Source organism: Caloenas nicobarica, chromosome 4 (assembly GCF_036013445.1).
Source record: "Caloenas nicobarica isolate bCalNic1 chromosome 4, bCalNic1.hap1, whole genome shotgun sequence".
Lineage (NCBI taxonomy): Eukaryota > Metazoa > Chordata > Aves > Columbiformes > Columbidae > Caloenas > Caloenas nicobarica.
Window position 1 is genome coordinate 72,007,478 of NC_088248.1, and position 288,358 is coordinate 72,295,835.

At 40.8% G+C, this 288,358-nt stretch overlaps 1 protein-coding gene across 6 annotated transcripts; it reads left to right on the top strand.

Annotated features, from left to right (window-relative positions):
* The first annotated feature begins 32,961 nt into the window (after window positions 1-32,961).
* Window positions 32,962-220,684, top strand: CTBP1 (C-terminal binding protein 1). Of its 6 annotated transcripts, XM_065634242.1 has the most exons (11): window positions 152,886-153,084; window positions 176,857-176,946; window positions 178,481-178,697; window positions 182,043-182,197; window positions 194,947-195,091; window positions 198,845-199,051; window positions 205,123-205,337; window positions 209,237-209,367; window positions 211,504-211,631; window positions 213,711-213,828; window positions 219,226-220,684. In XM_065634242.1, the coding sequence occupies exons 3-11, from the start codon at window positions 178,691-178,693 to the stop codon at window positions 219,410-219,412; spliced, it is 1,293 nt and encodes a 430-aa protein (XP_065490314.1). In that variant the 5' UTR covers window positions 152,886-153,084; window positions 176,857-176,946; window positions 178,481-178,690; the 3' UTR covers window positions 219,413-220,684. The 6 variants fall into 6 exon arrangements, with proteins under 6 accessions (XP_065490311.1, XP_065490310.1, XP_065490315.1 ...); XM_065634241.1 differs by lacking the exon at window positions 176,857-176,946 and having other exon boundaries at window positions 153,022-153,084; XM_065634239.1 differs by lacking the exons at window positions 152,886-153,084; window positions 176,857-176,946; window positions 178,481-178,697 and adding an exon at window positions 32,962-33,116 and having other exon boundaries at window positions 219,229-220,684.
* Window positions 220,685-288,358: the final 67,674 nt, after the last annotated feature.

Sequence of the window (288,358 nt, forward strand, 5' to 3'; positions counted from 1 at the left end):
TAATCACCTTAATCACTTACCTCCTTAATACATAGGTGCTAAATATGAGATTTTTTCAAAAAAAACTAAACAATATAAAGCTAGAATTAAAATAACAAAAAAATTATGCTATAACCAATGGTAAAGTGATTTCAAATAGAAGTTTCATTACCAGGCAACTATCTCTTGATTGTTTACATAAATCAGTTTAAGAAATTGTTGCAGGATTTTGTACTTGATGACGAAATTGTGAAACTAAGTGGGAGAGAATGCAGAGTAAAACCACACTCAATTTTTATGCTCGCTCTTGTTTGTTTAGCCCCTGTCTCTTTTCCCCTCACTGTAATTTTGGATTCTCATGCTTTTAAACCCAGCGCTTCTGCTTCTTTTCTGTTCTGGGGTTACTTACCCTGAGCAAAGTTCCTGCCTGTCACAGCTGCCCGGGACGTGTTCATCTCGTGCCCAGCCTGGTGCGCGAGCTCCGTGCCTTGGATTTCCAATAATTTGAAAGGCAGAGATATTCAGAGCTATCGCTGCTCACCACACGTTTTGCCACCTTCTGTCTGGATGTTCTCTGGACAAGAGGTTTTCAGGAGGTTACCAATCACAGAATCCCAGAATGTCAGGGATTGGAAGGGACCTTGAAAGTTCATCCAGACCAATCCCCCCGCTGGAGCAGGAACAGCCAGATGAGGTTACACAGGAAGGTGTCCAGGCGGGTTGGAATGTCTGCAGAGAAGGAGACTCCACAACCCCCCTGGGCAGCCTGTTCCAGCCTCTGTCACCCTCACTGAGAAGAAGTTCCTTCTCAAATTTAAGTGGAACCTCCTGTGTTCCAGTTTGTACCCATTGCCCCTTGTCCTCTCATTGGTTGTCACTGAGAAGACCCTGGCTCCATCCTCCTGACACTCACTCTTTATATATTTATAAACACTAATGAGGTCGCCCCTCAGTCTCCTCCAAGCTCAAGAGCCCCAGCTCCTCAGCCTTTCCTCACATGGGAGATGCTCCACTCCCTTCAGCATCTTTGTTGCCCTGCGCTGGACTCTCTCCAGCAGTTCCTTGTCCTTCTCGAATGAGAGGAATCCAGCCGCTGCTTTGAAAAGTAACCCTAAACCACTTCTTTTTTTGGCCAAACTGCCTGGAATATTTTTGATCCACCAGAAATCTATCAAGAAATAGTTTAAGAATTGTAGCTCCCTACTTGAAATTCATTAAGCACATTTCCTGTTGCAAACATTAAGTATAAAGAAAAATTCATTTGAACTCTTGACGTTCTGTAGTGTGTAACTGCTGTAACTGGACACTACCAAGAGACGTAGTAATAAAGAGAGGATTCCAGCCAGAGGAAACAAATGCTGATTCTTAATGCTGATTTTTCAGCAATCTTCTGAAGGCAAATCTATGTTTTCAGAGCCCGGATATCTGGAGTATGTTCTATAATGCTGAGAGGTTAAATTGAAGTTTTGCCTTATTCACTGGAGGAATTGTAATTAATGTCTGAGACTTCTGCAAAGTCAGAAACTTTTTTTTTTCCCCCCCGGATAGCATAACAGAGACTGATCCAGCGATTCAGGCATAACAGATGGCAGAGTTTCAGGAATGGAATGAAAATTAAAGTGAGATTATACGCTAGGTATAAAGTACATCTGAAGATTTGCTGAGAGAGAAAATAGTAAGTGCTTCAAGGGTCACTATTGGGCACATTTAAGAGTTTGCTTTTTGAAGCTACTCATAGTGGTATGATGGTTATTCTATAATAGTGTTCTATGGGATGAAACTGTATTGCTCTGTGCTCTGATCCTTGCTGTGATAACAGATCATTTGGGGAGGATGGGAGGGTGGGAGAAATGGGGTTCTCTACCTTTAACTCTTCTCTAATGGTATCAAGGAGTTACAATATCATACTGTAAACACAGAAGTACAATAGAGAATAATAGTGTAAAGTAGTAGAGTAGAATAACAAAAGCTGTGTTTACATGGGGAATACTTTGAAATAGCAGTCCTTGACTAGCAATCCCAATTATCTTCTGCGCAGCTGCTCACATTCCAGAAAAAGAATGTCTTGTTTTGGATTCACTTCATGCACTTCAACAGGGAGTCTTATTTATAGCTCAAAAGTATTTGCATGGATCTAATCTAGAATGATATAAATTAATGTCTCATCATAAACAAGTGCAAAGCCTTGTAAAGTTTTTCTGATATTCCCTTTGCCAAGTTAGACAAGTAGTTTACAGCTACTACACATGGCACTAATAGAGATTTGTGCTGTTCTTCCTGCCATGTGCTGTGAACAGTCATTTCCCATTTCTAGCAGGTGGCAACATGTATTTGTTTACTGGTTTAGTGGGATACTCTTATGAGAAATATTTCTGTAGCCTGAGAATAAGGCAGTAGGAATGCTGGCTTTACAGTAATTGTCTGTATGCTGTGAAGTAGGAAAATGAACGGTGCCTCTGTGCCTTTATCAGTATAATCAGCTTCAATAACCTACTTTGGAAGTTGAACTGACAAATTTGCTTATTTTCGAATGTCCCGAGTGTTTTTTACAAAATGTTGAAATGATTTCAAAAGCTGGTGACCAAACTTGAGGTCTCTGTCTCAGCTGGGTGTCCTTTTTCATACAGAATATTCTCTCACGCTTTCTCTTCCATCCCTTTCAGCTTTGAGTTCTCACCTGTGCCGTGTCTCAGGTGTATCCAGGTGAGCGGATGATACCTTGTTCTAAACTTGCTTTGCCCAGAACACTCGTGGTAGGTGAGAGATGTGGGGTTTAATTTTTCAGCTGAAGTAAAGCATTTTGAGATGCTGTATACAAAATGTGGATGGTGCTAAATCTTTCTCTATCCTTTTCCTTGCAGAGCATCTGGTTTTATAGTCGATCTCTGAGGGTGCCCACATGCCACTTGGGCTTTGAGGTGCTCCGGATTTCGTTTGGATGGGTACGAGGTTATGAACCGCCCTAGCTAAGTGAATTTGTTGATGTTTATGTGGGAGCTTATCCCAAGTGTGAGGGAAACATCTCACAGCAGAAAACCCTGGAGTGCTTGTTTGAAAATGCCACAGGTGTCTTGGTGGTGTTTGGCTCCATAGGTCTGGGAAAACATAAACTAATTCCTTTTTATTGAGTGAGAGGCAGTAGTCGTCCTTGGGGGATGGCTACAGAAGCCTTCAGAGGGCATTCTAATAGTTTGTGTTAAATGTAATGGAGATGTGGTGGCACACAGGAGAAGGGATGACATATTTGGAAGGTAGGAATATCTGGAAGTACGTTTTATAGTAGCATACTGGAAGCTATAAGAAGGGAAGGTCTGTGTTTTCAGGTCGGAGAAAAACCCACACAATGAAATAATGAAAGTGTCTGTTAGCAACACCTTGGACCAGAATTTTAGTTATGTGTGAATTACAAACCCTCGAATTGGCAGTATTTAGACTTGAATGTGAGCACCTGGAGAGGCCTGAATCTAAAATTGACTCAAATGCTGCAAGCTGAAGTCATAAATGTGATGTTGATGGTGTCTACTGTGACCAAGACTTACTTTTGTCTTTCCTACCACACAGATATATACTAATGTTCAGCTAAAGCAAAAGAAAAACCCTGCAGCCAAGGTTTGTCCTCAAGAGACTGAGATATTTTGCTGTGGCACAAACCAATAAAACCATTAATCTAAGGTCAAACTTTCACATAATGCTGAACATTTCTCACAGACAGAAGCTTTGGGGGAGGCAAATTTGCAGTTTCTTCTTTTGCTTGAATATAGCAACTACCACTGAGATTCCTTCCACCCAACAACAATATTGCTCCAGATTTAGGGAGATGTTACTGTACCAGTTCTTAGCAGCTGAAATCTGGAGGCATTTTTCTCGGTAGCAGTACTTGAAACAGTTAAGTCTAGTTTTAGCAGAAGTTGATTGTACTTGCATGAGAACATCTCTTCTTACAGTAGATGAATTTGATATGAAAATAGACTTCTCTTGGCTAACACAAAGAACCTTGCTGAAGGAAAACATCTTGTTAAGATATGGAAGAATTCCTACAGATGGTTCTCGCAGGTTAGAATCACAAACCTGTGATGTGTAAGGGACCTCTGTAGCATATCTCATCCAACCTCCAAAGCAGAGCTGTTGACAGCATGAGGTCATGCCAGCTCTGGCTTTGCCTACCTCATTGTGGAGACCTCCAGAGTACAGTTTCTACCATCTTTCTGGGCAACCTTTGCCAGTGCTGCACTACCTGCCCCTGGGGAAAAGGTCTGAGGCCAGTTGGAACCTCCCAAGCTGCAACCTTTGTCTTGACCCCTGTTCTCTCTGCTGCTGAGTAGAGTTTGGCTCCCTGATAGATGTTCCCCGAGCTGGCTCACATTTGTTTTGCACCCATAGCAGTGATCCCCTGGACCTTTTCAGCAGAGCTGCACTCTGGTCCCAGTCTGTACCGATGTGTGGGGTCATTCTGGCCCAGGTGTGCGATTTTCTACTTCTTATGGGTCCCCTTCTGTTGATAGAATGGTTTGGGTTGGAAGGGACCTTCAAAACTCATCCAGTGCCCCCCCCTGCCATGAGCAGGGACATCTGCACCAGCTCAGGTTGCTCAGAGCCCCATCCAGCCTGGCCTGGGATGTCTCCAGGGATGGGGCATCCACCACCTCTCTGGACAACCTGGGCCAGGGTTTCACCACCCTCAGTGTAAAACATTTCTTCCTCATGTCTGGCCTGAATCTCCCCTCTTCTAGTTTAAAACCATCACCCCTTGTCCTGTTGGCCCAGTCCTCCAGTTTTTCAAGGTTCCTCCAAGTTGAAGCGCTGCCATATGGCACATGAATCTCCCCTTTCCAAGCTTGATATTGTCGCTGTGTTTGCTGTAGATGCATTCTGTTTTTTCCTCCAATTCACTGATAAAGATATCAAACAATAATAACCCCTGGGCTTGGTTGGCTTATTATGTGCCACCAGCCAAGCCGCTGATTTATTCTCTTTGGGCTTAATGGTACGACCAGTTTAGAGCCCATTTAACCCTGTGACGCAGCTCGTGCTTCCTCAGCTTCCAAACCAGACCCCTGTGGGATGTGGGGCTGTGTCCAAACCACAGTCTTTGGCCACAGGACAGCATTTGGGTTGGTCAAGCGTGGTTTGTCCTTGGTGAATCCATGTTGACTGCAGGTAAATACCTTCTTCATGCCTTTTTGTGCTTCTGTGTCTTATACTTTAACATAAGACGATATTCATATTAGTAAATGCCAAAATTATCAGTGCGTATATGTGTGATCTCTGTGATATTTAATCCCTTCCTGTACCAGTTCCCTGCACCAGGTTTTGCCTTGGATTTTGTAGGGGAATTTCGAAAAATCACCTAGAGCATATTTCTTTGTTTTTATAATAAAGCAAACTGTAAGAAGCAGAATTCATACAGTAAGTCAAAAACTCATGTAGAAAACTACATGTTAGTACCGAGTATCTTCAGTACTGTAGTGGTGCAGCTTGTGTTGATTTGTAAAAGTTCTCCCTGAAAAAAAAATAATTAAGTCAAACTTTGCATTCTCAGGTTTTGGAAGATTTGGATATATAAAATACGTGCCACTGTGTGGGGAAACAGTTTCGTAAAACAAAATTCAGTGCTATCTCTCTTGGCTGCCTATTGTCTTAATTTTACTAAAGCAACCTTGAAAATTAGAGGAAAGCAGGAATTATATGAAAAGAGAACAGAATTTGCCTCTGGCGAAACATGTTTACAGTAACAGCTGCTCTCAGAGGAACTGCAAGATGTTAATAAAATAGTTTATTTTTATTTTTTTATCTATATAGCTGGCAAAGAATCAAATCTATTGACTTAGATATATAGGAACCTCGTGTTAGTGTTCTGAGAAACAGCTACGTTTTCCCAGTTGAGGGTTTTTGAATAGTTTGTGAATGCTTTTGAAGAGTGAAATGTAGCAATAGTTAACAGAAGTATCAGGGTGGTATTTCCCATGTAGTTATGGGGAAGAAGGTTTATATTTTTTCTGATGCATCATAGGCAGGCACTTACCTTTTGGGGGCATTTGCCTGTTACATCTTAGTTTGGTGGCTGTTTTTCTGTCTTAGAGGACAGAAGATGAGGTGTCACTGATTCAAAGTCATTTGAAGTGTACTGATTTTTATTTTTTAAAACCTCTGTGCTTTTTTTTTTTTGCTGCATGATTTGCCTCTGCGTATCTCGTGTAAATGCCATCAGCAGAAAGCTAAATGACAAGTGAAGATTTAAAGTTTTTTATAATTCGCATATCCAGTGGTGAAGCACTGGCTAGATATAGTTCTTACTGTGCTTGAGAATCAGCACAGAACAACAAAATAAACTGAATTGGGCAAGTCTGGTTCTTTGAACTATACAAAATGCTGAAGTTTAGCTAAAAGCATATGTAATATATCAAAAAAACCAAATGCACACACAAAACCAAACAAACAAAACCACACAAACCAGAATACTAAACAAACCAAGGTGTGAAGACCTCCTGGACAGTGTAGTAGATGCATCGGGGTCCCTGTGGTTATGTATCTCTTTAATGTCCAGTTCCAGCCTTTACACTCCTGGTAAATTCATAAAACCTGCTGTATTGCATTAATCTTTGCTATTTTAAACTCAGTAAAGCTGCACTATTTTGTCATGACACAACCTACTATTTCTGTGAAGACAAACTCCAAAAATAAAAGCTCCAGAAGATACAACAGACCATTAGTAGCTGAAGTTTCAGTTGTTTTTTTCTTTTTGGTTTGTATCATTTGAACTTTTGTGATGATGCAGCATGATACAATTTTGCTTGTATTCGCTCTGTTTATTTGCTGTTAGATATTAAATTTGTGAATCCTGAGACTTTTGTCAACTATTGAATATGGGAAAAGTGAGGGCTTGAAAATACACTTAAAATTCTTGCTCGTTTTACTCAGAAAACTCTGAAGTGGTTTCAGACTAACGTATAACAAGAGGATTTGTACATTCTCTGTGACCTTTCAGACTATGTTTCCATAGTTGCATTTAAAGATGACTTCATGTGTCCATCACTGTGTTTGAGAGCCCTTCGCCCCCTTTTCTGAGCTTTTTCTGGACAAATAGAGTTTATCTGTAGAAGATTGAGGTGCATTCTTCACAAAGAATATGTAGCACCAAGTCTGGTTTTTGACTGAATTTTTCTAATGCATGTGAGATTTTTTTTTTTTGGGCAGAGTCCCACTCACTTTGTCGGCATTGAACATGTAATTTGGCAATTTTGGTTTCTTTTTTTCAATCTCCTGCCATGGGTGGAATGTTCCAGGGATGTGTTTATCCCTTCAACTTACTAAAAAGAAATGAGTTTCAATGTCAATCTTTGGTTTTTCACAATGAAAACTGAATCTCACGCTTTCTACAAACGTTGTTACACATTGCTATGTGTTGCAGTGGTGGGTTCTGACTGCTGTCTTTTCAAGCTTGTACGTTTTTAAGTATGAATATATACAAAAACCAACTTAGATCTTCTAGGTCCTGTACTTCTTGAATGCAGTGCGAAAGCATGTAATGGGGTGAGGAACAAAAAGCATGTGGATTAACAGTTGTTTAACAGCTATTTAAATTAAGTTGTGATAAACTGCATATGAAATATAAATAAGAACATTCCGAAGTGGAGAAATAAGGTGTAGCTCTTGTGTATCACCTCCAGAGCCCTACGCTGAAAGTAAAATACCTTAATCCACTGTGATTTAAAATCCTTGTGAAATACATAATAAAAGTAAGGTATGGAGGTATTTGTTGTGTTTTATGCTGTATTTAATGCTGTATTAGGTTTTGGTGCTGCAATACTTTCCATTTTCTCTAATAAATCCAGAACGTACGTTCGGTGCTGTAGTGCGTGTTTGTTGCTTCTGCTTATGACCCTTTTACTCTCAGAGTCAATGAAATGAATCGCTGGCAGAAGACGCCCAAGGGACAAGTCCTCTATTAAGATGACTTAACAGGTCTCTCATGTCTCTTGGTTGTACAATAAGAACAAGTCTAAAGTCATCTTGGGTGGAATTCCTGGATGCAAAGGGTGTCCGAAATGTCCTTGGTTATGTTTTCCTTTTGAATTTAACAAGCTAGTGTGTTGTAACTGTGAGAGAGAGAAAAATATTTGGAATGATTCTAATAAACACTTAGAGAATTGATGCATAGAACAGAAGCACGTGGATTAAATTAGTTTTATCTTCAAATTGGTAGTAGAATATTAGGTGTGTATACACAGCTACATGTATCTAGAACTGAGTTTTTTGTGCTCAGGCATCCAAAATTGTGTTTACTGAAATAGATGCTATTAATTCATTAAGGTTTTTATCAATGATACACACAGCTATAATCCGTTTTTTCTGGGTCTCTCCTAACTGCACAATTCTATAAGTTTCCTGAGTACACGAATATCTCACTTTCCCAAAACAAGTGCAGTGATTTAATTTCTGCAGTATTTCCTCATAGGAATAATCTGTCCTTGCAAAGTAATTTAATTGGAGTTGATTGAATGGGTCGCAGAACTTCAACATCACTTTTAAAGGCCCTAGCTAGTTTTAGATGAGCCTTGCAATGTTTTGTTTTCTTGCAGCACATACCAAATATAAATTTTATTTGGACAAGGAAGACACAATAAATATGTGCTAGAAATGCTTGAATCAGTAGCTGCCGTAGCTGGGATTTTTTTGGATTAAGACAGACGCTTCTGACCATGTAGAGATACAGTTTACTTTGCCGGAAAGGCAAAGTACAGGCATTTGTGGAGTGCAAGGCAGTTGTGAACAATATTCAGCATTATTACACTGTAGTTTACGATGGGAAATAATGGAGAAAATACCATTTTACAGCACTTCACAGGTACAGCTGGTGCTTTCGGTTGTTTGTAGCTGAGAGGAACAGGATGGATGGGAAGGAAGATATAACAAAAGGTAAAAAGGAAGTATGGTTAACTTTTTTCTGAAAGGGAGGAAAAAAACCCACTGAAAATATTACAAATACATTTCTGAGGTCTCTTCTGGAAAAAAACCGGCTCTAGCAGGCACAGGTCTGTGACACGTTTGTCAATGGAAGACAGCTGAGTTAGTGTGGCTGTCAATAGAAGAGAAGGTACTATATATTTTCAAGAAAAAACTCCGTCCTTTGGAATAACTGTAGGAAGATCAATATCAAACAGTAAGGGCCTTTTTTACTGCATTACTCACTTGTTTTTATGTACGCTGAGAGAGTTGATGCTGTGAGAGAGCAAAGTTCTCATCATTGCAGAAATGGCAAACTGAGATTTTTTTCAACGGGTGGCCTCCAAGTTTTTTTTTGTGACTTGCAGATTTAGTTTTCCTTGTTCGGCAATGTGAGTATTAGCAGACTAATATTTGAACATAAATGTTTCTTTAAGGGTTTTTTAAAATATCATGCATAAGCACCTGAAGTTCAAAGTTTCACCATCTTTAAACAAATAATTTGAAATATCTTTCTAGGGATAATTATATCAATATAATGTCTTTGCTGCTCTTATGTAAATGCGTTTAAAGGAAAGAAGTAAAACTTCATGTTTGTGTTCAAATGAGCTTAAATCAATCCTAGTACATAGGGACTGATACAATGCTTATATTTTCATTATATGTTTGATACCTCAGGCCTTTATAAAGGGACTAATTTTATTTTCATTTGTATTAATCTCTTCAGGGACTTTAGCGTTTGACTCAGTTAAAGGCTGGGAAAACGTATCGTCTTCAGCTTGTTACTGTCAAACTGGAGTAAATGCTTTAGGAGGAGGCATCAAGGTATTCCAGACTAAAGGAAGACTGGTTGTGACATTCCTCGGAGCTCTTTTTACTGCATGGTGTAAAACCAGGGAGTCCTGAGGTGCCTGTACGCATGGTTTTTTATTTTCTTCCCCCCTCTGATTACTTCGTCAGACTAAAAACCTTAAACCAGTTGGATAGTAATTTAACTGTAAATTATTCTAAATCAGAGGCATACAGGCAGAATCACTCGAGTGTCATTTTGTTAGGTATGATGCTTCATTTTAAGCTTGTGTGATGTGAGATCACCTGGAAATCCACTGCATTGAACATTCTAGAGTGGGATTCTGCCTCATTGCTGGTAGATAAACGAGGGGAATTGCTCGCAGAGTTGTGGTTTTTCATAAATGAGTAAAGTTTTTCCACTGAGATTTTACTTTGTGAGATTTCATGTAAATTATAGTACTGAAAACTAAAAGCAGTGCAAGTAATTTGGGAAATTTTTTTTTTTAATTTCTTTTTTATTTTCCTAAGGTGAGAATACTTATTCTTTGTCAGTTAGTTTTGGATCCCAACAGAATAAACCTTGTTCACATTCGCACCTTGAGTTTATGAGGGTGCTGCTCAGCACACTTACAGCAGGATGTTCTTGGGGAGGCAAAGTGTTGCTGGGTTCACTGGACTGGTTGTTTCAGTGTGACCACAGGAAATTTGCTATACACAGAATAGCACCAGAACATCTCCTTTCTTTGAATCACACAATGGTTTGGGTGGGAAGGGACCTTCAAAGCCCATCCAGTGCCCCCCCTGCCATGAGCAGGGACATCTTCACCCAGCTCAGGTTGCTCAGAGCCCCGTCCAGCCCGGCCTGGGATGTCTCCAGGGATGGGGCATCCACCACCTCTCTGGGCAACCTGGGCCAGTGTTTCACCACCCTCACTGTAAAAAATTTCTTCCTCGTCTGTCACTCCCTCTGATCTTCCTTCACCCACGAGCTCTCAGCAGAGCCCTTTCCCCATTCCTAGCAAAGCTCCATCCTCTCAGGCCCCCAGTTTGCACAGAAGTTGCTGCCATTGCCCATCCGTGGCTTCCCGGCCTATTCCTAAAGCAACTCCGTTCCTCGACTGCCTTCCTAGGAGGTCTGAATCAAGGTGTACGCTATTTTTTCCACCTTCTTGCTTACCTTGTATTTGGCTTAGTTTAGTCCCATGGAGACCTAAGCTGCCTTGTTTGAACTGTCCTCTGGCGAGGCTCCGGCACTGGTGGCGTCAACCAATGCCTTAAATTTTTAGCAGCAGGTTGGCTGGAGATATTACACAAATTTTCCAAGAAATCATACTACTTGAGTATTGTTATTAAAGCTCTTATCTGCTAGAAACATAGGAAGATGCCTTATACTTCTATATATTATATGGTTCCAGAAACTGGCAGATCTTCTGTTTTCTTTACCCTCTTGCAAGGAATGTGATGTAGGTATGTCAGCTGGGCTGTGTATTGATGAGATGACAGATGCTGTCAGGAAATCTGTCAAATACTTAGAAAAACTCTGAACAAGTTGACTCTATCGACCCCAAACCATAACCTTCTCTTTGATTAGCTAGACAGATTTAGCTTTTTTTTTTTCTGTTAAGAATATTTTTCAGTTTTGTGATTGTCCCAGTATATTATCTAATGAACCATCTTTTTGATGGTCTTGGTGAGGTGTAGGCTCTAGTCTCTCCTAGTCTAGCAATGATGATTCCACTGCTTATGGACTTTCTTGTTTTTATTTTCTACATCTAACCTTCAAACACCAAAGGATTGCATCTCATATGTAGTAAAGCTATATTAAAATGTATTTGTTGTCTTACCAGTAATCAGTGGGTCAACACAATTAATGTTGTCATGCTCTCTACTTTCTTCTTTATTTCAATAGGCCTGCCCATATTCTGTGTATAATGTCCTCATTATTCAAGCATCTAAGAACAATTAATAGCTTTCATGTAATTTCAGGAGGAAAAAAAAGATGCAACCTCTTGAAAGGTGTAAAAAGGTTTGCTTGGTAGATCTGCGGGAAGAACAAATTATCTGTGTGCTCTGAAATAAAAGGTGCTCCATGACAATAGACTTCTGAATTTCATGGAGATGTTCCCAGAGGATTAACTTAAAGGACTTCAGTTACATTTGTACAGCTCGAACTGTAATCTGGTTGAGAAATAGAGACTGTATAAATGTTGTCATAATGTCAAAAATTAAGAACTCTGAAACTGGTCCATGTCTCTTTGGAGGACAGAGCAGATCTGAAGGAATAGTTCACTTCGGCTGTACAGAACTCCACCGGTTATTTCACGACACACAAGCAAATAGCTTAAACCACTTCCCGCAGCTTTCACAGTGTTTGCCAAAATGCCAAGGGTATAGTCAGTGGAATTCTAGACGTTGTCTGAGCAAATGACGGGTTGTATTAAGTTACATTAGTCTGAGCTTTGCACTGGGAGTCCTGCAACTTCTGGTCAGCCCAGCAGTTCATTTACTTACCTGGAGCAATACACGGGCAATTGTTTAACAGCTAAAAACCTGGTTCTGTTTTGTTGGAAAGAAGCCCGTCTGTCCGAGAGCAGGGGCTTTTGAGCCATTTTGCCTTATACTTGTCTGCTAATTAATTCTTACAGCTCCTCCCTGGTTATCTCAGGTGCAGCCTCAGAGCCATAAAGCCGCTCTGCTTCTGATTCCGTTAGGTATTGGTTTTATTGTAAGGGTTGTAATAAAAGTGCTCCAGGTACATTGATTGCCAAGCTTATTTTAGGTCTTAAAAGCATGAGAGATGCTTTCTTGTACGTTTATTATTATATATCTGAGAATTAAAACAAAAAATGTTCTCTGTGGAGGAGGGAGGCTGCTAGTTTGTAGCTATAGGAAATCCTTTCTGTTTTCTGATGTCTGTACTTATTCAGAATCTATACAATGTATTTTCTTTATTGCTATTTTTATAACAAAGGACCTTTCCATGAACTTCGTTATACTACTTTAGTAAAAAGGTTGGAGCAGATGCATTAAATGAATGTCAACCTTTTCTTATTGTAATTTTGTAACTGGTTGTTCCAAGTTATTTTGGAATTGTGGATTGTTCATTCTAGTTTAACTTTCAGAGTAAGCAGCGGAATGATAAGCTCAAACCCAGTGTACCGATCCCTCTTTTAAGCAAATATTTTCAGAGGAGAAAAGTCTTCTGTGCTTCATATTCCAGTATTCAGTAATAACCAATATTCAGTATCCCCTGTAATTCTTTAAGTCATTTTTCCATATATGTTAGTTTCTTCCTGAAGTTTTCCTAAATGAGTTGTGTTTATCCTGATTATTTGCTCTTGCTATTTTCATCTCTGAATGTTGAAAGTTAACTTTAGATACAAGGGGTTTTTTTGAAGTACAATTTTTGCTGCGTCTTTTCAGATATGTTATATTTTAAAGAAGGTTTTGAGTAGTGGTTTCCAAAACCTATAATAAGAACAGCTGTAGTCTTTAAAGCTTTAAACAAAAAAAAAGGTTTTTTTAAGGGCCAGAGTTTGGTGAAAAGCCAAGCATCATGCACAAACTAATACTTGATATAATAGAGATGGTCTAAATTTCTCATCCTTACAAGGTCTAGATTTCTTGTCCTTGTAGTTAATCTCTTGTCATCCACTTTCAGCTGTAGAAACTTCTGAGAAATTAATCTTTAACTTCTCTGTTTTATAAGCCCATTTTTTTAACCTTGATAATCACAAAGTAGCATTAGAGTGAGAACTGTCTGGATTAATTGCTGCACATTTCCTTTAATAACATCGGATTCTTACAGTTATGATTATGTTTTATATGGGTGCTTTATTCTTTTGTCCATTTAAAAAACTTAAAAGCAATTAATGATCGTACTGTAGGAACATCCTTTTCTGAAATTCATTATAAGTTTGCCTTTGGTTTAAATTTCAGTTTTGCAGTGGAACTGGAGAATTTCCCCATTAATTCTGTACTTATTATCTAAGTCTTTCTTTCAAGGGATGCGGTAGCACAAATATTCACATATTTCCATAATGGTTGTCCAGGTGTATTTACGGGTCCATGTCTAGTTTATAACTAGACTGCCTAGGGCTAAAGAGGTGATTAATTGTTCTGCAAATAATTTCTGGAAGCTGCATTTCTGTTTCTGAAAACAAACTTGGTTGGAAAATGAAGCTTTTAAGAGAACTGCTGAGAGAAAGCAAACAATACTGTAAGTAGTACAAATTGAATATTGACGTGAAAAGCAGGCATATTATTTGCTTTTGGTTTTAGATACTTTAGTTTCTGTCCCATCTTTTGAGTGGCAGGTATAAATCTAGAAACGACAATGCGTTTGAGTGAACATATGAATGAACTGGTCTAATGTCAAAATTAGAATGCCTCTGGACTTAACCAGTTTTTAAAAACTGCCTATTGCATAAACCCAGTAGTAAATTTCTAATGAAGATATTTGAAGATTTAGACCCTTTATGCACATAATATATATATCAAAATTAAAACTTGGTTATGTTAGATTAACACATTAACAGCTGATCAGTAATAAGTATCTTCAATCTGCTTTTAGATCATGGCAAACATAATGTAAGGTGAATTAGCAGAGAATCTTACTGCCATTACTTCTCAATTTTTAATTGAATATTCTATCATTCAGGTCACACTTTAACTGCTTTTTGAAGTGATGGCTGATTGACATGCGACAATTATTACTGCCTGGTATCATCCACAAGCAGGATGTGATCTGAGCAAAGGCAGGGTGCAAAATTGGAGTAGGAATATTTTATAATGCAATTAAATATTAACCTTTTTCACTTCATATATATTACCATTATTGTATGCATCTTATCCAGTTTTAGTGGCAAATATTTTAAAAAGTAATTTATTGTTTAAAAATGATCAGTTTTGGCATGTGGGCATAATTTTTTACAGTTATGAGATGATGATCTGTTCTGTACTTCCATTATCTTCAGATGATAACTTCTGTTTCTGCAAAAATCATGTACAAAGAGTATTACTTCTGAAAATGTTGCATAAAGGTAGAGAATAGCTGTATAGAGTTAGTTTAAAGTTTTACTTCATCACAAACCCCTTTCTTTTGCATGGAGTATTTGTTACATTTGCTGGAAGTCAAGTTTGTAAGGGGATTATTTATGAAAATACACCTTTAATAACGTAAAATCTTAAGTTCGCTGCACTCTATTTAAATTTTACATGCAATATTAAGTCATTATTGCTATCGATATTCATTTAGCTATGGTAATAATAAGTTGTATATGGAAATAAATACTGCTTCAAAACGCTCTGTTTTTTTTCAGTCATCCAGGAAGCTGAGTACCAAACACTTAATTTTTTTAATAAAATGTTAAAATATCAATAGCTGCGATTGCTATTGAGATCCTGAAAAGATGCATTTAGTTTAATATTATCTATTTAATTTTGATGGAATGACAATTGAGAAGGAAATTTCTTTGTAACTGAGACTCCCAACAATAGTTCTTATAATTGGATTTAGTCATGGCTTTTAGTGTATAATAGGGGTCAGATATTGATCTCGGTAAAATAAAACTTTCTATGGGGATCATTAAATCATTTATTCTGTGCTGGCATCGGTGTAAGTTATTACTTAACTTGTCATTGTTACAACCAAAATTTCCTTTGAAATCATTGACTGCTCTATGGGATTTTTAACTGTGTTAATTAATATGATTATTGGTTACTTCCTAGTAATTAAATATCTAGGACGACTTCAGGGATCCTGTGCCTTTGTCCATTAATCTGTCATTTACAGTAATAATATCCAAGATGTCAGTATCAATTCAACCTTTATAGACTCACTATTATTAATTTATGCCGTAGCTATTTCAGTCCTTAGGATACGCAATAAAAAGGATCCCAACTGCTGCACGCTGGGTCTAGAGGCACCCATTTCTTTTCAGCTTTATACGATGTTTTATTGATTCTTCATTTTCTGTTATTTATTTCTACGTTGTCAAATGTGCTGATTTTAATAAGCAATAGAATATTAAGAGCTTGAAAGGATCGAGCGATTTGCTTTTGGGACAGTGGCAGATGCTTTGCTGCTTTCTGAACCCGTCGTGTTTCCACCGTGCATTTCTCCAGCTTCACACGCTGGGGCAAAAAGAGCCGGTTCCAAATGGAGGCCCAACGTCAAAAAGGAAAGTGGAGAAACAGCGATTTTATCCATTACCAAGTCTGACCAATATAACTTCTAGAACTGCATAGGTAGCTTATGTTATAACATTAAATAACTCTTTGTCCATAGATAGAAATCAAAATTAAGTATGTCAAGAAGGATTTATTTTCAAAGGACACACTTTAAAAAGTTTATTGTACTTACTAATATTTTTCTTTTTAAATTGCCAATAAGTGTAACTTCTAAATTAAAGTACTTTTCCGGGCTTTGTTTAAATGATCTGAGGTTGCTGTGTTTCCTTTACACAGAAGTCAAAGATATCCCTGATATTTAAAAGTAAAGCAGTGCTCCACAATATTTCAGAGTGGTGTTTGGGTCTTTAGTTGTTGTAAACAAATTATCAGAGTTAGTTCAATATACTTCAAATGCATCTTCTGGCTACTATTAAATCTATTGTTGCAAAGTAATACTTGAAAATCTCATACCAATTTAAACTTCCATTTGTTTGCATTAAAGTAATTGTGTCTTACATTTAAACATATATTATCTAGGTTGATTACTGCCTAGTTGTATTTTTTTATGGGATGTACATGTAATGGGAAGTGAAAGTTTGTTTAGTTGTATTTTTTTTCTTTCTAAAATATGTCCATATTTTTAGAGCTTATAAATAACCGAACATATAATTGCCAACCCATACACATACTTGCAGACAGATTTCAAAGCATCACATAACAAACTGATGCTTCAGGGAGCAAACCGTAACTACAAGTAGTTTGGGGAATGGCTCCCAGTGACTGAAGTGCTCTCCTCACCAGTGCAAATGCTGAGTAGAGCAAGTGATTTGGGGGAATGCGTTTACACCCAGGGTACATGGCAATGGAAAGAAAATATCGACAATGTGGAAGAAAAGAGGGATTGTTTTGTTATGCAGTTGCTACTTGCCATTTAATTTTTTTTTTTCTCACTTATAGGATAACTTGGAAATAATTTAGGATGATCTTGGACTTAATGAATTTTACTCTTGCAGTACTGGATTTTATCTCTTGTAGGCATTTCACTTTTCTTTAGTTCGTTCCAGTGCAACAACTTGTTTGTGTGTAGCACATTGAAGTGTTAACAGGTTTTTGAAGTCAGTGGCATGGCAATCCTGCAACCCACTGTTGGGACAGTCCCCAAGTCAGGATGTGGGACTATGCTGATGGGTGAGTGGGACGGTGGTGCCCAACGATAGGATGGGGGGCAACGGGCACAGACTGAAGCACAGGAGCTTCCAGCTGAATATGAGGAGAAACTTCTTTACTGTGAGGTGCCAGAGCCTGGACCAGGCTGTGGAGTCTCCTTCTCTGGAGACATTCAGACCCACCTGGACACCTTCCTGTGTGATCTGCTCTGGTGAACCTGCTTTAGCAGGGGGGTTGGACTGGATGACCTCCAGAGGTCCCTTCCGACCCCAACCAGTCTGGGATTCTGTAACAGAGACCTTTGTGTGGCTTAGAGCAACTCAGAGCAGCTTAGGGCAACCCACGGTGGACATGGTGAAGTTGCAGAAGATCAGATTTGTTTGATCAGATCTGTTTGCCTCCTCAGCAGGGACAAGGAGATGGAGATCCAGGCCTGGTGTGCAGGGAGACAGGAGAGAGACGCATGAGGAGTGAACTCCCAACAAGCCCCAGTCCATGGTGGAGAGTCTGACTCTGGATATCTCTTCTGCAAAGCAGAATTAGTTGCCTCTTGTCACTGCCCCTCTGACTTGCTTCCTAAACCCAGAGTGTGCCCTGTGTAAGAAAGAGGCCAGAGACCCGGATCAGAGGATCTCAAACTGCAAAATGTACCCTCATGTGAGGTGCAATGGATGAGGTCGAGCATTTCTGCCAATACTTACTTAAGGCAAGAGCTGGATCTTATTAGAACAACTGGGAGCGGAGGGTTTTTTTTCAACCTGGAATTTTATTAATCAGCCAGAATGGAAAGTCTTGCACAAATGGAGAACAAGCTCTACAAAATCTTTATCGATGCCTTTTTTTTTTTTGACTGGTGGGCATTTCATAGCGAAATAATAGTTCAAAATTAAGGTCCTTAATTAACAAGTGAAGAACTGACCCAATGCCAGCAACAACTGACTCGCTAATATCTTAGGCAATCAATCTGTTGTAGAATCGTCAGATAATTCAGAATTTGACATTTTACTCCCTTTATACAAATAAATTTTGATCTTGACACAGAAGCGAACAGTCTCCATCCAGATATGCAACAATGTCAGATAAAACAAAAGCACATGTACTTTTGGTCTATTTTAAGACTTGATTTTTCAGAGGAGAGTTTTTCATTTGTTTTTGAACTGTAATATAATTGCAAATCTACTCATCTTGGAGTATTGAACTTCTGATATTATTTATTCAAGCAAAAGACATTTACATTTAAAAATCTAATTATATATAAGGAGTGCTGTTCTTCAATTATATTGAAAATATTCAGGAAAAGATTGCAGGGTCTTTGTGTTTGATGGGCAGTCTTGGAACTTCTGGAGAAATAACAGCAGTCAAAGCAAGGTTAACATTTACCTCTCCTTGACAGAAATTAATGCCTCAGTTCCTATGTTTTTCCATATATGCAGATTTCATAACTATGACGTTGAATTTTTTTTTTACCTGGTGTAAAATTTCTTTATGTACAAGAAATGAAAACATAAAGATCATGAGACTATAAGATGTACTCTGCATTCTTGGTTCTTTACACAGAAAATTCCTATGATCATGTTGGAGACCACTGTTTGCTTTTGGTTTAAGTCTATTTGTTTCAAGGGGATTTTTAAAAGAAAAACTTATTTTGTTGGCTACTTGCTTTGTTGTCTCAGTGAAAAATAGTAACTGATCATAATACAGATAAAGTTGTGATCAGATGAATGAAAAGTGGCAGAGGCATGTGGGCAGTTATACTGAAAATAGATTTGAAACAAGAAGCTTAATATCAATGGTGAGAAATGTGTTAGCTTACGGAATTATTTTCTTTCCAATTTTATATCATAACATTGCATAGACATCGTGCTAAAATGGTGTTCAAGACTTTGCCAACTAAATCCATTAGAAAACAGTAGAACAGTATATCCCATATTTAATAGGAGAACTAGAGTTTCACTTGGTTCTTACCTCTCCTCACGGAGAACTGAGTTGCTAAGCCAGGCTTTCTGCTGGGCTTAGGGGATTTGTTTTCCAATTAGTGTTGCTAAAAAACCTGAAGGAGCAAGGAGGAGTAAGTAATAGTCTGCAGAGGGTTCAGGCATCATCTTGAGGAGGAGGTAAGGAAGACGTAAAGAGGACAAGAGAGGACGGCAAGTATTGCGAAGCTCCAAAAAGGAGGAAAATGTGAAATAGAGTTCCGCAGCAATGAAAACATTCTATGAGCAGTTTTTGCACAGTGATCCCTGCAGATCATCTGACAAACCCCCTTTATGAGTAGCAGTTTTGGAGTCATTGGCCTGCACAAGAGTTGTGAATAACTTGGACTACTGGTAACCAAGAGTATCACAGCGAATCCTTCATGGAAGAAATCTGTGTTTTTCCTCCTGGTTGCAGTAGTGCAAAATTCTGTTGGTTTGTTTGTTTTTCTCCAGGTGCTCTGATTCCAGCCAACAATTATTTTGACATTACTGTAGGAGCTCATAGTTCACCAGAAATCGATGGGAAGTTTGTCTAATTGATGTATGTTTTTGTTGAGACATTGTTAAATTCAGCTTTATGGCAGAATGTGGCTCAGAAAGCAGCACAGTTGACTGCTGAGGGACCTGCTGACGGGCGGTGAGGGGATGGCTCCTTTTATTTTCAGTGACATTGTGACGTTCTCATTGGCAAGAAACATCATGCTTCTCTCTGACAGGAGATCAATACACTAAAATGGTTCAAGAGTTTCTTGAAGCAGCGTACTCAGTATATAGTGAGACAGTATGCCACTGCCACGTCTCTTCTACAAGGAGTCCTATGAGGAATAATTCTTATTTCGGTGTAATCATCTGCCTGGTAACTGGTTAAAAGGTTTGAAGATGTTTGAGGATGGAAATATAATATACAACACTACTTCTCTTGTCTCCCATCCTCAACTTTCATCCAGAACCAGGGAGCGCATTTGTTGAGAAATGCAAGCTACTTTGTCTAGCTTTCGGTCATATTATATATTTTCTAAAAGTCTCTACTTAGTTTGTGAGAGAATATTAGATTCAGGGTTTTGGTCTCGTTTTCGACGTATAAAATGTTGTGGACTCAAGATAGTTTAAAACTTTTAGATTTAAAAACTACGCTCTTCAGTAACAGGATCATTCTAATTAATCAAGAAGGGCTAACTTTCGAGTTAATATGGCCTGGAAATTTTATTTCCTAGTGTAGCAGGGGACTGAAATGAATTTCCATTAAAGACACTTATGGTCTTATCACTTTCCAGACCAGCCGCCAAGTGCACTTCTTGCTTGATATTTCTTCTGTAACAAGGTACAAACCAGCATACATGTTCAAATAAGGAAACTAAAACTACACGGCTACAAATACAGCTCTCTTCCCAGATATGAGAGAGGATAAACTGTGAAAATTTATAGTTACATCAGTTATATTGCAGAATGATACTGAGATTCTATGATGAATGTAGTTGCACTAAAACCTTTTTGGAATAAAACAAAATAACTTGTTGCATATGCCAGCTTTTGGGTGCACATAATGTAGGGATCTTGGACCCTGATGGGAGCATGAAGAAGCTTTCTGGGATTTCTAACAACTACTTAATGATTTCGGTGCGTGAAAACATAATCCCTTTTGGTGCCCTTCTTCAAGTTTCACAACCGCTTTACAGTAAAGATAAAACAGTTTTGCGTTGAAGCGCATCTCAAAAACCAAGCAGGCTGCTGCTCTGTGACACGCGAGAGCTCTCGAATGGGACTTGGGAATGTAGAGATAAAGAACGCAATTCCCAAGTTTTTAGGCCTTCTCTCTTGATAAAGGCCACATCTCAGCACTGTGTGTGAACAGAAGACGGGAAAATCCAGTTTAAAAACCATGCCCCGTTTGTCTCTGAGCAGCGGATGCTGCAGAACTCCACAGTGAAGCAGCCGGGAGTGACTCTAGTTCTCTACCTTCCCTCTATGGAATAAAAGAGCAGATGAACTTAAATGTTGAATGTAGGCAAAACGTGATCAATTTGAAAATGAGCGATGTATGCTAGTGTTGGTTATAATATATCTTATACAATTGTCAGTCGCTCTCAGGTGCATGAGACTACCTAATTGTACTTTTAATTCTTTGTTTCCCCGCACTTAATTGCGTTAAAGGATACTACGTCCTAGTCACTAGCATTCATCTTCCACATAAGCAATTCCTGTAATTGCGGTAGAGATTGCTTATAGAATTTAGCAAGGTGTGAAAATGCTCTGTATCGCTGTGATTGAGATGGGAGCGTAGTTGGCTGGAAATTTCTTAATGAAATGTCATGTCAGGAGATGTAGTTTGACACCAAAGTGCGGGGGAAAGAATTGCCAATTAAACAATTTCTCTAGTCGAGTACGAAAAGTTGATTGCAGGAAGATGGTCAGCGATGCCTTTGAGGCTGCTTCCAGGAGTGCAGGGGTGAGGGACCCACAGTGGGAAATCATCTCGTAATTACACTTTTAGGTATTTTTGTAGAGTTCAGTAGTATTTTCTGTTTTGCCAAGTAGATATTGTAATATTTGGGCTTTTTATAGCTGCAATATACAGCACTCGCGATCTGGTTTTGATCTATAAAATGTAACAGTGTGGTGTGGTTGTGCGTCCATGGATGTCCTGTCATTGGAAGGGTGCGAGGCCAGGCTGGACAGGGCTCTGAGCAACCTGATGTGGGTGAAGATGTCTCTGCTCATGGTGGCGCGTTTGGACTAGATGAGCTTTAAAGGTCCCTTCCAACCCAAACCATCCTATGGTTTATAGGTCTATAGGTAAAGGTACAAAGCTTGACAAAGTTGGCTTCAATTAAAACATAAAAGGTAATACTTCTAAAGTAAATGGGACTTGTCACTTGTTTGGCCTTTGTTTTATATTGCCTTATCTCCAAGTTTTTATTCCTCAGTAAGGAGGAAAAACATTTTGCCAATATCTACTGTTACACGTGGATTAATTTTTTTTATTCTTAATGTAGCTATACCTGCTCATTAAAGAAAGTTAGCTTTTCTGACCCCACAAACTTCTAAGGGATTTATGTACAAGATACACAAATCTACTGATATCCGCAATGTCAAAGAAACGTAGAAATGCTATTACTAAATATTATTAATGATCATGTATAAATCACACAATTGCGTATATTTTCTCGGAAATGCAGAGTAAATGCATTTGATATTTACTGTTTCACTATTTTTAGGTGGTGGGAATTGTCTTCTCATTAAACTGGGAGAAGGCAATGGGCCAGCATTTGCATTGCAGTTAAAAAACCAAACACACGTAGTTTATTTATGAATGTGTTCAATTTATTAAAAGTACATTTGTAATTTATGCACTACTAAAAAATGTAGTTTTACCAGGACACCTAAATAAGCAACAGTGAACACCCGGACCAGGTATCTTTTATTCCATGCTGAGTTGCCATAGTCTTATGTGTACGAGCTATAGTAGCAAAGCTTTATCCTTAATATTTCATTTTTTCAACCAGAACACAATGGGAAACGCAGTCTCTGGAGGTCTCATCATGCAAGGTGTCTTTTTTTTTTTTCTTCTTTAAGTAATTCAGGAAAAAAATTTAATATCTGCAGTAGTTACTTAGTTAAACAGTTAAACTTCCTTTCTTAAAGTCTATAATGTGTATTCTAATTAACACAAACTATTGTAAGATGAATTTATTTACCTCTCTTAAAAATGCCTTACATGAAGGATGTCAGGTGTATCCAATCTAGTGCTGTAGTACTGCACATTTTGAAAATATGATGTTAGCTTTTTGTATTAAAAAATTATATTCTAAGGTTTGTAAACAGTATAAAAAGCCCCTATTTTTGTGATGCTGATACTGCTGCTGGTATGTTGCTGCCACAGGGCAGTAACATGGACAAATAAAACCGTGGCCAAGAGCTGTATTTGCATAATATGAGTAGGGTTATTTCACAAAAATACTTACTAGGTTAAAAAGCAGTTTAGAAGAAATGAGGTGCAACCAGAGTATTTAAATATCACCCAAACAGTTTAGTGTTCAAGTGTAAAGTATTCAATCTCAAAAGATGTTTTCCCAGTACATGACACGTTTCTTCCAGCAGCCTGTGTGCACATGTACAACGTCCTGGGCTTTTTGGTGCAGAGAAAATAACCAACACAGGTCTCACAGTTCTTTTTCTAACCTTAATCAGCCTTTACTATTTTTCTAATCTGAACGTCGTTAGGCATGATTTCTCACCCACTTTCAGAATATAGCTGCTTTCTTTTTACCCCGCTCTTTTGCACTGAACAAGCGTATGTTATTTTAATCAGTAGTTTTGATCTGTAAAGCGCAGGTTTTTGGACATCCATCGGCTGCTTCTAATAGGAGAAGAGGAACCAGTTTCACGAGTGGAATCCACACGCAGTCCATGTACCTGGCGTTTGGATGTGCGGTTGTGTCTTTCTTGGAGAAATAAAAAAAAGAAGGGGCAATAAATCAATGAAAGGTTAAAAGTAATCTGTTCTCCCTGCTGGTTCGAATCCTTTCTAGCAATGGAGATTCCTGAAATGCACCAGTAATTGTTTCCTTTCCTAGAGAATTCATTAGCTGAGGCTTTGGCCTCTTTATTGTCATAAGCGATGGCTAATTCCCTGCATCCTGTTATGCTTTCTCAGGTGCATTAAAATATTAAATATATATTATTTGAGTTTCTTTTTCAAATAATGAAAATCTTGCATTTTGAATTATTTTCTGCAGAGGCAGTCCAGCTTCACCGCTGTTGTCTTTCAAAATCTCTTAAGAATTTTATTTTGTTCATTTGCATAGTTACTGTCATGTCTTGCATCCAGCTCTCCAAAAGCCTGTTCCGAAAACACTGAGTGGAGATTGATCTTCTTTCAATGTAATTTTCTTTCATTTCAGACTTCAAAAAACCACAGAAGCGATTGCTTTAACATTGAACTAACAACCCACTTATTTGACATTTTTAAATGGTATTCATTGGGGAGTTGTTAAGTACTTTGCAGAACAGTCGGTATCGCGGCATCTCTGTGCGCTGGGTATGTCTGCGTGTGTCGCTTTACACACCAAACCAGCGGTGGATGAAATTAAGATTATTGCACCCACCGGGTTGTCTGTCTGAGGTCTGAGAGGAAGAGGCAAAGCCAGGAATTCAACATACGAGTGAGTGAATCAGATTCATAATCTTAGAAAGACCATGCCAGTCTCTTCATTTCCATTTCCTTTAAGTCTGTTCATGGGAAGGATCGAGCCTTGTCCCAGTGCCAGTCTTTCTGAAGAAGCTCGTACTGAATACCTGAAATGAAGTTTTTAGAAATACTGTTTGATGAGAAGGGTAGCTGTAACATTGCTCAACTTCCAAGGACTGAGTGTTTTCCGAAATTAAGGACATCTGTTTAATTTTGCTTTAAAATGTAGGTGTCTCAGGTAGGTAGTCTTTAATAATTTTCTAATGATAGTCTGAGCTTCTGGATGACCTAGAAATCTGAGATAGCAGAGATGCTTCCCATCTGTCTGTAGTCACACACATCTGCAGCAATACATTTTCAGTAGTGCGTAATTTTTGGCTTGTGGACAGATCTATAATTGAGAGAGAATGCTACTAAGAAAAAAAAATAAAGCTTTGGAAAAAAAAACTTATGGTGAAGACAAATTTCTCATAAAAAAATTATTATGACAATTACTACTCTTCTCCTGTTTTCACAGTATTCCCTGTCAAAAAGGCAATTTTATAATCTTGCGACATAAAAAGAAGGGCTTATCATGATCAAATTATTGCACTACATTTTGGAAGATGTTTTATTTGATACTAAAGTCATTTGATTAAAAACATAGAATAGTATAAAGAAGTTATTCACAGTAGTAAAAAATAGTGGACAGTAGGTCAAAAACCCATAAGCTTTGTTTTTAATGGCGTGCTGACAAGGGGCATTCTTGGCCTTATTTTGAACATCTTTATCATCGGGGAAAAAACCTTCACTGATAAATACAGTATAATTTGCTGATGCAATTAAGAAAAAGGAGATGGAAGTGCTGCAGAGCAATCAAGTTTGCTTTGATAAGCTGTACGCTATCAAATTGTGTTCAAATTTTAGGTCATAAATACAGAATGAGAGCCTGTTGGCTGTATTCCCGGGGCAGAGAACCCCATCCTAAAGAGCAGTAGCTTTGTTTGCACTGAGGATGAATAAACTGCTGAACCAAGTGCAATGCCTGTTCATCTTAGGTGTGGTCTTCAAATATGTCCAAGGATGGTGAAGGAGACCGGTGAAGGTTCCTCTGCATTGGACATGAAAGTAGCTGCTCCTGCAAGGCTTTGTCTTGTTCTTGCACTCGCAGACCAGTACTTTAGTGACTTGCTGTTGAATTTAAGGATGCAAAGGTTCACCACAATTTGGGATCAGAAAGATGACTCTCTAGGTGAGTGCCAAGGAGCTTGGTGTCTTCTGGAAGTAGATCAAGGGATGGTTTGGTGATACCTAAGAGGTACCTGTGCAAAGAATGCCGGGGGTTCTTCCATCTGCCAGGCAAAGCTGTAAGATCTGAGCTAAACTGACAATTGAGCAAAACCAGCCACTAATAAAGGGCACTTGTTGCTGGAAGAGCTCGCCATGTGCTGTGGTGGGGTCTTCAGCACTGACAGTTTTTTAATTCTGATGATTTTCTAGGTGTCTCTTACAATCTATTTTGGAGATACTGTCAGTTTGAAGACACTGTCAGTTTGAAGATTCCAGCAGTATCTTTTAGCCAAAATAGTACTAACTCATTTAGTTTTATTTTATCTGAGGATGTTTTCTGTTTATCCCTGTGAGCTGTGGACCTCACTTTCTGCAAGGCCGGATCAGTCTGGTTTTGCAGTGGATCTCTGCAGTTCCTAGGAATGCAAGGTGTGCCCATGTGTTGGAAGGGACTGGAGGTCCATCTGTCCTGGCTCCAAGAGTGGCCAATACGAGATACTTAAGGAAAATCTTGTGCTTGTTCTGCTCTTGCTCTTCATGAAGCATCTCCTTCCATGGGAGCTGTGGGATGCTGAGCTGAACGGACATTTGGTCAGTGTAACACAGCACAGCAACTGCTACAGATGCGAACAAAGCAAACATGGACTGACATTTTTCTTGCCTTTGGATTTTCTTGCCTGCTTATGGATTTCTGGGTTTCAACCATGGCCATTATGATCAGAGACCACTGATGGGTTTTCCATAAATTTGTCTAATTCTGTTTATGAACGACCTAAAGTTTTGGCATCCACGATACCTGTGACACCAGATTTTACAATTATTTATGCACTCCATGACAAAGCGTCCTGTTGTTTTTGATACACAGGCTCACTATTTCACTGTGTGCTCCCTGGGCATTGAATTGAGACACGGTGCATATTTAATATGCATTTGTTGTATTCCCCACAACTGTGTCTCCTTTTTCAGTGAGTTATTCTATGCCTTGGGCTGTATTTATTGCCTGTCCTGGCACTTTTTCTTGTTCTCCATCTTTTTTGAGATAGCTGCATCTTAGATGTCAGTAATGCCATTATAATGTTTGAGGTTTTAGTCCGTTTCTGAACAGCATCTAACATTCTTTTTGGTGGCTAATTCAGCAATCATTTCACTTTTGTGATTAATTTATTGATCTTGAAGCTCCCTGTACAGTTTCTCTTAGACTGTACTGACATCTAATGGTAAAGGCAAAGTGGCTTAACTACACTTAAAGGCAAGATAAATTGCCTGACAGGCAAATAGAATTATATATTTTCTTCTTGGTTCAGTATTAATTTTTGTAAGACAAGATGGAATAACTTCAATGCTTGCACAGAAAGTCTGGCCTAATACTTCTTCTTCTGGCAATTAATCTCTTTTTGTTCCACTCTTTGGGCCACACGTATTTTTAAATGTAGCTTAAATCTTTGCAAGAGTAGTTTTGAGTACAGGGAAAGTGATGTGATGTTTTTATACTGCAGAAGTTTTTAGTTTAAGTCACAATATTTCCAGAAAAGGATAGCAGCATGACATAAAATATAAGAACAAATGGTGTCTTGTAGAACTTTAGAATAGGATGTGCCAGTGTTGTTGTAGCAGTCTTACTATTGCTGAGTTTTGAAGAAACATGCAAACAAAAGTCTTTGTCCTCTTTTTCTCTCATCCTCCTGTTTGAGGTTTCTCTATATTTTTAATGGGGCATTTTTCAAACTCCTAGTGATAAGTACTGTTGAATAATACTTTTGAACTTTAACAAGGAAAAAAATCGAGTTCAGATATTAATCTTAAAGTTATATTCTATGTTTAGGGTATAGTACACCATGTAACTTCAGTGAGACATAAGCATCACCTAACTTGCATTATGAACCACCATTCCTCTGATCCCAAATTTTTGTTTTACAGGGAACCAACATTGCTGCCGCTGACACTAGAAATGTTCAAGTACAAATTGTAGAGCTTTTTCAAGTAGTGTGTTTCTCTCATACATCATCAGCTTTATTTTTCTTTTTCTCAGTCAGAGCCCATCTCTTGCCATAGCCTCAGAAAACTGCTTTCTTTACGATGTAAATGCATCTTTGCTTTTATCTGAACATTTAGCTAATTTATCTGACTTAGCATTTTCACGTCTTTTTATGGCCTGTTGTTTATCAACTTGATAATATCCTCTTTTTTGCCAAACACAAGATACTTTGCTTTGTACTACAGAAATACTTTGAATTTTAGATAGGTTTCCATATCTCAGTAATAGCTTTCTCAAGATCCAAACCATTTTGTTTCTCACTTGTTCAGGTGAACAAACATGAGGTAAAGTTCCAGAAGGACAGGGAGCTGCTGGAGAGAGTCCAGCGCAGCCATGAAGATGCTGGAGGGAGTGGAGCATCTCCCGTGTGAGGAAAGGCTGAGGAGCTGGGGCTCTGGAGCTGGAGGAGACTGAGGGGTGACCTCGTTAATGTTTATAAATGTGTAAAGGGTGAGTGTCAGGAGGATGGAGCCAGGCTCTTCTCGGTGACAACCAATGATAGGACAAGGGGTAATGGGTTCAAACTGGAACACAGGAGGTTCCACTTAAATTTGAGAAGAAACTTCTTCTCAGTGAGGGTGCCAGAGCCTGGAACAGGCTGCCCAGGGGGGTTGTGGAGTCTCCTTCTCTGCAGACATTCCAACCCGCCTGGACACCTTCCTGTGTAACCTCATCTGGCTGTTCCTGCTCCGGCGGGGGGATTGGACTGGATGAGCTTTTGAGGTCCCTTCCAACTCCTGACATTCTGGGATTCTGTGATACTGGTGGTTGCACAGTTGCGATGGCAGTCACTGCAGAAGGCACACCGGTGCGGCCTCACCTGGAGCACTGTGTGCAGTTCTGGGCGCCACAGGATAAAAGGGATATAAAGCTACTGGAGAGTGTCCAGAAGAGGACTGCGGAGTTGGTGAAGGGTTTGGAGGGGAAGCCGTATGAGGAGCAGCTAAAGTCACTTGGTTTGTTCAGCTTGGAGGAGACTGAGGGGAGAGCTCATGGCAGCTACAGCTCCTCACAAGGGGAGCAGGAGGGGCAGGCGCTGATCTCTTCTCTCTGGTGACCAACGACAGGACCCGAGGGAATGTCAGGAAGATGTGCCAGGGGAGGTTCAGGTTGGACATGAGGAAAAGGTTCTTCCCCCAGAGGGTGCTGGACACTGGAACAGGCTCACCAGGGAGGTGTCCCGGCCCCAACCTGACAGTGTCCAAGAAGAGACTGGACAACGGCCTCAGACACACGGTGTGACCTGTGGGGCTGTCACATGCAGGGACAGGAGTTGGACTCCATGATCCTTGTGGTCCCTTCCAACTCAGGACAGTCTATGATCCTTGTGCTCGGTGAGCAGCCCCAGTTGCCGTGAGCTTACTGTCCAGGTCACCAATGACGGCGGCAGCTTTACCGTGAAAGCTGAGGTACAGTCGACTTGGATAGAAGGAAGAAATTTTTAATGATGAAGGTGTTGAGGCACTGGACCTGTTGCCCAGAGAAGCTGTGGATACTTCATCACTGGACGTGTTCAAGGCCGGGTTGGATGGTGCTTTGAGGAACCTGATCTAGTGAAAGATGTCCCTGCCGCTTATGGCACGGGGGATGGACTAGATGAGCTGTTTACTATCTGAAACAAACAGTTTCTGCAAAATGTATAATTATTTAGGATAACTGAAATATTTATAAAACAACATTTTCATTACTTATTGCTTCCAGGGCTCTGCAGAATGGGCATTTCGAGGCTTCTGAGGTGTCATGGAAAACAGATCAATTCGAGCGAGAAGGAAAGAAATGTATTTAAGTCATCAAAAACTGATGACAATGTAATATGGAATATAAACTAACTTACAGTTTTTCACATGATAGTCTTATATTATACCTTTTGAAAGTCAACGGTAGAAATAAAAAATATTTCACTGATGTAGTTTCAGACCAAAAAAATGTATATCGGAGTGTTTATATTAAATGAAGATTGAGATTCCCAGGGGTAACGTGAAGGTTCACACCCTTATTTTCGATGTGTTAATGATCTTTCGGTCCGTTCTGTGAATTTCATTTCTCTTTTGGATTTCTTATGCTTTAGCATCTGATTTGGGACAGCTGACAAATCCTCCCATGCAAAGGAAGCTGACAGCGAGGCAGAGCCAGAAATCAGCCTTTTGCTGCTCCTGGCTTTATAGGTGAAAGTCTGTGCTCAGAACACTTTATTCTCTGAATCATTTGGTGAGTGGACTAACTTGTCAGATTTTATGCACGATACAGCTGACATGTTTTCTGGTAGAATTTCCCGCCTGTTCAAATTTAGTAGAAACGTGATCTGGTCTACGCAAAAGTCTCCCGTTAGACTGAAGGAAAGGAAATGGTCCTGACTGCACACTGCAACCTTTGGGGTTTGATGGGAGCACTTCTCTAGTCATTTGAAGTTTGTCTCAACCTACAGGTGTGTGTATAATTAGCTTACTAGTTTGCCTTTAAAAAAAAAACGTTCTTAGTTTGTTCCCTTTACATCCTCTTTGGAGAAAAGATCATGGGTTTTGAATGGACTTTGCTTCAAATCATCTTGCAGCTTATGTTCATCCTTTACTCCATTGCTAGTGTTACCTGTTTGCAAAGCTGAAAGTGAAGTTGACTTATTTACTGATCATTCCTATTTTAGCCTGTAGGATTTGCACACTCTCCTATAAAAATGGTGGAGATTCCCTTTTCCTTTTATCTCGAAGTCTCAGAAAGAGTGAAGCTCTTCCTTACTAAAGAAAGAGCTAAAGGCTCCAGATTGCAATACCCAGAGGCATATTCTCTTTAAAAATATTTTTGGATACTGGAAGCATCTGCTTAACTGAAAGAAAAAAAAAACGTGAATATTGTTTTCAACAGTGTATATTTTAATCTAACATTTGTATTGCTCAAAAGGATTCTTTATATTGATGGTATCTCAGATGGCTTTGTAGCCGATACTTGATGTATATGATAAGCAGTATATTTTCTTAAATCACTTGGATTCTTACTTTATCTTAAAATATTGAACTACAGAAGTCTAATCTTAAATACTTTTTGATATTTTGTGTTCTGTTTTTTAATTCATTAGGCAGTGTGCTTGTATTTTTAGTGAATTTCTCAAATACAATTATTCATGTTGTGGTTTAGTAATTGCAGTAACTAATGCTCCCATAATTATAAGGTTTTTGTTTTGCTGGGAAATGCTTCCCATATCATCATCTTCTCTTTGTGTTAGAACATGAAGTATAATAAAACTGCATGGGGGTTAAATTTAGAATTGTGTTAAGATGCTAATTTAATATTTTGCTCAAAAATTTTTTTTGAAACTTATGACAGCTTACTATGACTAAAATAATTTTAAAACAACGTTTAAAAGAAAAAAACTACTTGATTTATATTGTGCACTTTGAAGCTACTGGGGACAGATAGAAAACATCTGGTGACACTTTAGTGGTAGGTCAATAGTTACAGATGGTCTGGTTTTTACAGCTGTCATCCAGCTTTGTACGTAGAATGACTACAGTGGAAAAATCTCTTGCTGAATGGATAAACAAAACAGCGCAAGGAGGCCAGCAGGCAGATATGTTTCTACAAGACGGGAAATTAAATAAGCTATAAAAATTTAAACCAAGATTAGTATTTAAAATGTTCATTATATTCTGCTCTCTGTTTCTTATCCTCTAGATCTTTCTATGGGACTATTGAAGGAAGCAGATAATAAAACAGAAGAGATAAGCATAGAAATTAAAGACTAATTTAGGACTGATCCTCTACGCAAGTTTGGGGGGTTGGCTTAAGGAAAGGCAGGTGGTTATGTAGGGCATTTTCAAGGTTTTAAAATGCATGTTAGATTTGGTATAATGCTTGTGCAATCTTATAATAGAGTCACATTCAATATTGAAGAACATTGTATTTTGTAAGAATAATCAATGTTGGGAAATGTAATAGAAAATTCCCAAAATGGCAACATTCTTTTTGTTTTCCCAAGAGAGGAAACTGGGCTTCTGCATTCTTCATCAATTTTTCTTCTCCCATTCATGATGGGATGTTATATTCAGCTGGAGTCAGACTTTATGGAAAACTGGCGAAGAATCTTGAATTTGAGAGTAAAGAAAATGGTGTGGAGGGAAAGTGGGGGATGAGGCTGAATAAAGTGTTAAAAGCATGATGAATATTGCACATTAACTCCATTTCAAAATGAAAATAAACACAAAGAAAGGAACCTTGATAGAAGTCCAAATGCGCCAAGCAGGGTAGTGCTGGTAAAGATAGCTATTGTAATGCAAATGTGCGGTTCTTGATATTCTGAATATTTTTCTTTATCATTTCACTCAGAGTGCATGAATCCAAATGTGCTTATGTTTGGTTTTAGAAAAGTTTAGCCCCTAGAAAGAAACAAGCAGATTTCCAGGTTCAGTCACTTGTAAGGCCATTTAATTCCATCCGCCGGTGTTGGAGGCTGTTGGGCAGGAGTAAAAAGGAGCGAGGAAGTGGATTATTTGGCTCGTTTTAATGTGCCCTGTGCTTGTTGTGCAGCGTTCACCAAGTTTGCTTCTCAAAGTTTGAGGTATTCAAAGGGGGATAAAAGTGCTGCTCTGATTCTGCTTTGTAGCTACTTAGATTCACCTCGCGTGCATTTTATCATCTGCTGCTGCGATTAGATTTGTGTTGAGGGATTTTTCATCTCTCTCTCCCCATCCCCTCTTCGTGCTCCACGGTGGTTTGGCTGGAATCGCAGAGGGCTTGTTGCAATACCCTTCTGCTGCCTTGCCCGGCTACGCGCAATCTGAAAAGTGCTTAGTTGAATTTGCTGCTAAAGAGCTTGCCTAGTCATGCATAAACCTGCTTTAAACGCCACTTGGTTGATCGAGATGTTGACGTCCTGTTTTGTCACCGTCACCCGTTTTCTCAGGCCTGCGCCTCTCGAATAGTTTCCTTCAACTTCCAAGTATCAAACTTTGGGTTTATTTTATCACTAAAAGCTTAAAAGTTAAGAATGAAAAGAGTATTTTATTGATGGCTGCCAGCGTTAGGATGCGAAGGCGTGTGTATGGCTTTAGTGTTTCGTTCCGGGTGGCCACATTTCTGCCAGTTTATGGAAAGGATGTACCTGTGCCTGCCCCAGACCACAGAATCATAGAATTATAGATACGTTCCTTGGCTGCCGGGGTGTCCAGCGAAAGGGAGAAAAAGTATTTGAGGGTGAAAAGGCAGAGAACAGCAGCTGTCTTGGAGCATTTCTTACACCAGCTTGGCTGAGCTGTGCTGTGTGTTTGCATCGTTACGTGTTCAGAAGACACTTCGTTGTGAAATACCGGGTTACCTAATGCAATTTAAGAACTTTGCGCTTTTATTAATTGTTCAAATTCCACATAGATCATCTGGAAAGAGGTGGAAAAAAAAAAAAATCTGTATTTCAAAGTTTAAGCAATTTCCCTTTCTGTTCACAGGTGAAATTAAGTTTCTAAAGGACGATAAGCATTTCTGACTGGTGGCTGGCTTGAGAAGACCATCACCAAGCTGCGTGGAGACGTTCTTTGCGCTTCCACTCTTATGTCTCTAATGGACAAACACAAAGTGAAGCGGCAACGTTTGGATCGCATATTTGAAGGTTAGACATTTCCATTTCTAACGTCGACTGCGTTGCTTTGATGGATTGCTGATATTTCTGGAGACTGGAGCTCTCTTCTTTTGGTCATTCAGTGTATTTTAATTGAGTTGCACTTCCTGTTGAGATGATATTAACTGGGCACAAATTCTGGTTTTGGGTGAATGCAGATCTTGACAAATAAAAGTAACTTGTGTGTGAACTCTGTACTATTCTACAGTTAGGTTTGCTTTCATCTTAGCGTTTCATAACATGTTACCCAAACGTTGTGAAAGATTGTGGTTTTATATAAAATAACAATCACAAAAGGGTAAGATGACCTCAATGCTCTCTAGGGTCTTTTTTACAGGCTTGCTTCATATACATTGATTTAACAGCCTATATCTGATCCTAGGAAGGAAGCAGAAAATAAAATGAAAGCAAAACACACCCAAAAATACCAGAAGACCCCCAAACTTTCATTATTATTAATAATATTAGTCTGGATTCTAGTGAAAGGAGTGTAACAATTTGAGTCACAAATGACTAAGTTGTATATTCCTGGTATTTTTCATTTGCTTTTAGAGCTGGTGTGAAAGGAGCTCAAGGGATAAGGTGTACTTTTTAAAGAATATACACAAATGATTTGGGCTAAATGAATTTTTATATTAAGATGCTAGCTTCTCCTTAACAGGCAAGGGAACAGTTAATTTCTTTACTAACCCATTTTTATATGATGGGAGACAGCGTGCAGGCTTCTGGGCACGTGGTCTCTGCATCACATCTAACACTAAAGCAGTGAACTTTTTTCTAGCAGCTGTGCTGGTGCAAGCAACTGATTTCTGTCCCTGTTTTTTCCCCTTTCTTTGTGCCAATATGAGGGTAACTGTATAATGAGCCAGACCGAGAAGATAACGCGTACTAAAAATAAACTTTTCTGTCGATATACTTTCCATTTAGGTAAATTCCTCAGTCCAGGTCACTGTTCAGCTGACAAGGGGGCGGTTGGAAAGGATCGACGGGGGGCACTGGGACCATTTACCCTGACGTAGCCACAGAAAGAGGCGTTTCATCAAAGTATCAAAGGGTGCAGTTCCACGTTGGTTTAGATGATTAATCCCCCTGTTAGTCTCTACTAAACTCAGCCTAGCCTGCCCGTGGTTGCCAGGCCCACACAATTCTTGTGTCCCACCTGGGCTGGCTGGCCAGGCGGTCAGTTGAATCTGCTCGCTGGAGACTAATCCCTGCTCAGAGAAATGGGGCACTGGCTGCTGAGGATGGGGAATTCGGGACGCTTGCCCTTCTTTCTGGGCAGCTCTGCAGTCGGATCAGCTGGAAATGACCTCGGGGTTTGCTGGTGCGGTGCACGCTCCTCTTCTCTGTTTGCAGCCTCAGGGTTTTAGGCATCAAGTCCCCATCCTTGGGTCTCTGTATCTGACCCCTCGATAAAAAATGCAGAACTTCAACTTGACAGAGAGCTCGATTTTTTTATTATCTTGTTTTGTTTTGGCCTGTGTTGGTGACCAGAACTGGCAAACGGTGAGGAGGATGGAGAAACCTTTCCCTTTTGATGGCAGCTGGCGGTTCGATCAGCTCAACCCGCTTCACAGAATTCCAGCCTCCCTTTAGGCCCGTTATATTGATCCATGGGACAACTTAAGAGAAAATAAAGTCCGTGGTGATGTGGGAAGGAATGTTATCAGGGACAGAGGTGACAGAACAGCAGTGGCTTCGGCCAGGCTTCATGTTCGCATCTCCTGATGCTGTTTAATCAGTGTCTTTTGTCTGCCTTGTTTTTCCCAGGCCTGCACAATTCGCTGCGTCCTGCTGGTCAAATCTGTGCGGCCGTGCACTGTAGGGAATTGGTCCAGTTGAAAAATAACGTAGGAAAAAAGGTGTTTTTTAGCCATCTCTGCTTCCTAATCCCATTTACCATGTGCTAGACAGATAGCCGCACTGGAAAAACAGAGTGGGAAGACCAGGCAGAAGATGATCAGGAGGAGAGGGGGCGAAACAATGGAAATGGAAAAATGCTTGAAATTTTGTGGTTGCAGGAATCCAATTTAGCTTTTTTAAGTGTCGGAGCTGTGTTCCGCTCTTGAGCGTCTGTGTTTTCAAATGTTCTTTGAGGTTTGTAAACACGTCTCTGGCTGATGTTTTTAAATCACTATCCCTGCAACTGCGTAAAATGGGATGAAGACTAAAGGGGTTGGTTTGTTTTAAAAAGGTTTTTCCCTACATATGGTCCTGTTGAGGTTTAAAAATTAAATATCCAGAATTATTCTCTGATATATGTGCATTCCGTAACACAACCGAAATATTTTATGTTTTAGAAATATGCGTAACATTTTACAAAGCTCAGGAAATATAGTGAGGTGTGTAGCTATTAAAGGTGGTTTATTTTCTCTGCCAGAGTTTTTGTTCATCGGTTTGTGTACCGCTTTCTTCTCTTAATGTTTCCCCTTAGAAGAACATTATTTTTAAGATGCATTTTCTTTTTATTCTAAGTTCCACTTAAAACCAGGCTACAATGATTTCCTAACTATTACTGTGTATTTTTCATGAATCGTTTAATGTGAAAACCTGTGATTGGCAGACATTAATACATTATTATATCCATAAAGAGATACTGGTGTCATTCTGGTGGTGACACACAGCGTTTCATTGCTGCCTGTATCCCTGTTCGAGGAGAGGATGATAACGAGTTGAAATTCGGTTTCTGAAAGGTGAGCAGTGTGGGCCTGGTTCCCAAAATGAAATGCTCGCGTTGGGAACACGCGCACAGGGCTGCACCCGGATTTTCTGTGCAGTTAATGGATTCCCACAAACGCTCTTCTAAGTTAGATAATTGCGCATGCACAATGTTATTGAGTTGAATGGCTTTCCTGTGGCTTTAGGTAATTTGCACACTTACTTACAGTAACTAATCATGCAAAATAAGCAACAAATTGAACAGGCATCACTGGATTTACTATCACTTGTGGGTATGGTAGTAGTACTACTAAATTTCAGCTGATACTCAATGCAGAAAAAAACCCCGATTGTACTACTTTGGCAGCAATTAGTTATCTTTTAATGTAGCTGAGTAAGTAATTTTGTCTCTGAGGTACCTATGATACCCTTCCGTGATTTCTTAAATATGAAACGGAATGTTTGCTTTAAATCCTGAAGTTGTTTGTGGTTGTATTATCGTACCCATTTCAATGGTCTGCCACGTTCTTATGTGTATCATTTCAAAAGGGTGGTATAAAATGTGCTTTGTCGTCCCAGTTTATAGAGCTCTATAAACTGGAGTTGACTTAGATGAAGGGAATTGAAGATTGTCCCTTGAAAAAGCCAGATATTAAATCCTGATTTCTAACTTGCACTGGTGACTGTGAATTACACTTAGGCATGAAGACACGGTTCTAGGCACTCTGAGATGCTAATATTAAACTTGCTTCACAATTTATAAAATAACATTCAGGATTCTTCCCTTGAAGATAAATAGTATCATGGCATGTGAAAGATTAATTAGTTACTGATGATATTGTTCTTTGTCCCCCTCTCCGGTGATGCTGGTGATTGCAAAGCATAATTATAGTGGTATACATTTGGCAGAACAGTTGGAAGTGTCACAGTGCAAAAATAAAATGTGTTCATTTTGTGGGTAATTTGAAAAATTCTAAATGTTTTTTGGCATTTTGAAAAGTTGTTCTCTCTAATTAAGGTATTATTGTACATTATAGTGTAACAGAACTGTAAACAACACTGTGTATTTGTGTGTATTCTAGAAATCCTTAATTAAATGTGTGTATGTTCTACTGACCATTGCTTGGAAGGCACCTTGGGGATGTCTGACCTCTGTCGAATTTGCCGGGAGCTCATAAATTAAGTAGGAAGGCAAGAGAAGGCAGCTGCAGTGTGAAGAAAATTTTATTTCTTCTGAATTGTCTGTGAACAGGCTTGATGAACAGAGCGAATTTTCTCTAAATACATTATATAATATGTAGTGCTCAGTCAGCCGCTGCTTTTGGGGGGTTTCCAAGCTTTAGGAAGCTCTTTAAAGGCGAGAGCTTACGGACGTCGCTGGAACGAGGAGGACGGAAGGGATGTCTCCTCTTGCATTTCTTCTTGCTTGTTCACACAGGTATTAGGGATTAAACCACCGCGCGATACCGGAAACGTAACTGCAAAACGGTGAGAGTGACTTTTCCAGTTTGATTGCTCGAAACCAGGAATTTCTTCTCAGAGCACCTCGTATGTGGCATTTACAGCAAAGACTGTGGTGTGTGCAAGTACGAGTGTGTGATGACCATATATGCCCCCAAACAGATGTTAAATGTTTTTTCTAGTTCTGCTTTTGAAGAAGCAAAAAGCACCTTAGCACACCTCAGAGCTTCTCAACAATCATGTCAAGTCTTTTTTTCCTTTTTAGGCAACACTGGTATATATCTGAAGGTTGTTCTTTAGACACAGATTGTCTCTTCCTTTTTAAAAGTGTCCAGAAGAAAACTTGAGCTGTATTTTAGCTATTTTAACAGTGCTGCTTTATTACCTAAGAGGAGTTGGTCAGAATCATAAATTAGAAAAGAAAGTGCATATCAGTGGGATGAATTTCTGAAATTTCAGATAAAATCTCTCATCTTTTGCTTTTATGAAGGGCAGCCTTTATTTCGGAATGTCCGATTACTGGCAAGTACCCAAGCGTTGTACCCTTTGAAGGACAGTAGAAGTGTGCAATAAAGGAATAGTTTCTTTTCAAGGATACGGTCTAGGCTTTCTTTCTGTATAAGAAAACATCTGTGTTTTTGAAGCTTCTTTTTCTGCTTGTGGTGCTAGATAGCTTGAGATTTCATAAGATGAATCCTCATAGTTGATGTGGTATATTGATGGTTCCAGGAGGAACGCAGAGAATAAAGCAGATGTGAATTGAATTTGGTTTTCTTCTTTCCATACTCTTAAATAAATCTTGAAATACAGAGTGATTTAGTTTAAAAATCACATTCTCTTTCCTGATTTTTTTTTTCCCTTGTGCATGTAATAGAGAGCTTGGCTTCCTAACAAGTGCAAAGTACCAGATTGACAAATACCAAGTGTTATTTCATGACCACCGATGGAGCCTATCAGGCTTGTGTAAACTGATTTGACCCACTGCAGTTGTGAAATTAGGCACTTAAGGCAAGTTTTCTGCTTATTAATGAGGGAGATGGCCCACTTTGGCAATACTTGGGTTCTCCCTGAATTTAAAAAAGGATTTTTGCGAAAGTTGGTATGTACTCTGTAAGTTGATCTGTACATAAAAGGAAGGAGGAATAAATGCTTCCAGACAGTGAGCACACTTATCTTTTTCTTATATAAGTGGGAATTGCAGATGTCAAGTTCTTTGGAAAACGAGCCATTGATTTGCTTCACTGACACCCAAATTTGAAGGTGTTGGTAGTTGTCTCACTTGCTGCAGATATGGGAGAAAGAAAGGAAAGAAGAAAAGGTGCAGTCGTAAATCACATAGTACTTTATCGTTTTCTTTACGCATACTGATCTTAAGTACTAGGCATATTAAATATGCCAAGTGTTTCTTAAAAAGAGATAAATGGGCTGCCTGGTCGCTTGGTGTCTTCTTGACAGACTTGAGAAGCAGGTTTGTTGAAGGTTCAGGGCAGCAGAGGGAGCTAAAAGATTCCTAATATTTTATCATTTGTTGTTTCCTAAGTGGAAGTTTTTCCTTCATGAGGTACCAATTAACCTTCACACAAATATGATTTTCTAACCTTAAGTGCTTTCAGCAAATAAGTAAGGATTTTGAACTGGAGAAAACTCCTTTTCTACCTTGCAATCCAGTATAAATTAAGTTAGGAATCGGGTAGTAAAAGCTACCAGAATGTTTCTGCAGGAACAGCCATCAAATCCTTCAACTGTAACAAATGAAAGGGTTTAAGCAAGCACAGGTTTCTATGAATAACCCAAGCAGGATATTCTATGAGTAAACCAAGTTACTTTCAGATACAAGTGTCTTAAAATAAAAATGCATACATTCTTGTGTTTTAACAATTGCACACTTTTTTCCTGTGTTTTGCCCATAAGAACCTTGAAAATATTTTTGAGTGTCAAATATAGAGGAGTAGGTAAAATATTTGATCTGTTGTATATGAGATTTCTTCAAAGAACAGGGAGGTTATTCTAAGGACTAAGATAAGTTGACTTTGAAAGAATAAAACAAAAATGATGCTGCCATGAAGCGTCATATAACAAGATCATTTGCCACTTACCACATGGTAACATCAGTTATCTGTATATTTGGCGTCTGCTTACCCCAATGCAAACCCATTACAATTATAGTTGAAATGCTTATGCACAGGCTTATGTTTGTTTTTTTGTTTTTATCTGTAATATTCAGTATTTATGGCGCAAGGTATTTCTGGCTTTCCTTTGGATTGCTGCAGTAGCCTGCTTTTGTGATTTGAATCTTCATTATGTGGTACCCAAACAGCTTTTGAATTTGCATGCACTTAAGCTACTACAATGTCACAGAGTTATTACTAGTAACAATGCAAGCTGTATGAAAAGAAAATTAGCTTAAAAGCCCATTTTGCCCTAAATGACGCTGAGCAGTAGTTGCTAATGAAAAGCGTTACTTTAACGAGAAAACTGGGTGGGGAAGAACTACAGAGAAAAGAACCTCCATGAGATTTTTACTTTTTGCTGAAACATTCAGGTCACTTATTTAAGTTATGGAAGTTTTAAAGAAAAGTTGTGATTTTTGTGGTGTCTAGCATTCCTAATTTTATCTGTGGAGTTACATTTTCATTGGTATGTTGATAAAAAATACACTGCTTGCTTGTGAGAGACAGCAGCTACATTCAGCTATGATACATCCAGAACACTACATCTTACTGCTATAACAAAGTCAGAATAGTTTTATTTAATATTAGTGTCAAAGACACTGTTAAATACAGTAAAAAAAAAAAAAATACATCCAGACACTGAGTTTACAGAGTTGTAATAATTGTATTTGTAATATCATATATATTTGAATCGGAGTCCAATACTTAACCACATCTCATCATCTAATTCCTGAGTAATCTTCAGAGAATTTAAAAAACTTTTTGGACTAGACGTTTAGCTTTTATACAGTGCAGATGAGCGTCTGGTAAAACTTTTAAAAGCTTTAGAAGTGTAAGTACTTGGTGGTAATATACACTTATTTCTGCCTGGGGTCAGGGAAGATGCTCTGCAAGCCCCAGATTTATACATTGCTTCACACTGTGCTCTGGAAACCTGAACTGTACAAAGATTAAGTGTCTAGGTAAACACACTGAAAAATTTAAATAGCCATCTAATTAAAGCAGCCATGTTCAGCTTTCATAGAGGCAGTTCCCATCCTTAGGGAACTGCAGTCTGAGATGCAAAAAAGGCTTTTATTTCGTTTCCTCCCTCAGCGCAGTCAGGATGGGACTGTGATTATGCGAGTGGAAACAAGAAAATAAAAGCGGAGGCGATCTTCTAGTGCTGGAGGCGGCTGCTGCTCTGTCCTCATCCCATGAATCACAGAATCACAGAACGCTAGGGACTGGAAGGGACCTTGAAAAATCATCCAGTCCAGTCCCCCCACCAGAGCAGGAACAGCCAGACGAGGTTACACAGGAAGGTGTCCAGGCGGGTTGGAATGTCTGCAGAGAAGGAGACTCCACAACCTCCCTGGGCAGCCTGGGCCAGGCTCTGGCACCCTCACCAGGAAGAAGTTTCTTCTCAAATTTAAGTGGAACCTCCTGTGTTCCAGTTTGTACCCATTGCCCCTTGTCCTATCACTGGTTGTCACCGAGAAGAGCCTGGCTCCATCCTCCTGACACTCAACCTTTATATATTTATAAACATTAATGAGGTCACCCCTCAGTCTCCTCTCCTCCAGCTCCAGAGCCCCAGCTCCTCAGCCTTTCCTCACACGGGAGATGCTCCACTCCCTCCATCATCTTCATGGCTGCGCTGGACTCTCTCCAGCAGTTCCCTGCCTTCTGGAACTGCGGGGCCCAGAACTGGACACAATATTCCAGATGAGGTCTCACCAGGGCAGAGTAGAGAGGCAGGAGAACCTCTCTTGACCTACTAACCACCCCCCTTCTAATACACCCCAGGTACCGTTGGCCTTCTTGGCCACAAGGGCCCGGTGCTGGCTCATGGTCACCCTGCTGTCCCCCAGCTCCCTTTCCTCTCCCCTGAGGTCGGTGCTGAACGAGAAGGTGTTGCAGAGATCTCCCTCCTCCTTAAAAATGTCATTGGGATCTGATGGACAGGTCACTTTTAATTAAGAAACCTGTGTTTATCTCTTAGCTCTTCCAAAGTCAGACACTAAGTTAGAAAACAAAAGTTGCCTCTCGGCCTCTGTGCCTTTTCTTTTGCTTTGGTGAAAAACACTCAGAGACTTCTAGAGTTACCATCATATAAATAGCAGCAGGTTGTTGTAATACTCTTGAAATCCCTTTAAAAACCAAGGTTTTGCTAACTGACAGGACCTGGCGTTTGCAGCAGGTAAAACGCGCCCGTTGCTACCACTGTAGATCCAGACCCCTGCAGTGGTTCATCACCCTGCTCAGAAACTTAAATAAAAGTTCCTTCTTCCTTCCCCTCCTGTGAGAACTAAATTTAAATTGCTCATGACTTTGAGTATTTTGTTTGGGTTTTTGTGCATTTTGTTTTTTGGGGTTTTTTTGCTTGTTTGGGTTTTTTTTTTTTAAGCCAAAAATTAGCCATTCAAAATTACTGATTTCCTTTTTCCTGGTGCTTGTTTTTCAAAGCAGCATCCTATGTGCTGAATTTCCAAACCTCTAATTCTGCCGATTAAATGGAGATGCACCAAAAAAAACCCCAGTAAAAATTACAGGCAATGGCATTAGGACAGAAAAAGACGAAGAGGAAAGACTCTTTATTCTTTTAATCCTACCTGTATTTTTCAGATAGTTTCTCTATGTGCTAGACGATGACACTCAAATACAAATAGACTATGACTCCTGTTAATATGTACTTAAGAATAATCATAAGTGTTAATTAAATACATGAGAAATGTCTCTTTCTGTCAAGGAGTGTACATTTGAAGAAGGAGTTTTATTACATGCTAATAAAACTTTTTCCCAGGCAATTTTATCACTATGTCTTGCTCCCTGCTCGCTCTTTCTTTCTTGAAGATTACATCAAGTCGTACCCATGTGGTTTTTTTCTGGGTATCAAATCCCACTTAGGCAGGTGTTACTCAGTCTCCACAACATCTGCCAGTCATGTTTTGTTGTTTGTAGTTTATCTAACCTGCAGATGGTCATGTTTGCCTGTTTGTGCAGCGCTCCACAAACTCCCGTGCTTGTTCCCCCAGCGCTGCTCTGCGTTCGCATGCAGGCACCATCAATTTATCAAACTCAAATAATTTAGGAACAGTTACTTCTTCTTGCAATAAACAAAAGCAGCTGCACTCTTAGCTATCCTTATCTGCATGAATGCATGGATTGTAAAGGGCTTTTCTGACAAACAAGACAAAAGTTTAGAATTTCAAACTGGAATTTAGGGCATGTAAGTCAGAACGACTAGACACTGATGTTTAGAAACAATATAATAATGCAGAGAATGAATTAGTTACCATAGTAACTGCTTTGTTTTAATAATTTGGTGGGGCAATGAATAGAAGGAGCTCAGAAAGAAGTAGTAGGAATCTTAATTACATGTTGTGCAACGTGAGTGGCTTTGTTCATGAATATTGAAATTAATTTGATTTTATAACAGATTGAAGAACGAGTGTATCAGTTTTACTTTGGAATGGCAGTAAGAATGATTTACAGTTGTTTTTTTTCATTTGTTTTTTTCCCCCCTGGTAAAAATATGATCACATTTTACATTTTGTTATGACAATGCAGATTATCGATTTCTTAACAATAAAACGTGCTCAATATGTTGCATTGTAAGCGTGACTTCGATCTACGTGCTGTGATTTGTTGCCTGGCAGTTGTTGGCAGCCTAGCAACGTGATTCAGTCCAGATCTGTAAAAGGGTATAGACACTCAAAGTTAGGAGTGACGGGGAAGGTGTCTCAATACTTCCAAACCCATCTAAAATCATCAGCACCTTGAAATCTCTTTGTACTTTATGGATAAAATTTAAGTTCACACTTTAAGATCATCTTCATTTTCTCTCCTCTTGCAGGCACACAGTTTAGTGTGCATTTTGTGCTTAAAATACGGCAGGATCCTCAAACAGAATTAGCTCTTTTGGAGACAGGCGCACACGTCAGCTGGACCCCGTTTTGCAGAGAGATGACAGGCAGAATTCAAGAAATTCGTGTGCGGTGCCTCCTGTCCCAGCATCTCTCATGAGGCAGCAGCTGGTGGGGTGCGAGGTACCGTGTGCTGGGGGGCCAGGATGTGTCTGGGGACCTGCTGGTGTCAGGAAAGCGATTTCCGCTGATGTCCCACCACAGCCTTTCACAAAGTGGGGCCTCTAATTTGAGTCTGTCTTCTCATCTGGATGCTTGGGGTTGGTGTTTTTTTTTTGGTTTTTGGGTTTTTTTGAGTGGGTAGATGGACAGGCACAATGACATAAGCTTGGTTTCCTTTGAAAAAAATCTCTCTCAACGGTGCCCAGATATTACATACAGAAACAAGAAGTGCCACCTTGGCCAAGGAGGCACCTTCCATCACTCAGACTCAAATCATGTTCCCTCCCTAGACCAGGGAGTCTTAAAGTTTCTGCAAAGTGGCACTGAACCAAGCTGGCTCCTCAATAGGTACAAGTGCCTGCCCAGGGACGGGGAGACTTTGGGTTCTAGATCATCACCAATCCAAAGATGATTAGTTTTTGAAAGGAAGTTTGTTACACTGTCAGTGTGGTTTACTGCTACCCATGTTCCAGATAATGTAAGATCGATTCATTGTGCCAGAAAAAAAGGGAAAACTGAGCTCGGTAATGAGTGCTCTAATTTAGGAAGGGAAATTCAAGCTTCTCTTCCTTGTTTCTAGTATGTCTGTGTACATAATTTTGTGGATGGAGACTTAAAACAGTGGACTGTCTCTGTCCTCCAAGGTGAGGCCCCCATCACTGGGCTATTCATGTCTCAGCCTCCTCCCTTCTAATCTCATAAGAAACTTGCCCTGATAAAGTATTTCTAAAACCAGAATATTATGCCTCCACACCAATGCTTTCTTCATTCTTCCCTTATCTCTTAGTTGAACCTTAATAAAATTAAATTGCGATGGTTTTGAACTTCTCTTTGGTCCTGATCTTTAACTGGAATTCCAAAATGCTTGCTACTATAAAGTTTACAAAATCCTTTCCTGGTTCATTTTTGAGTGTCAGTCTGCGAAACTTCCCAAAACGTCAGAAGATCAGACGAGTTTTGCCCCCTGTCCTTGATGTTGATGCATGAAGGGAAAAGGGAGTTCATTCCAGAGCTGAAAACATCCATGAAGAATTTTTTAGTCAGTTGCTTCCTTTTATCTGTGTTAAATGTAACTCAGTGGTTATTTTATAGGTTCCTTGTGATTACAGTAATCAACAAATGCCTGGTTGCATCCTGGAACAGTTGGTGAAAGAAACTTTAGAGCAACTCCTTAAAGGCCTTGGTATTACCAAGGTAATAGCACTAGTGATAAAGAGGAGAGTGTGGTTTTGCCGTCACATGTGGTATTTAGTTGCCTTTCTTTCCTCAATTCTGAGGTTTTTTCCTTGTTTTTCTGGTTCTCTTTTCTAATGAGGAAATAAAATAATTTGTTTCATTCATTGTTTTCTAATGTCTCCTAAAATATTCTGTGTGATGCATTAATTTTGTTTGGTGATATGGAAGTGGATTTCCATTGGAAATCAATTAGCATTAAATGTTAATTTTTAAATTTAATGTTCAACTTGATTTCCTTTGCTCTGGTTTTTATTGCATTAGACCTTTATGAATGAAAGCTCCTGCAAATATGTTCCTAAGAGCATAGTTTACCACATAGCTGAAAAATATACTGAATGCTCAATTATAGTCCTCTTAGATGAAGACGACTGGAGGCTTTTTGCAAACAGTGGTGTTGACATGGTTTAGCTGGGAAGACATTAAGTAGCATTCTGAACCAACCGTCTCTACTGACACTGGCTTACATTTCCCAAAGCTTGCAAGTCTGGAGCCTTGTCTGTCAAATACGGTAGATCAGAAAGGCTGAGAGGGTTGGGGTGTTCAGCCTGGAGAAGTCAAGTCTCCGGGAGACCTTATTGTGGCATTTCAGTGCTTAAAAGGGGCCGATAAGAAAGATGGGGACAGAATTTTTACCAGGGCGGGTTACGATAGGACAAGGGGTGATGGTTTTAAACTAAAGAGAAGAAACTATGAGAAGAAACTTCTCAGTGAGGGTGCCAGAGCCTGGCCCAGGCTGCCCATGGAGGTTGTGGAGTCTCCTTCTCTGCAGACATTCCAACCCGCTTGGACACCTTCCTGTGTAACCTCATCTGGGTGTTCCTGCTCCGGCGGGGGGATTGGGCTGGATGAGCTTTCGAGGTCCCTTCCGATCCCTAACATTCTGTGATTCTGTGTAAAGGAGAGGAGATTCAGGCTGGACATGAAGAAGAAATTTTTGACAGTGAGGGTGGTGAGACCCTGGCCCAGGTTGGCCAGAGAGGTGGTGGATGCCCCATCCCTGGAGACATCCCAGGCCAGGCTGGACGGGGCTCTGAGCAACCTGAGCTGGTGCAGATGTCCCTGCTCATGGCAGGGGTGGGACCGAATGAGCTTTGAAGGTCCCTTCCAACCCAAATGACTCTATCATCTCTTGCACTGTCTGTGTGTGATGTTCTGGAGGAAACCCATGCGACAGGCACATATTTCAGTCTCTACTCTCCGAGTTCCACATGGAAAGCGCTTCTGCCCCAAAGTTGTGGATTCCTTCTTTTACAAAACAAATACCAACAGAATTTCCATGTCAGCTCTGCTGGTTGGGCCAAAGGCTCGTCAGATACAAGTTTTGGTCTTCCCTGAGTCATGAGGTGCTGCAGAAGCGTGATTGACTTGTACCTCCTTGATGTGATGTAATCACCCAACTGGAAAGCATATTTGCTAAACAAAGATCATGGGATTGTTCCAGATTTAAGCCTTATATTGTGTACAATTTTAAAAGCTCTCTTTTAAATGAATTACAGGTAAGTTTATCCTTTTATGTTGCTAAAGTTTGACAGAAGATTTTTCAGGTAGGAAGATGGAGTTCAAAGAAAAGAATTGGTTTCTTTAGCCTCATTCTATACACGTCACTTATGAATGCTTGATTTAACAGGAGAAGTTTGCATTAATAATTGTGATAATTGAGCCCAGTTAGCACAGACAAGGGAACACTGTTTTAGTTCGGAGTACATATTTTTAATAACTTTATACTTCCTTCAGAACTCCTTTAAAGTATATGTGTGTATACATACACAGTATAGATCATTTGAAAAGGTAACCAAATATATTGTATCCAAAAATGAGATGTTTTATTAAAAACGCTTGTTTAAACGTGTAGCTGTGGTATTCCTGCCACGTCTCTCCTTGTTCTCGGAGTTACTGTGAACTCTGATGTGCTTCGAGTTTGTTTCTATTCAGATTTTTTTGTTGTTGTTGCTTTGCTTGGGTACTTTTCTTGTCCAGATGCAGTTTGTACCTGTTCACTTTTGTGTTTTTCCTTCATGCCTGAGAACTGCAGGCGTTGTTGTGGCAAAGCTGGCACTGGGTTCCTGGCATTCCCCTCCTGTTTACAACACTTCTGCAGGTCAGAACTGCCACAAAGTACAGAAATGAAAGGTTTATCGCCTTTTTTTCTTTTTCGTAGGAGCATAGGGGTATGTTTTCTGTTGAAAGTTTTATTTACTTTGATTTGGTGTTATGATTGAACTATACTGATGTCCTGCATAATATGAGATAGATATATTAGTACTATGTAATTTAAAAGGCTGCTGGATACTTCCAGTATGACTGGGCTATTTAGAGTATTTTAGGAATATTCAAATGTAGCTGAAGCATGAGACAGATCCTGACTTTGTTTGCCAGGTTTACAGATGCCTCTGCTTTTATAAACCTTAAATGGTCTTTTAAGTAAACACTTCATAAAATAGTAGAAACAGAGATTGGTAGAAAGCCCATAAACCCATATTTAGTTTACTTGGGCTACTTTATTATCTGAAAGGTTGTGTTTATATAAAACAATTTAGCCTGAAAAAGCTGCTAAAACTTCAGTTCTTAACTAAATGTATTGAAAACTGGAAACTTCTAGAGAAGTAATTCCAAGCAGACATTCCTAAACTGTGAAGGACAGAGCAGGGGGAGGGAGCAGAAGCTAAAATTATAAATAAAAGCAAGTTCAGGCTATCATTGTATCCTTGACATTAGTTGTATCATCTGTGTTGTAGATTGGCAGTAATGCCTGTCTGTTTTGCCCAACCATCCAAAACCAGATGTCATTAGGGACATACCAATACAGAGAACAATGTTTTTGGTGTTTTCTGTTAATGCCACATTTCCCTTTTTATCAATTAAATTTTAATCGCATCAGGTTTTTCTAGTAGCATTAAATTAAATTCCCCCTCCCCCCGCAAAAGCAATATTCCTCTGTTTGTGACCATTCCAGAAACAAGAGAAATGCTGACACTGTTGTCAAGATTTTGTCTTTTATGACACCTCAAACCAGGACTTTGAACCAGGTACTTTCAAGCATAGGTTTAGCGTTCAGGTGCAACTGCTTCATTGTCAGTTGTGACCTGTGATGCTAATTCCGTTTTTAAATATGTTGTCTGCAAATAGTAAGGTTTTAACTAATGTTTTTTAATATTTAACTCAACTTAGAGACACTGATGCAGTTTTATTTTACTTGCTGAAAGGTTTTCTGTTTGCTCTCTACAGAAGGTAACAGGTTTCTCATTCTGGGTTTATTTAAGAATCATATTGATCATATGACATTATCAGCAAGTAGAGAATCAGCATAGCTGCTACTAAGGCAAAAATCTATCTAGATTTGAAGTTTCAGCAATTAGTAAGGTTATTTTAAGCTACAGTTTCCATTTGAAGATGTTCCATCGATGCTTAAGATTAGTATATTTTTTTTAAATTTTGATAGAAGCATTTAGTATATGCTGGATGGGATGTTTTCAGAACTCAGTTTCTATGACGCTTAGGCATGATCCACCTCAGTTTGCTTTTCTTTTTTTTCTTTTCTCAAATGACATGACGATATCTCTTCTCCAAAAGCATTTAACTAGTTGAAAATAAAGTGGAAGAAAGTTAAGGACTGCATTATAAACCAGGGTGTCATTATCTGAATTCAGCATTAGTCAATTCAGAAGTGGTAGTGGAAAATGCATTTATTAGAGTTACAGAATTTTTAGTAAGATACCTGAGCCTACACCATAGTATCTACAAAATACTGTAAATGTTTTTGTGTAGCAACTGAGCACAAGCATGGCTAGTTGCCAGGTAAATCAAGTCATTAGGAGACTCTTAATCTCCTTTCAGATATTTCCTCTGGCTGTTTTACTTTCTTCTAGTTCTCCTTTTCATATACTTTTTTCCTGTTTCAAAAGAAGGAAAAAACAAACTAACCTCATGTTTCAGGGACACAGTAATGTCCATGATATTTTAATTAAATCACAAATTGCTGACAGTATATTGTCAGGTTATTGATCTTGTAGCTGGAGCCTAAATTGAGACTGCTGGGCTGTCTGTATTCTGGCCTCTTCAGTTTGTGAGAAGCCAAAGAGGAAAGTGAGAATCAAATTGTAAAAATAGCGTAGTTTGAATATGAGAACTCATAACAAAATTATCATAGAATCACAGAATAGCTGGGTTGGAAGGGACCTTCAAAGCTCATCCAGTGCCACCCCTGCCATGAGCAGGGACATCTGCACCAGCTCAGGTTGCTCAGAGCCCCGTCCAGCCTGGCCTGGGATGTCTCCAGGGATGGGGCATCCACCACCTCTCTGGCCAACCTGGGCCAGGCTCTCACCACCCTCAGTGTAAAAAATTTCTTCTTCATGTCTAGCCTGAATCTCCCCTCTTCTAGTTTAAAACCATCACCCCGCATCCTTTCGCAACAGACCCTGTCTGTCCCCATCAGCCCCTTTCAAGCACTGAAAGGCCACAATAAGGTCTCCTCAGAGCTTCTCTTCTCCAGCTGAACACCCCAACTCTCTCAGCCTGTCCTCCCAGCAGAGCTGTTCCAGCCTCGGATCATTTCTGTGGCTCCTCTGGCCCCTCTCCAGCAGGTCCATGTGTGTCCTGTGCTGAGGACCCAGAGCTGGACACAGGACTCCAGGTGAGGTCTCACCAGAGCAGAGCAGAGGGACAGAATCACCTCCCTCCACCTGCTGCCCACGCCGCTTTTGATGCAGCCAGGATTTTTTTAGATTTGCTGATTCGATTTGAAAATTGCCTGCTTTGGGTGTCCAAGCTACATGTGGCCTCCTATAAAGACCAGACAGGCTGTCCTTGAAAGCAGAGGCTTTTATGGAGCAGTTTGGGACTTGCCTGGAGTTTCTGCTGTTGGCCATGGAGTGTACATGGAGCTGACTGGCCAGCAGGGGTTTGGAGCAATAGCATTTCTTATTGGGAAGGTCTTGAGGAGCTGTGCCTGAAAAAGTACCTGACTCAGCCCTGCACTCTGTGCTATGGATAGTGAGAACACCAAGGCCCTTTCTGGGAATAAAGCAAGAAGATTTTGACCTACTTTCATTAAAGCGTCGCAGTGAAAATATTCTCCTCAGCCCTAGTTTAGAAAGCAGTGCTCCTCTTCCCCGCAAGCGCGTCCGCAACCCTCACCTGTTATCTGTGCAAATCTCTTCCCATTCTCAGTGTGAAAACCAGCGGGCATGGAGTGAAACTGCTGCGTGTAGGTGTAGAAAACGTTTCTTCACACACCAGGTGAGTTAGGAAACTCCTTGCTGCAGGATATCGTAGGTGACTAAAGTTTCATGAAGGTCGAAGAGGGGAGTAGGTATCTTCGTGGAAGACAGATCCACTGGGTTTGCTGAAACGCTTCCAATCCACACACCTCCTGAACTGCAGGTTCCTGGTGGCAGGGAGAGGTTCTGGAGATGAATCACTAGTCTTGCTCTTTTTTTTCATTTTCTTTTTCTCACTGTTCTTTTTCTGAATCTAGCAGCAGGAAAGAAAAACATTGTCAAGCAAGATGGACCTTTGGTCTGAACCCATCACAAGCTTTTCTTGCACCCTTGGTTGTGGAAGACTTCTTGCCCAAGCTTAGTAGAACTTTGGAGGGTCGTTCTTCTGTTCTTTGAGGCTTCCAGCCTCATTAGCCTCATTATTAGAGTCAAAAACTAAAGTAACACTGCTCACTTGCAGCGCATCAGTATCTTCACCCAGCATATCAATGTCTTGGACCTCGGGTACCTCCTGCTGTGCATTTCTAACACTTTCCCATTAGGACTGTCAGTGTAATAAACAATAACGCTTTTCATAACTTCAGATATGTATTTTATAAGTGTCGTAAGAAATATTAACTTTAGAGACTGCTAGCTCAGAACAGCTGAAGTGTTTCAAGAAAGAGAAGCAGGATACCTAAAAATAAAAAATAAAATTTTAAAAGTAGCCCTCTGGGTGGTAGGTACCTGCAGTAATGTACAACATGTGGATGACATCTGTAACAAATCTATGACCAGATCCCTAGAAGTGGTGTGGTATGTGATAAAAGATACGGGAGATCAGAACAAGGCTTAACCAGCTGTGCTTCAAGTCCTTGTGGAAGCAATTTCCCACTGTAGCTGTTTCCTTACCTATGAAATGATGATAATACTTGCACTGTCCAAGGCTTAACTCATTATTGGTTTTACAGCAAGGTGAAAAGTCTATATATAGCTTAAAAAAGCCCTGACAAACTATTATAGATTAAAGCTGCTTAGTATTTAGTAATTTGCCTATCCAAGTAGCTGTCTCTATTAAGGAATAATTGAAACATATTTACAGAGAAAAACTGAAAGCAAACAATAGCATTATCAAGCTAAAAAGCTATAACACTTAATGATTGTATACTTACTTCATGATTCAGCAGTTGAGCTGTTTTTGTGCATGTAAATGATTTTTACCTAATGGATTATTGCAGCAGTTCGGAGCAAGCAGCGCAGGACTCTGCGAAGGACACACCTTGAGGACACTGCAGCAGCAATATTTTGCTGTGTCACTAGATTTTATCGTGCGTAAAGGACAGATTTTTTTTTTTTTTTTTTTTTTAATACTCGTGAGTTTTCAAATGGAAGCCACTGTTACATTTCTGACTGATTTCAAATATGCTAGCAGGGTACAGTAATTCCAAAAGTTCTTAAAAACAAATGGGTTCTATTAGTACAGGTTTTTTTATCCTTTTATTTAAATACTGCCTCATCAAGTGTTGAACTATAACAGCAGTTATATAAACTATGTCAAGAAAATAAGGAAACTTATGACTACTTCTTACGAGAATTTTATGAGTGATATCTTTAATTTGTTTTTGTTTTTTGAAGCACGAGCAATAAAAATGTAAGTGGATTTTGGTTTACTGTTACAATGCTCTATGGTTGTCAAGTGCTATTACTAAACAAATAGTAAAAATACTCTGTCAATTTTATTGCTTTAGTAATACAGTTACAAGGACCACTTTGCTAGACTTCTCCAAGATTTGTAACATGTTTGAGAGTTAGTACATACAAGTAATTTCTCAGGTTTGGGCTGTATCCAGTATTTAATGAAAGTGATCTTTCTAAACAGCCAGAGATTTAGGTACTAGATAAGGGAGGTTTGGTTTCATTAGGATCAGAATTATCTCTGGAAAAAAAAAAAAAAAGTAATTAGCAGTAAATTGCGTTGAACTGAGTATCATACCCTAAAATAGGGACTGTGATGCAAGTAATAATTAACAGGCACCTACAAAAAAAGGAGGTGATGTGTCATTTCTAGAAGAGTTTATCAGTCTTGGAGATGGTCTCGATTACAACTCTCTGTTTGTGCCAAGCGTTCTTTATATCCCTAAATGTGTAAAATCTGCATGATGGGGCTATAGGCTGCACAAAACAGTGTTGTGTTAAACCAGATTTTTTTTGAAGAACATCTTTCTACTGCACTGATAAAGTTGAGGGAAGAATGGGGAAATATCCAGTAAACTTGTAGCATTTCTGATTGAGACTTTAATGTTGGTCCAACAAGTAACAGAGCTACAGAGAGATGTGAAGGTGCATAGAATTAAGCTGGTATAACTGTTTGCTTTGGCCTTCCCCCAAACATCTACACGATAAAAGGAAACTTTTGTTGAACTTAAAGAGTCAAAGAAATCAAAACAAACACGCCTACAGAAAAAAACTTCATCCCCAACTGAAGGGTAACTTTCTGGTTTACTGCAATGTGATCTCTCAGGTTGCTGAAATATAATTAATACTAATACACAACTTGGGGTTTTGAGAAGATGCTGTTTCATGCCTCTATTCCCCAAACTGTATTATCATTTTCACTACCGGTGATCGCGGTTGATCATCCTGCTGGCGGTTTGGGTGCGGAGACACTGGTTTAGCACCCGTGGGGTGGATGTACCTTTTGACTGTGATCCACAGAAGAAGATTTGACAAATTCTGTGGAGATTTGCCATATGAACTCTGTATTTCTGATTTGAATTCAGAATATTGTACCTGAATTCAGCAGCGATGTGATGAGCCATAGCGAAGCTAGCTTGCTCACGAGTGGAAGAAGAAAGGTAGTCAATGACTTTTACTTGAGATAAAATGATCTGGAAGTTTCTATCATTTCCAGGCAAATATAAAGCAACTTCTAATTTTTGAGTAAGGCACCTTGTTTAGGCTCTTCAGGTGGTAGGAAGGGTCTGAGCCTAAGGAGCGCTGAGATCAGCTTCTATGGATCTGAAATTTAGACGGGAGAGCAGTTATTCCTGAAAGCTGCTCTGTTGGCTTTGTCAGTTTATCTTCACGATAGAGGTGTCTCCCTTATTCCTGTGTCCAAGTGCATTCTTGACTGCGCTGTATTTTTAATATTGAGAACAATATTTTCTGAAGCTCTGAAAACAACACTCCTTAAAGTCAGGATGTGTGCTTATTTTGCCAAGCACGGTGAGGAAGAATATGTTGTGTATTTATGCTTAAATCTAGGTTTTGCAGTCATGTTGATATTTCTATCCACACTGCAAACAATTTTTCAGGATTTGACGTTACTTGGATTGCTTTATACTTTAATTTAAACCCTTGTGTGTCATGATGGTAGTACCAACAATTATTCTGTATTTAATTTTCATTTGGAGCTCTGTCTTTTTGTGTGTGTTTGACAGTTACATGTTTCAGTTATGGTTTACATACCCTTGCTTTCCTAAGTATTAAACTGGTTACAATTCTGAAATACCTACTTTCCCCACTTAGTCAACATACAGCCATTCTTGGGTGTTCTGCCTACCCTGTTCCCTTCAAAATAAGTCACGTATATATATATTTGTTTCCCTTTAAGTCTGATATTTTGGTGGCCCTTCTTCCTCCTTGTATCAGAATCCATTTGTATCATCTCAACTGATTTTACCAACAACCTGATTGCTTGTGCTCCTTCACACACTGAAGTAACATTGAATTATGGGTTGTATCAGTTTGCGTGACAGATAAAAGGAAGAACATTTCTTATGTATTGAATGAGGAAGTTCGTACAGTTAAAACATTGTGAAGACATGCCATCTGCAAAGAAAGAAGACAGAATTTTCCTTGAGAAAATCAAAAGTAAAATGCAGCCTGCATACCCTGTCAGAGCACTGGCATCACTTGTACACGGTACAAAAAAAGGCACCCCAAATATATTTCAGATTTTCAGGTAGATATTTCACTTCTAAAACTGGCACAAAATAAAAAATGTTGGTATAAAAAAATTGCGTATTTGTAGGTAGGGAAGTGGTGGAGTCACCATCCCTGGAAGGGTTTAAAAGGCGTTTAGACGAGGTTCTTAGGGACATGGTTTAGTGCTAGAGTCAGGTTAGGTTATGGTTGGACTCGATGATCCTGAGGGATCATCTGAAATGATTCAGATTCTACACATGGACAAATGTACAGGAACAATTCTCTGAAGCTTCAGCCTCTACTTAGGTCCTTACCTCAGGGACCTGCCTGGCCAGATTCCAGAGCTGCATGTCTTCTGGTCGGTATTTCTTCTGTGTGTGTTTATATTTTATATATATTTTCCACCTGGGTATATCGATGAGGCAGAATGCGTGCTCTGATTAAGCACTTTGGATCCCATCTCCAAACTCTGCTTTAATTACTATTGTTTGCAGGGCCGGAGTGCTGTGTGGAGTCTCCTTTTCTTGTCTAACCTCAGGCAGGAAATAACAGCAGATGGGTTTCACCGGGCTGTTTTGGCAAGGAGTAGCGTGAAAATAGAAATAAACCTTATTACATATGTGCTTCTCAGCACGATGCTTGTAATGTGCAATAAATATCACTAAAAAAGTGCAAACTTTCTGCCAGTTAACCATTAATCAGGGAAAAAAAAAAAGTTTAATAGAATGAGCTTGAGAGCAAATACATCTTAACCTTTACATTAAAAACTGATAGTGAAGTGTTTTGTTTTTTTCCTTGTATGTAGACATGTGAGACAGTGTATCTCAATGTACTGTCATGAAATAAAAGATATAGTTATGTGTTTTTCCAGAAACAGAAAACCTACTGTTGTGTGAGCCATATAACAAGTATGTGATATAGAACAGACTAAAGGAAGTAATGTAAGACAAAATGGCCCATCTATATTTTTATTGCTCTCAACAAAACCTGTTTTCACAAATTACCCATTAACGTTTAAAATAATCTGCTATTTGCCAATACATGTAAATCATGTAGGCCTGTAGATATTCAGTGTATTCAGGAAAGCTGTAGCATGTTTTCTGAGCTTCAGATGATAAATCCTTTGGCAAGGCATTTGAGGTGCTAGAAGTTGATAAATCTGTAAAATACTTCCAGCTGAAGTGGAGGAGATACAGGTTGTCTTTGGTTGCCTATAAGGGATACGGGTCCTGGGTACATCGGTATCTCTGCTGTTTATCCCGCCACATTGGAGACGCACGGGGGAAAGTTTCAATGATTTATCCGCCCTTTAGGCTTTTTGGAAACAAACATATCTCTGTCACTGAAAAATAGGTTTCTATTGCCTAAATTGAACAGTATTGTCATTCCAGATAGGCTAAACAGCAAGTTTTGCCATATAAAGCATTTCCTATGGGTTTTGTTGTCTGCGGTGTGCTAGATTCTGCGTTACCTGTGTCGTAAAGAGCTTATGGAGGGCTGGAGAAGTAGGAAAAAAGTCCATCTGCTTCCATTAAAGAAGCAATAGTTAATAAATATATATACAATCCAAACCTTTCCTAATGTATGTAGAGCTGCGATGAGCAAGTGAGCAAGTGAAATGAGCTGTGTTGACCTCTTGGTGAGCAACCAGTTGAAGCTCAGGAGCATTTTCAATTGAGATGTTAATGCTTGAGATCGTTCCGGTTTCTCAATCAACTGGTAGTTTCTTTTGGAGTCAAAACAACGGCTGAAACCAAAACAATGTCAGCTCTGCAGTCGGTTTATTATGGGATTACGATAGATCTGCAATGTTATCTCAAGACTATTATTAAATATTAATTGACATTTAGTTCTACTTAGTTTTAATAGAAACACTTTGCTGTTGAGAGTTTGTTTTGCAGAGCAAAAGGAAAAGCGTATTTGTGTACAGAGATGCAGAGGCAGGTTTAGCGATGTCTGATCTAGTGCTACATCCAGGGGAAACAGCTGTGATTTAATGAGCACAAAGCCAACTGAAGTTCATAACTGCGACTGTGATTGATGCCGTTTGTTGGAAGGGTTCAAGAAAAACCTTCTTGCCCTGCACATGACTTCAGAATTTAACTGCTGAAGTAGATCGTGCCAGGAAAGAGGGTTGTGGCTGCAAAACTTCGGAGTCTTTGAGTTCTATGTAATAGTGTAATTAAAATACAACGTTTTGTGGAACGTGCCTCAGCGGAGGTCCTACGTCTCTGCATGACTTCTCTGCAGAAATCCCACCCTTCTGGTGATAAAGATGTTGTGGCCGCTTCAGCCGAGGATCCTCCTCCCGGGAGAGGTGGCGATGGTGGGTTCATCTGGTGGGTCCATCCATGCGACTGCTCAGATCTGCCGCTCCGGATCCAGCGCCTCTGGGGTGGCCTCGAGCTGCCGTAACGATCCTGTGTGATTTTAATGATCCTGTGTGATTTAACGGTACCGCTTGATCGTTGTAGGGATAAGGAGACAGGCACAGGCAAAGACTTTGGTTTGATGCCTTGGTATTGGCAGCACTTCTGAAAATGGTTAAATCTGCTTAATTTATCTTTTTTTGGCAGAACCTTTATTTATTTATTTATTTATTTATTTATTTATTTACATTTTAAGCGGTTCTGAAGACTCCGGCATGCCGAAGGCCGCAGTGCGGTGTGTGGGGCAGCCTCTTGCACCTCACCAGAGGAGTCTTCACTCCTCATTTCTAAACCACTGTGTTATTTCAAACTCCAGACATTCTCTCTTATTCAAAAAAAAAAAAAAAAAGCCTCAGCTTAGCCCTCAGCACTTACAAGCATTGTGTATTTTACAGAATACTAAAGAGCTTATTGTGAATTAATTCAAGACTCATAAAAATTAGTATTTGCTGCTACCAAGAATTATAGGCTTTTATTATATGAGCTACCAAAGTGAAGAAACAAGCTAAGGTTTGTTTTTTGCCTGTCTCTTGAAGGTCAGTGAGACCTTGGTGTTGGAGTCAAGCACCCACAAAGTGTGAGTGTGTTTGTGACTCCAACCACAGGGGCCGATTCCTCAGCGCGCACCCAGTTTTGTTAAAGACCTTGAGCCAGAACATGTTACTCATGACCGTCTGCTGAATAATGGTGTTGTGGAGACCAAATGTGGTCCTTGTGTAAGCAACCGCAGGCACAATTTCATTCTATGTTTCTTAATAGTGCTTGGATGATCATGGGATGTGCTTTAGCAGTCCCTGTGATATGCATAAAAACAAGTGAAGAGAATTTTCTGCTCTATCAGTATGAGTTCATCACTTCTGAACAGTTTAACAAGTGAGGTGAAGAGACGATCATGTCAGAGGGGGATGTGAAGAGTATAGAGTACTCATCCTTAGATACACTATGGAGCAAAATTAAAAGAACTGAAAGCCAATGGCTGCAGAAGAAAAAACGGTACCAACAAATGCTGAAAGAATTGAGGCTGAATGCTGGAAGAGGATTGCCGATGGGCAGAGCACCCAACGTCCGCATTGTGATTTAATCCCGGCCGGCAACGAAGGCCCACGCAGCCGCTCGCTCACCACTCCCCAGTGGGAGGGAAGAGCGAATCGAAACAGTAAAAGTGCAAAAACTCATTGGTTGAGATAAAGACAGTTTAATATGTAAAGCAAAAGCTGTGTGTGCAAGCAAAGCAAAACAAGGAATTCATTCACCACTTCCCATGGGCAGGCGAGTGTTCAGCCGTCTCCAGGAAAGACGGGCTCCACGGTTACCTGGCTCACTCTGAATGTCCCCCTTTCCTCCTTCTTCCGCCAGCTTTATATACTGAGCATGACATCATGTGGTGTGGGATATCCCTGGGGTCGGCTGTCCCAGCTGTGTCCCCTCCAGTGTCTCGTGCCCCCCCAGCCCACTCGCTGCTGGGGGGTGTGGGGAGCAGGAAAGGCCTTGGCTCTGTGTGAGTGCTGCTCAGCGATAACTGAAACACCCCTGTGCTATCAACTCTTGTTTCCAGCACAGATCCAGAACACAGCCCCGTACCAGCTGCTATGAAGAAAACTGACTCCATCCCACCCAAGGCCAGCACAGTCCACCACGGCTTTCCACAGAGGGTGATGTCCAAAAAAAGAAAGATTTATGATTCTATGAAAAAAATGCAGGGATTTCATTCATAGGGAAGTTCAAGTTCATGAAAGGAATTATTTTGCATAGCTCCTATAGCATCCCAAGGGAAATCTTTCTCAGACCTGGGCTTCTAAGAAATGTGTTATGCTGGTAGCACTCTTAATACCTTATTCAAACTTTTTTCTTTATCTGGGAAAAGTGTGGATGTTCACAACTATTACGTGTCTGAGACAATCTGCACTTGCAGCAAAGCCCATTGTGATAAATGTTGTGATTCAAGTACGTTGATATATAGGTTAAATGTATAATGCTACAAGAAGAATATATTTAATCTATTAAATATGTCACCATAATAGAAGGTACAAATATCCTTCAAAAGGAGCTCAAAAGCTCAAAACCAAAACTCCAGGAAGGAAAATCTAGGAGGAAGTAGGAGGGCTACAGATCCTCATTTCTAGATGGTTGTCGGATTAGTTGCTGATCTGAGAGAGCTAATAAATTCTTAAAAGCCTATTTTAGATTTTAGTACAGTATCAACTGTTTTCTTAAATTCCTTATGGTCTCAAAATTACACCCATGAAACATGAGCTATGTTTATCAAAATATTTTCAAATTTAGATGAGGGTTGCAACATAGTTCAAAGAAGGAAGCATATATCTGGTGATGACAGTTTTTGCAAAATGATGTGAATGTGCATATTAGATATTCAGAATTTTCACTGTAAGTAAAAATAAAAGATCTTTACTCTTCCAAAAAAACCAAACCAAACCAACAAACCCACCCCAAACCACAACCCTATCATCATAACGGATTTTGACTTTAAAAATAGCATTCGTTTTTGTGCTTTAAATCAGAAAGTATATACGCTTTTCATTGTAGTAATATATTCTATCACTATTGAAAACTAGAGGGAAAAAGGCAACTGTATTGGGTTGATATCTTTTTGTTAAGTGTCTGTGCAGAATCTGGGCTTTTAAAGCACTATGGGAGTACAAAGAATAGTAAGAAATGCATAAATAAAAATAAATCTTAGTTCGTTGTTGTATAATTTTCCCTGCATAATGAATGCTGTAAATTTGGAGTTCTAATAAGTGACTAACAGAAATGCTCAGGTCACTGAGCATATAGAGACTTCTTAGTCCTCACCCCAAACCTGCCCATGGTGCTGCCTCCCCTATGAGCCCCCTTCCCTCACCCCGTGGGCTCTGGTGTGTAGGTGGCCGAATGTGAAGCTGTGCCGCAGGACCAGAGGCTCTGAAGAGCCTTGGGAGTTAATGTGATGCCCCTAAAGCAGTGGTTGTGTTGAAGACCTGCAGTGCCATGCCATGTTTAAGGTGAATATCAGGGTAAATGGATGTGTGACCAAGAGGATGGATGTATGACCCTCTCTGTTGGAGGGACAGCATTCTGCAGCATCGTAGAGGTTTAGCAGAAGCGTTAGTTCTTTGGAGGAACAGTGGTCTACCGAGACCTTGGGCAAAGCAGAAGGTCTTTGTGTTGAGTCAGAATAGTAGCACAGGAATAGGCAAATTTTAAATTACTTTTCATTGAGTGACTTAAGATATTCAGTAATTCCACTTTCCAAGAAAAGAATCATAGAATGTCCTGAGTTGGAAAGGACCACAAGGATCATGGAGTCCAACTCCTGTCCCTGCATGTGACAACCCCACAGTTCACACCATGTGTCTGAGGCCGTTGTCCAGTCTCTTCTTGGACACTGTCAGGTTGGGGCCATTGACACCTCCCTGGGGAGCCTGTTCAGTGCTCCAGCACCCTCTGGGTGAAGAACCTTTTCCTCATGTCCAACCTGAACCTCCCCGGCACATCTTCCTGCCATTCCCTTGGGTTCTGTCACTGGTCACTAAAGAGAAAAGTTCGGCGCCTGTCCCTCCTGCTCCCCTTGTGAGGAGCTGTAGCCACGATGAGCTCTCCTCTCAGTCTCCTCCAAGCTGAACAAACCGAGTGACTTTAGCTGCTCCTCATACGGCTTCCCCTCCAAACCCTTCACCAACTTAGAGGTTGGTGAGCCAAGAATGAGGCAACTTGGTCTCGAAGTACTTAAAAAACGATTCTTTAACTGGGCCATCCGGTCCAGTGTCGTGTGTCCAACAGCAGCCAAGAACAGGCCAACCGCGCACGGCATTTCTAATCCTGCCAGCCTTCAAGTTACTTGCAGAGTATGGATTTCCAAACCCGATGCAGCTTCTGTGTTGCACTCAATGATACAACTACATCTATAATTTTTTTCCCTTTCCCCAGGAGCCCAGCTGGTGCTCCTTTTGACTCCTGTGGACTTAGTTTTCTGCATTCTTGTCTGGAAAGGAGGAAGGTTTATTAGAAGAAGATGCACCAGAATCAAGTGACTGGTACCATACGGATAAAAAGGAGTAGAGGGCATTTTTTGAGCAGTGGAATGGCTTAAAGGTATTTAGGATAGAAATGTCGTCATTCTGGGAGATAAGGTAAAGCCATCCTAGTATATCTGATTATAATATTCAACATTATGCATGCACATACATTTTAGAATAGACCAAGTAGATATACATATATGCATATATGCATATATGCAGTCTTAATATCGGGGATAAATTTGCGTAATTATAGCTCATAATTCGTCTGCGTTGCAGCTATTTTTGAAAGTTAAATAATTGCTGATAGGAGTTGAGTGGTAATTTATGGCAAGAGAAAACGCTCTCGCCTCATCTTATCTTGAGGGTGGTGGGTGTAATTCTGAAGCTGGTCCTGTTTGCTGCTGCTCTAAAATGTGCATTGCTGCTAGCTCTAGTCACGTTTTGGTGGCTTAAAAAATCCATAGCAATGTGGGTATTTTTTTAGTAAATGAAATTATCACCGTGCAGAGAATTTGTAAAATATTGAAACAAATGGAGGTTTGTAAGTGGGAATATTTGGGTATATTTTCCAAATAAAGATACTTCATTCTGAAAGAAAATAACATTTTGTAATAAATTTCCATTTGCTATAATAAGCTAGAGGGGAAAAAAAATTATCTATCTATCTATATATATATTTAACTGATCTAGGTTGCCATAGTTAGGGAAGACAGCAGCTTATCTAAGTAGTAAGCCATTTTTAAGGTACCACGTCTGTTTATTAGCTCAACACTATTCATAAATGATTAGACTGAAATGTGGATATGGCCTTTGAGAAGATGAATGTCATGAGAAAGAGCTGATGGAATTATAACTTCAAATATGTTCCTGTTTATGTGTTTAATGCATTATTAAATGTCATTTGTTTAAAGAAGGAATTCAGTTCATAATGGATGTAGTATAAACAAATATTGTTTTTATATTACTTAGGCTCTATTTGATTTTTGTTTTATGACAGCATTTCAGAATTAAGCTTCCATTATTTACTAGCTGGAAAGAGAGGCGGGGAAGAGCTGGTATTGTGTTTAGGTAGGAAATCTGTGGAAGTCCAGAGAGGAGCTAAACTTTATGGATGTAAATACTCCCTGACTCCTTGAAACACTGCAAGTATGAAAGTACACTTCCAGGAAATACTGGGTAATTTGCTATAAAATAAATATTTGGAAGACTGGACAAGGCTTCCATCATGTGAAAACTGTGTGAGAGTACCACGTTTCTGGCATTATAGAGGATTAAAACAAATTTTAGGACAGCCTGCTAATGCTGTTGATGCGGCATATTTAACCTGCAGAGAGCGAGTACTTGAGGACCTTCAGGAACTAGTAATTGTAAACTTTAATAAACAGGATTTCAGTATTTTAAATACTGCATTTAGGACATGTTTTGAAGCCCTATTGCAATAACCTGACCAGGAAAACGGAGACTGAGGATGTGCCCAAGTGTATTCTTCCCAGGAATAAAGTCTTGCCCTGAGAGATGCTCTGTTATCCTCCTGGGGAAGGAATTGCTCCTCTGACACCCTCATGTGGGGCTGGAAAAGTTCTTCTTGGTGTGTTTCTCAGCACTGGAAAATACCCATTTGGGAAAATACTGAACTACATGTACAGCTTCAGACCTTCCAAGGCCAGTGGGCTTTGTTGTATTCCTAAATTCAAGCAAATACTTCAGACTTAGCAGGCACAAAGTTTTGATAAGCAACGTCCATCTGTCTGATAAGACACTTGCCTTCATGTATTTAAGTAAAATGTTCATCATCCTAAAACTACTAGAAATCTTTGTGTACTCCAATAATGACGACTGTTGAAGTCTGACTAGTTAAGGAATTCATTTGGTATAAATATTCCCCTGTGTAGGTAATCTGTTTTTATTACTTTTAACATCAAAATCAGCAACGTATTTGAAGGAATAAATTACAAAGCAAGGAGAAGCCTAGAAAGCAATTACTGCGGATATGGTAGGGAATTCTCTAACCACCAGTTCAATGATTTTTTTTGTTGTTGCTTTCGGTTATGCTTTATGAAACATGTTTATAGACTCTGTCAGCAATGTTCTTCCTCAGTTGCTGTTGCAAAGACTATTTTTGCAGTTTATCACAAAATGCCAGATTTGCTCAGCATGTAATTTAATCTTATGCTTGGAAGCATCCACATTACTTGGTTATCATGAAATTATTCTTTAATAAAAAGGTATGCTTTGTGATCTATATTTTATTAATTTGGTGAGTCAGTTTATCGATTGTTGCAGATGCCATGAATGTATAATTTGTCACAGTTATCGGTTGCCTGTCAGCAGTTCGTAGCACCACGGAGCTCTTGGGGGACCTTAAAAATAAGTCTTTCTTGATCTGCAAAAGAAAAGCTTTCTCCTGTAAATTATCGTCAAGACTTGGGTTGGTATCGGATTTATCACTTCGCGGAGTGTATTATCCTGTATTAGCAAAAGGCTGCGAACAAATGAATGACACGGCCTGTTCAGGCAGGAGTTTTCAGCAAATATGATTCAGTGATTTTAAATGCTGAGGATGAGGTCAGAAGGAGCACAACATTAGAAATGGGAGGTGTGGACTTTCTCGCTGGTTTAGCTCACTGTCAACTTCAGAATTATTAGGGTCACCAGACTGGAAAAACAAAAGAAAATTCTGAGCTGTTTTTATCCCCTCTTCTACAGTTGACAGTTTGCTGCTGTAATTCACAGCAGTCATGAGTTTCATTGATTGAAATGTTCCTTTTTATGAACAAATATTAATGAATTCCAACTAAAAAGACTACGCATTCAATATTTTATTATTTGTTTTAGTAAAGCAGATATTTATTTCCAAAATTGTTGGACTTAGTAAGAAAATTTACTTTGCTAATAATTTCACAGTTGGTGGCGCAGTGCAGAGCTTTCCATGCTGAAGTTGTGTGGTTCAAATGTCTGCTGCTTTTGTTTTGGTACTTTCAAAGGCTGCGTTTGGAGTCTGTTCTAATAACTCTATGTGTTTGTGTATCGCTTTATTACAAAATAGCGACCGAACAGACACTTCCGAGCTTCCGATTTTAGATTGTCTTGTCTTCCTGGATTCCCTACAATAGTAGGTTTTGGTGCCAGTTGCAATTGGTGTTAATTTATGTAGGGACATCCTTGTGGACTTGACCGAGTTAATGCTTGGACTCGATGACATTAAAGGTCTTTTCTAACCAAATGGATTCCATGATTCTAGGATCCTTTCACGCCTGGCAGTACAAATTCCCTGGGGGGTGGAGCTCCCAAAGTTGTTGGTCTGTATGATACAGACTGGGGGGGGGCTACATAAAAAACTCTGGGAAAAGGACCTACTCAAAAAAAGAAGGAAAAGAGGGAAGAAAAAAAGGGGGTGGAGGGGAAAAGGAGAGAAAAAAGGAAAAACAGAAGTAAAAAGGCGGGGAAGAGAGGGAGGAAAAAAGGGTATAAAAAATCAGGGAAAAAAGGGAAAGAAAAAAAAGGGAGGGTGGTTTGGGGAGAAGCGGGTAGAGCCGCGGCCGGGTCCCGAACCCGTGATGACCCGGTCCCGCAGGCCGTTCGCCACCCCCGCGGCGGCGCTGCGCTTCCCTTCCCCCCCCCCGCCGGCCGGGTAATGAGCTGCGCTGCGGTTGGCTGAGAGCCGGCGGCGGGCGGCCGCCATTGGCTGCGGGCGGGAGCTTCTCCGCCCCCATTGGTCGCGCCCGCCTGCCCCGTATTTTCAGCAGCAGCAGCGGCGACGGCGGCGGCAGATCCCGGTGGGAGCCGCGGCGGGATGCAAGGTGGGTGCGGGGGCCGTGCCCGGGGGCGGGCGGTTCCCCCCGGTCTGGGGCCGAACCCTTTGATTTGTCCGATATTTAATAATTACTGCCCGCCCGCCCCCGGCGGCGCGTTGGGCGGGTGCTGCGCTCTCGGGCTGCGCCAGCGCGCAGCGGCGCGGGGGGGCCGGGGCAGCCGCAGCCCCGGGGAGCGCCGGGTCCTGCGCCGCGGGGTCCGGCCGGAGCGCTCCGTGTCCGCCGGCCCCGCAGCCCTCGGCTCCTGCCCTTGGCGGGGGGTTTGGGGGTGGAAGACGCTTCTTTGTACGTTGCGGGTGTCCCTGCGGTCGTGAAACAGAAGTTTTCCCGGCCAGCGCATCCATGGCGAGATGCCCCCAGCACGATAATTAATTAATTTTTATTGAAAACCGCTGTTGCCGTCGCCTCTGCCTGCTAGAACCCTGCCTTGGGTGGCGTCCAGAGGAGGGTTTCCAGGTGCTGCGGATGCTGCGCGGGTTTGGGCGGCGATGTGAGAAAATGTCAAATTAACTTTCTGCGCCGGGGAGTTTTGCGCTGGGAGTTTTCTCTGGTTTTGTAATTGAGGTTTGCTCGTGTTGAGTTCCGGAAAGTAAATGAGAATCGGTTCGGGCTGTCGTCAGATCCCTGCTGAAAATCTGGGGTCTTTCCCGTAAGGTATTTCTGTGAATTTGCTAAATACTAAAAGACCGTTTCCCCTTCAGTCTGACATGACAGCTAACTGGGAATGGACGTGTTTATGTGTTGTTATCTGAACGTTTTTGTTTGGTTTAAGTTTAAAATAACAAATATGGAGTGAAATACCCTGATTTTTTTATCTTGTCTTGCAAATCTGTTACATGGTTCAGGGACAAATTTGGGTCTATATTATATTGTAATATATCTAATCTTATCCCTTTTTAATGAGGTACTTTACAGTCAACTGTATTTATTGTATTTCTCCTCTATATTTCAACTATTACTACAACTGCTTCTACCTTTTCAAGTTCTGAATTTCCTAGTGGTTTTCATGGCAAAAGTTATTTCTGATTGAGATATCTTTGAAGACTGAAAAATCTTCTGTCAGATTTTGCAACTCTTTTCTGCACAGCGGTTAGGTTGTGTGCTTTCTGTGCCATCTACTAGTTAGCTAGAAATTTAAATATACTGGAGCATCCCCAGCTGGAGGCAGTACTGGAAATTGTAGTATATTTGCATGATCATTTCTGTGATATAAGCGGGCAGTGGGAATTGCAGAAACAAACACCTGATTTGATCAGGGGAAAAATCAGTGCCTGCGTGTTTCTTTCAAATGAAGTTGCTGCTGAAGCTTTAAGGTGCCCTATATAGAAATTTGGGTTAAAATCGGTGGTGCTGTCAGTGATCTACACCTGAGTTTGCTCCTAGTGCTGTTAACCCCTCGTTGCATGTCGTAGAGGCAGAAAGATGCTTTTGGGTCCAGACCTACTGCTAGGCCTAAAAATTTCATTTTCTCTTGCTAGCCTGAAGCTGTAGGAAGCAGTAAAGGTTTTTCTGGGGAGAGGAGGAAGAATTTCTGTCTGTCCCTATCGAGCAGGAGCAACCGCGCAGCTGCAACTTCACATCAGCTTCAGTCATCCTATTTGTAAAAAAAAAAATGATGGATGGAAATGGCACCTGTTGCATCACTAGTGATTTGTCAGCTCCAAGAAAAAATGGGGTATACCTGCAGATTTATGATTATCTACCCAAATCACTTATATCGTTTAAAATGATAGATGTCTAGGGAGTTTAAATTTAATTTAACAGTGTACTGTATTCAAATGATTGTGAATACTTCAGTACGAGAAACGTAGATAGCTATGTATATTTTTTTTATTAGGAAATAAAAACTGTTTATGCAAGTAATATGTACTTTTAAAATGAAGCCAGCTACAGCTCAGTAACAACTGTTTAAAAGTAGAAATAGCTATGCGTACATCTTATTGTATTTCGATTCTGTTACATAACGGCATGCATAGTTTTCATATTTTATAGAAACTTTTTTTCCGAGCACTCTGAGCAAACAGACAAAATCGTGCCTGTGCCTCGCCGATACCCACTGAGGCTTCTCCAGCCTAAACAGCAAATTCTGGTTTCTGACGGCGTGTAAACAGCTGCAGCCGGGCTGGGGAACAGGACTGAGAGACGACGCGAGTGCTGCAGAGCCCGGTTACCCCCCAGCCTGCTGCTTGTTTTCTCACCCAGCCAGATGAGGGGGAGCAGATCGACTCGTTTCTTTCCCTTTTCCATCAGATCATTTATCTGGTACCGTGTACGGGTCCAGTGGCCCCACAGAGCTGAAGGAAACCTTGTCGTTTCTTACTTTTGTGCTTTAGTAAATGTAAAGTGCAGAGTATTACCTAAAAGATGTGCATGTTATTAAAACAAAAATCTTTTCCAAATATAAATAGAAGCTCTTACTAAATATTTTTCTAAATAAGCAAACCTAAAAAGGTCATTCTAGAAAAAGTAAAACTTTTTTTTTTCCTAATTAAATAACAATTTAGATTTCAGTATACACAAGAAGATTCATATGGATACAATGAATCTGCTAAACGTAGATTACTGAAGGATCAGCATCAGTAAATGCATAAATCATAAATTTATTAAAAAACAGCCTCTGAATGACCCATCCTTTACCTACCTGTTGTCTGAATCAAAGGATCGAAGTTTTAGCAGGTATCATTTAATTGTTTTATTGTTGGTGGTTGTGTGTTTGTTTCCTCGGTAAAGTGTGAGGGATAATTGAATTTTCAAGGTGATAGTTTCCCTCTAATAGCGATGTGACTTACAGTAGCACTTTTTCCCTGGTAGCAGCGACGTTTATTTCAAAAGTATAATTTTCATATTTAAACACGTGCAGTGTTAGATTGGAAAACTTTTAGTGACAATTGCAGGGCATGTTTTTTAAGCAGTTATGTTGAATGACAGCAGGAAAGTTAATTTATAGTTTTTAAAGGTCTGTGAATTTTGTATCTGTGATTTCACAGAGCTGTAATGTTACCACCCAGCACTGCCAGTTCAATATGTAATGTTTTCTGGCGGTAGAGTTGCTCTAAGCAGAGAAATAATGTAAGCGGTACGAGGATTTTTATAACCCCCTTGTCACAATTAACTGTGTTTATGAAATATGAATTTACATGACATCTGCCTCCTGGGGCCGACGTTCCCGTCAGAGCCGCTGGTTTCCCAAACCCGCATCGTGTCTGAACCGTCACAGGAGGGACTGGACACCAGGGCAGTGAAATTGTTCACCTGACAGGGATTGTTGGGAAACTTGCACAGGAAACGCAGACTTTTTAAGTATAAAACCTTCTTTCGGTTTCATTTTAGCCCTCGCTTAGGCCTGGCGAGGTCCCTGAGCTCATCCCACCCTGGCTCAGCATTGGGCTGCGATTTGGGCTCTGGCGGACACGACGGTGATTTATTTGGGAGAGAGCGGGACTTTTATTTCCCAAAGGTGCAGTTGAGTTGCAATGAGGTGGGTGAATCCTTGCAAGTCGTTGGGTTCATGGTCAAAGCCACGGGCTGTCTCCTCAAGGCCCTCCTCTGTGTTGAATCATTTTGACTGGAAAAGGCCTTTAAGGTCATCGAGTCCAACTTCTTAGCAGTCACCCCTTAACGATGGATACATCACAGAATCACAGAATGTTAGGGATTGGAAGGGACCTCGAAAGCTCATCCAGTCGAATCCCCCTGCCAGGGCAGGAACACCTAGATGAGGTTACACAGGAAGGCGTCCAGGCGGGTTGGAATGTCTCCAGAGAAGGAGACTCCACAACCTCCCTGGGCAGCCTGTTCCAGTGTTCCGTCACCCTCACTGAGAAGAAGTTTCGTCTCAAATTTAAGTGGAACCTCTTGTGTTCCAGCTTGAACCCATTACCCCTTGTCTTGCTGTTGGTTGTCACCGAGAAGAGCCTGGCTCCATCCTCATGACACCCACCCTTTACATATTTATAAACACTAATGAGGTCGCCCCTCGGTCTCCTCCAGCTCCAGAGCCCCAGCTCCTCAGCCTTTCCTCACACGGGAGATGCTCCACTCCCTTCAGCATCTTCGTGGCTGCGCTGGACTCTCTCCAGCAGTTCCCTGTCCTTCTGGAACTGAGGGGCCCAGAACTGGACACAATATTCCAGATGAATATTATGAATATGATCCCAGTCTTCTGGGAAGAGCTGGCATTTTATATGGTTACACATACCGCGTTTGTCTCATCATAGGCCGCTGTATCTTTTATTGTTTTATTTTCCTTCAGCACTTGGTTTTCTGCCTCTCACCCCTCCTGGCAAAGCTCAGAGATGGTTGTTAACGTCTAACTGGTAAAATTGTAAGCATCACAGCAAAGGCAGGTTTACTGGAGGATAGGCTGGTGAGGGGTCTGGAGCACAAGTGTGATGAGGAGCGGCTGAGGGAGCTGGGGCTGTTCGGCCTGGAGAACAGGAGGCTGAGGGGAGACCTGATCGCTGTCTGCAACTGCCTGAAAGGAGGTTGGAGCGTGGAGGGGGTTGGTCTCTTCTCCCAAGTAACAAGTGATAGGACAAGAGGAAACGGCCTCAACTTGTGCCAGGGGAGGTTTAGATGGGATGTTAGGAAAAAATTCTTCATGGAAAGAGTTGTGAAGCATCAGAACAGGCTGCCCAGGGCAGTGGTGGAGTCGCCATCCCTGGAGGGGTTTAAAAGGCATTTAGATGAGGTTCTTAGGGACATGGTTTGGTGCCAGAGTTAAGTCAGGTTATGGTTGGACTCGATGATCCTGAGGGTCTCTTCCAACCGAAATGATTCTATGATAAAGTACCTGGGGAGATATTGATGCTCCAGTTCCTCCTCAGTAAGTGTGGGGAAGGATCAGGACGTGCTTTATAAAAGATGCAATTTTCCATTACGGGGCCGATGTGGGGCACGAGTAGCGTTTAGTACCAGTGAAAAATGGGCACGATGGGGAGAGACTGTGAAAAACTTTAAAAATTTTCATGCATCTTGACTAGTAAACATTTCGGGTCTGGCACTGCCCCTCGGGGCAGAAACTGTGTAATGTGTCAGATCTCAACGTAGATGGCGTGTTGGCATATGCAATATTTGCGATATTCAATACACGGAAGTTGTTCTGAAACGTTCACGGTAAGTGCTGTTGGCACGACGTGCTGTAGATTTTGAGGCACAATACTAAGAAATGAGTGCTCAAAGTAGAGGTTGTACAGGTTGGTGTGAGGATTCGTCCAGGCTGTGAAGTTGATCTGAATTGCTCTCTGCTGGTTTTGCCACCGTTATTCATGGCAAAATAATTGAGGCCATTTATAAAGCAAACCGTGCTGTTGTGAAGAATAGCGGCAGACTGTGCTGTGTGTTACCTTTGCTTCCGAATTTTAGAAGATAAAGTCGAAGATCAAGTGTTATATCTTGACACAACCATCTCGCCCAACCTGCTCGTTCCTGTGCACGTATTTAGTCCAGCCTTCTGCTGCTGCCTCGCGAGGCTTTACTGCTAATTTGTCTCTTACTGATATTTGCAAATTATTACGATTTCTAGGTCAGAGTGAGAAATTTTGTGCAACAGGTAGTCGTTGTAGTGGAGGACAACCGTACTATCTTAGAGCTAGTTAAATCTGGTGAAGGAAAGAGTCCAAAGTATTTAATGATCTCTTTTTTGGGTTATCTTTCTAGAAAATGGGAATAATAATCATAATAAAAGGTACTTTAGGACATATTAAATATTTCTGAAGCTCTTAGGAATCATAATTAAAAATAATTGCCTAGTAAATTGTCTATTTAATGTAAAAAATAAAAGAACTAGTGTATATTAGCTTTCATAATCATTTAAATAGATGCATGTAGTTTATTTACCTACTCAGTGAGAACTAATAGCCATTGAAAGCAAATAGTTCTTCAGGAGATCTATATTTGCAAAATAAAATTATTTAAATCAAGGTTTCCAGTTCACCAGTTTAAATTACTTTTACATTTATGAGTTAGGCTTTGATTTAAATCATACTTTGTACTGTTAATGTTCAAAATTTATCATCAACACCGAAGCCGTGAACACAAAAGGCATTCTTGGCAAGACTTGCGGAATGTAATGTCAGTATTTTTCTCTGGAATACTAAAAATTTGGAAAACAAAACCTTCCTCTCAGCACTCATGACGTTTGATATCTGGGGGGGAAAAAGCCCAAAACAAGCTGCAAACAATTGTATTTTACTCAACAGCCCAATGGGTGGCTGTGCCAGTGGCTTTTAGGTGGGGATGACGGGGCTGGGTAGAGGGATTTTGAGCGTGTGCCTTTGTGGTCGTTGGTCTTTTTAGAACCGGAGGAATGTTTATGAAGATTTTTCTTGAATAGGTAACATCCACCTCTTCATTACGCTGTTTTACATGTCTCCGGTGGTGCCGCGTGGTCCCGGGGATGCGGGAGCTGTAAATGATGCTCGGGCAGGTGCCTTGCGGACACGGTGCAGTTGGAATGACAGTCCTCACTTCCCGTCCCTTCGCTTGCCCTCGGAAAAGGGTGCGAACAGGGATCTGATTGGCACCCGTTAAGAAATGGCGATTTCGGCTGTAAATAATGATGCTTAAAATGGCGATTTGCATTTGTATCTTTAAGGAGTAAATACCAGATTGCATACATAGGTACTATAACTAGTTCCGTAGAAATTAAAAAACTCATTAAATTACTCAGTTAAAAAAATATATGTATAAATACTCTGGTATGCTACCACCATTTGATGCATGGATACCTTGATTTTAAAAGTTCTTAGTATTTAGAAATACTGTAATGTTTCCAAACTGTTGAATTACTGTTCGAATGGTCCATATTTTAATTGTTTTGTGTGTTCCTATTTTCATTCGTACTCAGAATATCTTTAAATAGAATAACCTGAGTTGTTACTGTAATATATTGGCACCGTACTTTAAAAAACAAGATCAATAATTATATTTGTTATCCTCTCCGAAATTAAAAAGAACAAACAAACAAAAAACCCCAAACAACAGCAAAACGCAAATCCAAAGCCTAAACCAACCAACCAAACCCTCCAAAACCCAAACATTATTTGCTGAATTGTTAAAAAATGTTTGGCTTATTTTGTGTGGGCCCACTTCAGTGACCAGAATGTCAGCAGAGTCTTTGTTTAAATGTTTTTTCTTTATTTTATTTTTTTCCTCCCACTCCCACCCACACATACACCTGTTCATTTAAGTCTTTTGGGCCAGACGTTCCTTATATTTGCTTGGGCTTTCTGGCTTTTTTTTTTAACTCTTCATTCAGTTAACCGCATGTTGTCAGTAGTTCGGGCACGTCCCCTTCTGGTTTTGTAGGCTGTCTGTGGAAAAAAGGCTTGTTTCCAATGGCAAAGAGTTAATCTGGCTCAGAGTTAGATCAACTGTTGCAGCAGCTCACGATAAACATCTGTTGCAATACTCCCAGATGAGAACATTGTTTTCAAAAGTATTTACTGCACGTTTCGAACCCGTGCACTTTACTTGTGGCTTTTTTTTTTTCCCCCTCCCAATTGCTAAATTCTTACGGAAGGATATAAATGCAAAGTGTCTATCTCAGTGGCTGTGTTTATTTTATGATACCGAGAAGGAAATGTGATTATTGAGTTATGGTTCCCGTGCTAAAGCCCCCAAATGTTTCTGACGGGAGTGCAGAAGCGCACGTGTTCTTAATGAAACCCAACTGGGGGAGCCGGCTCCGGACACACGGCCGCGTGTGTTGGAGCTGCGAGTGTTTGGGAGGCCTTGGGGTGCTGGTCCTTGGGCTGTTGTCCTGCTCTGAGCTGGACAAGGTCACGCTGGGGAGAGGAGGGGAGTTTTGCTTGGATTGGGAACCTTGGGACTTGGACCTTGGAACGGGTACATGGTTGGAAGGGTTTGGCCAACAGGACTTGCGACTTTGCCATTGAGGAAACCTTCTGCTGTTTCCTTGGAATGTCCTTTAAAAGTTTTTTTTTTTTTCTATTAAAGTTTTAAAATTCTCAGCGTGTCAAATAATGACAATTTCTCCCTCATCTGGCCTTTGAAGTTAAGTCTTCCAGCAGCCACTTCTTGCTGCAGCGCGGGATCAGGAGCAAGCAAGCCAAGCAAGCTTTAGTAGGTTTTCCCAAAACATCAACAACCTCCTTCCCTACCCCGCCCAAACCACAAAACCGAACCATTCTCCGTGTCTCTGGGAAAATAAATTTGGAAAACAACGTGGAATATCTTAAGTGGTGAATGTCTCCCAACAAATCGTTCTTTCTTATGCTAATAAGAATGATGCTCTTAACGAAATCATGTTCAAAGCGTTTTCACCCATATTTCTCAGTGGGTGAAAAGTATTTTGTTCTGAATTTCCTATGCTTAACGTTTCCTACCACTGCCAAAGAAAAATATCTGAGTACTTTACATGTGTGCCGATGGTCACCAGAATTAACTCTTTGCGTAGTAGTCTAAGGAATGTAGATGGTGAAATGGGCGATTTCCACACAGCAAAACTGCTTGTAGTAGAGTGCAAGAGTCTGTAACTTTATTTCTTGCTGATTTTTCTTAGGTCTGGCGGAAACACTTGTTTTAGCAATAAATCTGTAAGAACAGCCGTACCGACTCAGACCGAGCGTGTCTAATTCAATATCCTGTCTCCGATGGGGATCAGCAGCAGGTATCTAGGGAAGGATACAAGAACAGTGATAAAAGGGATACAATTTAAGGTGAGATTTTAGTTTACCGGTGTTATGGTGGTATCAGGACTTTCAGAATTGGCTTCCTAATTCTGATGCTGAAATGCCAGATGTGCAGAACTTAACAAGTCGGCTTTCTCTTAAAGACTATTATAGAGATAGGAGTGTAAAAGGAAAAAACGAAACATCGAAAGTAATGGACAGTATGTAAAATAGGGAGAAATAATGGGATAGACTGGGAAAAATTTAAAAAAGGGGCTATAATTATTGCATAGTATAAAGAAATGGTGGAAGAAGAGGTGAGGGCCTCCAGGACCCGATGGGTTTTCAGCCGTCGTCTGCGTCACGTAATTTGTGTTTGGGGAAGTGTTGGGAATAACCGGGATGGGAAGAAATAGTTGTCCTGAGCCTGGTCCATGGAAGAAAGATGGTAGAGGGCAGAAGGATGAAGTGCGAGAGAAGCAGCACGTGGGAAAGGGGAGTGGGAGCGATGTGTGCGTTAAACCTGCAGAAGCTCTGGATTATTCTCTGTGAATATCTGCCCATTCAAATTAAGGAATAAGAAGAACGTGTAGGGAATATCTTCTGCAGGTTTGCACTGAATCCCTTGTAGCGTTGCCATACTTTTCCCGGGTTTCAAGACACGCAGGTTTTATTTTTAGTGCTACCCTGGGTTCTGTTTTATGGCAAACCTGTTCCAGCTTGCTGCAGTCATTACTGTAAGGCCATCTAAATAGCAGCTTGAAAATACTTGAAGCAATGTAAATAGTAATAAATTATTTTGTCTTTGTGTGGATTAAAAGGTACACCTAGGATGGACTTGTTCTTGGGTCAGGTTTTTTTAATTCTAGAGAGCAAAACCAGGATGAGCCTTCTTTTACTGGTATGCGGATGCAGTCGTGCTGTAGTTTAAATAACAGACATGAAGATGTTGAGATGAGGATACTGTCGCTTTAGCTTTCACTACTTAAAAGTAGATTTTTAGGGAGCTTTTACAAAGGTATATGGAAGACTTATTGACTGTCTAAAGTGAATTCAAGAAAAATACTGATGAGGAGGTGTCACAGCGACCTGCTCACCAAAATAAGTCATATTGCAATGCAGCAACCATCAAACTGGACGAATTTGCATTTTCTTGTATGTATAAGGATGAAGAGAAGATGATGCGTTTGAGTGCAAAAGGGCAAAAACCATCTTGTGTTTAAACACAGAGTACATAATCCTATGGGCAAAGGAGTTTGGTACAACCAGAAAAAAAGTGGGTGCTTTACGGTGTCCTTATGGATTAGATAGCTTAATCTGGAGGTAAAGACCAGGCAAAGGAAATTTTTTAGCTCGTAGATGAAGTAGGTAGGTCCAAGATCAAAAAAATACAGACTCATCATTAATAATTTGGTATTTTTATTTATACATATATAAATAAATTATTATAAATTAATAGTATTGTGTATATATAATATTAGAACAAAGTTTCATGTCATTCAAGGAAAAAAAATACAGAAGCAGCCTCACAATATAGGAACGGGAGGTGCCTGAGAAACACCATGTGTTTCAGAATTGAGCTTCATTTATGTTTTTAAGAGGATTATAGGAAACTGATGCTTTGTCAGTTCCCCAGAAGGCTTTTCCCAGCCTGACACTCTCAAATCCAGGGAGCCTGGAGCTGGTTTTCTCCAATATTGGCTGTGGAAGGTGCTTTGATTTGCAGCCGGTTGTTACTGTGGGCAGGAGGAGCACGGGGTGAATTGTGCTCCCTGTCTCTGCCGGAGAAATTCACCTTTTTTCTGGTTATCTGCGCTCCTGGAGAACCTGACTCTTTGTACACGTCTCGTTGGTAAATAAAATGAAATGCAAGCTCCCACAATTTCTACTCTCAGTAGGAACACAGGAGCTCTAATGAGGCATATATAAAATAAAATTTTTCGAAATATGATAATCTACTATATGGTTGTTACTGTGTACCTTTTAATAAAAGGTTTATAAAGTCAACGTTTTGCTTATTTTCCCCCCATCGGGGCAATGTTACTTAAAGAATCTCCTTAGAACAATAAACAAACATTCTCCAGCTTTGGTCTGGAGGATGCGTTTTTAAACCGCACCGAGGAAGTTTTACGGATGATGTTGTATTTTCTGATAACGTATCTCCACATTTGCCTGCCCGCTTTCCAAAGTTCTCCGTGGACACCCCAATGATTTAATGGGCACGGACGGATAATGGATATGCTGCACCTCTATGTCATATATTTAACATAAAAGAGAATATAGCCTTGAATTTCAACCTTCACTTAAAGAATTTTGCTTTTCCTCTGCCCTCATAGATTATTGATTTGACTTTCCGGAGAAGATTCCTCAGGCTCCAAGAGGAATCTGATGGCCCATTGCTTTACAGTAACTTTTTACACTCAGACTTTTATTACCTTCTATAATTTTGTTGTGGTTTCTTTAGTAAACAGGAATAGTCCTACATTTCTGTTTCTAAACGCCTCTCATACTTGTGCTGAGCTGTTAATGGGCCTGTTAGTATTGTTGAAGTATTAACAGAAGAATAATAATTGCTGTGTTGTAATTGCATTGAGTCTAAAAAAGCTTTCTCATAGAATATTAATGAGAGCCTTTTAGATGTATGAATTATTGTTCTTAGGAAAGAAAATCAAACTACAAAAGGAAAACAAAAAAGAAAAAGGACCATTCCAGAGGAGCATAATAGTGAAAATCAATAAGATTTCGATTTGGTCTTTTAACTCCGTTGCTCCCGTTCTCCATAACCTGAGCATCCCCAAAGTCTGCCCCACACGTGCTCTGGTCCCGAGGCACAACATGGGGGTATTAGTGATAAATTGTCTTTTTTCTGTTTTATCTCAGCCTTAAATTAACTGTCACCTTATTTACTCGTAAAAGCTGTGACTATAGACCTAATATTTTACGCGGCACCGAGAGGAACTGGAAGCGCTTTGCGAAATGCAGCTGGGGGCTGGTGCAGAACGAACCACGCCGGGCTGCGCTGCCTGAAAACCAGAGCAGGAGTTTATTTTCATTTCTCTCATTAAATATCTTATTACCGTCTCTTTGTTTTTTCTTTCTTTCCTCTCTCCTGCAGTGCAAAAATAAAAAAAGGCAATTACTAGAAGGTAGGAATTGTACAACTGCTGGAAAGTACCTTAAATCGGTGACCTTGGGCCGACCTCTGCAACGGCTGGCGTGAGCCTGATTATTTTTTTCAGAGCTAAGTTAGTAGCTCTACAATCCTCTTTCTTCAAATCTTATTCAACTATTATACCGATTTACTGGCTTGCGAGCAAAATCCAAATATGGGAATAATTTAAAAAAAAACCCTCTTGTAATTATAAAGACAGTGCATGGCTACGTAACAAAACCATAGGAGTGTTTCGTGGGACTTGCCTGAGCATCAAAACTTTGCAGTTTATGTAGCGTATTGTAATTTTCAGAATTTTTTTTTTTGGTAGCAGTTATTTCTAAATAGGCAAATGAGCTGTCGTTATAGCGCTTGGCTTATTTGCGGGCCCGCTGGTCTGGGTGAGAAATACAGAGCAAAATTTAAGTTCATGGTTTCTTTGGGATTTCAAAGCGGCTTCAGTTTATGTTCTAAAACATGCAATTTCTTTTCCAGTCTTGTGTCCCAGCTCTTTGTCATCCTTTCTTCTCCCCCATCTGACATCAGTTTCTCTCTCGTCCATTTCAAACCGAAACTTGAAAAACTGCGGTTTTATACTTTATATTATTCTTCTACCCCAGAGCTGTTTTTAGTGTCTTTATTGCAAGTAGACAGATGGTGATATTTGGTTTCCTGTCAGTTTTAATGAATATAGATAGGAGTGATAAGAACATTTGCTTCGTTTAGCAAACTTCCTTTTCTGGCTTTTAATTAATGAAGTGCTCACTGGTGTGCCGCTGCTTTTGTATGTCGTACAGTTAAATCTTATATACGATTCAACTCGTGTCAGATGATGAAAAAGAGAATGAAAATAGCTTTTCTTGACATCCTTTAAAGTTTACTTACACAGACGTTGAGTACTGCAGACATCAGAAATATAATGTGCTTGTACGAGTCGCCATAGCAGCGCCCTTTGTTTCTTTATAGTTTGGTATTTTTTTATTTTTATAAAAAGAAACCAAAGGAAATGGCCTACGTTGGGTGTTGCGGTTCACCTTGGGTGAGGTTCAGCTCAGCTTCGGAGAAATTAGCTTCTTATGCAAATAAAATAAAGCCCACAGCAAAAATTTGGTAAAACAGAAAAGAAAACCCCAGCTTTCCAGGCTTTTTTTTTGCTGCATTTTGTCCTCTTTCGGAGAGAACTGGAACATTAATTCTAATATTGATTTTCTTTTCAAATAGTTTGGTTTCTGTTAGCTTAGCACAGACATTATTTTAGATTCTTGTAAACTATTTTGGAGTCCATTTTCCTTAAGATCTTTTCTCTCGTGTTTAACCTTAAGTTTTTTTTCCCTTCTTTTTCTGTATACTGTGATTTTAAGACAAATTCAGAATCAGTGTTTGTAGCTTAAGTTGTTGAAGTAATTTCTGATTCGCTACAGCTGTTTGAATTCTTTAATGGTAAAAGTAACCATTGTCTGTGTGTATAAACATACTTCAGTGGTTAAGGCTTGGATACTGCCTGTAGATATAAAATATCTGATTTAGCTGCTTAGCTCTAATGGATTAAGATCTTACTAGATGGAGAGGAACGATTTGGAGTGAGGGACAAGAGGCTGATCATTGGGAAGATTATTTTCTTAACCGTCTGACTATTGCTAATTCTGAAGAAACTGCTTTTAAACTTTATTGTATCTTGATATCCCTGTTTCCTGAGTTAAAACATGGACTCAATTTTGTATTTCTTTTCAGGACTTTTGTTCTATTGTAACCTTATAAGGGTAGGATTTGGTTCCCTGATGGCAAATCTATGCAGGAAAAGAAGTTGGTTTATTTTAGAAAGCTGTTTTAAAATACTCCAACAAGCCCGTCAGGAGTCAGAAATAGTATTTATATGATATTATTTCTTGTGTTTTTCTGAAAATGTCACTAAGTGCAAAACTTGTTCCTCTGGAAAACTTTTGCCTCGGTGAAAGATACCTCTAATTTAAATGAGTTAAAAATGAACGGAAAATGTTTTCACTGGTGGATTTGGTTGGTGAAGGCAGATAATCAGGTGCCTGTGCGAGATTTATTGCGTGACTGGCATTACTGCTGCAAACGAGCAGCGACTGAGGTTTTGAGCGTGTCCGTCCTTCCCGAAGGTCACAAGTGAGAAAACAAAATCGCAACAGGACGCCCCAAGAACGACTCGTGTGTAAATAAATATTCACTTTCTGTATGTGCATTCAGCGTCGGTAGCTGAACGGTTCTTGTTCTGGTGTTGGGTTTTGCAAGGTTTTTGATGAGGAAAGACTAATGAGCCGTTTTAGAGAGAAATGAGAGTGTCTGGTGGCACCTCCAGCGCCTTGTCTTCTGCTTGGGACAAAACCTCCGCTGCAGGTCCCAGGCATGTTCGTGTTCCGTATTTTTATTATGGAGGTTCTTTTCTTCTGAACCAGCAGTGACCCTTGTTCCAGGCAGCAGTGCAGGATGCTGGGGTCAGGCTTAACCGATGATTTTGTCTTTGCAAAAATCGGCTTAAACAAAAAGTGCTTTGTGGTGCCTCAGAATTTACCGGTGAGACTATTTTAACTTTGTTATTATACAATGTTTGTGCTTTTATTTCTTTCTGGTTCTTTGGCGTCCTTCAGGAAACAGAACCACGTGTCTTCCCTTTTAATAATAAAAGTGTGTTTTCTGATGCATCTAAACTGGTTTGCACCACTGTATTTGACATATGTATTTGTGAATTTTAGATGAAATGCACACTCAAATTAATGTGAAAAATAAACAGATTTGATTCAGATTGAATTAAGCCTTTTTCCTCTGCAAAGAGACCATAGTTTATATTTGTGGGGTTTAGTTTTCTTTAGCATTTGCTGCTTATTCTCCAAAGAACTGTAGTTGCACGTTTCTCCTTTTTCAGTATTTGCCAAAATCTCCAGCAGTTCTTGCTCTCTCATATCTCCTCCAGTCATGAGCCAGAAGGAAAAAGAAAGTCACTTCTGGAAAAGAAAACCCACAGGCTCCGTTCCCTTCCCACGCCCCATCATTTTCTCCCCACGTTTTTGAAGACGTGAAGCAATTTAGATCAGCGTTCTCCACCGTTCCTGCTTCCTAACCTGATTCCTCTTCTTGCAGAGAGAAACCGAAGGAAGAGGAAAAAATAGTGGAGAGCGCCTTGCATCTGGGCAGGAACAACTCCAGGTTCCAGTACAGGTTGGGGAAGGACCTGTTGGAGAGCAGTGTAGTGGAAAGGGACCTGGGGGTCCTGGGGACAGCAGGGTGACCATGAGCCAGCACTGGGCCCTTGTGGCCAAGAAGGCCAATGGTACCTGGGGTGTATTAGAAGGGGAGTGGTTAGTAGGTCGAGAGAGGTTCTCCTTCCCCTCTGCTCTGCCCTGGTGAGACCTCATCTGGAATATTGTGTCCAGTTCTGGGCCCCTCAGTTCCAGAAGGACAGGGAACTGCTGGAGAGAGTCCAGCGCAGGGCCACAAAGATGATGAAGGGAGTGGAGCATCTCCCGTGTGAGGAAAGGCTGAGGGAGCTGGGGCTCTTTGGTTTGGAGAAGAGGAGACTGAGGGGTGACCTCATCGATGTTTATAAATATGTAAAGGGTGGGTGTCACGAGGATGGAGCCAGGCTCTTCTCGGTGACAACCAACAGTAACACAAGGGGTAATGGGTTCAAGCTGGAACACAGGAGGTTCCACTTAAATGTGAGAAGAAACTTCTCAGTGAGGGTGCCAGAGCCTGGCCCAGGCTGCCCAGGGAGGTTGTGGAGTCTCCTTCTCTGCAGACATTCCAACCCGCCTGGACACCTTCCTGTGTAACCTCATCTGGGTGTTCCTGCTCCGGCGGGGGGATTGGACTGGATGAGCTCTCGAGGTCCCTTCCAACTCCTGACATTCTGGGATTCTGTGAAAACCAGAACAGAGTTGGCTTTTCTAAGAGGAGTTATCCAGGAAGCAAAATGTGCAGCTTCCCTCCTCCGTTTCTGTTTTTAGCCCATCCCAGATGGGCTGATCCCAGGTGAAAGGGCATTAATTAACAGCGATTTCACAGTTGCCGTGGGTGTGGGAGAGCGTGGTAAGAAGGGTGAATTCAATGAAGTGTTGGCAGCCTCTCAGTGGGAACCTCCCAGCTGAGCTCCGGGTCACCATGACCAGGTATCTCCTGTCACGGGACCCTGGGCCGTGCCAGCCGGGTGGGAGCTGGATTAAGGTGGAAATAGAGCAGATGGTGAAGCGCAGCACATCTAGACTTACACGATTCAGCCCGGGACAGTGCGGGGTGTAATTGTGGGGGCAGCTGGGGAAAGGGTGGATCAACCCTTTGAACAGAACGGTGGGGAAACAACCAGTAAGGTACCCTGACCGGTAGAAAATGGGACATATCTTTTTATGTCAAAGATTGAGTTTATTAGTAAGGAGTATTTCTTCTGGCCCATGTGTGCCTGCAGTTTTTATTATCCCACAGTGCTTTGTTTCCACCGGTTGGTGACCACGTAACGTCAACAAGGCTGGCATGGGATTTGGAGCATGTGTGACAAGGACAGCAGTCTGCATTTCTGCTGAGAGATAGCACGCACAGCCAGTTGCAGTTTGAACATGCTGCTGCTGAGGAACTTTTTTTATTTATAGCTAGATCAACATCAAGAAAAAAAAAGTGAGCTACAAACCATGTAGTGAAGTTGCTCTGATAGAAGATAGAATGACACACTGCCTGTGTTCTTCAGGTCACCTTTCTGCGGACTTTACATTTCATTTGCTTTTACTCTTCCTGATGGACCGAGGTTTCAACAGAACAGCTGTACTTCATCACGATCAGGGCTAGCGCTGTGGCTTTGAACTCACCCAAAGGGCCAGTGGTCCTTTCTGAGGTTGGCATGCTGGCTTCTCTTGAGCAGGTGGAGCCCATTGGATTAATATTCCCAACCGCCTCTGTGCTCGGATTACAGACCCCCAACATCACCCGCTTGTTTTGCCACCCATGCCTTTTTTTTTTTTTTTTTTTTTCTTTTCAGCTGGAGAACATACTGCAAGAAAAGCTTTTACCTTGTTGAAAAAAACCCCACCTGAACAGGAGCTTTTTACATCCTTACGACACATTCAACTCGGCCACCTTGGAAATGCGGTCGGTGGGAGCGGCGTGTCCTGGTTACAGTGTTAGGGGCTGGTAGAGGTTTACTTCATCCAGCCGGGACCCTCCAGGGCCGGCTGCTTGGTGACCACCAAACTGCATCCCTCGCTGGAGATGGGTTCTTGGAGGGCATGGGCATTGTGCTTGTGGAGGACACCCGGTGTCTGGCCTGGCCGTTCCCTGACGCGGAGCAGGACCGCGACACCTTGGGAAGGCATGGTTCCATTGTTTGCCCTCACGAGAAAAATAAAATCATGCTTTTAGATCTGTAAATCTGCTCACGGGTACTAACACCGCAAAGTAGTTGGCTACGTACATCTCTTGCTTTAAGCTATTGAATGCAGAGGATCAGCTAGAAGAGTCTGAGTTGGTTGATTAGTTTTTTTAGATCAAGTCTTTTTTGGATTTTAAGACATGTTAGTAAACTTTGTCTTGCCATTTCTCCACATGGGTGTGATTTTATGGTACTGAATGTTTCCCCTTTTCAATGAAAATGAAGAGACAGTTCTCTGTGTGGCTGTGCCCATCTGATGATACACTTCAGTTAAATAACCTGAGACGATTTTTCACATGATTTCAAGTATTTTGGACTTGTTGTTAAAAAAATCCAAGACAACTTTCTGAAGGATTTTGAAGGAAAAAATTAACTTCTCTGAAAGCATTAGCTTGGTCGTCAGCAAGTCCGTTCTGAGAACGAGAGCGTGCGTGGCCAGGTGGGCGCTGGTGCTTGTCTGATCTGCATCAGAAACTGGCATTTTCCTTCACAAAAGACCTTCTTGCCCACTGCTGGAGACCTGTATAGTCCATTCTTTCAAAAACAGAAACATCAGTTTGATGGAACATTTTAATTGTTCTAAATTATGGTGTCAATACAAAGTGCATAAACTGGAGCTGAAGGATGCTTTGCAATTTCTGTCTGGTTTATACAAAACATTTGTGCATCTGTGTTTTTTTTTTTTTCTGTGTGTTGAAAGTCCCATATGGAGAGGTCACTCTCAGTCTGCAGATGGAATAGGCTAGGAGTGGGAAACCACTCTAAAGCAAATGGCTTTTCAGGAAAAAACCAGCCAACCAACAACAAACCACAAAAACCAGAAGTGCATTTGTCACTTGGTGGACATTTATTCTGTTGACTAATAATAATGATTTTTGGTATTATAACAAAGAGACATTGGCTTGGGATTTTTTTGTTCAGGGAAAAAAAGATTGCATACTTAGGAATAATGCTGCTTATAAAAGCCAAAAAGCTTGAAGGCAAATACAACAAGCAGGCAAATGGTATTTTGTATCCTCAGTAGATAGAAAATGTAGGTGAGCAACTGTAATTACATCTTCTACATGCAATGGGGGGGAAAAAAAAAATCTTGAGTTGTGCCTGAGTTGGCAAAAAACAGTTAAATGCAGAGGCTTAAAGAGAGCGATGATGAAAAGAACATGGGAAGAAAATAGCCAAGTAATGGTATTTGGCAAAGGCTTGATGGGGGAATGTGCTTGTCATTGAGACTGTAGGGAAAACATATAGTAGATAACTTCAGGGTCATAAGAAATTGTGTTCCTCATCAGTTTAATTTGCACAACTTATATCTGGACAGAATGGCTCAGGAAGAGTGGGCGACAAACTGCTGCTGATGCTCTGCTGTGACACGGTGGCCTGGTGGCATCATCTGCTGAGACGGATCATTGGGGACCACCGAAGTCTCAGGGGACGTTGGAGAGCAAAGCGGTAGTTCTGCTGTGATCTTAATGAATACGTGTTCTGTACCTCCACAAAATTTGAAATTAGTTTTGTCTTTGAGAAACACAGAGTTGGAGTTGGCTGGGATGAAGGAACAGAATGGGCAGAGGAAAAAGGACGTCAACATTTGGACCTTGGTGGATGTTGGAGGAGGAGGACTTGTTCCTGGGAAGGGGAGGCTGTCAGAAATAAAATAGAAATAGGAAGGGATAGCCTTGGGAAGGTCAAGGCTTAAAGAAACATAAGTGGTTAATATGTGAAAGGACATTAAATTAGAGTTTAAGGAGCGTGAGACTGTTACAGATGTTTTGGACGAGGAGTTCAGCACTGAGCACCGTTTGTCAAGCAAAGGTGGTGGAAACTGGAATACAGGGCTGGAAGTCAAAGTCCGTTCTTCCTCATAAAGGATTTCTCCTTTATGTTTTTAGACCTCTAATGGATACCTGCTTTGAGAATGATTGTGGTTATTTTCTTTTTCTTTTTTTCCCGTCCTTCAAGCCAAAAATAGAACTTTATGTAACGATAAAAGAGGTGAAATTTTACTGTTTAATGCTATCGTGTCAGGACAGTGTTTTGGTTTCGTTTCTGTTCTATTCCTCCAACCAAAAAAAAGTCACATGAAATTTATCATTAAATCGGAGGGACAAAAAGGTTTTCCCTGCAGAATGTGGTGTCAGTACTTGGACTTAGAAAGGAATTGTGCAATTCCACGCTGTATTTTTCCTCTTACAATCCACTCCTCACAATTCCTATTATGAGCCCATGCTTCTAGAAGTCGTGTCATTTTTAATTTTTCTACGTTTTTTTTTTTAATCATAGGATTTTCAGATTGAGTATATCTGCTCCCTGTAATTTCAAAGCAGAGAAGGAGACTTCCTGGGGCATGTTCTGGGCTTTCTATTTTGGTAACAAAGATCTGCGCAACTTGGTGGTAGAAGGCAAGTGATTTGTTTTGTCAGGAAAATGCCACTTTTCTAAGTGGTTGTCAGGGCACATCTAAAGCAAATACGTAAAGATTAAAAGGAATGGTCTTATGTAAACGTTCAGCGGGAATACGGGAAGCAGATACTGAATCAACAGTCAAGAAACTTCGGATGGGTTGCCATAAATATCTTGCCACATATATTTGCGAAGCAGTGTGGGCTTGTAAATTGTGGGGCTGGTTGCCAGGAAATATCTGAATGTTGTTTTATATTGGGATTTGGATACCAATAAACAAAATTTTGCCTGGGCTTCCATGGCTTAAACAAATGTTGCGTAACTGCGATGTGATTTTTTTTTTTTTTTTTTTTTTTCCTCCCCCCCAAGCAAAGCGAGTTGCAGTGAGATGAAAAATTAGTTAAAGCTCCTGTTGGTTTAAGGAATTCTGGAAATGCCTTTGAATGTCCCTGTAGTTGATCAACAATGTATTTTGGTGAATAAATTTTGGGAGTTGCTGTAGACTTTGCTCATGGGTAAGGAAAACCTCTACAAGAAGTAGGAGAATAGCAACTGCATTATTCCCTTTTAGTTTGGCTCTGTACCTTTCTAATTAAAAATTGTTTATATGTATATATTAAATGTATATTGTACACATTTATATTATGTAAACATATTTGTATACACATAAATTAGGTCAAGATAACAAATGCTTTTGGGCTTGTACGTTCTTCGTGCCAAGATGTATTCACTGGTAAGCTGTAGAGAAATACTTTTTCAGAGATCTTGTAGAAATATTTTCATAACTCTTTTCCCCTCAGTTTTGGTGTGTTTCCAGAAAGAAGTCATTGCCTCTTTTGTTCATAATTTAGTGTCATTATCTGTTGTTGTCACGAAAGGGTTCTGACAGAAGGTTGTCCTCACATGAAAGGCTTTTTAACTGGTGGTGGTTGGATTCTCCTGCTGGTGGTCCATCAAGCTGTGGGAAGGGACCAAGGCACTGAATTCCAACCTGCTTGTGGTGGAAACAATTGGACGGGAACCTTTGAACCAGGGTCATCGGGCACTTTCTTGGGCGTTGATGCACTCCTCGGAAATTCCCGTTTGAATGTGGAAAGTCCAGTCGACTTCCCAACTGGCCCGCTGCAAACCCTTTGAGTGTACAGCAGCTTCAGCATTGCTGGTCCCTCTATCCCTTAGAAAACAAGAATTTTGATTTTCATTTTAACTCTTTGTAGACCACATAAGAGAAGAGAGAAACTGATACAGAATCTACATGGTACTATTCTGCCCTTTTTTAACACCAGAAATATGCATCTCAAGACAAGTGCTGTTAAGTCAATACACACTTTCTTTGGTTAGCTTTGTCACAGCACTGATTTATTTTTGGGGGGTGAGGACGTCAAGGAGAACCCAGCGTTTTATTTTTCCCAGCTCTTCATTTCACTTATTAGGTCTTTTTGCAAATCTGTGTTTTGTGGTGATCCGACTAGGTCACTCCATGGTCTATCAACAATTTGGCACCTTCTTCATCCCGTCTGTGCTGAGCACTTCCTTGGTGCTTCAAGGAAGTTTCATCCCATTGATAAAACCTACTGTGCTAAGGAGACGCTAATCCACGCCGATTTATTTAGGCATTATAAATGGTTTGATCTCTCCTGGCTATTTTGATGACTAGCTGTTAATAAACTTCGACCACAACTTGGATTTGGTCTTCTAGTTACTTGTGTTGCAGCATCTTTCTGTCACTGGCACTACTGTAGCTTCACTGCTTTACCTGGACTTGACCAGTGTGAATGTTTCCCAAATCATCAGAAATGAGCAGAGTACAAATTGCATTTTGGAGCCCTGTTTTGAGAAGGAGATTGAGTTGGACCAGGTGGTCTCCTGTGCTCCTTTCCAGCTGAAGTTATTTTAAGATTTTATGCTAAAGTTTTCTCGTAATCCTTTGTTGGCTGTTTCTTCTTTCCAGGTTATTGCTGTTCCACGGGTTGTTAGTGGTGGTGTGGGGATCCAAAGCCATTCCTGGGTATTGACCACTGGCCATTAGTTTAGTAGACCAGCATTTATTTATTAATCACTACAAATATTTACTTCGCCCCATTACCAGCGCAACCAGAGGTCTTCTCTTGTCCTTTTGTCATAGACTGGAGTGAAAACCAGGTTCGCCAGTAAGGTTCCTCTACACCGGCTCCATATATCTGACACTGTATTTCCATAGCTGTGTGTCCTCGTTGCATGAGATCCTCATGGCACCTACTGCAGGGACTGAAGTTGGTTTCTTGGTGGATTGCGGGTCTCCTGGTTGGGTTTTGTGTCTCCTTTCTCGAGCATCCCACCTCTTCACTTCCACAGCTCTAGCAGTTGGTGTTTTTCCTGCGTTGTGGCAATCCAGCCACTTCGATTTCTTTGATCTGGCCACAGCTTTTTTTTTCAGAGAGATGAAATTCAGAATTTAAATTTACGCTTGTTTAGAGTTTGTCTTGCTAAATGCGTTTTTAGTTAGGTAAATCAACTGTAAGCTGTCGTGCAGGGAATCTGTGAGCCGTATCTAATGGCAGGCAGGTTTTTGCAAAGACGATGATGAACACTAGATAAAAAGGTGAAATACGTGTCTTTTAATAAGGGTGGAGGTCCATGGAGCGATCCAGTGTGTGAATGGGGATGGAGGAAAGATTTGCTGGTGAGGGTTTGTTAGAAATTGTACTGGTTTGTTCCTTGGTTTTGCTGACAGATGTGTCCCATCGTCTGTGGCCGGATGATTTGCCCCTCTCAGGTGGGGAAATGGGTCTCTTGGCTCATCAGGGGTGTGCGGGACATAAAGCAGAGGGGAAGGTAATGCCGCCTTTCCTCAATTTTCTAAATCTATTTTAGTATTTAAAAAAAAAAAAAAGTTGACTTAGGCATGTTAGAATTTAGAAAGTGATAAAATGCAAATGAAGAGGCAGTTGCTGACAATTTAAGGTTGGTGTGTATATCCCTTTTAGTCATACATGTAGCAAACTGTAGAGTCGTGTTTATTTTTATATGCATTTATTCCTAAAAATTGGATATGTGTTTTCTTTTAATTTCTTAGAATTTCTGTATGTTTTGCACAGTGGGTTGGGTCTCTAGGGGACAGAGAGTTTGAGTGACTTGACTTGATAGTAGATGTAATTTCAGAGCAGCAATGCCTGCCAGGGGTAGGAAGAAATCTGTGTTTTAGTAGTTACCTTATTTTTGTGTATGCTTGTTTCCAGGGAGGTAGAGAAATCCGTATCTGTATTTGTCTTTTTCATGAAGAAATGGAAAGTCTTTTTATGGTAAATTTAAAGGAAGATACTAAAAAAAAAAAAATTCAAGGAATTTCAGATGCCTTTTATTTTTGTTGGGTGTTGTAAGCTTGACCTAGTTTTGAATATCTTTGCAGCTTGAAGTAAAAAATTTTTAAAAAAGAAGAAAAAAAGAGAAGGGAAAAAAAACTCATGAAGAATTTAATTCTGGAGACGTTCCAGCATGGATACTATTTCACATACATATTTAATATTCTTAATTCATATGGAGGGCAAAAAGAGCATTGTTATAATGTTACATATGACTTAGATTAAATATGCTGTTTAAATTGAGCACTCTAGAGGACATGAAAGTGTTTAAAGTTTATTTTTATTCTCAGTTGTTTCTAAAGCTAGCAAAGGGGTTGAAAAGTGTCTCATTTGCAACTGTTTTTCTTCCTATTGCCAAATATTGGCATTCCCCCTTCTCTTCCCGTTGCCTCAAGGTTTTGAAAGGAACCAAAATTAACATGCCTGTCCTTATTAATTATGCTCTCTATTTACACAGCGTGATAAAATGACAAAACAAGTTTCCTAATGTACCAATATCTTTATGTCACCACAGCTCTGTGAATATTCTTGTACTTTTCTCTTCCTCCGCAGAGTCCAAAACCTTTTTTTTTTTTTTTTTTTTTTTTTTTTTTAAAATTAGCGAGGTGGGATCTGGGAAATAAAGAGGCCAAAAGATATTTTTGGAAGATGAGGAGTCTTCCTCCTATTTGCAATGACTGGTTTGGCCACAGGAGTGTGAATGGTGCATCAGGGTAGAGCTGGATGATCTTAAAATGATGTTACGGCTGTAACTCAGACACCTGTTTTCAGTGGTGCCCAGTTTAAGTCTGAGGTTTCGCTTCAAAAGGTTTTGAGTAATATTTTTCCATGGTGCGTATTACTTTCTGCTGATTACAACTTCTTTTTGCCTCTACTGTTATTTTGCTTGCCACATGTTTAAAAAAAAATAGTGGTGTAGGTTGAAGCTGTAGAAATAAAATGAACAGTATACACAGATTTATAGTATATAAATGATCAAGCTACAGAGTCTTTTTATAGGATTATTTTTAATGAGGATAATACTGTTGATTTAACTATCTAGGTTTCTCTCTGACATTTGACTTGATACCATGCAACATTTTAATTAGAAAGCTAGGATGATACAAAGCGAACACTGTAAAGATTAAGTGGATTAAAAATGTGCAGTTTGTAGCAGACTCCTATAGCGAATCATTTTTGTCTTAATCCTCGTTGACATTTTTATCCATGACATGGAAATAAAAACTGCAAAGACATAATTGGTGATGTTTGTAGTTGAGACAAAGATGGAAGTTACTGAAGAGAAGAAGTCATGGGCACAGATGGCTCTGGACCACCTGGCTTAATGGAGTTAGTTTAATATGCGATTTAATACATTGAAAGATGACATCTGATGTGCAGAAGCAAAAGCTGCACATCATACTTACGGTGATGGGTTATCAATCAGCGATTCCCAGTTCGGCTGGGTTGGCAGGTGAGCATCAGCTTGCAGAGCTGTGGCCAAAATGAGGAGTCGCTTCTGTCTGGGGCACCGGGAATTGCTTCTCCCGGTGGGCCCTTCCATCAGGTGGGAAAAGTTTGGGAGAAGATGCACAAGCATGATTTAAGGGCCTGGGAAACGTGTTGTCTGAGACATGTTCATGGTGTGAACTGCGGGGTTGTCACATGCAGGGACAGGAGTTGGACTCGATGATCCTTGTGGGTCCCTTCCAACTCAAGACATTCTATGATTCTGTGAGGCAGAAGAGAGATACTTTGGTATTCCAAGAGAGAAAAAAAAAAAAAAAGCCCAAGGTTATCATAAGTTAGACAAATTCAGCTAGAGAGAAGGTGGTAGTTTTTAACCACAAGATGAAACCCTGAGTTTATCAGTGGTGAGAGGTGAGCAGGGGATGACTAAGAACAATGGGATGAGCGTGCAGGAGTTTGGGGATGGAACCAGATCCTTCTGAGCAGCAGAAAGCCAAGGTCCCATCATTGCAGCTCTTGGTGACAAGGAGCTCTCAGTGACAGGAGCATCATCCCACGGGTTCTGCACGGGGAGCTGTGGAAACGCTGTGACGTGGGGTGTGTGGGGTAGAATGGAAACAGAAAAGCCGAGGGAGGGTGGGAGAGGAGGGCCACGGGGAGATTTTCTGCCATTTTCTGACTTTTTGAAGGAGAACACCTGGTGACTTAAGAAAAAAGAAAGAAGCAAAAGCCAGCAAAACGAGAGTACAATTTAAATAGTAATGCTTCCTAGTATTCCAGAAGACGCTGGACAACACCCTCAGACACATGGTGTGAACTGTGGGGTTGTTGTATGCAGAGACAGGAGTTGGACTCAATGGTCCGTGTGGGTCCCTTCCAACTCAGGACATTCTGTGATTCTATGATTCTGTGTGGGGGAAAAAATAAAGAGTTTCAGAATGTAACAATAAAGAAATGAGGAGCTGAGTAGTACATCTCATATTTCTGTTGCCTGCTATACCTAACGATGGGAAGCTTTGTGAACCTTCTCCCAAAATCTTTAATCTTCAGAAATTATACGTAGTTTGGCTGTTCTTATCCTGAATTGAAATACTGGAGAGAGTGCAGAGGAGGCAACGAAGCTGGTGAGGGGTCTGGAGCACAAGTGTGGTGAGGAGCGGCTGAGGGAGCCGGGGCTGTTCGGCCTGGAGAACAGGAGGCTGAGGGGAGGCCTGATCGCTGTCTGCAACTGCCTGAAAGGAGGTTGGAGCGTGGAGGGGGTTGGTCTCTTCTCTAAAGTAACAAGTGATAGGGCAAGAGGAAATGGCCTCAAGTTGTGCCAGGGGAGGTTTGGATTGGCTATTGGGAAAAAATTCTTCATGGACAGGGTTATCAGGCATTGGAACAGGCTGCCCAGGGCAGTGGTGGAGTCACCATCCCTGGAGGGGTTTAAAAGGCGTTTAGATGAGGTTCTTAGGGACATAATTTAGTGCTAGAGTTAGGTCAGGTTATGGTTGGACTCAATGATCCTGAGCGTCTCTTCCAACCGAAATGATTCTATGATTCCATTCTGTTCTATGAATTGCAACGCAGCCTATGGTGCCAGTTCTGGGACTGCTTAATTACGGCAAGCGACTGACTTCAGTTGCCCAGGGGTCAGGGTGAGGAAAGCTCCGTTACGGCATCTTCCAGTTTGCAGGGAGTTAAGACAACAGGATGAGAGCGGACGAGCGGGATTCCCACAGCCCGGCCCTCCCCTGGGGTCCGCGGCACCATGGGTGGTTTGGCATGTGGGCGAGATGATTATTTTTATTATTGCTTTAAAGCTGATATTAAATCAGAGATTGTACAGGGGCTTCTGCCAAGCCAAACAAAAACATTTACAATCTAAGTGGGGCCCTTCAGGGGTGAGTCAGAAACGAAAGTTTCCAAAATTATGCAAGTGTACATGAAACAGCTGGAACCGCTTTGGGTTATGTTCCTGGTGTTTTGAGGTAATGCTGTAAAAATCAAATATCTTTATTACTTTCTTAACCTTTCTGCAAGAGTTTCACTAGGACTATTTAATAAGCAGTTTGCATTCAGAGGCCTATCCTTTTGTAAATAATACCTATCGCAGTTTTAACGGTTGTATGAGACACGTTGCTGGAACCAAGTCTGAAACTAGAGATGGAATCTTCTACCGAAAATTAAAACCCAATTAATTTCGACTGGAAGGAAACAAGCACTTGAGAGAACTGTATTTTGAGAATGAAGCGTTTATTATTCTTTGAAAGCTTGGGAATATCCTGCTTAAAAGAAGCTGGAGTTTGCTGGCACCTGCGCGCTTTCCGTTCCCTCCCTTGCGCTGGGGAGCGTGGTCTGGGTTTTGGTGCAATCTTGTTCCCTTTCTGGTTCTAAGGGTTGTTGCAAAGCAAAAGGAGGACTCGGCATTTGTAATGATCAGATGCGACAGCGATACAAGAAATGACAGAGCATCGCAGGTAGGTGTAACCTCCGGATACGTTCAGATCCTATGCAGAGAAGAAATAGGCTGGTTTTAATTAGACCTCGCTTCAGACGGCTCTCTTTATCTAATTAGGAAAATAAAAACCACAAAACCACAAAGCAGAAACATGAGAAAATCAGTGTCAGGATTTTTAGTGGAAGCGCCATAAAGTTTGCAGTTAACATTTCAGAAGGAGGATCAGAACCCGACGTTCATCGCAAGTCTTTCACGGCACAGGCCAAGCTTGTTTTTCACTTTGCGGAAGCGAACGCCATCCGCCCGGTTCCTGAAAGCACCTTTTGTAGGTACGTCTTAAATAACTGGAAAGCAAGAAACAGATTTTTTTTTTTTTTCCCCCCCCCTCCTCCTTTTTACGGCTTTCCTAAAATACCTCTCGTGAGCTATTTCTTGTTGTCTTGAGGGAGGAGGAGGCCGCGGGGTTGCCATGGCGACGCGGTTGCGGTGCCATCGCCAGTCGATACGGCAGCGCCGGGCTCCACGCTTGGCCCATCTGTTCCCCTCGTGGAGACCCCGTTCAGCTGGGGGTTCCTTTGTGTTCACAAAGTGGGGTAATAAGTGACCTATTATTATAGGTGGAATCGCTACGCGAGTGGAAAATTACTTCTTTCACACGTGGATGCTTTCTTTAAAATGAGGGTGGAAATAGTGGGTTTGTTTGTTTTTAATTCAAAATAAAATTACAAAGAGCTTTACAGATACTAGTATTTTGTTTTCAGGAATAATCTGCAAGTCCGGTTCAGGATTGCAGAGTGCCCATTGAACTGAATACTTGAATGAACAAATATTTCCAATATCATAGCAGTAGTTTTACGTCTGACTTTTACCTGGGGCTGTCTTAAAGAATGTCAAGTCATGAGATTTTTTTCTTTTTTTTTTTTTTTTTTTTTTACTTGCCAGTGGTATTAGTAACTGAAATAAAAAAATGGGAATAAGGCTTTTCCCACCGATTAAAAACTAAACAGTAGCACCATTCATCACTAACCCAAAATAACTTTTGCTGTTCCCCGAGGCTTTACCTGGAGAAGGTGGGAAGGACGCGGTGGGGATGGAGGCACGGCCGGGAATTCCCGTGTGCATCAATCACCGTTTGCTGGGGCTTTGTAACCCTGACCCTGGGTACATCCCAGTTATTGCCTTTTGGGGAAACACTCTTGGGTTTTTTTCTGTGCTAGAGCATCCTTGCCTAATTTCACTGAAAGGAAATCGATGCGTAGCGTGGTGGGTTGTTTTTGTTGTTGTTGTTTGTGTTTTTTTGTTTGGTTTACTTTGTTTTTTCTTCCTGCATCTGATACCGTCATGTGGTAGGCGTTCTTTGTTTTTCTACTTCGAAAAAAATGTATCCTTTATTTTCTTAAATTTAGAGTAGTAAGAGTGTGCACAGTAGTGGCACCGTGGCAAACCTGGTGCACAACAAGCAAAAACAACTGGCAAACTTTTGATTAAAAAAAAATATAAATCTGAATTTAGGCAGACCTTAAAAACGTTGAGTGTAAGAACACAAAAAAGTACATTTGAAAAAAAAAATTAAACATTCAATTTGGTGCAGGTGGAGAAAAACAGGGGTTTCCCTGTCGCTTCACTGTCTTTTACATCTCTTTGCCTTTTTGCTTGTGACCGAAGAGGAGATGGAATGTGAGTCTTCTGGATTGCTGGTTTCTGGATTTTCTGGTGGCTTTTGCCAACGTCAGCTGTAGTGTTTGCATGGGCCGGTGTTGAATTTGCTGTTTCATCTGGATGCGGATCCTGTGGGGTCGGTGGGACGGTCACTGTGGTCTGGCTGTGTTTGCATTGACCCACCCAGGGTCTGACCGTGAGAGTCTCTGCAATGAGCTACACGGGATCGGGATTGAAAAGGAATGGGCTGTTAATCAGGTAATCGCAAAACTATCTCCGTTTTTAATTTTCCGATTCATAATAATAGAATCCACATAAGCGGAGCATTATTGTATAGCAGCCTTACTCATCTAATTGAGCCTCCTGCTCATAAAAGGTAATTAAATACAGACTGTGGTAACGGTAATTAATGAATAAGGGTGGAACTTCAACTGCAGTGGGTCCATAACCAGTTGTGTGTGGCGTTAATTCAGACACCGACGTAGATGTAGAGCGAGGAGGTGCAGCCACCTCTCGTGGCCGGTCTGGCTGGAGACTCCATCCTTACGTGATAGTTTTAATGCAAAGCGGATGTGCTCCAGAACTTTGATTTTTACCTACCTGGGCTTTAGATCTTCAGGAGACAGAGATTCATGGAGGCACAATGTGACTTAGATCTGTTGAAGATTATTTTTTTAAAATATAGTCAACTGTTGAGTTACAAAAAACCTTCCTCCAAATTAAAAATGAAGGTTGCACTAAGTGATTTCATGCTTTTTGTTAATTCATTTGGAAGTTAATAAAAAACCTGATGTTTCAGTTGGATGTGTAGTACTCTTTTTTTAATACCTCTTTGGTTTTGGCGTAGGTGAAGCAAGGCGTGCGCAGTGAGGATTGGAGTTGATTCATCTCTCGCTTTAATATTTGGTACCTTGTTTTTGTTTAAAAGCTGTGTTGTCTGTGCAAATCTGAATTATCTAAAAGTCTTCCAATAAACTAGTTAAGTAATGACTGTTATTATTCATATCAACGAACTATATTTCATATTTGATTTTTTTTTTTAATATATGCTGTAAAAACACATGAGGGTGGACAAACGCATCCCCCTGTGTTAAGAGAGATGTGGGGTTTGCGTTGTATTCGCTCTGAGCTGTGTTGTGGTGGGACCTGCGCTTTCTGTATTGGTGTAGAACCTCTCCATTAAAGTGGGGTTCATATTAATAATTTCTGAGGCAGTAGCTGACCACTGAACAGAAGAACAGATTTTTAAAATAATCCCCCAGCTCTGGGTGGATGGCGGTAACTCTCAGTGCTGTCTCTTGGTCTCAGACCTGACTTCCATTCAGTACCTGAATGTGTGACAAGAATTTACATACTCAAAAGATACGACCCTTTTCTTGTAGCATCATCAGACCTGATTATATGACTTTTTTAAAAAAAGATTTAATATATTACAGTAAAAACTCTCAGTTATTACAAAGAAATTCTGAACAGTCAAGAGGCATTTTTCTTCTTTTTTTTTTTTTCCTCCCAGGTTTTTTCTGTTTAAATGAAGTTTTGGTTCTATTAGATATTTTTGGAGTTGATTTTTTTTAATTCTTTTTTTTTTTAAGTTTCTCTATGCTTGTATGCAGGGCCCACCCAGGAGAAAACTGTAATGTACAGTAGTGTTTGGGAGTTTTTTTGATAGCTTGCTAGGAAAAGATTTTCTGTTTGTTCTCTTATGATTTTAAAGTTACACCTTTCACACCCTGTGGGCATTGGGGACCAGCAGCAGCTAAACACCAAAAATACTTGCTGCAGGCATTTGGTTCTTTGTTTTGTTTTGTTCTCTTGTTTTTATACCATTAATTCCTTGTAGTTGCAAGGAAAATGAGGCGATGTGTAGAGCAGAGCAAATTTCAGGAGGAAAGCCAGCTGTGGAGTTAAACTCCAAAGCTTTATCCTGTTCATCACACAATGGTGCTGTTAACTGGACTCGGAATGCAAGATACTTCAGTTGTTTTAATAAAAAGCACAGCAACCACGCAAGGAAATACTGTATTTTTTAAGACAAGTGCTTAGGCATGTGCTTCAGTATGATTAAATGTGGACTGAACTGCTTTTTCACCATCTCTCATGGTAGGTGTGCAGTTGTTATCTCTTCCAGGTGTTTCTTCTGTTCTTGAAATTTCTATTTGCATATTGTTACTTCCAAGAGTGAAATATTTTTGATAGTGTTATTTCATAGTTGAGCAGATAATTTATTATTCATAGAATACCAGATTGGAAGGGACCACAAGGATCGTCTGGCCCAACCTTTCTTGGCAAAGTACAATCTAGACAAGATGGCCCAGCAGCCTGTCCAGCCAAATCTTAAAAGTGTCCAGTGTTGGGGAATCCACCACTTCCTTGCAGAGATTATTCCAATTTCTGGCTGTTCAGCATCCCACCTGGACACGCTGTGTCGGTGTCAGAGGTTGGTGAGGGGAGAGCTGCCAAAGTTGTGGGTGACGTCCCCTCCTTGGGGACCTGAGCGGCGAGCTGGGTGGAACCCATCTAAACCACCTTGACTTGGCAGACATCTCTGACTGGTTGCCACTGTTTGATTTAATACTATTAATTGCCAGATTGTTTCTTTCTACAAAATGAGATTTCGTTCAAAACATAGAAATGTTTTTTCTTCTTATGCCTGTGAATTCCTGACCGTCTCTGCTGCTCAAGATCTGTTTGCCAATGGCTCCCTTGTTTACTTCATAGAAAAAATTGTGGATGTTAAAATCGTTTCAGCAAGAATCAATTTCAATTAGTCGCTGCTTTATTACCTATTAGCATTTTAGGGGGGAGGCTCAGCAAGAGAAAACAGAGGTTTTTAGCTTCGCCACTGGATATTGGTGAAGCCATTGTTGATGGACTTATCCAGAGGATGGACATGGAGAAGCAAATAAGACTTTTCATTAACCTGACGTCTGTCTGGGGAATCTCATGTGAGTCATATATAGCTCTTTACACAAGGAAAGAAATCATCCAGCTTGACTTCTGTGTGGAGAAAGCACATGGAAGATACGTGAAATCATTTTTCTACTAAGTTTGTGACATATTTCAGCTCAGATGAACCTGCTCCGTGGTCTGTTGAGAGCAAGACAGTGGAGATCGCAAACTATTTCTAGATGTTAGTACAGAGTTTGGTTCTATTTGAAAATAAGGCTGTTGAATGCCATTACTACAGCACTTACAGAGTTTATAAAAAATGAATTATAGATCAGATGGGGAATTATATTTGGAAATGTGCACTTCTGCCTTGTGTGCCGTGGCAGTAAATACTTAATGAATGCAAGGATTTCAAATTAAGGGGCTGGTAATAGAAATGTGATTTTTATAATGCCAGTTCCTGCCATTGAATTATAACTGAGAGGCTTCAAAATACCTTTTTGTTCTACATGTTATTAAGTAAAAGTAGTCTTTGTTAAGCAAGTAGACAAGAGACTCTTAAGTATTTTGTTAAAACTTTTAAATAATCCCCTAAGACATTGCAAGTACTTTCTCAACCATGCTACTTCACGTATTGTAGATGTTTTTTTAACAGTTTGTTATTCTAGAATTTTACAAATGTCGGGGGTGTGTATATGAATAACTAGACTTCATAGAGTTTACTTAAAATGTGTTTTAACAAGAGTTTGGATTTCGTATGCTTCTCTCCAATATTAGAATATCAGCATTTTTTTACTTGCAATTTTGTCTGGATTTTCTGCCAGCCGTTCCGCCCGAAAACCTGAAGCTGGGGACACGGGAGCTGTAGGGTAAGCTCTTGCAGAAAAGTTTAAGTGCCAACCAAAGTTTTATCCAGCCAGAGACCTTTTGTAAGACAAGAAAATACCGCACCAGGCAACTGCAGTGTAGGAGAGTTATGGTGGGTACCTCCGCATGATATTTATTAGGTGTATTTTGCAGAACTGAGCTGATTTTAAGTAAAACAGCATAAATGCTGCAGCCCTTCGACTGGCAGCATGGTACCAGCATCGAATGCAGACTGAACACATGTAACTGTACGTAAAGGAAGGACCTTATTCTTTATTTAAGAATACCGGTGTCCTGTTAACATCGGCATCTCGGTTGTTCATGTAAAATGAGTACCATGGTCAAAAGAAAAAGACACTGACCGTATGTACTTATATATACATGCACACACACATATTAAAATAAATATCTATTAAAATATATGTAACACCATTTTTATATATATAATATAGCCATTTTAGTATACAAAACAAGAAATTATTCTGTCCCGAGAGCACGAATTATTACAAATAAAATAGTCCCTGCAACTGAATTGCTGCTTTGATTGTGGTTCGATATGGAAGACGAACTTTATTAATTTCTTTGTTAAGTTACTTGTAACTTACGATGAAGTTGTGTGATACCAGGTTACAAGTGGGAATTTCAGCTACCTGAGCTTCAAGTCCTTTAGAGAGATTTTTTTCGTTATAGTTAAAAGCGCTCTTGTTCCTAGTCATCTAATTTAAAGGAATAGTCATGCAATTAGTCATCTAATTCAAAGGAATAACAGCTTAATAGCAAGAAAAATCTGCTGTTCTTATTGCAGAGTTTATAGCTGAATATTGGCAAGTTTTCCCAACTCTTTCATTTTTTTCTGCTGAAATATTAGACCTGAGCAGGCAGTCGATAGCACAAGAATATCTGAGCAGCCCCGAGGGGCCAAGTGGAGCAGTTCCAGATGCTGAAAAAACTTTTTGATATTCTTGTATTTTGTAAGGGATCACTTGCGGTACTATAATTCTTTCGTATATTTTAGGAAAACTTGCTTTAAACCTAACATTTGCACGTGTGGAATCTCTGCTTTTGTGTCTTGAATAAAGATGAGCTGGGGAAGGTGTTCTTTGCTTGAAATAAAAAAATTATTATTTTTTTTTAAAAAGGGAGAAAACTGTCTCGTTTAAGACTTTTTTGAATCTGCAGAATTTCACGTATGCTCTCATTACTTCTGAAATTACTCTGTATCAAATTTAATTCTTGACCCTATTCTTCATACCCGTACCTAGTCCTTTCCTTTTACAAACCCATGGAGAGTGATTTATTTTATATATACACCACCCTCTTCAGTTACTGCTACCCTTGAAAGCAGACTTAAGATGCTGCGGAAGGATGCAGAAAGAAGGAAGAAAAGCAGATTTTTCCCCAGCTCTCCTTGCACCTCTTTCTGCTGGGATTCTCCTTTCTTGTGGGTTGCTGGTATCTTTTTCACCGCTTGTCTCTGTGAACTACTTGGACCCTCCTGTTTTCCCACAAGTGCTTGCTAGTTCTGTGTGTTACAGCAAATTTAGGTGTTATCCTATATTATATATCATTATAGGTAACTCCTCAAGGGCTTGGGTCAACACATTATTTTCCTTTGCTGGCCAGGAGCAAAACACTGAACTTGCTTTTTTTTTTTTTTTTTTCCCCTTAAAAATAACTTTTTATTTTCTATATTTATTAAATTGGTCTTACAAAATGCAAACTAAAGGGTGAATTTCAGCGCAAGATGATTTCACTAAACTAAAAGGGACCCATCAACCTTAAATTTGTCAGCAGCTGCCTCTTCATTTGCATTTTATCACTTTCTAAATCTAACAGATGCCAAAGTCAACTTTTTTTTTTTTTTTTTTCAAAATAGTAAAATAGACTTAGAAAATTAAGGGAAGGAGGCTGCATGCTTGGGTGCCAGGTGGAGACTGACAGCAGTAAAAGTTGTCACAAATCTCACAGCAGAAACAAGCAGCCGGGCAGGACCGAGGAATAGGCAGTTGTGCCAAAGGAATTCGTGACGCGTTTGTCAGCTGGTGTGGGATAAATAATTGTTCCTGTTTTCCAGCGTGCGTGGTTTTTCTGGCATCGCAGCGTTTGGAGGTTCTCGGCTGCTCTGGGCGCACGGTGGGAATGTAGGTGTTAAATAAGCCGAGCAGAAGCGCTGTGGGAACCAGGGGAGAACACGGGGCCGATCTGATGCTCTGACTGCAGCTGGACCCGCCAGAGATTCCTCTTTGGTTTTGAGGACCATCCCCATTTCTGGGGCTGTGGGTCTTACCTGCTTATGCTGCCGTTTCCCCGTTAGGCAGGACCTTGACAGGCTCGCTCGGTCGCTCACAGAGGTGGAAATCAGGAAAAAGCATTTTGCATACCTGTGATTAACGTATTCGACACCTATCACCTCCGAAATCTGGTTAATCAGGATCTCATCTGGTTTATTAGCTGCTTCTGGCTTTTTCGTGTCCGTAGGTGTTTAGTTTCTCAGCTTTGGAGTGTGAGCTGGAGCCGCTGCGGGAGCCTCTCTGATTAACCATCCTGGATGCTGACTTTGGGGGTTTAATTATCTTCCTAAACACCAGCATGTTCTTACCTTTTTAGAAACACACGTGCACTTCTTACGCAGATGTCGTTCGTGAAATCTATTTTTATAAACACGTTCTTTTGGGGGGGCAAGAGGTTTCTGATGGCTGTGCACAGCTCTGTGTGATTTCCTGGGGCACCAGCAGTAAATCAAGCTCCGTCACTCAGGTCCCTCCTGCAGCTCGCAATTCACATGAGAAAGTCGACAGAATCATGAATTAAATTATACTTAATTGGTAATGGATTTAAATTCATTCAGTTTATTGCAATAATTTCTTCAGCTGCTTGGAAAGTAATTTTAAATACAGGATGCAGATACTTGCAGGGATCGTGATGTCTCGGAAAACACTAGAATGGGGATGTTGGATGTTGCATTTAATTGATGATGGAAAAATTCGGTGGAATTTTGTGGTTGGGTGGAAGTACTTCCACTTTCTCCATCTGTATTTACAAAGCCAGTGTAGACTGAAAGGTTGGTTTTTACGTCTTTGTTTTGACGCACAAAGGTCAGCAGATTGTAATTACTCCTAGTACCTCCTTGTGGCTTAATACCTATTTTTTTCTTTTGAAGATGTATCACTTCTTTCATCTGCTCAGGTAAACTGGGGCAAAAAGGTAGTAATTTGTCTTTATCCGTTGCTAAACGTTTTTGTTAGAATCATTTACGCTAAGGCATTGGTTTTCTCCAATTAAAGTGTGAATGTTATTTATCAACTGAGATGCAATGTGATTTTGCAGAAAGAAATAGCCTTCATGTATATGTATATTGTTCAGGAAAATTGTATGTGCATTTGCAAATTCTAGCTGTGTAAGAACAACCTGGGGTTGGATTTCACCAGCATAAAAATCTTATATCAGCAGAAGTTTTCTTTCCTGCATGTACAGTTGAAAAGAAGCTTCAGAAGTGAAGGGCTCCACATAGAAACCTGAAAAATGGGTTGGGTATTTTGGGCACCACACATATTAATCTAAATTAATTCTCCCCGGTGTCCTTGACTGCTCTTTATGGGTCTGTGCAGGTTGTGTATCCTTCTGAAATAAGGGGAAACTTTCTGAAAGTGAAACTTCTTGGGAGTGTAAAGTTTCAGCCAGACGTCAAGCGCCACAGTGAAGACATTCTGATGTATTTGGAGAGCTGCTCTTGTAATGGTCCCAACTGTAGATCATGAAGGAAAAGTCAATACATAAAAATCCTATCTCCTATTCGAAGTGCAGGTTTTTTTAACTGATTACCTTCTGTTTATCTGAGGTGGACCCATAAGCTTTTACAGAGAGGTGGAGCTGACAGAGCACTTGGAGCGCACACGTTGCAGTCATTGGAAGTTGCATTTGCTTGGTTTTGTGCTACTCATTCTTCTAGGGTTTTAATTTTTTAAATCCCTTCTTTGTTTATATTTTTTATTATGGAAAATTCACTGCCTCATACAGTGAAAGCTAAAAGTTTTGAAGCTTTGAATTGTTAGTTACCAAATATTTATGAATTTTTTTAAAACTAAGCAAAACATGAAGCAAAACCCATCCCCTCTTCCCAATCGGTCATGCTCTCTATTAACTTCTTTAGGCTCCAACTAAAACATAACAGGCAAATCAATAATTGCTGTTTAATAATGTGTTGGTAATAATACAATTGCTGGACTGTGGAGGCTGCTGTCAGCCTTTCTTCCTTGCTGGGATTGTGTTGCTTGTGTGCCCCAGGTAACTATTGAGCGATTTATCTGTTGAGATCTACAGTTCATTTGCGGGATGAGTTTGGCCAGAATCAAAGCAAAAGCTGTGGGTAAACAGCGAGGTGGCAAATTCAGAGATGATGTGGGAGTTGATAAATTCATTGCACATGTTAAGCTATCAAACTATTAATACTGTTACCAAAAATCATGTATTTAAAAAAAAAAAAAGGCAACTTTCCCAGTTGCCTTGCAGCTGGGTAAATAGCGTAAAGCTTCTGCAGCTACTGAATCAAGTTACTTCAAATTTTTTAAAATATAGCTGGAGAGTTTGTGTAGTTCAGCATCACTGCTTGTGGAGTGCCTGGTGATGAATGGGGTTTTATGTGCTTTCGCAGCGAGGTCTGGGAAAAGCGTTTTGAGTTTCTGTGATTTTATTCCTGGCGTTTTTGATAGAAAAAGCTTCTTGACATCTTGATGCTGTGCCAGGAGCCCGTGCAGATCGGCTTACCGAGGGAGGGGGGGAATTGGGGAGCCCTCTTCGTTCTGCCTCGTGTCTGTAGCTGGATGGCAGCACGATGAGACGTAAACCTCCTGCTAAAACATGGGTTTACTGATACAAAATGAGACGCTTTTTCGCATTCTTGTTCTGAATTGAAGTCTCTAAAATGGAGTTTGGATTTCCCCTTGTGAGACCATTCATCCAAATGTGCCATTTCAGGAAAGAGCCTCAGGCTCACCAGCATCCCGTGCACCCTGAAAACTTCTCCGACCATTGCTGGTATCTAATTAACACGACTGCAGTCCCAATGGGCTTTTTAGAGCTACGACTTTGCTGTTGCAATTACAACTAGTAATCAATAATAAACTTTGGCTCCTTCAGCACCAGCCAGGCATTAGAGGCTGTCTTGAAAAACTTGGCTTCACGACTTGATCTTTTTTTGGTACATTTCTGCATCTAATAGTGACGTGATTGATTTTTTTTTTTTTTATGATACATAAATTTCCAACCTGCCTTAACTTCTTGTTATGCATCAAACGTTTTACTGCAAACATCAAAAACCTTTTACTGAGCAAGCCCTGAAGCTCACACTGATCAAGATGCTTTCTCGAGAGAAGCAACTTCCAACTAAATCAATGGTCGATCCGTGCCAATGATGCCGAACTGTTTTTGGGGCTTTTTGGGAAGGGAAGGAGTCGGAGTATTCAGGAGAGGGGAAAGGAACATTTTCGGAGGAAAATTTCCAAGTGACATTCCAAAGGAGAGTAGATTTTTGCACAGATGTTAATATTGGCTTCAGGTGATTCCTGGGAATGTGTTTCCACGTTGTGTATAGAACAAACGTGGCTAATGCAATTAACCAGTATATTAATTAAACGCAAAACCTGAATGTCAGTGCTAAATTAAAGTTGAGAAATGAAACAGATAAAAACTTGTGGAATCTAATGCTATATTAACTAAAACATCAGCATGACTAGTTAGTGTTTATTTAGAAGTAAATACCCTGTGTTAAAATCTAGTGAATGCAAAAAAGATTGCTAAAAATAGTACTGAAAATATTGCATATGTGAAATGAGATGGAGTTAATCTTGGTCTAAGTTTCCGTTGCCAGGTACGTTCTGCATTTCGTAAATTGCATTTTGGAAGCATGCAACTGCTTTTAAAATATTTTTCCAGTTTATCCTGTTTCTTCTGTGAAATTGATTCAGAGTATACAAATGCACATTGGATGTAATTCCAAGAAAATCAGTAATTATTATTATTATTATGCATCAGAGCCCATCAGTATGTGCCATGGTAGCTTCACTTAAGTCGTTGTGATTAGAAATTTTTCATTTCCTTTGCTGTTGCAAATTTTCCCTGGGTTTATTACCAACTTTCATCACCTCTTTCCCAAATGCATTTTAATACTTAGCGCTGTCTGCATTAAAAAAAAAAAAAAGGAAATGAAACTTAAGAAAAAAGTGTTGAACATAAACAGTAAAATTTAACCAAGGAAGGTGGATGGAACGCGTTGGTGGATGGAATGCGGTGGTGGGAGCTCCAGCTCATGGTGCAGAAGAAGCCACAGTCTTGAGAGCATCTCCTGGAGGGGGAGCACAGGGCAATATATTAAGAGTATGTGTCTCTCTGCTGCTCCCAGGAGAACGAAGGACAGTGAAAACAAACCAATATTAAGTACAGCATTTATTTCCAAGAGGCAAATTTACAAATACTGAAAAAAAAGAGATCACAGAATGTTAGGAATTGGAAGGGACCTCGAAAGCTCATCTAGTCCAATCCCCCCACTGGAGCAGGAACACCCAGATGAGGTTACACAAGATTTTATTAAAGCGCTTGCAAAGTTGTATTTTGTTTGATGTCTAGCTAGTTTTTGCATGAAAATAAGGTACAGCATTCTAGCTCAGCTTGTAATCGCTGTCGATGCACATCTTGAAGTCGATGTTACGTAATGCCCAGCAGAACTTCACTGCTTGTGTAGTAGTGGCTTGAGGAACCTTGAGTAGTGGCTTGAGGACTCTTTCTGTTTCCTCACATCTACCAAACAGAATCATGCTGGTGTATTGTAAATCAAAACTGCATTAAAAAGGCTCTTTTTCTCTTCATCAGGGAGGGAATTTAAATTCTGAAGTTAATCCAAGTTAAACTGTAGCAAGCCCAAAGTGGGGTTGTCCGTGCCCACCTGTAAATGGATTCTCCCCACCGAAAGAAACGGAGACATCGTTGGGATTTTAATGATTTGTTATCATGTTTGTCAAAAGTACTTCTTCTTACAGTTCAAAATCGGGTATTCTCCTTAAGCTGTTACAGTTACAGTTGACATGTGTTTAAAAAAAAAAAAAATAACGCTGCTGTCTTTGGGCTCTGCTTGTCACTTGTAGCTGAGGGTTCATCAAATTATGATTCTTTTTCTTTGCTTAAAAAGTTATTTAAAATGATGTAGTTGAAAATGATTTATCGGGGGGGTTGCGGCCCCTGGGGGCTTGCCGTCTCTCCGTCCCCGCTGCCCCGGCTGCGTTGGGGTACGGGGCAGGCACTGGTGCCGCAGCTGCAGCCACATGTGCTGTGCAGCCAGATGTGCTGTGCTGTGAGCTCCACGCACAAAATGTTTGCCCCGATTGTCTTTGCTGATGTTATTGCCTATTCAAACTAGGCAGAGCTTTGACCTCACAAAACCTCCTGTGTCACAAATGTGGTTTTTTGTTGTTTTTTTTTTTTTTCTATGAATGTTAAAATTTTCCCAGCAGAGAGAGTTGGTCTTTTTTCTTTTTTTTTTTTTTTTTTTAAGTGTTCACACTGGAGGAATTATCCTCAAATGTCACTCCCATCATCAGGCTGACTGATAGCGAAAGAGGCTGGCAGATTCATGAACGGTCTCTGAACTGTTGCGTGTCATGTCCATGTACTTAATAGAAGTGATGGGATTAACGGACATTGCTGGGTACCCCTGTGTTTTTGGATTAGTACAAGCACCCCCCATATTGGCTGTAGATAAGATGCTTTGATGACAAGCTCATGTGAATAGTCAATAGCATAAAAATGAAAGGTAAATGGTAGCGATCTGAAACGGCAATAAAAATGAGAGTTTTTTGTGCGCCAGGCGTAACTGTGTGGCTGGAGCTCTTGCAAAGTTGTCAGCCTGGGGCTTACAAGAAAATAACATGATAAAATTAATTATTTGAGTTTTATTTTTCATTTTTGTTATTATGCAGTATTATACACGTGTGTCTTCCTTACTCTCCCCCATGGCGGGCTGATATTTCTGGGAGCGTTTTAAAATGTCATTTGTTTCCAACCTTAAAATCCAAACGGAAGTGCATCACTCTTAAGTTGCCCTGCGAGGCAGTTATATATAATTTGTTGTCTTTTGTAAACTTCCGTCGGATCCCGTTGCTCCTAAGAGGAGTAGTGGAGTCTTACAGGTTTGTCGCATCTGTTTCATCAATTGTTTCGCGGCCTGACGCCCCGTCCGGCGGGATACAGGGAGCACGGAGCTGCCGTCATGCAAACCGGCCTTAGGTCATCCGAAAATCTGACCAGGCTCCGATGTCATAAACATCATCTGACGTGGAAGTCGTGGCGTAAGGAATACGTTACATATCACATCTGCTGTTCTGAGATTATGGATCAGTCTTATTATGGGATCGAAATATGGTATTAATCATATTCCATTACTGGTATGGGATTTAGCAGTCAAATTTCTTGATTAATAAACAAGGCTTTGGCTTGAATGTTTTTCAGTTCTCTACCCTTGTTAGTGTCAATCATAAGTGGTTTTTATTGCATTGTTACGTATCTGACAAAAAAGGGCACTCTGGATCGTTGGTGGTATTGGTATTGTATTGTCTCACATTGCCTTTATTAAAACCTTCTTTGTCCTATTGTTGCTAAGTGATCTATCCATCTTAATATTTTCCCCATGTCTAAGCTACTGTCTGTTAATGGCATCCTAATGCATTCCGAATTGGCATATTTCACATCGTTTAAACTCTGCTTACCTATTTATCATGCAGAGGTCATAACTTAGTGAGTGAAAGTCACTCGAAGGATTTTTTTTTTTTCTTTCTTTGCCGTTTCCCCGATTTCCCGTTGCTGTGCTCTGCGGAAATTACAGCTCTTCCACCCGCCCGTTGTACAGTTGTGATAAAGGCTCTTCCTCGCCCCGGCATCTGACACACAGAGGAGCTTCGTACCTTCGATTTCCCTCTCTCCTATTTCTGTCAGCGTGATGTGATACCAAAAACTGGGAAGCGGGATGTTCTGCGGAGCCGTCCCTGGCCCTGGGAGGCACAGAGATGACCTGGCTGGTTCGGTGTCCGTCCTCGCACAGTCACACTGTCGAGCTGGTGCTCGCTGCGGCCGGGATTCCGTGTCACTCAATCTTGTCAAAAATTCTATGAATATTCAATGAGGATTTTAATGTATTGTCATCAAGGAAGCAATTTCTGTGTAGTCATATTAAGCATGTTGTCATCTCTGCCGTTTAAATACATTGTTTTGCCCATGAAGTGACCTTAGGCAATTTTAAAATGGTCTCTCTTTTTTTTCCCCCCCCCCCCATTTGCCTTATACCAAATAAATTAGTTTTGCCTAATAGGAACGAACCTAATATGGATCTAACACATTTGTGTAGGGAGAAGCACATTCTAGTAAATAATCAGGGTATTATTCTACATACACCAGGATTTATCTTTTCCGCTAACACTTACAGAAAAGGTTTGAGATATGGTCAGGTAGGCGGCAGTCGAGTTGTTCTCAAGCCAGGGTTTCATAATGAGTTCAATTTTCAAAGGGGAGCCTGTTAATTTAGCTCCACACTTCCACTGCTGATGATGTTTAAATCACTGTATGCTTCGTCATTGTATGTTTAGGTGTCGTTTAGGCTTCATTTCCCAGGCCAGCTTCTCATTTGCATAGATAGTATATGAGTTTATTTTGTTGTATGCGGATGATTGGGAGAAAACCAATTGGGTGCCAGTAAAGTACAGATTTTGAAGTTTATTTTTCTATGGACTACTGAAATGACAGAAATTTTAAAAGTGCGTGTCTCTGTACACAGGCGAGAACGTGAACATCGTGTTTTTTGAGAAAATTGGTGTCTGTAATTCTATGATGATTTTTTTGCAGTATGTCGTGAATCACGTATTTTTCTTCTGAAACCAGAACGAACTATTTCAGGATATACAGAATGTGGCATTTTAAACTGCAGTGTGAACAGCAGAGCCTTGTTAGTCACGCCAGTGGTTGTACTGGGAACAACAGGTATATTGTTGGATGGACTGGAATTGTGGGGCGTCTGATGTGCATTGAAATCAAGGGAGAACTATTAGGGTACGAAAATACTTTGTTATTATGCCGTTCATTAGAAAACCTGAAAATCCTGAAGAGCACGGAAAAGTATATTTTGCTTTAAAATGATTTGAGAAGACGACTACTTATTAATTCACTTAAACAGTGTTTCAGGCTGGGAAGGGAACGGTATATTCAGAGCTCCAGAGTGAACCTCTGGGCCAACGCTTTAAAAATTAACTGGAAAACTTCAGTACCTTTTATGTGTGTGTGAGAACCTGGAAGGATCTGATTATTATCATCACTTCCAGGCCCAGGCCGTAGTCACTTCTCAATAAGACAGTCATCGTTTCCAAGGATACCGAGTGGTTTTCTGAAAAGTCGTTGCGTTCCTGCACCAAATGTCCCAATACTAGAGGAAAAGTTTTTGCCCTTTATACAAGGTGACATTCCCAGCCTTGAGCTTTGCAGCTGTACTTGAGAAAACCTTATTCAGTACCTTCCCAGGATTGTTTCCTCTCTTCCATTGAAGCTATCAAAGTAACTTGCTGATAAGAACCTTCCAGAAGTTTATTTTATTTCAGTTACTTCATGCATTAGTTATGCGTGTGACTAGTAATGCTCTTCGGTCATATCCTTTGCATATGGATGAATATACTGAATATATGGATAAAACTGAACTGTGTGTGTGTATGGATGCATCTATGTACACGTAAAGGCAGGCTGCGAGGTATATTTTAGTCAAAGACACAGATGTCCATTTGTAAATAAACAGGTATTTTTTTGAAAATCGTTCTTTTTTTTGCTAAAACCAGGAATGACTGATTTATATCATCGTTATAATCCATGATTTTATTTCACATTCTTATTGAGACTGGATTATAGGAGAAGAATGAGCATAAAGCCTTGCGTGCTTTGATACGAGTCGGTCCCTGGTGTCACTGGTAATTCCTATAAATTCTCTAAATCTTCAGAAGCAGCTGCCAGCTCCCAGGAGGGAGGCGATAGACCTGGTGGGGTTGGTCCTTATTGAGGAGTCAATAGGTGACGAGTCCTTCAAGAATGCCAAACGGCGCGGCTCTGTGGTTGTTGGAGAAGATGAGCATTTTTTGTGGGTTCGCCCACTCCAGATGAGGGTTAGTTGAGTTGTATCTGGGACAAGAGAATTTTAGGCCTGGTTTACACTGAAAATGAACATCTGTGCTGCAGCCGTGCCTGGAGGGTGGGGAGGGCCAAGAGCCGGGGCGGGGAGGGAGAGATGCCAATGTCAGTGGTATATCCACCCTCGTCAGTGGTATATCCACCCTCGTCAGTGGTATATCCACCCTTGACTCATGCATTACTCTGGCTCTGTGGGTGCCTACCTTTCTCCTGTAGTCCAGACATTACAGCCGTGGAGAGAAAGAGTTGGGCTTTTGTAGTGGAAAATGCAAAGTTTCACTGGGTGTACTGGCCGTGCTGATTTTCATAAATAAGTGAAGGGCCCGATTTTCTAAATGTAACACACGCATATTTGATCGTCTTCATAAGGACAGCTTTATGCACATGTGCGATCATGCGCAGAGGCCTCAGTTGTGGCAGTTACAGTGATTTTCCATCACTTTGGTGAGTCTTCTCCAGTGAGTTGTTCTGCAATTGGAAGCGTATTAAAGAAGAAAAGAGAAAAATTGTTCAGACTGATGATTGCCAAACAAGAAGGCAAGGACATCAAGCATCCCCAATTCCTGATATAGGATATTTACAGTATAAGGCAATATAAGTTTTCTTTAAGCTTTGTGTTTTCAACCAATTTTTTTTAATGTTTCAAAAGCCCCACGGTGAAGTCAAAGCAGACTAGTGCAGAATTAACAAATACGACTCTAGTACGCCTGCAGGGCTTTGGATATACATATAAAGTAGTAATCATGTCTGAAGTGATTTCTTCTGAGTTGCTTAGAAAGTCTTTTGACGATTTTGTGTGTTTAAAAGCATTTATTGTTGTGGTCAGAAGAAACGGTATTTTTCTCATGATTTCCACTGAGAAAAGACTCTGTGGTTTTCTGCTGTTTCTAACATCTTCCAAAGTCCACAAGCAATTAGTAATGAAGCCCAGGAGAAGGAGTCGTGCTTCATGGCTTTACTTTGTTTCCCCTGAAATGTGTGTTAGTTTTCAGTACTGCAGAAATTAATTTCGTATTGTTTTGTATTCTAAGCAAGCTCAGTCGTATTGTTTTAAGCTGGTTGTATTACACAGTTGCACTCGGGTTTTAAATGACTGCATAAATATTTGCAGGGAAGAGGAAAAAGTCTTTACGTGTAGAAATGACTTCTCACTAATTGATATAAAATCTATATGCATTACTCTTCATTTAAGCCTGTAGCTAATTGCAGTCTGACTGACTTCTCAAAGACAAACATCTGTAATACCATCAGCTGATACTCTGGAGAAGTATTTTAGGGATGTGCATAAATAATGGGCCCTGCGAACATCCCTGAGGGAGAAGGACTTGGGGATGGCTGATGAGAAGCTCAACGTGACCCAGCTTTGTGTGCCCAGAATGCCAACTGCGTCCGGAGCCGCGTCGAAAGGAGCGTGGGCAGCAGGTGGAGGGAGGTGGTGCTGCCCCTCTGCTCCGCTCTGGTGAGACCCCACCCGGGGTCCCCAGCATAGGAAGGGTGTGGACGTGTTGGAACGAGTCCAGAGGAGGCCACGAAGATGACCAGAGGGTTGGAGCACCTGTCCTATGAAGTCAGGCTGAGAAGAGTTGGTGGTGTTCAGCCTGGAGAAGAGAAGGCTCCGGGGAGACCTTCTAGCAGCTTCCAGTACCTAAAGAGGGGCTACAAGAAACCTGGAGAGGGACTTTTTCCAGGGGTGTGCAGTGATAGGACAAGGAGTGATGGCTCTAAACTGAAAGAGAGGAGATTTAGATTAGATATAAGGAAGAAATTCTTCCCCATGAGGGTGTGAGGGACTGGAACAGGCTGCCCGGAGAAGCTGTGGATGCCCCATCGCTGGGAGTGTTCAAGGCCAGGCTGGATGGGGCTTTGAGCAACCTGGGCTAGTGGAAGATGCCCTTCCAACCCAAACTACTCAATGAAATAAAAGTATTGAATAATTAGGAAGCAGTGCATAGATAGTATTTTATTTTAAAGGTATAAAAAGTAACGTGAGCTTTTTTTTTTTTAACCATATGAGAAACTGGGGAACAGGGGGCAGACAGGGAACAGCTTAATGAAGACTGGGATTTACCTCTTACTTCCGATATATATTTTTGAAGTTGGCATTGGTCTTCTTCCCTCATTCACCTCCCTCTCCCTGTGCAGAGTTGCAGTGGGTCTGGTAGGTAGCACAGACCCTCTGCTGCCCTGTGGCTCTAAAGGAAAGATCAAAACAAACCCATACATGTAGGCACATGTAGGAACACCTATAGCTGCACGATGGGGTGTTAGGAGAATGCTTGTCTGGATGGAGCCAAATTCTGAAGGAGGCGAATTCTGCTGTTGCGCTGCCGCATCCACAGTCTGTTATGTCGCTAAACAACCCAATTTTGACTGTTATTCAATATACTCCTCTGGAACAGTGTTCTGTTTGCAATGTTCTTCTGTGACCTACAAAGAATAATGTGGGAGCTGTCAACGTGTAAGATTAGGCACATTATAAAAAAAACCTGCAGAAGAAAAATTTCTTAAGGTCAGATAATATTTTCCTCTGTACTAGCTTTTAAAAAGTAAAATTCAAGGTATTTTTGTCTCCTTACAAATCACACTAAGCTGACAATAGAGACACAGTTCTGATTTATTTACATTCCCTTTTATTATTTAGCTGCCGTATAGATAGAAATATGGTACCTTATATGGTCTGTATATACTTTGAAATTTAGGTTGTGCAACCATCTTATAGTGTAAGTTGAAACAGTGAATGTTTATTCTCTTCCCCAAAAATGTCATTACTGTTCTTTAAACGTTGTTTGGCAACTTCCTCACCTTAAACTGCTCTATTGGAGGATGCGAGAGACTTTCTCGGACCACCGAGAAAGGCATTGACTAAAATGATCTGAATACAAAATTAGAAGCTTCGGGTTTTTGCAGTATTTGAACATAAACATGTTATGAATGGCAGCACCCTGTCAAACCAAAGTACTGGGTAACTCGTCTCCTCCTCTCTGAGAAGGATCAGATGCTAAAGGAGGAATTTCTGAGCAGAGCAAGCCTGTAGTGATTTATTCTGCAAGCCCCAAATTTCAAGGAGAACTAACTTTGGAATAATGTTGAGCTTGATATCATAAAACTTTTACTATCTGAATTAAGTTTCTATTGCAAAATGGATTTTAAAGGGTTCTTTTTCATATTTTTTTCTTTAGCCTTACTATAAAAAGAAGAAAATTTGAGCTTTACTGGACTATTCTGCCTGTACGTCTCATTCACAAGAATATCAGAATTTTCAACCCATACCAGGCTTCTTTGTAGTCAAATTAATATGTGCTTTTGACAATTGAAAAGTGAATTTGCAAGACTCAAATAAAAAGTAAAAATCCCCTAGCTACTAGCCATGCATGTGCTTAACTTTGAAGAGCCCAAAAGTTATCGGCATGGCAATTAGTTACTTTGGTGTTACTGTAGGTGGTGGATGGAATAAGGATCTCTTTAGATCCCAGCCAGTCCCAGTTTTTGATTCTATGGTGGAATGTAATTCCCTCTAGGGGAGTAATAAAAACGCCCTGGAAAGGCCCTTTTCCCTAATAGAACTTGACTTATTAATATTAAATAAGTGCCTGTATCCATTTAAGTCTATATATGGATAATCTGTTCATACACACACTTGCTATGATTTTAAGGTGTAAGAAAATCCTTCCACTTCTCATTTTACCATCGAGAAATAAAGGACTCTGAAAACTCTTCATACTCATAATAAGATTTTTCTGTTGCTTGAATGTTTAAGTGACAAAATCGGTTTTTAGGCTCACAGTATGTAGGGGGAAAGGATCCAAAAAGCTAGAGTAAATTTATTAAGTGAAAGACACAACAACTGTCTATATCTATCTATAAATGCAATGTGGATAAAAGTTCATGAGGTGAACAGTGACAAATGTTTGCGTGTTAGTGTTTTAAATTATTTTTATCTTCATTTTTTATTAGTATTTCAATTATAGTAGGTGTAGAATATATTGCCTGCTGTTGTGGAGCCAGCAGGTGGAGCAAAAGAGCATGATAAATAGTTGGATAAAAATACACTGAATGCACTCATTCCAAGCTGGGGGAGGGGAAGTGTCTTCAACCTTTTTTTGCTCAATATTTGACTGGATGAGGTTTCCCATCTTTCTGATCCAGCTCCCAGCCCTGCCTGTAGTGCTGTGCATGACTCGCTCTGACTTTCCGCGTAATGACCATTTCACCCCGAAAGGATCCAGGTGGACTTCACTTGTTTGCATAGATGGACTTAATTTTGCCAGGCTACTTCTGTATGGAGAGCTGTCCGTGGGAAAGGACTGCTTCCATTTTCTCTTCCAGAAGAGTTTGGCTTTCAGATAATTTGGAGTACAAACCTTGTCCTGAGAATGTCTCAGTTGATTAATTCAGCATGGTATCTTTATTTTTTTTTTTAATTTTTATTTTTATTACTCTGCAAGAAGACCTGCAAGCATAAGACTACCCTGAGCTTCTAAATTGAGCTCCGAATCTTCCTCTCTTGTCCGTGCTCTAGATTAACCACAGCACCACATGCACAGGGCATCTTGCTAAAGCAACTTTGGGGTTTGAGAAGGCTGGGGGGGGAACACTTCCCCAGCCACAGTCTGCAGATGGATTTCATCGTTACACCTCTTGAATATGAAAATACTACATTGCAGAGGAGTTTTGGTGTGCCCTGGGTTGGACATCCCACCCACTACAGTTTAAAATTAAGGTGTTGGATTGGTTATGCTGGAATAAGATAAGGGTAGCTGAGTGCTGCTGGGGATAGCAGGACACTGCCAACAGGATTAGCAACAAAATTAAGACCTTTTTTTAGTAGGAAAAAGTAATATTTATTCTAAGGAGAAAGTTAAATTGTAAGTCTGTTCTACTAGGTCAACTCTTTGGTTGTGTTTTTTTTTTTTTTACAGGTTTTCAGCTCTACAACGAGTCCTTGTGTAAATAAAGGCCTATTTAAGTAAAATGTTGATACCACTTGCAGTGGAATAAAATGGTTTGATCAGAAAAAAATTATGCATATGGAAATGGAAGCTATCTGTCCTTGTACATAAGACAAAGAATGGGAGGCTTATTGGGATTTCTTTTTATAATTTGAGCCTATTATTCAAATTTATTCTAAATATATATTTAAACTGCTTCAGAGACATCGTCACTGTGTGGTATTTTATTTCTATTAACCTGGGTGCGTTTCTGTGGGGACACACGTATGTTGTGCTATAATTTGCTGAAGGCGGGTGGCTCTAACACACATACACCGAGGATTTTCCATTCATAAACCGTGACAAACACTGTACTTTCTTCTGTAGCTATGAATTTAGTTCTTATTCTCTTGTTAAGCAACAAAGAAATAAATTCCTGAAACAACTGTTGAAATGAGAGCACTGCCTTTTAGTCATGGTATTAACGTATTTATTTTGTGACGCTAGTCAGATATATATATATACACACACATAGACACACACAGGACCTTACCAAAAGTTTCACAATATTGATGAGCTAGTTATGAGGCCTCCTACTCCAAACCAACTTAAATTTATCACAGAGAGCTCTTTGTGCCTGGTACTTTATAGTACCAAACCCAAATTCTAGCCGGCTGGTGTAGAATTTAGTATAGATCCTCTGGAGACTCTGAAACTTGTCAGGGTCTTGCTTTTCAGGCTTTCTCCCCCCTGCATTCTCCATTTCTGCTAATTTATCTTTGCATTTTTTTGGCTTGTTTAAGAGAAATGCTCCCCATCGTTCTGTATGCCATTTGATACCTAGGCAGCAGTCTCCCTCCCTCCCTAAAAAAGCAAAAGAGTTACTCAGGTTACATGTAGGTTCTGTGGAAAATCTTTTTTGCTGTCTTAGCAAAATGCCGTGGCAATCTCCTACAAAAGCAGCTGTGCTACAGCAGCGCAAAGTACTGCTGAGTAAGGATATATCCACCTTCAAGTTAATATTCTTGTTTTATCGTCATTAGCAAGATGAGATGGCTGTTCCCTTGCAGTTTATGATAGCGATCACATACTCCTGACTTCGATGAGGATCTCCCACAATGCTTTAATTTCTTCTGGCCTTTCTGATGTCACTGTATAATATTTATGTGGAATTTAGTACGTTTGGAGCCACAGAGGTAACTATAACCACCTGCTTTTACAGGTAAAGTAGACTGATTTAGTTGCTTTCTCAGTGAGATAAAAACAGTGTTGGGAATAGAAGCCAGTGCTTTAAATGTTCCATTTTGTGTCATCTTTGCTAGCAGACATTGTATTGGTGTCAGCAATAAAACTGCTGTGAATAATGCAAGCAGAAGAACGTGTTAACTTCTGACTGTGTCAAACTGAGTTTAAAGTGTGATACCATTTGTATTTTACCCATCCATCATCATCTTCCTCTCAGACATTCATATCTGCTGTGTTTCCTCTTTTGCAAAATATTTGGGCAGAAGACTAAAGGTGATTGATCATAGAATCGTGGAACAGCTTGGGTTGGAAGGGACCTTCAAAGCTCATCCAATGCCACCCCTGCCATGAGCAGGGACATCTTTAGAAACTTTAAAAGAGCAACTTGGTTATATCAGCTGGGCCAAGGTGTTTGACGACTTGAATTTTGAGATGTAAAATATCTGAAGGTCAAAGTTATAAACACTACTCATATCTTATGTCCTCAACCAAAGCGTTCTGGCAGAGATGAAAACCAATGTCCCAAAGGGTATTGGGAATGAGCGGCCTCTAAGAAACATTAAAACAGACTGAGCAGGGAAATCAGAAGCAAGAAAAGAAAAAGTAGCATCCTAGAGATGTAGTAATTAAGAAAGAGTAGCCAAAAGTCAAGCTGACTTAATCTTGCAAAAAAAATTTTAAATGATAACCAGAGGTCAGTAAGAGACAGTCAAGAAAACAGAAGCAGAACTGCCTTAATTCTGACTGAAGTTGAAATTAAATGCAACTGGTTATACCCAAGTTACCTCTTTCCTTGGCTTTCCTGAAAGGATAATGGTGGAGGTGACTAATGGCCATGAGGATAGAGAAAAAGCAATTATGAATTAGTAAGTAACGAATAAATATTTTTTTCATCTAGTAGATAGAAATGGCTTAAAGTACAGTCTGAGTTTACTAAAAGTAAGTAACTGCTACTTCGATTCAGTCTGGGCTTCACTGGAGTGCTTAATAAGCGCCACTTCAGGAAATTGTTAATGAAACTGGAGACGATGAGAATTACTTAAAGAATGGAGCGTGTGATAGAGGACTTGATGTAAAGTAGGGCAGATAGAGGATTAATACTGATGTGTGAATTGGTCTTGGTGTGTGTTTTGTTTAATATTTTCATTAGCGCTCTTACAGAAAGGTTGTTTGAATGAAATATGCTGAGAACATGAGTTAGGACGGAATTACCAATGTATAGTAAATGATAGGAGTGTCTGAGGGGATGATGATGATGGATGGGTAAAATACAAATGGTATCAAATTTCATACCATGAACTGCAAGGATGTGCACTGAGAAACTACTAATTTTTTATAATGATGAGCTTCCCAGTTCATATTATTTCATTGTTTGAAATGACAAAGAGAAAATACTAGTGGTGGTAGATGCCTGCAGGTTAACTGCAAGTCCTTAATGAAATATAAGCATGAGGGAGGTCACATAGGATGCACTGTTTAAGAAACTTCCACTAAAGAGAGAGAAATCATAATGTCAGTGAATACAGCTTTTGTCTCATCTCAGACCCTGCGCTGCCCTTGTCATCACGTTCACAAATGAAGAATTCATACCGGGGCAGGGCAGGGAAGATCTGTTGACGTGCTGGAGGAAACCGTGGACACGAGTGTCCCGAGAAGGTCAGATAGAGTGGCTGGCAGCTCAGCAAAATGCGGGCTGAGAGCATGTGTATGTTTGCTGTCTGCAGGAATAGCAGAACATTAAAGAAGTAGGGAGTGCGAGGAGTTATTTCAGCTGAACGTCAGCATTAGCATGAGAAGTAAGTTGATGTGTACTGACAAGTGTTACTTTTAGGCTTGATGCTGGGAGGCTTCTGACCACGAGTGATGGATCTGACAGACACAGCGGGTCTGGACACCGAACTGGCTTTAACACGGAGCGTGATCTGTTTTTCAGAAGGGTTTGTATGAACCGAGTGTGAGCACTGGTCAAAACTAGAGGCAGTGACCCAAAAGGTCCCTTTCAGGTTTATATGCCTCTATTTCCAATAGCATCTGAATTACATTATAACTTAGACTGAGTTAATATAAACCTTTATGCATTTATTTATCCCATCTCTGGAATTTGCTGAACCGACTGGAACGAACGGAGAATAAAAACCAAACAACATTTCAGAGTTCAGCCGCCCATTACTAACTCTAAGTATGGTAATGTGACATTATGAGGTGGTCATACATTTTGCAAAGAAACTGCGCTTTCATGCTTCTTTGAGCAAAGTTTCAGGTTGTCTTTGCCTTTAGGATATGGGATTTTTTAGTTTTTATTTTTTCTTAAGCCCTAAACAAAATGGTAGAAAGCACCATTCTGTCTTAGGATATGTCTGTGCAGCTGTGCAAAAAGAGATAATGGCATATTCAGCTTTTGGCTAAGATTCAGTACTTTTCATCTGTCATCAGAGGTTGAAGCAGTAATGCAAAACGATGCTGGAAAAGTACTATTCTGCCACAGTGACAGCACCATTAAAATCAATAGAATAGGGCTTTTTTATAATCCCTATTACAGCGAAAGAATTAACATGTATGAAAGCAGGAAATAATCTGGTTGTGCGCTTGTTTGCGGTGTGTTTGGTTTTAGACGGCTTTGCCTTTTCTTCTAAGGAACAATATATCCTGCCTAGGGCTCTGAGATCTTAAAAACATCAATATTGACTTAAAAATCCATCTACTTTTTGGGAAGGATGGATATTATGATATTGTAAATCCCTTAAGCATACTAGTTATATAGATTATGTTGGCCCCTGTGCTGTATGGTGTGTGTAGTCGTGGGTGAGTCTGAAGTTAAAATCCATGGTGATATAAATCCATGGTGATATATATCCGTGAGCAAAACGATTGCCAGATAGAGCTGTTACAGGGTTGCTAACTAACTCTTCACGAATTGTAAGGTATTCCAGTGTGGGTTGGGTTGGGTTGGTTTGGTTTTTGTATTTTTATTTTTATTTTTCACAGCTTTATTATTGAAATGTGAAAACTGGTTTCAAGCTGAAAATCTGATTTTTAACAATTTTTTTTTTTCTCCCTATTCCTAAAAGAAACCCATTTTTCAGCTCGTACCTGAGCTAGACGTACATTTTCTTTTTATTGGCCTGTAATCTATTTTGCCTGCTACAAACCTATTTATGGGGATAATTTATAGTTCTTTCGTATCATAGCTTAGTTTATCAAAGAAAGTAGTTTTATTTAAACCAGACTTAGCAAAATCAGAGTGTTAGATACGTAATTATTTTCAAAGGCTGGGTTTAATTAGCCTTCTTGAGATTACAGAGGAAATCTATAGCATAAAAGAGAATTGCCAGCCTCTTATCTTTTCCGCAAGGTTGTAAAAATATTTTGTTACAGTTCTTCAAACACAAGTCTGTATTGAACGAAGACAATACTACATTTATTACCAAAGTAATTCAGGCTGTTGAACTGTGGTTTCCAAAGGTGAAAGGCTGATACATTAACCCACTGATCCACGGGCATACGACAGTTTGTGAAAAATGTTATATATCATTCCCCTCCAAACAGTGTGGCAGAGAGCACGATAAAATGGAGTGGAAACAAATGCTAATGTCAACTGAGCCTTTTTAGCAGCAAGTATATTTTTTACGACATGAGGCACACAAAGAATCAGTTGTGGTTTTCTGGTGGTCGTGTGAGATCTTCTGAAGAAATCCTGGGGGTCTAAACCATCAGTTACCCAAACCCGTCTTAGTTAGTCTGGCTTTTATTTCAGAAAAATGTGTCAGTTTAAAGCAACAGACGTCTGGAGAATGGTTCATTGATCGCAAACTTTTTGAATGGCCATTCTGTTTGCCTTCTAGCATTTCCCCAAACCCATTTATTTAATTTTTAAAGTAAACGCTCTCTATAAAATCAACTTTCTCGTCCTAGGGTGTGGTGCCTTCGTGCCCTGGCACTGAAAGCTGCTCCATATAATTGAATTTCATGCTGGATGTACTTGTCTGCTGGACGTTGGCGTTATTTGCACAAGCTGTAACCATTGTAGCCCCATCTGTATTTTGACTATCCTTTTATCTCCCATCCAGTACCTCAGGGCAAATGCATCCATCCTTCAATTAGTTCTTATGGGAGATGGGTATAACATCAGAGCTTATAATAAATGGATTTTTGAAACTGTGTGCAATCCTCTTTTCATATGTAAATATTGTAAGTAACTTCAGAGAGGTGGTTATTCGTTCATCAAAGTATATATTTTCATAATTTCTGGTTTCATGTTACTCATTTTCTCTGCGATGCTTTCGTGTTTATTAGGTTTAGGTGAAAACTCTGCTTTAGATGATAACTTTGCTGGCGATGAATATATGAGATATTTAGCAAGTCATTATGGGAGGCACATTGCCGTGTAGAAGTCACCTCTCTGATAACCCTTGAAAAATGAGGCAAGAGAGTAGAAAATTTGTCCTGCTGGAGAGCGAGCGGTCCTCTTCTTTCAGATCCACTGACAGTTGTCAAACCTCAGTGTTTCTTCCCCCTTCCAGTATAAAGGAGGTTCTTCCACCCTTATTTTGGGGGTTCTGCTTCAAAGCAGGTTGGTGTTTTTGTGGCTTGGTTGGTTTGGTTTGGTGGTTTTTTTCAGCTGGTGGCACTGAGGTGGATACCGAGCCGTTCCTCTCGCTGTCTCAGCCCAGGTGTGTTCCTTCGTTAATACCTGATGACCACGGCTCTTTCGAGAGCTGCCGGACCTCTTGGTGGACACACTCAAGATCCCTGTGAAATCACAGTCTTTTGTATATTGCATAGTCTTTTCTCTACTTGTATCTTAATGGACACATTTTTAAGGTAGTTCACAAACTACAGTTGTTAATGACCACACTTCCTTAGTAAAATAAGGGTTTTTTTGTTTTCCTGGATCAATGCTGCTGAATGTATAGATGAATTTGCTGTACAGAGATAGTAAAATTTAGCATCTCTGATTTATGAGGGAAAAGAAGTGATGTGTGTATCTCTTCAAGCTCTGAAACAGAGGAGCAAACAGTGAAGGAAGATCTGTTCACGCTGGTACTCACAAAAGGCTCTTCTAGGCTATAATATTTCATAATTATAAAAAAGAGCTGATGCTTGCTTTGTTCTGTGAGGGATGTGCTTATCATGAAAGATGCGACTTGTTTTGGGCTGGACTTTTAAAAGCTTATTGGTATATCACGCACGTTTCTGGAGTCTCAAAAGAGCAAGCAATTTAGATCTTAATCTTGGTTCAATTCTTTACTTAGAGAACACCCAGAAAGGCAGGTTTGCGCAGGAGAGCCTTTTCCTTGCTTTGACTCTTCCTCTAACGTCATCTCAAGGCCACAGACAGCATTCCTAGAGTTGGTAGAAATTAGATATTCTCCTCTTTGCCCAATTCTTTTCATTCTGCCCTTCTGTGTCCCCTCTCACAAGAAGAAACGAACTAATATTTTAGCTTCAGGAATGGACAAGAAGTACTTTTGAAAGATGTTATATCCTTTATTGGCTGCCCAGGGAGAATAACGGTTGACACCCAATTTCTTCAAGATAAACTCAAGATCAGATGGTACTATGAGACATGAGGTTTTTTATGAAGCCCAGGACTTGCAGGTAATTCTTCATTTTCTGAGTATCTGCTTCTATATGGGTGTTGCTCTGCCTGTAGGGAACAGTTTGTAGCTCTTGAGGGGCGATTCCACTAAGTGCAGGTATCTGCTACTTATCTGTCAAAAACACAGCACCAAATACAGTTGGCAGCCCTGATCACGAGCGATGCTGTAGTGGTTGGAAAAAAGAAAAATCATTCCCATTTGGTTGGTGTACGTGCATGTTTACTAAAGGACAGAAGGCTTTGAGCTGGTTAGTTATTCGCACTGCTAAAAGCAGTGATGCCAAGTCTTGGAAAGGACTGTACTTAAAATGCAATTTCGAATAGACTAGAATTTATAATTAAATAATTGAATAATTAAACACTATATGCAAACGAAAATTTTAGGTGTGATAAAAACCTCCGATTTCACGGTATGAGGAGGGCTCACAAGGCGAGTCAGAAATAACTGTATTTTTTTCCTTATGTGCAGAAAATTTGCTTTTCAAACGTCAAGTGCTTGGAAAACTTCCAGAGTCAGGATGTGGACTAGATCGACCAATTTTTGACTGATAAATCTTCTGATTCCATGTCTACTGAGTCTTCAAAACTTTAATGGTTTCCTTTCTGCAGGCTTCAGAGCATTTCTCAGGGACTGGAATACTGCGTAACTTATGCCGAGTCTGAAAAAAAATTATTCTTAAAGCGTTTCAATTTCAAAAATGAATATGAGCTGGAAAAGTAGACCACAGCATATTGCAGACAAGGAGAACTTGTAGCTGTGCTGCTGAGGGATTGATCCCTTTAGCCAAGAAGAAGAAATAGGAAATTGCTCCTTAAGAGTTCAACATAAGTAGTGGAGATAATGATTTAAGAAAATTGAGACTGGGGCATTTGATTTGGTATGCCTAAGTGTAGAGTTTTCACCCATATGGATGTGATTAATCGAGTCATTTTAATGATGCAGTTCGTAAGTATTTGCATGTCTGATGATGTGTAAATCTCTAGAATCACACAGAATCCCAGACTGGTTGGGGTTGGAAGGGACCTCTGGAGATCATCCCATCCAACCCACCTGCTAAAGCAGGTTCACCAGAGCAGATCACACAAGAATGTGTCCAGGTGGGTTTGAATGTCTCCAGAGAAGGAGACTCCACAGCCTCTCTGGGCAGCCTGGTCCAGGCTCTGGCACCTCACAGTAAAGAAGTTTCTCCTCATGTTCAGATGGAACCTCCCATGCTTCAGTCTGTGCCCGTTGCCCCCCATCCTATCGTTGGGCACCACTGAAAGGAGTCTGGTCCATCCTCTTGACACCCACCCTGGAGATATTTATAAACATTAATGAGATCCCCTCTCAGCTTCTCTTCTCCAGGCTGAACAGTCCCAGCTCTATCAGTCTCTCCTCATCAGAAAGATGCTCCAGACCCCTTGATCATATTCATAGCCCGCCGCTGGACTCCCTCCTCGGTTGTCCTGATTTATATCCTTCAGATCTATTTCCAAGGCCAGATTTTAAGAGGTTTGTTTTTTTTGTTGTTCAAGAGGTAATCAAGTCCTCTGGGAGCATTTAGGTGCAGTATAAATACTGAAATGATGAAGTCTGCGGAGTTTTGTGGTCTGAAGATTTACGCAGTCAGCTAAATGAAATGCCTGGTCATCAGATGCGTGAGGCTCAGCATCCCTGCCAGGTATAACATACACCCGCTGAGGTCAGACCCTGGGAGAAACAGGGTCCAAAATTGCGTGGGAGTTACCTGGCCACCTATAGATGCCTGCAACATGTAGATCTGATACAGCTGCCACGTGTAGTCCGTGCAAGTGGCACCATTCGATCTGGAAGTCACTGGCCAAATAAATTGCACCCCAAAACACGCATTTCTCTCTGCACGACGAGCCCGTCTGTGGGTGAGCATCAACCCAAAGGCTCACGGTGGCAGCAGCCAGGGCTGAGTTAGATGTCTGTATTGAATACACGTAAGTACATATATAAAGCAAAAGAACATCAGCGTGCAGAGAGATGCATTTATTTTACTATTCTAATACTTTATTGAATTTAAATTAAAATGGATCTTCTACAATTTGAACTTTTAACGGACTAGTTATTGTCATTCTACTGTAATTGCTCTTTAGTGTTGTTTGAATAACAATCGGAAAGGGGAAAACAAAATTTATGTGCAATTAAACAGCTGCAGCTGCACCAAACACAAGTGTGTGAAAGTTTCCAAATAGGAACTTTAATTTGGCCGTGATTTTGGCAAAGCGATTGTCCTTTTAGTGCAGCTCAACATCTGTGTGTAGTTTAAAAGTTTTGTTACCTCTTAGATAATTAGCTGCCTAGATTTCATTGTGTTTTAATGTGGTAAAAGACCCCAGTATAAAATATTCCAGCTTTAAAAATAGCAAACTGTGTTGTACTCTTATTAAATTTCTGTGCGTTTCCACAGTTAGCCATCACTAATGGGTATGAAAATATCTGTGTGCCACATAAAGAGCGTTTCAAGTAGTAATGTACCAGAAAATACTCGGCGGAAAAACAATATACACACGTCTTTCCCACACTTGGCTAGAAAAAAATGTGTTGTTATTTGAATTGTCATTGAATCCCAGTGTAATGTGCAAGTGTACAGTTTTACTTGGAAAAAATACCGTGTGATTCTCCAGAGATGGATACTTTTTGCTTAAAGAGAGCAAACGACGGTGATTTTGGAGTGTGTGGCTTTGTGAGACCCACGTGTACAACAGCTCCTCTTAAAAGCATTAATTTCTAAAATATGAACTTTGACTTTTAATCTGCTATTTTTATGGAGACCCTTTACAAGTCCCAGTAAATACACGGCTGAGCAGAGCTGTTGTTCCATCAAATCCTTCCACACGAGAAGCAAAGGGGGAATCTAATGAATCTAATGGGAGACCCGTATAAACCAGGTGTAATCAATGAGTTACCCAGCAAGTGGTGAACATCTTGATCTTGCTGCCTTGGGAAATCGTGGAGGTGGATCATATCTGGCAGATTGACTGAAAAAGTGACTGAACAAACTCTTGGACATCTGGTCCACGGGCACTAAGAAGATGTATCCTCTGGTACCCGAAAAGCAGCAGCTGCGGCTGCTGGAGATGCGGTTGAGCCAGGGCGGTGGATGGCCACAAGTTGTATTTCTGATTTCTAACACCCTCAGTAATCTGGTTCTCTCCGTACCTTAAAAACAAACGTATTTCAGTGTTGTGTATATGCAAGTTTTAAAATATCTGATACCACTGATGCGACCTTTCAAATACGTGGGATATATATAACCTGAGACTCCAGTCCTGGAGTTCTCCACTTAACCTTAGTCGAAACATCTCAATATTTCAACCTCTAAACCATTTTCTTTCAAGCATATTTGACGTTAATAGCTTGCTCTAAGAACACCTGTGACATTAACACTGGGGTTTTAGACCTATTTTACATCCAGCTTTCATCCCTCTTGGCTGTGGGTGACCTTTCCTGATGTCCTTCTGGCCCTGGGGGTGCAGGGCGAGGGGGCAAAGCCCTACGTGAAGGATGGGCTCAGGTCTGGAGGTAAAAATCAATAAAAACCTCTGCTTTTTTTTTTAAAAAAAACCCACCTTTCAACCATACTTAGGTCGAACTGTTGTGAAGTGTTAAATCTCTTTGAATATTTTGTACGTTAAATAAGCAACTATGCAATCTGCACAGACATCTCTGGGCAGACCTACTCCTTTCTCTTTGGATATTTACTGTGGTCTAGCCAGAAAATTTTGGAAGATAATTGTCTTCAGCTGTTTTTATATGCATATTACTGCCAGGTGGAGAGATTGTTGTCTTGTGCCGTGGCTCTTTTAAGCCCAAGAGTAGAAAATTATTAAAAGTCGGCCTTTCAGGCTATATGATTTTTATCTGCGTACAGTCCTGCTCCAGAAAATTGTTTTAAGCTCAGTTAATTTCACCATTATTTAACCTCTTGTTCACATGTGTGATAATGAAAAGGAAAAAAAAATGCAGACTCTAGTGAGAGGCTTGTTAAGAGGTGAATAATTCAACTGCTAAAAATCAGTTGTAACTTGATTTCTTGGCCTCGTATGTGCTCCATCTGTGCAATTAAAGCACCTCCCAGTCTGTCCTCCCAATTCCCAGATAACATTTAAACTTTTTATTTCTGGCCCAGCTATACGTATTTCGAGCACTAACCACTTCTTACAGGCCCAACATAATTTCTCCTTGCTTAAATATTACACTTGCTTAAGAAGGTCTCTGCTTGAAGAATCCAGGTGACTTATTGGGTTGTAAAAGAAGTTAATTAGCGCTACGTTTTCTCCTCATGCTTTTGAAATATTGTTGGGGTAACAGGAGAGCTCAGCTTTGTCCCCCTTCTTTAACCTCAGAGGACAGGGTCTAAATTGTGACCAAAGATCTGTGGTGGGACTTTAGGTACAAGACGTATCTTGGTGGTGATCTGGAGCTCCAGCCTATTCTGGCATGAGGCGGTCAAGTAAAAGTGAAATCTGTTGGGTATTGCTCTTGCTTTGGATGTCTTCAAGCACCAAGTTAGTGCATAGTTTAGAAGTATTACTATATGGATACTCTGATCTTCATGCTTCTCTGAGGCCATGGCCAAAGAGCTGAATCTGTGGTGTGACCTAGGGCAATGGTTAATGTGGTTTGAATCAGAGCAGGTATTGGGCTGCCATAGGAAAGGAGGATTCCCGGGAACCAAGGAAGAAAAGCGACACAGTATTCAAAAGTAGGTCAAGAAGCACAACTGGAAAATATTTTGAAGTATACAGTCATGCTGTTGGGTTTTTAACAAATAATTTATCTTCTCCTTAGATGCTTTCACAGCTTTAATTTCTGTACTTAATTGCTTGACACGTAATGAGCTTAATTTTAATATCTTTATTTACAAGGATTTTGGTACACATTCTGCTTAGATGTATAGAACCACAGTTTCTCAAAAATATGTAGTAAGTTCATTTTCAGCATATTTTACCATTCCTCAAAAGGCTGAAGTGTACAATTATATATGCATGTGGCAGGGTCATTTTATGACTCTGTAACACAAAGAAGATAGTTTTATGATTGTGTGGTTTGAGTAATTTTGGGCAAGAGTCCCATGGATTTTTTATTTGATGTATTTTTAATTTAAAAAATGTCTCAGATTAAATAAGAGAAGTTATTATATATTAATACATTTTTAAAGCATTACACTACCCTTTCATATTCTATCATATTCTTTCTCACACACATATTATCTAGACTTTGTAATATCAAAGATGAGAAACAGCTTATGGGGCTTGAGGAGTAAAGATTGCCAGCATTTATCAGGATGTGACAGAGAGAGAAATTGAAGGCCATGAAAAAAATGACAGTATACGGTAATATTTTTATCATACCAAAAGTCAGTAGATTTTCTCCATTTGGAGCTGGAAGTATTCTGGTTTTCTCTTCAGCTGTATGGAAGACTGATTTACTCAGACCTTCCTAATGCTGCCCTTCAGAGACATTATCGTTTCCCATCAGCTGAAGTGCGCGTTCATAAATTACAAAAGGCAAAACAAGAGCTTTAGGCTTCTAACATGCAGCTCCACTTTTCTGTCTTGTTGTGCTGCTAAGTAGGTGGTAACCTGGTACGCTTTGAGTCTGATTTTCATGGAGTTTGTCACAAAAGACAGTTCCCAAATTTTTTTTTATGCGCTGCCATCCTTTTCTGTTTGCTTTGGTCAGGCTGCAGATCCATTTGTCTTTAATAAAATAGAGACCATTTTTTTCTCCTGTTTGTTGTTGATGTAAATTATGATTTAGCAACTTAATTTTGCACTTTTCCCCTCTCCAAATGCGCACAGGTCTAAGGTGGTTACTGGGAGAGAACCAGAGCATGCAGTACCTTCGGTTTACCAAAGTTTGAAGGAGGAGGTTGAATTTCTGGCGTGGTTTTCAGCTGCGCGGTCGCGTTTCTGATGTGTGCTTGTACTGGGATCCCTTGGAAGCCAACTCAACTGGCTTCTTGTGCCAGTGCTCTTCCAAATCCTCCCCTTCTCCAGCTGGTATTAGGAACAGCAGTGCCATAACCAGCGTTGTTTTGCTCTCTTGAGCTCTGTGTGAAATGCCTTGCAGAGGTCCAAGTCTTCTCTGTTGGGACTCGATGCCTTTGAGGCTGTGGGCTCTGCATGTGGCTGAGCTCAAAGGAATTGCTGTGTTTTATAAAAGGGTGACCTAGTACTGACTGGCCACCCAGAAAAAAAGTAAACTACAATGATCTCAACCAGAAGAACTTCAAAATTTCTCATTGCTACCTTTTTCTCTTAGCCCAGTGTTGGTTGACAATGTCACTGCAATGGCCTCTGTTGATAATTGTGTGAGTGCTGCCGTGGCGGATTAAAGGGTTAAGGATAAGAGAAGCAGAAGAAATCTTATTGCTGTTTGTTTTTATGAAAGTACTTTTCATTTTTAGATGAGCAGGGAAAGGCATGAAGGAAAACATAAAAAATAGTCTTATCGTTGGTTTCCAGAATCACCAATCAAGTGTTTTGGTCCTTGGTTTTTGCACAAGCGCTCTCAGGGTCTGGGGTGGCGAATGGGGGGCAATTCTGTTCACAAATAAACGGGATGCCTAGATACGTCTGTAAATACTAATTTGAGGGGTCGAATTCCTAACCGTGCTTTTGTAGAAAGCTGCCTGGCTTTGTCTTATTGGTTTGGCCAGTGATGGGTTTGTTGACGTCAACCAAGTCACTTCAGCTGGCTGTGCCTTTTTTCCCCTTTGTCTTATCTACTTCATCTCTAATGAGAGACATTTGCTCATTCTGAGTTCACGCCATGGGGCTATGATTTCATCTGGCACGTTTAGATGTTACTAGAATAGGGATAATAATAGGTTGTTTGGAAAATTTTTAAGATATGCTCTTTCTCAGCTGGTTGATTTTCCAGCAATAAATGTAGGTTTCCAAGTTAATTTTGGCTTCCAGTGCAGTGTGAGTGCCTTCCACTACATGCAGAAGCTTCAGTTCTCTTAAATACAGAATTTGTACACATATGTACCTTCCAAAAACCTGCATGTGCAATTTTTTTTGGCTGAAAAATGAAATCACACCATCATTGTGGGCATGTGAGATGTAATATATTTATGCAACTAAAAAATGATGCATCTCATCTGAAGCATGCTCACCTTTGCTGTCTCTTCAACTGAAGAGAAAGTCAGTATTAATAGTTTACAAGTATTTTTTCTCTGTATTAGCGACGCAGTGGTTGAGTCTTGCATGCATTCAATGCAAGAAATTCTTAAAGCTGTTGAGTTTTACTCAACATACATACAGTACATATAGTGCTCACTTGCTTTAGTACAGGTCGAAATATTTAACAGAAAGGAAAGTTGGGGTTAGTGGCGTTTGGCATTTTACACTCTGAAGGAAGAACAAATAAATAAGTTTTAATTGTTTCTTAATACTGGCTTGCAAAAAGAACTCGGTAATGTGATGTCTACAATATAAATAATTATTTTATATGCAAAATTTATCCTAATTCTTTTAAGACAATATTTACAGAGAGCAAAACTTGATTTATGGTTGTGCAGTTTTAAAACTTGAAACCGATCCTGTAAAAGCATCATGTAAAACTGATGTAAAGCTAGTATAAAAACATATAAAAGTTATATAAAACTAGTTTGGGATTAATCACCTACTAATATTTATCACTCTAAACATAATGGATGAACACCAGGACTCAGGGATAATGTTAAGAATTAAATGTGTTTGCAAATACAGTAAAAGTGTTTGGCAGTTTCAACAAACAAATATGCCATTTTTTTCATATTAAATAAATAGACTAGAATAGCAGCTGCTTCTAAGGGGAATTGTTCTTACCAGGAAAACTAAAATAAAAGAGCAGAACCATGAAATAGCAGCAATACTTTATTTTTTTACTGTAATTTTCCCTATAATCAAATAAACTGTGAGCAGCAGGACATTTATCAGGATGTCGAATTTTTTTGTCATCACCTCAGATAAGCCACCCTGTCCACGGCATTATGGTCAGAAACAAACCTCGTTGTTACAGCCAAATGGTAAAGGGATAGTAGGGATTAAAGAAATAAACCCAAGCCCTATGAAAACTTATTTCTAAGTACGTATTGGGATTTGTTCCTGAGGTCAGCTGGTTTCTTCAATGAAAAAAAAATTGAATTTGTTTATTCCACTTAGCTTGCATCAGACTACTTAAAGTGCCAATTTCAGCCTCCTTTTTTTTTCTTTTTTCCAAAAGAAGTGGATTCCAGCTGCTTTGTTTTTTTTTTTTTTTAAAAAAAAAGGAGTGTCTAGAAAACCAAACGCCACTCCCTCCCCAAACCTGCTGTGTTATGGTGCAAAGGTATAATAACCCTGTTTGTGTCAAAGGGCCAATGAAGCACCTGAAGAAGTAGCTTTCTTATAAATGACCAGTTGAAAATATTGTCGCCTCGCCAAGATCTCGTGTTAAAGGTTGTGTTCAGGGTCGCGCTGACTGTCAGCGGGTTGGAAACTGGGTGCCAAGGCCAAGGGAAACGGCTTTTGGAGGGAGGCCGATGTTTCCAGCAGTGCTGGGGACGCACTGTGCTGTTCGTAGAAAGTATCCAGAGTAGGTTTATAAAGGTGATTATTTTAGAGGTCACTCTTTGTTATAGTATCTCAGCCTCAGGCAGAGTAATTTTCCATTTACAGCTGATCAGAAGCCGTTCTTGTGGCTGTTCTTATGATCACAGGATGGTTTGGGTTGGAAGGGACCTTCAAAGATCACAGAATCCCAGAATGTCAGGGTTTGGAAGGGACCTCGAAAGCTCATCCAGTCCAATCCCCCACTGGAGCAGGAACACCCAGATGAGGTTACACAGGAAGGTGTCCGGGTGGGTTGGAATGTCTGCAGAGAAGGAGACTCCACAAGCTCCCTGGGCAGCCTGGGCCAGGCTCTGGCACCCTCACCGTAAAGAAGTTTCTTCTCATATTTAAGTGGAACCTCCTGTGTTCCAGTTTGTACACATTGAAAGATCATCTAGTCCAACCCCCTGCCATGGGCAGGGACATCTTTCACTAGACCAGGTTGCTCAAAGCTCGATCCAACCTGGCCTTGAACACTTGTTCAATGGTAATTAAAGCGAAGAGATGCCTTCATCACCAATCCTTTTCCCCATGGCACATTCCCACTGCAGCAGAACTTTTGTTTCCCTTCTCTTCCTCTTCCTTCCCTCAACATCTTAAGACTGGTGGTTTTGGTTTTGGTTTTTCTTCTCCAAATTTTTATATTGGGGTTACATAATTCTTCGCTTCATCAGTACCAAAGTCTTGACGGAAGAGTTTTATGGATCTTACATGGCACTTCTAGCAGTCAAACCCAAACTCCAGATCCATTTTCACATTTTGATGGCTGAAGTATTTGGTTCTTTTCATAAAAGCTAACTTGGGTGAGGTCTAGTCGATCAATCTGGTTAGTCCCGTTGGGGCTGCCCATCTGAGGAGCATTTGTTCATCTTTTAGATGTTGGCGTGTTTGGGGGAGCGCGGTGCAGGCAGCCGGGCAATGTACAACAAGTTCTACTTTCCAACCTTGTTCTTGCAGATGCAAGAAAAGAAAATTCATGACAAAAATACTTTGCACCTTTAGAACTTTTACACCTGGCAAGGAAACCATGGAATATCTTTTTATTATTTGATTTAGTTTCTTTTCACATAAAGATACTGTGTGTCAAAGTAGTGGCATGTTCAGAATATGTACAAACTTCAGTGATTGTGTTTTGTTTTGTATATAAGGCAGAAAGTCTCATTTTTTAATAATTTAATCAAACGTATATTCAGTATTTACTTCCTAATTTATTAGTATTTCAAAATACTTAAGTTATTCACATTCTGTTGATGCTGTCTCGAATTCGTTAAATTTTTTTTTGCCTCTCGCTTATCTTTTTTATTTAATAGACGAAATTTCCTCTCTGCAATCAGAGCTACTTTTCTTGAAATACTTTTTATTATAATTTCTTGAATTTTTTTGTTGATGGGCCATGTAGGCCATTAGAAGAAGTAAAAACTCAAATAGTAGAAGTAGCATTAAAGATGTAATTAGGTGAAACAGAGACATTTAGTACCTCTAGGCAGAATGGATAATGAGGAGTTCTCTCTAATTCTTATTTCTTTCTAAGAAAAAGTGCTTAGTTTTTTGTATCTAGGTCAATACTTAAACTCCCCCACCCCCAGTTGAACTCTGCCATTTGAACATTACTCAGTAGTTATGATTATTTGGATGTTGCAGATGAAAATAATATTCTAGTACCTTGTGTGCCTCTTGCGTTCTCCAGGCTGGGGAAAAGTCACATCCTGGCCAGAAGAGATTCAGGGTTTGAATGTTTTACATATGTATTTCAATATTTAAAGATTGTATTGTTTGACAGATTAATTGCATTCTTATTTTCCACCTGCGTTTTGTGTTGCATCAGTACCAGCAATGCTGCACCAAAGCCGAGTGTCTCCAGAAGTTTGCAAGAAATGTGTTGAAAAGTCTGTTGAATTATATTTTTCCAAATGACACAATACTAATACCCAGTAAGATGCCAGAAGGGAGAAATGTAGCATTTGTATTGCAAACACTATTTTCTTCCTTTTGTATGCATTGCCAGTTTTGCTTCTTGATTTTCCCCTTGGTTAAGAAAGGAAACAAAGATTGAGGTGGCGATTACTCGGTCACGTTGCCTCTTGCAAACATCTTTAGTAAATAATTTTGGAAAATAATGACTTGCCTGCATTTGACTAGACGACGACTTAGTAAGATTGACTATATTTTAATCATCACATTTGTGCTTTCAGTTATTAGGAGTATTTTGTTACACTGCTATAAAGGTTGGCAATTAAAATGTAATGCCTTTGTCTCCTATGAGGATGATAAACCCCTATTTAAACATCCTCGAGACGGCCTGGCTGCATCCATTGAATTTGTGTTTTGGTACCCAAACACTAAATTTGGGGGTTTTTGACATGTTGCACACACGAATATATGCATATATATATTTTTTTTTGTTTCACTTCATCTGCTGCAGGGAGTTAGACGTGGTCTATAGTGTCTCATCTAGTCCCGTATTTCATTTTCAGCAGGAGAAGCTGCTTTCCCCCACGGGGATCTGAGAGGGACTATTTGGCCATTACTATTCTACATTTATTTAATGTCTGAAGCAAGAGGAACACTTTATATTTTGCTTTATACTTAAATTACAAAGCTTTTAGGGGTCGTCTTCTTTCCCCCTTGGTTTCCACAACATTCAACACAATGGGTTTTTTTCTCCAGTTTTTGAGAGTGCTGTATTCTCTGCCTGTATAAAAATAACAAGTCACTATGTAAATTATTGTTACACACCTGATTATATCATCTAAGTAAATGGTCCCCTCTTTATACCCCTTTTAAGCTCCAAACATGCCAGTTATTCAGCAAAGAGCAAATATTTACTTCTTGGAGACTTGTTTAATCCAATGACACAGCTGTATTGTCCTTCCCTTCAGTTTGAACATGAAACGGCCATTCATTGGAAAAAATCTCCTTGTTATAACCACATAGAAAATTCAAGTAAATCCGATGACCTTAGGGCATATTGTTTTCATACCGGTCTGCGTTGACATGAAATGTGCTCATCTTCTTTGCAACCTTTGTGTCAAAATATTTGTGCTTCCAAGCGAAGGCAGAAATGACGAAAATCCTGTTGTCAGGTACATGTTGTAAATACGAGAATGGAAATGTATGTTAGTATTTTCAAGGAAATGAATAAACTTCAGTTACATAGGCTTAAATATGGTTGTACAAACCCAAAATGTAGCAGGTCTTCAGGGCCTTCAGCTTTTCCTTGCCTGCCTGGGACATGTTGGTGCAAGAGGTGCTGAGGGTATGATGGACATTGCATGGTTTCTATGGGAAAGAACAAAAATATCCCTTTGTAAATTGGTTATTCCTCAGATGGGGATGTCCTGCTGGTCCAGGTGGTGCCATGCGTCACCCTATATCGGACTTGGAACTAAGCGGTGGGATGAGATGCACCAGTAATGGGTTTCGGGTCATAAAACCCCAATAGCCGTGCGGTTCTGCATGCAAGACATCTAGGGAACATTTTTCTGTGCTTTCCTCGAGAGCAACCTTATGAAGCCAAGGGTACATTTAAAAAGCAGGAGAAGGCCAAAAAGGCCAACAGCATCCTGGCTTGTATCAGGAATAGTGTGGCCAGCAGGACTCGGGCAGTGATTGAGCCACTGTACTTGGCACTGGTGAGGCCCCACCACGAATCCTGTGTTCAGTTTTGGGCCCCTCGTCATAAGGAGGACATTGAAATACTGGAGAGAGTGCAGAGGAGGCAACGAAGCTGGTGAGGGGTCTGGAGCACAAGTGTGATGAGGAGCGGCTGAGGGAGCTGGGGCTGTTCGGCCTGGAGAACAGGAGGCTGAGGGGAGACCCGATCGCTGTCTGCAACTGCCTGAAAGGAGGTTGGAGCATGGAGGGGGTTGGTGTCTTCTCCCAAGTAGCAAGTGATAGGACAAGAGGAAATGGCCTCAAGTTGTGCCAGGGGAGGTTTAGATTGGATATTGGGAGAAAATTCTTCGTGGAAAGGGTTGTGAAGCATCAGAACAGGCTGCCCAGGGCAGTGGTGGAGTCACCATCCCTGGAGGGGTTTAAAAGGCGTTTGGACGAGGTTCTTAGGGACATGGTTTAGTGCCAGAGTTAGGTCAGGTTATGGTTGGACTTGATGATCCTGAGGGTCTCTTCCAACTGAAATGATTCTATGATTCTATTCTAAGGGAGGACAGAAAAGTTTGGTGTGGAGTTCTCTGGATGACATTCAGTTTGAAATGTAGAAGCAGTGGTTTGCAACAGATGGGTGTCAGCAATTCCCAGTGATACCTGCAGCTGCCAAAGGATGAAGAAGAGAGTTAGCAGGAGGACATGGTCCTGAGCTCTGGAACTTGCTTCTTTTCTGATCAAAGTCCAGATTTTGTTAACCTCCGGATACCTTCAAAGCTCAGGGGGTGTTTCTGTGGGAGGACTGTGATGTTTTCTTCATTATGGTGTTGCAGATAGGGAAATCTCTGTGGGTTTTCCAGAGTTACTATGATGTCTATGATTGTAACTCGTGAATTTATTATATAAATCAACACTTAAAAAAGATCATATGGCAGAATAAGTAGAAAGCATAAATCTGTATGTGTTTTGAGAAACTGCTGGGAGAACGTTCAGATTTTTCTTTTGGTTTGGTTCTACAGGAGATCGATTCGAATGAAGTCAACTCGGTAACGTCATCAGGATTCAACAGATCTCTTGCATCAGAAGTAGGACGTAGAAATGTTAACTTTCCACAGGATGAGAATGTTGTTCAGCCTGGAGAAGAGAAGGCTCCGGGGGGACCTTATTGCGGCCTTTCTGTACTTAAAATGGGCCGATAAGAAAGATGGGGACGGACTTTTTAGCAAGGCCTGTTACGATCGGACAAGGGGTGATGGTTTTAAATGGAAAGAGGGGAGATTCAGGCTAGACATGAAGAAGAAATTTTTTACACTGAGGGTGGTGAGAGCCTGGCCCAGGTTGCCCAGAGAGGTGGTGGATGCCCCATCCCTGGAGACATCCCAGGCCAGGCTGGACGGGGCTCTGAGCAACCTGAGCTGGTGCAGATGTCCCTGCTCATGGCAGGGGGGGCACTGGATGAGCTTTGAAGGTCCCTTCCAACCCAATCTATTCTATGATTCTATGATTTTTTTTTTTTTTCCATCTTGTACCATGTCAAAATTTGTTATTAGGTGATTTTAATCATTGCAGTTAAGAGGAGCTAATAATGAGTATTTTAACACGGGGAGGAGTTGAGGGAACGGGCAGAGCTGCCGAGGTTGCCCAGGGGAGGACGGCGGAGCCGCCAGGAACACCCTGCCCAACCCAGCGCGAGAAGGCAAGGGGGACAAGTCCTCCTTCAATTAGACAAATCTAAATAAATCAATGTTACTACAAGTTACAGGTGTAGTGATTTCAGGTAAAACCCCCCCACCTGGCATAGTGCCCTACTACATTTTCCTACTCAATTCAGTGATTTATATCCGAAATTGTACCTCTTTTGGGCTGCACTCCTGTGATTGGGTCCATGTGGTTTGAGATGACGAACATCAAACCACTTTTGTGAATTGTACTTAAAAAAAATATCTGAAATGAGTAATTAGGAATGAAAAGACCATCAATTTAACAACTGCCATTAGTCAAATAATATTTTTATGCATTATTTATGAACAAATATTGGATAATCTGGCCTCATTTTTCATCTCTAGGGCAGTTTGTTTGCCATTAAATGAAACAAAATGTGAAAAAATATTACGATTTTATTTAACCCGAGCAAACTCCTTACTAAAACAAAAATCATTTTGTCATCACTTATACTTGATGGAGTTTTAAATTATTTTTCTTTCATAGGAACATTTAGCAGACTGAACTATATTTAAAGCACAAGGTCTGTACTTAGAACATCCAGAAATTAGTTTGTTATTTATTAAAACCCTCACTGCATTCTCTTTTCAGTAGTGATGAATGCAAGAAAGAAAAAGTTGTTTCCGTCATCAAGTTTTCAAGTAAAATTACTTAGCTGTGTTTGTACAATTACTACTAAAAAGTCATATATATAAATGGACCTGTAGTCACATTTACAAAAACGTACCAAAGGATATTTCTGTGGCTTCGAGAAGAAAGGACTCTAGGAAATATCGCTTAATCTGGGTGGTTGTTTATTTTAATAGCCCAAATTGTGTCTTTGCACCTAAAAAAATAGAAATGGATATTTTTCTGAATAGCCACCTTGTTGCTTGTATTGTTTAGCATGGATAAGAATTTAAGAGGTGGCCTAGGCAACAGTTAAATTAAATTTTAGAAGCCACACTCTTCTTAGGAGCCGTAATTTTTCTCCCAGTGGGGCTTTAAATGCTACTCACATGCTGCCATGCAAGTCCCATTATAGATGTTTAAAATGAAAAAAAAAAAACCAAACCAACTTCTTTTTGAATGAAATGTGGAAGCAAATAATTAGATTAAATAGTTCAGGAAACGAGGTGCGTGAATTGGATCAGAGGAGTCATTACATACCCCCAGTAAACCTGGAAATCTGAGGGCATCGCATGGGTGGGAGGAGGGAGAGGCTGCAAAGGAGGAATTTGGAAATACTGCCCTGGCAGGGATGGTGTCAGGAGAAGAAAAGCTCAAGTTGAGACTTGAATGTCAAGGGCAAGAAAAGGTTTCTGCCACTGTACTGGTAGGATGAAGCAGGAGGTGACTGGGAGCAGTCAGCAGGGATTTAGCACAGATAAATCCTGCCTGTCCCAGCAGATTTATAGAATCGTAGAATCATTTCGGTTGGAAGACACCCTCACGATCATCGAGTCCAGCCATAACCTGACCTAACTCGAGCACTAAACCATGTCCCTAAGAACCTTCTCTATAGGTCTTTTAAACCCCTCCAGGGATGGTGACTCCACCACTGCCCTGGGCTTCGTTTTGGTGAAAACCTGGCTGGATTTGGGGATGAAGGGAGAGTAGTGAACGTTTCCCTCAGTTTTCACAAGGCTGTGGACACTCTCACCGTGTTATTCAAGTTGGGAGGTTGTGGTGGGATGGCTGTAGTCTGGTGGGCAACCAGAGGGGTAAGGGTCTGGTCAGCTGGTGGGGCTCAGGGGTCATGTTTAGTGGGGTCTGTGCTACCTGGAGGATTGCGGGGATCTGCCGTGTTAGAAGATCCTGCTCATTTAACAGTAGGAGGTGAAGGCACTCAGTGATACTAGAGCTGAACCGCAGCTTTGGACTATAACCAGTATCTTCAGATTTCAGAACCTGTACATATTCCTGAGTCTTACTTGTTCAGTTCTATCATCGCTCTTCACTGAGAAGAGGTGAGCGTCAACTCTGCTAAAGGAGAGTCAGGAGTGCAGCACACAGCTAATGAAGATTTTAATTCCCCCAGTAAACTTCTTAACACCTTTCTCTTGGAAGTTCTTTCAATATTCAGAGAATTTGTAGCTCTTATTAACCGATCATTGGCTAAAGGATGAAGTACGAGCAAAGCAGCAGGTTCTGCTCAGCCCTTGCAAAACCATGGGACGAGCAAGTTCACCCAACTCCGCCACCCTCACCTGACCGTGGGCAGGTGGTAAAATCTCAGGTTGGCTGCAGGAGCAAGAGCTCTGGAGCTCAGAGGGCTTTCTTGGGAAGGATTAATTCACCCATCGCAAAAATCATCCCCTTCTGCTTTCTGAGACTTGCATACACTGCCTGGTCTGATGTCAGTGCGGACGCCAACTTCTCATCCCACAAATACCCGCTTATAGCTGGTGTTTGGTTTTCCTGCCTATAGATAATTTGTAATGTCAGAGTTTAGCTGTGAGACTCTGTGTGGTAAAAACTTATTATCTGTATTTTTCTAAAAATCAGAGTGAGTTGCAGAGGCGGCCAATTTTAAGGCAGGCAGTATCCAGGACAGTGTACAGTACTGATTTAAACATTTATTTTATGATGGCATATGTTATTTCTTCAGCTATAGCAAGCATGTTAATAAAATATGGATTTATTTTACTGAAAATCTTTCAAATTTTTAATACAGCTGCGAGCTGAAGTTTATTTTGGCACACTGAACAGTACTGTCCTCTACAGTTATTAAATGTTTAATTGAGTCCCTGTAGTCTTTCAGTTTAACCACCTGGAAACTACTGTCTGAATAACTGTGATCCTTGTTTCACGTTCAGAATTATTTTAGAGCTCTGGGAAGCAGAAATTCACTCGCGTTAATTGTTATTTTGTGGAGCCAATAGTTAGAAATTTAACTTAAAACTTTGCATGTTGGGGTTGTGTGTGCTTGAGTGACAAACTTTGATTGATTTCAATAACATCAAGGCTTGGTCAATAAAGGGAAAAATAATAAATCGGAAAACAGAAAAATGCTGTTTTCAAGCTAAATTGATTGTGGAAACGGCAGACCAGTACACAGCTCACACTTAATTCTTGTGCCACAACTACTGCAGAAGTGATTAGTGTATGTTGTGCTTCTCAGGTCCCAGAAGGAGATTTTTCTTCTCCAAGAAGTGTTTTATGCAATCAATGGCAGTGCTGTGGGGGAGCGATGGGGACCCAACGTTGTGGCAGCCTTTGGTTTGAGGAGGATTCACAGGATCTGTGTGTGGACCTGAGCGATGGGACGTTGAGGGCACCACCTGCAGAGCCTGTTAAATTACACACACGCGAGTTTTTGCTGGATAAAACTGAAGTTAAGGATGAGAAGAGCACACAGGCAGATGGAGGCGCTGACACGTGTATTATTAATGAATAGGGTTGTGATTGGAGTAGAGTTACCCAGCTTGCTAAAAGCAAGGAGCTGAGATAGCCATCTCCTAGGAAGGCTGTATTGTCTGGCACTCGCTGTGTTTAATTCTTCTGTACAACATAGGTACACCTAGCATTAAAAAAATAAATGTATAAACCAGACTGGGGTTGGTAGTCTTATTCTAACAACAGTATCTTTAAATGTTTCTGTAACAGATTAATACAATTTTTCTTGATCTTAATTTTTCCTTTCTATATGCACATCTCCAGATGATTAATTTATTACTGTTCTGGTGATCTTTTAAGAGTTTGCCTGACAGAATTCTATTGTAATTTTTACACTTTAGCTTCCTAATTGGCTTTTTGTGTTAGAATGAAAGTAGTTTTTTTCCTAATCTGGGCCAGCCAGGATTATCTAATTTGCAAAGGACCACTCCTTGTCTTCATGTGATAGTAAAATGATCAGCACTAGAAGACACTTAAAGTATATTAAAATATGCACGTGATTCTCGGTGAGGCTGCTCTAGCTGGTATTTCTTAAACACAGCACTTTTAGTAAAACAAATGTAAGTTTACAGACCTCCAAATGTATACTATATATTGTTACTAGCAGTAGGAACCTCAGTTAATCGGGCACTGGGAGACCTATGGGTGAACGAGACTGCAGGTTATAGACAGTCTGATCCTGCAGATCATTCTCAGATATTTCTTTGTAGAGTGGCACAATCAACTTTACAAACTGGCTTTGAGACCAGAGTGATGATATATTGCTGACAGAACTAAGAGCTATACTGGGGATGCATGTATATTATACCTGTCCTCAGTCTTGTTAGACGTACTGAGAGTGACTCTTCAGTTGTAGTGGGATGTCTAAATATTTTATGAATTTGCTCTCACTGCAAACATGAGTGTTTAATAAGCGAATACTACATACATATTTTAAAAATGAGGAACCTGGATACATACAGTGGTTTAGCATGACAAGGATGATAGGAGGTTGGTGACAGAATGAGGAACTGATTGTTCTTCTCCCAAATCTTGGCTAGTGCCTTAATCCTTCTAATTTCTCCCAGTTACGAGACTCCTCAGTTCCCTTACAAAAGCACTTGCCAGCAGAATTCCTCTAGGCTCCATCTTGCGCAACTTTTTTTCCAAACTGAATGGAAAAGACTACGCTGTGTCATCAATTAAGATGTCAGCAGCTTAAATACCGAAAATTGATGGGCAGCATCCTATTCTACTTGTCAGATACAAGAACACTCTTGCAGTGCATGAGAGAAAAGAAAGAAGCACTAACTGAGCTAAACACGATCGAGGCAACAGTAGCCTTGGTAGTTAAGTAGACGTTGCCATCTCATCATCTCCCAGAATCACAGACTGGTTGGGGTTGGAAGAGACCTCTGGAGATCATCCAGTCCAACCCCCCTGCTAAAGCAGGTTCACCAGAGCAGATCACACAAGAATGTGTCCAGGTGGGTTTGAATGTCTCCAGAGAAGGAGACTCCACAACCTCTCTGGGCAGCCTGGTCCAGGCTCTGGCACCCTCACAGTAAAGAAGTTTCTCCTCATATTCAGATGGAACCTCCTGTGTTTCCGTCTGTGCCCACTGCCCCTCATCCTGTCGTTGGGCACCACTGAAAGGAGTCTGGTCTGACTGAAAACACTTCTGCCAGCAACATACCCCATGTGGTGTGATGAAGGTGCTACAGAAACTTCAGCTCGGAGCAGACCAGGCTCTCAGCATGTCTGACCTGGCACTGGGATCTGTTTATTCATCGCTAGTCTCCAAATGAGACAAATAGGCAACTGCATGAAGCCCAAAGGCTTAGAGTTAATTAATGACACTAAAACCAACTTGTTAATTATTTAGTACTAAAAGTCCTTGAGTTGAGTGTTTCACATGCTGTGTGGGGCTTCCCATTGAAGTCCAGTTGAAATCCACCTGCTCTGCCCCTGGTGCTCGCAGTGGGATCACCACAAGCTCTCACCTGGAATGTGGCTTTTTTATGATGAGACGTCCCTCTTCGTCACAACTTCTCAGTGGTATTTGCTTCCTGTTAATGGACTTCACGAGCAGGGAGAAATCTCTATCGATAGGTGACGCCCAGTGAAAGATCATCCATTCATTCCTACAGGGAGCAGAGCAATAAGCAACCGTTAGTCATCTTTGTGTTTTTTGGAGCTGTAACTCCCCAGTGTGCAGGATCGGGGGGAATTTCCAGGTTACCTTGAACGCCTTTATATCACGTATATCCCAGATTTTTTATTAGGCTGATGTTTCTCTTTCAGAAAGGCATTTGAAATATTCAGGAGATGAAGATGCCACCCAAACTCTTCAGTATAGTCAATAACATGCACTTAAAAAAAAAAAGGCTGGAAAATATGGATTTTTGGATGAGATTCTAAGCTGCTCTTTCTTACTATGCCTTCCTGTAAGATTAGGCAGCCCTTTAGTGTGCAGTATTTCTCCCTACAAAGGTACTTACACAGTGTAATCATGTTATCTCTGAATTTTTTTATTGGCAATTTGAATACATTGTGTTCTTCAAGGCATTTTTCTCCAGCATTGGGTTTTTCTTTTTGCACCCTTTCGAACATATAAAGCGTGGATGCCAGAGCTGGCAGCAACAGTTAAAGTATTTATCATCTCGGTAATCCCAGCTTCAGTGGCAAAAATTTCCTCCATATTTGAATTTAACTATAATATTTCTTCAAGGAAAATGTTATCTCCTGTTGTCGAGATGTGGTTCTTGGAGCTCACACGCAGTCACACATCACTTTTTAGGCTCTAGTTCTCTACTCTGTCAGTGTGACAATAGTCTTTTCTAACGGCAAATTGTTCCCTCTTGGTTTTATTAAAGCACATTTTGTTTCTGTGATCTTCATTTATCTGTGATCCAAAATGACTGTGTGATTGCGCTGTTGCTATTATTTTTTTTACAGACAGTTCTTATTGTTTTTGTGATGTTCACAGTCATTTTGGCAAAGATTTTCTAGCTGCGTCCACATCCTCGGTGAAGATGATGACAGATATCCATTAGAAATGTCTCTGTTGAGAGTTTTTCACTGACAAATGTGTCCTAAGCTGACTGATTCATAATCCTTTTAATATGTGTTTGTTTTTATCAGTTTTGTGTAGCACTGACTTTTTTAACCACAATGTCAGTAGTGCTAACTCAGACACCCTGCAAAACTATAATTTATTGTATCTTCATGGTTGCCTTAGATGAATCTATTGTATGTTTATGAATCCTGGTGATGAATGTGGTATAAGAATCAAGATTATTATTTTCTAGCGAAAATAATTGCTATTTGGTAGCAATAATCAATAATGTGTAAGCACACAGTGTCTGGATTTCATCAGTCATTTATTCCTGTTCTGCTCCATTCTTGTTGGCCAGATCAAGAAGTTTAGAAATAAATTTTAATGCCCGATCTGCCCAACGGCCCATGAATTTCTACAATTGTACTTTATTAATTAATTGAGACCATAATCTAGTACTAGGAAACGGATATAAAAAAAAGGAATTTAATAAATACCCATAAAATAGCCTCCCAGTAGAGAAAATGGGCTTGGAATGTCTTTACTAGCATTTGGCTTACTCCTTCGAATATGAGTGTGCATGCACAACTGCACAAAATTAGAATTATTTTTTCCGATGTATCTGTGTGAGTGTTCTTGGTTTCTGTAGAGAAGAGATATTGCATTCCCCACTGTAACTCTACGTGTAGTAAGTGGAATCTGTAGTACAACTTGTTTGGGTCAGAATGAAGTAAAATTATACTGTGATATTCTTACATTTTTGGTAGTCTGAGCTGCTCAAAATTCTATTCTACAATTATCTTGATTATTTAAATTCTTTCAATGTCCTTGTGAGAGTGATATGCCATTCATTCTGGCTAAAATTATTTAGCTGTTTCTTTCCTCACTTAATGTAGGGGGAGAAAATCAATATAAAAGATAATATTTTAGCATTAGTTGATCCTAGGGTCTTATTTGATTCCAGCATAGCAGGCTAAGTAGCGAATGCTCTTAGCAGTTGTTTCTGTTAGTGGAATTTTGAAAGCACTAAGAGAAATCTTGATCCATGGAGACAGTACAATAATTCACATTGACATATTTTCCCCATTTGCCACAGGGCAAGTGGAACTATTAGTGCTCCTGTAGAAAACCTTTTTCTCCTTTTCTCTTTTTTTAAGAGCAGAACGGAAACAGCGGTGACTGTAACAGTGGATTATATGTAAAAATTTAGGCTGCCCTGCGGCCATCAAAGGGAATAAGATTCAGAAAATTTACTATCAATGTATCTTCACTTTTTTTTTTTAATAATACAACTCCCTGTGCAATGAGTGTGTATACGTATTTACATTGTGGGGTTTTTTGGTGGTGTGTTGGAGGTTTGATGGTTGTTTTCAGCAAGAAGGCGTCTCTGGGGTCAGGGAGCAGGTAGCAGGGATTGTCAAACAAGCATTTTGAATCCTGCGTGTCCGCATGAACTGATTCTAACAAAAAAAAAATCTCCTCTGAATCCATTCTGTGCCCCGCAACATACAGTCAGCGCCCAGCGGAGACGGCCGTTCCAGTCATGTACACACAAGGAATATTTGTTATCCATTGTGGTGTTTTGCCTGCAGCTTTGAGAGACCCAGTTTTATCTTCCCTTAAGCAGTAAAAATGATGTCAGCATCAGCATGGCACTTTTTTCTTTGGATGATTAAAGAACTGGGAAATCGAATGGTTCGTTGATAAATAAAGATTTATGTGAGATGTGTATAAATTTAAGCAATTTCACCTACTTAGCGTGGTAGAACTACCTTTGAAATGAGATTTAAACATGAGTTCTTGGAAACTTGGTTGGTTAGTTGTGCAGGAAATAATGGACAGTTGCTTGCTAATAAAACCAGAAACAATAATTACACAGTGAGGAGGACTAATGATATTAATAGACGACCAAATATGTATCTTCTCAATGTGCCTCATGTTGGACGTATGTTACTGCATGTGCTATTAAATTAAAAATTATCTAGAACAATTGTCTAGCTAAATTAGCAAACAGTTTCTTTGGCGTCTTTTCCATCCCTCTTCTCCTCCTTTTTTAAAAAAAAAAAAAAGAAAAAGAGCCAAGAGACCAGGCTTAGGTCACAAATGAGATGAGTTTGATGACCTCAGCTCACGGCCTCACAGACATCTGTCTACATCTCAAAACATCCGTGGATTTTAGCACAATTGGAAATCTCTTGCCAGGAAAGATCCAGGAAGAGACTGAGAACACTTAACTCTGGTTGGGATTGTAAAACTTCAAGAAACAAACACACAAAATTCATCCCTTCCCTCTGAGTACTTGGTATTTCACAGAAGTTACAGTTGTGGTGCTTAAAAGGAAAAAATGTTCAAAATACTGTTAATGAACCAAAGTAGCGTGTGTTTGGGGTTTTTTTTCTCCTTAGACTATGTATTATCTACATGAATTATTGTTCATTTCTCTTCTTTCTGATGTGGATTTCTCTGTGATGTTAATCATGTAGGTGCAGCCTCTGGGAAAGACACAAACTTTAACCTTTCTGGGTCATGGGTCTCCCAAGCCACTTAGTTCAAGATCAGCACAGTACACAGAGTACACCAAGTATTCTCATTCATTTCCAGGTCTTTCAGGAAAAGCTAATTAATTATTTATACATTATCTATGTACATTTGCTTATTATTATTACAGCCCAGTTGTCTTTAGCTTCCACTAGTACATTTTTCCATAAGGTAACTTCATCATCTGTGATGTACTGTTCATAAGGCGTAGTGAATTGTTTTAATTAAGAGCCCAATCTGTGTGGATGTATTTCCCTTTTTGTGTATGTCTGCTGAACTTTACTCCTCCCAGAGTGATGTACAAGCCTGTACTGTGATCATTCTTTCAGATACAAAAAGTGATACAAATTAATAAAAGATTATTTTAATACCAGTTACTCTTTTGATGATCGTAGGAATAAACAGGACCCAAATAAAACATGAGAATTTGAAACAAGGAAAAAATGGTTTGATATACCCTAAGACAGGGTATAAATCTATAAAGGTATAAATGTAGAAAGGTATCAATGTAACTACTCCTACATTTATACAGTTCTAAAATTACAATCAGTCCTTTGAAGGCAACCGCAAGGCTGATGTGGCCCCCAGTAAAATGAGTTTGACACCCCTGCCCTAAGATGTTCCCTAGAATTAGGCAATAAAATATAAAACTTTGAAATTATTGATTGCATCAGCGTTGCAGATTTTTAATTGCTGTGTTTCTTGTGACCTGGTGGCTCAAACGGCACATCAGTGTCGTGAGAAACAATAGTTCATTACACACAAGCGGCATTAGATACCCCACTTCATAAAAAAGACAGCACATATTAAGAGACTGAGTAATTGTCTTGACAAAACAAATGAAAAAAGCCTGAAAAGAGCAAGATATGCAACATGGTGCATTAATGGAAACTGGTTTGAGAAGCTGACATAATGTCCCAAATCAGTCCCTATTCAGTTCTAGGAAATTTACCTTTTGAAAACTGTCGTAGAAAGTTATTTTAACGCCTGTTGTTTGTAGCTCATGATGAACTCTTTGTGGGCTTTCCCCAGTGTCACAAGTCAGAAATACCACAGATGTGTGGGCGCAGCTTTACCTGGCACAACAGTAACGATCCTGAAAATGGCACCGATGATTCTACTCTTGCTGGTCGTGGTCCTCATGAGATGCTGGAATTCCCAAGGACACGTGTAGGACCACAGTTGTGCTGAGCTGTGACACAAATTCAACAGACCATCTCTCTCAGGTGGCGTTTTCCTGTGCAGAGGGGTTGAACCGTTCCAAAGACGGCGGTTCAGCAAACATGTCCATGAGATGTGTATCTCTGCGGTGAAAACACAGAAGAAAACTTCATGTAATGTGGTTAAGGCCATTGGAAAGTTTATCCAATAATCTTTCAATAATACCATCCTGTCACAACGCACAGTGCTGCCTTAGTCTGCCAAGTCTGGGTGTTTGGCAATAAATATTAATAACATAAATAAATATTCTTTTAAAGAATATAAATAAATAAATATCAATAATATAAACTCACGTAGCAGTAAAGCTGTTGATGCTGATGATCACCTGTTTGAATTGACTTTATGTAGTGAAATTCTTTGTTATGTGGCTACAAGTAGTATGATCAGGCAGTCCTTTTGCTAGGATAACAGCCCGCTTCTGCCTTTACGTTATACAGCAATACAAAGGGAGCTTTTAAAATATATTTCTTTTTTTTTTGTATCACTATAAGTTTTCGTATAAACAGATGTCCATTGGGATTTGAATATACCTTAAGAATCTTGCGAAGCGATAAGGTTTTCTTGCAGTTTACTTTTCAGCTATTGAGTTTCAAATCTTGAGAACAGGGAGGTTAAAGATTTGCAGAAGTCTTTATTTTGGTTTAGTAAAGGAAAAAAAAGGTGTACCTCCAAATAACCACCTATAAAATGTTGGTTTGAAAAATATATTCGTATTAAGAGGGGTATAAAAAGATTAGTCTCTTGCTAGATATGTGGAGGCAGGCAACATGTGAATTGTGTTTCTGTGGCCAGCGGGGGATGCGTTTTACCCAGGAAACCTTGCCAGTTTTCCTTACGGTTCTAAAATCATCGACCATTCACTGTTATGGATTGCTTAGCCTGTGTACTGTTCCATATGTTGTAACTGTGGAATTGATTTTCACTGCCCGTCTCTTCGCTACTGTTTTTCTGCACTCTAATTTTCCTGGTTTTTTAGAGTACAAAGGGCTCTTCATTGAGATTATTATTATTTTTACATAGTTAACAGGATGTTTCTCTTATTTTATTTACAAATTGCTGAATATAATACTTTTAAAACGAAATCAAAACAAATTTAAAAAATCCAGTTAGAACTTAGACTTTTTATTATAGTCCATTAAACTCTTCAATAGTTATCTGTAGGTAGATTTTTATTACGTTCACGCAAATGTGTTCAGGTTTTTTGACGTGCAGAGGTTTCCTGTCATTTGACAGTACCTGAAGCGCTTGATGTGCGGATGCCGAGGGCTATTGTGATGTAGCGTGATGAGATTTTAGCCGCAGGTGGACATGATGGGTCAGTGACAGGCAAGGTGCAGGTGACAGCAGAGTGCCGGTAGCGCGGTGTTTCATGAGGGTACAAAGCAGCGTTTGCTTTGGAAGAAAAAGAAATTCAAGACTGATAACTTGTAATCATCCCAAGGAAATTTGACAGAGCGAGAGAGTTGGTTTCAACATCATAAATTTACATAATCCCAGGGCATAATCCCTTGTGCTCAAGGTCTCCGACAGCAAATGGATATTTTCAAGTAATGAATGTTGGTTTTGCTTTTTGCATCCTTCAGTAGCCTTGCTAGTTTTTCAGCTTTGTAAACCTTGTGGTTAGTTTGAGAGAAAAGCCTCTACATGAACACCCTGTTTCACCAAAAGTAAGCCCTACCCAGAAAATAAGCCCTAGCATGATTTTTCAGGATTTTTGAGGATGCTGGAAATATAAGTCCTACTCTAAAATTAAGCCGTAGTTACAGTTCATAAAAAAAGTCAATTTAAATAGTGTCCAGTCAGCTATATGTATAAAAAAGTAAAATTAATTGGCAATAGAAAGTATTTGAATAAATGTCAAATTTTGTTCATGAATATCGGTAAATACAGATTGTTAAACTTGGAAAAAGGAAACAAAGTCACAAGAAATTAATGATGGAATTCAGGGTTTGAGGAATTCTGATGATGTTCCAGAATGTATGACATTACTATATTTGAATAAATGTTGATTTTTTTGTTCAAGAATAAATGTAGATTGTTGTTCACAGAAAAATAAGACACCCCCTGAAAATAAGCCCTAACGCATCTTTGGGAGCAAAAATTAATATAAGACCCTGTCTTATTTTCAAGGAAACTGGGCACTTAGTGATGTTGCTCTTTGTGGTACGTGTTTCAAACAAGTGTGATGTTCTTTGCACCACCTGCTTTATAAGTACGAATATAATTGTTTGGGAACTTGAAAATTATCTCTGATCCAACTATAGCTTTTTTTTTTTCTGGCTACTTGTGTGCAGCTTGACAAAAATAAGATGCCAACTTTGTTACAAGGGAACCAAAGAGGAGGTAGAGGATAATCAAGTGCAAATTACCTTGCAGCACAGAGATCACTAATTGACTGCCGGTCCAAATAGGTATCGCTGCATTAATATACCATCTCATGGAGATGCCCCCCGCTACTGCTTTAGCACGGTGCCAGGCCCAAAAAATTAATCCCACTTCTGAGCAGATTTGGAATAACACTGGCAAATGGGAACTGCTTGTGGCTTCAGAGCTAGAGCAGAGATGAAGCCTCCAGCGTGAGCACCTCTCTCCTTTCTTTTACCTGGGGTGGTAGGTGGATGTATAAGACCTCTTGCACATCACTTCTGAATTTGATTTTCTGCACTGAGTTTCTCAGCAGACTGTTATAGGACTGAAGACATACTGAGAATAGCAAGTTCACTCAGGACTTCCACTGGTTCTGCTTAGGCCGCTGGATGGTTAATTATTCTCCATATTAACCTGTGAAATTACCACCACCAAACAGGTTATTGAATCTACTACAAACTTGCAGTTTTTCGATCCCTTCGACCGGCTTTAATACGTGTGTCTGTTTCTTTGCGTACAGAATGCACCATCACACAGAGTATCTCTTGTTCATTGTAATTTTAAAGAGACAATCAGATGTCATAACTATTCCGTACGAGTCTGAGCCTACTGGCCTTAATCATACAGAACATAATACTTTGTTTCTTCACCAGGCCCAGGCTGATTTAAAACTTGAGAAGTAAATTACTACTCGATAATAGTTTGCTACACTCCAGTTTTGTAAAAGTAAATGCAGAATGTTGTCATGCTGGTTCGTTATGTTGTTTTAATGGCATTTTTAGTGTCATCTTTCCAAGCGCCTTTTGGACGACAGCTGGATTGGTGGTCTAACTCACCTGTTGAGGGGCTGTCCATGCCCACATAATTCTGTAGTAGCTAAAGTTAAATTTTTAAGGACTTCCTTGGTAGTAGGAGCCTCTCTGCACCTTACACTGTTGGAATGAGCTCTGAGATTTCAGCCAGGTGAGGAGGAGAAAACCTTCCCCTGGGTTACTAACCCGCTTTTTGTTCCTTCATTCGTTCCTGATAACGCAGCTCGCGCTGCTCCTCCTTTCCCTCGCCCAGTGTCAAATCCCCGAAGGAGCCGGGCAGATGGGGCAGGTTGCAGATATTCCTTCAGGTCTGGATTTATTCCACTGCGAGCAGATGGACGGTGGCTGACATCCGCTAATGGTTCTCAATGGGTTTCTTCTGCCGTTCACCTCGATCTTCTTTTTCTCTCCAGCTAGAACACAGACCTTCCTGGAAATGGTCTGTTAACTCCTCCTGACTAGATGGAAAATGATACCGCTCATTTCACGATAACCAGAAAATGCGGAGGATTTAATTCCACCCCGCTTCTTGTGTTTTTAGCACTTATATGAAGAGGGTGAGATCAAGAAGAAAATCCCTTAGTCACTTAATACAGATAACATCAGAGGAGAGAGGGTTTTTGTGTTCACTGGTTTGAAGGGAATTTATTCGTCCATTCATTCAGCACACTGCAAGCTTTTTCACTTTTGTACAGCTGGTATTTCTAGCGTGGAACCAGCATGGCCATTCCATTTTGAGAAAGGAGCAATGCACATTTGGCATTTCAAAAATGACTTTGAATGTTTGACGCAGCTGAACTTCTTGTTCATTTAGTGGAACTTTAATCTACGACTTTGATCCTTCGGCAAACCTTTTTTACAGTAGATGGACGTCCTCTGTTTTATTTCGTGCTTGTGATGCCCACCATTTCTTAAAGATGAAGTGTTTCCCTTTTGTCAATTATTCTTTTTTTTTTCCATTTTCCCCTCAGAACCTGCTAAAAATGTTTCTCCAAAATGGCTTTCTCTTTCACGTCAGCCAGAAAGAATTAACTTCCTACAAGCAGGAAGTTTCACACAGAGGAAGTTATACCTATAAAAATAAGCTGTAATCAAAATATGCAATTGCAAAGTTAAAGTAGACTGACCTCTGTCTGTGTGTTTTATACACAAATGCTTTGCAGGATCTGAGCGAAATAATTAAGGAAAGATTTAAATCCAAACAAAGTTTTATTTCCAGATTTTAAATAAATTGAACTGACTTATTTTGGTTACACATTTTAAAGATCTGTTTTTAGGATAAGTTTAACTGTTGCACCTGCTTTATCTGACCATTCTTTGCTTCTGACACAAATCCCCTTTAGGATCTCCTAACAGCATCTGCAAGATTTACCCTTGAGAGAAGTTGAGATATTCCATTGAAATATAATCTTACTTTTTGATTACAAAATGCATAAAGGTTTTTAAATGATGGCTTTAAAAACTGTTACGATGAGTGACATATGTTTGATAATGAAGCAAAAACATGCGTGAAAGAGCCAGCACACAGAGCTATGACAAACTGCAGAAAATCTGTAAGTCACAATCTCAGTATCTGGCCATAGGATTATTGTCAAACCTCATTATTCACTTCAGAGAGCATTCAGCATGTATCTTGGCTCGTTGCTTATACGATACAACAGTAAAACTTCCTCTTTCAGTATCTTCAAAGTCACATCTGCTAAAGATCTCGTACCCTAACGTGTGTAATTCGTGAAAGCCCAAGGTCATGCCCTTATGATTTAGACATTCTGAGGGGAATAAAACTTGTTCTTAAATTATACATATGGCTGTTAACAGATACATTTAAAACAGTGTATTTACTCTTCAGCACATGTGCTCCTCCAGCTGACTCTTCAGAAGCCAAGCAGCAGTTTGGGGGCTGTGAAAAATGCCATAATTCTTAGTGCAAAACACAGAAGATGCTCAGCTGTGTAACATTACTTTAAAAAAAAAACAGTTGCAGTGACAGCAGTGCCAAAATGTGTTAAGAGGGTGGGGATTGTTATGTTTTGTGGAAGTTTTACTTATATTGTAGCTGTACAGGCTGTAGTCTAAAAGATGTGAGGATGACTGAACGTTTTGTGACCCAGAGGTGAGCTGGAGAACATAGGAAGTAGAAGGGATGGGACAGTGGACGGCTGGCCTGGAGCCAGCTGGTCTGCGCCTGGATTTTCTCATGTCCAGTCCAAAACTGGGCCACCAAAAGCTGTGTAGGGGAGGAGGACTGAACTCTGGGCGAAAGGCGAGCTCGGTTTTCTTAAACAGAAGGAGAGGAGGAAGAGCAGGCACTGAACTCTTCTCTTTAGTGACCAATGACAGAACCCGAGGGAATGTCAGGAAGAAGTGCCAGGGGAGGTTCAGGTTGGACATGAGGAAAAGGTTCTTCACCCAGAGGGTGCTGGACACTGGAACAGGCTCCCCAGGGAGGTGTCACAGCCCCAAGCCTGACAGTGTCCAAGAAGAGACTGGACAACGTCCTCAGACACATGGAGTGAACTGTGGGATTGTCTGGTGCAGGGACAGGAGTTGGACTCGATGATCCTTGTGGGTCCCTTCCAACTCAGGACATTCTAGGATTTTTATTGTGTTCGTAAAGGAAAATTTAACTCGCTCTTGGGTTATTTCATCTTCTTTTCCATCCGGAGCGTCTCCATGGTTTGTTCTCTAGAGCAGGTGTCTCGTGGCAGCTGTTAAAGCGCAGGGTGGAGAGACCTTTGGCCGGGGGAGATGGGGTCAGACAACCTCTCCTTCAGCAGGGGCAAAGCTGTTGAAAGGAACACAGTTGGCCCAGTTATAACCAGCTGAGGACCCAGCCCTCAATCTTTTCCCAGGAAACATGAATTTGTGATGTGTGCGTGTGTGTGTGAGCATCTGCACCCAGGAGGGAAATAAGTCCAGCATTACCTATGGCATGCATATTTGTTAAGTCTGCGTACAATCAGAAAGGAAAAAGAGCAAGCATATGAATCCCTTCATGAAGTAGCGTAGAGAATACCAAACTGCAGTATTAATAACCTCCTGTTATTGAATGCTCCATCTGTTCGTCATGCCAACTTATCCTCACTCAGAGCACTCCCCTTGTCATAATATTTTGTACCACACTCCCCTCCCTCCTCAAAGCAGCAGTTCAAGTTCAGAACTAAACATTTGCCCAGTCATGTAACCCCACTGTGGAAATGGTCACATAATGCCTTTATCTGTTTATGTGTATTAAAAAAACCAAAATAACTGAACTCTAATTTCTGCATTTTCATTTTCCACTATTAATTTTTCCTGGAGATACTTCCATATCTGTATTGGTATTCACAGAAATAGCACTTGTGGTTTAAGCGTGTTCTACCCCTAACGCTCATTCCTGCTGATACTTTGCCTCATGGCAGCTTAAGTAGTGGGGGGAAAAAAAAAATCACTATTTTTCTTCTAACAGCTTTGATATGTATATATTTTTATATTTGCTAACATCTATAAGTGGCAAGAAAGTGGTTAACCACTTTAAAGTGATTAAAACCAAATTTGTTTATTTATACAAACCCCACATGGGGCGCTTGGCGAGATGCTGCCCTCGTGATGCACAGTGAGAATCCAGAGAAACCAAGTTGTTTGAGGGATGCCTGAGACATCCAGACTGAGCCACAAATGAATTCAGGAGGAAAATGAAAAGTCAGAGGCTGCATAAACTTATCCTGGGAGTTACCTCCCAATCATGCTGAATAATCCTATGAACAGGACACTACCTGGAGAATGATGGGGAAAATCAAGGTATTGGGGAGCTGGAGGTGAGGGCTGCCTGTGAGCCAAAATCCTTTGCTTGTGCTCTGAAGGGATTCCTGAAATCCATGCGATTTGGAGGCTGAAACCACCCTTTATAACCTTTGGGTTCAAGTATTCCCCAAACAAACAAAACACCCCAAAAAACCAAAGGAAAATCTACATGTAGAAGCACAGAACAAGCACAGATCTGCGCCTAGTATTAGGCATGTCATTTATCAAAGTGAATTACTAATGAATGCTGCCCAGAAGCCCCTGTAAGTATTCGTATTAGCTACCTCTAATATACCCATCACCACAGGTAGCGTGAGTATTGCAGACCAATCCTGCAGAATCCAAAACAACCCTCTGAAAATCTTATTCTCTACCCCCTCCCTTTCCACACGCTAGTTTTTAAAAATCACCCGCGGTCCCGAGTTCAGCGAATTAACTCTCGGATCATCCCGCAAAACAATTAAAAACGTGCAAGAGGAGGTGCCGAAACTTGGCGCCGGGAGCTCGGAGCTTCCAAGACACGGACAGACGGACGCCAAGGCGCGGACAGACAGACGCCAGCCTCGCTGCCCTCAGCGAGGACACCCCAAAATCCTCTGGCGGACCCCGCACCTCGGCCACCTGCTTGTCCTCGCCTCGAAGTCACAGAAACACAGAATGTCAGGGATTGGAAGGGACCTCGAAAGCTCATCCAGTCCAATCCCCCCGCCGGAGCAGGAACAGCCAGATGAGGTTACAAGCCAGCAGGAGCTTTGCCGTTTCCCTCCACCTGAAGAGAACCAGGCCCCGATTTACCGCCGAGCTCAGGAAATTGCACCAGTATTATTTTAGTATTACCAGAGGTTGACCTGTCCTCCCCCCGCCTCAAGTCGTTATCTGAGGGGCCCCCGGCACCTCTGAGGTGCTGCTCTGGCAGTGCGGGCTTTGGGGCCGTTTGCAGCTGACAGAAACCCTGAGTTTTATTTCTGGAAAAACAGCAAGAAACGGGGTTTTCGCTCGGCGGGCTCCTCTGCGGGGAGGGGACGGAACGAGCGAACGCCCCGTGTGCTTCCCGCCGCGGCTCCGCTTCCCGACTGCGGGTGAGGAGGAGGGGGGCGGCTGTACGAGAGGCGGAAAAGTTTCTCAGGTGGCTGGAACCGGCGCTCCGGTGCCTCCCCGGGGCTGAGGAGAAGGGAAACCCGCGGCCATGGCGGCGCCGCCGCCCTCACCCGCTCCGCACCCGGGCGGGGCCGCCATCAGCTGACCCAGCCGGCCGCGGGGGGCGCCGCCGTGACTTTGGTTTTCGTCCGCCGCCGCCACCGCTGCTTCGGCGTGGAGGCCAATGGCGGGCTCGGGGTTTGACACCCGTGACCCCTGGGGCTGCTGACCCCGGCGCTTCAGCACAGCCGCTGCTTCCCGGCCTTTCTTTTCCCCAGGAAGGCGGCTGTTGGTTCCAGCAGCCTTAAACATGATACAAATGGTGCTGAATTTGGTGCGGCCAACAGTACGGTTATGGCAGAATTGGCCCTTTTTGTCGCCCGTGGGGCTTCCCAAGGGAGCGGGTCCCGGGGACCCCCGTGCGGGGACGGGGACACCCCGGGGGGCTGTGGTGGGTGCGTCTGACATTAATAAATTGGTGCTTTTTCACTGAGGGACCAAGGGTGAGGAGGGTCCAGCCACGCTTGCCCAGCGCTTGATGGGAGCTGGCGAGAACATCCCCGGTGAGGAAGAATACTGCTGTTTGGCTGATTTGCTGCTTTATTTTTCTTTAAACCCATCCCCGTTGGCCGCTCGGTGACACAGGAGGCACTACAGCTCCGTCACACTCACTAGAAGCAAAACTAGAGCGTTCCTCTTCTTCTTTCTTTCTTTCTCTCTTACTTTTTCTTCCTTCCTCTTTCTCTCTTTCTGTGTCTCTTTCTCTCTCTCTTTCTCTCCCTTTCTATCTCTTTCTTTCTCTCTCTGTCATCTCTCTCTCTGTATCATCTCTCTCTTTCTCTCTTTCTTTCTCTATCTCTTTCTCTCCCTCTCTATCTCTTTTTATCTCTTTATCTCTTTTTATCTCTCTCTCTATCTCTTTTTATCTCTCTCTTTATCTCTCTCTTTCTCTATCTCTGTTCCTCTCTCTCTCTCTTCCTCTCTCTTTTCTCCCTTTTCTCTCATTTCTTCCTTTCTTTTTCATCCCTGTTAATTTATAAGGGGGAGAAGCCTGAGCCGAATCACGCAGAGTAACGGAACACCAGAAGCGCTGATGCTTTGGGGTGCCAGGGAGGCTGTCGCACGCATCTCCCCTTAACTTCGCTGAAGTTTTAAACGAAACAAACCCGGCTGCACCGAGCCCTGAAAAGCAATTCCAGGTTTCCGCGCTCTTAGGCCCGCTTCCGCCCGCCCCAATCTCTTTCTCCCTTTCCCTGCCTTGCCTAGAACCAGCACATCGAGCCGGGGCGCGGCGGAGAAAGAGACAGCGGCGGCCGCTGCCCCCTCCTTTACACACTCCCCGCCCAACGGCGGCGCGCGTGCGCGCGGCGGGCGCGCGGGGCGGGCATGCGCGCGGGCGCGCGCCTCGGCGCCTCACTTCAGGGGCGCCCACGGAGCGGCCGCCATATGCCGCGGCGGCTGGAGCTCGCCCCGCCAGCCTCGCCGTCGCGGAGCGGCCGAGCCCCTTCTCCCGGCCTCCTCCTCCTCCTCCCCGCGGCGGGCACGGCCGGAGCGTTTCAATGGGAAGTTCTCACTTACTAAACAAGGGCTTGCCTCTAGGTAACCGCCTCGCGTCGCGCCGCGCCGGCCTGGTCGCGGCGGTGGGGACCGGGGGGTGTGTGGTGGGGGGGGGGGGCGGTTTGAGGGGAGGGAAGAGGCGGGTGGGGGGTGTGCGTGTGATGGGGGGGGCGCGATCGGCCCCCGCCGCGCTTTGTGTGCCCGTCAGCGGCCGCTCCGCGCAGCCCCCGCGCTGCCCTGACGGCGCAACTTGCCCGAGAGCTGCTGGGGGAGCCCAATGAATAAAACAAATAAATACAAATAAAATTAAAAGCGCAGTCGGGGGGGTTAGAATTCGGCTGAGGGTAGAATAATTTTTAAATTTAAAAAAAAAAATGAAACGGCGCTAAAACTGCATCCAGAATGCTCATTTGGGGTGGGTTTTGGGTTTGGTGTGGGGTTTTTTGGGTTTTTTTTGTTATTTTTTTTTCCCCATTCGCTTTTGGGGTGAGCGGTGCCCTGGCTTTGAACTACGGGGAAATGCTGGTGAAGTGCCATGGGGAGGGGGGGCGGGAAAGCTGTACTAATATTTCAATAAACAGGAAGTTTAAAAGCAGCGTTTTATTGCTGTAAAAAAAGTGCTTAAGGGCCTGGCTGTTGAAAAGATTTTGCTAAATGTGTGGACGGGTTATGTGTCTGAGAGGTAAGGCTCTTCTCTGTAAATTTCTCTTTTTTTTTTTTTTTGGTTGTTTTGTTTTTTGGGTTTTTTTTTGGTTTTTTTGTTTTGTTTTCTCTTAACTATGTGCTAGCAGATGCATTTATGGATTGCTGCTGTTTTTGAAGGTAACATAAATAATACGCATGGGGTAATTTTACAGATGTGCCTCCAGAACTGCGTGGCATAAATTATCATGTTAATCTGAAGGTGGTTTTTTTTTTTTTTTTTTTGCTTTCCTTTCTTCCCCCAGACGAATGTCGATTATGTTTATAAACATTATCATTTTGTAAGCAAATGATACTGAAATAAGGCTACAAAGCAGAGAATGAGCCTGTTTACTGTGTAGTTATGAGTCAGTCTGCTATGCTGCTTTGTTTTCCTCTAAAAAATTGAATTTGAAAGTCAGGATTTCAGTTGTAGTATTGATCTGGACAGAATAGTGGTAGAAAACACAGTTACCAGCAGCGATTTTTAAAATTTTACCTGTTGTAACTTAAATTAAACAATTTAACATCAGCTTATATTTTAATAATTGTTGTGTTTATCAGGAAGAATGTTTGCTTTTAGGCCATGATGGAGCAGCTAAAGATAATTATCCCTTTAGCCTCATTGGAAATAATGAGGCCTAATAAACTGAAGTGAATGTGTACTTCTTTCCCAGTGAATTAAAATTGTCACATTTGTGATGTACATACACGTTTCAAGTGCATCACACTTATTCCTTCGCCTGAGTCTTAGAAGACATAAATATTCTTATTTATTAGCATTCGAGCCCCTTGGCAAGTAGCCTGGTGCCCTTATTAAAATATTTTAAATCTCATTATTGAACCCCACTAGGAAGGGAACAAGAAAATACTAAAAAAAAGTAAAATCTATATTTCAATCACTTTAGCTGAAATCCCATTTTAAGAGTCTATATCCTTTATAAGTAAAAAGGGTTAAAAGGCTCACAGTAGTAGGAAGGTAATTGTCCAGTGCATCTCTTTGTTCTGTGTTCTTATCTGTTTTATCTGTTTTTAGCTGTGCGTGTGTGAAGCAGACATGTAAAATTAGCAGCCTAAACAGCTAACTTTAGTAGGATATTTTATAACGTTGCTCTGTATTGACCTCCGAAGGCAGCAAGGTTTCAGTATTGGAATTCCTTAACATTTGACAAATAACATCCCCTTTGGTTTATTATTATGTCAGCCTTCCCGAGAGTAAGGTAGTAACAGCATGTTTTGTCCATTTTCATTTTACTGGTGTATTTCAAACCAAAATTAAATAAACAACCCCCTGCACCCAACCTGCCACATTTTTTTTTGTTCTGAACAAGAAGTAGGTGTTTTTGGGGTGGTCGCAATTCGTAAACAGGAAAGAGAAACCAAGAGATTGAAACTGTTCCCTCATTTTTGTCATTGTTCATGTAAAATAGTACTTGGGATATGGATGGAGTTTCTCTTTTATTTCATGGCATCGAGGGCATAAATTGGTGTAGGGTCAGTGGTGTGTTCTCTGTCTTTCTGTAAACCCCCCCATAACGTAGATCCAGTATTTCTCTGTCAAGTGATGTGTTACTTTTTTACTGAATTGGTAAATAAAATAGTAATTATCCTGAGAACTGCTGTAGTCACGCTCAGTAGAAGAGTTTAGTCAATGAAACTGCTATTTTGAAATGAAACTACTACAGTCACCTTTGAATTTTTCAGTTCGGTGTTGTCATGTAATAAGGAGTAGCTGGAGCGTGCAGCTTTTGAGCACACAGTATACGACCTGTAAAAAGCTCATAATCGTAAATATTGTATATTGTGTGATGCTTTATCATAATGTGGAGTTCCTGATAGTGTGACAAAACAAATTACAGGTGTCCTTACGTTTGTCAGTTTGGTTAGCTCTTAACTTGTCCTTCTGTATCATAAAGATAAATGGCATGTGCCCTTTGTTAAAAATGCGCGATGCTTCAATTTACTGATCTCTCTGTTTCTAAGAGTTATTGTTTTATTTACAATGTAAACAGAGCGGTCACAGTACTTAGCCAGGAGCGTGATCTGAGAGATTAGGATTGGGCTGGGTACTGTGAAGTGTTATTGTACAAATACAGCAGCACACTTGCCAACGTTTTGAAATGTAAGATCAATCCCTACTTAACGAAGAAGAACATCTACTGCTGATCGATGACTAGGCTGGGTTGTCCCTTTTGGGGAGAAAATTGACATTATCCCGAAGTATCTGTTTACATGAATACCATGAGAATTTAAAAACAAAACAAAACAACCTTATTTTACAAGAAAGTAGTTTTAACAGGGGTAAGTGTATGGCAAGGCACAGATTTAAATGGCTGTTAAGTAAAGATGCTGAGAAGCAACATGATCTCGAATTTGCTTATGACATGTAACACTGAAACCACGCGAACATTTTGCACTACAATTGCTTGTTGCCATTGCGTCTTTCCTTGCCTATGATGAATTGCTAATAACTAGGTTTCCTGAAGCTTATCTGGAGAAGTTGGCTACTTGTGTGTTAGAGACCTGACTTTTAGAGTAATATTTAGGTTTTTGCCTCCCGAGCCAGCTGGGAGCATTGATGAGGTGATACTCTCCAGCATGTGTCAAGCTTTCAAATCCCTGAGCAGTTGGCAGGAAAGCAGCAGAGCAGCCTCATCTGAGGCTCCCTGACCTTCTGGCCCCATAATTATTTATTTAGTGAGAGAGTGGAGATGGAGTTACGCGTTTAATGCGTGTCCTAAAACTTAAGGTGAGGATAAAAGTTGTAGTACATCGCCCTTTAGCCTTAGCTGCTCTGCCGCACGTGCTTTCTCGCTGCCAGACAGTGTAGCAGCCGATTTACTGTTTGGGAAGAGGGAAGTTCCAGCTGCGATTTGGGGTCTCTTTCTCCCCTACTGCCTTGAGAGCAAAGACGATGATTCATTTTAATCCACGTTTTGATTGGGAAAAGATAACAAATGTGCATTGCAGATAGATCTAAAATTAACATTTCCTGCTGAAATATAACCCTTTGCTCCCTCACAAGTATTCCTCTGGGAAGACCAGAGAAGCACAGCAGCATTTCCAGTTCTGGTGGGCGTTTTAGGATCTCCAAGCTGTGATTACGACAGGATCTTTTCCGAGGCACAGGAATCCTCAGCCCATCTCCCCAAAAGATTAATGTGCTCAGAAGTGTTTTGAGAATTTGGCAGCATGAAAGCATTGCCTGAAATTGATGTGCGACCTTATTGCAGTGCTGTCGTGAGGAGGGGGAAGTGGAATAAGTGTCTCAAAAGTTGTTTATGGTGTGAAAAATGGTGCAGTGAGTCCCTGGATTAGGCTTTTTAACTGCTTCTTGGGCTCTGTCCTTTGATACTCAGCTGTGGTTTGATGGTTGAAATGAGTGAAAACTTCAAATTGTTTTTAAACCCAACCAGAGACCTATCCAGTTCCTCGAGGAATATGAGACAGTCCCTGGGCTGGTCTAGTTTGTGCTGCCCTGTAGGTGCTATCGCAGCCGTGTTGGGGATGGGGAGCGTTTGGGGCGTGTGTTGGGCATGGGGAGCGTTGGGGGCACGTTGAGCCTCCATCACACCCCAGCTGTGGGGCAGGAGCTGGCAGAGGGACGGTCACCCAAATCAAGGGCTCTGCCGCTGTGGGTGCTGCAACAGGCAGCGCCTTTAAAAAGAAAAAAAAAAAAGTAATGAAATAATAATTAAAAAAAGCTCACAAGGCAAAATTAAATTCCGAATAAAAAGAAATCACTCAAAAGAAATGTCTCCTGGAAAATATATCTATATTAGATGAATAGGTTAATTATTTTTTGATGCGCAAAACATAGCATGTTTATATTTGTTATAGCAGAGAGAGAATTTAATTTTTGAGGGAGATGATTATAAATTAACTTGTCTCTTCTATGAAATATTTTTGTCATTTCATCACAAACATATCATGTTTCCTATATTATTATTCCATTTACTAATTATGTAGTTTGTGTCTAATCAACAGAATTGGAAATTGACATTGTTTTGGTTTTTTTTCCCTTTGAGCTAAACATTGTTAATGCTATAGGGTGTTTCATGTTGGTTTTTATTTTGGTTGACCGTTGCTTAGCTCTGCATTTTCATCTTTTATTATACCTGCCTTTTTCAAGGGATTTTTGCAGGATCCTCTGTACAGCATAGGAAGCCAGAAGGGATTGTCTACAGAAGGCAGAAAAAACTGCCCTTGGGGCTGGGGGCAGTTGTTCAGAGTTGTTGAAAGTTGAGAGGTTTTTTAGTAGAAAACTTTTTATTTGTGTGACATATGAAAGCTTTGTAGCTCCAGTATTAAAACATGAGGTAATGCGATTACATAATTTTGCTTTACGTTAGGTATTCGAAGGCATATTTTAATAGTTGTATTTACAGGCCAGTGGATGTCCCTTACCCTAGCCCAAATCACTTTCAACGAGTTGTCACCACTGTTATGTAAGTCTGGAATGAATGTTGCTCACGCTCTCTGACTCTGTGTGTGTGCCAGAACTCGCCACGTTACCCCTCCTCCCTTTGAGTCTTTTTTTAGGGGAGCCCTGATGCCAACTTGCCAAAAAAAAAAAAACGAGGGAGGCAGAGAAATGTTTCTTACTTGAGTCACAATTCCAAATTCCTTTATGCAGTCCAGACTTCTTATTGTTGGATGTGCGCTAATGCTCTTCCTGAACAGTCCCAGTATTTTTTGATAGATTCCGTCTTCTGCTGTTGTACGTGGACACACCCTGTGATAAGGTCTGTCCCAGTGGGGTGTGCTGGGAACTTTGCAATTAATTCTCTCAATATCATGTGGAACCTGACAAGAGCGTAACTATTTTGCTGCCTTTTAAAGCAAGCGTTGCTTTTGCCACCTTCCGCGCTCGGTTGACGCGTGACCTTCAGAAGCGAGTGGTGTCAGTAGCTGGGAAACCACACTGGGCAGCGCGGTGTTCTGCATGTTTGCATGAATGTGTCTGGTCTTGCGCAAAAGCGATGTAGGCTGGACGGTCAGAGCGGGGTAGATAGTGGTTTAGAAAAGCTTAGTTCTAGGAGCAGCAGAAGAGAGTGGTCCTGCTTTCTCTTTTGCTGATGTTGGAGCCATGTGGGGAATTGTCCCTCCCACCCTCTGAACGGGATCAGTAGGAATTAATTAGCCCATGGCTGCCTTCTGATGACAGCAGGAGTGGCAAATCCGACTCTCTCGGGCTCTTCCTGCTGCCGTATCCCTTTCCTATGGCAGGAACATGTGCTGTGTGCCGCAAAGCCTTGAACGTGGCCAAGGTGCTGTCGTGCATCACGCTTAGCCAGTGCACTAGGGAGCCAGAACACAGAAGAAACCCAGAAGAGAAGCAGCACTGCGGGTTATTTTCATCATCTTCTTCTGCACACATATGGGTTTTTTTCACTCTGCAGAATGTCATCGTAGCCCCTGGGTGAGTCAGAAGTTGGGAGAACGAGCCAGAAAGGAGCTGTAGTGAGCTGAGCACTGCCAGTCCTGTTGGGCTGATCCGCAGGAGGGTTTGCAGGCCCCGGGTAGCTGTTACATGATCAGTCAGCGAGAGGTGCTGCTGGGGGCCGGCAGACAGTTGTATCTTTGCCATTGGTGCGCATCCCAGTATCTGTAATTCATAATTGCAGAATTGCTGTTGGCTTCTCTGGGATTTTTACCTGAATGTGGATTCTCAGAATTAGGCTTCTATTTAAGCCAAACTGTCCAAAATTACCATTGCTTCTTGCATATTTGCAGCACGGCACTCTCAGTCTTATAAAGAAAATGTATGGCTTAGCAGAAACAGTGGTGTGGGGCACTTCATCAAAATTCCCATATGAGTCAAATTTCATTAGATGGTTGCAGCCAGTTTGTCTCTCGCTGAGTACGGAGCTTTAGTCTTTGCACAGTCACGCAGGACAAAAGTGTTTAGTAGAGATAACCACAAGCCAGTCTCCAAACTCTTAAACTGATATTTAAATATTTTTTTCTTTTTAGTGTGTTGTACCAGATATGTTAAACTGTTTATTTTCAACCAGATAATGGGTGTTTTCACATTTGTGGTCTACCAACCATCTTAATGTGTCTAGTGCTCCACTGAATAGTATTAATGTGTATCACAACCTTTCTCATGCTGATTTTCCTGTTCATACAATTGGCATTACTGAGAAGTGATCTTCAGTAACTCAGTGCTGTGTGTGTACTGTTCCCAATGTTAACGTACTATTTATTGACTTAGAAAGGTCGTTAAGATACTGACCAAAGCCACTGTAGCATTTTAGATTTTATTTTGCATTCTCAATGAAATTCTCTCCTGCGCGCTACAAGTCAACCTCTGCTACTTGTGTTCCTTTCCTGGACTGCCTTGTGCCAAGATTACTGTCTTTCATTTCTCCTAACACCTTTTGGTGGGGAAAGTGTTGGTCATTTTGATTTGTTTGTTTGCATTAGCTTTCAGGATCCTTTAAGATGAAAAAATGCAATATCAATTTTCTGTGTGTCTATAAACCAGCTACTTGCGCCCTCAATCAGGATTTGTAATTAAAACTGCAGTCAGTTTATTCCTTGGTTCTGTCAAATTTTCATTGTCTTCTCTGCTTCTGCAAGACTGTCAAAGCCCATTTGACTTGTGTTGAATTTGCAGATAATTCTTAATGTGGAACCTTTTCTTGTTATCCTGAAACTAAAGCAGCTTCCTATGTCTACTCTGGGTGAGATTCAAGGTCAGCAGTTTAGCTACCAAAGCACTACTTACTCCTTTGAACTTTGAACTCAGCACAACCAGACAGCAGATTTTTATTTTTATTTTTTACAAGCAAAAGCATCATCTAAGAAAATAACCTATTATCTTTGTAGAGCTGGATGTATTTTGGCCACGTCAGTCTAGATAAAAAGCATGTCTTGCATTTTTTAAAAGCTTGTGGGAGGAGGCTCACAATAGAGGCTCCATTGTACTCTGAGTACTGAGCGTACAGGAAATCACAAATTAGCTATGACGAGAGTATTGCAGGGGAGTTTTAAGTTTACTTTATTCTCATAGTATTGTATGGTTTTCAAAGAGTTTCACAATACATTGCCTTTTGGGTTCGGTGGTGTATGCTGTTTGTATTTGGCAGTCTTCTGTTCAAGGCTTTCTTACCACGTCTTTGTTCAGCAGGTTTCATGTTTTGAACCTCTGAATCCAGATGACTTTCCTTCTTACTGTAAATACAGAGGCATACAAATACACTTGGTATTTATCTCATGACCGCCCTTCAGCCATCTAAAATTTAAATCTAGCATTATGTATTTAGCAGTGAGAACCTTCTCCTTAGAGCAAGCAATAGAAAAGGATTTTAAGTAGGAATTTGGAGAACAGTAAGCTGCAGGCACAACTTTTCCTTTCCTAGCAGATTTTGATCCTATATTAGTTATTCAGGTTCCAGTTGATGTAGAGGAAAATTGGAATAGGCTTACAAATCCGTAGGATCCTGGCTGTATCCTGCATACTAAGCCAAAGTTATTACAAGATAACCCTTCTGCTAAAAATTTGCCCAAAGATCGGTTTGGCTCAGTGCTTGTAGTTGAGGAACAAGTTCTGTCACTCAGCTGGAAGAACTAGGATTATGAGGACTCTCCAAAATAATGGATCTTATGTTCTTAGTCCTATGAATAAAGAAAGTACAGTGTATTGCATTGAATTGTTAATTTAGAACCTGAAGTACTGTGGATATTACAGTTTTGCATTTATTTTTGCCATTTTGCTATCATCTTCCCCCTGGACTTGTTTTTAAGCGTGTTAAATTTTGTTAGTGATTTTTCTGAGCTTTGTGGCTTTGTTTAAAAAAAATACAGCAAAAAAAAAATCTGTTAACAAATACATAAATAGTCAATATTTTCCTATACCCATAAAGAAATAAACCAACCCCCACAACAACACACAAAACAACCCAAGAAACTGAAAATAAAGTCTTAAGGTTTTTTTTACTGTCTTGGGGGTACTATCTTATAGAAATGACACATTTTTCAAAGTGTGGTTTACACAAGTCTAGCAACAATCGAAACGCCCTAAAGATGTATTGGCAGGATTGGATTTTTTTTGTGCAGGAAGAAGAACCACCTCAAAAATCATCTAATTCTCTCTCAGATTTTCAAAGAGAATTAGTGAAGGTTAGTTTTCATTTTAGAAGACTAATTCCAGAAAGAGCATTAAAAAGTGATTATTTTTATAAATAGTAAATAACCTCATCTGTTATATCTAAGATTTCTTTGATCACAGAAACGCATAGTGAAAGAAGCAGTCCATGAATAAACCATACAATACCTGGGAAATTGCTTACATTTAATTAAGTCCAATTTTAAATCAAGTTAGTTAAGCTAGTGCAAGCATGTCCAAACTCCTGTTTAAGTGTAAATTAGGCTTATTTTACATTTGCATTAAGATATTTAGGAATCAGCAAAACCAAATCAAAATGTGGTACTTTGCAACACTTTTGTATTGCGTGTTTGTGTTCTGGTTTCCAAGCGTACTTTAGCATAAATACAAGTTCTTCGTGTGGGACTTGTACCTCTCTGCAGAAGGAACTGTGCTGAAGCACCTGTGTTGGGAAATTAATGCCCTGTATGAGAACTAAATTGCCTTGAAGTCCTTCTCTTTTTTTCTTTGGTTGTACAAGAAGTTTCACCTAACTTCAGAACTTACCAAAGATGTTAAGTAAGGTGAGGTGCAGGGTGTCTGACTTGAAGGGCAAATTTGGTCTGATTATTGACAGAATTGAAAGGGCAGGGAGCAGAGACAGCAATGCTGGCAAATGTGCTACATGGTGGTGGAACGGCTCACGTGGTCTTGTTGGTCATCCTGCACTTGCGAGTAGCATCAGGAGTGACCTGGGATAATTTACTTTATTCCTCTGTGCATTCAGTGCAGGTGGTGATGGTCAAGTTACGTGGGAAAGCTCTCTGGGATCTGCTGGAAATGGCACCAAATTAGAGTAGCATTCTGTTGTTAATGGTGCTCTGAGTATGTGTTTGGTAGGTCTTGTTTGTGGCTGGTTTAGCATGGGGAAATGGTTTGGGGAGGAAGGGTGCTTTCCATTGTGAACTGAGTTAAGGTAAATGCACTTAGTAAAAAAACGGCTTGTGGCTTGACCAAACGCTACGCTGGACAAAGCATTCTGCTGTGATCAAATGGCTTTTTTTCAAATTAAAAATGTACTTTACACCATTAAAGCTCTTCAAACAGCAAAAAACCACTCCTGTGTTTTTGAATCGGGAAGCTGTATTTCGCCAGTTAGCTTAAGAGAACACGCGTGCAAACAAACCAGCAAAATGCTGGTAAGTGAGGGGGCTGCAGCTGCATGTGCTGTGCACTGAGATATGGGGATGTTATGCACTGAGTGCTCGTGCTCCTGCTGAGATACGAAGGCTTGAAGCAGAGACATGATTGTAGAGCTATTTTTACTTAACAGTTGAACTTTGGAAGAGAAGTAGTAAGGGATAATTTCTTTCAGTTTGGGTTTGCACATTGTACAACTATTAAAAACTTCAAGACGACTGTTCAGTAAAGACAGCTACTTCAAGTGCCAGATGGAAAAGAGCAAGAAAAATGCCTTCTGTTTAAAACAGAAAGAGGAATTTTGCTCGTTTTGTTTTGGGGTCTTCTCCAGTCCGCAGAGTTGCCATGCACAGCTCTCTGCTGTGTTGCAGTTGCTGTCGTGGGGCCCATTCAGGTATTAGATGTGTAGCAAGATGCGTTCCTCTCTCGTTAATTGTCTGACAGAATGCAGGCTTCAGGCGACGTCCAGGTCTGCGCCACGGCATCAGGCTGCATTGCTGAAATTAGGACGGCACTTTTTTTTAGTTCCTGCTTGCATTATCCAGTAAGTGCCCTTATGGACACTGCAAACATTTCTGCTATTCTAGAAATGCACCGGCTTTCTCGAAAGCTGTCGTGGTTTGTGAAATATGATACTGGCTGTTTGGTTTGGATGTGAGACCCCTTGATTCATTCTTTTGCAGAGTAGTCGAGCGTATTATGTCCCTTTTATATGGATTTAGTTCAAGGCCTGTGTTAGTTTCTACATAACTTAGTATAATTGGAAAATGTGAAAAATGTGGAGTATTCTTCAGTTGGCTAAAATTTTAAAAGGGCGTTTTTTCCTGCCGGCATCTGGAAGCCAGCCAGGTGAAAGTTAACATTCCCACAATACCTTTTCTGTGGGATAATGGGCAAGTTCAGGGCAGCATTCTTTCTTTCATTTATATAAACAGCCTGTGCTGGCCAATGCTATGGGAGAAGTGTTGCCGAACATGAAATTGTTGCTGTTTGCCCTTGCATTTGTTGCTCTGCTGACAATGTGGGGTTTTTTTTAAATTTCATTATTGTTCTCTTGTTTATATTTAAATAATATGGAGTCTTCTGCTCTGTTACCATTTAGGATCTTGCCCTAGGCAATGCTGTATGGAAAACTGATGTTCTCTATGGACAATTTCATACACAGTAGTGAAGCGATACAGCTCTTATAAAACTAACTTTCAGAAGCTTTCAAAAAGTAAAAAGGTGTTTGTACAACAGTAGAATCTCTTTGACAATAGATGAAAAGAAGTGAAGGTCTGAGAAGCTGAACTGACCTTTCATCTTACTCAGCTTTGCCACCTCTGCTCCTTCCACAACATTGCAGGAATAAATTGTCAGGGCAGCGCGGCGTTGGCTGTGCGGGTACTGTCTGCTTTGTGCCTGCCTGGCAGCTTTCAGCTGCCACTGCTGTTTGCAGTAGGGGTAATTTTTGTAATATTAAAGATTGATGTGAGTTATTAAAATAGATTTTTCCCCGTCAGAATTCATATCTTTATACTTGCAGAGTTGCTGAACAGTTTATGTACTGCAAAGGTTATTGTGAAGTACATAACTTTGCATATATAGTTTTATCAGTTAGGGGTATTCAATGTGTCTTAAGTGTATATGTAGATAGATATATATATTTTTTTTTTTAAGATCCCTAACAGGGATATAGTGCATACTGCCTCAAAGTAGTGCTCTACACATGAAGAACTCTGAAGAAATACCTTGTTTCCCTGAAAATAAGACCAAGCATGGTTTTTCAGGATGTCCAAAATATTAGCCCTACTCCAAAAATAAGCCCTATTTACAGTTCATAAAAAAATCTTTAAATAGTGTCCAGGCAGCTATACCTGTAAAAAAGCAAGCATCTTTTGGAGCAAAAATTAGGTGAGACCCTGGCTAATTTTTGGGGAAACAGAGTAGTGGCCTCTCCGCTCAGATGCATTGTTATTTTTCAGCTTTGACAAAAACTACAGTAATGCTGGGTCAGTTAGCTGCCACCAACCTTAGGTAAAGGTTGAGGAAAGGTAAGCAGAAACACAGAATTTCAAAAATGCTAAATATTTACGGTTTTCTTGGACTGTGCTATAAACACTGTTCTTATTTAAAAGTCATATTAGTGACTTAAGAGGTTTTCAGTGTAGGTCTTTTCTACCAGATTTTTTTTTTTCTTTTTACCTCTAAATGGCAGTGTCTTTCCTAGAAAAGTCACATGTAAAAATTAAATTTTTAGTGAATTCTGAATTGTCAGAGGAAGACAGTCTGGTGAAACCTTCAATCTTCCATGCTCTGTGGAAAGGCTGGGACATAGCCATATAATTTTTCTGCTTCATCCACTGATGTCACCGAGGTCCCTACACAGACTGAAACTAGTAAATGAACCTAAAAAGCATTGTATGTGAGTTCGGCGTTTTTCCATGTCACGTGATCTGTCTGTTCACGGAAATGTGAAGTCTGGAGGATTGGTACAAGGATGGATACTTCCAATTTTCTGCTCTCTACTCATGCAAAATGCAGCAAAACAGTAAAATTCAAAGGCACTAAAATGCATTAGTGGTGGGATTTCCAACTTCCAGTTCTGTGCCCATAATTTTTCATCCATTTTAAACTTCTAATGTCTTTTAATACGTTTTCAAGAACTAAATAGGAAGAAAAGCAGTGTTGCTTACTTGATAAAATAAAGACGTACTAAGAAACAGAAATTTATTGGCCTGTCTTCAGTTTGTATTCACTTAGAACACTGTTTTTATGGACCTTTGAGTCGGAAGTTATTTATTTCTCTAGTTTTTAAAGAACAAGTACTTGAACTGCTGGTTTTATTGCATGTAAATGTCAGTATCTTGGAACTGCCTGCATTTAGATCTGGAACATTCTTTTTTATTTAATATTCCTAAGCTTCTTTGCTTAAAATAAGTCTTTTTTTTTCCCCATATACAGATGGATACATGTGTGGCCCATATATGCTATAATTTTATATATGAACTTCTAACTAACTTGTTTGCCATACTACAGAAAGTGGTAGCATCTTTACCAGTTGTGAAGCTGAAGTCGCTTATACACGTTCAAAATTTTAATTACGTTAGATACGTATGTGCATATTGTTATGGGAGCTCCTTGTGTGCAGATACATATCTGTTCATTCTTAATGTGCTTGGGTTTGCAACTGACCTTATTTGTGAATAAGGAACAAAGCAAGACCTTCTCAGATAAAGACAAAAAATAAAATCCTAATGAAAGATACTCACTCAATAGTAACTTGCGCTTTCGTGTCTACCAACTGTGGGCCCCCATAAGAATTGCTACTATTGTATGAGTGTTCCCTCCTTCATAAAATAGGTGTTCTGTATCCCGTTTCTCTTGTTGACTAGAGAATGACAGCTTTTATGAGTATTGTAATGATGAAGTGCCATTAGCTGTGTACCATTTGCGTCTTAAGTTGCATCCTTTGTTGTGTTCTTTGCTATTCTTGTAAAATAGTTAGATATGGTCAGGATCTCAATTTCCAGCACTTCTGCTGCTTTTTATTTTCTTATTTTGTAGGTTATTCATTTTCTTGTTGAATTATATGTATTTCTGTGATCAGTTGGCATGGAAACACAGCTGCTTTATAGACCAGTTGCTTTTAGCATTAATTTGCAGGTACTTGTTTTTGAATGTGAAAATGGAAACCATTCACGTTCATCATTCCCCATCATTAATACTTGCATGCTTTCCAATGCAACGTAAATTATCTTTCCTTCTGTCTTAAGAGTGGAAAATGTACTTTTTTTTTTTTAGAACAGGAAAAAAAAAATACTCTGCATCATGTACATGGTAATAAAAAGACTGTACTTTGTATAAAAAATATTTTTATATGTATAACTCAACAGCACTAGTGAAACAAAGATTAACACCAAATCCTAGTGTAAGCCCAGAAAGCATGTTAACACTTTTCAACATTGCAAAGTCACACCACTCGTTTTCTTTTTTATTAATGCATTTATTGATGTTACCCTTCCTTTTTTTTTTTTTTATTTTATTTGAAGAGTGCAATATTTCCTTGCAGGGTTTTGCTGAATTCCACCTGAAAAAGGTTAGAGGTTTGCTTTGATCAGTACTGATGAAATTGGGGAAATAATTTCAATGAAAATTTGTGACTTTAGTGGAGTTTGCAGCTTCTGAAATGCCTCAATACTGGCAGAAGTGAACTTGTAGACTTGTGTGTGGTGACGGCAGCCGTATTCATGGCAGCACGATGCTGCGCTGCAGCGGCTGCTGCTTGGAGAAAAACACACAGCGCTATTGCAAATCATCGTGAAGAACGGTTAGACTCTGAGCATTTGTCCACATTTATAGACATTTGAAACTGTACCTGAATACATACTATTTTAAGTACAGATAACTCAATATCTAATTTAAGACTTGCTATAAGCAGGTGCAGACTGTCTGCTTTCAGGGTATTAATAGTTGCTTTCAAGTTCTTTAGGGTGAGATTTAATCTCGTTCAAGTTCCCAATAGCTACAGACTGCTGTCTGAACAGTTTTATGCAGACTGAATATGCAGAATAAAAATAAGATTTGAATTAATTTACTTTGGCTCATAGTTCTCCATCCTGTTCCAGACCTCAAACACCTGGTTTCACTGACCGTTTCATAGGGAGCATGCAAAAAACAAATTCAATTGATACTACTCATAACTCCATTTTACATATATAATAATCAGTTCATCTAGCCTATTTGGATGTATTGCTGCACTGCTTTTTCTTTATTCCGTAGGTTAAGATACACACAGTTCAATTTCAAGAGCATAAGTTTGTGTAGGATTTGACAAATTTCAGTGCAAAACCGGCGGATCTGCAGATGACAAATACATTGTTTGTGCCACTGGTCCTCTTTTATGAATTTCCTGGTATTGCTCAGCAACTGTATGGCTCATTCCCTCTGGACAATTGAAAAAAACCCCAGAAAACAAACCCTGTAGGTATAAACCCTATGGTTTCACATTTAATATTTTCTTTAAATAACTTCAGTGGAAAAAGAAATCGTTTGCTTCATACCAAACCCTTTTACAGAAACTGTTCAGACCTTTCTTGTAGTTACTTGCAAGTGGTTTTCTCTGAGATTAAGAGAGAGAGTTGAGTACAGAAGATGAGGGCTTTTTGTCTTGCTTTCAGCAGTTTGCAGATCAGATTTTTACCAACCATGACGCAGCCGTGAGATGATGTTGGGCTGTGCCTCTTCCTGTGGGACGGTATCTCATGATACGCACCGAATAAAAACATTTCTCTCCTCTCCCCCCGCTTCCCCTCCATTCTCTCTGTTAACACAGAAGAGTGAAAAACAAACAAGTCCCACCCTTTTGCATCTCGGCGTCCTGGTCAGAATAACTGGAGACAAGATGCGCTTCTGTGGCTGTTGTAAATGACTTTTTCCTCCCTGTCCTTCTGTGCACTCCTGGTCTGGGAAAGGCATCAGGGAGAACCACACTGAGGGCGGGGGGTGGATCCAAACCACTATTGATTGACTTAATCCCCATGTAGAATTGTAACTTTTCTGGCTTAGATTGATCTCTCCTTTCATGTTCTTTCTGGAACTAAATTTTCAGTAATCCGCATAGCCTACGTGTTTTTAATTCTTTAACCACGTCGTTGTCTGTGCTTGGTGTCCTGCAGCACTCCCAACTCTTTTGTCCTGACCGATGGTAAATGTAAGTTCACGCAGCGCTTGCCAGTTGTGTTGTATTGTTTTGTGATATGGTGGCCCCCAAATTTCAGGACAAAGCGAATAGTTTGAGTGAACCTCTCCCAAGTAGCGAGTGATAGGACAAGAGGAAGTGGCCTCAAGTTGCGCCGGGGGAGGTTTAGATTGGAGATGAGGAAAAAATTCTTTGCGGAAAGGGTTGTCAGGCATTGCAACAGGCTGCCCAGGGCAATGGTGGAGTCACCATCCCTGGAGGGATTTAAAAGGCGTTTAGTTGAGGTTCTTAGGGACATGGTTTAGTGCTAGAGTTAGGTTAGGTTATGGTTGGATTCGATGATCCTCAGGGTCTCTTCCAACCAAAATGATTCTGTGATTCTATACTTGGTGTTGCATGGTCCTTACAGTGTTGGAATAGATTCTTTCTTGAATTCATTTATCCACAGGTTGGGTGCAGAACTCATGGAAAGAAAAGGCTTCCCTGCTGTTGGGAAGCCCTCCCATAGTTTGCTGTGGGTGCTTGTCAGTCTACCCAGAGAATTATGTTACTAATTGTGTTGTCCTTTAAATACTTCTGACATAAAAGTTGTTACCCACTGCTGCTGTTTAATTGTCCATATGTGAGATAGTCACCATGTCTTTAGTAACAAATAGTCCAGCTTAAGTTGAGTATTCTTATCTAACCATTCTGGAAAGTACCTATAGAAGAAATATGAAAAGAAATGTTATCAAAACATAGGTGTCAAAGTGTCACTAAGAGAAGTTTGTATCCTTAAAGGAAAATAAATAACCAAAACTTTTATTAGCTGTGCAGTTGTCAGTAACTCCGTTCGCTTTGCAAGTCATTTGGCTACTGTGAGACTGTTATAGGCATTGTATGAAGTCAGAAAACAACCAAGTTATCTGCAAGGTAACAAAGCAATAAAAGATATCTTAATGATATTTTGTCAAGAAGTTGATGTGTTACGACTTGCTGCAAGGCAATTTTATAGTCATGAGCATTTAAAACATGGAAAGCAAATTTCTGATAAAAATCCTGGTGGGAAGCCTGGGTGCTCTTGGTATTCTTAACTTTGAGTAGCAGCTCAGAAAAGCCTCTGAGGGTCACATTTCACAGTATCGTGGTGGTATAGATTTCATAAGAAATAATGCTAATTATTTTTCCAAAAATATGAGAACACACAGGTGGAGTTGCCTCTTGAAGCTTGTAGCTTTTTGAGCAGCACCAGCTTATTTGCTATTATGTACCTTATTTTAAACTTGTTTACAGTGCAGACCTAATAAATGACCCTCACCTGGGCTACTTGAGGGTGCGGAATTTCTGTTACAGAGAGTTATTTTACAGATTTCATCTGCTATCCTCAGCACTCAGTTTTGTTTTGTTTTCTTGTACCTGGGATGACTGTCCTGACCCAGGAGGGGTAGAAGCAATGAAAAGATTGCTCTGAAGAAAACATTGTGAGAGGTACAATTTCCTCTGAAATAAGTTTTGCTATCGAAGTACCTAATAAGAGAGTGGTAGTAACCAAAGTTAGGGAGCAGAAATAATCACTCTTGTTTTTTGCAGTGATAGGCCTGTGCTGGTTTGGTTTGGTTTACTTTACACCCGTAAACCAGGGAAGATGCATCTGTTATGAAGCCCTGTTGCTCTGTTGTTGTTTCCTGATCTCGAGAGCAAGGATCAGCTTAATGTTCTCCCATCGCATTCTGGAAAACAGTCATAATGCTGTCTCGGTTTCTGGAAGTGAGCCGAGAGCTGCTGTCTCACACTGGGCAAGCACTGAGCTGTCATTCCCTCCCAGTTTTTCAGAAATTACAGCCAGCAGGAAGCAGTTGGACTTGCTTTCCAGTATCTTTCTCTATGCCATGCCCGTTTTCTGAATAACAGAATGAATTTTAAGATCTGCATTGAGTTTACTTGCATGAAGTTGGTGATCCTTTGATTATCTTTGGTTGATAAAATTCCAAGTCACTTGAGTGTTTCTGGTGACTCTCTGCTTTTAAGTGCTCTTGCAGCCATTTCAGCACACTGCTGTTTATCCTGCTACTGACATCCTGCCTGTTCCTAGTTTCAAAAAAATGTAGAAAAACCATAGACTAAGGTTTCTTATTTTGGAAATTCTTTATTGCCTCTAATACGCTGGTCTAGTTTCCATTTAAATTGTTTCTCAATCAGTTGTCAACCTATATTTTGTTTCAAAAGGGAGTTGCCAGGGTCCATTTTTTTTCTAACTGCCCATTTTTCACAAGCTGCGAGGCTGCAAAATCTGAGGCTGTCACTGCTAGAGGGGGAGATGACATTTGTGTGACGCACATATGCGCTGTGGGCAGATTTTGTAAATGTCTCTGCCTGCAGATTGGGGGGGACATGGGAACTGTAACAAGTTTATTTATTTTTTTTTTTTAAGATAAAGCATACGTGGAAAAGGCTAGAATAAAACTACAAACCGCCAACTTCATTTGCTGAGAAATGTAATAGTGAATTCATTTTCCAAAATACAGTGCTCAATCAAACCGAGAATGTGCAGTTGGAGAAAGAACCTGTTAAGAAATCTCCCGTGTGTGAAGAATGAAGGGTACCCATTTGCCTTAAGACTTTGTAACTCTTAATAATGGAGTCAATAATTCTTTCTGTAATACTTTTTCAACTGATGTTTTTAGCACCGATAAATATTTTATGCAATTTACAGAGAGAACATGATTTGTGCCCTAAAAAATTTATAATTTGAAGCCTTTATCTGCAGACAAAGCATTTTTATGCGTGTGAGCAGACCCTTTTCCAGTTGAAAATGGTTAGAAAGATGAAAAGAAACATTATGAAGCCTAGTGAAAAATGTAAATATGGGTCTTTTTTAAACACTTTGGCTTTTCACCAGTTCAGTGGAACCAAGTGTTCAAAAACCTTCTCTAAACCCCTTTAGTATGTGGTATGTGTAGGAAGAAATATTTTGCTTCTCTCATCAAGTCCTTGTGAGTAACTCCCGATTTTAACTGTATTTTTCAGCAGAGCTTTAACTGTGATATTGGGACCAGAGCCTTTGTAATTGAAACTCAAAATTCTACTTGAAGAAAAGCTCAGCAGAATGGCTCTCTTGCATCATATGCTTTTATTATATTATGATTAAATGTAACGTGATAATATAAACCCAGCTTTTGCCTTAAACTGCCTGTTTTATTTGGCACTTTGACTGTTGTTATTGGCCCGTTCTCAGTGAGCTTGTCATTTTTATACATCCTGTTTACTTACCTTCAAAATTAACATCTTTTCAGAAAGTTCTGTTTATTCAAGTTTGGTTCAGCTGCAGAAGACCCTTGATGGGAGGAACAGGACTTTGATATGAGTATGTTCCTGGCTTTCCCATTTTCTTATTTTTACAACAAAATCGTTCTCTAGTTTGTAATCATCGTCAACTGTTTTGTTTATATTGACGGAGGACAGCAAAGGTCAGTCAGTGGCTGTGGGAGGAACTGAAAAGGAGAAGGGGGAAAAAAAAGAGCTTTCAGGAGCCCTTTGCACTGGTTCAGGGTTTGTCAGAGTTGCTTTGGTTTTCAGAACAACATAATGGAGCGTAACTCAAGAGGGAGTTTATTATTCTCATTTGTCGGAAACCTTAAAACTATGTCGAATGAACCCTGGTCTTAAAAGTCTGGGATATATATATATTTTATATATATGTATGTATGTTTGTTTGTTTGTTAGAAAGTGTTTTCGCTATGTATCTTAGAGGAAGTTTTTAGCTCTCCTCCCATCTTCCTATCCCTAAGAGAGTCATAGTATTATTTTTTTCACTATAAGGATTACTGACACATATAGCACTGTGATGTTCACCTGAGAGGAGGGTGAATCACATTAGATGCTTTCCCAAAATTTAAAAAAAAAAATAAATCAGAAGTTGCAAAGAAACTGGAGAGGTCAGTGTTCAATATGTAAAATACTTCTGTACTGTTATTTTTGTTGTCATTTGAGTGTGTTCTGACCTTAATAAAAACTTTTGGAACTAATTTCATTATCCAAGGCCCCACACTTGCTTATCTTCAGACTTTTTGATAAGGAAAATAAGGAGTGCCCCAGGTAATAGTTTAACGCTCTTGGGTCAAAGTACAGGTGTACTGTTGGAGAAATTGCTTTCAGTGTTTGGGTTCAGAATAAAGGAAGCCTTTGATGTTGGCTCCACTTGAGTAATTTGGTTTCTTTCCCTGAGACAGCATCCTGATCAACATCTAAAATATGAGAAAAGCAGCACAGAGAGTAGCTATTAGGACAGGCTGCATTCAGAAATTATATTCTGTAATAAATACTTGGCAGCGTCTTTAAAACATAATGTGGAATTAATACTCAGAAAGCAATTGTATTGGCAATGCTAAAAAGTAATATTTTTTTTTTCCCAAAGCAATACTTAGAGCTCAGGCAGTGGTTTAAAACAAACAAAAAAACCCCAAAACCTGCTGGAATAAAATAACTTGCTGTAGGAGAAACATTTTTGGAGGAGAGAAAAAAATTACTGTTTTCTTCTTTTTTTTTTTTTCTTCATAGTTCAAATAAATAGTATTTTACAGGCAAATCAAGAGTCATTGCTTGAGTGTACTACATTTTAAATTAACTTTATGTGGCTGTTCAGCTTTTATCAAAATCGCAGCCAAGATGCCAGTTCTGATACCATGATTTAAAAACCAGAAAGTGATGTTTGCATGCTTTTTTTACATTGAATACATGGGTAAAAGAGCGAGGATAAGGGCTGCTGATGTACTTCATACGGCAGCACAGCCCTGTTTAACCAGCCCCTTCTAGACTTGTGTTCTGTACCCTGCAGTATCGTCCTCAAAATCTCCAGGGCTGTGTCTTCAATGGAAAGTGTTTTAGTAAGTCTTGGCATGATCTGTGTTGTTACTGGAATGGCTCAGGGAGTTAATCATTCTGCTCCTATTACAATTGCTGAAGTGGATTGTTTTTCTGGTTCCTGTCAGTAGGAGTTTTCTGGCTTTTTTTTTTTTAAAGTCACACCCACCAACCCATAAAGTTTATGGGCTGAAATATAACCTCAGTTGTAATTTGAACTAGAGTTTGGGTGTGTATTAAGGTGGGTTTCCCCCCGTTGCTGTTATCGGCCTGTTCCATGGTTGCTGTCCTGGGAGAAGATGACAGTGGGCATATACCCAGCGTACGGTGCTCTGTGGGGAAGTCTTTGCAGGCTTGGTTGATGCAATCAGTTCTGTATTTTAGATACTGCCCCATCAGTAGCTGAGAAACTGATGTCCGTACTTATGGGCAAGTGTGGCTGCTGGAGTGTCATAATTCTCAAGTACTCTGATTCTTAATTTGTAGGTGCTGTCCTGAGCTTCACTGCGGTGATTCTGTGAGTTCCGTCAAGTTGGTGGTGGTTTTGCCGGAGCGTCAGCAGCCAGGGGACATTTCATAGCTCCGTGAAACTTGTGGGATAAGTAGCAAAGTTGGCAGCCTTAGCCAGAATTTCTCTGGAGCTGGGATTGATGGGACTGTACTCGGCTAGGACAACTCCACCATTGCTGATCGATTTATTTCCCACCTCCTTCCTTATTACTTAATAAAGCTACAAATACTTGAGGCAGAGCGAAGTATTTACTGTGGACAGACACTGAAATCCGGGGAAAGCTCAGTCCTTCAAAATCTTTTCCCTTTCTCTGGAGTTTGCTTTCATGTAACCCTTCCTTGCAAACAGCACTTCTGCAACATTGTATTTTGTGTACATTTTATTGCTGATACTTCAGCTCTCTCCTTGTCCTACTTGACATAATGGTTACTGAATATTGTCCTTTGGTTTGCTTTTTGAAATGTGATAGACAATTAAAACACTTTACAGCAATGCAACATGCTACTACTGCTTGTTCCTTTGACACTAAGTAAGTGTGATTCATATTGTTTTCAGTCTTATTTTGAAAAATATTAGTTAAGATTAGGCATATCATTATACTATGTTCTGAATATGTAATTTGAGTAATTTTTTGACAGATGTGAAATACTTCCAGTTTTCATGTGGATATTTGAAGTATACGAGTACTAATAGAAAAAGTTGCCAGTTGATTTTTGTTTCCTCTCAATAGAATTTATTTCCAATTATAGGCTTTCAAGATGTGCCTTGTAGGACCTTCTTTTTTTGTACCCTAACAGCCATTTAGGATTTTGTGTGCACACTCGCAGATGTTAGACAAATAACAGCAGAATTACTAGGTGTTTAAAAAAGACTGCATAGGAATCACTATTTAAAATCACAACAGAAACCCATTTAGTTGCATTTATCAGACTAATATTTGAGAATGGCAAGTTTGCTTGCTATGTGAATATGGAAAAGTAATGAGGAATTGTCACTGGCAGGTTCCAGTAATGGCAAGGAAATGTGAGGTTTTCTAACTAGAAATCATTAACTTATTTTGTTTCAATTGTACCAAAAGGGAGACTCGAGTAAGACAGTTGTCTCAAAATACTCTGCATTGAGGCGTTTGTGTTTTATGCAATCGCTTGGATACCCAGGCTCATTTCTCACAAGTGGTAAAATAATGATATGATGTGTGCATAAATCTAAGTACACTGGAAGTCTATGGAGCAGGTGGTGGTGTTAGCTATATATTTTATGTAAGGGAATGAGCTGTGAATGTCCTGGAGAGCGGCTGGGTGTATTTCAGTCTTTGCTGTTAGGCAGAGGATACCGGTGGGTGTGACAGCTCTGCACATCGTTGGGCTCACACCGTGCCGGAAACCACTTTTATTTTTCTTGGTCTCTTGCAAATTAAAGAAAAGAAAAGAAGGAAGATGACTTGTTTTTACTGCATTTGGGTAAATACAAAGCATAGAGTGCAGTAGTGTTCATCAGCTCTGCTCTTCCAGTAACATTTCAGTGTGCTTGGCATTAACCTCTGAGCCCTGTGGACTTCAACAGAGATTGCACATATGCTTGAGGTGAAGCTTATGCTTAATTTTCTCTTGTATATATATCATGAAGTCCAGATCTTATTCCTTTGAAAAATCAATTTGGGATTGTTCCTATTAATTTCAGTAAGACCTGCAGCAGGTTCCTAAAATCTTAGGAAGCAATTTTGTTCTTTTCTCATTTAATGTACAAATTGTAAATTTAATCTTGTAAGTAATTCAGGCTTCTGAGGATAGCTGTCTCCTTTTTGTACATACCTATTATTGGCGTTCTTTATTTAAAAATATTCTCCTCTGTGCCCCCCCAATCCCTCATCCCAGATCATGGGAGATTGCATCCTGCTCGTACTGAAGGCTGTGACAAAAGGTGTTGGCTCTGATTCTGGTGGAATCAGGAGATTTTTGTGTTGCGTATTCAGCTTCTAAATATGTTTAATGTCAAGGTTGGTAAGCACTTTTTTTTTTTCATGCAGCCTTTTTACTGATCCGTGCACCTGCATTGTACTTTAAAGTTTATTTCTACTTGATTGCTTTTAGAGTTTTGCTCTACCTTGAATCTAAATATTGCTTGAGGTCATGGTGCACAAAACAATGAGGCTCCCAAAACAAAGTCTGAAATCTGAACTGTCAGGAGCCTTAAAATATGTTTTTAAAGGATGGCATTTCTGGGAATTTTAATAGTGCATATTGGCAAATCTAATTCATAACAGCTTCTGTGTTCATGTTATGAGTGGGATATTTTTTGTTTGTTTTGACAACTCACTCTTTTCTTGAATTAATATTAGCATTTGTTTTTTAAAAAACATGTAAATTTTGTTGAGGACTTATGGTAAATAACTGACAGCTCTGACTGAATTTGCAGCCTAGGTAAGAATATAAAGTTAAAGCAAATGCCATAGGGGATTAGTCTCATGTTACATGCACAAGATTGTAAGTCAGTTGCATGTCCAACCTGTCTTTTTCAGGTCTTGTTTTTGTAAATACTGATCAGATTTCTCAGTAGCTTGCGTTTTGTTAAAATCTTAAATCACTTTGTTTTACAGTGTGTAAGTGAAGTTTTGTAGGACATTTTGTAGAAGGACATTGTCAAGGGAGTTTTCCTGCTTTTTTAATCTTTGCCCTTGTAAGAATCCACATAAACATGAAAACGAAAACTGTCCTTTGCCAGGCTGCTGCCCTCCGGTTCATGTGCGTATTGGTTTGTCATTATAGGGTTACTGATAAGTGTTATGCTTTTTGGCATTGATGTATTTTTCAGAAAAAAGAATTGAAGCATTTGTTTTGAAAAAAAGAAAAACACATTTAAAGAATAACATGGACTTTGCAAACAGATTTAAGAAAATGAAAGGTAGGTCATGTTTGGGGCCTACAAACCTGACAGTGTCCTTTACTTTTAACATGTACATCTTCTTTGAGAGACGATCGTGATCCTAATGATGTTGTATTAATCACCAGCAAAAAAAAAAAAAGTGAAAATGACATTGTTAAATAGCTTACCTTGTTGCTTCTTGGTATGTTTTCTAATGTCAGCAGATAGTCACAGCCAACTTTGAGGTCTCTGTTATTTGTGCAATGTGATCACTTCAGTTACTGTCCATTCATGACCCGAAAGGTTCAAAATACAGGATGTTTCAAAAAGATGGACCCAGTTTCAAAGATACAGCTGTTTCAAATGGGGTCCTCTGTACATCCTAGCAGCCTAGAATATGTCAGGGAGAGCTTTTTTGTCCTCCAATTGTGAGGATGTCGAATGGTTTTGGCCTCAGCTGTCCCCATTGGAGTGTGGCACACAGAGATGCATCTTTGTTTCAGGAGTAACAGGAGGTGCAGGTGGGATTTGGGAGAAGGGAGGAAACTAGCCCACTTAAGGACGACTTTTTTTTTTCTTTAAAGTTAAAAAAAAATACGTCTTATGCTGAGGTTGGTGTGATAATTTTTCAGTCCCCATGCTGCCAGAGGTATGGAGATAATAACTCGAGAGCCACCCTCTGCAGATTTGATTACAAAGCTGGGTGATAAGTTCATTAAACCTCTGGTTTGTGAGGGAGTCATAGTCACTTGAAATGCTTGTGCATGGGGCTGGCCTCTTGGGGAGTTCTGCACCAGAAAGCTGCTTTTTACATTTCCAAGGTTTTTGTTTGTGGTTTTTTTTTTTCCCCATAAAAGCTGAACTAGAATAAGGTTTTGATACTTTTCATTTTCTAGAGCAGCTAGTCCAAATTGCGTTTCTGAAACGGCAGTCTTCTGTTGTCTCTATGTAGTGGGTAACTGCTCTGTGTGTGCACATTATACCTTGTACTATTTTAGAAGAATTCCAGCAGTCGCTGGCACAGTAGCTGTTAGTGGGGCAGGAGCTTCACCTGCCAGATTATTTCCATGTTGCAGGGAAAATAAACAAAAAAACCCCACCACCACACTAATAACTGGATTAGACTTGTCAGGGGAAACTTTGTTTGTGTGGTGTTTTTTTTCTTAAATACATTTAGATAACCTTAAGGGCCTGACTTACACCCCGAAAAACCCCAGCAAGCTCAGAGTTAAGGCTTCTCACTCCATCTCGGGTACTCGTTGGAGCACTTGGCTCTCCAGCATGGGTGGTGGTGGAGATCACACACTGTCCTCAGATCCTTGCTCACCTGGGCAAAACGTGTGCAGACCATTCCAGGTACATCCATTCACAGTCACCTGCTGTCCTGCGCCCCGTCACCCTCCGCTGCTGTCCCCGCTGTGGTGACAGTGCAGCCGGCGCAGCGAAAAGCCAGCGGCGAAAGGGGAGGGTACAGATGCAGTGAGAAGCTTTAACTTTAGAGTTTCCTGGCTTCTGTGAGCACCAGTCAGACCCTTAATGTTGTTTTAATGTATTGTTTGTGTTTAATTTTTAGTAAAAATTTGAACGCCATCCAGGCTACAGAGGTTGCAGTGGATAAGAAGTTTAAAAGCTTTGGTTCAAGATTACAGGAGGCTGCAAGAAAAATTAAAGACATGGAAATGAGGATGGAATGACAGGCTGCTATTTTGCCTCAGAATACTGAAGATTGTAAAGCATTGAGAAATCGAATTCATGACCCTGGAAATCAAGCTCAGATTAAGAAATGTCAGGTTGGTAGGGGTTCCTGAAAGTCTGAAGTTAGGATAAACTGAGATTGTTTTCCCATAACACAAGTTCTATGGTGTGGGGGTGGATGGTATAATTTTTATTATCTGTGTTATGTGAAATGCTATACCATATACTTCAATAAGCCAGCTAAGTGAAATTATTTTTTTAAATTAGTTTCACATTTGTGGTGTTGAATGTCACTTTTGACCAGTTTACAGTTATTCCTTTCTGGCACTGAGTTGCATGATTTACTGTTAATGCAGGCAGGGAAAATACTGCTCTTAAATACACATTGCTTTATCCTGCCACTCCAAGGTCTGCTGCAAAGCCAAACACATGGTGCAGTATGACATTTCTAGATAAGAAACAGGCAGAACGTATCTAAATGGGGGAAGAAGCAGTTTTTTGTTCAAAGGGTTCTGATTCATATTGAAACTGTGTCTTTCCAAATGTGAACTTTAAATAGTGGCTGCCACTGATTAAATTACTGTAAGTTTACATAAGTGTTGAGTTATTGTCTGCGATTCAGTGATACGGTATTTAGGCAGAAAGATTGTGCAACAGGAAATACACTGAAGTTCAGAAAGGATTTTGGTAAGCAAAGGTTTGTGGTGGTTTCATGGTCAAGGTCACTGCGTGTGTTTGAGTTCTGGGGATTTAAAGCTTGAGATTTGGGGAGGGTTTATTCTTCTAGTTGTTCTTCTGACTTTCTGTGCTTTGGGGCTCCATCTGGCCCATGCCACTTAGCACCAACATTAGACACAAGAAACTTGGGTGAAATCTGTAGATACACTGGTGTGAGGGGAAAACCAGACCACACCTTTATATATTTGAGAGAAATCAGTATTTTAAAGGCTTGTGTTTTGTGATACTGTGCTTCATGGTTTTCTGAGATAACTTTAGTCAGAAAACTGTTTCTTAAAAGTGGCAGTTTTTAGTCTCATGTTCTGTTATCTGTTTGGACTGTGTGCTTTTCTGTTGACAGAGGTGCTTTAGTTGTCGATCTGAGGGAATAATCTGTGCAATATTTGTCCTCGTTCATCTTCAACAAGTTTAGTATCGAAGTTCTGTTTTCTTTTTTTTAAAATTTTATTTTAGCTAGCATTCAGACTTGCTAAAATCCTGTCTTTGCTGGACTGAGTGTTAAGACAATGACCAAAACATTTCAGTAGCAAAAGGAGCATGGTTATTCTATGAAATATGAATAGGACTTGCGATGTCATTTTTACATTTGCCTCAAGCCATAATTGCATTTTACTAATGCTATTACATATATTATTTTTAAGGAAACATGAACAAGTCTATAACATGCTTTATTTTAGGGTGTTCCTAAGTAAATTTAATGTGGGGTTTTATAGTTCAGTTCCCATTAAAGGATAGTAGTTATTCTCTGGATAACTATGTAGCTTTACATTGTGTATTCATGTAGTGCCTGTGTCCTGTACCACACTATTAGTGTGTGGTTTATTTACTAAAAATGACTATGAAGGTTATGTGGCCATTTCTTGTTCACATAGGTAACAGTTGTAAGTTAGGAAGGTGCATGGTTTTTAAAAATTGTATTAAGAAGGCTTCCATTTAATTACTGAAAGAATCTGTGTGCCACAAGTATTTCTAAGCATGTCTATCTCAGAGGTTAGGAATTTATGGTTTTACAAGAGAGAATAGTTTTCATGGGTGTTGTACCCGTGGAAAACTTTGAATACTTTTCACATCTGAATTCCTCTCTGCTGTGGTGAGAGTGCTGCAGGGTCAGTCCATTGGCATCATCACTTGTTGGGAGATGCTGGGACTAGGACAAAAAAGAACCAAATGTAGTGACTCTGGTTTGGTCCTCGAGTATAACAACTATTCAAATAGGTAAAGAACTTGAATGTCAGATTGCAGGAGGGCTTGGCCATCACCGTGACTTAGAGTTGGATGTGACATTTATTGGGTGCAGGCTGGACGACTGAGACCAGGAGGGTGAGAGTCTTCTCAGTTGTATATCTTTGGCCCCAAACCTGAGCTTGGTCCAGGGGGGTAAAGAATATGCTGCTTCTCTTGACTTGTGAACATCTCTTTTCCCAGCAGCTCTTTTCGTTCACCAGGTATCTTGTACAGCTGGGATTTTCCATCCACTTAAATGTGGATGACAGTCTTTCAGGGCTTGCTTTCTGACATAGGCTGGGACTTAAGATGGAGGGATTTCTTACAGAAGGTAGCTAAGGAACCTCAGTCTTTTGTGGTAGTGCTGGACTAACTTGTATTATCAAGCAATAAGCAATGTTTTTAAATTCACGCTGCACCAAAAATGTTGTTGAAATTTGCATACAAGAAATATCTAGCCTGCTTCACTTTACAGTGTTTAAAACTACTTATTTGAAAAGAGGAAAAAAATCATGTTCTTTATTCTTTGGTTTGCTTTTCCTTATCTCTTCAGGAAGTCCCTTTTTTCCACCCACGCTTAACTACTTTTGTGTAAATGTAATGGCTTAATATTATTCCCTTGAGTATTTTTGTGTATTTATAGCATCTATACTGTTAAAAAGATGCCAAGTATCTTGTTGTAAGGATTACTTTTCATTTTAAGACTCCATAAAGAGGATATAAATTAAGTCTGCACTTCCAACTGATTTTCCTTCCCCCAGATATCTAAAATGTATTTTTTGTCACTCTGCAATGTTCCAAGCATGATGTTGATTTAGGGAGGGACATTTTGTTCATATTTTGTAAGAGTTTTCAGTTGTGGATTAAGTATGATGTGTTTGTTTGACTGAGCTGGACAGAATAGTTTTGTAAAACTTTTAAGTCTAAGCAGACCTACATAGATCAGCAGTTTAGCCTGTACACTTGGACAGTAAATTCAAAATGTTGCTGTTGTAGGCTTTTTTCCAGTTAAGTTTTAGTTTCAGCAGAGCATCATCCTGTATGTAAATTGAATACTGAAATCCTCACTGACTTGCTTATGATATTCCATAAGCTACACTCCTACAAGCCTGGACAAGATATTTGTCGCTCTGTCTAGAGCTCACAAAGGTGTGGAATCCAATGAAAACATAAGCCTTGGATAAAATTGCACAGACACTTCTTAATAATGCAGTAAGGATGTCTCTTTGAAAAAATAAATATACTATTCCCATAATGGTTTTATTCCTTTTCTACTGTTCAGCCTTCTGAGCCTCCATGGCATTTTTTGTTAGGTCTTCTGTGTTTGGTTGATTGCTGACTATAAACTCGCTCCTGTTTTACTAGCTTCAGTCCTTGAAATCTTTTTCTGCCATCAGAATAAACAGACTAGCTATAACCTATTTTTGTAAATTACATTTGCATGGCTTGAATAACAAGTCGTCTCTGTTTCTTCGTAGGCATTCGACCTCCGATCATGAATGGGCCCATGCATCCGCGCCCTTTGGTAGCGTTGCTGGATGGCAGGGATTGTACAGTAGAAATGCCTATTCTGAAGGATGTAGCCACAGTGGCGTTTTGTGATGCTCAGTCTACACAAGAAATTCACGAAAAGGTAATATTTACAGATATAATTCAAATGTTTTAGGAAACAGATGTTAACAATTATGAACAGATACAGTGTTGTGTTAGCTGTGACAATGTGTTTAGCTATTACTTCTTATTAATGGTTCATTACCTTAGTGAGTGAGTTACTGGTCATTGTGATGAAACAGAGATGAAAGTATCTGTGTTGAAATGTGCTTTTGTGCAGTGTATCTTTCTCTGGATGTTGTCCATATGCTTACCTACTGAATTACATTAATGGAGAGAGTTACCTCTGGGAAAACTGTATTATTACATGATATTTTGAAATGCTTCTCGGAAACACTGTTGCTCATCCTTCAGCTGGAAAGTCAGATCTCAGCGTTGGATTGGCCATGTGGAGAACTTTCAAACTTCTCTGTTTAGCCAAGGAATTGTGCAAATCGGGTTAGGAGGCCTTGCACACTGAGAATTGCCACTGCAAGAGAGTTTCAAAATAAATGCTAACCCAAAATGTGTATAGAAAATGTGCTTTAACTATATGGTATTCCAGAAGTTCACACCCTTCCCAGTGGTTTGGGAGCTGTAAAACAACCAGTGGTTCTTACTGTTGTCAAAGGTTTTCTCATTTACTAAGAGGGAAACCCGTTTTTTGTGATGATAGCTGAGGGAGCCAGCTGGCCCAGACACTTACATTTTTCTCTTCAGAAACTTCTTTTCAGCACGAAGGCCTCATATCTATCCCAAATCCTTTCTGCTCTCTTGATAGCAGTAGAGCATTTTCACATCCATATTTCTGTAGAGATACAATTAATTTTGGTGAAGTTGTTGGCTAGCAGAGTAAGCCTCAAATGCCAAGTGTTCCTTCACCTGATAAAAGATGAAACCAGCCTTACAGCTTCTATGGAGGCAAAAAATGTAATAAATACGACAGCAGGGGAGGGCAATCCGAGGGCCCTTCCATGGGAATTCTTCTTCTCCAGCAAAGATCCAGGATAGACAACTACAGATCCAGGTATTATCATAAAGGCTTCTTAGGTCACTGTCTGTATCCGGTTTTGTGCGTATGGTACTGGTGAGTGTGATTCCGGAGTTAAGGAGTTTTGTCAACCGAACTGACTTGCATCGGTATTTGTGTTTCTCTACTGATACCTTGTTAGACTTGTCCTGCACTAATTATAGCAGCCCTTGGGTTCGTGACAGGTTTTCAGAAGCTTTTCATTATTTTGAACTCTCAACTGTTACACTTGTTTATTTGCTTTTCTTGTTCTTGTAGTATATAGCAGTGTTAAACATTTTAAAGTCTCTATCTGTGATGAAAGATTTAATCTTTAAAGACTTTCTTACAAAGGCAGCTACTTGAAAATAATACCAATACTAACTTTTGTTACCAGGTAAATCAATCCCATTTTCTGTAGTCCACTTCATGTTAACATCTTCCTGGTAAGAATCCATCGACCAACTATTCCACTTCTTATTTCTTAAAAATATTTTTATTCTGCGAAAATAATTTTCATTGTTAAAACTTCCAAATTGTGTAAGTGGTAGGTAGTGGGGGGGTTTTGTGTGTGTTTTGAGTTATGGTTGGTTTTATCTTTTTTTTAGAAAATAGAGAAGGCTAAAGCATTGTGTGCTATATCAACATAGCAAACTAGAACTGCTGATTCTCATGGTTCAGGCAAACACCAGACATGAGTCCTCCCCTCCTGAAGTCCCATCTATAGATCCTTGGTTGATATCTCTGCAGACTTTCAGGTTTCCTCTCTCACCCCTCTGCCCCCCTCCCGGAACAAGAATAAGCTGCTGCCAAGAATGATATTTAAGGTCGTTTTCTGCTGCATCAGTACTGGCTTAATGTCACTACCTTGTTTTGTTGAGCTGCATTTTAGATAGAATAAAATTCTAATGTGAATAGGAAAATGGAAAAAAAGTAGTTCCTACTAGGAAATAATCTGCGTTCCAAACACCCTTTTTCTCCGTTCATTAGTTGTTTCTCACAGGATAGTTAAAACTAGACTCTTTAGATGATTCTTGAAATATAGGCTAGATTGAGTTGACAGTATTACAGTTCTGAGCTCACGGGGTTTTTTTAATGTGTTTATACTGTCATATAGAAGACAGTCTTTACAGTGGATCGTCAATGGGATCGCATAAAAACCTGAACTTCTAGTTGGTTGTGACATGCTATCTTGAACCAGTACGATTTTACCAAAACATAACGTTAAGTTCAACCTTCTCTTTAACATGTGTTGAAAAAGACCAGTGTTTTTTGCTGTGCATCCAGTTAAGACTCATCAATGTTGTGGCAGTGAATGAGAACCAAACAGTAACTAACATGAGAACAAATGCAAATATGTGAAAACTTCTCTGTCTTCATTGGTAACTGGAGATTCATAGAAATGAATACAGTTTGGGGGTGTGTTGTTGTTTTTAATAAAAAAAACCCTTAATTTGTAAAGTTCAAAGACAATCATAATTACGTATTACACTTTATTTTTTATAAATTTGAGAAATACTCAACCCAAGCTTTTTTCTGGAAATTCCCTTTTATCTTTTTACATATCAAGAGCTAAAATGTGATATAATGCCTTATTTCTGTGTATTTCTTTTTAATCATGTAGAAGAGTTGCTTTTATCTTACAGTTTTCTTATCTCGCACCACTGCCAGAAGCTTAATACATGAAATAGCTGGATTCCTTTTACAAGGACTAAATACCATGTAGAGAATAAGTAACATAAATTCTGTTGCACTTTTTTTAGTAGATAACAGCAGTTGGCTCTTCAGGTGCACATTGGCAACTGCACCACCTGGGTAGTTTTATGCTTTGCTTCCTGAAATAAACGTAATTTATGTCTGATACATCAAGACTGGGGAATTCCTGTGTGACACAAATGCTTCGCCTTAGCAACACGCAGTATTTTGTGTTATCAGTGAGGTGCAGTAAATGAACTTTGCAGATCTCGAGGCTGAGAGTCAGTCTGTGTATCTGAAATTGCAGCTTCAGAAAAGAATTTAAATAACTGCTGAGTAACAGAGGTAATCTGTTGTTGATCTTCACAAGAGTGTTTGTATTTAGCAGATGATACTAAAGCTTGCATCCTTTGGTTTTTATTATACCAAAATAATTTCGTTCTCAATGAGCTAAGTATCTGGAAAATGTTTTTTACTAACTACCAGTACATTACCGTAATACAGATTTTTTGCTAGTCCAAATGGTGGTGCAGCCCTAAACAAGTTGGGTTTGCAAAGTACCACTGTTCTGCCAGGTAATAAATTTCTGCTAAAAAATTTACAAACCTTAATTTCTTATCCTGTTGTTGTATTACTGTAACATAGGCTGGCTGATCAGTTTTATGAAGTGTTGAGCGCCGTTCACTTCCACCTGAAAAGTGTTCGCTTCCATTGTTCATCTGCAGTGAAGAATGTGTATTTTCCACACACCTTTTGAGTTATAGTAGAGACACATTCATATTTTGGTACTGCTTGTGTAATACCTTATTTGGGAATGAGGCTTTACTAAACACAAAACTGTTTTCAAGGGAAGTTTTAAATTTAGAAGTTGCATATTTAAAGCAGTATCTAAAATATTCATGTATTTATGAATGCACATCCTGGCCATACCAAATGATGTTGTCCTGTTAATTAAAATACACATTTTGATAATGGATGTTAATTTGCAAAAGGCTGTTCCCCCTTGTGAAAGATGAGATGACTGAAAATCAGGAAAAGGCTTAGTGTTGAGCTTGCTGAAAGCAGAAGGTAAAACTGGATTTTTCTTTCATATATGTCTTTTAAGATGAGATACCAAATCTGATAGGATAACAGAGAAATAGATACTTAGGTGGTCCGAAGTTGCAGGAGACAGGCTGGGAAATTTGGGGTGGAATTTGAAAGATGTTACTGATGCTGTTTTTTCATAGAGAAGCAAGGAGGCTGCGAGATTTTAACACATACAGAAAGGAGGAGAAATTATTATTTGCCAGTTGTATACAGGGTCAAAACCATTTGCTGACGTCCTGCTTATACCTCACTGTGTATGCTCATTAAAGAAAGTGTTCTCCAAATTGGATAATGCACAAGTTGCAGTTCTGTAGCGATTTCCTTATGCCAAAGGGTTCATTTGTCATTCTGTTTTTATGGCTGAGGAAATTAAAGTATGGAAAATAAGTAACTCTTTTAAGGTCACAAATAAATAAAAACTTGTATGAGAACACTGCTTCATCTCGGGTCAGAGTGTTAACTCCCTGTGCTGCTGCTTTGGAAGGCAGGGTGGATGGCAAAGATCTTTTCCCTTCCCTTTGAAAATCAGGCTCAAGTGAATACTGACACTTACTGAGAATGACCCAATGTTTTGAAATAACATTATAGTTAGAGGACACTTATTACACTTCTTTAGAAATTACTCCTATGTAAGGTTTTTTCCTGTTGTGTGTGGTGTGAGGGTGTTGGTGGGGGTTTTTTTTTGTTTGTGTTTTGTTTTTTGGTTTTTTGTTTTTTTGTTTTGTTTTGGTTTTTTTGGTGTGTCGTCCTGCCCTGGAAAAAGTAGTTGGTTTTCAAGCCAGTCTGAAAGGCTGCAATGTATATGTTTGTGCTTTGACTCCTCAGGTCTGTTTAGTGTAGATGTTGTACATGGCTGTGTGAAGTTGAGCATTACATTTGTCAAACTAAGTTCACTGCATCCTGTCAGGAAACTTGTGTCATTTAGGGTAAAAATTACTTTAAGGTTTTGGTGGTTAAATTTCTTTCTTAGAGATCACGTTATTGTCAGTGCAAGTTACAGTGTTTAAATTTTTTTTGTCTTACGGTTAATTGTGGGTAAATCAGTCTTTTCAGTAACCATCTCAGACCGCCTCCAAATGTACATGGTGGTTTGGTTTGTTCTGCCAAAAATACAGGTGCTCATCCAGAAAAAATATTTAAAAATAATTAGCTTACTTCCATCCTCATTCTAGGTTGAATTACATTTTTCGGTCTCATGTCTCTTTCCCCTCTTTTTTTCCCCAATGCCTTTTCTTTTCAGTGCCATTCACCGTTTTCTGCTTTTTCCTGGCTCCTTGGCAGCCTACCCAGCACTTCTGATTTCTTCAATATTGCTCCTTCCTTCCACTTCTGTACCTTCATCACTGACTCCAGCACAGCCTTGAGGTCTTTTCTGCTGAAGATTTTTGGAGTTCAGATTCTTTACTCTTCAGGCTTCCTGACTTCTGTATATTCTGTAACACGGAGCACACTGAATGTAAACATCATATGCAGGATCTGGTAACAGACATCTCGACCAGGCAGAGAGAAAATGAAATGATCCTTGCAAACCCAAAGGAAAAAGCCAGGAAGCACAGGTGATTAGGGATGGTCTATAATTAAAACTCACAGGCTAGGCAGAAGTCAAGAGTTTGTTTGAAGTTGTGTATGTTTTCTTTTTTCTGTGTAATTATGTGGCTTCTTACATGTTGTCTCAGATGGGCTGGAAGACAAAAATGTGTGTGTTTTGACTGGATTTACTGCTTCATGCAGATACGCAGTGTACCAGAACATGAAAGAGAACAGGATACTCTGTTGGAAATGGGAAAATATCTGTATGGTAAACCTGTGCCCTGGCCTTACAAGTGATTGGGTTAAGTTAGAATGTATTGGATCGTTTGACTCTTGTTATGAAAGCACAAAATAAATTAATCTTCACAGGAATACTACATGTCCATATTTTTAGTTAAAAAAAAAAAGCTCCTATTCAGCCTTGTAGCTGAAATTTTTCCAGTCACACTTTTATATAGGAATTAAATGTAGAAACATTTCAAGTCATTGCAGTTTTATCGAGGACTGCTTGAAAGAAGAGCTGAAGAGCTTTCATAATGTGACAAATGTTTTTTGAAACTGATACAAACAAATCAAGAATGGTGCTGTTGTTCAGCTGAGGCTTTGATTTGTTCCTATTATATCAATGGTTAAGTAAGATAATTTTTCCAGCTTCAGATTCTTCTTTGTTTAGGAGTAAAGCTGCAATCTTGCATTTATACCATCAGTGCTGTTTATATTCATCATGCAGTTGCAGCATTTTAGCTTTCCATCAAAATTAAATTTTCAAAGAATATAGATTGAAAGGAAGCTGCCTTGTTGTAAACAGTAGTATATGCTTGGGAATAAGTTGTTGCCTCAGGGCTCATCCAAAAGCTCGTAATTTTACTGAAGTGTTTGAATGAGCCTTGGATGAGTTTCCTTATGACTTTACAAAAAATTAACAAAAGGAAACCCTAAAAGCTTTTACTACACCTCGTTATACATCAAAGTAGTTAACATACAGGGTCTTCTCGGAACTGGTACCCTTTAAAAACCAGACTGGGAGTTCTGCTGTACCCTGGAAGCAGCATGGATCAGTCTTACACACAGATTAGGGTCTAACATTTGTGGTTATCAACAAGCTTTTTACTTCATTTCCCACCACCAGGTGTTACTAAGGCTTGAAAATTGCTGGTGATTATTAGCAGATTTTTTTGAGACAGAGTTGCGTGGGTTGCTGCATTGTCATCAGTGACTTTCAAGGCACAATGAGCCTTTAGTTCTTGAATCTGTCATAGCACCTTGAGCTGGAATGGTTTGTAATTCTGCCTCGTTAATAGATCGTGCAAGTCGACACACAGAACTCCTGTTAAAAACAAAGATTTTTTTCCTTTAAAATCTCTTATTTAGTAAAAGTGTTTTCAGAGTCTATATTCTGAAATGGAATAAGTGGCGATACCACTTCTGTCAGGAAACTGCTGCATATAATCGTCAGTAAACGCTGGCTTGAAAGACTGTTGTCAGTATAGTTTTTAAAAGGAAGTTTGCTATAGGGTATGCAGGTTCTATGTAGAGTCGTGTGTGTGTCTATGTATATATTTTCCAACAGTATGTAATAATAAAGCTAGAAATACACAATTACATGTCCCATGTGTACATACATAGTCTATCCAGTGTGCGTGTGTATGTGGTTTTTAGAGCGTTTTTTTGGGGACTGTGCAAGGAAGGTTTGTTTATGTTTGTGTCAAATGTTTATACTACTTTGTATCTATGTACAGTATAAACCTAAGTATTAATATTTAAGGTCTACACTGGACAATATCCTGGCTGAATAAAGCGCGTATCATGAAATGGGCAGGTTACTGGCAGCACTGCAGATCCTGGGAACCTAATGTGGAGCTGATAGTCTTGTGAAGAGAAACAGGAGCTCATAAAGAGCAGCACAAACTAGCAGAGTTTTGGATTCCTATTAAATACCCTTTGAGCACACCGGCTTTTCTTTTTAGTTTTAATGCCTTTAGTTTCACATAGACCCTCTGTAATGTTGTATTGAGGCTTTGAGAGCAGCTACATTCTGCAGCAGCGTTCCTGGCTGTTGATTACAAATTCTATGTGTAGCTGCTTCTTGCAAGTCAAATAATGCTCAGCTCAGGTAAAGTACTTTTTTTTTTCTCTACTCTCAATATGCAAAATATCTCAAGTCTGTTGATGATACTGGAATTTTTTTTTTTTTTTTGAGATGACACATCAAGCTCCCAAGTGCAAGAAATGCAATACTCTGTAGTTGCTAGAACCAGATGAAGTATGGCATTTTCTAGTGATGATTTTCTAGAAGTATTTTTAAAAAAATGCAATACTGTCATATACAATATGTAATTTATAAATGTTCTGTCTCTGCATTGAAGTAGTTTCGCATTTTACATACTATGTTATGTTTCTGTACTCTAGATTTGATTTGCAAGCCTCTGAGATTAGTCTCTCATAGTAAAATCTAGTAGTGTATGTTTAGACGACCAAAGAGGAGGCCTTGCCGTTCTGTAGTTAGCATGTTATGATATGTTTGTGCTTTTTTGTAAAAATGAACAAGATGCTAAGAGTTCTTCAACAAATAATGTGAGGCACTTATCTCACAATGGCAACTATGTGATTGTTGGCACGATGGCTAAAGGAGCTGGTGCTGACATAAGGTGAAAAAATAGGAAAATGTTTAAAAAGGACTTCAGCCTTCAGTCTTCGCTACCTGAGATTTATTAAATTCTTTGAAATAGAAATGTCTCCTGCTACAATATCATCTGTTCTCTAAGGGCCTTGGAGACCTGGCACGTTGTGAAAGCCGAGTGGTCATTTTGGGGTTGAAGAATGGCAGAAAGACCAGTCTGAGCAGTTGTGATGGGAAAGGATGTCAGCTCGTTGAGGAGGGTATGAAAAAGGCTTTCAGCAAGCAGTGGGCTGTAGCTTCACCTGGAAGTAAGTCTGAAGGTATTGAAATTATGCAGAGGGGCTACATAATAATTTGGTAACAGAAGGAAGCCAGCTCGTGTCTTTTGTTTCAACTTTTTATCTCATCCTTTCTTCCCAAAAAGCCCAAGTGTAGCCTGATGAAAGCAGGAATGGCTGGTGACGGTACACAGCAAACTCTGCTTATTCTCTGAAATTTTGCCCGTTGCCTTTCCTCGCAAGAGATCATGACTGTTGTCTGACTGCCATGTACATGGGCTCATCTGAAATTTCTAGCTTGCTCGTTAAATATATTATCTCACTCAAATTGACAGGAGTCGATATCTTTGTAATGAAATTGTACTAGGATTTGGTGAATGTTGTATCAATCAAGTTCATTATAGAAAACGATTTAAAAAGCACATATATTTATTACTCTTCTCTTTAGTGACCCATGACAGAACCCGAGGGAATGGCAGGAAGATGTGCCGGGGAGGTTCAGGTTGGACATGAGGAAAAGGTTCTTCACCCAGAGGGTGCTGGAGCACTGAACAGGCTCCCCAGGGAGGTGTCCCGGCCCCAAGCCTGACAGTGTCCAAGAAGAGACTGGACAACGGCCTCAGACACATGGTGTGAACTGTGGGGTTGTCTGGTGCAGGGACAGGAGTTGGACTCGATGATCCTTGTGGGTCCCTTCCAGCTCAGGACATTTTATGGATCTATGATATTCCCTGTTTCTCTCATGCATCCACCACTGGGTGTGTTTCTGTAAGAGATCAGTAAATTACTCTTATGCACAGTTATTTCTTCTAAAGGTTATTTCATTTTCCAGAACTGTTCACGTTTATTTGGTTTCATGTGTTATACTTGGTTTTAGTTCAAGTTTTGATTTTACTCACTGACAAGCTTGTCAGAGTTGCTTGTGTGCTTTTAGTATATGAGAATATGCTTTATATGAATAATTCCAAAATACAGAAACTTCCACTATTAATGTTTTTAATCTGTAAGTGGTGGTATTAACATTCATCAGTGCTGAATGTTTTGAACTTCAGATTTTCTTTTATCATTTTCTGCCTTTTTCGCATGTTTAATCACATGGCTGGTTGCAGAAAGCAGTAACATAATTTCATTATCAAATTAATGTGAAATAATACATAGTCACAGAAGATTACATTTTTGGCAATGCATTTCCTTGCTAACTGGTTCATAATCCTAGAAGAGGCTCAAACACTGAAAAGAAAATTCAAAAAGATTTTTCATTTGCATCTGTTTGTTCCATATCCCATATGATGGGTAAATAACTGCCTGTGGAAATGGCCAGTGTCAGCATTCAGCCATAGCTGAGAAATATTTTTCCTTTCATGGAACACATTCCCAAGCTCCCCAGTACTTTTCTGTCTCCTCCTAGTGCCAAGCCATAACCTAGATGGGCCCAAAAATGTAGCGTAATGGGTCCAGACTGGCGCTCTTAGAGTCCAAATTACAGTCTTGACTGGCTGGGTTAATAAAATATGCATGATTGTGAATTGAAAAGCTGCTTCCCAAATGAAATATTGTGATTTTAAAATACAAATGTCTGAGCCACTTAAGCTGTCCTTTAGCCTCGATTAATGCAGTCCTTAACGTAGTAGCAGCTTTCTGTTTGCACATCTAAAACCACACACCATTGTCCTTTTCCAGTCTTGGAGAGGAGGGAAACAAGGGTCTGGCTGTGACATGAGCCTTAGGTGAGTCATCCTGAGCTCTGAGCTACTTTAGATTTTGCCCTTCCGACAACTAAACAGAGGATGTTTTCTCCTGCATCATGACCATGTAGAGCAACCCTGGCAGGAACAGAGGAGACATATGGGATAAAGCCCAGAACGGAGGACATGGCTGATTGGAGAGGACCAGAATATCATAAAGAACTTGAGGACCTTGAGACTTGAAGTAGTAAGTGTTGTGACCCAGAGAAAGAAGTGTCAGAAACACGTCCTTCATGAAGAAGGAATAAGATTTACATGTTAGTCAAGGGATCAGCTGGCAGCGCAACGGTGGTCACACAGAAGTGTCGCATGTCATATGAGACTTCATGAGAAGAGATTTCCAGTACGTAGACTGCTGCTGACACTGGTAGTGTTGGTGTAACACAGTGGGGAGACCTTTAGTAGCACACTGGGTGCCATTGTGATCGCCCACACAAGGGGGCACAGAATCGTTGGATCATTTTGGCTGGAAAAGACCCTTAAGATCCTTAAGTCCAACCGTTAACCTGCCACGTCCACCTATGAACCATGTCCCTAGGAACCTCATCTACCTTAGACCTCTTTAAGGGCAGTGGGAAAGTGTTAGACTGATCAAGGGGATGGACGGACATCATCCTAGATCAGACTGGAAGGACTAGGCTTGTGAAGTCTGGCCAGACAAATGCTGAGAGGGGATATGATCGTTTATATATACGTTTGGATTACGAACACCAAGGAGGGAAGGTACGGTTAAAAAAAGGGGCAACGCTGGCGCCAGAACAAATCGATACAAACTAGGTAGTGAATGAATGGAGGCTGGAAATGAGAAAAAGTTTCCATATTGTTGGAGCTGTGAGATTTTGGAAAATCTTTTAGGAATTAATGGGACAAAACATAAGGGCATTTTAGTTGGGCGATCAGATTATAAGAGGGACTGTTTCTTCTGTAGACTGCCCCAGATGTGGTCTTTGACTTGGTCCATAACAGCTGTAATGCTGCTATGGAAGCAAAACCAATGAACTATTTCTTTTTTTCTTTTTTTTTTTTCTTTTTTTAATCCTGCGTAACAGCTCAAGGAAACACGTTTTGATGAGCGCAGTTTTTCTGTTTGGTGACTGCTAGATGTAATCTCCAAAGGAATTGTTACTACCATTAAAATCAAAGAGTTTTGTGTGTGTTTAATTGTTTAGAAGATCAGAGCCCACAGCTGTTCTTTGAATTAGGTTGTAGCCACATTCTTTAAGGATGATTAATTTCTATTTTTTTTTTTTTTGCAGTTCTTACGCTACAAGTAAATCCAAATTCTGCTCAAAGGATTCTGGTCTTTATCTGCCTTAGAACTGGGTTACCAGTCCAGAAACACCTGTTGAAATAGCATAAATTATTTTGTGAAGTATTCAATAAGGTTTCCTTTCATTTTTATGGAGTTTATTTTTATTTTAAAATTTTTCTTCATGTATTTTAGTTTTTAAAATTACTGCCGTAGATCTTGGGTTCCAACAGTTGCAATTCTCTGTGTCTGAGACTGTCTTGCTGCAATAGCTGCTTTTTTTTAAAAATTATTTACATTGATGTTGATTATTGTTACTGATCTTTCAGTACCCTTGAAAATGCTTATATGAGCAGAAATAACTGACAGAATCTGTACATGTACTGAAAGTCTATTGAATAAGAAATTTAGAGTCTCTGCAGAACTTTTATGTGAAGTCATGGGAACCTCTTGAAGTCATCACAGCCAGCTTAGGTGTTGAGATGATTTGTGCTTGTTCTGTGTCTCCTAGAACTATTTGGATGTTAAGTAGTGCATTGAAGGTGGAAACACAGTGTTTCGAAGAAGTGAAATCATCCAATTTGCATATAGAAGAAAATATTTTCTGCTTTGTGAACAATAAACTGGGCTCAACTGTGTGGGGCGCAGCATCACGGCTTGTTTGGCAGCAGAATTCAGAACCGCTAGGCTCTCTCCACACCCCGTCCTCTTAACGTCTCTTGAGTAGGCTGGGTGGACTCTGACATAATTTGAAAGATATTTAGACCTTTCAGATCCTGTCAATTTATTTTTTGCTTTTTTGGCTCGCTCTCCCACAAGGGTTTGTTTTGTTGTTTTTCCTTTTGTAGCAGTGTTGCTTTGGTACAACTTCTTGTTTCTTAGAGATGCTGTTTTTTCTGGATAATGACTAGTTTGGCATATCGGTTGAACCAGTTCATATGACATCCAGTTTTCCATCAGTGCAAGCCTAGACAGTTGCAGTACCGATAAGCTGAGGGACAAACACTTTGTCCTTTTATATGAATTGAAAAGATTTTAGTTGCTGTTGTCTGAGGGTTTTGTAATGATCGCTGAATGTTTTCTATTCAGGTACCGAGTGGTTTAATAGCGCAGTGAGCGCTTGTACCACTGCGTGTGGGGTGAAGAGACGTGGCTCTGTGACTCCGTTCAAACCAGAATGTCAGCTGCCTGAGCATAAAAATACTGACTGTGTAAAGGGAATGCTCGCTCCCATGTTGTGTTTCATCTGCACATGCAGGTGCAGTCCGGTGATGCGTGTATTTAGGGTGAAATATTGCAGAGCATCTCCTGTGAAATGAGGAGAGTCTTCCCTCTTAATAAGAACACAAATATAGGTCAGTTAGTTCTTTTAAAGCTAATGTCATCACGCTGGGATGGTTACATCAGATGAAAAAGACTAACAAGAGGCTGGAAGATATTTGGAGAAATAACCTTTAAAACAAAAGACCTGGATTTAATGCTTATACAGTCTTTTTTATACCTGAAAATATGTATAAGTGATTAACCTGAGATCCTATGAGATAAAAAATTTTTTTTTTTTTTCTTCCGTGTTATAGGTACTAAATGAAGCAGTGGGTGCACTGATGTATCACACTATCACTTTAACACGAGAAGACCTGGAGAAATTTAAAGCACTTCGAATAATCGTCCGAATTGGCAGTGGTTTTGATAATATTGACATCAAATCTGCTGGAGATTTAGGTATGGCTATTAAAGACATTATTTTACATCTTTTACTTGCCTTCAGAAACCTGATAGCATCCAAGTCTTTGCATTAATGTTTTGTGTGTAATTTATACTAACATGGTATGTAAGCTGTATAATTTTCTTATCAAAGTGTTTAAAAATCGTTATGGAGATACTGTCATTAGTTAATTAGGTGATAATATTAACAGCTTTGTGACAGGATGACAATCCGCCTGTTCAATATAAATCCAAGTAGTAGGGCCATAATTTTTCATCTTTCTTTTTTACCCCAGTTGTATATTTTAACTACTACTGCTGTAATCCAGTCACAAAGTATAATTCCATCAGTACAGCATACTCCTTCTGTTTGAATAAAAAATGAGATCATTATCAACTGTCTGAGACTTATTTATGATGCATGAGATTTAGTACTAAACCACTCCATAAAACAGAAATATGGATTTTATAGGAGATTTAGTTGTTGCTGCTTCAGAATAAATTCAGATACTGGAACTATGAAGAGATGGTGCTTAGTGTTTCGCTGTCAAAAAGCAACAGTCTGGTTTGTACTTTCCTTACTTAATGGTAAACCATCATCTTACCTATGATCTACAGGTCAAACTACCACTTGGAATAAATGTCTACATATTCTTCGTTTCTAAGATAGAGGTCACCAAGTATGTTTCCCATTATGCTCTGGGAAGATCTTGGAAACATTGATTTCAATATGACAGTGCTGTGTTCCTACATATTGTAACTAGTGCCACCATTCGGCACGTGTGCTGTGAACCCCAGAAAACCTGTATGTGTGTAGAGATTGGCCTGGGGTAAAATCCAGATCAAAACCCAAAACCTAGTTCCAGATCAAACGCCTCAACCAGTCAGGAGTCTGGTTTGTGTGGGGAATCCCTGATAACAGGAAGATCTTGGCAGGTTTATTGGCTGTTTCTGCAAGTCTTCGTGCTGGATTGTAGTCCAAGTTTATAATTTAAATACATACACATAATGCTTCGAGGCGGAGTACAGCAGATTTGGGAAATTGTCATTCGTATGAAATGCTAAATGGCCACATTCCTAATCATTTATTTCCTATTTTGTGGTCAGACTGAATTGCACAGTTAGGATCCATTCTGTTTGTGTGTTCCAGTATTTACGAAATAAAGTTATCCACTCTTTTAAAAGCCAGTAAATGCTGGAAGGTTTTCTGTGAAAAATTTCCGATTTTAATAGTTACGGTGAAATGGTTGGAATGAAATACTAACTCGCCACTGCTGGGACAAATCACTTTGTATTTTCCAAACTAGTACAAATAATGTGCATCTCAAGGAGGTAATATGAGCGTTAATTGCTCTTTGTAAAAAGCTTGGATTCACTCTTGAATTCTAGTGTAGAGTTAGACCGTGAAGTCTGACATATTCCTGAACTTGGTAGTAACTTTTTGAGTTACTTTTCAAGGAGCTGTCTCATGGGCTTGTTACCAGCTTTTCCTATTATTTTCATGTTTGCACTTTTCTTAAAATGCATGAAAACATATGTTGCTTGGATAAAATCTTTAAGATCTGGTCTACTTTTTCTCCAGTTTCTTAACTGTTGACTAGAAAATCTGTACAAGTTGTGAGTGTAGCTGGATGCGGGTAAAGTGGGAGTCAAGGTGGTGCTCGTTGACTCCTAGTTTTCCAGCACTGAACTTCGCACAGGATCACTGAGAGCATTAGGAAAGGGGGAAATGGAAGGCAGGGTAGAAGCAGTGGACATGATAATGTGCTATCTTTTCCTATGTGAAATGTCTCTTTTCTTCATATCCTTGCCTCTCATCGCTGCCTTTTGTGCTTCACCATGTCTCTGCCGTTCAGAAATTAGCTGGTTTTAAAGTTGAGGGAAAACAGGGAAAAGGAAATTCCTGCAGTTTAGGGGAGAAATTTGTCTAACTCTTCTCCAGATTTCCTAAGGAAACCTATTAGGGAGGAAGTTATAAGGTGAGTTCAATTCCTTATTTCTCTTCGCAAATATGTGATATAACTCTTTAAGCTCCCCTTAAAGCATTATTTTGTTGATGCCAGCTTTCAGAAGATACGCTTGTTAAATTTGTTTTGCCATCTAAAATCTGCATTTTTGCTCCATTAAAGACTTCTTGTGTAAGTAAATGCAGCTGTTCTAAATGATGCACTTAAAGGGATGTTGTTTTTCAGTCTTGTACTTTTACCCCCACTCATGCTTTTTTCCCATTTTTGTAAAAAGGTGAGTTTCATACTATCATTGATGTTAACAGGATGCCAAGATGAATATCCCAGCAAATTATGCTGTTTTATCTTTGTGTCAGTCTAAGAGCAGTGACTCAGCAGACACCCTATCTCAAGAGCCAAGACAAATAGTTCTGCAGGTTCCTTATGTTGTTGTTTACTGATCTGAAGAAAGCTGTAAAAGAGTGCTGGGCAGCAGAATAAAGGCATTTGAATGTAAAACATAGATAAATATGGTATAAGCTTATTATTTGTCAGATTGTTATTACTATTATTTAAGATAATTTTTTTCTTCCTTGGTTCACAAGATATACTGGTGTTAGCTGAGGACTCATTGAATATTTATTTATGTAAAAACCCAAACAACTAGACAGCGAAAACAGTATAAGGGTGTTTTCTAGTCTACAAAACACTTTTTTTTATCCTCCACTGTGAAATTGTACTGTATACTGATTGTGATCTCGATCAGCAAAACTGAGAGACAGACATTGGTGGGAGCCGATGATTAGAGCAAGAACATGAAGTAAACAGAAAGAATGAAGAGAAACAAGTCAAAAAGGACATAAACGGTTTCAAGAAAACATTTTGCTTAACTGCTGTATATTGAGTAGCGGAAGGTAAAGAGCAGAATGGGATAACTTGCATGCAATCATAATCGCTTGTTCATTTTTTGAAATAAAAGAATGGATGTTGTGAGTCTTGAATCAATCCAATGTGGAAATCTGTAACAGTCTTTTAGCTGCTTGATGTTAAGCCCTTTTCAACTAGGAACTTTTCAGCTGTTGGGAACAGAGCCTTAATTTTACATTATCTTGACATGCCACGCAGAAGCAGATTTTATATTTCCCCGTTGACAATGAAATAGGTTATCTCATTAATTTGGAGGGCCAGGAAAGGGCTTGGATTCGTTGTGTTGTTATTCTACAAACCCATGTGCAGCACGAAACAAATTGTCCCTCCCTGTGTCGTGATTACCCATACATGAATTGGAAATACTAATAGTCATCCTGTGAGGGCTTTGAAGAGTTTCTGTTATTATAAATTATTTTATCGTTTTTATAGCTTGTATAGATGGCTTTGGGGAGGATATGTGCTCAGTGGTGGAAGGCGAACTCATGCAATTAAATCTAAACAATGGTCATTAAGGGCACTGTTGAGAGCCAGGCAGATTTCTCTTTGTTATTCAAAACACCAAGCTCTCTGTGCGTGTAAAACACTTACCAAGATTCTTTAATATCTGACATCTTCAGTACTTTCCTTTTGTGGTTTCAGTGACCGGTTTATTGTTTGCCTTAGTTTGCAAATACCATACATAGTAATAAAATACCAGAAAAAAAATGTTTGCACATATTTATCAACTAATGTCAAGTATTCTCTCTGCCATTACAGTCAGAAACTTAGTATTTGTGCAAAACAAGTGTTGAAATACCTGTAAATTTAAACATCATACTCCTCAATTGCTGTTAAATGGGGAAAAAGTAAGAAACATTTGGCAACTGTTGTCTTTCCCCCCCCCGGTTCTTTGCAGGGATCGCCGTATGTAACGTGCCAGCTGCCTCGGTGGAAGAAACAGCAGATTCTACCATGTGCCACATTCTGAACCTGTACAGGCGAACCACCTGGCTACACCAGGCTCTGCGAGAAGGGACGAGAGTACAGAGCGTCGAACAGATTCGGGAAGTGGCTTCTGGAGCTGCCAGGATCAGAGGGGAGACCTTGGGCATTATTGGATTAGGTACGTTGGCTTGAAAGGTGGTTTAATCTTCCTCGCCTTCCGTTGCTTTAAAAAAATTACAAAGATTTGAGCTGTAGAAGTGGAACGCCTAGTTCACTCCTCTGGATAATAGCATCTCGTTCCTGGTGTTTATATGATATGTCTCAAATGTTTTCCCCTTAGACAACATTATTTCCCTCAGAAAACTCTTTCTGTTGCTGATACCCTCTCAGTTCTTTGAATTCCTGTACATCTTTCTGTTGCTGTATTGTCTGCTGTCAGGCACGTGGGTTGTAGGACAAGGAGACACCATCGCTTCTCTTTTCCGTGACAAGGATCCTGCTCCTTCAGCCCAGTGTCGCATGGATATGTTGTATTTCTTGTCTGTTGTCACATCTGGTTCTGCGTGTGCTTTTTCCCCCTCTACTGTTTTTAACATATCTGAAAAGTCTTTGCTGCAGTAACAGCCTGCAGAGCAGTTATTCTGTGCATTTGGTTGAGCTGCAGCTTAAATTGTACTCCAGCTCAAATGAGAGGAAAAATACAGGCAAGAAAGTTTGAAATGTTTCCAGACCTAATAAAATCACCTGCTTACCTCTCTGAATGGCCCTGAATGTGTTTCAGCATCTAACAGATGGACGGGCTTGCTTGAGATGAATTAATTACTGTCTGTTACAGAAGTAGAGAAGAAAAACAAGCAAGTCAGATTCTATATAAAAATTATTCAGTCATGTGCTTGTCTTATCAAAGATCTGATAGATTGTGGATGTAATTGCTGTGGTATTCATCCACAGGAATTAATAATATGGTTTTGACAACAAGGCATCATACTTAAATGACTGTTCCTGTTACACATTGCTGTCAAATAACTCAAGTCACGAACTCTTAGTTTTGGAAGCTGAAAATAGCCTGGTGTTACATGGTACTCATTTAAATGAGTATGCAGCACACCAAAAACATCTTCACGGTCAAAGAACTGCCTTTAAAATATGACTTTCAAGAAGACAGTAATGAAGTTGCTTTTTCAAATCTATACCCATGTAATCATGCATCTTGTGATTATTGCACTTACAGTCACAGCATCTGTACATAAATAATAGACAGTCACCTGCAGTGTCTTAAAAATGGAAACACATAACTCCTCTTTGGAATTTCAGCCTTGGCTCACATGCCATGTGCATATTTGTTGGAGATATCTGTCCTGTTGACATTGCATTTTTTTTAATGCACAAATTCCAGACTGAGATTAGAAGAGAAAGTCATTCATCATTGACTTCCTTAAGTGAATTTTCTGTGTGTTTTTTTTCTTGTGAATAACAGAAAAGTATCCAGAAACAAATGGATAGTCAGGTTGCCAATATGTGTATAAAGCTATGTAAATTCTAGGTTTTGGTTTTAGTTTTAAAAAGAAAGTTTTTTTGTGTGCATGAAACATTAAAATGCTAGTAAAATCTGATTTTAAAGTTACACATCTGTTACAGTTCTTAACCAGCCATCTTCTCTAGCCTTTTATTGTTCCTATTTCTTTTCATACAATGGAGTATTCATAATATGAAGGAAAGTTAAGTTCAAACTCAGTTTTGAACACTTTGATTGTTTCTTTTTGTGCAGGTATGTGAATAGGCGTAACATCTTGATTTGGACCTGTTCTAGCAAACTCCTGTGTAGCTACGCTGTTTCCCCCCAAATAAGACAGTGTGTTATATTACTTTTTGCTCCAAAACTTATTACTTTCTTAAATGTGTAGCTGCCTGGACAGTATTTAAATTGACTTTTTTTTTTAATGAACTGTAACTAGGACTTATTTTTGGATTAGGGCTTATATTTAGAGCATCCTCAAAAATCCTGAAAAATCATGCTAGGGCTTATTTTTGGGGTAGGGCTTATTTTTGGGGAAACAGGGTATGTTTTAATGAAGAGTAAAAATGTAGTCTTAGAAGATATGGAAATAGGGCTGTACTGGACTTAACATTTGAGCAGTCCAGGCACTCAGGCTGTGTTTATACTCACTTGCCTATTACAGATCATTGCAAGAGGCCACCTGTCTCTAGTTTAAAACTAAAATGTGTATTTGCAACCACCTTCAAAAGACTGTTGCCCTTAGGTTATGTTTTTCTAGTAGTGGCTTCTTCCCACATCTGTAGTTTTACCTTAGTTTATTATTTTATTATGTAGACACGTCAACATCAGAAGTGATGAACCACTGAGAGGCTATGAAGTGAATGTATTGCACACAAAATAAACATTTTTTTTTGTTTATTTCTTAAAGGTCTTTTCCAACCTAATGATTCTGTGATTCTAACTTTCATCATCTGGAACTAAGTCCTTCTTCAGTTCTGTGTAGTATCGTTGTTTCTGTCCTTTCTCGTTAATTTGTGTCCGAGATCATGTCATATCTGAACCATATCTATGTTTCTCTGTTCTCTTAAACTTGTGGTCTCTTCAGCAGTGGGTTGCTTAAATGTATTGCTTTGCTGCTGAGCAAACTCCAGACCTTCCTCTTGTCTGTTTTTGGGCTTTTCTCTTGGTTTGCCAAAGAGAAACACCCCAGCTCTTGCCTGTCTCTGTGTGGTTCCCTCCAAAGCTTCTCTACTCCCTTCCTTATCCACTGCTCTGGCCAAGTTTCATGACTCACTTGCCTTTTTCTTTCCATCCCCAACTCTCTTTTCTTTGCCTCATCTCATGCATATTCCTGCTTTGACACTTGGTCTATCCTGCTTAATCCTATTACTCCGTGCTCCTCCTTTAAAGTTAACCCCATCTCTCATCTGCTGTTTGTATTGAGCTGGAAGATAAGCAGAGACTCAACAGCCTAATGCCTCCTTCATGTGCTTGTTGGTACCATCTATCATTGTTGTGTCGTTTGGTTTGCCTCTGAGCTCCTTAGGGCAGAGCCCATGATTCTTGCTGTGTTTAAGAAGTGCGTGATTCTTTGAGCCTTACATAAATAATAATATCACATCATTAAACATCTGTCTTTGTCACTTTTAATCTTTATTACTATCCAGTGTCCTATATTTCAAGTGATGCATCACAAGCTTGAATAGTAAGCCCTGCTACCTTTTCACCTTATATCTACACATCTAGGGTTTTGTTTTTTTTTTTTTTTTTAAAGGAGAATATTTATGAACAACAGCAAGTACTTGGATGAATAGATGGCTGGACCTGCTTCTGCTGTAATGATAATTTTACAGCAGGGAAGGCAGTGAAGTCACACTCCCTTCCCCTTCCTGCCCAGCTACAAATGCTGATGACTAATAGCTAATCCATTTCCTCACTCGAGAGAGGTGAAATTCCGCCAAATACATTTGTCTCCGTATCATAACGAATGTCATCACTCAATTTGTCTTTCCTCACCTGCTCTATTCTCTCAGCAGTCCCACGGTCCTGACTAGATGTTGGCCAGAGTACTGATCTGCATTGTCAGACAATATTAAGGCTTAAGAGTTGGGTGGTATTACCATGCAATAAATGAGGTACCCTTAGCTGTCTCTCTCACTCTCTTCATGTGCTCAGCAGCAAATACAACAAAGTGGCACTCTCTGCATTCTAGACTTCTCCAGGAGGAAGGAAAAATTACCCAGATTCTCCATGACTATTACATAGACAGGAAGGAGCTGCTAAGTGAAAGCGCTTTTTCTTTACATGGAAGTGTGCAGGCCTGTAGTCAACATTTCCACGATATCAACTCAGTAATACCAGTGTAGGACGCACGTTCTTTGCCCAGGGGCTGGGTTGGTCATTGACAACTCCAGCTACTCTGCTGTCACACTCAAATCAGCAAGGTCAAGATCAGAGACACCTACGAACTAGGGGAATCAGGAGATTTTGACAGAGTTGCTGGGTCAGACTGTAGCAGGAGACCAAATCGTTTTTGATGACTCTCTCCTCGCATTTGTGGTGTCACCGAAATCACTGAAATGATGCACAGGCTTTGCCAGAGCTTTGGATAAATCTCTGAATTCTAAAATAGGCTTTTGCTGCTTTTCTTCCATCCTACAGACCAAGAAGTTCATTTAACCTTTTGAACTTTGGAATTTGCCTTCCCTGGAAGCAGCCATGAATATTCATAGCAATCATATGTGCTTTTGAGATAGAGTTGTCCCAAAGATGGGATGCTTTGTGTGCTCTTCTGTTGTTCTTGATCTGCTGCGGTAGGTTTTGAGCCACCCTCGTATCCAGGAGAGTCTTATTATATAAGAGTTTTTCAGGAAATAAAAAGTCATAGGTTTGTGTTTGTACTGTATTGTTGGACTCTAGTCTAAAATAGAATTGGCAAATTATGTGTGTCTACCTGTATATTTGTCTAACGACTGAGACGAATTATGAATTGTCAGTTGCAGAAGAGTTTTATCCAACAAAATAATTGTAAATAGACAATTCTGGCTGGAAATACACGTGTGTGATTCCCAAGTGTTTCAGAAGGAAACTTTGCACACAATGGAGAAGGCTGTGGTTTATTAGCCTGGTTGCAATGAATGGAAAGTATAGCTTTAACTGGAGAGTCTGTTGTAAGAGATTTCACTGTCATGAATCCCCTCAGGTATTAGTGTTGTAAAGAGTGTAAAAAAGAACAGATGACAGAATGTTGCATGTGAAAATGAATGGAGCTGGAGTAGAAGCCATACGCTTCCTTTAAAAAAAAAGAAACAAATTGTTTACAGTTGCATGACTGATTCCTTGAGCTGTGAACATGCCAAAATTTGAAAATAATACAGTGTTTGTGCTGAAAATTGTCTAATTCAAGTTTATAAAAAAAAACAACTTGAAAAGCAAACAAATAACATGTACACAAGTATTGAAATAATGGATTTAGAAGAATATTTTAACTTGGTGTCCCCAAAGAAAAGCAGACAGCCCCCATCAGATTGACGTGCTGTTTAATATTCCAAGCACATCTATCGCTAAGCACTGCAGAACTGCTGCGTTCAGGTTAAATAATCAACAAAAAGCCTTTCTTCCTGTGGCTTCTTAAGTTTATTCAAAGAGAAACTGAAAAGTAGAGGGAAATCCCTTCAAGCACAATTGGAAAGAGACGGGATTTCCCTGTGTTAATTTGATGCTTTTTTGAACAAACTCAGATGTTACAAAAGAAAACTTGTCGACTTTTTTTTTTTAAAGGATACATGATGATTATGGCATGTCTAGTGATGCTTTTGAAATGCCTTTGTCTGACATTTGTAATAATCTAACGTGTCTGGTGTGTAGTCTTGTAACCTGAAAAGTGTCACTTCTTGTTCTTCCAAGTATCCTTACTCATGAGATGTATTCACTTTTTTTTCCTCAGTGTTTTACTGGTAGTGTGTCAAAAGGAAATACGTACCTCCTGATACATGTGGCGTGGAGTCACGCTCAAAAGCAATTTCAGGCACAACCGTGAAAAATGACAGTCAGGAAAGTGGAACAGAGAGAAATGAAGGTCCATGTGAATAGCAAATGGTACCAGACTCTTCTGAACTAAGTGCCATATGATGGACTATATTTATCATTTAGGTAGATGGTTGCAAAATTTTTAAGGCCTTAGATGACAGGATTCTTGTAGGCATTTTAATGCTGAGAGGATGTTATTCAAAATGAAAGAAAATACTAGTTCAGAAAGGAGATTCCATGCATTGAGAGTGGTTGAGCTTCAGATTAAACAAATGATCTTTTATGGCATCCATTTTTGAGGATTAATTTTATAGCTTTTTATTAAAGCCAGCTGGTCCGTCATGGGTAAGAATAAGTCCTTGGCGGGATGTATTCACAAGCAGTCGTGTTTTGCCATAAACAGGCCCAGCACGCAAACCCTCGTATTACACAGATTATTGCAGATTACGTGACATCTTCTGGCATTTCAGATCTCGGGTTGCAATGAGTGCAAACCTCCTGCTTTGTTTCGAGCAAAGGTGGTATGAAACAGCCCAGATGTAACATTTCTGATCATAGCGATGATTTCAAGTGAGATGGGAACTGCCTCTTCTTTTTTTGTCCTCTTCCCATTGCTGTACAAAACATCACAGTTTGGTGCAAGCGTTTGCACTAGGCAGGAGGAGGCTACCTTACACCAGCTGCTTCGCATCTGTTCTCATCGCGTATTTATCTTGTTCTAGGGCGTGTTGGACAAGCAGTAGCGCTACGTGCCAAAGCCTTTGGCTTCAGTGTGATTTTCTATGACCCGTACCTGTCGGACGGCATGGAGCGCGCGTTGGGGCTGCAGCGGGTGAGCACTTTGCAGGACCTGCTGTTCCACAGTGACTGTGTTACCCTGCACTGCAACTTGAACGAACACAATCATCATCTTATTAACGACTTCACCATAAAGCAGGTAATAATCTTTGCGGACGCCCTCCACACACCGGTGCTGGTTGCTGACGCTGCGTAGCGTTTATCTACATAAACAGGCAGATTCTTATTTGAAAGGAATTTTTTTTGCTGCTTTGAGATTAAGCAGGTGTATAACTGATTAGGAAATAGGTGGTGGCTTATTATTATTGCTTTTATTGTCTTTTTTACTCAGTAACATTGCACTGGTGGAAATAATTTGCTCTTCTTAATTTTGCTCAGATTTAATAAAGTTGCATTTATGTAAAAGCACTTTTCCTATGTCTTCTAGTAGCTACTTCCTTTACCTGTGTACTTTCAGGTAGCAATTCTACCTTTCACTCTTGTTCCTCAGTTTCAGTTCTTTAGATGCAATTTAAGGATTATGACTAAATGGCTCCCCCCTGTGCTCAGTCCTGATGCTTGCAGAGCGCTTCATGGATGAATCACATTCACTGCATTCCATTATTTGGAAAAACAATGTTTATTGGAATTAGTACTAACCTCTCCCTGAAGTTTTAAGTAACATTAAAATAATTTCAAAATCTAAGTGTACGGACTAGTCCATTATTGACTAATTTGATAGCGAGCATTTTCATTAAATGTCTAGATTCTGACTCTGAATTCAGTGTAGGTAACAGCAAGAAATGTAACGTTGAGATGTAAGAATGTAGGTATTGTGCAGAAAAGTCGATTTTGCTGTTCTTTACACGTAGTGTCTGTATGTGTTGGTAACAATGACAGTAGCACTCTTGCAGTAAAATCATTGCCTGACTTCTGAGAAGCAGTTTGTACCTACTGCTCTTGAATTTTAGGAGAACTGAAGTAGTTACTGAACATGCTCCACAGTCATGGGATCACAGCAGAACAGTGTCCATATAACATATTTCTTGATTCGAGAATTTAGGGATTTTGCAGATCCATCTCAACATAAAATCAGGGTCTGGGATTTACACTCTAAAAAAAAAAAAGTTTAAAATGTAAATCTCAAAGAGGACAGAGGTCTGTCACCCTGCCCTGAACATTCTCTTTTGTTGTGTGCTCAGGTACATTTAATGGTTATTACATGACTAGATGCCTTTGCAAACAGACATCTAGACCCAAACAAAATCATGCTGAATTCAGGGATCATCTGGAGGCTTAGCAGTGGTCGCTCTGTGTACAGTGGACTGTGAAACTTGGGCCAGTGTCTCACAGGAGGTGTCTGAGTGGAGGTGGATAAATGTGATGAGCTTTGGAGAGGGCTTAGTGCATTAATCAGAGAAACAAACCAACCAAAATAGGTTAAAACTGAGTGATAGCATGAGATGCCTATAATAAAGTCTATACTCAAAAGGATATCGTAAGCATTTATCTTTGTTTGTTATCCTTCATGGGTAAAGCAAGGATTGAAATGGTAGAAGATAGTTCTTGCTTTGGATAAAGTTTGGATGGAGCAGTCTGTATTGTAACAGCTGATGTGTTACAATTTTATGGTTTTCACCTCTGACTGCTTATTTGTGTAGAACAGATCTTCTGAGTATGTGTCAAAAAGAGCAGAAAAGCTTTTCTTAGGCTGACAGATGTTAGAGTTCACCTAAAATTTTCAGAGAGCATTGCATGCCACTGTTGTCCAGTATTGCATGCTCATGTAATAACCAGTCTTTAAACAGAGAAGTGTGGCGCATCTCATTTCACTAAAGTATCACCCTGAATTTTGTCTAGAATCTGAAAGTATGTAACCTTAAAATGTCTTTGAAAATTTGGTGTCAGTCTTCTCTTTGAGTAGCTTTTCCCTTTAATTAGGGAGCATTCTGCCCAACCATTGTGCTTGGCCTTGTACTCCCAGCATAACTCAGGGAAGCGTTTCAAGCTTGTGTTTATTGAACCCAGGGCAGTCGAGTGCTCTTAAGAGAAGCTGAGGTCATCTTTAGTTTTACAAATTTGAAAAAGACGCTGCAGTTTAAACGTTCTACATTTTTACAGCAGCCGTGCAGGTTTGGTGTAGGTGAATTTACCAGATCTCAGCAGTTTTAGCTGTGAAGCTCTTTCGAGTTTCCACCCATTAAGGGTCATCTCCAGCTGCATCCATCCACCCTTGTAGTTTTGTCATGAGTCACATAATTCATTCCCATTAGAGTGCGTTTATGCAGCCATGTTCTGTTTGATTTGGACTTGCCTTAGTACTGGCTTTAGAGTTTTGTAAATAGTCCTAAAATGAAAACGCAAGCGAGGTTATTAAGGTTGGACAGAAGATTTTAGCGAGGTTCACTTTGATTAAAGTTTTCAAGTCCTTCAAAGGGCATATAAATACACTAGGCTATACTTAAAACTCAAATTATCTATTTGAAGAGCACAGAAATAGGAAGGGTGTATAAGCTCCCACGAGCCTGTATGGTGATTGTCACTTGGGCGAGCCCTCCTGCGCTAGTTTTGATCTAGTTCTTGGCTGATGTAAGTAGTGGAGATGCAGTGATAGTTCCCATCAGGAATGTCTTGTAGTAACAACTACAAGGTCATGCCTTAAGATCAGACTTAAGATTATGCCACCGTTTCCTCACTGCTCTAATTGCCAAGTTAATTACAGAAGACTAAAGGAAGTGTCACTTAGTTCTGCTCCTGCAGGTGGACTTTGGTTTTGCTGTAGAGACCAGTAGATGGTTCTCTTGCAAGCCCAGGAGTCTGCAAATGGAGAGAGGCAGGGCCACGCTAAACCTAGTGAGGTGGCCACCAAAATATGGTGGTGGTTTTTCTTACAACCTTACTGCAAGCATAAACATGTTAATCGTTTAATATTCCCTGTGATCTCATGTAAAAAATCTCGTAGCAGACCTTCATCCAAACCTCCTTGTTATTCGTGAATTTGGCATTTCAAATCAGCCTTTCAGAGTAAGGATCCATTTACATAAGCTTCAGTTTGATGTGTAGGTTTCAAGTAGTTGACTTGGCATCAAAATGTTGGGGTTTTCTTGTTCTTACGGTGAGAGATGGAGTCAGTACAAAATGAGATTGCTATCATTCATCTTCGCCATGATTCCTGCTCTTCATATGCTCACCTTCCCACACAGAAATGCTTCTGAGACCAGAAGCTCTATTTGAGACATCTGGTAAAAGATGAAGTATTAGGGTGGCTGGAAGCAGGATGTAGTAATTTATTTCTTTTTCCGTACCATCTCTCTTATTTAAACCACCACTTTGTTTTCATGTTGTGGATATGTTATGGTGTAAATTCTTGTAGTTCTCCCCACACAGTGTCATCTACAATGTTAATGTGCACAAAGCACAGCACAGCTTCTCTCCTGGGCACATAGTGTTCTCAACCAAATTCATTTTCATGCCTTCTAATTGAATCATAGAAGAATTCTTTAGACTTTTATTTGAAAAGTCTCACAGGGAGGAGGAAGCTGAAGAAACAAAAATGAATAAAACATAGATGTACTGTGTTTTGGAAACTGAAGGGAAAAATGTTTGAAAATCCAAAAGCATTGGTTTTTCTGAAAAAGTCGTGTAGGCTTTTACTTGTGTGAAAGTTGAAAATCACAAAATATGAATTTGTTTAAGAATGTGTTGTAGTTTCATGCAATTTCACAGTGAAATAAAAAGGAAAAAAATGATCTGTCACTTTCATATGCACAGATGTGTCTTTTGATCATGTTAACCGCACAATATCTGAAACAACGCTTCTGTTGAAAGACACTACTTACAAGAAACAAAAGGTTATTGAGTGCTGTGAAATAGCATTTTATGTTGGAAGCATCACATTTTGTGGTACTTTCTAATGGAAAGGGAAGACAAACTGTTACAGGTTAAACCAGCTGAATAGCCTTTGTTGTAATGGATGCTTCTTTTGAGTAAAAAATAATGCCACAACTATTTTATTTCATTTATTTTTATTTCATCATTCTTGTTTTTAACTTTCCCTAGATGAGACAAGGGGCTTTCCTGGTCAACACAGCTCGAGGTGGGTTAGTAGACGAAAAAGCACTTGCACAGGCCCTGAAGGAAGGAAGGATACGAGGGGCAGCCTTAGATGTACATGAGTCAGAACCATTCAGGTGCTTTTCCTTTTCTTTTTATTTTGTTCACTTTCTTATTTTTAAGTCTTAGTGCATGATACAATCAACAGCAACAAGTAAATTGAGTTTTCCCTTCATTTGGTAGCTAAATACTCCTTAGTAAAGCAACACGAATCTGTGCAGCACTGGACTAATGCAAATGTAGGTGGAGCTTGTGTATATGATCGGAAGTGAAAACAGTGACTTCCAAGATTTAATTCCTTTAAAAAAAAAAAATCCAATGGGTTTATATAGTAGAAATAGCAGGGACTTGGGTTCAAATCCTGGACATGGCTTTGAACAGAGTGTTTCTTTGTCATTGGTGCAATTCTGGAGGCAACTGTTGTTGATGTCCGAACAGACTTTTTCAGAAGGCAAAGAGTTGAGATTTGGTGTGAGAAATAACTACTTTATGACGCTTTTCTGGAGGTAAAGACACGTTTTTGTCCAGACTGCCTCTGCAGGAAAGCCATAAATGTAACAGGTTGCAAAAAAAGTTAAGGAAGTTAGAGTTTGGGTTTGTTTTGCCCTTTATTGGGGGAGTAGTAACTCTGCTGTCGTGGGCAGAGCTGGTGGGGCAAGCCTTAGTTTTTGAATGACACTGAGAAGTCCAGCATTTTAGGCAGAAATACACCACTCCCCAAAGTGGCATTGGTATTACGATATCGGCACTCCTAGTCAGAAATGAGCCTGTTTCTTGAGCCTGACTTCTGAGTTACGAGTCATGAGAACAGAATGATGTAGCTCAGTTCTAGTGTGTAACAAGTTATTTTTCAGTCATTCACCCTGGGCAGGGAGAAATGTTAATTTTCACTGGAACAATCCACATAAGTTTTTGAAAAAGAACAGATTCAGGACTTGACAACAGGTTCTAAAGACTGTAGAAGGAGAATCTCTCTCATATCAGCTTGGGGGAGTAATAGAAGCTTTAAAAAAATAGAATAGTATCCTTTTAGGTAGAATTTTTATATATCTACTGAGACACAATGCCACATCACAAAAATTTATTTATGCATACCCTGCATTCCTTTACTTCTAAACATAGTCATTACAATGCAGTAGTGCTGTGCGAAGCCGGAGCTTAACAGCTCGAGGGACTTTGGGCTGCGTACGTTCTTCCGATTCAGAGCTCGGATCTGCACAAGCAGAACATTGCACCTCTAGGAAGCCCCATTTACTGCATAGAGATGCCATCTGCAGAGATTCAGTTGCAGGATTACAGCCACAATTTCCTTTGGCTTCAGTGCTGCATATCTATCTGATCGCAGCGTGCACTCTTTATTCAAGAGTTTTGCCAGATATTCTGATGTTTATTGAACTACAGATGAAATCTGTCGTTTTATGAATTATGACCAACTCTGAAAGCACGCTTTTGTCTTAAAATATTCTCCTATTGTTACAGTTGACTGTAAGTTTATTAAAACTGGAAATAAATAGGAGGAGCAAGTTTCAGTTATTTTCAGTTTCTTTACTCTGTGTTAGGACTTTTACACAGGTTTATTGCTTTCCCTGAAAATCAATCTGTAAAGTAAATTTCCTTCTTTATGTGGAGTTTCTACAAAGGAACAGGAAAGATAAAATAGTTAACAGGGAAAAAAAAATTGCCAAAAAAAAGTTGAGGCTGCTGAGAGACACACTTCTTATTTGGAAATAATTGTAAGATTTTTTTATTTAAATGACTAAATGTCACATTGACAGTGACTCTTGAGAGAACAGAGCTTCGTTGGCTAATGCAGTAAAGCTGTGATGCAGTGGACGAGTGGAATGGCATCCTGAATTGATTTGGGTCTTGCTTCATGCATTTCTGCACCAGAACTGGAGTGGCGGTGGCTGTAGCGAGGAATAAGTGCATTGGACAGAAGCTAATGTTGCTGCTTTATTTAGCTTCTACCCTTTTGAGTCTTTGAGAGGTGATTGCTTATTTATACCATGAATAGTGTATTAAATTAACTGACAGAATTAAAACCAAACCCAACAAGGAATAGAAATGCAGTTCTTTCGTGTTGTAGAAATTAATCTGTGTATGTACAAATCCATCTGGACCCCCCCTTCCCCTTTTCTTCCTCCCCCTCTTCTCCCTCTCCCCCACCCCCCAATATTTTTTGTGATTTAATCTTGTTTTAAATCTTCATTTAGCTTTAGTCAGGGCCCCTTGAAGGATGCACCAAACCTGATCTGTACCCCACACGCAGCCTGGTATAGTGAACAAGCCTCAATTGAGATGCGGGAGGAAGCAGCACGGGAGATCCGAAGGGCGATCACAGGTACTAACTCACCTCATTAGCTCATTCACTGCATTACTATTTTTTTTAACAAACTGTTTCATTCTTTAGTCTTGAAAGAGGCTGAAAAGAACCAACCTTAGGTTTTGATGACCACTTCTAATATTTGGAACATAGAACCTAGCAGATCCCCACCAAGTGTGTTCTCAGAACTAGAACAGATCATTTTTGGAGGTTCATTGCAATTACAGAGAAGGCAGGCGCTGCAAAATAAGTACTTTTTCCATACAACGTAAATGTACTTATATGTGAAAAACTTGCATGTGTTTTGTTGTTGCTTGTAAACATTACACATTTGATGGGTTTGACAGCAGGTCACCCAGATATTACTGATAATATTTCATAGGTTTCCCTAGGTGCCCCCTTATATTTGTCTTGAGCAGTTCAGTTTCCTTTATTTTTCTCTCTTTGGCTCCTTTGTATTTTCCAAAGTTCACCCAAATTTGTCTTGGAGGTTGGTGTGGAATTTCTGTGTCTCTGAGGCTGTAATGTTCAGAGATAAAGCATCAAGAGCTTTATGCTGTTCCTAGTAATTCTCATATCTCAACAACTCATTTTCTACATCAAACCAAAGTTTTCAGTGTTTTGTTGGGAGTGTGCTCTAGTTTAGATGTTCCTCTCTTTAAAGCATTTCTAAAGAAGTCTGGCATTTTAAAGAGCAAAGTCTCTTTGTTATATAACTACCATGTAATTGTAAACTGTTCACATAAGAGAAAACAGTTATGACTTGAACATGCACTGCTAATAAATAAAATGAGAAGAGGGAGCCATTTGGCATTAGTTTGAATCCCTTGTAGCCTGAAATAAAAGGAAGGATTTTCATACTGGAAAATGATTCATTAAGCACTAATGTTCTCTTTTTAGTGGAACTTTGCTGTTTCCCCCCGGCAATATAGGCTGAATGCTCTGTGGACATGAGGGGCCATCTGTGTCACCTTGAGAGCAGTTCAGTGCCAGCACGTTGCTCTGCTACACAAAAAGCACCAGCAGTGGCCTTTCCTAGAGGGGCTGGGCAGTTTAGTTTCATTTATAGCCTGTGCAGACAGAAGATTCTCCTCTGGATTTTGATTAAAGGCACTTCCTGAACTCCTGATCTGAATTGCCTTTTACAGGAATATTTATCTCTGTTTTAGAGGTAACCTGAGGAGTCGGACCATCCCTTTGGTGGAATTGGTCCTTGTGTTTGTACTGCAGAAGAGCTCTAATATTCATAGTACATTCATTAAGTTGTTGTATAACTATTACCTGCTCCCAAATAGCTCTGGGAGTCATTGCAGACACCAGCGTACGATACCTGCTTGAGTGATGATCAATGTGCAAATAAGCATCAACAGGCTAAGATCTGAAAACTAGTTTTATGTTAAATACTGTGCAATAGTCCAAACATCTGTGCCTAGGAAGACAGTTCTATATGTTCTTGAAGTGTGTGATTGTGCTGTCAGCCTTCTGAATCATTGAAGCTGTTAGCACTTCAGTGTTTGCACGTTGTTTGTAGTTAAGATTAAACTGAGGCCAAGAGTAGGGAGGTGAGGATGACATTGAATTGTGGTGAAACAAATGCAGGAAAGATAAAGGAAATGTGAAATAAACCCAGGTATGTGAAAGCTATAGGAGAACACAGAGGGGAAAGGGTGTGGAGAGAGAAACTAATTGGAAAAAGGTGTACAAGGAAAGAATGCAGGCTGTGACCACCATCTGACGATAAATATGTTGTCGTTCTGCTCTTCCAAAAAAAGTCAGTGATGTTCTGCTGTATCACATTGCTTATTATTTCTAATATTAAATATCTTTGAATATATTTTTGAACACCAAAACATTCCAAGTATTAAATAAGGAGGACTGCAGAAAATGGTAATGGAAGAAATGGTAAGGTAAGCATGGCAAGTGAAAAAATCTTTATGAAATAAGTTTAACATAAAGACTCTTTTGTAAGGGGAGACTAGTAGCACATGCCTACAGAAGTTAGCAAATATTTATAACTATTTTTAGTGTAGATGCTTCGAGAGTATAAGGCACGTAATTTTTTTGTTTATTTATTTCCTCTCCCTCGCTTCATCCTAGGTCGTATTCCAGACAGCCTGAAAAACTGTGTTAACAAAGATCATTTGACTGCAGCTACACATTGGGCCAGCATGGATCCTGGAGTTGTTCATCCAGAGCTTAATGGTGCTGCATACAGGTAAGCTTGCTGCCAGTGTAAAAGAAATACCTCCTTAATTCGGAGGTAAGTGTTCTGGAATAAATAAAAGACCTTCCTATTAATAAATGAAGTGGTTTTAGATTAGACCCCAGTATTCATAATTGTTGCGTTCAGGAGAATGATCTCGTTTTGCTAGTTGAAGTCAGTCATGCAGTGCCTGTTTCCTTTTCTTACCTTTTTTTGTGTGGCTAGTAATAGCTGAACAATATACAGTTTTCTGTATATTCCAGTAAAACAATTCTGGTCATGTCCAGTGAGTGCAGTGGAAGTTTTATGTTCCTTTTGCTGGAGGTAATGATACAGCAGTAGCTTACAGAAAGACTTGCAATAATAAACTATTGTTACGTGGTTTTGTGGCCTCCAGACATGAGAGAACAAATAATTCAGTAGTGGATACAGTGGAATAGCCTGTGGTGATTATGAAAATACGTTTAAAATACTGTTTTCTAAATTATACGTTTAATTTTTAAGCAAAAGTGTTTGAGGGACTTGATCTATGTATTCTCAATCAACTGTGAAAGCAGCTCTTAATAATTAATAGAAAGGGGCAGGTTTTTTACATCTAATATGTACGGTCAGTAGTTTGTTTGCTTAAGAGTCTGTCTTTGTCCCTTTATCCCTAGCAGCTGTTCTAGCAGCAGATTTTTCCTCATAGCCAGCTTCACACAATTTTTAGTTACAAAAAACATCTGCAATTTTGTATCTTCCAGTATGGTATTTAATCATAAGTAGGATGAAGGTGGCTGAGAAAGCTCCAGACAGCTGCTTCCCCCAGTGCTTTGAGGGAAGGGTCAGTGCAAGTCCTTTCATGTGTGTTTTTTTTTGTTTTTTGTTTAATACCGCTTTGTCCTAATGTTTCTGCTGTCCTTCATACATCTTTGTCATCCTTTAGGAGAGCCACCCCAAACTTTTAATAGATGTAGGATTTTTTGTGTCTGTGTTAGCCCCATATGAGAACCCAACTGTGCGATGCTGAGAAGTGACACAAAGCTCTCGTGTCCCAGCGACTTCCAGCAGAAAGGGACAGAGAGGTGACGGGAGAGCATTGCCACCCTCTGCCATCATCTCCTTATCAGTAGCTCTAAGTGCACCAGAGGAAAAGAACAAGTTGGATTTGATCAGCGTGTGTGGATCTCACATCGCGTCGATATATTTATTTTTTTGAAAAAGCACCCCTAGCCCTAAATATCCACAGAAGGGTGGTTTTTATTTGCTTAAATGTAAAGTTCAAGCGTGTGTGTTCTCTTTCACACAGTGTGTGGTATCATTGCCCTCAGTTTTTGGAGAGCTGGGCTAGAGCTGAGCACAACCGAGGACTCCAACCCTCTCGTGGCACTTGGGAACAGGGCTGCGTGCCCCAAATAAAATGCAGTTGTTTGTGCTCATTTGGGGGGTCAGAAGTCCAGGAGAAGCAGGCTTCACAGCTAGAAATGGATTTTAACTTAGGAACGATTTGGAAGTTAATGGTTTACAAGGTAAAGACCATATGTATTTAATTTAAGGAGGATAAGCACAGAACTGAATGCCTTTTTCAGACAAGGTTTCAATCAATTTTTTCAATAAAGAAAATTCATCATAAATAATTTTTGACTTGACAATTATTTCCAAGTACAAAATAAAACTCATTTTGGGAACTTTGAGAGAGAAGTTATACAACAAATGTTAACGCTTCTTTTTGGAGAGATGGTGGAATAGTGGTTGAGTGTGACCAAAGGCAGTTAATATTTTGTGCAGTATAAAATATGCAGAACTTGAAGGTCAGGCTTTATGAAGAAATTGGTTTCAGTAGCAGTGTTTGCTGATGGTTAATTCCTACTTGGATTAAGTACAGAATTTGAATTGATTGTTCAAAACAAATTTTTCTGTCTTCTCTTTGCCATCCAAGATTACGTTCAACTAACACAGTTCTGGAGTCTTTTACAGGCGGTGTGATGTTTCAGATGTGCTAATAACTGTATCATAGTCATGTAATTGCATTGAAAGATAAGACCTGGATAATATTTTATATGGTAAAAAATGCAAATTGCTCATTCGGTGAACTAACACTAACGATGCTGTTTTATTCTGGATATGTCATTTACTTGTGTTTTGATATAGATCAGAGCTCTTTCAGATATTATAATGAGCAAAGAACACTGAGCATCCATCAGCAGAATATAATCTAGATCTTCTGAATATCATGGTATTCTGTGGAAAACAAAACCATTTACTGTGTGACATGCAATACGCTGTACCAACACGAAAGGTCAAGTGAACAGGACCTGTCCCAAGAGTGAAGATGAACAATATTCCTTAGAAGGAACTATTTGTAGTAGTCTCGGTGAAGCAGTGTAACATCCCCACTCTGGTGTTACCACTGTGTATTTGTTACTGAGCTGCCTGTTAAAGAACCCCCATCCACGGCCTGTGTCACAGAGCCTGCAGGTCATAGGCAAAATAAAATTCCACAGCCAGAAAACAGCGACTGTGCAATTTATAGACATGTCGACGTATCTTTCTGCCTTCTAACAGGCAGAAGATGAGAATATCCAGGTACTGGAAAGGTGCTTGGGTGAGAATAGTCAGATGTTGGTAATTCAGGAGTTATTTCATGTCGAGGTGTTTCACTGGTGATTTTCCAAGTGTAATGTAAGATAACAGCATGCACTTAAATTTTTAAGCTCTTTTGGGACAGATTCAGTTTCTTGAATAGAGCTTAACGTGTTGAGTTCAAGATGCTTCTGTAGTTTAAAAAATACAGTAGTTTAAAAAATATATAGAAATTATGGTTGCCTTTCAGTTGTAATTAAGAGGGCTACAGGGTCGTTTTTCATAATTTCGTAGGGGAAGGGGAAGGAACAGTATGAATTAGCAGAGGAGTTGTTGATCTCTTGCTTCTGCTTTCACAAAAATTTAGTTCAGTGGACGTTTTACCTGGAAAATGTTTCAATTTATTGCTGCCAGAGGAGGAAGATTGGGAGCAACTTTATGAAGTGCGGGAGGGAATGTATTTGCTGGTTTAGAATAGAAAAGGAATGAATAGCAGCGTAAGGGAAGGTTATGTGGGATAGAAGTACCAGTGTGTAAAGGCTGGGTTTTTATGTTCTCATTTCAGAGGTACAATTTGAACAACACTGACGATTAAATTTAAAAGGGACAAAAAATTCGAAAAGAGAATGGCAAAATAGGGTTAGGAGCTGTCAAGCAAAATACAGTTTCTGTTGAGGGGAACATTATTTTGGCTCCTGTCACTGTTCAGCTTTAGGACAAGAAAAACAGTTGTGGGGCTTTTGGATGTTACTAAAAGTTTGTAAGAAGGTGTGTCTGAGGAGATGGGCTGGCAGGTAAAATCCCAATTATTAAACCTCAGTGTCCAAGGGGAGTATTTTTATATACGGAAGGAGTATCTGGAGTCAAAGCAGAATTGCAGATACGTAGTTTGAACTGCTTTGCGTGCTCATAAGGTAACTGCTAATGCTCCTGACCCAGCACTGTCCATTTTCATGAGGGGCAGCTCTCACTTTTCTTCCCGAGCGAAACACAGTTGTAGAATTGTCTCTCTTTGATTTCTGCCGGCTCCAGTGTGTTGATGCTCAGGGAATATGCTGTTAGAAAGTCGTGATTCTGTGTTGGAAACGATTACCGTGTTGGGCTTTTAAATGGAAGTTTTTGTCATGTTGTGTTTGTGGTTTTTGCAAAGACCTCGAGTAACGGATAAGCTGTTTCAAAATTAAATTTAAAGGAATAAAACAATACCCAATCTGACAGTTTTCATAGGAATTGAAGCAAATTTGATTTCTAAAATTCAAATTGAGGTACTGAAACAAGCAACGAATTCCATTAGCAACCCCAAATTAATTCTGAGGAACCTCTCTGGAGAATTAATTAGCATAGGAAGCCCTGCAAATATGTGTACAATTGGGAACAAAGTTGTGTCCTGCAGGTGGTGAGATCTTCCACAAGCTGGTTATCCATCCCAGGTACAGCCTGTGCTGTGATCTGTAGGAATCTTTCTCCAGATGACCAGCCCAGTGTACGGTATCTCCGTGTGCCGAGCCCCTCTGACATAATAAATGTGCTTTCATCCAGCTTTCTGCCTCCTCTGAGTTTCGTGTAAGTTCTGCATTTGTTTTCTATCAGTTTGAGGGAACTTAAGGATGAGCAGCACTAACACACGTCACTTCAGAAAAGGCGCTACTGAAATGGGATGAAATTCCCTGATGCATTCAGCATTGAACTCCGGTGGGGAAAGCAGAATAATGTGATATTTGAAAAAAGCTTGACTAGACTACGAGTGCCTTTGCTCCCGTTTAGTTCCAATTAAATACTAGGGTAGCAAATGCCACAGTGAGTAAGCGGTAGGTTTGTGTGTTTAGGCTTTTAAATGGATAACGCTGTCATTAGGGTGCTTGTGTGAGCAGAACACAGCAGAGAACGGGAGATGAGTGTCCAGCGTTATGATGGGGAAAGCAAAGGGACAGTGCGAGTGGCCAGCATGAGATAATTTGCAAACTGATATTGAGGTACTTGGCTAAAAAAAAAAAAATGTATTTTCATTAAATGTGTTCATGTGTACCTGTTTATAGACGGCATTCTGAAATACCAGTGTTTATGAATCACATCTGAACTTCAGGACTGAAGCAGTATATTTACAAAATTGGGTTTAGCCCAATAATATCAGAGTTGTCAGAAAATCACGCTGAATCAGAGGGCGATTTTCGTGTCGAATTTGTAAAATACTGAGGCCTTAATGTTCATCCAGGAGTAACAAATGTTTAAAACTATCTGTAGTGTTGTGTTGAGACCTCTCTTTTCGTGCAGTCTGCCTAAAGCACTGGTCCTGTATAACTACTGCTGGTTCTCTTTCGAACAGGTACAGTGGCAAGTTTGCTGAAAAAGTTAATTGGGTGTAACAGGCTTGAATTCATCATCTTAAGAGTGTGTGGGTATGATTGCTCTTTTGAGGCTATGATTGCAAGATCAGTTTAAAGAAATATTTTTTTCAAACCACAACAATGAAATTTGAAAATTTCTATGTGAGAATAAAGGGGGGGGGCGGGGAAAATCCCTGGAAACGTCATAGGACAGAGGTATTGCATGGGCTGAGCCTGAATTACTTCTCGTTGAGGTTTACCGTGAGAGGAGCGATACTTCCAGGTGATTTCTGTTGCTATTTAGTCTGAAATCTGAAGAAACAATCTAGGAAACCTTTCTCATTTGGGTAAAATACAGCATCTTTTGCTTGATTTCGCAGCATCCGCATGTGGTATCTCATCTGGAGCTTAACCAATGGGTCTGAAAACAGAAGCAGCATCTCTAGGCATAGAAGGAGGCCAGGTGGGCTTTCGGGCCAGTCGTCTCTTGGTTTTAATGTACGTTCTCATTGTCTTCTCTCAGCAGGTATCCCCCGGGCGTTGTCAGCGTGGCTTCCACCGGCATCCCTGCGGCGGTAGAAGGAATAGTCCCCAACCCCATGTCCTTGTCACACGGCCTCCCTGCTGTAGCCCACCCGCCCCACGCTCCATCCCCCGGCCAAACTGTCAAACCAGAAGCTGATAGAGACCACCCAAGCGACCAATTGTAGCCTATGAAAACAGCATTCCCAACAGCGGAGATTTCAGCTTCAGCGTGTGGAAAACAAACAAAACAAAACCAAACCCTGGATTTTGATTAAAGGCAAAAACCATGAACTTACAGGAGGAGAGGATTCTTGGTTTAGAAACTGGTCCAATATACAGTATAAAAGAAAAAGGTGGGAGACAAAAAGAAGATTTGGAAACGTTTTTTTCCTCCGTATAAATTGTAGTTTGTCCCTGTCCAGTGGACTGATTCACTGTTTCTGTGTCCTATGGGTTCTTTGTTAAGCAAGAGAAGTTAGTAGTTAATTATATCATGAATGTACTTGTCTGTGTACAGTTTTTAGAACATTAAAAAAGGTTTGTTTGCTTAGCTGTCAACAAGGCAAAACATAAGGGAGGCATTCAACAAACCAATTTTGAGATTAAAAATCCTTTCTATTATATGTTAAAACATGCCCAAAAGTGAGGCAGTTGGCAAACTTCTCAGGACAATGAATTTTTCCCATTTTTCTTTCTACGCCACACAGTGCATTGTTTTTTCTACCTGCTTGTCTTATTTTTTAGAATAATTTAGTAAACAAAAGTAAACCAGTTTCTCCTAATTTTGGCATGAATTCACTTATTTCAAAATGAAGACAACCTTGCAAAGAGATTTTGAGGAAAAAAAAAGGTTTTGTATAAACGAGCATTGTGCTTTTTGTCACCAGTTAAAGTATATATTATTGGTGGTATGCGAAAAAGGCACTAGACTACTGAAAAGTAGCAGCATTTCATTGCCTACATTGATTCCTTCCTGGTAATGTGGTAGGCTAGCAATATTTTTGGTTAAAATCATGTTTGTGACTGTAACCATTTGTATGAATTATTTTAAAGAAATAAAAATCCCAGACAAATATCATATGTGTAAAAATTTTTATTTCTAGTAACTGTTTATTCAACTTTTATTAGGTTTCTTAGCTGTAATTTTTAAACAGATGCTGTCAAGTATTTCATTTCTAGCTTTACTTTGCTCTCTGTTGTTTGTAATACTGTCTTGGAAGCTTGAAAAATAAAAAAAAAAAAAATTCTTTCCATACCATTTTCCCTTTACATTTTGTAAATGTTGATCCTTTTTTCCTGTGTTTCTAATGGAGTTTGAAATTTAAGGTGGATTTTGATTTGTACACCGGCATCATCAGCTACGATATGGTAACAGCGTTTATGCCACCACTGTGGGCAGAGCAGGAGGAGGTACAACAGCAACACAACAAGAATAATAATAATAATAAACGTCTTTTGCCGAAGTCCAACATGAGAAGTGTCCATTGTTTTATTTGCTTTTGCGATGATGGAAGCGTGCGGCAGGATGTAATTGTACTTACTTTGTTGAAGGAGTTTGCTGCTTTGAACACAAAAGTGGTTTTAAGGCAGGTTGGATTTCAGCTGGATTTGGCTGTTCCTGAGGTTTTTTTTTAAAAAAAATAAAATTAGCTGTTGCAAGAAGGAAATTCAGGATGGGCAGAAGTGAACCCGGACCCACATCTCCTTGGTAGTTTCTTGTCTATTTGTTCACTGTTAATCTGAACTAGTTATTGCACCTGTGTTTAGTGAGTTGTTTTTGTGGGATCTATGACAAATCACTCCCCCATTCCCGCGGGGCTCCCTTTCCATTAAGAAAATGTGCGGAGGCTGCAAAATCAGGAAACTCTCAGCTCTGTACCCAAGGAGTACTAGAGAAAGTGAGATTTGGTCTCTGTGGAAGAGTTGGAAGGTTTTTGTCTTGGACATTTAAAGCCCAGGCTGTCATCTATTACAATGTGATGGTGAAACCATTCGTGTTCCCTCCGTGAAACAAAACAGCAGCCCTAAAGCTTCAGGTTATCCCAGCAAAGACATTTCTCACAGCTTTTGTGACCAAAAAACTTGCAAAAAACAAATGCGGTCTCCTGCAGTTGGATGTAATATTTCGTCGATAATTCGTGTTTTGAGATGCTGCTTTGTCAGGCTGAAGATGATGCTTTAACACATGTAAAACAAACATTGACCAGCTGGCTGCAAAGAATTGCTGACGGTCTCATTTGCAACCAAATTTCCTGAGGGAAACTTAAGAGGCATGTGTTTTGGTTTTGTTAGTGTTTGTTTTTTGGTTGGTTGGGGTTTTTTGGGGGGCCAAGGGGAGCTGATGGATGGTTGGTTTATTCTTTATTCTCTTGCTTCAGTTTGGATGTAGCTTATGTAAGTAAGCTTTGTTGCCAGTGGATCAATACATTGACGAACTAGAAACGAAGGCACCGGTATTTATTGCGTGCACTTCTTGCGTTCAGTTCTGTCCTTCAGTTGTGTGGTTTTGAGCCGTCGTCTGTGCTTGCTCAGGCACGTTTTCAGGACTTGAGCCTGAAATACTGCAGCGCGGGGTGCGATTGGGTGATTCCGACATTTTTATGCTAGTGCTTGAGATTTTTCTGTCGGTCGGACAGCTGGAGAGCAGTCGAGTTTCCAGCTTCTGTTGGAGCAGAAAGGAAAAGCCACCCTGGCAATGAGAGGACTGATGGGTAATGGTCTAAAAAGCTGAAAAAATAATTTAAAAAAAGACTCTGAGTGAATGTTTAATTGGAAAAGTGTACTGTAATAAACAAAGGCTGTTATGCCAGGCTAACCTTACATGTTTTATGACTGCTCTTGCTGGGTAGTAGAGGTGTGATACGATTTCCCCTGTCTGATAAAGGATGTGCTGAATAAAGTTTAGACAGAAGAAAATGCCCTTAGTGGGAAGATACAAAGTGGGGATGGCAGCGGCAGAAGGGGAGACACAGGAGGTGACCTGAGACCTCAGGAGATGAGCGGAGAGGTGAACGAGGAGGTGACCAAAGTGTTACTTCAACCAGCCAGGGGGTTTTTTGTTGGTGTTATTTGAATTAAAGATCTCAGCCAAGAAAAAGTCCAACTGTACTGAAGCCACTGCTGGGTCAGGAGTTGTAGGTACCATCAGTACATGGAGAGTCTGGAGCCTGTGCAAGAATTGGATGATATCAAAGGAGGCGCCGTTAGAAGTGGAGAGATAGGAGTTGTGCCAACGCAAAGTCAGGTAGCTGCACGTAAAAAACTTGTTAGAAAAAGGAGCTGTAAGTGATTTTTCCATGGTAGGATGGAGTGATCGCCACGGTGGGGGCAGCCCTGGGAAAGAATGGTGTGATGCAGATGTGTCCAGCGCAGTATTTTTGGTAGGGGTGAGAATGGATCAGAGACGCTACACAGGACCTGGAGCATTTGACGTGTGGTTTTGGTCAACGTGTTTTCACAAGGGTGAGCTTGAGCCGAAGTCGTAGCCAAGACCAGCTCTCGAAATGACCAAAGGTGTGAAGGGCTTCTTGTGCCAGGGGAAAATGGAGCAACTTAGCCATTTCAGCTTAAAGCAAAGACTGGGTCGGGGAAATGACTATAAATAGTAAATGCTGAGGGGGAAGGAGAAATGTTAAAAATGCTGGTGTGTGAACAGACCAGCAGAAATGGGGGTTTGGGCAAGGTCTCTGCCAGCAGGGAGGGCTGGGGACGGGTTTCCAGTTGGGGTGGCTGAGAGTCAGTCCTGAAGTCCCTGCAGCTTGGGTTGGGTTTTTTGTTTTGGTTTTGTGTTGTGTTTGGTTTTTTTCTTGTGGTTTTGTTTGTGTGGGTTTTTTTTTTTTTTTTCCCTTTATAACTTTATTTTTACACTCCAAAATGTGAGAACACTGTTCAAAGGTCATACAAGGTTGCTACCAAACCGACAACTAGAGACCTTTTCCATTCAGGGTAAAACACTTCAGCTTCCTTTATAACAAGCCTCAAGGCTTTTTCCTTTAGTATGTTTTGGGTTTAGTTTTTTGGTGTTTTTTTAGGGTTTTGTTTTGTTTTCTTTTTTTAGAAAATGCCTTATTATTTCCTTGTCCAGCCTCCCACCTCGGATGATCAGGACCGGCTTTCCAGATGACTCTGGCTGCCGTACTGGCTCTTACCAGCTCACTCCTGGCCTCAGACCGAGAGGTTTTCTCCTCCTCTCGTTTAATCTCGGTGGATGCTTCGATAATGTCAGTTGTTCTGCCTGAAGGAGAAGGCAGCCCTGCCAGCATCTCCCTTATTCAGTTCACTCCAACCTTTCTGCCTTTTCTAAATTGAAAAAAACAAAACAAAACCGGGCATTGATTTTAAGGCCAGAGAGCAATATCTGATCATTTTATCTGGCCACTTACTAAAGCTGTTAAATGTAATACGCTTCCTTAAATCTGATACTGTGTTTTGACTTGGGTAAATATTTCTGAAAAATCTCTGGTCTTTATATTAAAATGTCAAGTGATGGGGTTTTTCCTATTTCCTTTGATACTTTCTTTAAAAGGGGGACAACCGTCACTATGATTTTTTTTTAAACTGCTTTATTTAATTTGGCTTTCCCTATGTGCAAATTCCAGTTATTGTCTCATGTTGAACATGAGGTCATGTAGGCTGACTTGAATTGGGTGAGCATGTCGCATTTTAGCCAGTTTGCCTTTGTACTGAGGTCAGTGACACATCTTTCAGGAAGGACCAAACTCTGTTATTCATCTGTTTTCTTTCCCAGTTTCTTTCATTATACTGTACGTCCTTTCCTTCGTGGTGCAGTATTTTTGTCCTTTTGGATGACATAGTCCATTACGGTTCTCTTCTGCAGATGCAATTACAGGATTTCTGATGTTCTCCAAGACTTTTCATCTTTTGTCTTCTGGCCTCCCTTGACTTTCCGATTTCCTTGGTACAATATTTTCCTGCAGTCACGGGAGCTTGGAGAACTTGCTTAATCCTCCTCTTGGTCTTCAGATTGGATTTGCCCAGGTAGAGCTGAGCTCCTCGTTAGTAGGGAACGTTCCGCATCAAGTAGATGCTCAACACAATAGTCCTGCTCTTGTAGTCCAAGTGCTCACTTTCATCCCACCATCTGCACCCATGTCCAATATTCTATTTTTTGTGTTCACCTTTGGGCTTGGGATCGCCCAGTTGGTCTGGTTTTTTTATGCAGTTTCTCATCTGGAGTCACCTTCCTACACTTTCTGTACTAGACAAGCAATTATGTCTCTTCAAATCCAGCCCCAGCTCTTTTCTTTGTCTTTACATTTCCGCATAAAAGTCACAATAAAGTGTTTTCTCGAAGGAACATTGTTTTGGGGGGAGTTGTGACACTGTGTCAAGGCTGCCATAAACAGGCTGAACTATGTCCTTGGGATGGTTGGAGGCATTTGAGACATTTCCAAGACGATGCAGATCATTCTCTGAGCGTGCCAATCCCTTGAAGGCATTTTGTTACTTGCACAGCCTTTAACTACACGTCTATCCCCTCCTTTCGTGTGCTGCCTAAAAAGGGTAAGCGGCTGCCAGTTGGAAGCGCTGATGGTCTGCTCAAGAAATAAAAGGAAGTTTTAAACGAATGCATTGAATAGGTTTCGAGTTGGAAAGATTTAAAAAATAAAAATTAGTAAAGTTATTAATTTAAATTGCCACAAGAGCCTTTTTTCATATCAGATCTGGTGCATCAGAGGCAGGCAATGACGTGCCAATGTGACAGTGCTATTTCTTCGTCTGTGCTGTGACAGCAGAGTCCTTGTGTACTTTGGGAAAAGCTTCTAGCGCTGGTCCTCCCTGGATAAACCCTGGGAGTTAGGGCAGCAAATCACCCTCTAAAAATAAACCTCCTGAGGAGCTGACATCACAGACTTGTGTTTCCAAACCCCTCCAGCCATTTTCAAAGCGTCCCCCCCGATGCAGCGGCTGGAATTCTCATGCCAGTTGCCTCCAGCACAGCTGCCGGCTCCGCCGCGTGTTTGCCTTCCCAGGGCCCAGCAGGACTCGCTCTCCGGCACCTAAAAGCATCACAATAAATCCCATTTAACTCTCCGTCGCTGTTCAGTAGGATTTTGTTTAACCCCCCGTGTGAAGTTGAGTCCGTGCTGTATTTTACTGGTTTTAAACCACAACAGAGACTCTGCTTTTGGTGTTTTCCAGCAACATATTTACTGTTCGCAGCAGCCGTAGTTTTCGTATTAAAATGGAGACAGGGATCTTCCAGCTTCTTTTTGCTATGGGTTTTCGGACATTTTGCTGCTTGCTTGCCCGTGTTTTTTAAAGGCTTAGTGTGTGTGAAGTGTGTTCATCGTGTTAGGATGTTATGGTGATAGATTTATTTTTATCTCTAAGTTATAGCTATTTGTTATTGGCTCCAAGGCCATCTCTTTCCATTCCAAGCATGAAGTGGAAAGCCCGTCCTTTGAAATGGGTTGCTGAGACTGGAGGTTTTCAAGAATTCATGTTCTGAACAGCATTTTTTGTTTGTTTGTTTCATTGTTCTTTTTCTTTTCCTCCTGCAGACCGGCCGTTTTAAGCACAGGATACAGCCCTCATCTCACAAGAAGCACAGGTAAGAGCCAAAAAAATCTCCACTGTGACTCAAAGCTCATTTTTAGAGTTTTTCAGCCTCTGTAAATTCAAAGGATAAAGGCACAGTTATGCATCATCTAACTAGTAGGCAAGATCTGATCCCACTTTACTTAAAAAAGAAAGTCTTAATTCTGTTGAAAGAGCAATATCAAATTGTGACCCCTTGGACTGTGGCACACATCCCGTTTGAATTTTCATATGCGTCCCAGAGCAAAATATGTAATTCCAGTGAAAGTCCTTCCCAACGGCAGAGGTTCTGGGACTGAACCTCACCATTCGGAGAGCTCTCTTCATGCGTTACATCCAACGTTGCTGGAAGCAGGATGAGGTTTCTGACGTTGCTGCCCTCCCCAAAGCATTTAAATTTTTCATCTGCAATTAATTGTCAGCGGAGCTGCCGGTGACTCCCAGTCATTTGTGATGTGTTTGTGAAGGGCAGCTGAGCTCAGATCGCAGCAGACACCAGGGTTTTCCCTGGAAAAGGCCCTTGACCAGCCATTAGATGGTGGCTGTTCATAGATCGAGACTCATCTTTGTGGGACCTCTTCTTCTGCTTGTCTTCAATGACCTGAGTGAAAGCTTAAGAGGAATAAGCTCCTCATCTACGGTATTTCCAGTTTATTGCCTGAAGTTACAGTGGGATAAACCAAGGACAGTCTCAGCAGATCCACGTGTATCTGGTGTAAAGTCATGGCAATGAATCTAACTTTCTAGTTTCAAAGTGGCTTCGTTGCTTAGGAAATGCACATTATGGAAATGAAGCGCCATCCAGAAGAGGTGCCTCTGTGTACTGCTTCTTATCTCTTCTGTCTCCACATGCCTACAGCCCACTGAAAATCCATCCCCAAAGACACAGAAAGATGAAACTTTGCCAGCCTGTGGTGCCGGTTTTGAAAAATTACTGTGATAATCCACATCTGATAATTCATCCCCAGTATCTATCATTGTGAGGTTTAAAACTCCAAATGTTGGAAACGCTCTTAAGCAGATGCTTAGGCTCAGTTCCAACAGCCTCTGGAATCCCTTGAGAACGGTCGATTCCTGGGTAGAAGGGGTGATGTTTGTGAGATTTTTTTTTTTTAATTATATTTTAGTATGTTCATTCCGGACTTTCAGAAATGCTGTGTCTGCTCGGCCGGAGAAGGGAAGGTTTGCCTGCAGTAACCTTTGTCAGGGGACAGACATTGCGGTCTGACCCTCGTGGTAAATTAAATATATGAAAATGTAGTAGAAGAATGCGTTGTAATAATGTCCTTTCCCATCGGACAAGCCTGAGCCTGCGGAGGTGCCGAGTGGCAGCTGCTGCGGTACCAGCCCAAACTCTTGGCTTTGGCGAGACAAATGATCTAAGCTCGTTTCATGCCAACCTCTTCATCTTGCAACAGAAATGAAGTCAGATGCTGAACTGTTGTTTTCTCAAATTCCCTTCTCAGAAATCCTTCGCTGCTCCCTGTTTCAAGCCAGGACCGTATCCTGGCTCCGGAGCGCCTGGGCTGAGATACATGAGCTTTTCTACTGATTTCTCTGCTAAACTTAAGAACTGTTAGTGATCTGGTTTGTGACTGTTACAGATGCTCTATTTTATTTAATTGCTACTATCTCCTTTTGCTATTTTCCTCCAATATCTGGGAGCTGAGGGGCACTTTGGATGACAAAGGCACAAAAATACGGATGGTCTCTCGGCAATAGCCACTAGATGGCAAAACAGACACTTTGTGCATCAAAAATACGAAGTGACACCCTCGATAAAACAACGTGCCTGTGCTTTCCCTGCGGCTGTTTTAAGCTGCCTCTATAAATACATGTATTTTTATAAGCTGTTATGGCATGTTTGGATACTACACGCAGAGAATCTTCAGCTTAAAAGTCTGTAAATGCTCCCATTTTTAATCACATATTGGTCGTTCAGGGGCTAAGCCTGCCCAGAGTATTTTAGCAGGAGAATTTGCCATATCAGAGAGTTTGAAGAGAATAATGCACTAAACAGCCCTATGAGACTGTTAATAAAGCCGCGTCAGTCCCGACTCACCTGCTAATCACAGTTTGGATGTTGTTTCCCTTCTTAAATCACAGAAGGCTCAAAGACCTGGGACCTGTTCAGGATAGAGTCTCTGTAAATACCTTTTTGTATTTATCGCCGTGTAAATGAATATTTGAAAATAGTCTCTGCTCCAAATATTTTACAGGCACAAGCATGAAGCCTCGTTAAAAAACTGAGGGGAAACACAGACACCCTGGGCATTTTCTGAAGCCCGCACTTAGATTACGCTGTTTGTTGTCCTGACTCTATGGGATTTTGTCCTCTGTGGAATACGTCCCTGTGCTCTTGCCTACTGGAAATGTCTCAAGTTACAGATTTCCACCACGGTCTGGGTTTTTTTTGTCTTCTGAATAGCTTTCGGAGGCCCTCACAGGGACGTTTCCAGTTCATTCTCTCTGGTGACAGCAAAGATCTTGGCTGGCTCCTTTCAGACAACTTTCACACGTCCAAGCCTGTCCTGCCCCTGTTGTCCTGTTCCCTGGCAATACTGTTTGCACCTCACCGCTCTGCTGATCGTACCTTTTTTGGGTCGTGGCACCTCTTCTTCATAGATGCTGGGAGGTGGAACTGCACACCTGGGTCCTGCCGTGGACGTTCAGTGGCATGTGTGTTCCCTCTCCCTTGGCAAAGGTTGTGCTTGGAAGAGCAGATAACCTCTTTTGCCCCAAAACGATGATCTAAAATGTCATTTTTTGGAATGTAGTGGGAACCTCCTGCCCTGGAACGATGAGAAACGTGGGCAGAATTAGGTTTCCTCTGCTTCTCCGTGTCTCTGGCAGACTGGACATTAAAGTCTACATGTTAAAATTAGGCACAAAACCAATGGCAATAAGTCAGGCCTAAGCAGAAACAGGGGATGTGAATCAGATTTGTGACCAGTCATTTATTAATGGAGCGCTGGCCTTCTGAATGGAAGGCTATACATAATGCTATGGAAAATACAGCACCATGCTGGTCACTTCAGTACCGTAATTTTCACGTGGCCAAATGGAGATTTCACAAAACATTGGAAGTCTTGATTTTGCTAAATTTGAGTACTTGCCTTCAGAATCTTAGTGCTGATATTCTAATATTTGTATTCGTTATTCCGTTTTTAGTTCTCGTGTCTTCGAGCAGTTCTGGCGGTTTCAATGGTGTGATGGATCTGGTGAAGGTGAGTCCCCCATTGCCGCTGTCTGGAGGCTTCGCTGTGGGCGGAAGGAGAGCTGGAGGTCCGAAAAGTGCTGCTGGGCACCATCCTGGTTTCTGAACAAAAAGCACAGGGTGCTCAGAGCTCAGTTGAAGCTGCTCACCATGGTCCCTTGGGTGCCTGCTCGGGTCAGGCCTGGAGCTACCAGGTCCTGTTCCCATAAACAATCTGACTGTGATAAGAAAAAACAAATATCCCCAAGCCCTTCTTGTGACATGACAGTTTTCAGCTGTAAAAGCTGACTTCCTGGGATGTCTTTTGTTTGCAATAATTTCCCATGAGGCAAAAGAAAAAACAAACAAAAAACTACAAACCTGCTAATGGAGTAACAACCTATTTCCCAAGGATGTGAAGTATATAATAATGGACCTGGAATTACAACAGGTTGGCAACGTGTATTTGTCTTTGATAGACATGAGATACATGAATAGCCATGTAATATAACTTGGTGGTCCCAGTTTACAGCAAGGGTAATGTATTTGTTATTTTATAAAGGGTTAATCAATGATTAACAGACATTACAATTACTGGTTAATTGATTGTTGTAGACAGTTCACACATGGCTTGCAGCTATCTATAACATTGCATTCATGCTGTAATGTATTTATAGCAGTTATTAATCACGCACTAGTGTTTTTTAAATGTTCTTATTTTATTAGGTGTAACCAAATTTTCAATGGCACATCAGTGAACTTGAGTTCTGCCTTCACATTAGCAAAAGGGAAAATATAAAAAAGCTGTTAACTTGGCCTTGCTTTCTTTAATTTGAGGAAACCATCAGCTGCATAAATTGGAGGCACTATCACATTATGAAAGCCATTTTAAGTAAAACATGCCATTTATGGAAGAAGCACGCTTAACAGTACAAATATTTGTAATTACAAAAATCTTTAAGTGAATTGCATTACAGTACTTGTTGTTGTTGCTTTATTTCCCTGGAGGACTCTTCTGTAGTGGGAGCTTTGTTATGCTGATAAATGTGCCTGAAAGCTTTATAATGTACTGATGCATTGTAATGATAAATAGATCTGGTTAAGTAGTAAAGATCAAACACACAATTAAACAGACTGTAATATACATCTTGCTGAGCAAGGGAAAACAATACTGGAATCAGTAAAGATGAATACAAATGGTTTTATTGAACTGAGCAAAAAATATTTTCTTATGCCTACAAAATGAAGAAATCTGGCCTGATACTTGCATGAGCAGACTTATAAAGTGCTTAATCAGATATAAAATATTTTTAAGATGTTCAGCATTTATAATCAACGGACAGGGCCTTCTCAGACCGCTCAGAGTAACAGAGATGTGCAACAAAGCAGAGGCGAAGCAAATCAGCACGGCGTGGGATTGCTGGGAGAGGAGCCTGGGCACAGCAGGCAGGGCTCGCAGGTCTGACCCAGCAGGAAAATGGACAAAAACATGTTGCACTTGACAAAAATATTAGAACCGAACATTGGCAGCACCTGCTTCCATTGTCTAAAATGTCCTTTCCTAGAACCTTTCCCAGCGGGGAGGCTGGTTCGCACTTGGCGAGGCCACGGAGGTTTCACACTTCTTAGTGCTGTTTGCTCTTCCAAATACCAGGAGAAAATGTGATTCAGAAGGGGCGTGCTGGAAGAAGGAAAAACGGCTGTGCATTACTTGAGAGTCACAAAAAGAAACCTCTGACATGAAAGCACTGAGGGGGACTTCCATTCAAAACCCAGAGAGGAATCTGTGCAACCTGCTTGCAGATTATCCTTGTCCATTCCAACTTTGAATTACTCTGAAGGGTGTTTTAAGTGAATTTCCTTTGCAGGGGTTACCCATAGCCAAGCCGGCACACGAGGAATTTCATAGCTCGTTGTACAGATGCTACAGTGAAATAATTCCTAGAGGAGTTAGAATTAGGCAGGGTGTAACAGCCAGAAGAAATGCTAATTCTCCTGGATCGACTTTATGTGAGCTCTTACCCTACACAGTGCTTTGCCCACCTGGAATAGCATAAGCCGTTTAGATTCCTTTGCAGGATCTGGGTATTAGCAAGGCTCAGGGGAGAGACCAAATCCTGCTGCACTGCTGCCAACAGCCAAAACCCTTAAGCCTCGTGCGCACTGGCCGATTATCATGCAAAATCCCCCTGGTGCTCACCAAGTTCTGCTGTACCACCAGGAACCACCTAGCAGACAAAAAGCATCCACTTGCGACGTGGCAAATCTGTTTCCCAAGGATGTACAGCATGAAGCGTTCCAGCCAGCAAACCCGTTATTTCTGATTTACCATGTGGTGCTAACTACTAAAAGCTTTGCGTGCCCTCCAGGAAGTTGGGCTTATTTAACGAGAACCAGAGGAGCTGTAAATGCTTCCAACTTCTGGAGTTTAAGAGAAAAAGGAGTGGCCAGAGGAGGTGGTGTGCCCCCATGCATCTGGCTTCTCACAACCCAAGCTACAGGTGTTGCTCGATGCAAAGAGAAATATAGGAGCACTCAGGAATATACGCAGTAACAGAGCTGGTTTCTTCTTTGTAAGAAAACTTATTTCTGCCCCAAGAACTGTGTGTCACTCCGCCAAGATATTTAGATGTCTAACTGCCACTTAGGCACCTAAATACCTTTACGGATTTGGGCTTTGGTCCTAATTGTGTTGCTGCAGTCCACGATGTCCCCGGGTTTGCACGACAGGCACCAGATTGGAATTGACTGCAGAGAGAAGCACAGCCCGGCAGCCACTGGCTTTGATTTAATTGGGTTGAGCTGGTTTATGGTCCCTCGATATACGTATTTTTTTCCTCGCTGAAAAAACGATGTGTCTGCCAAGGCCGGAACGAAAGTGGGAGCTGTCTGGAGGTGAAATTGCAGACTGACGGGGACAACCCTGCTCGATGGGAAGTAGACTCCAAAGGGTTTTGTGATGTCTGTCGGTTTATGCCATTTCTCCGTCACAGAGTTTGCAGTCCAAAGATTATTTTGGATGCTTGCCTGTTCCCAGAAGCTCCGCGTGCTCGGAACAATTTCAGCTCTGCGTTAAGACAATAATCATAATCGAATCTCATGCTCCGCTGCCTCGGCCAGTCACCTCCATGGAGCAGATGGGAAGGGGACCCGGATCAGCAAGGGTTTTCCCTCTCGGTGTACAACTGGTCTGATGTCTTCAGAAAGGGCTTTTTTGTTTTTCCCTTTGGCTCCCCTCTACTTCTCTCATGGCATCAGGGACAGGCTGCAGCTGGAAAATCGTGGACAGAGTTTGAAGTACGGCGAAGGAGAAAATTATTTTGCCTGCTGCCTGTCTGCTTCGCCTTGTTCAGACTCGGGCTGCAGAGAAAGCCAGGCTGGGAGCAGGCAGGGGAAGGAAAATGGGTTTGTGGTAGTCCCTTCTGCATCTGCAGACCTTCAGTGTCAGGTCCGAGACCTACCCCTGAGCTCAGCCTGGTTGGTTAGTCCTGGTTCTACGCTCTCAGAAAGCTTAGGTCAGTTGTTAGAAGATTGGCCGTTGACCTGCAAATAGGTGCCATGATGTCCCACCTTTGCAGACACGGTTGTGAGGACACGTGGAAGTTGCTGCTGGTGTTGACGGTGCAATGGTAAACTGTTTAATCACCTGGGTAAACCGTTTAATTACCTCGTTCAGCATGAACACAGGGGCAGACATAGGTGGTGAGTTCACCGCGTTGGAAAGCTGTTCCCCAAAGCATCCGTCCCTCCAGCTCCCTCTGCAAGTCGGGTTTAAGGCGAGATGCGATTAAATCTCTTTTGTTGGATGGTCCCTCTGTGCTTTGTCACCTCAATCCAAAAAGCAGGAGGGTGCCTGCTCAGCTCTGGTGCCATCTTGACCCCCCTAAACTGTGTGTTAGGTCTCCAGAAAATTACAAACTGAGGCAAGAGCTGCCTTTGGGAAAACTTTCCTGGAACAGGGACAAAGCTGCTGAATTGACTGTGTGCCTGTTTTAAAACACACACCTCCACTGCGTGCTGGGTGGTTTCATTAACAGCCCAGTCCTGTGTCACTGGTGTGCACTGGTTGCTGAAACGCTTGAGCTAGAGGAGCACCTCTCAATGCTCCTGTGCATTTGTGCTCCTGAAACAGGCTCGGAGCAAGGAGCCACTGGTTCAACGGCCTGTGTTTGTTTGTTTTGTTATTGCTGGGTTTTTTGTTTGTTCATTTTGGGTTTTTGTTTGTTTGTTTTTAATTTATTTTCAGCAATGTCTGATCTCTCATTGGTACTGTAGCTCTTCTGTATTTTTTTTCTCCGTTTTGGCTTATTAGAGCAGGAAATCACATGTAAATGTTATGTGGAATAGCTGCTGAATGTTTGAATTTTTACTGCGCTCTCATGCTGCATTTTTAGACGTCACTGATTTTTCTTCCCCATGCTTTTTTTTCTTAAAGGCCAATGAAGCTGACTGTGGCTTTCTGCGTTTCAGTAGATACAGAGATTTTTACCACATCCCGTTTTATCCCGTGACTCCTCTTAATGAGATGGTTGTTCTCCCGAAGGTGATTGCAGTGATTGCTGCTAAAAAAACAAGCTCTATGCAGACTCTTTTCCCAGATTTGGGCTCTTCACCAAATTTATGATGGTGTTTTAGATCTGAACCCTTGCCTTGTTCACATGGCCGGCTGATTCACAAAGGCACCTCTGGGGAGTATTTAAGAACTGTTGTGTGTTCACAGGAAAGGGGCCGGCAGCACCCACATGACAGCAGAGAACTGTATTTATCCAGTGACTCAAAAGCCCTGAGTGGGCAAAGTGTTTGCAGATTTTGCAAGACCTTCAGGGATGAGATTCCCTTTCAGAAACCCAGAGAATCTCCTGCCCACCACAGCGCCCACCCACCGAGGTGATGTTTCCCATCAGCCAGGTTGCACCCTGCGATCCCAAAGAGGTGACCAGTGAGCTGTGCCCCAGGGATGGAGCTGATGCAGACACCTCCAGGAGCTGTTTACAGAGGTCTATAAGATTATAGCGTTGTTAGCTTTCTTGGCTTCGTCGGCCAGGCAAAGCTTGTGGGATCTTGTGGTTACTCCAGCGAGGAGGAGAAAATGATGACACCGAGGAGGAATGCAGCTCTTGGCCAAGGCGAATGGACAAGCTCCCTCGCTGCTCATCTCCAGCACGTCATCCCCAAGCGTGGTCACACCAGCCCACCGTCCTCCTCCTCCTCTCCCAAATCCTCCCATTGCCTCTGTCCTCCTCCTTTTCCACAGACCCCCAGGCTCCCCACGTGTGCTCCCTACGTGTTTGCGGTGCTGCCGTGGGGACGTGGGGAGAGGAAACAGCTAAACCAGCAGCATCCCTTCGTGGAGGAGATCAGCGATTTCTTGCTCTTTTCCTAAACGGCGTGCGGCACACTCGCAGCCACGCTGGCAGAAGCAGCTGTCTTGATGAATATTTGCCCAAATCGTTATGCTGTCTAGCAGTTAGCCCGCAAAAGGGCCCAGCACCATTTGTATGGTAATGGAAGGCTTTCTCAGAAATGTTCTGGAAGCAATCAGCTAAACTAATAGGATTTTATGTAAACCAATCTCTTCTTTTAGATCAGGCTTGTTTTTTTTTCTTTTTCTGGAGAGGAGGAGGGTAAGGGCTTTTTAATAAATGCAAATTGATATTCCAATGAAAATGGAAATGAGAGAAAAAGTTCATCGCCGGGGTAAAATGCTGTGACTTCGCTCAAGCAGCAGAGTCGCGTGTGATTCTTTGCACATCCCCCAGCAGCCACATCGAATTTCTGAGGTGTTGAGGCATGGTGCAATGAGGAGAAAAGCTTTCTTCCACTTTCATGCTATTATAAGGCATAGACCGGGTTGGACTTTCCATCTTTCCATCAAAGTTGCGCTGTAGGAGGTTTTTCCAGTCCCGGACCTCTGCAGAAGGTCATGGCAAGTGTTCACAGAGAGGCGGCTGTGGACGAGCAGGCTCAGACTGTTATTATTTCTCATTTCTGCTGTGAATCAGCAGCTCTGGTGCTCTGTAACCTGAGCTTTTTGTACCTCTTCAGCGGGATCTGAGAAAAGTAAAGGATGAGAAGCACTCAGAAATCTGATTTATGACATGTGTTCGAAGCTCTGCTTTTAAGAGAAGTGCTTTGCACTGGGAGGTTGCTGACTGCATCCACCTACTACCAAGGGCTTTTGCTGCAAACCCCAAATGCCTTCGTGCTTGGGACACAGTCGAGGTGACTTTCTTGGCCCTGCTCCCACTTGCCTTGCTGTAAAAGGGCCTGATACGTGACAGCAGATCATCTGCGTGGAGCGTGGGCTGGCTGAGATTGCTGCAGTCGATCATTTAGCTGTTTTCTTGTTTGTATGGAAAAAAAAAAATTAAAATAAACTCTGACCAGTCTGTAGACAAGGTGGTGCTGCTGGAAGTGCTGTTTAGGGAGACCCAGGCCAGTGAGGGTCAGGCATCTGGAAGGGTTTCAGGTGAGAAACTCTCACCTTACGAGGATGAACCTGAATTTGGAGCAGCAGGATTTGGTGTTTGTCAATGTTGTGTAGCAAAGGACAGCGAAGAGACCTTGGAGAGGCCGTGGAGAGCACCCTCCAGCAGCACATGGGCAGCATGGACATGCCAAGCACCAGGCTGGTGGGGTCGTACACCCACGAGCTGTGTCGCAGGATGCTGTTTGAACTTGTTAACAGTGTAAAAGCGTCAAACAAACAAGTATGCAGGAAGTGGTGCAGTGAATACCTGTTTTACTCATTTATTGTTAGGTGACACCAGCAAGGCACGCACACCGCAACGGGGAACGGCACATGTGCCGAGATGGCATGCGGTCCCTTGGAAAGTCCCAAGCGTCCTGGATGGGAGGTGGAGAAAACAAGTGATTTTCTACCTTTCTGGGCTTGATCTTGTGCCATGCTGTGACAGGAACAGGAGGCAGTCTGGTGTCATCGGGAGGGACGTGTTTTGATGGGGCAGTGGTGGCTGAGGAAAGCAAGTAGCCGTTGGTACTTTATCGCACTAACACTGAGCTAAATCTCCCGCCCTGGCCTGCCAGCCTCTTAAATCAAGTTCTTGTCCTGCTGTCATGTCTGGAAGTGGGTACCCAAGGTTAGCTCGAGGTGTGCTCCTAAACCACCTGGAGAGAAAAAGATAGGTGTTTGTCCACATTGTCCTGGCTTTGATGGCTTCTTGGTTAAAAAAATACCTTCCTCCCCTCCAGGCACTTTTTCCTGACCCCTTCATCAGTGCCAAGACAGCTGTTGGTGGTGCTACTCTGCAATCAGACTGCTGAAATGATTTGGGGTAAAAATTCTTAAGAGAAATAATTTTGAGGCTTTATTTTTAGCATGTGTCACATCAGTGTCAAACGCTGGTGTAAAATTCCTTCACAGTAGTTCCTCCTTGGGGATGGATTCACAGAATGTGATAGAAAGATCTTGCCCAGGTTTTGGTCATATGCAAAAAGACAAGGTCTAATCAGTGTCCCATAATGGGAAAACAAAGATCTGACCTATAAATACACCTGCTGAGTTATTATTAGGCTTGCCTGAAAATAGTCGTTTTAATCCAACAATAGAACCCAACTTTACAACAAGAAGAGTCAAATCTAAGATATTAAATATGCATTTATTCAAATACGTTTTCATATTTGAAACCATGGGGATCAGTATAAGTAGCTTCAGAGGAAAGAATATGTGTTTTTACAGAGCGTGATCTTTTTTGAAACTCCCTGAGGACTGTCCCAAAGGAGCAAGAGAAGAGCGTGGTGCTTTGGTATTCCACATTCTTGGTTAGATGCTTTCCAGACATAATACTGCATTTCCAGACATTGCAGCTAACACCAATTAAACTGAATATTTAAATTGTTACATGGTTTAAATACTTCGTGAGTTTGGGCTACGTTAAGTTTATATGTGTAAAAACGTCTTTCTTAAATTACAAAATCAAGTAGCTTTTGCTTGCATGACAACTCAATCCATTCCTGGTGATATATTAACCAGGGCCTTGGAGAGTTTGTTTAAACAATTCAGTCTCTGGCAGCTATAATTTTTTTAAATTTTTGATTTATGGAATTTATTGAATGCTATAATCTCTGCATTCAATAAAAATACTACTGAAGTTTCAAACTGCATCAGATTTTATGTCTTCTAAGAAAGAAAGTAAAATGAACAGAGTATATCCAGAAATAAATCCTGATACTTACAGGGAACATTAAAAGCAATTGTAAAACCAATCAGAAATGTTCAATTGAAAAATTCTTTGATGGAAAATGCAGTTTCTGCAAAAAATCATATTCCAGCTTTTATTTATAAAATTGAAACAAGATCTTTCACTGTGGTTTGGATCTATCATAATAATAATAATAATAATAAAAATCTCTTTTTGAAAATGAATCCAAACTCTTTCGGGGGTGGCTGCCTCCAGTTTAAGCTCTTGTGCTTCAGTTGGCTCCCGTTAGCTGTGGATCAATGCCATTTATAAATGGGGTTTGCCAGCAATGCAGGGACAGTCCTGGAAACTTCCCTTCCTGCTGCTTTTTCCTTACATCTCTACTCCCTGCTCTCATGAGCTCTCAGCTGTGTGAACGGCTGATGTGGGGAAGGAATTTTCTGTTAATCAGCCGGTCACTGGTAGAAGCACCTGAGCAGTTGGCATTTGTGCTTTTCATCATGGCAGGAATTTTGGAGGAAAAAAGGCAACTGTAAGTCTTCCCAGCGGAAGGGAGAAGTGAGGAAGGGGTGATGTTCTCGAAGTGTAACAAGTTGCTTACGCACTAGGAAGGTTTTTTTATTTGATAGCAAGTTTTCAAACTTGAACCCAGGTATGGTTATGCTGAAGACCCACAATAATAAGAACATCCATCTTTAGAAATGTTGAGATCTTTTTCCTACTTGATTCAGCATTTGTTTCCCTTTGAATTTTCAAGGTGTTGAGTTGTCCTTGTCTAGTCTGACCACCTCCCTGCATAAAAGACATCTCTCCTGGTGCGTGATGGTTATAGAACTCCCAGTATAACCTTAAGTTATTCCTCTGACTGGAAGGAACCTGCACAGTCCACACAGAGAGCCTGGCCAGCAGACATAGCCAGAGGTGTGAAGCATCCTCTCCTTGCTTCTCCCTTCCAATGGGAAGGCTTCTGTCATAGTTTAGATGAAAAAAGATACAAGATAGTTCTACAGGCTGGAAGGGCTCCTTTTTAATGAAGGGATTACTCAAATCAGCAAATCCTGCTGACTATGAGACCAGCTTCTCTTCCTTGCTTTCTTCATGTAATATTGAAGCAATTTAATAGGATAGAATAGAATAGAATCTTTTCAGTTGGAAGAGACCCTCAGGATCATCGAGTCCAACCATAACCTAACCTAACCCTACCGCTAAACATGACCCTAATAACCTCACCTATACATCTTTGAAACACGTCCAGGGATGGTGACTCCACCACTTCCCTGGGCAGCCTGTTCCAATGCCTGACAACCCTTTCTGGAAAGAATTGTTTCCCAATATCCAATCTAAGCCTCCCCTGGAGCAACTTGAGACCATTTCCTCTTGTCTTGTCACTTGCTACTTGGGAGAAGAGACAAACACCAGTATTCCAAAGGTTGCAATTGCAATATCTTTGAATTCACTTATCTCCTACCTTTCTTCTGCCGTAGTATAAGTTGCTCACACTTGTGACAGATCTAGCTCCTGGCCATGTAAACTCCCTTGATGATCGATGGAGATGGAATCACGTCATGTCAGAACACTTCATCCCATTCTTAGTGGGTACCTGAGAGTGTCCTGTATGGCCAGACACCTACGCTGCAGATGTTGATGTCTGCTGAGATGGAGACACTCTGTTCCATGGTGTCTTTTTATCCCAGCTATAGCTGAATAGAAGAGGGTCGAACAGGTCTTTTAAATTATCCACCCCCAAATTACTCAGTAAAGTTACAAATTTCTTAACACTTTCCTGCCTTTTTTTCTTGTAAAGCAATTATTATCCTCTCTTAATTAAGTTGCCACAGACTCGAAGTTGTGTCGATAACAGTTTTTCAGGTTGTCATTCATGCTCTGACCATGGATCAATGACTTTCTCAGCTGTCTGAACTGAAGAGTTTGCCTGTTTAAAATATTTTGGAATCCATGCACTCCAGCTTTTCTCTAGATTTTTCATGGCATTCAAAAGCACAGTTGGACACTTACCTGTTTAGTGGAGCCCTCAATTTTGTTTCCATCTGGAATCACACACCAGTACTTGTAAGGTAGTTAACTGGGCCAAAGACAGTATTATAGAATTGATCCTCCGAACTTGGTGAAAATCTGCTTAAGAGGTAAGTTGCAGTTGAACACATTTTCAATATTTCTGTCTTTTTGGGTCGCTTTTTTGCAGGAATACTGATTTTATTTAAACAGTTTCCACTTCAGTCATGCATAATATTTATTTTGCATAAAGGACATATTCTACTAGTCTCCACGTGCATCTCAAAAGCAGGTAAACGTGATTAATTTGATATAACAGTAGACAGCAAGTTGATGCTATGGTCCACAGCTAGCCTTGACTGATTAGTTGAGTTTGTACGGGGTTATATAATGTCATGTTTCACCTTATGTAAATATTGAGCGCTGATACATGTGTTGCATTCCCAATAGTGCCTTATTTTTAACCTGTATTTTAAACTTCTTTTATTTTATTGATCTTGATAGTGGTGTTTCCAGATCACGGAATCATAGAACAGTTTGGGTTGGAAGGGGCCTTCATAGGTCATCTAGTCCAACCTCCCTGCAATGAGCAGGGACATCTTCAACTAGATCATGTTGCTCAGATGTTGGGATCTTGGTTCTTTTAGTGCATTTATTGAAGTAAGTCCAGTATGAAGATAGCTGATAAAATAAGCAGCCTTTAAGTGGGAAAAACCATAATGTCTGTCTAATCTCAAGTGCTGTTATGACCATTAACACCAGATGCCATATCTACTTGCTCTTTGAAGTATAGGTCAGATGTGATGTGCAGGAGCTGTAGACAGCGGGACCAGAAACCTGGGTCCAGACTGTCTCTTTGTGTTGCACAAGTGTGCTCCTACTTATGGTATAAGACAGGAGCAAGGACCTGACTTAGGTTGGCTGCTATATGTCTCATGGTATCATGTCAACAAAACAGCCTCGGTTCTTTCCTAAAGGCTCCGACACAGGGAGTAGAGAAGATGTGGGATATCTCTGCAAGGGAGACACAATTGTCTGAGAGCTACAGGTGACACGGGGGCACAGAGTACACTGGCCTTCAGGCCGCCTGTTTGTGGGGTCAGATGCAGCTGTGTTGTAGAAATGGAGCCAAGGTGGCTGGACCATACAAAAACTGCTCATCCTACAGCACCTTCGGGAGTCAGGGAATCGCTGCTCCCCAAATGAGTATAAATGACTTTCTGCAGGGTCATCTAGAGATGTGAATTCTGTTTTCTCAAGTCATCAGTATCAGCAGGACCCCAAGAGTGTTTGACCTCACTCAATGCGCATAACACTTAAAGCCATGATCTGTGTTATGCCCCAAGAGATGGTGTAAATATTCTGTTGGCAGGTGTGTTGCCACAATCTATTAGGGCTGGGTTGTATTTGTGAGGCTTTATAGAAAATGTGTCTGCTGTGGATTTTTTTTGGCCTTTATTGTATTCACCCACCCCATCTGTTATTTTCCTGAAGGAGAAACTTGCATGAATCATCTGATGACCATTTAAAAAAGATTCAGTTGTGGGGCCGATATTCCAGTTTGCAGAGCAGGGCAGGTACTGCAGGGATATATCATTTCAGTATTTCAAACAGCTGCAGCCTTCTCCACTGACTTGGATTTATAGGAGTGATGAAACGCTCTAGCATTTCCATGGACTTCTAGGCTGAATCAGAAACAATAAACACTAAAATCTGCCCTTCGTGCTATTGACATCTACAACGCAAGTTCCCACCCAGCCAAACCCCAAGCCTAAATTTCAGAGTGGCTTGTTAAATTTAAACAGACATTGAGGAGCTGAGTGGATTGGGAATGGGAAGTAGAAGTTGTCTGGGGTTTGGTAAGTTGTCCGCCATGGCCCCTTGTTCACGGGGTGGCCCCTTGTGCACAGGGTGGCCCCTTGTGCATGGGGTGGTCCCCTGTGCATGAGATGGTCCCTTGTGCATGGGGTGGTCCCTTGTGCATGGGGTAGTCCCTTGTGCATGGGGTAGTCCCTTGTGCAGGAGATGGTCCCTTGTGCAGGAGATGGTCCCTTGTGCGTGGGGTGGTCCCTTGTGCGTGGGGTGGTCCCTTGTGCGTGGGGTGGTCCCTTGTGCACGGGGTGGTCCCCTGTGCATGAGATGGTCCCTTGTGCATGGGGTGGTCCCTTGTGCAGGAGATGGTCCCTTGTGCAGGAGATGGCCCCTTGTGCACGGGGTGGTCCCTTGTGCACGGGGTAGTCCCTTGTGCATGGGGTGGCCCCTTCTGCATGGCGGAGCTGTGTTGTGGCCGGCGGGAGCAGCTCCAGCTGGGCAGCAGGTGTGCAGCAGTGGTGACCTGGTTTGGGAGCGACCTCCGCTAACCTCCCGTGCATGCCAAGATAAAGATTTGCCGTATGTCCCAACACACACTTTCGTGCCGTAAGGTCATCTTGCAAGTGGCCTTAGAGGGAAGCTGCACGCCTGTGGAAAAAAATCTTGAAATATCCCAGGAAAAGAGAAAAAACACTGCTGAAACACTTTTCTGCATGGATAGATAATGTTAAAAAAAAAAAGAGTTTAAACATCAGCGGTAATTCAGTGCTGCTTGCTTCCTAGCTGTGTCATTAAAAAACACTTGGACACAAAGGGAGGAAAATGAAGCATACAGCTGAAGGTCCCATGAATGCTGAATAAACCAAGAGACAAGATGTCCTGTGCTCCCACAGCCCTGCTTGAAGCACCATTGTAGGGTTTCAGAGCACTGAGATGCGAGTCCTGAGAGGCTGTTAAGAAGTCCTGACTGCAGCTGTAGAAGTGGGAAGGTCAGTCTGAACCCCACGGTGACCATTTGTGGCTCTATTTTTGGAAATCAGTTCTGGCTCTTCAGTGTCCTTTTCAAGCTGAAGAGCATTGGGACTTAGACTCCTAAAACCCTGGTACTGAAAGATTCTTAATATCTTTTTCCTGTTTAATCATCCCACTTTGATTTTCAGTAATGTTGGTGAAAGTTGAATGCCTTACCAGAACATAACCGCCTAAATACCCTGCAGATTGAGATCCAAGTCATACCCGAAAAGCAAACCATTCCTCCTGGACTTATATGCCTTTGGAAAGCTATCATCTGAGGAATAAAATATTCTACAGGCACTTGAAAATTGCACGTGGGAAAGGACCTCACATTGTTTAAGTCCCAGTTTCTGCATAGCTGAGAGACCAGGTGATATCTAATTGCAGCTAGAAAGAAAAGCCACACGATTACAAAGGCAGCTAAACATTATTTTCTATTCACTCTTTGGAAGCGGTACCATCTTTTCAGTGCTGCCATTCATTCTCACTTATCACATTTCTATCAATAAATGTTCCAGTCAAGTCCTTATCTGCAGCTTATAAAGCACTGTTCTCTGCCTCACCTTTCCTGCATGAGAAATCTGCAAGCATGAGTGCACCGAAGCAGTCTGAAAAGAATTTATAGGCTTCCTGCATATTTATGTGGTTACTCACACAACCTTGAACAGTTCTATTATTCTATCTGTGCTTTTTGGGCTTGTGGGACTGTGTACACACAGTATTTGCTGTGCTCACATAAGCCCTTGCTGTGGTCCCCAGGGGAACATGAGCAGTGCCCACCCCAGCTCCAGGGGCACAGGGACCTGAAGCTGTGGCCGAGCTGCTGGCATTGGTGTGTACAACACGCTTCTTGCCTACCCAGTCTGGTGGAAAATGGCTCTGATGACTCGTTTCTCACATGGTCATTTTTATTTAGCAATCCCGGTCATCCTGAAAGAGAAAACTGCCTACAAGCCTCTGGAGTTGCAGAAATCTCCCCCCTTCCAACCTCTGCCCCAGTGGAAGGAGGACGTGTGTCTGGTGGAAAATAGGAGGGGACAGCTGTTGCCTGATGTGCCTTGGAGACCCTGTGTCCGAGGGAGTAGGGGTCTGCTGCAGGGTAAGGAAGGGCACTCTTGGCTGACGGATCAGCCAGCAGGCTTGTGGCGAAAAAAAAAAAAAAGGGAGACTTTGGCAAAAGACATTTCTGAGATGTGTCTGTCTCTGTTGGTGGAACAACTGAGCATGTTATTCTAGTGGTATAAATTAAAGCTGCATGTTGTGGCGTTAGCTTGTACCAAAGCCAGGCAGAGCATGGTGGGGGGAGCTTTGAGTTAAGCACTTGATCAGTCACATTGTAAAACCTCAGAACTAAGCCAGAAAGTTACCTCGGTTCACGTTCCAGCAGAGAAGCAGGAGTACACATCATCTGTTGGCTGGTCTTTGCTGGACTCGAGGTTTCATTCATGTGCTCTGGACACAGCACTGCATGACAGCTCCTCCACCAATAGATAATTCAAGCTTGTTTTCCCCAAAGTGCAGAGCCGAATGTGTTGAACTGAGGTAACAGCCAGCAGTGGGAAGCACATGGGCCCTGACACACTGAGCGTGCTTTTTAAATTTCAAGATTAGAATCATAGAATGTCCTGAGTTGGAAGGGACCCACAAGGATCCTCGAGTCCAACTCCTGTCCCTGCATGTGACAACCCCACAGGTCACACCATGTGTCTGAGGCCGTTGTCCAGTCTCTTCTTGGACACTGTCAGGCTTGGGGCCGGGACACCTCCCTGGGGAGCCTGTTCAGTGCTCCAGCACCCTCTGGGTGAAGAACCTTTTCCTCATGTCCAACCTAAATCTCCCTCTCGACCCTTGGCACTATATTTCGAGTTGCAATGGAAATCTGGAGTCATAATTTCTAAAAGTCTATGTAAATCTGTAGCTTTCACATCTGCAGATTCATCTGTGGCCTCAAGCACTTGACACGAAGGTGTCATGCAAATGCATCTGAACACCTCCAGGTGAGGTAAAATGACCCTCATTTCACTGTTGCATAAAGCCATATTATGTGCTCAGCTTAAATGCTTCCTGCAGATCCGGCCACCCTCTCTCAAGAGTACCAAGTAGAACTGGAAAAGGTCCAAGGATTGGTAATGGCTATGGAGGTCCTCTCTGGGGTTAGGGCTTGCTCAGCTGAGTGTGATGATCTTGACCCATTGCTATTTTGCAGAAAGCAAGAACTAGTAGCAATGAAAAAATCTGACTGAAGTACTTTTTACCCAGAATATAACTGAGGTCACTGACCTTTCCTGGTGCAAGCTGTTACAAAAGCAAAGGTGGATTCACAAAGGGCTTTGACAAATTGTGAAGAGGTCAGTACATGGTGGCAACTGAACAAAACAGGGGTCCAGATGCAACCTCCTGCTCAAGCTGTTGCTAAATTCCTGGTTTGCCAGAAGCTTGGGGGTTTGGCCAAGAGTTATGTCCTCTCCTTCCCCATGCAAGTCACAAGGCTCTGGATGGACCTTTGCTCTGACTAATGTTCAGCCTCTAACACTTGGAGTTTATCTGGCAGCAAATGACAATGACCTAAGTTAAAATTCAAGTGATAGCACTTGTCCGGGATGTGACATTTGTTTGAATTATCTTGGTTAGTGTAATTTTTCTTCTGTATATTGATTTATACACGCTAGTATTGTTCCTACAGTAAACCAGTCAAACCCTGCTAGCACTTTTGTGGCCTACAGATCTTCTGTTTCCTTGATTCGTGTTCATATATGGTCATGAGACTGAGCAGCGACAGCTGGGGATTGAAAAAGCAAGTAGTGATTTTCTGTATGCGCAGGAGGATACCTTTGGCGAGTTTCAATTTCAGAAAGTTCTGACCTTCAAAGCCTTTTTAAGGTTAGGTCAGGCTGGACAGCTCAGAACAGGAGGGTCCAAAATAACCAGTTGCTTGAAAAACCGGCACTAAAACCGCCAGAAATAAGTCAACCTTCACCCAAAAGTTGCAGATAATTATTACCTGAGTAATAATGTGATTCACAAGTTTGCTTTAATCATTATGCAAATGAACGTTAAGCCCTCAATTATGGTGTGATATATTTGATGTCATTTATCCTGTACAACGAAACCGATTCATTAAATTTCCCAGCTTTAGGCAATCAGCAGAGGCCTGATCTTGTCTCTGTGAGGGAACGACTCAAGGCATATACACAGTGTTTCTCAGTGTGCATAATAATGCTGGTGCACGGTGCGTGTTTTTAAGTGTTCTTCTAATTGGAGAGAAGTAAAATGAGAAAACTTATCATAAACTTTACACCTTTGTTGTTGAAGATAGGCTAAGTGGAGTTTTGGTTCCTCTGTGACTACTGAGACACCGTTTTCAGCTGTAGCTGCTTGGGTTGGGTGTCCAGACCATGCGTGTTGTGTGCAGAGGGGAAACTGAGGTGTGTGTTGAGGGTTCTGGGACACGACCGCCTCCATTTCCAACCTGCCCGTTTGCTCACGATGCTGCCAGCAGCTGCTGAGCTCTGCTGGTAGTGCCAGGTCCTGGTCAGCCATGTCTCTCCTGGGCTTCTTCGTGCCTTCGTCCCCACCTCTGTGGGACAAGGTCTGACCTTGGGGTGCTGTTGCCTGCACCAGCAAGCACCCACCAGATCTCTAAAGTGAGATCTGCTCTGGACGTGCAGAACTAGAGAGATCAGCTTTCCCAGGGACGGGGAGCAGGAGGCAAAGATTTGCAAGCAAAACTGCCCATTGCCTTTGAGGCTCTGCTGAGCAAGTTTTCCTGCTCTTGGGGCAGACGCTGCTTTACATCCATCTGGGTATTTCTGCATTGCCCACATCAGAGCTGCAAGGACTAAGTCAACAGACAACCTTCTTCCCTGCTGCAAAACTACAACAATTCAGAGCAGCATATATCGCTTGTGATCAAAAACTACCCTAAGTGCCATCTGTTGCCACTCACTAACCAGCTAGCTTGGTGTCCTCAGGGTTTCTTCTTGCTGGTCACTCTTGGTGGTACCCACAGGTCTGGAGAAGGTCGGAAGGAACCTCTGGCAAACACATAGATGCAACACTTCGTTCTTGGGCTGTGTTTTCTCCCTGCTGGTGCTCTGTTCTGCAGAGCTATGAATGCTTCCCAGAGGTATTTCCATCCGTGAGCACTGCATGCCTAAATTAGATGCCTAAGATCAGAACTTGATTTCCCTGTGGAGAGTGGGAAGGGCTTTCAGGGCTCTCAAGGTACGTGGTGTGTACGTCCCTCCATTGCAAGGGAGATTTTCCTTTCCTGTGCATCCACATGACGTCTGGCAGAGGAGCACTCCAGCCTCCTGAAGGGCTGTGACACAAGCCTGGATGCTGACTCAGAGCTGAAAGGCCAGGTTAGATGGGAGCACCGGCAACACCTCCTGAGGGACATGCAGCTGCTGTAACAGTATTCACTGAATGTATTGAAAAATACCATTTCCAGCCGTGAAACAGTGCAGCTCCAGTCGGCTGCAATCCTGACAGTGTTTGCAATGATCCGATTGATTTGCTAGTGTCGTTTGTTTGAATGAGAAACTCTTTTGTTGCTCTATCCAAGTCTCGCTGACATAGCCTGCAGCTACGAGCAAATGTTGTGTGGCTGCAAGCTGGAGCATTGAAGAGACAGGGAGCATGTTCAATATTGATAAAGAGCAGAACGAGGGCTTGTTTAAATCGTGCACAGACAACTTTTCCATAATTAAGGGAGCAACAGACACGATCCCTTGCCTACAAATGAAATGACTAACAAAAGCAGGAGATGCACATGATGTGCAGCTTGAGTAGATGTGATGGTGAAAGGGACCCGAGATGATTCCCAAGAATGGGCTGTACGTGCCCATCCTTCCTTTGTTTCTAGCTGGGCTATATGGAAAGCTCGTGCTATGTTCTCAACTACTAAACAGTGCATGCCCTGCACACTAACTGGGAGTAGTGCCCCCTTGTATAAGGCCCTGTACGCTTTCTCATGTTCTTGTTCATGCTGGAATGATATCAGTCTGCAAATGGAGCAGGTGCGAGTAAGAGGTCAAATCAACCTGTATGCACGGTCCCTATTCACAGGGGCTAAAGCATGTATGTGATTGCATACTTCCTTCCCATTTGCAGCTTTATCCTGCGTTTGTTCTTGGGAATATGAGCCTGTGAAGGGTCCAGTGCTGTGCCTTAATACTTTGTAAAATGAAGACTGCTGCTGGGCAGCAAAAAATGAAATTAGGATAACTGCTGGGGGAGGCAGCTCGGATGCTGCTGGAGTTGAGTGTGGGATTTACTTCCAATACTTCTGAGTGTCTGATGCACATAGGTTACAACTGCAGCATTAGAGATGTGTCCACTGGCTAACCATTCTCTCCCAGATGCCACTTGCTCTGTATTCCCTTCTTTCTAAGTTTTGGGTGCTTTTCCCTAAGTAGAAACTTTAAAAGGAATTTGAAGACCCCTCTAATTGCACCAGGCCATTTGAAGTCCATGTACACTACACTGTATTTTTCAGCTCTGAAGTTCAAAAACCATTTTGTTGCTCAGTGTCATGAGCTCCTTCTGCAACTCCACATAGTCAGCTTCAGTTTTGATTACTCTTAATAATTTTCTGCCATCAGCAAACTTAATTACTTCATTATTCAGCCCTTTTGATCTTTGTTGGCACCTGCTGATACCTTCACTCTGCTGTCATCATTGTTAACTTACTCCACCTCTTTCTTCCAGCCTGTGGGTTAAGTCTCTCTCTTACTCCATGAGAATGCAGTTTATTTTCTACCATGAGGATGGTGAAACCCTGGCCCAGGTTGGCCAGAGAGGTGGTGGATGCCCCATCCCTGGAGACATCCCAGGCCAGGCTGGACGGGGCTCTGAGCAACCTGATCTGGGTGAAGATGTCCCTGCTTATTGCAGGGGTTGGACTGGATGACCTTTGAAGGTCCCTTCCAACCCAAACCATTCCATGATTCTATGATTCTAAGTCATAATCCCATGGTCCAGGCCTTACTAATGCATACTTGTCTCATTCTGGAGTCCTGGTGAAGTCATGGGCGTTCTGCTTCAATGTTCTTCTGGTCATTGAGGGTTCAAGCATGCTGATCTGCTCACAGGACCAGGGCCAGCATGGGCAGCCTGCTATCCACACAGATCTCATCGAGCACTGTTTAAAATGGGCACAAGCATCCAGGTCTGTGCCAATGTTGCAATTTAGCAGCTGGCATATTTAAATGCTTGCAAGTGGGATCAATCTTTTTTTAATCATTTATGTTTAATTATTGTTTCCAGCTAGCTCTCTCGCGTTTTATTGCTAGCAAGTTTCTAAAGAACCTTTTTTAAGCTCGAACTGAAAAGCCTAATATCACACAGCAAGGAAGAGCTTCTAGTACTTCAGTGAGGAGACTTTTCCCACGCTTAGAGCTCTTAGGTAGGACAAAGGTTGAATTTACTCAATTATTTTTGTTGAAAGGCATCTGGTCTGACTTAACGCTTACAGCTAGGCCATCCTCAGAGCAGGTTGAGGTTGCTCAAGCCTTGGCCAGTCAAATTTTATCTGTTTCCAAAGAAGATTTCACAGCCCTAGTTACAGTACCAGTCAGTGCCCATGTGGTACTGCTTTATAGTGTCATCCCAGCCCGGATGCAGGACTTGGTTTTTGCTGTGTTGAACTCTACAAGGTTCTCATTAGCCTGTTTCTCCAGCCTGTCCAGGTCACTCTGAATAGAGCCCTGTCCTCCAACGTGACATCCACTTAATCCAGTTTGGTGGTGGTGTGAACTTAATGAGAGTGTGCAGAGAGCTGGCCAAGCAGGGATGGTGGTTGGATGCAGTTCTACTTGAGGTAATAAGTCTGACTTAAAAAACACATGGAGAAGTAAAGATCTAGGTCCTCCAGAACCCTTTCCTGGAAGAAAAGGAGCTGGTGAGCTTTGCTGTTTTAAGAGGTTCAGGGTGGCACCTCTCTCTGGGTATTAAGACGTGTTGCCTTGCTGTTGTCCTGGAGAAGAACGTTCACCGGGGTCACTGTTCAAAGAACCCTGCTCTTGTATGCTATTGTATATGACCGAAAGGAAACACCAGGGACTCAGAGCTTTTTTGGCACCCCTGTATTCCCTAATAAACCTTTATTTTCTCATTAAGTAATTGGTATTTAATCGCTATTGCTCAGTGTAATTACCATTTCTGAACTTTCTATTTACCTACTCTATAGTGAGAACAAACATTAAAGACCCAGTTGATTTCTGCTGCCTGATATAAGCCATTCCCTTCCGTTTTATAGGATAATTCAGGTTGGAGGGGGCCTCAGGAGGTCCCTAGTCCAGCTTCCTGCTCCAAACAGGGTCAGCTGTGAGATCAGACCAGATTATTGTATGTTCTATGTTGAAGAACATGTTTTTATCACAAGTGTTGTATCTGCTTGTGGGACAAACATGTCCAGAGTGTTGGCATGCCTTCCCACGCACACCCACAGAACACAGGGCTAAAAAGATGGAGCAGGCTCCTTGCTCTCACCACAACATCCCCACGGATTGTGTAATGTGGCATTTTGTTTACAAATCACTTTGGATATCAGCGCGTTCAGTTGCAACATGCATTACTGTATCAGCCTCCATCTATTGAGAAATGAAAAATTATGGATGCCAACCCCTCCTTCACTATTCAAGGCGTGAAGGAAGCTGTTGCTGGTAATTGGGTATTTGCTGTCTCAAGGAGGAAGTTTGTAATCCATTGCTATCGCTGACATGATGCCTCTGTAAAGCCCCAAGCCACAATTTATCTCAGCCATTTAATATCTGTGTGGAGGGACAGAATGGCACATTCAGGATGAACCATTATCGTCTGTCTGTTTGGGAATACAGAGCGTTTTATAATCTTCTGTGGGTGATTTTTACTTTAAATGAAGGAAATTAATGGCTAAATTCTGCAGAGAAATAATGCCTGATGTGAAGCACCATCTGAAGGACAGTGCTACATGAAAGCTGAAATTGTCTTTTTCTTTCAGCATGATATCTGTTTTCTTTTAATCACAGGAATGAAGGACTAGAGTTTCAGCCTTAACCGTTAATTTCCTGTCTATTGTCTATTCAAACAAGATCCTGCTGTATCTCTTATAATAAATACATTTAGAGACAGGGCTGAAACCTGGGCCTGCCCTCTACCCCTCTCCAAGGGCAGCTATTCCCGCAATCTGGGCCACCCTTTCCATGCAATGCAAGGGCTAACGCAGCCTGTTGAGTGCAGCGAAAATGGGGGCTGAAGCACTGAGAAAAGGGCAATAGAGAATAAAAACGGCCAACAGAGCCATGTGGAAATTCAGGTGTCAGAAAGATGCCCAAACACATTCAGCAACCAGGGAGAGGACACGTCCAAGCGCTGGTGCAGAGCCCTGGGCACAATCGCTGGAATAAGTATTTTGGAGCAGGTCCCACACATTCAAGAAGGAATTGCCTGTGGTTGTTTGAAAAAAGGGTATTTATAGTAGCCAGAGGGTGCCCTGGGCTAGCACAGCACTCTGCCCTTGTCTCACATTTATAGCAGTGGTGAATGGTAGAGCAGGGCAGAAATATTTAGGGCAAATTGTTAAAAATGAAAAAAAAAAAAAAGAAAGGGTGATACCTATTTTTTATTTCTCACCGGAAGTTTTGCTGCCTCGTGGTTAGTAAATATTTCAGAAAACTTTATCTTAAAAAAGTACTGATTTTGGTCTGATGCCTACATCTACTCTTAGCAGTCATGGGGAGCTACTGGGAGGGTAATATTTTTTGTAAATGAGCTAAATAAGTGTACAAGGCTTGATGGGATTTTTTTTTTTTTTTAAGCTTAAACTTCTGGAAAAAAAAAACAGTGGTCTTGTAGGAATCCAAAACTGTGATGCTGAAGCTCTTGAATTATTCATATGATCTGATTCAGTGCACTGTGATTATTTCTGATGCTTCAAACTCCTGGATAGCTTTTGATGCCTGTATGATTTCTATGTAAATTCCAGCCATTAGCTGGTTTTATCAATAAGGTTTGGATTGAATCATGCCTCCTCTGCAAATTAATGCAGGCTTGACAAATGGGAAAGAAGATTTAAACTATCAAACCACAGACTGTTAGACGTGGGTTTAGAACAAAAACATATATAAGTTATTTCAAGCTTTAGAAGGTGGTATCTGAAAATATTAGCACGTATAGGGACATTAGCAGATCAGTACACATGGAAGAGTGAGCTAAACTGCAGGTTTGAAAGGCTTTTAAGATGTACAGATAGAGTCCTGCCATGGACTCAGTACTTCACTGTTTCCAGGGTGGAGACCAGAAAATGTCAGACTGGCTATTGACTTATTGTCACTATATCTAATTAAACCACAAAAATTGTTTTCAAACAATGTTAAAGATCAGATTTAAAGCCATAAAAGCAGGAAAATCAGGATAGGGTTGAAATCGTCTCTCTAATTCACCCCAGTGTGCCTTTGGGCTGTCTTTTGCAGAGATGGCGTGTGTCATTGATTAGAACCCACTGGGAACGGCATGGCACTCCGAACGCTCAATTCTCATGCCCTTTCTGCATGAAGACTCTGCCTTTAATACAGTTTTATTTCATTATTGTAGCATTAATTTATTTCAGACTACTTTTTTTTTTTTTTTTTTAAATCACCCTTTCTTTTTTCAGCAAAAGAAGGGAAAAGATATGATCAGCTTTAATGGATGAAAAATTTTCTGGGCAGAGCGCAGTCAATGCAGCGACTGATTCAAGCCTGCAGGCACACAAAGTTGTACCTGCAAATCTGGTCAATCAATTTGTTCCCCTAAAGCAGTGATGAAACTGGTTTAATTACTAATGAAAACTTACAGCTGGTCCGGCCCAGTAAACTGTGGAAGATGCTGTTATGGAAAGCAAAGGAAACCTAATTCCCCCTGGCATTGACCACTACAATGCGTCAAAAATAAGCAGTAGAAAATATTAAATGAAGGCTGGAGCAGCAAGGCCGGTATGGACTGCCAGAAGAGCAGTTTTCAGCAAGATCCAGACATGGAACTGGTCTCCTCTACAGCAGAGGAGACATTTGGATCCATCTGTACTGCAGAGACAAGTTCCACCTACCAGGTGGCAGAACCAGAGGCATCTGTAAGCCTGTTCTCCCCTTAAAACATATAATCCTCCTTCTCCCCTATCCTCCCTCTGTCTACCTATCTTCTAATCAGATATTTAAATGTCCTTATTAATTCTTCAGCACACTCCTTCCCCAGCTGGAACGAGAGCTGTTGTGTGGAGCGCGTGGTAATGAGAACAAGGAGCTTATGGAATTTTGGTGGAGCAGCGACCCCTCGGCCCTGCCAAGGCCGAGCACGGATCCTGCAGGCTGGGCTGGATGTCGGTCCTGTAAACAGGCAGCTTTTCAACAGGCTCCCACCAACAGATGCCTACAAGACCTAATCCCACTGCATTACACAGGACTGTGCTGTTGACAAGCACATTAGGAAAAAGGGGGTGGGATAGGGAAAGTTGCTTCCAAGTTGCTTACGCTGTTTTTCAGGGATTTAACAGAGTCCCACAGGCAAATACTGCACAGTTTGCGGAAGATGGGGCTTGAGCTATCTCGGGTTGATTTAGGATTTATACCCGAGTCTCAACTGAGTAATTTATCCAGAGATGACTGAGTAAAGGGAGTCACCCTCTCTCCTGGCTGGACTTTGTTCAAGAGAAGACCAGTTGCTGTGTAAGTGCTGGGGCAGAGTCAGTGGATTCCATGGTATGTGTTGCTGGGAAGGAGGAAGAGGGGTTTAACCCAACTCTTCCCTTGATATTCCCCCATGGTCAGTGCAGGCAGCTCTCCCTGGAAGGCCTCAGGTTTGTTGTCTTCTTAACATCTGCTGTTTCTTACCATCCCCTTCCTGGGAAATGCACACGGGTGCGCGGGTGCTGCTGGACCACACAGAAGACAGGGGCCAGAGATGCAAAATATCAGCTTACATTTGCTTGCTGTGGACTGCCGGGACTTGTCTCACCCCACGCGCTTTTTCTTTTTTTCACTGCTGCTTGGAAACGGACTCGTGCATTTCTTTGGTCCAGCGGGGAAAATTCTTGGCTGCAACGCTGACTCTCGCAATCTGGTCCCCAGGCCAGCACGCCCTGGCCAGCTTCCAGTCACAGGATCTTTCCGATGCGAGGATTTTCCATTGAGCGTATTCTGCTGCCTCTTCAAATGTTGAGAGAGATACATTTCGAAAGTGGCTGCTGCTGATAATAACCCCAAAAACAGAGAAAAAAAAAAAGAAGCACGTGCTTTCCTACAGAGGCTGCTCCCAAGCCCTGCGGAAGGCTGGGGACTGAGATCAGCCCCTGGACTCCTGCCCAGAAATAACTGGCCATTGCTGTGCCCACAGTGTTTTGGGGCTTGTCTGTCCAGCCAAAAGGGCAGCTGTTGCCTCTATATCCGCAGGCCAGAGAGTAAAATGTCTAACTGAACAAAAAAGCCAAAAAAAGGACAGATTTTCTCTTAATATGTTTTTAGGCACATTGAAGAGAAAGGCTGATACTGTTTGGTTCTTCTCAACTTGATTATTGTTTTGCAGGCATCTGAAACACCCCTATCCCTATTTGTTCCTCTTTCTCAAATGTCATAAGCCTTGTGTTATGAGGGGAAGGCCTGAAACTGGCATTCATCTTCTGCGGTGATGAGGGCACTCAAAGAGACACCTCCCCACGTGTGCAGTGTGTCGGTGGAGCATGATGTGTGCTGCAGTCAGCTCTGCTGGCAGGCATCATCTCCACGGCCACCAGCTGTCACACTCCATGCCTAGTCCTTGACAGCCTCCAAAAGGCATGTCCCTGACCCACCAGCCGAAAAGGGGTCTTGTTTCTCTCTCAGCAGCATCAGGAGGAGAGTAGTTGACCTATGGGTCAAGCCCATAGGTAGCGAGGGATGTGCAGAACAGCCAGAGGGTTGCTCTTTCTCACTTGTCCATCTGTGCTTTGTCCTAGGAATGAAACCTCAACGAGGAGCTCTTTAGCTACCGTGAAGTTTCCGGGTCCCACCCCCTTGCAAAGATGATGAAACTCTAGCTCGTTCTGTCCATGGAGAAGTGGCAGCAGGTCCAGGAAGGGAAGGCTGGTATGGAGTAAGTAGTGCAGAAGAAGGGGTAGGTGGCAGTGCTGTTTTCTATAACAAGAGGTCTTGCTGGGTCATTTTAAGCACTGGGGGATGCTATTCTAAAACCACAGTTGTTCAAATGTCTTCTTCTGGGTAGTGGATAAACACTTGTGAGTCAAAGCCTCATCTGGACTAATGGCCGTGTTTTCTGAAGTTATTCCATTTGGGGTTAAATGGCCCATCAGGGGAAGCTGAGTCTTCAAGCAAGTGCTTAAAATCTTACATGTCTACTCACGAATGGCACCTCAGAAGAGATCCAGACGAGGTCTCTTCCTGTACAAGAGCATACAGAAGTGCTTTGTTGCATATGTGAGTCTTAAGAAGCTCAAGGTTAAGAACTTGGGCTTTGTCCACAGAAGAAATTGAAAGCTGTCAATGTAAATGGGTATCGAGAGTGTGTTTTAATATGGCTGTCACTGCTCAAGGAGAGGTGCCATTCTCATGCTTTCCGTATTCGCTGCACCATCTAATTTATTACTTTGATTTTTGAAGGTAATCACAAGAACAGAACTTTATGAGAGCTCTTAATGGGAGCATGGCTTACTGAAATGAGGATCAAAAAAATTCTGGTTTGGATGGAAACAATCTCCAAGGCTTTCTGAAGCTCCGGGTCACTTTGACACTACATGAGAACATACTGGTAGATTCCCATTTCTCTTAAAGCTTCTCCTCCTAACTACTGTTTCTTCCCACTTGGCAGACGAAGGGCTACATTTTGTTCCCATCATTAAATGATGAGGGACTGTTATACTTACTGGATTTTTTTTTTTAATCGTCTCAGGATTTCTGTATCAGAAAGAGAAGGTGGGTGAAATAGTGATAAAAGCAATGGGTTTCAAAAAGACAGGTATCAATAAACAGATTTGGTAAATAAGGTCTCCTAAGAGGTAAAGCTAATGGAAGATAAAGTTATCAGTTCTTCAGAGTAAGATAAGGGCACATTTCAGACTGTCCAAATGCAAGAATAGGAAGTTCAGTAGGTGCCAAGCTGGGTAGATGATGAAAGGCTTTTCTGTAACTTTAACACAGACAGAAACACACAGAAAAAAAAAAGAGGAGGTCAGATTTCTAAGAATAAATCTGAAAGAACAGCACAAGTATTCAGGGATAAAACCAGAAAGGCCAAGGCACGAAATGAGACCTCAAAGATAACCAGAAATAATTCTATAAGAATCATTAATAGAATGAGGAAGATCAAAGAGGGGATTGGCCTGCTACTCAATGGAGAATGAAAACTGTCTGCAGATAATTACAATAAGCTTGAAGAATACTGGAGAAGGAGAATTTTTTTTTCTTTTTTTTTCTTTTCTTTTTTTTTCCCCCCAGAGTAGTTTGGGAATTATAGTCCAGTCAGATTAACAACAGTTCTAGAGGAAAAAAAAACCCCAACAAATTGTCTGTAACATTTACAAAAATAATTGGATGATGAATAGCAGTCAACATAAATTGGTCAAAAATAAGTTGTCAAACCGTTTTAATTTCCTTGCTGCAAAGCAAACCCTTGCAGATTGGGTTAGGATCAAAGGTCACTTAGCTTGCTTTAAAAAAATGAAAGTTTGCTCGGTAATTTTTGCAGCAGGCATAAAGCTGAGAGGGACTGAAAGCATATTGGAGGAGGAGGTTAGATTTGTGTGATAAATTAAGAAATGTCTGAAAACACACGGTTAAATTCATCAGGGGACAAGTGCAAAGTACTCTTAGCCAGAAACATTTTGCTAAGCAAATAGGCTTGGAAACAACTAGCCAGAAAGCAGTTCTCCAGAAAAGTATCTTTTGTTATAACAGATCAAAAATTAACTGAAAGTAGGCAATGGCATACTGCCGTGAGGGAAATGTTCCACTATCAGGTTCAGACAGGAGTGATCTCTGCTCTGCTCAGCATGGGAATACTATGGCAAGTTTTGATTAATGAATTTTTAAGAGAGTTGTGCATGGACAGGACAGGGTTCAATGTCCCCTTCTGATAAAATGTCATGGTTTAACCCCAGCCAGCAACGAAGCATCACACAGCCACTCGCTCACTCCCCTCCAGTGGGATGGGGGAGAGAATCAGAAAAGTGAGAAAACTCCTGGGTTGAGATAAAGACAGTTGAAGAAGTGAGCAAAACAAAGCAAAACAAGGAATTTGTTCATCACTTCCCACGGGCAGGCAGGTGTTCAGCGATCTCCAGGAAAGCCAGGCTCCATCACAAATAGTGGTTACTGGGGAAGACAAACACCATCACTCCTAATGTCCCTCCCTTTCCTCCTTCTTCCACCAGGTTTATATACTGAGCATGACATCATGTGGTGTGGGATATCCCTGGGGTCGGCTGTCCCAGCTGTGTCCCCTCCAGTGTCTCGTGCCCCCCCAGCCCACTCGCTGCTGGGGGGTGTGGGGAGCAGGAAAGGCCTTGGCTCTGTGTGAGTGCTGCTCAGCGATAACTGAAACACCCCTGTGCTATCAACTCTGTTTCCAGCACAGATCCAGAACACAGCCCCGTACCAGCTGCTATGAAGAAAATTATCTCTATTGCAGCCAAAATCAGCACATAAAGGTTGGGGGGTTTTTACTTTTTTTTTTTTTTTTTTTTAACATCTGATCCATGAGTAATAATTGAAAGACCTGAGGTTATGTAGTGGCAGAAAAAAAGGCTGAAATGAGGCCTGACAATGGCCTTCAGGTACATAAAAGGCCATTTCAAAGAGGAGGAGAGGGTCTTCTGTCCCCGATGGTTAGGACAAACAGTAATGTGCTTAAATTAACATAAGAGAAAGTTAAACTGGGCATTAGGAAAACCTCTTGAAGGGCAAGGCCATTGAAGTACTGGAATAGGTTGCTTGGAGAGGTTGTGAAGTTCCTATGGTTGCGGGTACTTTAGGAACAGATTGGACAAACATCTGTCAGGAATGACATACGCCAATACCACCCTCAAGTAAAGGCGTCTTTGATTCCTTCCAGGGCTATTGTTTTGATGACTCTGTGCAAATCTAGAGATGTAAGTGACTTACTGGGAGAAATTCTCCTGGCCATGTCATTATCTCCTTCCTGGGATGGTACTGCTTTACATAATTCGGTTCATTTATTGTTATTCACTTACGTGTAATTAAATAGCTAAGGAGAGCAGGGGGAGGGCAGTTGTCAGACCCTGTTATGGGAGGGCTTGGCTCCAACTGATCAAAGACGCTGTCGTTTGGATGATAAACCTTCTGTTAAGGCACCATGATGGTGTTCGTTACTCACTTTTACTTGCTATTCCCTTCTTTAAACATGTTGTCTTTATCTGAGAGAGCCTGGGGAGCTGTAAATCTCTGAAGAAATTCTCCATATGCTGGTGATTTTCAGGGAACTCTGCCATACATAATTTCTGATAGGCATGTTTGAATAGAGAATTAATTTACTTCGGGTCCTTGATTATTCTGTCTCGCAATAAGAAGAGTATTGGCATCGGGCTGGAAGTTAAACAAGGTGCTAGTTTTCCTTTTCCTTCTCTTGGATCTTCACATTCACAAGAGGACTGTTGGAGTCAGAAAGAAATGCAGATAGGATGCACAGTGATCACAGAAAATCGGCATGGTGTAGCTGAAGTAATCTCTTTATTCCAGGAGCTTCTAATGAGTATTGAGACCATGTTTCATATAACTCCTGTTAGCATGGCAACATATGAGCACGTATCCATCTACAAGCAGAGAGGCTTTAATAACACACAAGTAAATTAGCTCACGCATTTCTCTGTGAAACAGCAGGCTTCTCTTAGGACAGATAAAAGGATCAGGCAAGAGCCCTGCGAATTGCTTAGAAGTGTTGTAAAGAGAGGAGAGGGATGAATTAATCAAAATCATGACACTTGAAAAGATTTAGATTCATGGATTTTCCATCCAAAACATATCATCAAATTATAAAAAATCACAGCCCTGGCCATGGACCCTCACCCAATGAATCCTTTCTCCACAACTTCTGTTTCATTTCTGACCAATATCTGTCTTCACTAGGGTGCTGGAGGAAGCAGAGTTTACCACCACTGGGAAACTTTTTCCAGCTGTTTGAAGACACATGTTTATAATGATGACAATTATTTTGATTTGACTTGTCTTCAGTTTCTGAGCAGTGAATCTTACCACGTTGCAGTGAAAAGCTCTGCTCTGTTTTCAATCCTGTGGATGTCTGCAGATTGTACCTCTGCTGAAGTAACATAGGATACTATAGCAAATTATGGGCCAATTTCTGTGCTTTGTTTTGCAAAAAGGCTTATATGAAGCAAATGGGGTATCACCTGAGAACACAGATTGACAAGTGGTGGCCCTGCATGATACAACAGCCTGTTCACAGGTACATGTCATTCCTGCACGGTAGTGGTTTGCTGGTGTAAGAATTTGATGCAGGAATTGGGAAGCTCTCTAGGCAGTAGGTTTATAGTATGTTCTAGTTCTCCAAGGAATGATGAAAACTCCAGAGCTTGTAAGTGTTTTAACGTTCCTATTCTCCTTTCCTTTCCTTTCCTTTCCTTTCCTTTCCTTTCCTTTCCTTTCCTTTCCTTTCCTTTCCTTTCCTTTCCTTTCCTTTCCTTTCCTTCCTTCTCCCTCTCTTTCCTCTCCTTTCTCTTCTTTCTCTCATCTCTTTCTGTCTCTTTTTCTCTCCCTTCCTCCCTTCCTTTTAAAGCAAATGGCTACAAAGGGACTCACTTAAATTCCATATTCATATTTTCATTAGGATTTGGGATTCTGCAGAACTAAATATTTTCTGAGCTTCTCTTATGGTTAGCTCCACAGTCTCTTAAGCAGGAATATAATGTCACATCTCAGTCTGTCAGACTTGATTTAGCTTTGAACACTCAGGCCAGCAGCAGAAATAGATGAACCAGAGGTATTAGCCACATCTGAAATTTAAACACATGAAGCAAAATTTATTTGAAGTCAGGGATGTCAGTTGTTGCCATAATTTGGCAAGTAATGTGGCCAACTATATTCAGCAAGTATTACAGCACCTTTAAAGACAAAACAGCCCATGGATTGCTTTCCAAGGCAGTATAGAATTTGTAAGCAGTGCACTAAAACAGATCAGAGTGACCTCTTAGCTATGTTAGAAAATATTCAGATAAAATTTTAAAGAAGCTGCCATATTTGGTGATTCATTAAATGTATAAACCCATGTGATCTGTCTTGGCCCATCTGGAGACTGTGATGTTAATGAGTTAAGTGCCTGAACATAGTCTCTACAGAGTCACTCGGATAATTTGAAGCAGTGTCATTTCAAACTAAGGATAAATACGGCTTTGTATGAAATGAGTTCTTGTTCCAGCAATAATTGCTTGTGCACTATATAAGATGGTCTTCAATCACCCCATCGGACTTATTCCCAGAGCAGTAAGCGATACGAGTTTCCATAAAGGGGCATCTACTAGTAGATTCACTAATTTTGTGGGGGTGTTGGCACATGGAATCAATTTACTTTAGCAGTCAGAGACTCTTTTTATGGCAGAGAAAGCAGTCAGTGGGAAAAGAAAATGTACACAATTTATGTTGCACTTGCAAGTTTAGGGTACCAGCAAAGCACATTTCCCAGCACATAGAAGGTAATCTGTGGTTATTTTTATATCGTTGTTAATGATAACACTTCACAAGAAATAATTTCTTCTTGTCGAAATGAACCGTAAGTTACCGCACCTATTCTTCATGCTTATAACAGGCCAGTTTTTATAAGTCTCAAGGTTCAAATATGCAAATCCAGATTCACCAAGGATGAATTTGACCACAAATAAATGCCGCCACTCCTGATGCTGTGTTCATTGTCAACAGGGAGTAAGAGGTAGCTTATGGTATGAGATGTCTCATCTGTTTGTGGACGAGCAAGGAAAATATTAATATTTAACATTTCAAATAATGTTATAAGAAATGAATAATTTCCTATTTGTAATATTAAGAAAATCTATGAATTAAGAAGGCAAATGTAACTGATCAGTCATCAGCTGGCATTTAAATCTGGTCAGGTGAATTGGGTTACCCCAGTTAATCCATAAAGAAGAACTCCTGTGCTTGAGAATTCTTGGATGAAGGAATCTTATGTAAAAGGAGGTTTGATACAGTGGGATCTGGCAGTCAGACAAAAGTAAATTCCTCCTATGAGAGAGGTAAAAACTGAAAGGTCTTCCTTGGTGGAAAGGATCTTTGCTTTACAATAAAGGACAAAAGTCAAATATATTCTGGAGATGAGATCTAGCATTGAAACTTCCAAGGTAAATTCAGATACAGTGCCACTTTCCAGTCTAATCAGTGTTGTTTCAGATAGCTGAACCTCTGTTTTGATATAATCCAGGGTAGTTGGGGAGCAAGATTTCTCTTTCATATTGCTGCTTTATCCCTTTTCATTACTAATATTACAAAAATAAAATAAGGAAATCTCTTGCCTACAAGAATTAGGGGTAGAGGAATCTGTTCTTCAAAGTAGACATCTTAAAATACCAGAAGTCGATGAAGACAAAATTCAGATGGTGACTAACGCTCTTCTAGCTTGGAGTCTCTCCAGAAGTCTTGAAATCAAAGCTTGTTGTCAGTCAGTGCATGTTATGGCAAAATGCGACTAGTAAGTGAACAAGACAACCAATGTATTTAATGTGACAGCACCACTTGAGGCACTTATGTCTGTCTTAAAAGAGTTCAGTCAAGATTGGATGAAGCATTTAAATCACAGGCAAACCTGCAAAACATTTCCATAACCTGCCAGAATAACCCTTTTGTCTCCAGCTAAAAACGCCCTTTATTGAGCCCAAAGTGAATTAAGCAAAACCACTTTCCATCAAAACTAACCATGACGCAAATGGTTTTATCTGCATGTAACCAAGGCAAGAAAACATTAACCAGCTGGTCCCCGTTCAGAGGCATCTGTAACCATCTGGAGGGAGCCCCAGACTGCCGTGCAATGGCTCAGTGTGGGACCAAGCATGACTCAGTTTGCGCCTGCCAGAATCAACACTCAGCAACTGGAACATGTTCAGAACCCCTTTTAACAATTCTCCAAGCAGTCTTTACCAGGCATTAATATAGCCTTGTTTCCATGAGCCAAATGGGAGTCGTATGGTTCTTGCTGGCAAGGGCTGGTGTTGGGTGGGCCTGCGATGTTGGTGGTCTTAGAACATGAATTTTGGTTCTGGGAAGAAGTGATCTTGGCATCTGCTCTGCATGGTGGCTGTTCTTGCTGAGGTTGGGTGATTACTGCTGTTGTGGGGTCAGAATTGCCTATTTGCCTGTTTGTATTTGCACTTTCCCACTTCCATGCTCTGCCAGCTTTGTATTACCATTTGGAATATTGTGTCCAGTTCTGGGCCCCTCAGTTCCAGAAGGACAGGGAACTGCTGGAGAGAGTCCAGCGCAGCCACGAAGATGCTGGAGGGAGTGGAGCATCTCCCGTGTGAGGAAAGGCTGAGGAGCTGGGGCTCTTGAGCTTGGAGGAGACTGAGGGGCGACCTCATTAATGTTTATAAATATGTAAAGGGTGAGTGTCACGAGGATGGAGCCAGGCTCTTCTCGGTGACAACCAATGGTAAGACAAGCAGTAATGGGTGCAAACTGGAACACAAGAGGTTCCACTTAAATACAAGAAGAAACTTCTTCTCAGTGAGGGTGCCAGAGCCTGGACCAGGCTGCCCAGGGAGGTTGTGGAGTCTCCTTCTCTGCAGACATTCCAACCCGCCTGGACACCTTCCTGTGTAACCTCATCTGGGTGTTCCTGCTCCGGCGGGGGGATTGGGCTGGATGATCTTTCGAGGTCCCTTCCGATCCCTGACATTCTGTGATCATTGCTGATGTTTCAGGATAGGTCTGAGGTTTAACTCCAGGTGGCTCCTGTTACTTCTGTCTTCATGAGGGTAATGAAGGTGTTTTGTTTTGGCTTTACTATTTGGTAAAAGTTTTCTTGTTTCTCTTTACAAATGTTGAATTTCACCCAAACGTGCGTGAAACAATTCAGCTAAACTACTGTACGAGATCTGCCTGCTGTCTGATGTGAGTTCATGGAGCCTTAGAGATGATGTGCTAACCCTCAAGCACTTAAACGGCTTTCAATGCATCTTACCATTTATCCTATTGGTTTTGTACCTGTAATTAAACTGAGGATGGAGAACAGGTGATGAAAGGTGCAACTTAGTTATCCATCTACACTTCATTTTCATGTTATAATGCTTTTTGGTATCTCCAAAAAGTAGCCTTCAAATGTCTCTCTAAAATGTTGGCATGGAGAACGGCAAAAAAAATAGTTGCGCCTGGGACTTATTTGTTACATCAAGCAAAATGAATTAGGCTAAATCAGACCTGAAGAAATTTAGTTCAAATGATTAAACCTTTACTCACTTTGCTGACCAGTTGCTCACATGAGATATAGATCCCTCTGAAACCAGCGGGGCTGCTTGTAAGAGTAACTGGTTATCAATATGACTGAGAGGTTGTCTTGCCTGACTTCGGAGAGTTTCTGTTTTCTCCAGAAATACAGACCTTTATGTCTGTTATGGTCACTTTTCTCAGTGAATGAAGAATCTTTGTGTATCTTCTCCTAACTCCCCTCTTATTTAAGTGAAGTTGAAAAGATATACTACACCCTAAATAGTCATAAGACTGTGGTAGAACACAATTTTATTCAAGAACAAAACCCTGTGCTGAGATCTCTTTACTTGAACTGAATGAACTACAAATTCTTGGTTTTTAATTATTAAATATCCTGCTTACCTCCTTTCACATTCAATTATTCAAAACTTCCGTGTGAAGGACTGCATAAAAGATTGCTATATGAATGTTCATGTTCTTTTCATTGTTCCACAGACTTTAAACAGGAAAATGATTGCTCCTAAACTGTTTGTTCCCTTTTGGATTTTTGAGTCATCAACTCAAACTTGCTCTGGTTTTGCATTAGTTTGAAATAATACGGTCCAATTTATCTGTTGTTTGCAAGGGCTTCTGTAAACCAAATCACTAGACCTCTTAGAAAATTTACAAAAAGCTTGCTGCAACCTGTAATCATAGAAGAATTTGTATTATAACAGAGTAGAATTAATAATGCATGTAATTATAATATACAATTTTCTTTAGACTTTTCTAATTATAAAAAAATTACAGATAATATCAACAATGTGATTCTAAAATGTCAGTCATTTATTATGTAGCTCTCTTAATCAATGATCTGCCACTGGAAATCAAGTCAGAATGTTATAATGGTCTCTCCTTCTGGATTTAATTACAGCAGTAACTCATGGCTCAAAGTCTGAGCAAACATGCCATGCAGTTTACAGCTTTGAAGAACGGCTATTAATCCTGCCGTCTACCTCCCAGTGCAAGCCAATGAAAGTATTTAAAAAATCTTTATGCCTGAAGAGAAACACAAGCTTACACACAGGCTTAAGGTGGAGGAGCAGAGGCTCCAGCCGCCGTGTCTATTTTGTGCACGTGCAGCAGAGCATCTGCTCCTGGGAGATGATTTCAAGGTGTACAAACCTCTGAACTTTTTGTCACCCAGACTGAGATATTATCTTGCACCATTAACGTTTGTGAGGATGATTTCAGGATGCCAGCTGATAGCCTGGAGTCAGGACAGGGATTTTTGCCGTGTAAACAGGCTTGCTGAAGATGTGCATCTGTGCCTCTTGTGTTGTTTTGGAATCAGTTCCCATCATGAATCTCTAACCTGACAATTAGCTGCAACTGGGAATAATGCACTCTTCCAAGAACCTGAATTAGTATCAGGAACTGCTTTTAGTTTTGGCAGCAGCCAGGGAAGATGTCTCTCCATCCAAAGCAAGAACATGCTGAGACACACGCTAGAGGTTGGGAGGACAGAGCTGCCAGAGAGGGCTGGGGAAGGGTGAGGTGGAGCACGTGGGAGAGTGAACATCAATGCTTATTTTTTGAAGCTAAGTCTTCTTAAGAAAGTCTTGTTATCCAAAAGGACAGTTAAAATTCCCTAGACTAGTATCTACCAGTGCCTATCTCTTTCAAAAAAGAATCTAGACCATAATTAAAGAGGATTAACTTGTCGTCTCAGCTTCCTATATGCGAAATGTTTTGAGAAAAGAGCCTAGTTATTTTATTCTATTGTGTGGTTTATTTGAACTCACCAGAGGTGCAAGGGCCCCAAAGTCATTTCTTCGCTTTCCTGACTGGCTGGAAGGACCAAGAGCCACTTGATATGTGTCATTTGGGAAGTTGTGGAAAGAAACAAAGGTAACATCTGTACTTTACTGATATAGATTATATCCACACTGCAGTGTGCTCTGCGAGGTTCTTGGAAGCGGTAGGAAATGTTTTTCTTTACTTAAATACTCTTTCATCAGGACCTGCCAATTGCTCGAAGTGGAAAGGACAGGCAGGAAAGGCCAAGCTTCATCAGATTGGTCTGTTTGAAAGACAGTGACATTTCGAAGTTGATTTTCTGAATTTGCCACATGCCTTCTGGAAATGAAAAGAAATAAGAGACTGGTATTTCACTGAAACTTCTCAAAAACATAGAGATTTAATACTGTGACTGACCAGCCTGAGTTTTGTGTGTTTTTGGCTTGCTAGCCCTTTCTACATTGCAACATTTTGGCCTTCGTGGAACAAGCTTCTTTGGCACTTTTTTTTTCCTTTAATTTCTGAAACTTGTCTGGGACAGCAATTTTTTTTCCCAACCCTGGGTTCAAGCTTATTTTCCAGCAGAACCTGGGATCCTTCTCACCCAGTAAGCCAGACAGGAGAGGCCGAAGGCAAAGCAGGACTGGGTACAAGATGTTTTGAGTCAAACAGGAGAGGATAGGAGTGGAAAAAGCACTTGGGTAGGAGCTCAGGCTAAAGGCTGCAGCAAAAACATCCGTTCACTTTCCTCTTGTCTAACCACTACCCTTCCAAAACCAGTTCCTCTTGTCAAGCATCTAAGAAGGTGATGAAATCTCCCAATGCACTGCCCAGGGAGAGCTGACTGCCCATCGCAGCAGTGGGCTCTGTGCTGCCCTTTAGAATGCCTCCTTTGGCTACAGGAGGGGCTCTAAGAAGACTAAACACCAAGGATGTTTAAACGCCATGAAATGAGGTGGTAGGAGCACTTTTGTGCTCTTTCCTCTTGGCAGTCTATTAATCTGAGGGAGAAGCCAGAGAAAATAAGGCTAATTAATCCCAGCTACTGTGGACAGTGTAATTTAAATTTTTACAAAGTTTGACATTGCTTAGGCTGAAACCTGCCTCAAAAACCCCTCAGCTCTTATCCCTAAACACAAGGGTATTCCATGTTTTGTACAACGAAATATAGTCAACTGTGTTTTCTAGATTTGCTTTCAAAGTCAGCACAGGAAATGAGTCTTACAGGACACAAAGGAAATCAGTAACTCTGCCATAGTCCCAAAAAAAGCTGCGGGAAAAGCCTCCTGTATTATGAATTGAATTCACCCTGCTGCCTAGCACTGGGGATAAGGTTAAAAAAAAAAGCAACCTCCCCGGCCAGTGTTCAGATCTGCTGCTGTGTCCTTGATGACAATGAGCTGTGGTGTCTGCTTGGAGCAGAAGAAGGAGAGGGCTTCTGCCTGGAACAGTGTGACACTGACACATGAGGCTTTCATTTCAAGAGAGGAAGCAGAGTAAAAAGAATTGTGAAATCGGGTTCCATAGCGGTCTGTGATTCTGCTTGCTGAGCTCAGTGTCATATTTGTGGTCCCGGAGGAAACGTCAGCTGGTCCTCCTTGGTTCGAAGCAAGATGGGGAGGCGGGTGGAGTGCAGTGTTAAAGTGAGAACAGAGAAAAGTGGGGATTCCTGATGGATCAGCAGGGACATGAAGAGACCTTTCCTCTAGTCCTGATTGAGAAGAAACAGTAAAGCCATTCTTTGCACTTTATTTCATTTCTTCAAGGCTGTTCTATGTTTGTGCGTACTGAAAACTTTTCGACATTTGTTTTGCAATATACACACGAAGACCTACACACGCCCCAGGTCGCACGTCTCCAGGTTCCTTGCAGACCCCAGCGTTGGGTCGCTTTGTTCCAGGGTATCCCAAAACTGCCCGATCAGGCAGCTCACAGGCTGCGGGAGGTAATTTGCTTTGGGAACTGAGAGCAGAGCGATCCATGCAGCATCCTTAGAGCAAAGCGACACAAGGAGAAACTATTGCAGAGAGTAATTACTCTCTTGTAATCCTCCAGGCTTGCCTTGCCACAGCAAGGCCACGAGATCCGTATGAATTTGGAGGTTTCTACTTGTCATTCTCTGATGTGGAGGGGAAGGTTGTTTTCATATGAGGGCAATCACTTACCGTTCATTTACTGTGAACGATGAGGATGGGGGACTCAGACTCCCAAAGCTTTTCACAGTTGGTTTTGTTGTCTAATTATTCTGCGGAAGAGCTTTTCCCGGCAGTGCGGGGCTGCGTCCTCCGCAGCAGAGCCTGGGGGACTCCTGCCCTTGCAGAAGGTCTCTCCAGAAATTAGTCTTAATAAATGAGCAGTGGGATAATATTGCAGCCCACGTGCCCTTTTCACTTTATTTCTTTTTAATGGCATCACATGAATAAAGAAAGGCGCCTTCCATATTGTCTTTTGAAGGCAGATAATTGTTTTGCTGTTGCGTTTGCTATTGGCTTGTCATGCCCAAATGAATTTACGTATATCTGTCTTTCCTTTCAAAAAGCAGTCCTGCTGAGTTTTCCCAGTTGTTCAGTTAGTCACAAAATGCTGTTGTAAAGCAAGCACTGCTTTATGTTGTCTGAATAGATGTGGCTCTTCTCTTGTTCCCGCTGTCAGTCTTATTGTTAAACGGCTTTGAATCTGCAGTGAATTGAAATTCTCCATTCTAAGGATAAAGAAGTTATTACTTGTAATTAGGATTATTGGGTAGTAGAACCTTTCACTCTGGAGTTAATGAGGTACAATCAGAACATATTCTTTCAGTAGTTTAAAATATTCGCATCATTATTCTGATATTGTGATTTGTTTAAAAAAAAAACCCATTTAAATAGCAGTCCACTTAAAACAGCAGAAACACACAAGGCTTCCCCGGCTACACTAAAGTTCTGGATGGCTAAATGCGAGCCTATGTCACCACTCGGGCTGAGAAAGAGCCCCACCATGATGGGTTGCACCAAGGTAAGAAATACACTGTAGCATCAATTATCATGTCAGATGTCTGAGACCGAGCTTCACATGAGACTTCCACTTGGAGCTGGCAACGAGCAGGCCATCAGTGTGGCAAACTATGTTTCCATTTTATCTTCCTCTCCCTGAAATGAAAACTCTCTCCTTCAGAAAATTTTCTGGCACCAGTCGAAGATTTCCACTCGATGAGGAGACGCCAGAGGGCTGTGCTGCCATCCAGAGACCTGGACAGGCTGGAGAGTTGGGCGGGGAAAAATTTAATGAAATACAACAAGGGTAAATGTAGAGTCTTACATCTGGGCAGGAACAACCCCAGGTTCCAGTACAGGTTGGGGAATGACCTATTAGAGAGCAGTGTAGGGGAAAGGGACCTGGGGGTCCTGGTGGACAGCAGGATGACCATGAGCCAGCACTGTGCCCTTGTGGCCAAGAAGGCCAATGGCATCCTGGGGTGTATTAGAAGGGGGGTGGTTAGTAGGTCGAGAGAGGTTCTCCTGCCCCTCTACTCTGCCCTGGTGAGACCTCATCTGGAATATTGTGTCCAGTTCTGGGCCCCTCAGTTCAAGGACAGGGAACTGCTGGAGAGAGTCCAGCGCAGGGCCACAAAGATGATTAAGGGAGTGGAGCATCTCCCTTATGAGGAAAGGCTGAGGGAGCTGGGGCTCTTTGGTTTGGAGAAGAGGAGACTGAGGGGTGACCTCATCAATGTTTATAAATATATAAAGGGTGGGTGTCACGAGGATGGAGCCAGGCTCTTCTCGGTGACAACCAACAGTAAGACAAGGGGTAATGGGTTCAAGCTGGAACACAAGAGGTTCCACTTAAATGTGAGAAGAAACTTCTTCTCAGTGAGGGTGACGGAACACTGGAACAGGCTGCCCAGGGAGGTTGTGGAGTCTCCTTCTCTGCAGACATTCCAACCCGCCTGGACGCCTTCCTGTGTAACCTCATCTGGGTGTTCCTGCTCCGGCGGGGGGATTGGGCTGGATGAGCTTTCGGGGTCCCTTCCAATCCCTGACATTCTGTGATTCTGTGATTCTGTGATTGTAGAGGCATCATGGCACATAGAAATGGTGCTGGGGAATGTTGGGTGCTACAGCCTGGAGAAACTCTTCCTTGCCCCACCTGCTTTTGCATTGCAGCGTTCCAGTGGGATGATTTCTGCAAACAAGAAGACAGGCACCAAATTTCATCAACTGCATTTAGTCCATGGTGAGAATAAGGTGGGCATTGGGCTCCTGTGAGTCAGGGAGAGATGCTTTGAAAAGCAGAATAGGAAGTCAGGATGCTGGAGAAACTCTTCCAGTAGTTTGGAAGGTAGATTTTGAAGTGTTGGGCTTCAAAGGCTGGAAAAGATTCTTTGATCTTCCCAAGCCTGTAAATGAGAGCAGTGTCTGCAGGACACATCACATGTCCAAACAATCACGAGAGATCTAAATGGAGCTTTGAACCTTATAAAAGGAAAAGGGACATAATTCAGACAGCCTGAACAACAACATGGTTGTCTCGGATATTTTTTGTAGGCATGGTACAATAACTTATTAGCTCAAAAATAAACTGTTTGCATTGCTGGGTGAATTATTGAAAAATGAAGGAGATTATTATTATTATTTTTTTTTAAAATAAGAGACGTGGACCTGGAGTAAGAAAGATTTCAGCCTGTGCAAGTTTCTGAAAAGATCACAGCCTCAAAAAACAGAGGAACATTTTTAGGTGGGAGGAAGTAATGAAAAACATTCTGAAATGGTTTTGTTGTGGTTTTCTGACCTTTTACCAAGCACTCCAGGCCTGCATGAAATGCTGAGCTATGAGGCAGATTTGTTTGCTCTTAGGTAAAGCATGCTCAGAGAACAACTTTATGATCACAACCATGGGCAAACAACACTGGGAGTCCTTAGGTGGGCTCTGCCATATCTGGCCAAGCTTGGGAAGGTCTTCAGATGATGTTTGACCTGATAGATAAATCTGGGCTCAGCTCTGCAGTGATGCTTAGCTACCTGGTTCCCAATGGAACAGAGTTAAAAACTTAAAATACCTCAGTAGTTTTGGACCTGAATTATTGAGAAAGTGAGAAGGAGAGCATGTATGAGTTCATTTGTATACTTGTATTCTTTCCAGACATGTTTTTGGTGCATCAAAAACCAAACTGCTGAATTACGTATTTGCTTATCTTAGAGTGCGGTACATGACTGAAGGATGTATCCTAGTCTGTGCAGCTTTCCTTTCTATATGTTTTACCATCAATTGCAGCAGTAGTTACTCAAGTTTTTTGTTTCTAAATACATCTGGAGTTTTGTTTTTAATTATTCATTGAGACAGATTTTTTTTTTTTTTTTTAACCAGAGTTTCTGAATATGCTCTTAAAAATCTTTGAGCCAACCTGTGACAGCCAGAGGAAAAACAGGACTGGACAACAGAGTCTGTGGTGTCAAGGCAGTCATGTAAAGAAATGAGGTAAGATTCAGTGTTTGCTTCTAATTCGCCGTCTCGGGGTATCCTATTGGAGTTTTGTAAGACAATTGCTTTTTATAAATGGGTTGTGACAAGCAATTACACACTGCTCCACACATCTTAAAGAAAGGAAGAACAGAATAATTGAAAATAGGGCTGGGAGAGCTCTTGGGAGGTCAGACAGTCCATCTCCTCACCCAGGCGAGATGGGCTTCCCGTTAAATACTCCTGGCATATGCTTGCCTCAAGTGTTTTCAAAAACCTCCAGTGACAGAGGTCCTGCAGCCTCCCTAGGAAAAGCTTTCAGGTCTTAACATTAGAAACTCCTTTCCCACCGCCTTGCTCATGCCCCGCTCGAGGCCAGCAGGACACGGATGCTTCTTGCCAGGTTCCCCAGGAGCGCCAGGGACGGTCATTTCCTTTCTTCTGCAGCTACAAGTCCATCTGTTTGGAGACTGCTATCACAATTCCTCTCCGTTTTCTCCTTGCTAGACTAAACAAATCCCATCCTTTTAATCTTTCCTCATAATTGATGAGGTTTAAACCTTCCCTCATTTTTGCTGTTTTCCTCTGGACTCAGACTAATTGATCTGTGTCCTTCCTGAAAGCATTGGCCCAAACCTACATTTCAGTGGCTGCATTTTCTCATTCTGGTATTTGTTTTGCAAGGAGTGTGTTGCTCATTGCAGCAAAGAGATTCGGGAGCCTTTGTTTAAAGAGTCTTTGGTAAACTCCCAGTCTTGATGTGATCTGGTGTTTGGATAGGCAGCACAGACGAGAGGAGCTTCAACGTCTTTGCTGAACTCCGGTGCCCCATGGAGTGCTAAGCTTTAAATGGAAAGATGAGGTTAAAGGAAGACGGTAAAAATACATAGTAGCACCATTCTCAGAGACGTCTAATTCTTAGAAATGCCTTTTACTGACCTATGTTGGTCTCCAACTATGTCAGCTGAAATTTCTCAACCTGTGCATCCACAGAACTGACTTCCCAAGTGTGAGCCTCCAAGCATGAGAACAGGTAAGGAGAGACAGCTATGATGAAAATTTCAGCTAAACAGCCTAACGAAATTCATGATGTATATGTATTTTGGGGTTTGGTCAAGAGAATCCTCCCATCCTGGAAGAAATACTGACATATTTGGCTTGTATTACACAACTTTAATCCTAAAACCTCCATTGATCTTGGTGGCAAAACGTCTACTAGGGGTCATGGCCAGGGTGTCTTACACTATGTTTCTAGCCCAGTTAGGTACGTTTACGGTGGAAAAGGGTTTCTCTTCCCAAAGTTGCAGAAGGATGAGGTGACTCTTCCAGTTACATAGCTCTCAAAAAAGCCTCCCAAACCCTTGATGTTGGGTACTGCAAACATCATAATCTGAAGTATTTTTAGGAAAAAATACCAGCAGATAATGACTTGATTTAGTAAAACTCAGCCCTTTGTAATTTGAAGTGAAAAAAAGAGTTGTTGCTGGGTATTCTTGCCACTTACAATATTAACTGGGAGATAAGATCCCTTCAAAAATAAGGAACTGTATATTTTTTTAGGTTCCTAGAGCTTTTGGTGGGAACTGAGCTGATACTGTACTGTAGCTTGTGCTGGGTATCTGGAATACAAAGTTTAAGGAAATAACCTTGCTTTGAGAATGTGAGGTTAAACTTATTGCCACCTTTCTCAGTTTGGGATTTCTGCATCCAACAGATTGCACACTCTTTTAAGTAAGCAGGGTTTCAGTGTTTTCCGCCATATAGTGTAATACCACGTAAAGCAAGAGAAATAAAAGGAAGTTGACTAACACTGGAATTGTTCTGGTGTTTTCTCATACAACAGAATGGTAAATTGTTTTCCTTGGCTTTCTGGAAAATATCTGACCTTGATACTTCATATTCAATTTATGTAAACAATTACAAAAGCATCTGAGCCAAATAGAAAAGGCTATTTCTTGAAAACCTGCAGGGAATGCACATGGGAATTTCCCACATGCTGTGGCAATCTTAAAAATACCTCCTTGTAACCTCACAATATTAATGATTAACTCCGGAACTGTGAGTTTTTCCAGACTTCAGTGAACTCAGTGATTTGTGTGTTCAGCTGCATGGATCAGGGAGAGGTAGTAAAAAAAAAGTCATTTACCACTTTTAGTAACTTGCATTTGACAATCAATCTACCACATTTTCTTCTTGAAATTCAGGGATTTCTACAAATTGCACGGCAGATAAATGTCACAGTATGGGAAATGACGTTTTGTGGCTAAGCTGTGTGTTGAGATGCTCTTGCAAGAGCGAGCTGGAACCAGTTTTGTTCTTCACAGATTACTCAACGGCAGAGCTGCTTTCCTCAGGACATTCACCCACACATTGCAGCACAAACCTTCAGAGATGTGCTGAACATCGTTGATATCTTGTTTATATGCATCTGAAATTCAGTATCAGTTTTAGCTTTATGAATTGTTTCCGTTATATTTGCTGAAGAGGGTGGCCCTTGAGAAGCGATTTCCCAGAACAAGCAGGGCTTCTTGTGCAAGGAAATTCACATCGCGCGAAGCCCATTCAGCTCACGGCATAGTGGGCAGCACTGCCGACAACAGTTTGCAAGTGCGAGCTGCTACATCAAGCTTTCAAACGATGCTGAGCGCCAAACCTCACCTATCTACACCAACAGCCCTGTCCCACATCAGCTAAGAATGCTGAGCCTCTTGGATCCCTTTTCTTTATCTTTACTGGTCTTGTTTGCTGTAGCAGCATGGTCTATCAACCATCCCACCGCACTGCTTGTGGTGGCGATAATATTTTTATAATCAAAATTTCTAGAGCGCAGCTTTTTAATTAATCCAGCTTGAGGGACTGGAGCATGGCTGTTACGGGTGTCAAGTCAGCACTCATCTTTACTGGGTTGTGGAGAGCCAGAAAAAAAGTGTTTTGGGATACCTTATGAACCAGTACACCTCTATTTAGGTCTGGTTTTAGTATCTATATATATATCTCATTTGTATGTATATATTTTCTCATTATTTTTTTATCTATTTATTTGTATGGTGGCTCATCTGGGTGCTGCTTAGGTGGATATAAGCCTCTTTATATCAAGGCAGTCCCAACATCCCAGTGACACAATTCACAATCAGACCATTAGAGCTTTGCTGCAGTGGATGTTGGGGACTCACTTGCCTGCGGTCAGAAAAATTAAGTATCTCTACAAACTGGACTGGGAAACCAGGCAGCTGGAAGCAGATGAGAGTAAAAAAAAGAATCAAGCTTTAGCTGCACAGAGAAGGGGAATCTGTTTTTCTTCCCAGATGTGTGTATGTGTGCACACATGAAAGACAGGAATGATGAAGAGGTGAATTTCTTTCCTGTGGTTATCTTCTTTTGGGCTAGCACAGGACCAAAACAGCAGGCACAGCCTTGCTAGACCTTCAGTGGGTAAAATTGTTTGTGTTTGTAATGAAATAGTTAACAGAGAGTCTCTCTAAACAGGCAGGGTGCTGGGTTTGTACCCACCGACTGGGTCACCAGCAAGCTGCACTAAAAGCTGCGTTTGACAGTATCAAAGTGAATAAAATAACTCAATCTGGTAAGTATTGCTAAGCAATTATTCTAGTTATTAATCTTGCATTATTTAATGACTATTCTTTAAACTTTAGCTCCTGTGAGCAGCTCATGTAATGAAAACATATTGGTTTCTAAAAATCAGGTTGACTCCTGCTCCTTCCAGTCATGAGAAGTGACCTGGAGATCAGAACTGTGTACACCTGAAAGATTCAAAACTCAGGAAGTCATGTAGGAAGAATAGATACCAAATCTTTAAAACCAGGATGTTTCAAAAACCTCCTCACAATGTGTTTTAAATGAAAGGTGGGGATGTTCTCATCTTTTGTAATATTTAAAAACTGTGTTAATATGAAGCTACAGTAGTTGTTTAAAGGAAGAACATGAAGAGATGGCAGGCAATGAAACCCCACCTGAGAAGATGACAACGCTTTCAAACTTTATTATTCTTGGGCTCATCACGTTGGGGGCGTAATTGAGTGCTCAGCATCTATCTGCACACATACAGCTATATGTATGTGCCTAATAGACAGAGGATGTGGTTTTAACTCTGCTATGTCACTTACCTTTCCATCTGGCTGCAGACGGCTCACGTGTTCAGCTTGAGATGTCCCGGCTTCAGTTGTTGTTCTCAAGATAGATGTTGGTTATAATTTTTGTGGGGTTTGGTTTTGAGTTCAGCCTGTGCTGGGGCCGATGTGGTCGGGACATCTTGCCTCTGCAGACAGGAAGCAGATAACCAGCTGGTCAGGACGGTACATCTCTCAGTATCTGCTTGATTAATGCAGGATATGGGTCTGCCGCAGCTTTTACTTCAGATCTTGGCTCTTCGCTCATGCTTTTATCCTCAGAGAGCTTAATTTTCCTCCCAGATATGATTTATTTAGCTGCTTTTTTTTCTTTAAAAAAGAACCCAACAAAACTCACACAGGCTTAGAAGCATCCAATTACTGGCACCAAACTCATGAACTTTTGCCCCATTCAGTGTTTTCCATTTCCCATTACGTTCGGTTTGACTGGAGGCACATGCTGTCCCCACTCCTATGCTGACCATTTCCTGCTGGAAAAGGCAGGGACAGGCTGCATTGACTGGGAGAGGAATAATACCTGCAGATGTCCCTGTAACCTATACGAATATTATACTACTGTACTTGTTACTAACATCTGTAACCCCCTGAATTTTGAAAAGACTTAAAAAAAACTTCTTTACATATGGCACTCAGTGTACTATTGAACTATGGCTTATTATTTTGGCATTACAAGAGCTTCACCTTACTGTCAGCTGATATGATAAAACGGTATCATATGGAGCTTGGAGTTCAGCAACTGGCTTTTGTTCTGTACCCTGCTACAGACTGATCTCCATATGTTTTATTTCAGTTAAGATAATTGCAGATATAAATTTAAATGTCTGCCCTCTTTTAAAGCTGTTGACTCCTTGTTTCCTCCAACATTTTCACAGCAGTCAGGCGCTGCAGAAAATATTTCTATGACTCATTTAAGAATTTTTATGATATAACTGCCTTGACCTATAAGGAAACCTCTAGGAAAAACTAAACACCTGATTTTACCCTATTTTTCCCAAGTTGTGCTTTATATTACACATCTCTGTTCTGTCACCTTTTACCTGCTTCCCTCTAAATCGAAGGCTGTTATACTGCCTTAAATCGCTCTGTTGATGGGAGTCTTTTTAGGCTGCTGAACATTGTAATTAACCACTTTGGACTTTCCAGTCTTTACTGCATGTTCGCTCTGCTAAAATTCAAGCCCAGGTATGGCAAATGAAAGCCTACTGTGAACTAACATAATGGCATTATTCATCCAACAATGCTCCCTTTTAATGACTTTTCTTTTTACTGTTGCTGTGCAGCAGTCAAACACACCTTTTTTCCTATGCGTTTTGGCAAACAACAGGCATTAACTTCGAAGCTCGAGGCACTTGAGCTTTTAAGGTTGAGCGTCCGTGTTTTATGAAAACCATTCTACTTACCCGACTGTAGGTCTTGTAAGGACTGAGGAACCCCTAAATCACCTTTTAAATTCATGCGCTATGCCTGTTATTCCTGGGGGAAACTCTTGGCTAATGTGACTGGAGTGGCCTTGGACCTCCTCCTGCTGGCAGTGGGTGCAGGTGAGCCTGGCTTCACCCCGTGCCACCAACCTGAAGGTGACACTGGTTGTATCACAGCACCATCTGCAAAAAACATGCTGTATTACACAGACACTGGAGAAGAATTATGCGAAGGTGTTGCTAACTGTGACAAAGTACACATTAAACACTCAATGCTCTGGGAGGGAATCTAGCAGTTCTTGCTGAAGTACTCTCGAAATGATCCGCCCCGTTTAGGGTTGTGATAAAAGCATGCAGATAAGACACTGGCATATCATACCAGGTGGGTAGAATATGGATTTGAAGAGTGGTGCTGTGCCTGAACATGAAGCACAGGCTTGCTAGGACTTATTAAAGCGCTGTGGGTTTGCCTCTTTGTGGTTTGGTCATGACCATGAATGAGACAGCTCAGCCAAGGGGTGTCACAGAGATTTCAATGCTGACAATATTAACTAGGGAGAAAACCTGGAATGATGCTGATATTAGTCATATAGAAATCTCTGATGACGCACAGTTACTACATATGAAATTACAAGGGATACGGAGTAATCAGCATTAATATGAGAAGGTGATCCTCTAAGATGGAGCAACCACCAGGTGTAAAATGAAAGCTTTGATGATGAATGCACAGCCAGATCTATACTTGCATTAAAATGCTCATCTGTCCAGTTTTACGGTGAAAGACATCCTTCCCCTTGAACGAGTCTGCAGGGGCTGTGCAACGTCTGAAAGTTCATGATCTGTATCTGTCAGAAGTGGCTCTGACTTTTATATAAGCCAGCTGGTGATCAGATGCTGTGACTTGCTATTTATTTTGCAGATCATACCTGCAGACATGTTTCCTTAGCAAAGCCACTGATTGTGACAAATGTGTATAACAAGTGCAGTCTTCTATTGATTCTCACATTCTATTTTCTGCTTTTGGTGGAAACAGATGGAATTCCATTTTCTCACAATTACTATTAGCCAAGAATAACATCACTTAAATCAGTGCGGGGGAGGTGGAAAGTTGCAACTACAAAAATGTACAGCCTGAAAAGCTGGATATTGAAATATGACTTGCAAACAACCATAATTGATGTGTTATCCAGGCCTCAGATCAGAAACACACTTAAGCGTTTTCTGGACTCAAAGTGTTATGTCCTACTGACATTATACATGTGGCCTTCTGAAAAAAGGATGATCTAGATTCTTCTTGTAGGTTAGTCTCATGGCATGACTGATGCTTTAATGGTGAAGTCTCAGGATATTTTCCACTAAAAATAAACCCAGGGTAAGGTTGGATGTAGCTAATTCTAATGTAAGGATATGAAACTGTACAAAATCATTGCTTACCTTGCAAAACATCAAAGGAAATTCTTAAGAAATTAAAATATTAGTGCACAATTAGAAAATTAGTCAAACATTAGACAAGCAACATATCAAGAATTCCCAAATTTTCAGGCTATTTTAGATCAGAATGCTGTGAATTTGGAGGGGGTGTATTGCATAGCTAATGTATGAATACAAGAAAAAAATTCTGTGCTCCCTGAATGTTAAGTGTAAATCAAGTGCTTAAAGTTAAGAAATACTGTAATTAAAGATTTTCTTGAAATCACAGTTTGGCACCTATTCTTTAGCATCACACTGAACTCTCAGATGATGTGATCACAGGTATTTTAGTCCTGTTATTAAGTATGGCCTCTGGCTTTGTTTAGTAACTAATATAGGATTATTAGTTTCATCCTAGACTTCCTTCTGTCCTTTTAATTGTTAGAGTATCTTGATAATACCCCCGAACTACTATGTTTCTGTTTACAATGGCTTTGTAAAGAGGCATTATTAAATCATACAGTTACTGAATGGAGCCAGACACTTCTGCATCAAAAAGGCACCAAGATGATTATGATCCTCTATTTCAGAACCTTTCATATTTTATAGTGCTTAATGTGTTCACAGCAAATATCATGCAGTTGGTGTCTGTAGTTAAGCATCTGAAAAAATAAGATGACCTGCCAGTGGTTAACTGTGAAAGACTTGCCCCGTGATACACGTCAAACCTTTGGCCTAAAGCCCAATGAACCCATTTTTAAGGTCAGCCTGCAATACCTGGCAGAAGAAGCCCGAGAAACTCCAGTTCTGCTCCTGCATCTATGGTTGGACTCGATGATCTTGAGGGTCTCTTCCAACCAAAATGATTCTATGATTCTATGACTGGAGCTGTATTTCCATGGGTTTTTGGAAGTTGCGCTTTTAAACCTTAATGAGTTGACTGAGATTGTGTAAGATGAAGTGCCTGTTTTGGCCAAGATTGGGCAAATATTCATAACAGCAGCAAAATGCCTCTCCTATCCCTGAAATGATGCTTCTGTCATATTTCAAGCCCCAGAAGCATTAGGCCAAGCTAGAATATTTCACTTTGCTTTTTCACATGGTCAAAACAACATTTTTCCTTAAGAAACAGGAGAGCAGCTTTTGATGAAAGCTTTTCCCCAGAGATGTCAAGGTAAAAAAAAACCCAAAACCAAACATAAAACTTAACCAAAATTTTTAAAAAGTGAATCCACTTATTTGTGAATTGTGAAGTGCTAATCAAGCCACCTCTGTCCGAGCAGTCATGTCTTGTTCACAGCCTAAATGCAGAAGAGTTAAAAGATAGAAATCTCTTTTCCTCTGTGCAGCATTTATAATTTCTAAAGGCACTCAGACAGTACGAGTGATTCCTTTTTCAAATCAGGGAAGGAGAGCCTGAATGAGATGGCTGCTTGAAACATACAGCTACCTCTGAGCGGATGATGTGCGGCATGGGAAGGCAGGGTGGTATGACAGACCCTGGATGTCTGTCCGTGCTGGGCAAGGGTTGCATTTGGCTGGGGACACCAAGCTCTTGCTCATGGCCAAGTTTGCCGCATTGCAGGAAACGATGAGTCAGGCTCTTCACATCTGATCTACCACTGCTAGTTGATCCAGTAAAGAACGACTCCATCCCCAGCGCACAGCTGGCATGGATGGTTTTTCTGTCTCTTTGCACAGTCATTGGTACCAGGCGGTGGCTGCATTGGCGATGGGGTTCTGGGGCCACCAAAGTTGGTCTCTGCAGGTGCGAGGTGACATTTCTCCTGCAGCCTTCCTGCACCCTCCTTGCCCCCATGGTTCTTGCGGTGACACATTTTCCCTCTTGCGGTAACAGAGCCGTGTGTTGAAAGGCTTTGTTTTATCTGAGATTGCATCTTTGCCTTCCCCACTGTTTTCTGTCATTTGAATGTTTATCAAGAAATTACTTTGTGGGCTTAAATTTCTCACATTAAAACCCGACCATTTATCAGCATCTGAGACATATTTAAATAACTTTCCAGTGCCCTTGTTTAATCCACAGGACTGAATATCACTGAAGGCAAATTACGAAGCACATTGGCATTAGAATATTTCTATATCTTTTTTTTTTTTCCCTTCCTCTTGTAGCTTCCAATTTTAACATCCTTGTTAGAAGAAGAAAGTCAGGACAAAATAGTTTGAGCAGTTCTTACTGGGAAGGTATTTCTAAGCAATGAGGTAACAAGCTTAGGATCTAAGTACACAAGACCTGCAAAAATGGGAATGTTACAATAATAGCAAACCTTACAAATGAGACAGAAGCATAACTTTTTTTACAGCTCTTGGCATTGGTTAAATCTACAGAGGAAATTGAAGATTTTTATGATTCTATTAAAATTACTGTTCAAGACATTCGAAGGGATGATAGTGAAACATAAAGGGCAGTGTCTCATATGTTAATGTTAACCTAGCAATATCATTTATACTAAAATTTGACTTGACTTTCAAGCACCATTTGAAAGGTTATTGCATGTGAAACTGAATTAAGCAATACAGCTGAGGTTTGTGCTTTTATAATTTAAAGTAAGAACTGCATTTTTCTTTCCTTAAGATCCCCACTCAAAAGAAAAACATGCCCTAGGACTATGCCTTGCCCTACCTCCCACCAGCAAAATCCCGAGTTTGTTAGTGGGGAGGAAAAACAAAAGCAGGTGAAAAAGGTAAATCCTTACGGCAGGTCTCTGACGCCAAAACTGGCTTATGCCAGAGTGCACATTAACAAGGCTGTTTCACCTTTACACTAGAGTGCCTGAAATTAGATACTCCTCCACTCTCTCTACTTTCTAAGTCTTGTACTTCCATCCCTGTCTTTATTAATTTCAGGCTGATGAAATCCTTTCCCATGCCGTCCCAACCTTTACCTCTTAGACTGCTCTAGTTATTTGAAGCACAACGCCTTGTTTAGCTAAGCTAGCCTGCTACATACATATGAGCTGGATCAAATAACCCTGCTTCAGTCACCTCTTCAACTTTTCCAGGAGTTATATTAAAAAACTAACGTCCCTCTCCCCAAGGGTTTGTAGTTCAGGGTCTCAGCAAGTCTACATAGTTTGGGTAGATAGCCTGGAAATTTTAGAATTTGCATGAAAACATCTTTAAACTGAGTGGGACCCCAGGGGAAAAAAAAAAAAAAAAAATCCCAGTCATCCTCATCCTGAGATGACCCCAGCAAATGCAACTTTTTAATGAAGCAAGCTAGTTCAACAGAAATGGTCAGACTTTTCTGAGAATCTCTCTGCTGCGCTCCTGCCAACTCTGCCACTTTGGCATTAATCTACCAGATTTCCAGGCAGCCGAGAATTGCAGACACACGGTCCCTGTGCACGCAGCGAGGAGCCAGCCCGTGCCTCTGCACAACCGCGATTTCAGACCGTTAATATTGGCAGGTTTGTCCCTGCTGTCACTAACAGAAGAGGCAGGAACATGGCAAGCAACCAGGATCTCTGACTCTGCCAGAGAAGACGGTGCCTTCGACACAATGCAAAGACGGGACGGAGATAAATACACGGATTTATGGTCACTACAGCCAGACTGTTTAATGGAACAGGGAGGAGCTGTCAGGAGGTGTCTTTGTGAAGAATGATTTCTATTAAACTGGGAATGGATTTTCCTAGTTGAGGTGTTCAGCACGATTGGAGGGAAGATTTGGAAAGAGAAAATACTTTCCCTGAGGTTTATTTTGTTGCTTTGCCTATGGCGGTATTTTTCAAGGAATGGATTGTGTTTTGGGGAGAAAAAGAGGAGCAGGGAAGCCAGCTGGGGAAAGATTGTAAGAATTAGGTAAAATCTTCTTTTCCCCTAAATATGCCACTCATAACTGAAATATTTGGATTTGCTATTGCAGGATTATTCATATTTTTGAAAGGAAAGTATAGATGGATCATATGTATTAAATTGTCCACTTCCCACCTCAAATAACCATGTTCCCATTGTGTATTTTTATAACTGCAAGTGTGTATAAACTCATCTATCTCTATTCAACACATTTTTTTCACGGTGAACAGTCCTGTCTCCACTCCCACCAAAGTCTTGCTTCCTGCGATTTCAAAAGTAAACAATTTCAGAAGACATGAATGGCAGCAAAAAATGTAAACAGGAATTCTCATGCTAATTGTAGCCGTGCTCTGCTATACTTAGAAGTGGAAGTCAAGTCAGTGTTTGGTGAAGACAATCTTCTGCAACCAAGGAGGAAGCAGAAAAATAATCGACATGTGGGTTGCTCGGTCTGCAGAGGAAATCCGAGGTGCTGTTTCACAATACATTGAGTCCACAACAATATCGGTTCAAAAGTTCCCCTTCTGCCTGACCTTGGCCTTTTGGCAAGGGTTAGGAAGAGGAAAGGGTGTTTCAAAACCAAATAGACCAGTAAACTGATTTGTAATTTGGCCTTACAAAAACATGTGCTCATACAGTTGGGGAAGTGATACAGAGAGGAAACAAGCCTCGGCATGGAAAGGTCTCCGTGATGGAGTCATGCGGGCAGCGTTTGCTGTCAGAGACAGAAGAGTGTTGAGGTACATACCAAGACTGCAAAGACGACATAGCTATTAGCGTGTTCTTTGATTGTGGGTATCGTATTTAGCAAGAGGCGGTAGACTCAGAGTTCCTGGACAGCCTCATTTCTGGTGGGATGGACCAATTTCTTCATGATGAAACAGCCCTGGTGTCATCTCTGGTTGCTCCCTTCTGAGTGACATCGTTGTGCAAGAACCATCTGCCAAGCTCAAGTGTTGTATGAGTTGCTCTGGGACTTGTGAAAAGACTCAAGGATTTGCACGTTAGGAGAAGGTGGCAGCAATAACCATGCAGTTCAAGTTTTATTTACTATGGTTAATACCAAATCACACTTTTCCATGTAGGTTTTTATTGTCTTGATTTTGTGGTTTTGTGGGGTTTTTTGGGTTTTTTTTGTGGTTTTTTTTGTTTTTTTTAAATGAGACCATTGAATAAAGCCCAGTGTCGATAGCCACTCTCAGCAACATCTGTAGATGATGCTTCTCAGGTAAGGAGGTATAAGAATAATAACATTCAGCAACACTGACATCTTGTGGCTGATGAGAAATGGCTCAGACTTGCCAAGTTAGCCACAAACATAACTTCATCGTATATTCAGCATCTCCTAAACTATGGTGGTGCCTAAAAGGATGAGTACCATAAGTCTGGAAACCAAGAGGTTAAAAGGCAGAAAAATACATAAAGGTGCTGGTTTATTAGTTGACTGAGCTGCGTGTGTAGATAATCCAGCTGCATGATAATCCTTTTGGGCAATCTTCTTCGTGTGAATGATTCCCTCTAGGGGACGGGGATAGAGTCTGGGATGTCTGACATGACAAACAGAAGCTGTCATTCCCTGCAGATGTCTTCTGTTTTCCTCCTCCATTGGGAAGCTGGGAGGGAAAATACCTCTGGAAAAGGCCTCAGGAAGAATCTTTCTTATTACCTATCGTTGCTGCCAGAAATAAGATCAGGAAAGACAGGCTGTGAGTCTCTGCCTCTCAGCTGGTGAAGATTTTTGGAAAAAAGTGTGGTAGGGAAGACTGTTTGTATGGACAGATTTGTAGGAGCATAAACCTGGCTGGCTGGGAAGTTGCGAACTCTTCTGTGTGTTTAGACCACTGAGGCTTAAATACAACCTGTATGAAATGGCCTTACCCTTGAAGTACGGGTAAGGATGAGAAAATCTAATTTGGACTCCTATAGATGGTGGAAGGGTCAGATTTCTTTTTTTGGTCTAAAGATAGATGTTTGTGACTCTGCAGCATGTGATGGTCAGCCTTGGACTTTTCAGTCACTAGCAGCTTCTTGGCTTGCTTCCTTGTTTGCATATGTTTTTGTTGCTAATGAACAACTGTAGCCATTTTATCATCTGAACCCAGTGACGAAATGATTACTGAACACAACATTAAATGTTATGCAACGGTCTTCTGCAAGTATCTAGAGAACTTCCATGCATCCTTGTGGGTGCTAGGTCTGGGTTTGCAAGGAGCAATGACCGTATGCTCTGCATACAGCCTGTGCTCCTTGAAATCAAAGCAGTTGTCCGATTCGGGGCCCATATTGTGTAAAATCTGTTACAAAACCTGGGGGAAGAACTGTAAAAGGCCATACACAGCTGGTGGTTGGGATTAAATCGATTAGGAAAATCTTAAAAATCCAAGACAGACTGAAGCTCTTTCAGGCTTGAGGTCATATTTACTAATTGTCCTGGGAGGTGGGGAATAACATCCTTTTCCTAGTCCCAGAATGAATTTACTTTTGTTTTTTTCTCCTTGCTCTTGTTTAGAACTGCTCTGAGTAACTTTACATAGTGAAAGTGTGAAAACAAACAATATTAAAAGTGAATGATTCTGTGACTTGTAGTATACTTGGCTCTACTGCATATTGTACCTTGGCACCTTTTAATTCAGTGCATTAAGTCACCTTAAACCACTGACATGCACAAATGCTGTAGTTTAGTATACTATGTAAAAATTCCAATTTAAAATGGTTGATATGATGTTTTGGGGAAAAATGCCCTTTTGTCTGCTCTGTTGACTTCACTTAATAATAAAACAGATTATTCTTAGTTGAAAGGAGTAATCTGGAGAGAAATCTATTATTCAATAAATTTAAAAGTGGGTATTGTGGAGCTTGCAAGAACCATTCATTCACACTAATGTTTTTCTCGAAAACACATCTTGTTCTATTGTCTGACTATATTAAAATCTATCACACTGAATCACAGATGTTTGTTTCAAAGAATAAAAAGTGCTCAATTCAGCAGAAACTTGCAGCAGTATGCTGAGTTAGCATCTTTCAAAATGCCAGCCAACTGGTGTGAATTTTGTTTACTTAGTCTCTGAAATGTATTATACTGACTTCAAGAGTAAAGATCTCTAATCTGTATCCCTCATTTCGTGAGGACCATTTTCATACATGATTCTTTTTCATTGATCACTAACAAAAATGAAAGATATGCTACGTGTAGCACTTGGTGTTATGTAAAGCAACAACTTCTTTTCCTATTTTACATTTATTTTTTTTTTCTAAACCAGTAAAGATATGGTTGTTTCAATGGTCTACACTGCAAGCTGGGCCTATAAAATTCGTATGTCTTTTTGTGAGCTCAAATAAGGAACAGTACAAGCAAATTATGTTAAGCTTATGACTGCAACTCTGACATTAGCATTTGAAAAAATGGCATAAAACAGTAAATTAGGAGTGAAGAGAGGGCTTCAGTCCCTTCATAACTCATTTGCAATGAATTTGAATGGATGCATTGTTTCCAGAACTGTAAGCATGGGAAAACTGGGATTGATGTTGAAAATGGTAATATGCCCTGATTCGATCTTAAACAGTTGCACTGGATTCTGTTGAAATTTGGTGAAACAGCTGACGAGATGGACAAAATACAGTTTTGGTAAGATGTGGGCATTGGTAATGTAAACTATTCTTCTCCTCACCATCGTGGAAGGTGAGGCAGAGAGATCCATGAGGTTTTTCATAGATATTAAATTGTCGGCTCAACTATGTGTTGGACACCAAGTCAGCAACATTTCTCCCTTGCCCAACAGTCCGACATCATTCACCCCTTGTTGGAGCAACATTGGTGACAGGATTGGATTTCTCTGAGCTTTGACCTCTGTTTATGTGTTCAGCCTACAACTATGTGTTCCCCTCTCACGCTACATTTTTTTATAACATATGGTCTTTCATCTGTAGGGCTAGAAAGCCAGATGTCCACGGCTTTTTTGGTCACTACGATCAGTTATACTGCCAATCATAAGCCCTTTAAACAATGCTACAGAAAATTACAGAGTGTTTGTTTTCATATCCATAGTCTAAACCCATTTACCGGACTCATAATGATGCTCTGAAACAATATCTGTACATTGCGTAATCATACACAAACTGCTGTATTTCAGTTGTTAAGTAATGGACAAGCAACGAAGCAGCTGTTGAAACACTGCACTAGGTTTTTCTCTCTCCCAGCTGAATGACAGAATTTGCCAGGTCACTTAATCAATTTCATACTGATTTAAACTAGATAAAAATCAATTGCCTTAGCTCATAGATTTAGTAGCTGGAAAGACTATGTCATCTACATTGCAATGCCATACTTTTAACAATTTTCGAATTAAAAAGGAAAAGATCCTTTCCAGTGTCTGTAATGTAGTAACCCAAAACCTGCTAAACTGTTGCATGTGAAACAACTAAAAGTATAATCCCGAAATGACCAATTTGTAAACTAAGAGGTCTTGTGGAATAATTAATCAAAATATGGATGTGAATGGACAATTGTCCTCAAAAGTGAGTTAAGATAATCTAATCAGTAGCTTGATAAGTGGGAAAAAATCCATGCAATTTTTAGAGCTGTTATTTTTTTGTGTCTGTTTTTTAATAAACCATCTGCTTTCTACATTTCACAGGCAAACCATGCATTGAGAAATTAAAAAAAGGAGAGTTTCATTCTCTATCTACAATGTAAGCCAAACTCACTATAGATTATATTTACAGTGAGATATAAAACCACTTGTAATGTTTTGAAGGCAAGCTGCAAACTTAAACTTTGATTTGCACAGCGGATCGTAAGAGTGTGAGGAGGAAGAGCCAATAACCAGTCTTATTAATGATAAGCCCCAACCTCCGCAGACCTTCGTTAAGCAGGGCTTCCTTTTGGAAAGGGGGAATTCTGCCCAATTTGAAACTTTGAGCACAGCCATTCTGAACCAGTGTGTGCCCTCACTGAAGGTCAGACCCTGCTGACTGAAAGGAGTCCAGGCATCAGGGAGGTGTGGACTTGCCAGACATTGAAGCCTGAGAGCGCACTCAGGTACCTGGCCTCCTCGCACACGGTCCGCAGAAGTCATGTTCGGGTGCTTCAATTCCCTTTACGGTGGGAATTCATGGGGATTTGGGTGCCGCAGGGTGACCTCGGCAGCACCCAACAAGGTAACCGAGAACAAACGCTGAGACAGAGGTTGCACCGTGGATCCCACCTCCCAGGTGCCCTGCTTCAGGCTGCAGTGAGGTACCTACATCCATCCTCCAGGACCTGAACATACGTATGCTGCCCAAGAGTTTTGGATATTTCAGTTCTTTTGCGGTTGAAACCTGCTCTGTGTGTGTGCCTGTCTCAACGACAACCTCAGTACTTCTGAAGATAAATTTGCTTCCAATGATAAAAGTGGAAGTCTTAGCTTTAAAACTTGTTCACTCAGAAGCTGGAATTTATTTTTTATAATATTATGAAATAGCTTGAGGTCAGAAGACACTTGCCTGGGAAGTGAGACGCCCAAGTTCAATTCCTTCTTCATCCTCTGGGGTTCAAAGACCTACCTCTTATCTCCTCTGAGAGCAAACAACAGACAATCTTGGCTGATCTGAGAGATGGGATCGTCACAGCTCCTCCTTTTCACTTTTCCTCTTCCCCGTCCTGCTGAAGTTGTGCCACTACGAAGAAAGACATTTAGTAATAAAAGGACGACCTAAAAGATCCATGGCTTTTTATCACACTGATCAGGGCTTACATCCAAGAGAGGTTTCCTCTGCTGTGCCCTATTAGCCATGTCCCATAATAAGAATCTGGTTTTCAAGAGAAATTTGTATTTTTTGTCAGAAGAACGAGATCTGCAGGAGAAACTCACAGAATAACAGTTTTGCCAGTCATGCTTTTCCCCCACATTGTATTTTACAGAAAGATCCATACAAGTGACCACATATGACTATGCCGAAGATTTTTTTCTACTAGTATATTTCGTGTCTGTTTTCTAGTTTGATTTTTTTTTCTAAAACAACTAGAATTAAGATTCTGAACATTTGAATATTAAAATAATTTCACAAACTAGTAAAATACACTCAAGACGTGTTTTGAGTGCAATCCTGCGGCCTCAATGAAGCAGGAGCTTTCAGGGAGCAAATGGGCATGAGTTTCCAAGCCAAATATCAGGGCTTGGTGTGCTTTTTCCTACTTAATTTGACACTTATCCTCAATGTGGACTTCATAAAGTCTGTATTGCCTCCTGCATGCTTCATGAAGTCCACATCAGGGCAACACTCCAGAACAATGCCACACTTTATAAAGTGCAAATTGGCTATGCAAACTTTATTAAGTATATGAAGCTGCTATTAATGTCTAATCACTCCCCAACAGATTTGCCAGACTGCTGCTCAAAGGCATTGCTTTTCATCACGTCCAGCAGCTTAAGATACTTTTTACTTTCCAGTTCTAGCATTGCAACGTTTCCTGAGCCAAACAGAACTAGGAAAGATGTCAATGTGGTGAGAATACTCTGTTGCTCAACTCCCTTGGTGCAAATATTCAAACACATGGCTTGTTTACCTCAAACTGTGCAGAGAAGTCCCATCATGGTGATGGGATTATACCTATGTAGAAGTTAACAGATTTTGATGAGTTGAACCAGGAGCTGGGAATTTTTCAAAACATACAGCTTTGTACTGAGGATGGTAACGCCCCTTTAAAGATCAGCCTCTGGCACTACATTCTCAAGAGAATGTAAATCACATTGAAGCTTCTACTCTCAGCACCTTGAAGACCCATTTTGTTGTTGATACTTCTATAATACCTAATTTCACCCAGAAAACTTCACAGACCTCCAGACATTCACTTGTAGACATGTACAGAAGAATCACCTTAGTCTAGAAAGAGAGCCATGCAGTGAAAAGAGCTTGGCTTACTTAAACATGGGCTTCCTCCATCTCAGACAAGTCCTCTAACCCACCTGGATATGGAGTAAAAGTGAGAAATGACACAATTCCTCTAAGATAATTTTGTGCTAAGCCCAGCATGGCAGCTGCATCTGGAGAGTACCACCACATATGGCTCTGAAGACAAGTTAAGGGATTGGCTTCTTTGCAGGTCTTATGGTTGCAAGCCCTGTTTTGAGTTTCTTGGGATTTTTCAGACTTAAAAAAATCTAGGTATGTTCAGTAACAAACATTTAGATAAATTTCTAAGTCCTACGAAGAACTGCAAGTGTTCCAAATCTCAGCATAGATCCATCTGAGGCTCCACATAGTCTGCTACTGCAATTCTATCTTGTACTTTTGTCTGAAATGGTATTATTTTTAAGACTGGATAGTATATGGTGGCACTTTGTGGTTAGTGGCAGAGAAAATTTTCATTTTTTGAATATCTGTCAACTCTCCTTAATTTTGGTTTTCCATCCTACAGGACCATCTTATTGCTATGGCTGCCTGGAGATGTTCAAGTTGGCAGAGACAAGCAGCATCTAAAGCCGTTGCCTGGTACCTGCTGCTTTTCCATTCTTACAGTAAGTCTTAATTTCCATGTCCTCTGTCTTGCTATTGAGGACGTGGTGTATTCTTAGGATTTTATCTATGAGTATGGTAGCCACATATTTACAACAGCGTTCTTGGTGCACAACTACGGTATTTGTAATCAGCTCTGATTACAAATACCCTGAAAGGATGGGAAAACTTACAAGTAAAACATCAGTAGATTTTGAAAGCATCCTCTTACTGTGAAGTAGGATGTGGAGCATTGTGTAGTTTCGGGATCCCCAGAGAAAGGCATGGACATACCAGAGTGAGTGGGGAGTCCAGGATGGTCAAGGGTCTGGAGAACACGTAGTATGAGCACAAACAGAGACAGCAAATGAGAGATCTTACTGCTGCGACCAGCAACCTTATGGAGAGTATAGAGAGAACAAAGCCAGGCTCTTCTTGGAGATCTGTGGCAACGGACACAAGTTGAAACAGTT

Coding starts and splice junctions, on each gene's coding strand:
- CTBP1 (XM_065634238.1), top strand. CDS start 33,059: ATGTCTCTAATGGACAAACACAAAGTGAAGCGGCAACGTTTGGATCGC. Junction 33,117..182,042: donor TTTGGATCGCATATTTGAAG/GTTAGACATTTC, acceptor GTTTCTTCGTAG/GCATTCGACCTCCGATCATG. Junction 195,092..198,844: donor CAAATCTGCTGGAGATTTAG/GTATGGCTATTA, acceptor GGTTCTTTGCAG/GGATCGCCGTATGTAACGTG.